Source organism: Balaenoptera musculus, chromosome 1 (genome assembly GCF_009873245.2).
Source record: "Balaenoptera musculus isolate JJ_BM4_2016_0621 chromosome 1, mBalMus1.pri.v3, whole genome shotgun sequence".
Lineage (NCBI taxonomy): Eukaryota > Metazoa > Chordata > Mammalia > Artiodactyla > Balaenopteridae > Balaenoptera > Balaenoptera musculus.
Genome location: NC_045785.1, coordinates 139,795,180 through 140,080,494, shown reverse-complemented (window position 1 = coordinate 140,080,494; position 285,315 = coordinate 139,795,180). Strand labels below are relative to the sequence as shown.

The 285,315-nt window shown below is 38.7% G+C and overlaps 3 protein-coding genes and 1 non-coding gene across 6 annotated transcripts; 1 reads left to right on the top strand and 3 right to left on the bottom strand.

Annotated features, from left to right (window-relative positions):
* Window positions 1-1,493: 1,493 nt before the first annotated feature.
* Window positions 1,494-54,516, bottom strand: RNF2 (ring finger protein 2). Of its 2 annotated transcripts, none has more exons than XM_036827079.1 (7): window positions 54,244-54,516; window positions 15,327-15,415; window positions 12,408-12,592; window positions 11,556-11,771; window positions 4,877-5,149; window positions 3,849-4,020; window positions 1,494-3,492 (listed from the first exon to the last, which is right to left on the bottom strand). In XM_036827079.1, exons 2-7 carry the CDS (start codon window positions 15,411-15,413, stop codon window positions 3,391-3,393), a joined length of 1,035 nt encoding a protein of 344 aa, XP_036682974.1. In that variant the 5' UTR covers window positions 15,414-15,415; window positions 54,244-54,516; the 3' UTR covers window positions 1,494-3,390. The 2 variants fall into 2 exon arrangements, with proteins under 2 accessions (XP_036682974.1, XP_036682982.1); XM_036827087.1 differs by having other exon boundaries at window positions 2,548-3,492; window positions 12,432-12,592; window positions 54,244-54,513.
* Window positions 54,517-68,388: 13,872 nt separating this feature from the next.
* Window positions 68,389-68,497, bottom strand: LOC118887050. The gene has a single exon (XR_005017874.1). It is a non-coding gene; the product is annotated as a U6 spliceosomal RNA (small nuclear RNA).
* A 50,013-nt stretch (window positions 68,498-118,510) lies between these two features.
* LOC118895928 (reactive oxygen species modulator 1-like) lies at window positions 118,511-124,687 on the bottom strand. Of its 2 annotated transcripts, none has more exons than XM_036853501.1 (2): window positions 124,600-124,687; window positions 118,511-120,042 (listed from the first exon to the last, which is right to left on the bottom strand). In XM_036853501.1, the coding sequence occupies exon 2, from the start codon at window positions 119,689-119,691 to the stop codon at window positions 119,458-119,460; it is 234 nt and encodes a 77-aa protein (XP_036709396.1). In that variant the 5' UTR covers window positions 119,692-120,042; window positions 124,600-124,687; the 3' UTR covers window positions 118,511-119,457. The 2 variants fall into 2 exon arrangements, with proteins under 2 accessions (XP_036709396.1, XP_036709405.1); XM_036853510.1 differs by having other exon boundaries at window positions 118,511-120,038; window positions 124,600-124,671.
* Window positions 124,688-124,765: 78 nt separating this feature from the next.
* Window positions 124,766-284,992, top strand: NIBAN1 (niban apoptosis regulator 1). Its single transcript, XM_036853490.1, has 14 exons — window positions 124,766-124,980; window positions 192,650-192,780; window positions 196,899-197,030; window positions 202,486-202,600; window positions 207,197-207,364; window positions 254,278-254,393; window positions 261,065-261,169; window positions 261,477-261,639; window positions 267,559-267,746; window positions 270,772-270,933; window positions 272,526-272,636; window positions 275,135-275,242; window positions 279,095-279,206; window positions 280,902-284,992. Exons 1-14 carry the CDS (start codon window positions 124,926-124,928, stop codon window positions 282,035-282,037), a joined length of 2,802 nt encoding a protein of 933 aa, XP_036709385.1. The 5' UTR covers window positions 124,766-124,925; the 3' UTR covers window positions 282,038-284,992.
* Window positions 284,993-285,315: the final 323 nt, after the last annotated feature.

The window sequence follows — 285,315 nt, the reverse complement described above, 5'->3', positions numbered from 1 at the left end:
ATTAATTTTCATCAATTGAAAATTAATTAATTAAGGCTGCCAGGACCATTCAATGGAGAAAGGGCAGTCTTTTCAACACATGTTGCTGGGGAAACTGGATATCCAAATGCAAACAAAGCTGAATCCTTACCTTTCGCCATATACAAAACTCAAAATGGATCAAAGATCTAAACTCTTGGAGGAAAATCTTCATGATACTGGATTTGGCAATGCCTTCTTGGATATGACACCAAAAGAACAGGCAACAGAAAGAAAAACTGGACTTCATCAAAATTAAAAACTTTGGTACATCAAAGGACACTACTGAAAGAGTGAAAATGCAACCCACAGAACGGGAGAAAATATCTGTAAATCATATATCTGATGACAGATTAATATCCAGAATATATCAAGAACTCCTACAACACACACAGAAAAACAACCCAATTAAAAATGGGCAAAAGACTTAAACAGACTTTTCTCCACAGAAGATATATACAAATGGCTAATAAGCACATGAAAAGATGCTTAGCATCACAAGCCATTAGGGAAATGCAACCAAAACCACAATGAAATAACACTTTACATCCATCACGACAGCTATGAGAAACAAAAACAAAAATAACAAGTGTTAGTTAGGATGTGGAGAAAGTGGAATCCTTCTACATTGCTGGAGGAATTGCAAAATGGTGCAGCCACTGTGGAAAAGTTTGCAGTTCCTCAAAAAATTAAATATAGAATCACCATGTGATTCAACAACTTCACTCCCAGGTATATACTCAAAAGAATTGAAAGCAGGGACTCACATAGATACTTGTACAAAAATGGTCATAGCAGCATTATTCACAACAGCAAAAAGTGTCCAGCAATCTAAAGGCCCATCAACAGATGAATGGAGAAACAAAATGTGGTATATTCATACAGTGGAATATTATTCAGCCATAAAAAGGAATAAAATTCTGATACATGCTACAACATGGATGAATCTTAAAACCATTATGCTATGAGAAATAAGACACAAAGGACAAATACTGCATGACTCCACATATATAAGGTGCCTAAAATAGTCAAAGTCAAAGAAAGAAAGTAGAACAGAGTTTACCAGGAGCTGGGGGTAGGAGTGGTAATGTGGAATTATCATTTAACAGGTACAGAGTTTCTGACTGGGATTACAGTTCTGGAAATAGATAGTGGTGATGGTTATACAACATTGTGAATGTATCTTAATGTCACTGAATTAACTGTATGGTTAAAATGATAAATTAGGTTATATATATATTTTACCATAATAAATTTTTAAATGATAATGTATTATCCAAAGGTCCTATTTAGTGAGCCTTTTGTTCCTCAGGTGAGACGGTGGTTACAGAAGTTACTTAGATAATAAATACTTTATGAAATGGCTGGTAGTTAATAGTAAATAGTACCCACCCTCCAAAACACACACACACATACACATACATACACACACACAACACTACACACTCAATGCTCTTATCAAATACCTATAATTATATTTTTCAAAGGATTACACATCCAATAAATTCACTAATGATGCAAAGAATTTACATCCTCCCATACTGACAGATAAAAACACATACATTCTCCAAGCACAAAGCTTATATTCACAAATAACTTTTTGCTTAAAGACAAATTTCAATTAATAATCACAATGGGAATTTAGTTATTTAATGCAACCACTAACCTAATGTCACCAATAAAATCTAAGCAGTTATATCACAAAACCAGGGTTATATTCAGTGGACATGCATTAATAATCTATACAATTTAACGTTATACAAGAAAAGGAACTGAATACAAAATTTCCCTTGATTTTTGGTGGTTTTCAAATTTCATGGCACAGATTCCCAAGGTAAAAACAGATTTTAAATATTTTCAATAAAATGGTAAAAAAATTGAACAAGCCTTTTAATTTTCATATTGGGGTGAAGATTTAAAACATCAAGCTGGCCCCAATCTGTCAAAAATGACAGGTAAATATTTACAATGACTAGACAGGCTTTAGTTACAATGGTATTAGAGGATGACTCTCCCCTGGCAAAAACCTTTTATGGTTAATTCTCAATGCAAACATGTTTTTGTAAATACTGTGATAATATAAACTTGGAAACATACCTGGAATCAGGACAGGGACGAAAAATAAAACGCAAGTCAATCTTATTTCTGACCTGTAATCATAAAGCCTTTTGGCTCTAAACACCAAACACTGTCCTTCAATATAAAACTAAATTAAGAAGAGTAGAACAATTTTACCATGCTGGCTGACATTCTTCTACAGAATTATCTTTCACTACACATCAAGGCAGGGCTCAAGCTCCATTAACTTGCTTCTCTAGAAAGAGTATAATTAGCAGAGCACCAAATTTATAAACTGATATGGCAACCCAAAATGCTAAACACACTTTTCAAACAGAAGCAAATTTTTCCCCATTGTTACTTCTATGTGCCATGTTATTTTTGAAACTTATGTGGCTACCAATAAGAAAAGAATTAGGGAAGCTTTGAACATATCTTGTACTTTTCATCAAGGCTAAAGTGCAAAATATCTCCATGTCTCTGGTATTTTAATAGGAAAAAACATAACACATAATAAAGGAACTGAGATGACAGTAGAACTAATGCAAAAAAAGACTTCTTTAAATATACACTTGAAGACTACATAAGACCAATTTAATTTTTGTTTCTTCAATGAAATCTGTGAATGAACCAAGTTCTCACAGAACTTGAGATCTTGTTTGGTTCTCTTTCCCAGGATCAGAAATTCCAAAATAAGAGAGAAAAAAATGGAAGAAAATAACATTGCATGACAATGGACACTAAGTTCATAAAGAACTTTTTTTTTTTAAATGAGATATTATGGAAGAAAACACCATGAAAATAATAATCCTATGAGAATTGTTTTTTACGCACAGTAAATTTGAGCCTTGGTCTTCATGAAGATACTACAGCTTATATAGAAAACTATAAATATACAAGACTCAAGGAAAAAAAGTCAAAATACATATTATTTAACATTCTGTAGCCTAAAAAACTTTTGAAGGGAGGGGAAAGGACGGCCAACTGAATCTTCACTTAAGAATACAGAACTATGAAAAATTCCTGGGTCAAAAGCTCCAAGATGCTCCAAATGGAACCACACTTTGTGAAAACATACATCCTAGATATAGTTTTAAAAGGAAAGAAAAAGTACTGAATAACTGCAGTCCCTTCCAAAAAAGGATATCTTAAATTAAGGGGAAAAGATTCTAATAGTGTAAACGAATCTGGCTCAGAAAGAAAACTGAACAACATATCCAATGTTCTGTCCATAAAAGTAATGACGGTACATCTTTAATATTAAAGAAATAGGCTATAAAAAAGTTCATTCTCAGAATTGGTTTTAGTAAAAGCTCATTTGTGCTCCTTTGTGGGTGCATAATAAAGTTCCATGGGTTTGTTCACCTTCCAGTATTTCTCACTGACCAATTCCAAAGAAAAAGAGCCATTTAACACCTAAAACAAAACAAAACAAAACAAAACAAAAAAAAAAAAAAAGAAAGAATTATGAAAACTGCTCAAAGCACAAAATTGTGAGATGGAACAAACATAAAAGTCCATCTTAGCACAACACTGTAAAACAACTATACCCCAATTAAAAAAAAAGTCCATCTTAAAAAAAATCTTAAGATAAACTTGTTGTCACTTATACTATTCATAAAAGAACAAAGGATGTATCAAGTTAACTACCTGTTGCAATTTCTCCTTCTTCCAGGGTCTGTACCATTTTATTAGGCCCCACCCCACAACCTGCCACTCTCAGATGATCAATGTACTCCCAATTTCAACAGCCTATTATTTTAAATACTTACAGTGAACTGGCCACTGGCTGTTGCTATGTAAATGGTATACTGCTTCTCACTGGCTGTATCAAGGTTCATCTGGTTTGATTCTCCTTTGCTTCGAAGTTCTTCTAAAGCTAACCTCACAGCCAGATACTTGGATAAGTGATCAACAGTGGCATTACCTGAAGTCTTTATGTATCTGGAAAAATAAATCATTAAAACCTTAATTTCTAGATTAGTGGTAAAACATACATAAATTATAAAACTAATACATTTCCAAAAAGGTATATAAAATGTAAAATGTCTCAATTACTGACAAAATAACATCAGAAATTTATTCCTCTATTATCTAAAAATTTCTTATCGAAAAGGTACAGAAACAGGAGAAGTACAAGCTCACTATCTACCAGGCCATGAAAGCTCTACCTACCTTGCCATCCATAAAATATGACATAAAATGACAAGAATCAAGTAGAAATAACACTGTACTGAAAGGAAAAAAAAGAACATACCCCTCAACCCCAATGATCAGAGTTTTGAGTCTACAGCAGCAAGAAGAATACTAAGAATATGAGCAAATTTCTTCTTGTCTAAGAATTAATAAATTTTAGGTTTTTAAGACTAAGCACTGAAGTGCTAATCGTTTTTCAAAGCATCGTATACCATTTACTCACTCACTCAACAAATATTTGATGCGTATACGCACTCAAGGGCAGCCTCTCTAGAGTTATATAGCGGTAAAGCAGCCATCCTGGCCAGCATGAATTTTAGAGCCTACTGGCACCCCAGCATCATTGTTAAGAAATTTAAATGATCCTTTCTCCTCCTCTACCTAGAAGGGTCATTCCTTTCAGATATGCAACTGTGGGTGGGAAGCACATGAGGAAAGACGAAAACAACAATGCAGGCAGCCAAAATATCCAACCAAACCCTGGCAATCAATGGGATGACAAATATCACCCTTAATTCTTATCTAAAATTGCCTTTTAACTCCTTAACATTCTAAATTCTAACATTCTAAATTCAGATAATCTGAAACTAATCCACACGCTTACCTTGTCTGTGCACTGTCATCTTTTTCCATAAGTGTGGGATGAGGCCTGAATACTAATTCAATTTCACTAGCACCATCCATTACTGGATCAATTGCCACTGCTGCATTGTTATTATCAAGCTCAAGCCCAGAATCATCAGATGTTTTGGTCCGTTTGTTACTAGGTCCTGCTTCCTGATTGCTATGTGTGGATGCATTACTACAGTGAGAACTGTCTCCATTGTCTTCTGCTCCACTACCATTTTCAATCTGTTGTTTCTTGCCTCGCTGTAATCTAGTTAAGGAAAACAAAACAAAACAAAAAACCGGGTTGCATGAAATCTTCATTTAGGCCTTTTCAATGTATCAACTTCGAAGTATGTTTACTGAATTTACTAAATTCTAAGTTCCCTGGTGGCCTAGTGGTTAGGATTCCGGGCTTTTACTGCCATGGCCCGGGTTCAATCCCTGGTCGGGGAACTGAGATCCCACAAGCCACGCAGCGTGGCCAAAAAAAAAAAAAAAAACCCCAAAAACTAAATTCTAAAAACATCTTGATAACTGAATTTGCTCTAAGTTGAATAATGTCATTTATTTCCCACATGTCCCTGAAAGGTCTAGGGAACGTCACTCATACACAGGCAAACATTTGAATAAATTAAACAAATGTTTACATTCCCTTAAAAATTTTCTTTATTGATTATAGGAATTATTGGCAAATACTTATATTTTGATAATTTCCTTTATTATGAAATTTTAAATCTAAAGAAAGGCATAATTCAGTTATGAAAAATTTACAGTTCTGAGGGAAGATATTTATGCCTTTTTAATTAGAATTTCTTAAGGAAACAGGATTTAAGAGGAATGGTAAGCACTACCTGCCCACTGCTGACCTCACCCAAAGTCTGCTAATGCAATGCAAAATTATTCCAACGCAGAAGATGAGATGGTATCTAAATATGGAGCATAAATACAGAAGCAGCTCTCTAACAAGCTCAAATACTAAAAACCAGTACTGGGCAAGGTACTTTGTGTATACACCTTATTTACCCATCAAAACAACTATCAAGGCAGTTAACGTTATTATCCTTTCATAAGTGAGAAAAACCAATGAAACTGAGGTCCAAGGCCCATGGGTATAAGCTAGTAAGCACCAGAACCAGAGGAAGAACATAATACACATTCTTTCTACCATATGTATTGCTTCTCCAGCTGTATATACAAGAAAAAAGGAGTGAATATGTGATGAAAAAGAAATATGAAAGAACGACATGCACTTCTAAGAACAGTGTCATTACTACATTTTTATTGCCAGAACAAGGAAATAATAGCTCACTGTTTGGGAAAGATGCTCAAGAACTTTTTTTTTAAATTGAACTATAGTTGATTTACAATTCTGTGTTAGTTCTGGGTGTACAGTAAAGTAAGTTATACACACACATACATATATACATACATATGTATATAAAATTCTTTTTCAGATTCTTTTCCATTATAGGTTATTACAAGATATTGAATATAGTTTCTTATGCTATATACAGTAAATCCTTGTTGTTTATCTATTTCATATATAGTGGTGCGTATCTGTTAAACCCATACTCCTCTAATTTATCCCTCCACCTCCCCTTTTCCCCTTTGGTAAATATAAGTTTGTTCTCCATGTCCATGAGTCTGTTTTGTAAATAAGTTCATGTGTATTATTTTTTAGATTCCACATATAAGTGATATCATATAGTTGTCTTTCTCTGTCTGACTTACTTCACTCAGTATGATAATCTCCACTTTTGCTACGAATGACAGTATTTCATTTTTTATGGCTAATATTCCAGAGTGTGTGTGTGTGTGTGTGTGTGTGTGTGTGTGTGTGTACGTACGTACCACACCTTCTTTATCCATTCATCTGTTATGGACACTTAGGTTGCTTCCATGTCTTGACTAATGTAAACAGTGCTACAATGAACACTGGGATGCATGTATCTTTTCAAATTAGTTTCCACCTTTTCGGGATATATGCCCCAGAGTGGGACTGCCGGATCATATAGTAACTCTATTTTTAGTTTTTTAAGAAACCTCCATACTGTTCTCCATAGCTGCACCAATTTACATTTCCACCAACAGTGTAAGAGGGCTGGCTCCATTTTCTCCACACCTTCTCCAGCATTTATTATTTGTAGACTTTTTGATGATGGCCATTCAGATCAGAGTAAGGTGATACCTCATTGTAGTTTTTATTTGCATTTCTCTAATAATCAGTGATGTTGAGCATCTTTTCATGTGCCTGCTGGCTACCTGTATGTCTTCTTTGGAGAAATGCCTATTTAGATCTTCTGTCCATTTTTCGATTGGGTTGTTTGATATTTGATACTGAGTTGTATGAGGTGTTTATATATTTTTGAAATTAAGCCCTTGTCAGTGTCATCATTTGCAACTATTTTCTCCCAGTCCGTACACTGTCTTTTTGTTTTGTTTATGGTTTCCTTTGCAGTGCAAAAGCTTATAAGTTTGATTAGGTCTCATTTGTTTACTTTTGCTTTTATTTATTTTGCCTTGGGAGACTGATCTAAAAAAATATTGCTACAATTTACATCAGAGAATGTTTTGCCTATACTCTCTTCTAGGAGTTTTATCGTGTCATGTCTTATATTTAAGTCTTTAAGACATTTTTAGTTTATTTTTGTGTATGGTGTGAAGGAATGTTCTAACTGCATTGATTTACATGTGGCTGTCCAGCTTTCCCAACACCACTTGCTAAAGAAACTCTTTTCTCCATTGTATATTCTTGCCTTCTTTGTCAAAGATTAGTTGACCACAGGTTGTGTGGGTTTATTTCTGGGCTCTTTATTCTGTTCCACTGATCTGTATGTCTGTTTTTGCACCAGTACCATGCTGTTTTCGTACCTCTAGCTTTGTAGTCTTGTCGGAAGTCTGGGAGGGTTATGCCTCCAGCTTTGTTCTTTTTCCTCAGGACTGCTTTGGCAATTCTAGGTCTTTTGTGGTTTGATATAAATTTTAGGATTATTTATTCTAGTTCTGTGAAAAATGTCATGGGTAATTTGATAGGGATAGCATTAAATGTGTAGACTGCTTTGAGTAGTATGCCCATTTTAACAATATTAATTCTTCCAATTCAAGAACATGGGATGTCTTTCCATTTCTTTGAATCATCTTCTATTTCCTTTATCAATTTTATAGTTCTCAGCATATAGGTCTTTTAATTCCTTGGCTAAATTTATTCCTAGGGTTTTTTTTTTTGACGCAATTTTAAACAGGATTGTTCTGTTTTGTTACTTTCTCTTTCTGATATTTCGTTGTTAGTGTAAAGAAATGCAACAGATTTCTGTATATTAATCTTGTATCCTGCTACTCTGCTGAATTCATTTATTAGTTCTAATGGTTTTTGTGTGGAGTCTTTACGGTTTTCTATCGAGTATTATGTCATTTGCATATAATGACAATTTTACCTCTTCCCTTCCTATTTGGATACCCTCCTTCCCTCTCTTTCTTTTTTTTTTGACTGCTGTGGCTAGGACTTCCAATACCATGTTGAATAGAAGTGGTGAGAGTGAGCATCCTTGCTTAGGAAAGATGCTCAAGAACTTTTTTTTTTCCCAAAAAAATAAAATACTGTTTATGAAATCTATACAGCATTTCAAAATTAAGAGGGGGTGACTAATATGTTAATTGACAAAACTATGATTCAAAAATATATGAACACTGGGACTTCCCTGGTGGCACAGTGGTTAAGAATCTGCCTGACAATGCAGGGGACACAGGTTCGATCCCTAGTCCTAGAAGATCTCACACGCCGCATAGCAACTAAGCCCGTGTGCCACAACTACTGAGCCTGTGCTCTAGAGCCCGCGAACCACAACTACTGAGCCTGCACACCACAACTACTGAAGCCCGCACGCCTAGAGCCCCTGCTCTGCAACAATAGAAGCCACCGCAACGAGAGAAGCCACCACAATGAGAAGCATGCACATTGCAATGAAGAGTAGCCCCCGCTCACCGCAACTAGAGAAAGCCTGCACGCAGCAACAAAGACCCAACGCAGCCAAAAATAAATAAATGTATAAAAAAAAAATAATGTGAACACATACAATGGAATATTAGTCTTAAAAAGGAAGGAAATTCTGCAGGTGCTACAACATGTATAAACTTTGAAGACATTAAGCCAATCACAGAAAGACAAATACTGTATGATTCCACATATATATGAGGTATTTAAAGTAATCAAAATCACAGAAACACAAAGTAGAATGGTGCTTACCAGGAGCTGAGGAGAGGAGGAAGAAATGAGGAACTGTCGCTTAATGGGTACAGAGTTTGTTTTATAAGATGAAAAGAGTTCTGGAAATTGGTTGTACAACTGTGTGAATGTACTTACAATACTGCACTGTATATTTAAAAATGCTGAATATGGTAAATTTTATGTTTTTTATCATAATTTTCTACTGTGATATGGAAAGACCAAAATAATGAAACAAACAAAAAACTCAACAGGGTTACTTGTCTAATGTATTTATTTTTACCTCACCCTTCTTTCCAAAGAACAGAGCTAGATTAATGTAATTTCAGGCAGCATTCACAAAATAATGTTCAGATAATGGAGGTAGATCAAAAGCCTATCATATCCTGCATTTATCAAATCATAACCATAACACTACATACTGTTCTAGAGACAGCATTTCAAGAATTATACACCAACAAACTTGAATGTCATATGAGGAATAAAAGAAATTAGGAATGTAAATATTTAGCCTTTAGAGGAGCATATAAGAATGTATATTTATATGAAATTATCTGAGGACTAGTAGATAGAAGCAGAATCTGAAATAAGTATAGAATCCAACATAAGTATTTTGACAAAGACACATCAAGACTGCTACACACAAAAGACTAATTTTAATTCAATATAAGGGAAGAACTTTTAAAAAATATATATTCATACAAAACTATTTACTTATTTACTTTAAGCCAAACGTAGTTCTATGTACTGGTGTTATAAGAATCAATAATACTCACACAGTCTCTACCCTCTTAGGGCTTATATTATTCTAGTACAGCAAATAACACACACATGTTCAGAGAATGATAAGCGCTATGAAGAAAAATGGGGCAGAGACGGTAAGAAAGTATGGAGTCCTGGGGTGGAAGACGGGAACTTAGCAGACACCTGAAGAATGAGTGTGTGCCATGTGGACTATCTAGAAGAAGAGGGTTCCTGAAACAGAGAGCAGTAAGTATAAAGTCCCTGAGGCAGAAACAAGCTTGCTAAGTCTCAAAAACAGCCAAGAAGCTTTAATAAAGTTATTAATAAATGAAAAAAAGCTTCTATCACATATTCCCACCACTAGAAATGTTCAAGTAAAATCAAAGGTCTATCTATAAAGGATTTTACGAAGGGGATTCTTTCTCCTGGTAAAAGACTAAAAGTTTGCTCTTCAGAACCACTTCTGGAACCTTTGAAATACGAATGCCTGTACCCCAATCAAAGATTTTGATTTACTTAGTCTGGAGTGATACCTTTGAGGCCCTAGGATTTAAAAGCTTTCCAAGTGATTCTGATATTCAGCCAAGGTGAAAGCCACTAGATTGGGATGTGGCTTTATTGGTGGCTGGCTTTATTGGGATGTGGCTTTGGAAGATGCTGACTCTCCCTGAGGCCTAAACATATTAGGAGATGTCAGAGCAGAAAAGAGAATAGGGGTGAGGAAAGTGCTCAGATTACATAGGGTCTTGGAAGCTATCATTAAAGTCTTTTAACCTGAATGTGAATAGAAGTTATTAGAGGCTTCAAAGCAAAGGAGAACTATGACCTGACTTCCAATTTATCACTCTGGCTGCTGTGCTGAGAACAGACAATGTGGAGGTAAGCACGGAAAGTTGAAAGACCAATTAGCAGGCTGTTTCAACACTTTCAAATGAAAGATGGTGGTTGCCTAGACCAATCTGGATATGTTATGGAAAAAGCTAAAAATATATTTATTCACAAACTGGAACACAGACTGGGAAAAAAGAGAGAGGTTAAAGGTAACTCCGAAGTTTTTGGCTAAAGCAAGTAGGATGATGGAGTTGCCATCAACTAAAATGAGCAAGAATGAAGAGAAGTAGGGGCTAAGAATTACAAGTTCAGTACTGAACATGTTAAGTCTGAGATAAGGAACAGCTAACGACATACAAAGGGAACCAGGAGAATATCGTCTCTTGAAAGCCAGCAGAAGAAAACCAGTCAAAGAGAAAAGGGAAATTAACTGTGTAAAATGCTGCTAAGTAAGATGAGATCTGAGAATCAGCAACCGGGTTTTGCAATGTGGAGGTCAATGGTAACTTCAACAAGGGTGATATGAGGCATGGGGATAAAGCCTGACTGGGGGAGTTCAAAATGGGACAGTAGAAGTATTGGATATAGTAAGCACAGACAACTCTTTTAAAGAGAAGAGGAGAAATACAATGGTAAGTGGATGGAGAAGTGGGTATAAGAGAGGGTATTTGTTTTGTTTTGTTTTAAGACTCTAGTACTTTAAATGGAATACCGTATTATGCCTAGAGACATATTTTATACCTTCAAGAAAAGGTAACCACACAGAACTACTATTTGTTACTGCATTTTATCTTTTTCAAAATGGAGGGTGTTAATTCAGTATTTAATAAAGTATTTGGAAAAATGGCTGCCCTGCCTGGCCTTCTCTCCCATATACCTGTTCATGGCCTGTATCTTCAGTCCTTCCTCAATGCTGTGACTGAGTGCTTGCTGATTATTGTGCTTGTTGATCCTGGCTAATACTCTTTCTTGATGAGCTTCATACTCATCACGACTTGGATAAATTTTGCTGATGAGTGCATCAAAGTTTGGGTCTGGTCTTAGTGATCTTTTGGAAACTAGCTTTTTCCGACAGGTAGGGCATTCTTTATTGCTAAATAAAAAGAGAGAAAAGAAAATGTAAATAATGCCAGTATCTTTGGGCTAAAGACAAAAATAGCCAGCTTCCAGATAATTATCATCTTTATTCCAATAGCTTTACTAAGTCACAGAAATTTAAACTGATTAACCTGACTTTCCTTGAATATCTGACTAGTGACTAAGCAAGATTTTTGAAACCTGAGACTCTCCATACTACTTGCCAATAGAGGAAAAAACTAAATACTTCCCCATGATAAATTATATATAACCATTTTAGAAATAAAAATCTATCCCTTCCTAAATTTCCCATTTCTGATATCCATGCTATACATGGAAAAACTATCCACTAATACATATTAATTTATATGTTATGAATTATTTTATTAAAATAGCATTCATCAAGATATTATTTTATATACTTAAGAAGTGAGAAAATCATGGTTTCATGCTTCGTAATTTCCTCAAAATAAAAACTCATCCTAAAAAGCTTCTAAAACTATACAAAATCAACTGTTTCAAAACAAAGATTCTCCAAAAATTAAAACCTAGACTGTAGATAAGTTTCCAATTCTCAAACGAACACTTATAGAAAATGCATTTCTCAAAACCCACAGAGCACTAGAACACTGACCTCGTATAATTTAAGTACCTGGCATAATTCATTTTAACATACCCACTTCTGAGGGCTGTGATAATGCAGTCTGCACAAAAACGATGTAAACACTCTTTTGTAGTCATGGTGTTCTTCAACATATCCAAACAAATTGGGCACATTAACTCACTGTGTAGACTTCGAGGTGAAACCACAATTTCCAAGCCATCCGTTATTGCCTCCTGTAAAAGCATCACTTTAAAATTAAATGCTACCTAATTTAAAAAAAAAAAATTATGGACAAGTTCAAACGTAAGAATATAGAAAATGACAAAAATGAACATCTATATACCCATCACCCAGTCACCATCACTGTCAACTCACAACCAATCTTGTTTTAGCTATAATCTCCTCCAACTCCCCTCAGCCCCAACACCAAAGCATTATACAAATGCCCTTATTTTAATGCTAAAGATAACATATTATATATTTAAAAGATAACTAATGCTAAATTACGCTGGTATAGTAATAAAAAAAAGCACTGAATATGGAATTAGATGGCTTAGGTTCTATTAGTTCTATAACTAGCTTTGTGACACTAAATTATTAGTTTTAACATTGTCTTCTTACCTGCAAAATGAGGAAGTTAAGCTAAATGAACCCTAAAAATTCTTCCATCTGCAAAACTGTACCATTGTGATAATAAACTATACATTTCATGCCATCCATTAAAATATTTTAAAATTCAAATACAAGTACTCTCTATTTATACACAGCTTAACAGGATTTAATATTAAAATCACCTTTTGAACCTTAAAAAGTCTTGATCCACAGAGCAGTTTTATACAAAGTGGTCAGGTTCTCAAGCTAACCTACAAACTGATTTAAACCATAGCACCTCTGAAGTATAAAAAGTATTAGTATTTCTAATTGTCATGTCTAAAAACGTTTTCAGTGCGAAAATGCATTTGGAGTTCCAATGCAGAATTCAGGACAAACCTCCCAAATGCACAGATTAGTGACTCCTACTTTCTTTGCCACTACCACTACTCACCCTTCCCACAAGGTGGCACTGAGAACAAAGATTATGTAGCTCTAAAGGCACCAATACAGGCTCCTATGGACTGAGGAAAGAGGTCTAGTATGTGGCCACTGAAAAGGAAGGTGCAGGTAGAATAAGGGGCTTCCCATATGTTACTGACACTTCCTGTCTCCACTGGCTCTCCGTCGTACTTGTGTTTTCTCTATAGGGTCAAAGATTGATGACCCCACAAGGAAAGACATCAAAACTATAGATATTGCCCATTATCAAGTATCCATTATGTTTCAACCTCTCTATATAAAGCACTTTCTGTATTTTACTTAGTTTAATATATACACAAGCTTTTGATTTAGGAATTATAACCTCGATTTTATAAATCACACAGAGAGTAGGATGATGATCCAGCTAGTAATCAAGTCTGCTCCCCTCTTCCTCTTTAGAAGTTGCCTAGCAAAATCTGAACCCTGGATAAACCATCCATCCATATTTTCCATGACTATACCTGTGCATCTGCATAGCACTGCAGGGGAAAAAAAGGGAGGAATCACACAACCAGACTGATATCACTAAAAACTCATTTTTCTTTTCACTACACTATTTTACAACTTTTCTTCTATCTGCAGACCTACCACCTAAATATTCAATAGATTAATTACCTTACCTCAAATTTCATTTAAAGAACTCTCTCGTTTTCTCTCTACCAAATCTTTATAAAGCATCTTCCTTTCTTCTTACAAAGAGAAAGTACACCTCTTCCTATCACATGTCCATTCCTTCCTACCTTCTCAAGTATATACCTCTTTGGATTATTCTATTTGATCTCAGACTTCAGCAATCTCTCCCTCTTCACTAAATCAGCCTAGATTAATATAGGGTTGCTGCATAGTGAAATGTGAATGATGAGCTTACAGCTGTGTGTAGAGGAGGGTAGGGTGAGGGTGGTTCCGTCTCTCATCTTATTAACAAAACAAAATTTAAATAACTTCCTGATTCTATGTTGCCCTCAAGTTTTCCCTCCATTTCTCTGCTTCTCTGCACAGCCAAACTTCTCTGAAACATTACCTACTCATTTTCACCTCCCCCTCCCCTTTAACACAGCAGAACCTACTCAAGTGAATCTACTCTGGTCAAGGTCACCAAGTATATACCGCCAACTCTAATGCTCACTTTTGTAATCTTCATCTTAATCATCCTCTCAGTAGTACTGAACACAGTAACTGCATCCTCCTTGAAACACTTTGTCCTATGTTTTGATCCCCTCACTTCATCTTCCATTTTTCCTGACTTTTCTTTAGCCGTTCCTTCTCAGTCTCCTTTGCTGGCTCCTTTTCCATTACTTAATTTCTAAATGCTGAAGCTCCTCTGGATGAAGTTCCGGGCCTTCTGCTCATCTCTCCAGGTGCTCTGGCATTCTCATGCTTAAAATGTACTGACAAGTCCTAAAACTTTATATTTAGTCCAGACCCCTAGGTAGCATCTCTACTTGTCTTACAGGCATTTCAAACTGAAAATGACTTCAGTTTTAAGCATGTTTATCTCCTTCAAACCTGTTCCTCTCCCAGTCTTTCCCATCTTCACCTTCTCAAAATAGTCTTCCCTGGTTCTCCCGTTATTATTTATTACAGCATTAAGGACCTTCCCTTTACATAACTTCTCATATGTGTAATTTACTTGTTTGATGTCCATAAACTCCCTGGGCTGGTGCCACATATGTTTTATTCACCACTTTACCTATTGCCTAGCTTAGGACCTGGTATAGAATATGCACTCAAATTATTTGTTCAAGAAATGAAGTGTCAACCAAACATACATAAATTAGAACTGTACATAAATTTATTATTTCTGTTATGTTCTTTCAAGTTTTCACTTTCTAAAACTATATCCCAGTTTATATATGTCTCATATTTCCCCTAAGTTATCTTAACCTACATTACCTGAGGTGTTCGTTGTAATTCATATAAACTGAGTTCCCATGTTTTGCTTAATGGTTGAGTTCCGTTTGTCTGCACAGCCTGAGACATTGCTAGGAATAAAGAAGAGAGAAAAACAATTTTAGTATCTGAAAGGGAAGTAAATCTCAAAACTAATTTTTAGACATTGTAAATCCTGAGAGTAAAACCAACAGAAATTACACACTGGCTCCTCAAGAATGAAAAAGAAGAAAAGCTCAAGAATCTTTCCATTTATAAATACAAGCTACTTGAGAGCAAGAAGTTATCACTGATCTCTGAATGCCTAATAGCTCGCACACAGAGACTGCTTAATTATTACTGATGTATAGGAAACTCTCTTCACCCAAAATAAGAAGTATCTTTCTGAAACTGGTAGTCATGCAACTTAGAAATGTCAGGAAAATCTCAGACTCTGCAGCACGGCCATCTAGTCCAACTTTTTCCAAAGATACAAAATCTACTTTAAAGCACTTTAAGCCACAGGTCATTCTGCCTCTACTTTCACAGCTCCACTCATGAAAAATCCCCTTTCTAATAAGTCAGCTTATCTCCTCCTAATGATGAGCCCAAAACTGCTTCCTATTCACCTTACAGCTGTCCTCTGGAGGCAAACCAAGTTGAATTAATTTCTCTACACAACAGCCTTTCAAATATTTGGACACTGTTACCATATTCCACCTGATTTTTCTTTACTTCTGGCTAAATGTCCTAGTTCCTCCTACTGCTCACCATCTGACACAATTTCAAGGTCTTCTCACCACTGTGACTTTCCTCTTGTTATGAATGAACAATGTACGGCCAATTTCTCTGCCTGTCTTTGAATAGGGGGACGAGATCTAGTATACATGTAAGGAAGATGGTCTTAGACAACTAACTCCTCTAGGGCAAAGGAAGAGGCTCCAATCATTCACGTATTTAGTAAGCATCTATTATTGGCCAAGCAGAATTGCTCTAGGTTCTTGCCTCAGAATTCATAGCCTATAAAGAAAGAAATGTGTGTAAACAGCTAAACTACAAACTGACAAGATCGAGTCTAAGCAACCATGGAAAAAACAATATGGAATTACAGAGAAGGATCAGGAAATTTAAGGAGTCAGGGAAGGCTTAAATGGAGATTAAACAGCCTTAAAAAAAATACTACACTGGGATGGGAGTACAAAAGAAACAGGGTTCCAGGCAAAGTCGAGCAACATGTATGTATGTATAAGTTTGGAAGCCACTGGCAGTTCTAAACAAGAGAGTGACATGATCAAATAGTTTCAAAGAAATTCAAGCAGTATGCAGAAGACAGAATAGAAAGCAACTAGCAGTAAGAACAATGAGGAGGCTGTTAAAAAACCTTAGTGACATGAACTATCTGAACCAAAGCAGTAAAGCACGGACAGAGAGAAAGAATCAGACAGATCACTACGTGATACATACGACACTGGTCTAAGACGAAGGGTCAAATAAGATTTTAGGAAAGCAACCATCCTTTACTGGGATAGAACACAGAAGGAAGGTGTGGGTTAGAGGAGAAGTGGAGCTGCTACACACACTGAGTTCCAGTTATTTAATGGAGCACTGAGGGAGGTAGAGTCGTCCAGTAGATAGTGAGAAAGAAAAATACCACACTTGCTTAAAGACACAACTTGCACAATCACAGTATGGCATATATTCTACACTGGCACATAAACAATGAAGGACATGATCTATTTGTATCCAGGATGCTGAATTTCCCACTTTTAGCAGCTACCATTTAAAAATACCTGCTCTCGGACTTCCCTGTTGGCACAATGGTTAAGAATCTGCCTGCCAATGCGGGGGACACGGGTTCGGGCCCTGGTCCAGGAAGATCCTACATGCTGCTGAGCAACTAGGCCCGTGAGCCACAACTACTGAGCCTGCACTCTAGAGCCCGGGACCCACAACTACTGAGCCCATGCGCCACAACTACTGAAGCCCACACGCGTAAAGCCCGTGCTCCGCAACAAGAGAAGCCACCACAATGAGAAGCCCGCGCACCGCAACAAAGACCCAACGCAGCCAAAAATAATTAATTAAAAAAAAAAAATACTTGCTCTCAAGAACCCACCCAATGAGCAATTAACTTACTTTGCTTTTATAAGTAAAAGCACTTCACTGAAATTTAACCTAAGTTCTAGCCCCCTCTAAAATTCAATATACATTGTCTCTTCAACAAACAGCTACATTTCCACATGAAGTTTCTCCCTTGTCCAAGCAAAAATTTGAAATAAATATGTTCAAATTTTTCAAATTTGAGTGAGTCATGGCTTTCGTTTATAATTTTGAGGCTGTCCACTGAGTCTACCTTGAAGACTCACTCATTTTGCTTATCAGAACTAGCGGACTCCCAAGCAAGCAAACATTCCTTGAATCTTCTGTGCTTGAAATACAATTATCTTTCAGCTCCATCATGATTCCTGATCAGTGTCCCCAACAGTAGTCTGAAATCTGAGCAATTTTTCACCGAGCTCTGGTCACTAATCTAGCAGAGTTTGTTATCCTAGGATTAGTAGCCTGTGGTCTGAGTATCTCCCTGAGTGCGAGAATCACAAGTTGAAAGAATTTTGTGACAGAAAACTTCTCCTTCCTGAAATACTGTCTTTTCTCTATCACTCAATCTTCAGAGGATCAAATGATGGCACAGACTCTACTAATTGCTATCTAGTCAAACTGATGGATACAAGAGACCCAACAGACCAGTATCTGCTCTCTGGAGCAAAAAACTTTGCCATAAGCCTCTCTAAAAGCCTTCGTGAAGAGATTATCTAAAAGAGAGATCATTTTGTTTAATGTAGGAGGACTTTCTCCTTCATTTCTGTACTCTGGGGCTAAAGGTTAACATTTCTGTACTCTAGGGACTAAATCATGGTCCCTAGCCACCATTCATTCATTCATTCATTCATTTATTTATTTATGGCTGCATTGGGTCTTCATTAATGTGTGCGGGCTTTCTCTAGTTGTGACAAGCGGGGGCTACTCTTCATTGCGGTGCACAGGCTTCTCATTGCGGTGGCTTCTCTTGTCGCGGAGCACGGGCTCTAGGCACGCGGGCTTCAGTAGTTGTGGCACGTGGACTCAGTAGTTGTGGCTCACGGGCTCTAGAGCACAGGTTCAGTAGCTGTGGCGCACAGGCTTCACTGTTCTGCGGCATGTGGGATCTTCCCGGACGAGGGCTCGAATCCATGTCCCCTGCATTGACAGGCGGATTCTTAACCACCAGGCGCCACCAGGGAAGCCCCCCTAGCCACCATTTTATAAGCATCACTTGATCTTATTGTATGTAGTTTGTGTATTGATGTGGGTTTCTCTACATCTAAAATACAAACTTCTCCTGGCAGAACTCCTACCCCTATATACACTCTTATTATAATCCTAGTTATTCTGCTTACCAGGCTAGATGGCACAATTTCTCCAAGGATGTTTATAACTACCTTAGCTCTTACTGGTAATTTTGGACATGTCAAAGATAATACAACTAAAAGAAGCTCTAGAAAAGAAAGGAAAATAAGTACCAAATACACAATGGCCAGTCTTTTTTTTTTTTATTTATGGCTGTGTTGGGTCTTCATTTCTGCGCGAGGGCTTTCTCTAGTTGCGGCAAGCGGGGGCCACTCTTCATCGCGGTGCGCGGGCCTCTCACTATCGCGGCCTCTCTTGTTGCGGAGCACAGGCTCCAGATGTGCAGGCTCAGTAGTTGTGGCTCATGGGCCCAGTTGCTCCGCGGCATGTGGGATCCTCCCAGACCAGGGCTCGAATCCGTGTCCCCTGCATTGGCAGGCAGATTCTCAACCACTGCGCCACCAGGGAAGCCCCTGGCCAGTCTTTTTGACTGGTATGCTGAGGCCCCAAAATTAAACCCAAACTTCAAAGTACCATCCCTTTAAAGATTCTCTAGCAAAGACCAAAGGAAAAAAGCATTCAAATTATCTGAAACCTGCCCTCCTTATGCATCCAACATTATCATGTTTTAGCATCACCACCTTTACCTATATTCCCTCTGTTCCCCTCTACTGCCACCCCTAGAATCCTAAATGAACTATCCTTTCCCCAAGGTCTTCCCCCAGGAAAACAACCAATGACCCATAACCACTTAAGACTGCTACAATGGTAGGTAAACCAATGGAAACTAAGTTAAGATACAGTTTAGGGCTAACAGTCACAGTAAAAGACTTTCCAAAACCAAAAGGCAGACAGACTAATGGCTGCTACTGAATTTCATTCTATTAAGAAACTGTCCAGGAATCCCAGGCTTATATTAATGATTCCATTTACTTGTAGCCCCTCAGATGGATAAAAATAGTTGAAAAGTGGCTGGAGAAAAGAAAAAAAAAACCTTGCAAAACGTTCAACAGGGACTAGAGAAAGCAAGAAAACCAGGGTGATAAATAAAGCCTTTTCTGGTGCCCTTCCTTTAAAACTTAGACTAAAATTCTAGGCTGCAAACAAGGAATGGACCGATAAACAGGGGACATAAGAAACTGACTTCAAGGTGTTCAACCTGTATTGTGGGATAGACCCAAGAGGCAATGTAAAAAGAACCTGCCCCCTCTTTTTCTTAATAGGTTAAAATCTAAAATACAGGATTTAAAAAAAAATGGAACAGAAAACTGCAAATTTGGATGATTTCCAACACAGAGCTGAAAGAAAATGTTAGAAGACCTTTAGAAAACTGACAAACTACAAACTAAAACAAACATATGATCCTTCAGATAAAAAAAAAAAAAAAAATCAAAGATCCTTCAGCCTCTAAGTTTCAAGGACCTATTCATAAAGATACTGCAGATACAGCAATCAGAAAAATATCTGGAAGAGGCACTGCTCCATATTAGCAAATAAAGCGTGGTGTATGTGCGTGTGTGCACGCACGTGTGTGTGTGTGAGTGTGTGTGTGTGTAAAGAACAATGGCCCCAAACCTACCAATGATGCTGCTCTGAAGATAACTCTAGAATTCATTGAATTCAAAGTGAACTACCTTTAAATACAGCTTCCCTGTAGATACACGTACCACTATTTCTACCATAAATCCTACAATAGCACAATGAATTTATCAGAGAACTAAAACTACTAAGATAGGAGGAATTTCTAAGAATTCTAAATCCTAACCCATGTCTCAACACTGTTACCCTGGGGCCAACTATAAACAGAACACTCCTTTCATCTGTCTCTAGAAAGCTTCCCCAGCAAATTAATAGGAGCTGTCAAAAGAAATATTCTCCTCAAAATATATATATATTTTTTAAAGTCTTCTTTCTAGAGATGCCAGTTCTCCTGAACATAGCCAAATTATATCCGATTTGGATACTTGTATTCCTGTGGCAACTAAGATTCAGGAAGTAATTCACAAGTTAGTTGTAGTTCCAGAACTTCCTGGTATCATCATTTGGAAAACTAGGATCTACACGAGTTTTAAAAATTTTCCAGTCTTTCTGTTTGAATCTGTATTACAATCAATCATATGTTCCCTGGTAGCTAGAGTCTTAAATGCTACTGCATGGATGCCATCTTATCAGATAATACAGCAGGTAATCCTAGACCAAAAAAAGGATACAGTCTTGCTGAGCACCAAAACTGCTATCTCAATTTTTAAGAACATGTCAGCAGTGTAAATAAATCTGAACAATATTTAGTGACCTCTACTGTGACCTGGCCAAGGAGGGTCAAAAGGGGATCTGAGAATGAAAAACTCCGTTTTTTGCCTCAAAACACAATCCACATACACAGAGGAAGCTGTAAATTCTACTCTGGCCTAAAGCACATTATCTACATGTATTTAGGAAGCTCAAATTTCTACTTTTGGCAGTTACTGAACAGATAAGCTCTCTAGCATTAGTTCCTCTTTGCTTTAGGTCAATATATTTTTTCATTTAAATTTAACCTAAATTCTACCCTTCCCCCAAATCATATATAACCTTTCCTCTTCTTTGGTTTAGTGAGAAGCTACATTTCTGTCTGCAGTTCACTCTTGCCCAAGCCAAGAATGTAAAAGACATTTAGCTTCTGTTTTTCGGATGGGAATAAATTGTGATTTTGATGACTGGTATTTGGGAGTCGTCTATGTATTGATACTACTAATATATAGACAGAGCAACGAAAGAGGAAAGGAACAAGAATGGATGGCCTACGTAGTAATTATAATCTGAAAGGATGGAAAGTAGAGTTGAAGCCAGCGAAGAAGGGAAATAAGATGTCAAAGTAATCTTAGGGATTCTTTCCAGCAACGGGAATGTGCTTCCCAGCTGCCTACTGCCTGAAGATCCCTGCAGCACAACAGAAGATCTAGGTCTACCTGGGGCCCAATACCCACCTAAATTATATTTCTGAATAAAAGATACCCCCAACAAAACAGAAATGTTTCTTGCACAAAGTAGGCCCTCAAATTTGTGGAGAGAATGTTAGCATTATAGTTTGGACAAGATAACTTTAGTAGCAGTGACAGAAACAGAAAATAAATCTTGAGAAAAGATCTAGTCACAGCTAAATTTTGAAAGCTCACAGCTTCAATAACCGAAGGGGAAACAGCAATAGGATATTCAGAATGCTCTTTTTAGGACCACAAATACCTGGCACTCATGCTGACTTTCCACATCTTCGCATATGGTAGACCACAAAGTCCTTTTGTGGAGGCTCAATGTGGTTTCAAAAGCTTTTTCAATACTACACCCTCAAGAAGTGACTACCCATAAAGCAAAGAGCAGAGCAGGCAAAAGAGACGAAAACTCCTATGCATTCTACACAAAAAGATTTAGTAAGCTTATCTTTTTTTAAACAAGAAAAAGGTTAGACTTTCATTTCCAGTTCTGCATGTAAGTTACCATTCAGTCCTAACAAGTAAAAAGCTGAACAGACTGAAAAATCAACTACTCTTCTGGGATCCATAAGCGAGAGGAGGACACAAGGCAAATCACTGCCCCAAAATTGAAGAGACAGAATACAGGGAATCTCAACATATCTGAGCAGACGGAGGCACTGAAACCGCAGTAGGAAGCAGTGTCAGAGAGGAAACTCTTGAACTATAACTGAAAAATGGTTGGAGGAAGCTCAGTGTGGACAAGTCTGAGAGTTAAAAACTCCAGGAGGACCCAGTCACAGGGAGGTCCCCACAATACTGTGAAATTTACCTCCAGTAGCCCAACCAGATTCCCACACTAATTATCAGAGAAAAATCCCCTCATGCGTCCAGCAGAGGGAGGGGAAAAGGAACCATTTCTAAATATGCCAGAGTACTCTAGTTCTTCTTAACAAGTCCTGCCCTCAGGGAAAATTAGTTAACCAGAACCTAACCTGCTGGGATACTATCAGAACCTAAGTGACCTGGGGAAGGGAAACACCCAACTCCAGTCCATTCTAGTCTTCCTGTCCCACCTAAAAGGGGTTAGAAAAAAACTAAGAACAACTAGTGAAGTTCACAGCCCAGAGGCATAGGCTCTGAGACCAATTACAGGACTACAGAACCCTTGCCCTCCCCCCACACCTCACCACCACATTACTAAAGGCCTTTTTGCGCGGTTCCTTTTACCCAGTACATCATATCCGGCTCTAGAAAAAATTACAAGGCATATCAAAAGACAAAAACACAATTTGAGAGACAAAGCAAGCATCAGAACCAGATATGGCAGGGATACTGGAATTATCAGACCAGAAATTTAAAATAACTATGAATAATATGCTAAGGGCTCTAAAGGATAAAGACCATAGAAGAACACATGGGCAATGTATGCAGAGAGATGGAAATCCTAAGAAAGAACTAAAAAGAAATTAGAGCTCAAAAACACTGTAACAGCCATAAAGAATGCCCTTGATGGTCTTATTAGTAGCCTGCATACAGCTAAAGAAAGTATTTCTGAGTCAGAGGATGTACCAACAGAACCCTCAAAAACTGAAAAGCAAAAAAAACAAAGACTAAGAAAAACAGAACAAAATATCCAAGGACTGTGGAATATCTACAAAAGATGTAACATACATGTAATGGGGATACTAGGAAGAGAAGAGAGAAAGGAACAGAAGAAATATTTTAAACAATAATGACTGAGAATTTCCCCAAATTAATGTCATATTATCAAACCACAAATCTGGGAAGCTCCGAGAATACCCAGCAGAATAAATGCCAAAAAAACTACACCTCAGCGTATCATTTTTAAATTACAGATATTCAAAGACAATGAAAAGATCTTGAACAAGCCAGAGGAAAAGGTTATACTTACTTGAGTAGAAAAAAAGGGATGCAAAGTACAAAGTATTTTCTGTACTTTTAACTTACTTGTATTGCATTAGAGCTGCTTACATGTCTATCCCACTGACTTAAATAATTTGATACATCTTAATATTTTCTGCTACACCTAGAAATGAGCCTGCTTTTCAATAAAAGTTAAATAAATGAGTGAGGGAAGGCATTTAGAAACGAAAAAAATGAACCTTAAATAATATATAAATGGAAAGAATTTCCTAATGCTGATCTTTTATGATTTAACTAGGAATCCTCAAAGTGGGGTATGCATATGTACTCCTCAGCTACACAAAAGGCTATAAGGCTTGGATAGTTTGAAAGGAATTTAATTTCCAGATTATCAATTTTCCTGATGTATTTTTACCAAAATTGATCTGCCCTGACAAAAGGCCTATATATCTGGGTAGGTCCCTCTCCCTGCCCCAATCCTTTCATAAGATTACGTATCATTCGCTCACTCATTCAAATACTGATTATCCACTGCAACCCATGCACTGTACACGGTGCTAAGAATGATAGCAGTAAACACAAGTATGACACAATAAACTAAAAATTCTTAAGTTCTAAATAAGAGATACAAAAAAGGGCATTGGTTTAGATAATCAAGAAGAGAAAGGGAGCTATTAAAAACAGAGGATCAAGGAAGGACTTCAAAGGAACAGACATGTCAGAAAGACAGAAAGGTCAGTGTGACAGGTAAGTAAATGGGAAAATACACAAGAAGAGGTTACAGAACTAAAGAAGGGGCCATGATGGTGATCTTCCCAAGAATCAAATGGGGTTAAGCTGAGGGGCAAAAGCCACACTGGAATGGGTTAAAAAGGAAAGCAAAATTGACACTATATGCTCTTTATAAATTAGTAAAGTGAAAATACAACCTTACCAAAACGTATGGGATGTGTAATGAGAAAAATGTCCTTCAGAAATACTTATAACCTTCAATTTTTAAGTAATAAAACCATGGAGAGTGGAAAAAAATATGCACCAAGCATTAGAAATTAGAATATGAACCTAATTAAGTAAAAGGGAAAAATGATCATTATAAAAGCATAAATCAAACAGAAACAACTGCTTTAAAAAAAAAATGGACTTGTTCGTGAAAGCAAAATTTAGTAACCTGATACAGCTAATCCAATAGCTAAATTTCTGACATAATCAAAAGGGAAAAAAAAGTTAGAAAATGCACATACATAGATATAAAACAGATTAGATTATTAGGGAATGCTATATTCATCTTTATACCACTTAAGAAATTCAACTACTCCTAATTAAAAGTCTTAGAAAGTTAGAAATAAATAGAAATATCCTTAACTTGATGGAAATACGCCAGAAGCCCCAAAGTTAAAACTTCTGAAGATTCCTATTAAAACGTCAGGAGCAAAACACGACTGCCCTACAACATTCTGCTAGAAGTCCTAAATTATGCCACCACAAAAAAAAAAAAAGAGAGGCACACACATACACACACACACACTGGAAGAGGAAGTGACAAAATCATCAGCTGCAAATAATACAGCTACCTAGAACGTCCAGTAGCATCAAATGAAAAACTACTAGATCTAAAAAAAAAAGCAGTAACATGTTTGGCTTGAGGAGAGAAAACAAGGTCAAAAAGCCACAGGTTTCCTATAAACCAGGAATAACCACTTAGAAATGTACTTTTTAATAGCTCCCATTCACAACCATTCACAATGGCAACAAAAACTATGAAATATTTAGGAGTAAATTTCAAAAAATATTGACAAGACAAAACTCTACAACTTAACTCAAGGCCATTAAAGAAGACCTAAATTGGGGAGGGAGGGAGATGCAAGAGGGAAGAGTAATGGGAACCTATTGTATATGTATAACTGATTCACTTTGTTATAAAGCAGAAGCTAACACACTATTGTAAGGCAATTATACTTTAATAAAGATGTTTAAAGAAAAAAAAAAAAAAAAAAAAAAGAAGACCTAAATTGGATAAACATAAAAACCCAATGTAAGGCAATCCCAATCAAAATATCAATAGACAAAGTGATTCTAAGGTTCACTTAGAAGATGCACAAGAACACCCAGGATATTTTAAAAGAGAAAAATAATCAGGGAGGCTTACCTTACATCAAACATTAAAGCCTAATAAAAAGCAACACTATGGTCTGAAGAAAAGACGAATGAATTAATGCACAAAGATGAATGAAATAATGCACAAAACAGAGGGTTCAAAAACATGTGAATTTATGTAATTTAGGATATTTTAAATCAGAGGGATAACAAAAAGTTTTAAATTTTTTGAAGTAAATCAGATGAACCTACACAAATAAATGAATAAAAAAATTCTAGAAGGATTAAACATTTTTAAAAAACTATACGAAAGAGCTAGAAGAGGGTAGAATGTCTTCATATGATTGGGATTAGGAAGGCAGCCTAAGCAAGATGCCATACCCAGAAGGCTTTAAAAATAGTTCACATTTCACCTCATAAAAGTTTTAAACTTATATACAAAAAACAACAAAAGATATAAGCACATTTAAAAGATAAACAATTGACAGGGAGAAAATATTTGCAACATACATAATAAACAAAGGCCAAAATCCATACTACATAACAAATCTTCCCCCAGGTCAATTTAAAAGACAACTCAATATAGGCAAAATGATAAAATGGGTAATTAACAGAGGAATACAAGTGGCCAACAAAACTACACTGTGCTTAACTTCACTACAAATCACTAAACTGCAAATCAAGACAATGTTACATATGCTCTATTTTTTGTCTGCAATACTGACAAAAATTAAGATGACTGATAATACTGGGTGTTAAAAGGGTGTGCAGAAACAGGAATTCTCAAATCATTGGAAGTGTACAGTGGCATGGTTTTGGGGACAGAGCAATTTGGCATTTAAGGCATAACTGCGGTTTTTGGCATTAAGAATGTACTCTTTGAAATGGAAACTGGTTGAATCAAGCTATACACGACTGTTACAGAAATCTCTATGGAAATGCATTCCCTACTTTTCAGTTTATTACCTTTCATCAACATACAATTAACTTACTGGCTGATGTCATTTTATCCACATTCTTTCTAAGTCTAATAGTAGACACATCAGCTTTTAGAACTTTAGTACAACATGTATTTTAACACACAAAGGTAACCTTAAACTACAAAATAATCCCATTCATTTATCCTTCAAAAAATTTAATAAAATTAACTTGTGAATCAAAAGTCAGTGTCTGAAAAATAGGTGCCAATGAAAGAATACACCAGAAGAACTCTCTGCTCTTTGGCCAAATCAAAAAATAGGACTCACTGTACTGTACTGGTTGAACCATCACCACTCAGAGCAGCCTATATCTGTCAAACTTTTTAATGCACCTAAGTTTTGACCTCATAATGGTTCTCTTAGGAAATCTACCTGACAAAAATTCTCATACAGGTATGCGATAAATATATATACATGAAGAGTCATCACAGCATTGTAATAGCAAAAAATCATGTACATATATATGTTTATCAATGGGAATATGGCCAATTAGAATATACCCATAGTACAAAATACTATGTAGTTATACATACTGACGTGGAATTCAACATATGTATACATCATACATTAAGTTAAAAAAAAAAAAGCAAGCTGTAGAGCAAAATGTATAATGTGATCGACCTCATTTAAGCAATTAAAAAGGAAATCCAAATACCTAAATATGTTTGTAATTTTGAATTCTGTTGACTGTGTTTTAGCCACATTTGCCATCTTTATCAATCTTGGCAAACGCATTCTAATTTTAGAATCTTTTCAGTAGCCCATCCTTCTACCTGTAACAGAATGCTCTCTTCCCCCACGGTATTTCCACAGCTAGCTCCTTCATGCATTCTAACAAAATTCTAACTTTGTCATTCTCTCAAGTCTTCCCTTGTTTGTTTGTTTTTCACCATTACACTTTTATAGCCTCTAAGCTCCTTGAAAGCAGGGTAGTTACCTATCTTATTCACCACAATATTCCCAGTACCTTGCAATGTGCCTAGCATATAATAGTTAATAAATATTTGCTGAACAACTCAACAGTGGTGATGACTACATAAAGAAAGGAGCTCAAATTAGGCAACCTTAACATTTCATATTTTCATGACTAAAAAAAAGTCAATTCAAATTAACCTGAGAAAAGATAAAACAAAAAGGAAGATTTATCAGTTGGTCTATTTTCTATGTGCAGAGAAAATAGTTCTATGTTTCTGCATGGTGAGGGCTTTCTGAGCAAAGAAATCTGTCCTTCAAAGGACAAGCTTTGAAAACTTATAGATAACTGTATAGATAACAGATTCACCTCTCTAGGATATGTGTTTATATTTCAGGGTGGGACAGCTGTGAGACTATGGAGACATTCCAGGGGTTGTAAATTCTGAGACTTGTCTAATTTTTCCCCCAGAAACATTCATTTAATAGTCCAAAGATTAAGAATCTAGGCTCCTCCCCTTCCGTAACCCAGGAAAATTTGTTTATATTAGGGAGCAAAGGTCTCTCTCCCTCTCTCAGAAGGAGAGGTGGGCAACTTGTATACAAGCGCCTAGAATCAAATTTTTGGGATTCGTCACCTACCAAACGAACATCCCACTCTCACTGCATCACTCTAGGGGTGAAGAACTGGGGCAAAAGGGAACTGATGTGGTTACTACTGTAAAATCTATCCTGGCCCCAGAAATTTTGTCTACTTTCAGGATAATATGAACAAATACAGATATCAAAATTTTATCATTCTAACAGAATTTGGTTGGTAAAACATATCTTGTAATTCAGGCTTTAGGAAGAGTGACAAATTTTTTTAAATAAATATAAAAATTATTTTGTCATGAATCCTCAACTTAGAAACTAAAATTTCCACTTTAATTTTTTCCATTAAAAACATATCATACTTAAGTTACATGTCTAAAGTATTGGAAAATTTGTATTTGTATACAAATTCAATTACATTACGGATTAGTCTTTTGAAGACTCATCTAGGGACTTAGACACTAATCATAACATCATCTCACATAAATATTCTCTTAATAGTACCTAGCAAAGTAATGTAAAGGCTCCCCAAAGTGCCATTTTTATCCCACCTCTCATCTATAATCCTCAAATTGGCTGAGGGGAGTATTAAAAAACCATAGTGTCTAGTCTATAGACGTTAGATGTGGCAAATAGCAGGTTTCACATGAAAAAACTAAGGACAATACTAATACAGGTTCCATTCAACTCTTTGAGACCTCCAAGACCCTCAAATTCCTTGACTGGGCCATGCATTTGCTCCGAAGATCATTCTCTGGCTCCCCTAGAAGGAAAAACAGATCCACTAAACCATATACTCTTCAAGCATAAAGTCAGAGAACTTCATATTTTAGGGATATCCTTGTTATAGTACAACAAATGAGACAACTAGAAAGCAGAGTGTTTTTTGGAACTGGATCAACCTGAGTTTGCACACTAACGCTGGCTGTTACTGGCTGTAGATCCACAAGCAAATTTCTCAGTCTCTCAAGGCTTTTTTTTTTTAATCTGCAAAATGACAAAACTTTTCAGTGTCATTGGTAAAGTTGAATGAGATGTACATATAAAATGTCTGGCATTTTATAAATGATAACTCATAAAACTGAAAAGATATAATTTCCTTTATTTCAATAAATAAGAATTATTATTTCTCAGGCCCCAATATGTAAAAGACTAGGGGAAAAAACGACTTAGCCACCCCCTAACTTATTAAAAATAAAAATTTTTACATAAAATCCCTTTCAAAAATAATAATTTTATTATTTTAGAAAGGAACACAAGAATGCTTGATCATGTGCCTCATGTGATTAAAAAAAAGAAAAAAATCAATCAACAGGCTTATTCGTTCCCAAGACTACTTATTTAAGGCCTTTTCTATAACAAACAGAAGTTGCCAGAAAGGGCAGATATCTTTGTCAGTTGTTTACTGCTAGTCACCTGTATGTAACTGAATACTAAGAGTAGTTCCTGGAAGCTTAAGGGAAAAAAGAAATATTAGATAGAGACATTTCTGGCTCAAATCCCATTAGAAACTTGTGGATTCTTTATACAAGGGGCACTAGGTGACATAAAGAAGGACACCTAGGGGCTTTCCTGGTGGCGCAGTGGTTGAGAGTCTGCCTGCCAATGCAGGGGACACGGGTTCGAGCCCTGGTCTGGGAAGATCCCACATGCCGCGAAGCAGCTAGGCCCGTGAGCCACAACTGCTGAGCCTGCGCGTCTGGAGCCTGTGCTCCGCAACGGGAGAGGCCGCGATGGTGAGAGGCCCGCGCACCGCGATGAAGGGTGGTGCCCAGTTGCCGCAACTGGAGAGAGCCCTCGCACAGAAACGAAGACCCAACACAGCCATAAATAAATAAATAAATAATAAAAAAAAAAGAAGGGCATCTTGAACCACAGCTTTGAAGAACATTTAGAGGCATTCAAATGGATGTTTCTTGAATTATCCTTCTCTTTCCCCAAACACATATATAATCTTTGAGAAAATTAAGATAATATAGGCCAGGTACACTGCTGTCTGATCATTAAGGATACAGGGCTAAAGTGCAGAGAATCTATATGGTCTTTACACTTTGGTCAGACTCCTAATAAACCAAAGTGTCAAGTCTCAAAGACTCCCTGACACATGCTGGGTCATAAAAAACTCATAACTCCATTCTCAATAAGAGCCTCAAGTGTACATTTTCTGTAGTGCACGTGAGAGAAGAATTCTTATGAAACAGCAGATACACAGGCAAAAGGGCTGACACTATGTTGTAAAATTTTAGGACTCTAAATTGTACTCTTACCAGAGTGTAGCTATTGAAAGTAGCCACCAGGGAGATTCCAGAATGAATAAAAACACTATTCCCAAAAAAAGAGCTTTAAATATAACTTATTTTGAGCTAAAACCTCAAAGTTCTGCGCCTAAAAATGCTTACCAGTTGTTTTAATCATAAAAATTACCTGGTCTATTCAGAATATTTGAAATAGAACTACAGTCTAACGTGCTTGAGCTATAAATATACCCCCCCAAAAGAACAAAGAGTTAACAGAGTTAAGGTATATGGAGTTATTCAGAAATGTCCATTCATACTTTAAAGAAAGATTGATGTATTAGTTTCCTACAACAGCTGAAATAAATTACCACAAGTTTTGTGGTTTAAAACAACAGAAAATTCTCTCACTCAGTCCTGGAGGCCAAAAATCCTAAATCAGTATCACTGGGCCAAAATCAAGGTGCTGGCAGGTCTGTGCATCCTCCAGAGATTTTATGGGAGAATCTGTTCCTTGTCTCTTCCAGACTGGAGTAACTGCTGGCATTCCTTGACTTGTGGCCACAACACGCCAATCTTTGCCTCTGTGGTCACATTGCCTCCTCCTCTTCTGCATGTAAACTCTGCCTCTCACTTACAAGGACAAATGTAATAACATTTAGAGCTCACCCAGATAATCCAGCGTAATCTCCTTATATCAAAATCTTTAACTTAATGACATCTGCAAAGACCCCCACCCCCCAAATAATGTAACATCACAGATTCCCGGGAATCGGATGTGGATATCTTTGGAGGGTCCATTTTTCAGCCTACCACAACTGCCAAAAGTAAAAGTAACTATGTAACTAACTCCTCACAGCCAATACTTCTGTCTTTATCCTGTATATGATTTGTTTCCTTAATTTGTTTTTTAAACTGTGAACCATGTATCAGAAAATACAATCACTTTTAAATTACTTAGATTATCCCATTTTCCTATAAAGCATTTTTCTTCATTTGAGATTTGCTTCTCTACTACGAAACAAAAGCTATGAAACTCTTTTTTTGTAACAAGAAATTTATCTTTTTCTTCCACAGTTATTGCCATCTCTGAACAGAAAGTAAATAAAGGTCACATCAAATTAACTCTCCCAACCTTTAGAAGTTTTATTTTCCTCTTGCATTACATTATACAACATGTGAAAGAGCAAACGATTTGTTCCTTAATTAAAACACTGCTTGCTCACAGGATACAGGTGTTAAGAGTTTAGAAATTTATTCAAGACTAGGCAAACCAAGGAGAAATAATTCTGAGTAAGCAATCCAATTGTCATCATAACATTGCCTGCAATAAGCATCACCTCATAAAAGCCACTCAACAGCAGTTTAATCTAAAGCTACAGCTGTAAGACAGACACTAATTTCTGTAAGCTTCTAAAAACACAAAGAAAGTGTTCTTTATTGGAAAAGTTGTCATTGTACTAAACATCTGGAATAAAAAGCTAAATTACTTTTGGTAACCCAATAGCTTTATTTTAAAAGGTAATATAATCACTTCCTAATTGGATTATATCTTTCCACACTGTGGAACACAAAGCAAGAACCTTTCAAAGGTGATTTACCATATCTTCATTATCCAGTCTTAAGTTTCTGAGTACTATTGGTAACAGACTTAATGTTTGCTGGTCTCTATATAAAATTAAGTTATAGTTACAGGAAAAGTAAATGTTCTAAAAATTTTTTAAAGCATTTAAAATGCAGATCTAGATAATTTAGCGTGATCTGTGCCCTCCTATAATACTTCTCATCACTATCTCGTCTCCTCAAACACCACTCCTTCACTTTCCCCACTCCCACAGGTACTTTCTTAATGGCCCAATCCAGTCTCTCCCCAAGACTGCAGAAAGCACCTATCAAGGGCTATTAGTAGCCAACACCAGTTACATCAGCAGCAGCCTGTTTCTCCTTCTGTCCCTCTGCCTACCCGTATGAGAAGCTAACAGACCCATAATGAAAAACAGTTGAGTTCAAAAGTTTAGGAAACATTTGAGAGCTACCACAGCACATGATGGAAATGAGACCCTCCATGAGTTTACTGGCTAGTGGGCCCTGAACATATTTCCAACACAGTTTGATAAATGCTACAAGAGCACAAAGAAACCTAGAGAAAGACATTCCTCCTTGCAGGAGGAGAGTTGACAGTTAAGTGGAAGTTAACCAACTGAGGAAAGGAAAGCAGTCCTGAAGGACCAACATATTAAGCAAAGGTACAACTCAGCACGGTGTTTGTGAAACTCCAAGTAGTTCACTATTAAATTGATGATAAGAGGGAGAAATGGAGTGGCACAGAGTGAGGCTGAAGAATTAAACCGTGGGTGAGATCAGGGAGGCTCAATATGTCATGCAAAGATGTCAGGAGAAATTCACAGTGCAATGACAAGATCAGATTTGCATTTAGGACAAAAAGACCAACTCTGGCAACAGTGGAGGATGAGGGAGGCAAGAATACTAGTTAAAGGCTAGTATCCAAATTAGAAATGCCTACAATGGGGCTGGTAATAATAAGAATGACTTAGGAGGGACACAGCTGAAAAATACTGAGAAGATAAAATACATAGGATATAGGAAATAAGAAAAGAGGAGAGTAGAGCCACAAGCTTGTGGGTTTTCTAAGATGTTGATGCTAAGAAAGTGAGTTAACAAAACAGGAAATGGTATTTTCACCACTTCTACTCAACGTATTTTTGGAAGTTCTAGCCAGATCAATAAGGCAAGAAAAAGAAATAAAGGCGTCCAAATTAGAAAGGAACTAAAAGTATCTGTTAACAGATGCCATGATCTTATATGTAGAAAACCCTAAAGATTCCACCAAAAAAATGTTCAAAACTGAACTGATCAATGAATTCAACAGTTGCAGAGGGGAAGAAAAAAGAAAATCAACACAAAAATCAGTTGACCTTCCATATACTAACAATGAACAGTCTGAAAAGGAAATCAATACAACAATTCCATTTACAAAAGCATCAAAAAGAATAATACTTAGGAATTTAATCAAGGAGAAAAAATGTTTGTACACTGAAAATTACAAAACACTGCTAAAAGAAATTAAAGACAAATAAATGGTAAGATATCCCATCCCTTGTTCATAGACCAGAAGACTTAATATTGTTAAGATGACAATACTACCCAAAGCAATCTACAGATTCGGTACAATCCCTAACAAAAACTCAACAATATTTTTTGCAAAAATTGAAAAACCCACTCTAAAATTCATATAGCATCTCAATGGACCCCAAATAGCCAAAATAATCTTGAAAAAGAACAAGTTGGAGGACTCATACTTCCTAATTTCAAAACTTGCTACAAAGCTACAATATTCAAAATAATTTGGTACTGGCATAAAGGCAGACATACAGACCAACCAATGGAATCAAATAGAAAGCCCACAAGTAAATCTTCATGTATTATGGTCAATTACATTGACAAGGGTGCCAAGATCATTCAATGGGGAAAGATCAGTCTTGTCAACAAAAGTACTGGAAAAAAATGGCTATATACCTGCAAAAGAATGAAGTTAGACTCCTACCTTATCCCACATAAAAAAATTAACTCAAAATGGATCAAAGATCTAAATGTAAGAGCTAAAACTATAAAACTCTTAGAAGAAAACACAGGGGAAATTCTTCATGACACTGAATTCAGCAATTATTTTTTGGATATGACACAAAAAGCATAGGCAACAAAAGCAAAAACTGATAAACAGGACTCTATTAAAATTAAAAACTTTTGCACATCAAAGAACACTATCCTCCTGTTACTGGTAGTTCTGAATGTTAGATTCCCCCCCCCCCCAATGAGGTCAAAAAGTACCTAAGTACATGACTGGAAAAATAGGGGACAGAAATCAGGTACTGGCAGTTTTTCCATTTTCATTTGTGTGTGAATTTTTAATACAAATGAGGGGACATAAAGCATTAATGCAAGTCAAAATGTCTCAGCAGTTCAACTTTATAACAATTATAAATAAAGCTGTTAAATTTTTCTGGACAATGCCAGCATTTGGATTTTTTTAAAACGAGTAAATTTCTTACTGACTGCAACTAAATAGTGTTTGTAGCATTCTTATCATATAGTAGATTCCATCCATTCACTATATTTTTCTGAGTTGTCCTACCTGAAAGTACATGTTTTTAATGTTGTCTGTCTTCTGTGCTGTTCCTGTAAGTTTGCTATTAAAATACATTAAACTATTAAATAAATAAATAAAACATTATACTAAGTAAAATAAGCCAAACACAAAGGAATGAAGATTGTGATTCCACTTATATGAAGTACCTAGAATGGTCAAATTCATAGAAAGTAGAATAGTGGTTACTAGGGGCTGGGGGCAGGGGTGGATTGGTAATGAGTAGTTACAGTGTGGGATGATGAAAAAGTTCAGGAAATAAATAGTAGTAATAGTTACATTAACAGTGTTAATGTACTTAATGCTATTTAATACTACACTTAAAAATGATTAAAAATGGTAAATTTTACATAGTATATATTTTACAGCAATAAAAAAATATTTTAAATGTTTTTTAAACAGGAAATGGTATGCATCTTCTAGGAAGGGATGAGAAGCTGAATTCAGTTCTGGACTTGTTGCACATAAGGTACATGCAAGGTCATCCAGAAGAATAAACCCATCTGAAGCAAGAAAGGTTCTGGTGGGAAATTTCAGCTTATATTAGCCAAAACTATAAGAGAAAGGAACATGCAGTGTAAAAAGAAAAAGTGGAGTAAGGGTCAAAGGAAATTCTGGGCTTGTTAACTGAACTCACAGGTGTAGGAAGAGAAGTAGTTAAAATCATCCCACCCTATATCAATCTTCATGGATCATCTGCAGCTGGTTCGAAAACAACTCATCAGCAATAGGAAGAAACCTAATGGTGAACCTCAACCTTGCTATAAACTACTCTTCAGAGATACTACAAATACCAAAGTATAAAATCCTTTGGAATTTTATACTTTGGAATAAAAGTATAGGGGTTCCTGTAAAAGTATAGGGCTTCCTCTCAACCACTGCGCCACCAGGGCTTCCCTGGTGGCGCAGTGGTTGAGAGTCTGCCTGCCAGTGCAGGGGACACGGGTTCGAGCCCTGGTCTGGGAAGATCCCACATGCCGCGGAGCGGCTGGGCCCGTGAGCCACAACTACTGAGCCTGCGCGTCTGGAGCTTGTGCTCCGCAACAAGAGAGGCTGCGACAGTGAGAGGCCCGCGCACCGCGATAAAGAGTGGCCCCCGCTCGCCTGGAGAAAGCCCTCGTACAGAAACGAAGACCCAACACAGCCAAATATAAATAATAAATAAATAAATAAATAAACTTCTTAAAAAAAAAAAAGAAAAAAGAGTCCTGAATTCTATTTAAAAAAAAAAAAAATCCTGCCAGGGCTGAAATAAAGTATGTACCTATTCTGTACCATTCTGTGAAGACTATATGATAGCTATTACTGATTTTGTAATAGAAACAAGAATGCCTAGCGTATCCAACCCACATTTCTAACAATAAAAGAAAAACTGCAGATTGTTTCTGAGGGGCAATAAACATTAATCATAACTTACCATATAAAAGCTAATTTCCTTTGGGCTGCAATATGATATCAATTTAAAATACAATAAAATGTTCCATTTGTAAATTTTTAGTGGCTTCTGAATTAGGTCTCCAACTGTGGCAGGCTGAATAATGGCCAGAATTTGTGAACATGTTACCACACATGGCAAAAAGGACTCTGCCAATGTGATTACATCAACAATCTTGATATGGGGAGTTTATGGATTATCTGGATTTGGCCCCGTGTAATCACAAGGGTCCTTAAAAGAGAGAAGGCAATGTGATGGAGGCAGAGGTATAAGTCAAAGAAATGTGAAGATGCTATAATGCTGGCTTGACGATGGAAGAATTCATGAGCCAAAAGGGTGTAGGCAGCCTCTAGAAGCTAAAAATGAAAAGGATATGAATTCTCCCCTAGAGCCTCCAGAAGGAACACAGCCCTGTCAACACCTTGATTTTAATTCCCCAAGACCCACTGTGGACTTCCGGCTGTCAGAACTGTAAGATAACAAACTTGTGTTATTTTTAAGCCACTATGTTGTGGTAGTTTGTCAAAGCAGCAATAGGAAACTAACGTACCAGCTGAACCCAAATTATAAGAGAAAGCCAGAGTGGGATAAGGTGGAAAAAATATGAACTTCAGCTTACTTGCCCAATAAAGTCTTATCTTCTCCCAGAAGAAAATTAATGTATTCACAGGAAAAACAATCTTTTTTTTTTTGGCTGTGTCGGGTCTTCGTTTCTGTGCGAGGGCTTTCTCCAGCTGTGGCAAGCGGGGGCCACTCTTCATCGCGGTGCGCGGGCCTCTCACTATCGCGGCCTCTCTTGCTGCGGAGCACAGGCCCCAGATGCGCAGGCTCAGTAGCTGTGGCTCACGGGCTTAGTTGCTCCGCGGCATGTGGGATCTTCCCAGACCAGGGCTTGAACTCGAGTCCCCTGCACTGGCAGGCAGATTCTCAACCACTGCGCCACCAGGGAAGCCCGGAAAAACAATCTTAATCTAGAGACGTAGTTCTCAAATTTGGCTGCATACAGGAATCACCTGGAGAGCTCTGATACCAAGGTCCCATTTCAGAGCAACTGAATCATTATTTCTGGGGCTCTTGGTATGGTTAGAAAGTCAACCAGATGGTTTTTATGTATAGCCAGGGTTGAGAACTGTTCTAGCTAAAGATTAGTTTTAAGTGACCTTAGGAAACTCCTGGCATTTCCAAATGATACTATAAGTTCCTGAAATTGTCCCCCAATAAAGATGTGGTTTACCATTCATTCATTCATTCATTTATTAGTTTAATGTACGTTTTGTTGACTTTACATTTGACAGAAAATTATACTAGATAAGATGTTGCCTAGGCAAATTCCTAAAAGTGTAATTACTGGATCAAAAGGCAGGTAACTTTTTTAATTCAGACAAATACTGCTAAATTGCTAGACCAATGTACCCTTTTACCAATTAACAATTAGCAACACTTTGTTAAAAAGCCTGCCGAATCTGATAGGTGGGAAATGATATTTCATTGTTGTTTTAATTTGCAAGGCTTCAACCATGAATGAAGCTGAGTATCTTTTCAGAGCTTTGTTGGCCATTTTTTGGGGGGTCTGTCAATTACTTATTCATATCCATTTCTATTAGTTTTTTTAAAAATTAATTTGTAAGAACTTTTTCTGTTAAGGAAATGGACCTTTTGCTTGTCATGACTGTTAAATATTTTCCCCCCGTTTTGTTGTCTTTTGCCTTTGGCTTCTTTAGGCCATAGATTTTATTTTTTATATATTTTTAATGTATTTATTTTTTCCTCTATGGCTTCTTTGGAAAGCTAATCCATACTCTAAAGTTGTAAACAGTATCCACCATCCACCCATACTTTATTCTAATGCTTTCAGAATTTCATTTTTTACAAAGGTTGGGACCTATTCCCCTCCACAGAGCCCTACCCCAACATAACTGGCAATTGTCCCAACATCATTTATTGTTTAGTTCATCTATTCTCCACTGATGAAGTTATCATGCTATCTTTTAACTCATTACACAAAGATGGGAAGAGAGAGAAAAAAAGTATGTGTGAGTATATATACATATATGCTTATGTGTGTGTGTGTGTGTGTACATGAAAACAGTACAAGCTTAACACACGAACTTCTTACATGGTCAACGATAAATGTGCTGCCTAATTCAAGTATAAAGAGTTTACAAATTCCTATAAGGTTATGGAAAATGAAAGTAAGCATTAGGCACACTGTCTCCTCCTTTCCCTTCCCCAAAACAACACAACTGTTACCAGGCTGACTTCCTGAAAAGCAGTGAAGAATAAAGGCCCCCAGCAGTTTTTTCCCCGTTGGTTGTACTCAGCTTTGCAAAATATTTGTTGCCACTAGGTGGAGACAATTTGATAATAGGAAGATCGGTTACTGAAACATGAATAGCCACAAATCTTCTACAAATATACTCAAATAGTAAAGAAGGTCTGCTTCCAAATTCTTGGGTGAACTAAGGCTAGTCACTTTAACTGAGGATCTAGTTTCCTTATTTGTAAGTTTAAGAATTTATATTAAGTAATATCAAGAGCCACCTTAGCTCTCATATTTTGTGGATCAAAAAGCTTGCTTAGGGCTTCCCTGGTGGCGCAGTGGTTGAGAGTCTGCCTGCCAATGCAGGGGACACGGGTTCGAGCCCTGGTCTGGGAAGATCCCACATGCCGCGGAGCGACTAGGCCCGTGAGCCACAATTGCTGAGCCTGCGCGTCTGGAGCCTGTGCTCCCCAACAAGAGAGGCCGCGATAGTGAGAGGCCCGCGCACCGCGATGAAGAGTGGACCCCACTTGCCGCAACTAGAGAAAGCCCTCGCACAGAAACGAAGACCCAACACAGCCATAAAATAAAAAATTAATTAATTTTAAAAAAAAATTTAAAAAAAAAAGATAGGTTTATTTTAAGCAAAAATAAACGAATGGGACCCAATCAAACTTACAAATTTTTGTACAGGAAAAGAAACCATAAACAAAACTAAAAGACAACCTATGGAATAGAAGAAAATATTTGCAAATGATGTGACTGACAAGGGATTAATTTCCAAAATATAGAAACAGCTCATACAACTCAACAACAAAAAAACAAACAATTCAATCGAAAAATGGGCAGAAGACCTATAGACATATTTCTCCAAAGAAGACAGACAGATGGCCAACAGGCACACGAAAAGATGCTCAACATGGCTAATTATTAGAGAAATGCAAATCAAAACTACAGTGAGACACTACCTCACACCAGTCAGAATGGCCATTATAAAGTCTACAAATAACAAATGCTGGAGAGGATATGGAGAAAAAGGAACCCTCCTACACACTGTTGGTGGGAATGTAAGCTGGTACAGCCACTATGGAGAACAGTATGGAGATTCCTCAAAAAACTAAAAAAATAGAGTTGCCATATGATCCAGCAATCCCACTCCTGGGCACATATCCAGACAAAACTATAATTCGAAAAGATACATGCACCCCAATGTTCACAGCAGCATTATTTACAATAGCCAAAACATGGAAGCAAGCTAAGTGTCTGTAACAGATAAATGGGTAAAGCAGATGTGGTATATATATATACAGTGGAATACTACTCAGAGATAAAAAAGAATGAAATAATGCCATTTGCAGCAACATGGATAGACCTAGAGACTATCATACGAAGTAAAGTCAGAAAGACAAATACCATATGATATCACTTAAATGTGGAATCTAAAATGTGACACAACTGAACCTAGCTATCAAACAGAAACAGACTCACAGACATAGAGAACAGACTTGTGGTTGCCAAGGGGGAGGGGAGTGAGGGAGGGAAGGATTGGGAGTTGGGGTCAGCAGATGGAAACTAGTATATATAGAATGGATAAACAACAAGGTCCTACTAACTATATTCAGTATCCTGTGATAAACCATAATGGAAAAGAATATAAAAAAGAACGTATGTATATATATAACTGAATCACTTTGCTGTACAGCAGAAATTAACACAACATTGTATATCAACTATACTTCAATTAAAAAAAAACACAGGTTTATTCTTGCAAAGATAAAGTTATGGAGACAATAGGTACTACTTGTTAATTACTTCCATCTGGTTGCCACAATGAATGCTGTACATCCCTACCATCAACATAAATATAAAGCTAAAAGGAACCTTAGGATCCAACCACAAGGAAGTGTATAAATATACTATGGTACATCCACTTGAAATATTATGCAATCATCAAAAATGTTACAAAATTGGTTATGGCATAGAGAATGTTAGTGATATCTAAAGCTAGATTTAAAATTAAACATAAATTTAGGTTTACATACAAAAGATAGTTAAAACTATATTTTAAACAAAACAAAAGCCAAAGGCTAAAATTTATTTCCAAAGGGAAATAAATCAAAATTTAAGAGCAATTAAAACTGAGTATTGAAAGCATGATTTTTTCCATTTCTTAAATTCTCCATTAAAAAAAATTTTAATTAATAAAGTGACAACTGAAAGTTGTTATATTTGATTAAAAAGACAACTTAATTTATGGATTTTTTTCCCATTCTTAGCTCTTAATTACTTTGGAAAGGACTAAGCACTATTTTGCACATAGGGATTAAAACTAAAAACAATCCATTTAAGAAGTGAATGACAGCTTCTTTACTCTGTGAAACTGTTTTTTTCTCACTGGCACAACTGTATTGTCTTAATTCTCCTAAATCAATCATTCCAGTATCCTTGATACTCAAAGGTTTCAGAATAAAATAAATTGGAATTAATAATCATGTTATTTAAATTATACAAAACTGTAACATTAGATCTTCAAAAGTTATAGAGACTTCTTGGGAAAAAAAAATATTTCAGGACACTAAACTGATAAATTATGACTGGTTAACTCAAACTGATAAATGAGACCCACATCTGAATACAAACATAACCGATAATAATAACATTAAGAATGGAGAAATTTAGTCTTAGTATTTTAGACAAAATTCAACTATCAATATTTGAGAGCCTTTAACATGCTTCCATTACTTTACAATCACAAAAGGAAACATTCCTAGAGGCCAGTACCTGACAAAAATAAAAAAGCATCTTTCCACTAATTCTATGAGGCGTGTTTTCTTTACAAATATGTCAATTAAAAGTTTTAAGATCGATACTGAATAGAGTGGAGTAGAAGGACATGCTCTCACTGCGAGAGCACCGGAATCACAACTAACTGAACAATCATTGACAGGAAGACACTGGAACTCACCAAAAAAGATACCCCACATCCAAAGACAAAGGAGAAGCCACAATAACATGGTAGGACGGGCGCAATCACAATAAAATCAAATCCCATAACTGCTGGGTGGGTGACTCACAAACTGGAGAACACTGATACCACAGAAGTCCACCCACTGGAGTGAAGGTTCTGAGCCCCACGTCAGGCTCCCCAACCTGGAGATCCGGCAACGGGAGGAGGAATTCCTAAAGAATGAGATTCGAAAGCTATCGGGATTGGATACCAGGACTTTGAAAGGACTGGGGGAAACAGAGACTCCACTCGTGTAGGGCACACACAAAGTAGTGTGCACATTGGGACCCAGGGGAAGGAGCAGTGACCCCAGGAGAGACTGAACCAGACCTACCTGCTAGTGTTGGAGGGTCTCCTGCAGAGGCGGGGGGTGGCTGTGTCTCACCGTGAGAACAAGGACACTGGCAGCAGAAGTTCTCGGAAGTACTCTGTGATGTGAGCCTTCTCAGAGTCCGCCATTAGACCCAACAAAGAGCCGGGTAAGCTCCAGTGTTGGGTCACCTCAGGCCAAACAACCAACAGGGAGTGAACCCAGCCCCACCCATCAGCAAACAAGAGGATTAAAGTTTTACTGAGCTCTGCCCACCAGAGCAACACACAGCTCTACCCAAAACCAGTCCCTCCCATCAGGAAGCTCACACAAGCCTCTTAGATAGCCTCAGCCACCAGAGAGCAGGCAGCAGAAGCAAGAAGAACTACAATCCTGCAGCCTGTGGAACAAAAACCACATTCACAGAAATACAGACAAGATGAAAAGGCAGAAGGCTATGTACAAGATAAAGAAACAAGATAAAATCCCAGAAAACCAACTAAATGAAGTGGAAATAGGCAACCTTCCAGGAAAAGAATTCAGAATAATGATAGTGAAGATGATCCAAGACTTCGGAAAAAGAATGGAGGTAAAGATCGAGAAGATGCAAGAAATGTTTAACAAAGACTTAGAAGAATTAAAGAACAAACAGTGAGAAAAATTAAAGAACAAACAAACAGAGATGAACAGTACAATAACGGAAATGAAATATACACTAGAAGGAATCAATAGCAGAATAACTGAGGAAGAAGAACGGATAAGTGACCTGGAAGACAGACTGGTGGAATTCACTGCCACAGAACAGAATAAAGAAAAAACAATTAAAAGGACTGAAGACAGCCTAAGAGACCTCTGGGACAACATTAAACGCAACAACATTCTCATTATAGGGGTCCCAGAAGGAGAAGAGAGAGAGAGAAAGGACCCGAGAAAGTATTTGAAGAGATTATAGTTGAAAACTTCCCTAACATTGGAAAGGAAATAGCCACCCAAGTCCAGGAAGCGCAGAGAGTCCCAGGGAGGATACACCGAAAGAGAAACACACCGAGACACATAATAATCAAATTGGCAAAAATTAAAGACAAAGACAAATTATTGAAAGCAATAAGGGAAAACAACAAATAACATACAATGGAACTCCCATAATGTTAACAGCTGATTTCTCAGCAGAAACTCTACAAGCCAGAAGGGAATGGCATGACATATTTAAAGTGATGAAAGGGAAAAACCTACAACCAAGATTACTCTACCCGGCAAGAATCTCATTCAGATTAGATGGAGAAATCAAAAGCTTTACAGACAAGCAAAAGCTAAGAGAATTCAGCACCACCAAACCAGCTCTACAACAAATGCTAAAGGATCTTCTCTAAGTAGGAAACACAAGAGAAAAAAAGGACCTACAAAAACAAATCCAAAACAATTAAGAAAATGGTCACAGGAACATACATATCGATAATTACCTTAAATGTGAATGGATTAAATGCTCCAACCAAAAAACACAGGCTCGCTGAATGGATACAAAAACAAGACCCATCTATATGCTCTCTACAAGAGACCCACTTCAGACCTAGGGACACATACAGACTGAAAGTGAAGGGATGGAAAAAGATATTCCATGCAAATGGAAATCAAAAGAAAGCTGGAGTAGCAATACTCATATCAGATAAAACAGACTTTAAAATAAAGAATGTTACAAGAGACAAGGAAGGACACTACATAATGATCAAGGGATCAATCCAGGAAAAAGATATAACAATTATAAATACATATGCACCAAACATAGGAGCACCTCAATACATAAGGCAACTGCTAACAGCTATGAAAGAGAAAATCGACAGTAACACAATAATAGTGGGGGACTTCAACACCTCACTTACACCAATGGACAGATCATCCAAAATGAAAATAAATAAGGAAACACAAGCTTTAAATGACACAATAGACCAGATAGATTTAATTGATATTTATAGGACATTCCATCCAAAAACAGCAGATCACACTTTCTTCTCAAGTGTGCACAGAACATTCTCCAGGATAGATCACATCTTGGGTCACAAATCAAGCCGCAGTAAATTTAAGAAAATTGAAATGGTATCAAGCATCTTTTCTGACCACAACACTATGAGATTAGAAATCAATTACAGGGGAAAAAACGTAAAACATACAAACACATGGAGGCTAAACAATACATTACTAAATAACCAAGAGATCACTGAAGTAATCAAAGAGGAAATCAAAAAACACCTAGAGACAAATGACAATGAAAACACGACGATCCAAAACCTATGGGATGCAGCAAAAGCAGTTCTAAGAGGGAAGTTTATAGCTATACAAGTCTACCTCAAGAAACAAAAAAAATCTCAAATAAACAATCTAACCTTACACCTAAAGGAACTAAAGAAGAACAAACAAAACCCAAAGGTAGCAGAAGGAAAGAAATCATAAAGATCAGAGCAGAAATAAAGGAAATAGAAACAAAGAAAACAATAGCAAAGATCAGTAAAGCTAAAAGGTGCTTCTTTGAGAAGATAAACAAAATTGATAAACCATTGCCAGATTCATCAAGAAAAAGAGGGAGAGGACTCAAATCAATAAAATTAGAAATGAAAAAGGAGAAGTTACAACAGACACTGCAGAAATACAAAGCATCCTAAGAGACTACTACAAGCAACTCTATGACAATAAAATGGACAACCTGGAAGAAATGGAAAATACGCACAGACCAATCACAAGTACTGAAACTGTGATTAAAAATCTTCCAACAAACAAAAGTCCAGGACCAGATGGCTTCACAGGTGAATTCTATCAAACATTTAGAGAAGAGCTAACACCCATCCTTCTCAAACTCTTCCAGAAAATTGCAGCAGAAGGAACACTCCCAAACTCATTCTATGAGGCCACCATCACCCTGATACCAAAACCAGACAAAGATACTACAAAAAAAGAAAATTACAGACTAATATCACTCATGAATATAGACGCAAAAATCCTCAACAAAATACTAGCAAACATAATCTAACAACACATTAAAAGGATCATACACCATGATCAAGTGGGATTTATCCCAGGGATGCAAGGATTCTTCAATATATGCAAATCAGTGTAATACACCATATAAACAAGTTGAAGAATAAAAAACATGATCATCTCAACAGATGCAGACAAAGCTTTTGTCAAAATTCAACACCCATCTATGATAAAAACTCTCCAGAAAGTGGGCATAGAGGGAACCTACCTCAACATAATAAAGGCCATATACAACAAACCCACAGCAAACATCATTCTCAATGGTGAAAAACTGAAAGCATTTCCTCTAAGATAAGGAAAAAGACAAGGATGTCCTCTCTCGCCACTATTATTCAACATAGTTTTGGAAGTCCTAGCCACGGCAATCAGAGAAGAAAAAGAAATAAAAGGAATACAAATTGGAAAAGATGAAGTAGAACTGTCACTGTTTGCAGATGACATGATACTATACATAGAGAATCCTAAAGATGCCACCAGAAAAGTACTAGAGCTAATCAATGAATTTGGTAAAGTTGCAGGATACAAAATTAATGCACACAAATCTCTTGCATTCTTATACACTAATGATGAAAAATCTGAAAGAGAAATTAAGGAAACACTCCCGTTTACCACTGCAACAAAAAGAATAAAATACTTAGGAATAAACCTACCTAGGGAGACAAAAGACCTGTATGCAGAAAACTATAAGACACTGATGAAAGAAATTAAAGATGATACAAACAGATGGAGAGATATACCATGTTCTTGGATTGGAAGAATCAATATTGCAAAAATGACTATACTATCCAAAGCAATTTACAGATTCAACGCAATCCCTATCAAATTACCAATGGCAGTTTTTACGGAACTAGAAAAAAAAAATCTTAAGATTTGTATGGAGACACAAAAGACCCTGAATAGCCAAAGCAGTCTTGAGGGAAAAAACGGAGCTGGAGGAAACAGAGCTCCCTGACTTCAGACTATACTACAAAGCTACAGTAATCAAGACAGTATGGTACTGGCACAAAACCACAGATATAGATCAATGGAAAATGACAGAAAGCCCAGAGATAAACCCACGCACCTATAGTCAACTAATCTATGACAAAGGAGGCAAGGATATACAATGGAGACAAGACAGTCTCTTCAGTAAGTGGTGCTGGGAAAACTGGACAGCTACATGTAAAAGAATGAAATTAGAACACTCCCTAACACCATACACAAAAAAAAACCTCAAAACGGATTAGAGACCTAAATGTAAGACTGGACACTATAAAACTCTTAGAGGAAAACATAGGAAGAACACTCTTTGACATAAATCACTGCAAGATCTTTTTTGATCCACCTCTTAGAATAATGTAATTAAAAATAAATAAATGGGACCTAATGAAACTTAAAAGCTTTTGCAAAGCAAAGTAAACTACAAACAAGACGAAAAGACAACCCTCAAAATGGGAGAAAATATTCGCAAACCAATCAATGGACAAAGGATTAATCTCCAAAATATATAAACAGCTCATGCAGCTCAATATTAAAAAACAAACAACCCAATCAAAAAATGGGCAGAAGACCTAAATAGACATTTCTCCAAAGAAGACATAGAGATGGCCAAGAAGCACATGAAAAGCTGCTCATCACTAATTGTTAGAGAAATGCAAATCAAAACTACAATGAGGTATCACCTCACACCAGTTAGAATGGGCATGATCAGAAAATCTACAAACAACAAATGCTGAAGAGGGTGTGGAGAAAAGGGAACCCTCTTGCACTGTTGGTGGGAATGTAAATTGATACAGCCACTATGGAGAACAGTATGGAGCTTCCTTAAAAAACTAAAAATAGAATTACCATAGGACCCAGCAATCCCACTACTGGGTATATACAGAGAAAACCATAATTCAAAAAGACACATGCATCCCAATGTTCATTGCAGCACTATTTACAGTAGCCAGGTCATGGAAGCAACCTAAATGTCTGTCGACAGACAAACGGATAAAGAAGATGTGGTACATATATACAATGGAATATTACTCAGCCATAAAAATGAATGAAATTGGGTCATTTGTAGAGGCGTGGATGGATCTAAAGACTGTCATACAGAGTGAAGTAAGTCAGAAGGAGAAAAACAAACATTGTATATTAACGCATATATGTGGAACCTAGAAAAATGGTACAGATGAACCGATTTGCAGGGCAGAAATGGAGACACAGATGTAGAGAACAAATGTATGGACACCAAGTGGGGAAAGTGGCGGGGCGTGATGGTGGTTGTGGTGGTGTGATGAACTGGGAGATTGGGACTGACATATATACACTAATATGTATAAAATGGATAACTAATAAGAACCTGCTATATAAAAAAATAAAATAAAATTCAAAAAAAATTCTTATTTACCCACAAAGAAACAAACAAAAAAAAACTTTTAAAGATCAAGGATAAGAAATTAAATTCATTAAAGCTAAACAACAGAAAAGGAAACGAAATTGAGTTATTTGCAGTGAGGTGGATGGACCTAGAGACTGTCGTACAGGGTGAAGTCAGAAAGAGAAAAACAAATACCATATGCTAACACATATGTATGGAATCTTCAAAAAAAAAAAACGGTTCTGAAGAACCTAGGGGCAAGACAGCAATAAAGACGCAGACCTAGAGAATGGACTTGAGGACATGGGGAGGGGGAAGAGTAAGCTGGGACGAAGTGAGAGAGTGGCATGGACATTTACACACTACAAAGGTAAAATCAATAGCTAGTGGGACGCAGCCACATAGCACAGGAAGATCAGCTCCGTGCTTTGTGTCCACCTAGTGGGGGGGATAGGGACGGTGGGAGGGAGGCACAACAGGGAGGAGATATGAGGATATATGTGTATGTATAGCTGGTTCACTTTGTTATACAGCAGAAACTAACACACCATTGTAAAACAATTATACTCCAATAAAGGTGTTAATAAAAAAAAAACTAAACAACAGGTATAATTTCTAATCTTGCTATGTGTCTTTTTAAAAGCACAGAGAGGGACTTCCCTGGTGGTGCAGTGGTTAAGACTCCAAGCTCCCAATGCAGGGGATCCAGGTTTGATCCCTGGTCAGAGAACTAGATCCCACATGCATGCCACAACTAAGGAGCCCGCGTGCTGCAACTCAGACCTGACGTAACCAAAAAAATAAAAAATAAATAAAAGCACAGAGATTTTCTGTAATTGGTATTATAAAACAACATAAATAAAACAAAACCAAAATAGGAAATTTCCAGTCAAAATAGTAACGGCATCTACTTCTTCTACTCCCTTAGGCCCTTGTCATTTAAACAATCTGCAAAGTGGTAGTTTTGTGCCTAAGTGTATAAATTTGGGGTATTGTCTCACGACATAAGATATTTAGCCCTGGTGAAAGAAAATTAATGAAGCACATCAACCTTAACAGACAATTATTTAAGGAGATTGGGAATACTACACTATTGACCAGACTTGGGAAAAGTAGGGTTATAGGACATCCACAACTCCTCCCATACCCCATTTCACCCTAAAAATCTTCTTTTAAACATGGAGACTCAAAAACTTGAAAGGAGACACACAACTATGCCATAGATCAATCTCTGTCTTTCTCTCTCTCAAGATCCATGCAACAGATCAATCTGTCCCTCTCTCTTTCTTCAAATACACCCTCTTATATTCACAATGCTCTTTATGTTACCTCTTAAACCTTTACAAATAACCTGGAAGGTCAACGAGTGTGCTATTTTTTTTTTTTTTTTATAGAAAAGAAAACAGAAAGGCCAAGAAACTTGCTAGTAGTGGAACCAGACCTAGAAACCAAGTCTCCTGCCTTCAATTCTGAAGCTCCTTCTACTATACACAACACTACCCCTTCTGTAATACAGGAAAGCCTTCTACAAAACATTTGGCTGGATACCAAGACAGCCGTCCCAGACTGAATTAGACTCTATACAGACAGCCGTCCCAGACTGAATTAGACTCTATACAGACAGCCGTCCCAGACTGAATTAGACTTTATACAGTAAATAGTGTAAATAGTGAGGATTTAATGCAATTACTGGCATGGAGGCATACATCTTTTTATAAGTGAAAAATCAGTTGGTTTTAAGTTAAATCAACATAGTCTGTGTATGGTGGGGGAAACACGCAGAACACTCTTCTAAAAAGGAAGTCGAAATGAAGTATGCAGATTTGCACATTTTACAATAGCTAACAGAGGTAGTGTAATCAACACAGTGAGTAGAAAAAAAGAAAACAGTAGACAACTAAAAAGAACAATGTAAATAGAAACTGCATGATGTTTTAATTTTTAGGAAATAAAATGGGGGGCTTCTTTTCTTCCTCCCCCCACCCCAAAATAATTTGAGATTTTAGAACATTAGGCTCTAAAATGAGAAGTAGAAGAAGGTTTTATTTAGCCATCAAACGAAATCCCTGCCAAAACTGCTAGATCTGGAATATAACACATCAGAAATCCAAAGTCCTATTTGTAGATCAGTTACTAGTACTATATAGTTTATATTAACCAATTATTTAAATCTTTTAATTCTCACATCTGTAAAATCATAACACTCTAGCCAAACTATTTTCTAATGACCTTGGAAGGAGGAAACAATGTCTACAAAGGTAATGAGCAATACTTTAATTCCCATTATCCACTGCAAAAATAAATATTCCTCAAACATTTTCTATGTGTGAAGTACTAGGCTAGGCTATAAGTGCAGAGAAAATGATGGTCTTTATAATCTGGAAAAATAAAGCACAGAGAAATGCTTAACTAATGACAGTAACTGCATGATAAATCTGAGGCATCTCAGAGAAACAGCTTTCATAGGACAGCAGTCAAACAGAATGAAGTTGGATTTGATCAAGATACCAAATAAAAACAGTAGTCATTAGGTTTAGCTGGGAAGAAAAGAGGCAAGTAGGTTGCTATGTCCTTTGGGTTCCCAAAGCGTATCACTTATCTGTTACTGCATTTAACACCTGTATGGTAGTTTGTCATCTCTGCTTATTCAATTGAATAAGAGACCCTATTCGCTTCATTTTTCTATCCCTAATCCCTAGCAGAAGGTCTGGCACACAGAAGATAATCAATAAATGTTTTTTGAACAGGCAAGGTAAGGACAGGATTCCCTATTTAAATTATTTTAATCTATACTACTTGTGCAGGTAATTTACTCCCTGTCTCTCAACTCCAAAACCACCACTCTAGACTGCTTTGTGGTGCTTAGGCTGAGACTGTGCAACTGTATTTCACCAACTCTTCTGCCAGGGGGCTCCCTGTTAGGCTTTGCCAATGGAGGTAATGAATGGAGATGGGAAAGCAGGAAGACGGGTGAGGGGACTTCCTTCCAGTTACTGGCAGCAGCAATTGGTTCCAGCCTCCAGCTTCTTTCAGTATCCCCCAGAACTAATCAGCAGCTCAACAAGGCTGACCTCAAAAGTTCAGAACCAGGCCAGTAGAACCTCTTCTCTGAGCTCTTTAACTGATTACTATAATGTTCTCTTTTTGCTCTTAACACTCGTCTAACCATCTCCCTATATTAAATCCCCTCTGTTCAAATTCCTATTGAAGTTTGTTTTCTCTGTTGGACACTAATACATTGTTAATCACAGTGATTCTAGCTGCTCTCCTCTGAGATACCTTGCTTCTTTACTGAAGGGAAAAGCAAAGTAACTTTGGAGTTACAGGTAAAATATATTTTAGAAAGAAAAACACCAAACCCTTTAAATTTGTGTCTGTTAAATTGCAACAAAAAAATCATTTACCTTTTGTGATTTAAACTATCCAGCTTGCAAAGGAAAAAAAAGAGAGGAAACAAGAAATATTTACACAGTTCCGGCTATTCCAAGCACACACCCCCACGTCTTCTCACTAGAGCACATGTATCCTAGAGAAAATGTGAGATAGTGGAGCTGGTCTGCTGTTCCTCAGTGGTCTCAGTTCCCACAAGCCTCTCCTGGTATGAGCATGACGCCACGCTGAATGTGATTCTTATATTTAAAGACTTTTTTTTTTGCTGTGTTCAACACAGCCCATACTGCAGGCTGACTACTTCATCTAGTGTTCAACAAAAGAAACAACAATCTATTCCAACACTAAAGCTGAACTGAACTTATTGGTATGTTTTCCTATCCTAAGGGATTTTCAAGCATAATTTCTTACTACATGTGTTTTTCATTTTACGCACTGACGTTAGAATCTAACTTTTTCATAAACTACAACTACACGCTACAGCATAGGAACAAAAAGAAATCCCTCTTGCAGGAGAGCCCCAAATCAACACAACTGCTGAAAACAAATGACCAAAATGCTTTGTTCAAATGTTATGGTTTGTTACTTCATTTAATAAGACACCCTCATTAGACAATTTAATCTGAGGTTAATTTCAAAAATAATTTTTCATTATTGTACTTAATAGATTTTTTTAAAATTATGACAAAATGGCAGACACATAGGGAGAAGGCAAATTCAAACAATGAGAATCTTTCTCAGAATTCTTAGCAACGTATGTATATAGTTCCTGAGCATCCAAGAAAAGGTATCACTAGACCCAGACATATTAGTCCACTTCGGCTGCCTAACATCCATAAGACAAAACAGAAGTGAAAAAAATTTTAAAGTTAAAAGTCCATGCCAGTTCCACTGGGGTTCCTCCACAAAGCATAAAAGTGGAGAGTGGGCCACCTACTCCCTTAGCATAATTCGGGGACTCATCACCTAGCTCCTGCCCATGGACATACTAATACCAGTTGCTACTTAACTGCCAAAAGTCCCATTACCACAGTCAGTATATCCATGTAAAATCAACCAAGCTATACACCTTACAAGAGACACCAGAGGACCCGTCTGACACATTAGGTAGAAAAAGTGAAAGTCGGGGGTGGGGGGGGTGGAATAGACAGGATATCTGGATCTACAGAGAATGGACAGGGTAAATTTTACTGTACCTTTGTACCCAAATTATATGGGGATCTACTCACTTAAATGCAAATAAACACTCAATAAGTTACTATAATAACTTACTGATATCTTGAAAGATTCCAAAGAAATGAAAAACATCAGGAAATTAAATAACTAATGTCTGACAACAATGTCTGTCTTCCACACCATGCGTAACAAACATTAATTAAAAATCAAGTGTAGATCTGTATGCCGTCAGACTGTACATAATCTCACAGTATTTTTCCCTTTTTAAAAACTGCAGGGGCTTCCCTGGTGGCGCAGTGGTTGAGAATCAGCCTGCTAATGCAGGGGACACGGGTTCGAGCCCTGGTCTGGGAAGATCCCACATGCTGTGGAGCAACTAGGCCCGTGAGCCACAATGACTGAGCCTGCACGTCTGGAGCCTGTGCTCCGCAACAAGAGAGGCCGCAATAGTGAAGAGGCCCGCGCACCGCGATGAAGAGTGGCCCCCGCTTGCCGCAACTAGAGAAAGCCCTCGCACAGAAACGAAGACCCAACGCAGTCAAAAATAAATATATAAATAAATAAATAAATAAATAAAAGATTACTATTAAAAAAAAAACTGCAAACTGGGATACACTGTCTAGTTTCCCCAGATTTAACAAATGAGTTGATACAAAGGTGTGAAGTGCTTTAAGTCACACCAGAAATGCTGCCATAATTTTAATAAAGTGCATTTTAATGTTAACTCACTTTTCTTGCTAGAAGGAATTATGCTTCTGTGCTAATGTATAGAAATGAAACTGTCACTGAAACATCTGGTTATATATTATTCATTAGACATATATCACCTTTACTCCAAAGACTGCATAATATAAACACAAATCACGAATAAATCAAATTAAAGAGACAGACCTGACACCACATGCTGAAGGTCAGTAATAGACAAATGAAATTCCAAAGATGTTTGCTGACCTGCTCCATATTTCTATCCACACAAACCTGGGAGCTAGCAGTCTGAGTGTTCCACACAGGCAGAGGAAAAAACTCAAAATTCGTAGTCTGTTGAATGTCTGCATTGTCTACATTATGTTAATGGTTCTAATTTAAAATCTTTCTATGCAGCACATTTGAGGACCATCAGCATATTTTTCTAATACTCAAGCGGACTAGCCTACTCAGGCAGTTTTCCTTCGTAAATTCTCCATTTCACTCTCACAACTACTGTAATTTACCTCAAATGTGTATTCCACAACGGTACCTGAAGGAAATTATCTCCAATCCTTAGAAAAAGTAAGGGGCCATATTTGCTGTGCTAGCCTTGGAAAATGGAGTCTTATATAACTACCCATTATTTTACTAAAAATCACGTTAAATGTACAAACAAGATTTTAAAAGATACCTGTTGATTGTGACAAGTAGAAATTTTAGGGGAAAAAAGGAATAACCAAGAGTCATATTGCTGCCATTTAAATGCTTTATAAATCAAAGGATGAAACACTCACTTTAAAACCAAGCTCTAACACCAATCTAAGTTATTAAAATATTCAACAACTACACTCTAATGCAAGTGAGGAAAGTAGATTATCTGCCAATTACACTATTCCAGCTGATCATCTTGGAACTACCAAAAGTAGACTATGTGATGCAAATCACACATACATTAGTTTTAAACATAATTCTCAGTCTAAAACAATGAAACCATGTCTCAATTTTTTTACTTTTTAAAAGAAATAAACCATATTACTAAAATACCGAATGCAAAGCTACCCTTTTCACAGCAAACAAGTATCTTTACACACCTTCGAGAAACCTGACATTTTCAAACCATCTTACCACGTAAAGGTACACATTCTCTAAAACTTCTGACAGCCAGGCAATAGTTATCCAAAAAAGATTCAAGGAGGTAAGCCTATAATTGGTCTTAGGGGCCAAATAATCGGAATGAACCTCAAAGTTTTAGAGACCAATTTTTACTAACAGTATCTCTGGGAGCAGGGAGGCAACGTCTGTAGGAGGGAAATGATCCCGACAACCAGGACGAGGGCTCCCCGGCGACACTCGGTACCAAAGACCTCAGCGTACACGACTGGGTTCAAAACGCGAAGCTTCCATCAGAAACAAACCAAGACACCCCCTCCCCCCACGACTCCTCCGGGGCAACCTCGCGGTTTTAGAAAGCAGCAACAGATACTCCCGAGCAGGCAAGCGGCAGTCCAGGAATGTTTTAACCAGGAGGGGTCTCCCCGCAGCCTACAGGGAACCCCGACGACGAGGACCGCCTCTACGCTCGAACTCGGACTCCAGCACCCCGGGGGAAAGCGGGCTATTTGCACAAAGCGCCCCTGCCTCACCCTCCACAGTGCGGACACACACCCCCGGCTGCGAGGGGGAAGCCCGGGGAGGAAAACCCTGCATTCCACGCGGTTCGCCCCCGGAGAGCGGACGTGGAGAGGCTGGGGCCCCCGCCCCGGGAGGCGAGGGGGCCGTACCGCAGCCCCGGCCTCCGCGCAGAGGAACGAACGGTTCGCACGAAGGAAGGAATCCCCGAGATTCGCCCACGGGGTCCTCCCCAAGCCGGACTCCCCACCCCCGCCAAGACCCTCGAAGAAACGGGAACAATGAGAAGCCGCCTCCCCCGCCATCCCCGCCCCGAGAGCGGCCGGGGGTGGCGGCGCCATCTCCCCTCACACCCCCGCGAACACACCCCCCCCCGGCCCCGGGGCGGCCGTCAGCCGCCCGCAGCCACGCCGAGCTAACACGCGGCCGAGCCCGCCGCTTCCGCGCCCCTCGCCTCCCCGCCCGCCCCGCTCACCGGCTCCTGCCCCAATCCGGGGCTCCGCTAGCCGCGGCCGGAGCGAGACTCAGGTACAAGGCGCCGCGGCTGCCGGCGCCGCCGCACAATATGGCGAGCCTCGGCTTCCGCAATGGAGCTCGGGAAATACAACAGGGGCCGCTCAATATTCATGAGAGACCGAGGGGAAGCCGGTTCGGCCGGCGCGGAGGGGAGGGCGGGAAGGAGCGAGTGGGCGAGGGGGCGGAGGCGCGGGACAGGGACGTGCACGGCGCCAGGAGGCCCGTGGCGCGAGGGAAGGGGGCGCCGCCGTGTACTGCCAGGAGGGCCCGAGCCGCCGCCCCGCCCCGGGCCGCCCGGCCCCGCCCCCCGGCGCCCTCCGCGGGGCGACGGAGCCCCCGGGCAATGCCCGGATGACGACGGCGGCGCTTCGTTCTCGGCGTTCTCTCTCCTTGAGGTCTCCTGCCCCTACCTGCGACCCCCATTAAGCCTCCCTGGCCGGCTGCTGGGGATCGGGTTCGGACTCCTGCTCTCGCCTGGGACTCCCTAAAACACAACCAGTTAGTCTACCAAAGAGTATATAAAATGCGTATAAATTAAGCTACAAACTGAAGTAACAAAGTGAAAGAGTTCCCTGACCTCAAGATATACTATTGGTGTTCTCTGGAAAAGGTAACCAACGCTACCAGATAGTTAATGTGAAGGCACTTGTGGCACGAAGGAATGGACTGCACTGGGAATTGGGCGAACTAGGTTTATAGCCTCCTATGTGTCTCTAACTATGTGACTTAACTAAATTATATAATTGCTCTGGACTTTACTTTCCTCATTTGCAAAATGAGAGGATTGTGTTGAATGATTCTTAGGTCCTTTCCAGCTTTTGAATTCTGTAAAACTCTCTACAAGCAATGCCAAATAAATGTTATGAATTTACATAAGATTTTGGAAAAGCAAAGGAACCGTTCCAGCTGGTGTGTTCAGGGGAGATTTCCTGAGGAGCTCAGAGTCGAGTAGGACTGTGAGTGTTAGCTTTGGATAGGTAGAAAGAAAGAAGACAGGCATTAAAATATTAAACACAACACACTGTGTGCCCTACCTAACAATCCATTAAGGTAAACAAGAGCAAAGACAGTGACTTCAAAACTGTCACCAACTACCTAAAGCTTTAAATAAGAAATGACAATTCTCAGATTCTACCAGCCCTTCAAGGTTAAGGTCTTTTTCCAATGTGGAAAAAAAAAAAAATCAAAATAATTAGGAATGCTTCTGCTTCTACAAGGTCCACTTTCTAGAGACAGGGCAGTTGCAGAAGCATCTCCCTTCTTTGTTCACAACTGCACATGTCGTTCAATTAATGCTGCTCATAATTCAGAACGTTTTGCTCTAGTGAAAATGCTTATGAAAATAATGTGTGGTTAGGTTAAGAAATTCAATTGATGTTGAGGAAAGTGATCATTTGTAAAAAGCACAGGAACTTTATGGATAAAAGTTAAATATGGTACTTTAAAAAAATTCACGGGACAATTGATGGAAAACTTATGGGATATCTGGATTAAATGTGATTAAAAAGCTAGACCTCAGGCTAGCATCCTTAATGTGAAAGACACTACTGACAAATTAATGGAACTCATATTATCTATTTTATCTCTTACTCAGAAACTTGGACTGAGAGTATTACGGGCCTTCCCTGACTACCTTAATCAGGAAAGGCTGTGTTATGGTATAGTAACAAATCTCCATGCCTTAACACAACAGAAGTTTATTGCTTGCTCATGCTTCATGTGAATCAGACTCATTCTATTTCAGTCACTCCAGGATTGACAGAGGGCTTCAGATTGACAGAGGGCTCACCATCTTGTAGCTGTATCACCCAGAGCACAGCAACTGAGTCTCTGTGGCAGAGGAAAAAAGTGAGTAAAGAATCCCTATGAACTTTTCACAGCCTTAGCTTGGGAAGGAAACAGATCTCTGATCACATGTCATTGGCCAAAACTAGTTACATAGCCTCCTCCATCTGCAAGGGGACTGAGTCCTTGAACTGAGGCTGAACCGAGTTCAGAAGAAGTGGTGATATTGGTGGACAATACTGACGTCAATCACCCTGACCCCACCAGTCAGCTTCTAGATGTTATGAAAAAACTCTAAGAAGTTTTATTTCATAACACTAGCTCTCTTGAGTGGCTTCAAGAAAGGTATGCTTTCCAAACATAAACTCTCTGCACTTGTTAAGAGTTGATTATCATATAAATAGAATGGACTTTCCATTTTTCTTCCCCTTTGTTTTAATTGTGTATTAAATCAATGTCAAGTCCATAGTCAGCCTGTCAATAGTGATTTGACATATCCAGCCTATATTCTTTTTGCTAATTTTTCGACCTGACATGAGGGATACCACCCTGAAAAACATTTTCTACTAACACCCTGCCCCCTTGTTAAATCTACTAATTGGAAGTGATAACTATATTTTAAGCAGGAAGACATTAAATTAATACTATATAATACTAGATGAACTCTAGTTAGAAAGTTTCTTTTCCCTCAAAACTTCAGAAGTAGTACCCTGTTAATCACATGGTGAATTGGGTAGACATCTCTGATCACAAAAATCATCTCTTTACTGGCTTTCTGCTATGGTAATGCTACAAAATTAGATTAGTTCAGCTCAGTCGACTTTTATTGAGCATCTACTATGTGCTAACACTTTGCTGAGTGCTTGGAATAAAGATATTAATGTAACTAGGACACAAGTTCCTTGAGAGCAGAAATCTTGTTCACCAGCGTATACCTAGCACAATGCTTGGCATATAATAGATGCTCCTTAAATAGGCGTTAAGAGAATGAAAGATTGGGAATCTTTGATCCCAGTGTTTATATGAAATAGAATAGTTCATATGAGCTTGGTTTGCCTCACTTTACCACTTAAAAGCAGACATTCCTATCAAGATTGCATTTAGTCCCCCAGAGGCTTTCTCTGTTTAGGCAGTGTGTCTCAAATGGAAATTCACGCCTGCCTATTCTATATCCACTCCATGGATTTCTTTTCAGCTGTGCTCCAAATATCTAATTGTTATCTGCTTATCTGAGATGAAAATTGCAGGCCACCAATAGTTTGTTAATAACAAGCTATGTATATATCACAGTTTACAGAACACTTTTATATCCGTTATTTCACTGACTCTTCAGAACAGTTCTCCAAGGTATTATTCCTACTTCACAGAGGAGGGAAATGTGATTTCTGTGGTTAACTAACTCTCCCAAACATTGAGTTCATAAGTGGCAGAGCTGAGGCTCAAACCTAGGTCATCTGACTCCAAGTCCAGGATACATTCCATTATGCCACATGTGCCTTCCCACTCTGTGCTGCATACACAACTCCAGCATTTTTCTTCTTTCTAATGGGTAAGCAGTCTGAGGCAAACATCTCCAGAGCTTCCTCTCAACACTAGTATTTATTCCAGTCCTCAATGTGGTCTATTTTCAAGAAGCTAGAGATAATGCTAAATATAATAGTATATGAACCTGATCTGTTGACAAAAACCATCAGGTTTTGTTTTTGTTTTCTTAGAAAAGTTACTTTAAGAAAACAAAACAAAATTAAAACTAAAAGGTAGGTTAAAAGACTGGAATATCTTGGGATTTAATCACTATATATATGTAGATATAAAAAAAAAATATATATATATATATATATATATATATAAAACTGTCAAAATATATCTTCTACCAGAATCTTTATTTGCCATCTTTTAGATGTGTTGTGCTTTCTTTGAAAGGGTCAAATTAAGTAGAAACATTGTAGAAAGGCCTAAAGAGACCTATAATTCAAGGTGGCTTCAGGAAGCAGGCAACTCAAGATTTACTACCTCTTCAGCTGAAAAAATATAGCTCTAGCCACAAGCTTTAGTGAAGTTTTATTTGTATTTCAACATAGTGCATTTCTTTTTGTGACACTTTCCTTTTGGTGTTTTAGTTCATTGTTCCTTTTTATATTCCTAAGACAACCAAAATAATTGGTGCTACTCTTAACTGTTCACCTTAAACAGATTAAATGAGATGGGCTGGTTAAGCTTTTGGGGAGAACTAAATAATATTGCTGTTTCCCTTCTATGGAGACTTGGAATGGTATTTTATATGTCCCAGATGAGGCCACATTCTGCCTAACATCTGTTAGTGCCTTTTAGTAAAATAATGAACTAGCATGTGTTTGAAAAAAGTCAAAAGAATAAAAGTTTTCATTCTGATGCAGCACAAATAGCCAACTGTTTCTTTGTAGTTAATAATGGAGGATATTATTGTGATATCCAACTTGATATATACAATGAAGTATGATTTAATAATTAACTGGCTTTAGTTTTCTAATGTGAAGTAAGTTTATTCTATTCAAACAAACTTTGCAGGTCTTTTCCTTTTAAAATATTTACTGCAAGAGATGAGAACTGTGCCTTGGCATTGATCTAGGAACACCAAGAATAATCCTGGAAACTAGCAAGGAATAGATAATTAAGATCAAAACTTAGAACTAAAATGGAAATTTCTCTGGAAAAGAAGGCTGCAAGATCCCAGGGGGAAAGTACAGCTGAAGAGTGTGAAATATTTAAATCAAGTTACAGCTTGCTCAAACTGCCCTTGTGGACAATTTAATTTTTCCCACTTAAAACAAGCATGGAAGAATAGTTTTTGTGGGTGAGAGAGTGGAGGGTAAAGACATCTCTTATCTAACATTCTTGGAAATGTTTTTCAGTAAAGAATTTAAAAGAACTGCCAGATCCCAACCATACAAAGAAAATTTTGTTTTATTTTAGACTACTTCAAGATGTAGAAAACCCTGCAGTATCCATTAGCATTTAATACTCCACAAAAGTAAACCATTGAAATATACATTGAATAACATACTGAAGTAGGTTACAATTCAGGTAAATCTGAAAACGATTCTGATCAACCTAGAATACCAAGGTTTTATGTGTTACATCCAGGAAGAGATTTTTTCCTAAGGACTTTAGTCTGTAGAAAATTTTTTGTTTTATGTTTTTAAAAAAATTTATTGAAGTATAGTTGACTTAACAATAGTATATTATTTTCAGGTGTACAACATGGTATTTCAATATAGACTACACACCACAAATATTATACAATATTATAAGGTATTGACTATCTTCCCTGTGCTGTATGTTACATCTCTGTGTCGTATTTATTTTATAACTGCTAGTTTGTACCACTTAAGCCTTTCACCTGTTTTGCCCCTCCCCTGCCCCCTCCCCTCTGGAAACCACTAGTTTGTTCTATCTGTGAGTCTGTTTCTTTTTTATTTATTTATTTATTTATTTATTTTTTAGCATCTTTATTGGAGTATAATTGCTTTACAATGGTGTGTTAGTTTCTGCTTTATAACAAAGTGAACCAGTTATACATATACATATGTTCCCATATCTCTTCCCTCTTGCATCTCCCTCCCTCCCACCCTCCCTATCCCACCCCTCTAGGTGGTCACAAAGCACAGAGCTGATCTCCCTGTGCTATGCGGTTGCTTCCCACTAGCTATCTATTTTACGTTTGGTAGTGTATATATGTCCATGCCACTCTCTCACTTTGTCACATCTTACCCTTCCCCCTCCCCATATCCTCAAGTCCATTCTCTGGTAGGTCTGTGTCTTTATTCCCGTCTTGCCACTAGGTTCTTCATGGCCTTTTTTTTTTCCCTTAGATTCCATATATATGTGTTAGCATACTGTATTTGTTTTTCTCTTTCTGACTTACTTCACTCTGTATGACAGACTCTAACTCCATCCACCTCACTACAAATAACTCAATTTCATTTCTTTTTATGGCTGAGTAATATTACATTGTATATATGTGCCACATCTTCTTTATCCATTCATCCGATGATGGACATTTAGGTTGCTTCCATGTCCTGGGTATTGTAAATAGAGCTGCAGTGAACATTTTGGTACACGTGTGAGTCTGTTTCTGTTTTGTTATATTTGTTCGTTTGTTTTGTTTTTTAGATTCCACGTAAAGGAAAACGTACAGTATTTGTCTTTCTCTGTCTGATTTATTTCACTAAGCATAACACCTTCCAGGTCCATCCATGTTGTCACAAATGGCAAGATTTCATTCTTTTTTATGGCTAATATTCCATTGTATATATTGTTTCATCATTTTTAAATAAACACATTTCATAAGTCATGCTTATAAGATCAGAATTGACTGTGGTTCCTTAAGAATTATGAGTTCTGCCACATGTGGAGTAAGATAAGATACAGGTAGCTGCAAATGAATCTTCTTGTCATAGTATCCTGTTAGGTATATACGGGTGGCCTAACTCACCTGGTTGTGTCCCTCTCCAATACTCACTCATCCTCTGATCTAATCAGCTTTTGTTCTAGAACAGTATTGATGTTCAGAGTTAGTGGATTTCCAATTCCTTGACTTCTTGACTCATACATCCTTAGCTCCAGTTTCACTTTTGGACTTCATCACATTAGCTGCCCTGTTTTGATTGTCCCTTTCCTAAAATTCAAAAGACTACTCTGGGCCTGAGCTCAACACAGCTGTCCTTTCTTCTACATGATCCAGTTCTTAGCTATTTGCCAACCTATTCATTTCCTGACTTGGCTCTTTAATTAGGCTTGGCCGTATTCTCATCTAAGCCTTTAGCTTGTGGCTTCACACATAGTGAATGCAAATTACATTACAAGATGTCACAAATATAACCCGTAGACACCATGTCATTCATGGTATGGAAAAAGAGCCATCTCTGTCAACAAACAGAAAATACAGACCTCTTCAGTGGAAAAGAACAGAGCAGCAATGAGGTTGCTATCTTTGGAAATGAATACTCCAGGAATGATCTTGGGTCAGGAGAACCCATGTTAGGAATGTCATGTGATGTTATTGCAGCTACCCAAAGAAAAATTATGACCAACAGGAAAGTTTGTTATTGGTGGACTTTCAAGTAGAACTGCATTTGGATGTTGATTTTAAAGTCTTATCAAAATACAGTAACATTTCATACCAAGAGTAAAAGTTTAAAATGCTATATATTAATCCTAAATTCCAACTGGGACTCAAAGTTTGACTAGTTCTCAAACCACATTTAGTGTCTTTTCTCCCCCATTCACTTGCTTAGATTAGCAGTGTGCAAGTATGTCCCCCCTCCCCCCAGAGTGAAAGTAGCAGGAGGGCAAAATGTCATTACTCATCTTTCAACACCAGTCATTATTCAGCACTTGAAACAAGGTTTTATATATTTTATGTAGATATAGATGTAGATATTGAATATATATGTGTATATATGTATATATATATACATATATGTTTCTGCCTTGCTCCTAAGATACATTTGGTATACCTTTAATTAATGATAATAACTACAGTTTTGTAAAAGCAGTCAATAAAAATACTTTATATATTTTACAAAAAGTATCTAACTTAATCATTACCATAACATTTAGAGAAATGCAAATTTGAATAGATATAATTTTCTACCTACCATGTTCAGGCAATTATAATACTCACTGTTGGTCAATGTTTATGAACACAGATATTGCACACTTTGTTGATGTTCATGAAAAATGACACAACCTCTTAAAAAGGCAATTTGGTCATTATCTCTCAAAATTTTAAATGTCTATATTTTTAGCCTAAGAAATCCAATTCCAGGAATATATCCTACAGAAGTATTCACACAGTGCACAAAGAAATATATACATGAACGTTAATTTTTGTATTGATTGTGTTTGTAAAAAACTTAATATAACCTACATTTTTGGCTAAACAAATTTTGGTAAATCCATACAGTAATACATCATATACCCGTTAAAAATGAGACAGAGCTACAAATACTGACGTAGAAAGGTATCAAAGGTATATTATCAAATGAAATAGTTCTCAGCGATATGTTCCATATATCCCATTTTTGTAATACAGAAATATTTTTAAAATATACACCAAACTATTAGGAGGGATTGAGTATATTTAAGGAGAGGAGGACTTTACAGGACTTTCAGTTTCTAAATTGTTTACTTTCTGCATTGTTTGAATGTTTCACAATGGAATAAAACGTGTTTTATCACAACAGTAGTAAAGGTACAATTACATGCTTATCTGTTAAAAATGAGTGAAAATTTCAGCACATATCTACCTATTATTAACTGAAGGACTGAGGTAAAGAAAACAATTGTTCTAGATCAGGCATCATCAACAAAACAAATAAGAAAACTAGAACTTGGGAATTCTTGTCTTTCTAAGAGATCTGGTAGTGTAGTGGCCTTGAAACTCAGGAATTCAAATGACTTGTTACTAGACCTCAGTCTCTATTCCCCTAAACATTCCTAACCCTACTTGATAAGAATTTAAGCTAAACAGGGACCAACCAATGCTTATAGAGCCCTCAAAAATAGTTCTAGGACCGATATAATTATTTTGGGATTCTCTTCTCCTCCTACTAATTTATATCCCACAGTCTCTAAGGCAAATGTTAGGTGTCGTTTGCTAATTAGACTCCTTAGTTCTCCCTCAAGAAATTCCTACTGATTTAGCATGTGATTGCAGGAAGCAAGTACAAATTGTAGGCTGAGAATCAAATATTTGAATTTTCCATCTTATACATCTCTATTCCAGGGAATTTTTTCCCCAGACTCTTTGAGATCACCATATAGTAAAAAGCTTGGGCAATATATTAGGGTGGGTTCAGGAGACTTGACTTCCCTCCAACTATGGCTCAAATGACCTGAAGGGTGACAGCAAAAAGTGCTATCCACTGAAGCTGGGGTAGAGTGGGGATGGGGTTGTGCAGAAATAGAGGGACTCAGGGACTGACTGGAAAGTACAGGTTGTTTTTCCAAAGTGGCCGAATGCCCACAGCTGGAGCCAGAATATAATACACAGGCAAGGAGAAAGTCCAGGAAAGCAGGGCTTAGGATAAGTTTAAGGGGGTGCAAGGCACCCAACCTGAAAGCTGAATCAGAGGGTCTGAAGCGAAGAACATCAAGAGTAGCTATCTCTCTGTCTCTTTCAGTGGAGAAGATGACAGGTGAGGTGAGGAGTAAGGGAAATGTACAACATGGCTTATGTGAGCTGAGGCTGCAAATGGACACCCCGACTCTATGTCCTCAAGTTGCAGGTGGGCCAAATCTGAAGACAAAGGCGAAACAGAGAATTACTGAGTGAGGGTCATGAGAAGCAGAGGGGCAGATAGGAAAATTAGTGATGATGCCCTGAAGTTGGAAGAAGCTCCTGAGATAGATGAGAAGAATCAGAGTGAGTGTTGAAAAGAGCCAGGGACAATGAGAGCTGAACATGTGATGACTGGTTTTCTCTTGGTTCTTCTAATCTCTCTGACCCTCTCTAGCTCAGTCTCTTTTGTGGCTTCTCATCATTACCCCAAACTCTAAGTTTTAGAATGTCCCAGGCTTTAGTCTTAGGACCTTATGTCCTCTTAATTTATCTCCCCTCCCTTGGTGATCCTATTCAGCCTATCCTATGGCTCTAAGTACTACCCATATTGACAACTCCCCATTTTCTCCAAACTTATGAACTTCTGTAAGTTTCTGGAAACTTGAGGACCTCTCCAAGCTTATGTCCACCTCCCTATTCAGTCTCTCCACTTGGATGTCCAATGGGCATCTCACACATAAAATGCCTAAACTGGACTTCATCTTTGAAATGTGAACAAAGAAAAATGTGATTGATAACTGTCCTTTTATTTGTAGCTGTAGTATCTATATTGCTCTACTAGACCCAGTTAAAAGAAATTCTTCTTTCTAATTACTTAAAACCATTTAAATAACTCAAATTTAAAATGAATGTTTCAAGTATATTCACATACGTGTTCATTTATACATTCCCTTAGCAAGAGTCGACAATTAACCAGAGTCAGTAATTCAGAGACATAAGACATAGACCCTATCCTCAAAGAATCCAGCATCTAGTAGGGGAAACAGACACATACTAAATGTGGTGAGGCCAATAAGAGAAAGGCCACAGAAATAATTCTCCCTCGACCGCCAGTATTAATTACACACTATGGAGCAGCATTTTCTCTCGTAAGACTCCACTCTTGGCAATACTGGCTTTAGTCCTAGAAGTTGGAAGAGGTGTAGGTAGAGTCACAGCTGTGCTAATATCCAACAACCTCATAAACTTTGTATGTGTTAGGTACCGTGCTAAGTATTTTATAAGCATCATCTCATTTAATCTTTATAACAAACCTATGAGGAAGTTACTACCATCATAACTACCATTTTATGGATTAGAAAATAGAAGTTTAGGGAGTTCCCTGGTGGCCTAATGGTTAGGACTCTGGGCTTTCACTGCCATTGCCCAGGTTCAATCCCTGGTCAGGGAACTGAGATCCCACAAGCCACACGGCGTGGCCAAAGAAAAAAAAAGAAAAGAAAATAGAGGTTTAAAGCATTTCAGTACTTGCCTAAGGCACCTCAAGCAATAGGGTGTGCAAATTCATGTCCTTAACCATTATTTTAAACTGCCCTCTCACAACTGGTGGTCCTGCTTTAATTAATAAAAATGGGAATACATTTTTTTGAATATTCGTACTAAAATAAGAGAATAAACGTATGAATAATCCAAATAGTGAATATACGTTACACTTTAGTAATAATCCCCAATTACTAAACATAACTGGATAAAAAAGACTATAGCATAGGAAGTTGTGAAATGGTGGTTCAGTTTTTCAAAGCTCATAGAGACACAGCAGCAAGGATTGATCATTTCAAGTTTCCCACTGATTGCCTTTGGAGACAAGTTCTGAGTACTAAAGCACATTCTGTGTGAGCTAAGAATGGAAAAATCATCAGACTTGCAAAGGCTTAAAGAATAGAAGCCAAAGCCTATAGGAATACAGTCTTCCAAATGTATTATCTGTTATGCATTGATTTATCACATGTGGCGGGAATTTAAAACAGATGTGTGTTTTGTGGAGGAGACTATCCCATGACAGGGGAGAGGAATGTGACCTCAACTTGAAAGTAAAGAATCAGAACTCGTACGTGGTTCAGAAGTTTCCTTTTATGCTAGTCATATAATGAAATAAAAGTTCTTCAATCATCTTTTCAAATTAACGGGGACTTCATTTCTTAATCTGGAACTTGTTGAAACTTCTGGCTTTTGAAATGCAGTTATTTTCGTTGAAATGCAATTATATTTGAAAAATATTTCAAAGATCTAAGATTTTCTGAGTAACTTTTACTTAATCTAAAGCAAAATATCCTTGGAAAATACAGCTTTGATATGTAAATATTAACATTTACACATCCCTATTTTCTCTGTTCTCATCTGTAATTTCAGACATCACATTTCAATAGCTAGAATTCAATAACACATCTTTGTCTGACATCTGCTTTTTTTTTTAACTGAAGCTATAAAGAAGTCTGTTCTTTTCAGATCACATTTAAGTACTGAAAGTAATTTCATTTTAAAGATTATATCTAAGGAAAAAAAAAGATTGTTTTCTACATTAGCCTAACATATCTACCTACAGTTATATAAACTTTCTATTTTTCAATACTTCAAAATTATTAGTAAAGATTTCTCATAATAAGTGTTTTAGTTTGGAAACAGTCTTGAGACAAAAAATGCACAATATAGAATAACTTTGTAGTCATTCATCTAGTTTTGAGGGAAAATTATCTTAAAAATCATTAGTTAAGCAAAAATGCTTTTCTCAAAAGTACCTGTGATTTAGCTTTCAGTTTATTTTTACTATCCATTTATATGATCAGATAAAATTTTAAAAATAATTCATCAATTTAGACAGTTTCTATCACAGGAGAAAAGACAGTTGATCATACTGTGGAGACATCCACACGTGCACACATACATGTATATTGAACACCAAAGAGAGTTAATTTGCTCAAAGCTAGAGTGATCATTGACAGTCTAAGAAAAGCAGAGAAGGAAGGTCCCTCTCCCTGTAAGAAGTTATCAAAGGAAACTAGACACATGCCTGGAAGAAGCTACCTGAATTTCTCATTGCATGTCTATAAACTGCCAAAACGATTTGTTCATTTGTTTAACTTTCCTCAAACATGTATTGAGCACTCATTGTGTTCTGGACATTCTTCTAGGCATGAGGGGGAAAGAAAATGAAAAAGATGTATAAATGATATGTCTTGCTTAACAAGCTTAAGGTTTCTTAAGGAGGTAAAAGTGACGTGCAGTGAAATGCAATACCTGTTAAGTGTACAACTGGGTGAGCTTTAACAAATGTAACCATGTAACCAACACCCCAATCAAGATAGAAGACACTTTCATCACCCCTAGAAAGTTCCTTTATGTCCTCCTTCAGTCAATCTCCCTTCCCAAATAGGCAATCATGTTCTGATTTCTATCACCATGGATTAGTTTGTCTGCTCTTGAAGTCACATAAATGGAATTATACAATACATATTCTTTTGTGTCTGATTCTTTTACTCTGTCCAGTGTTTTAGAGATTCATCCATATTGTTGTATTAGTTCATTCCATTTTATTACTGAGTAATATTTCTGTGTATAAATATGCAACATTTTTTCAAAAATCCATAATCTTGTTGATGGACATTTGTATTTGTTTCCAGTTTTTGGAATAAAGCTGCTATTAATATTCTTGGTCAAGTTTTTGTGAATTTATATTTTCCTTCTCTTGTATAAACACCTAGGATTGGAACTGCTGGGTCATTAAGTGAGTGTATAATTTTATAAGCTCCCAAACTGTTGTCCAAAAAAAGCTGTACCATTTTATACTCCCATGAGCAGTGTATGAGAGTTCCACTTATACCACACACTTGCCAACAACTGATGTTGCCAATCTTTAATTTTAGCCATTTTAGTGGGTGTGAAGTAGAATTTCAATGTAGTTTTAATTAATATTTCCCTAATGACTAATGATGTTAAGTATCTTTTCATGAGCTTATTGACCACTTGTATGTCTACTTCTGTGAAATGTCTGTTCAAGTCTTTTGCCTATTTTTAATTGGGTTTTTAAATCCTTTTATTTTTTATTTGTAGGAGTCCTTTAGATATAATGGTATAATGATATAAGTTCTTTATCAGGTATATGTATAAGAATATTCTCTCTCAGTTTTTTAATAGACTTTAATTTTTTAGAACAGTTTTAGATTAACAGCAAAACTGAGCAGAAGGTGTAGAGAATTCCCATATACCTCCTGCCCCTACACCTCCTCCCTCAGTGTCAACATTCTGCACCCAAAGTCCATGGTTTACATTAGGATTTTCTCTGGATGTTGTACATTCATTGGATTTGGACATACATCCACCATTATAGTATCATAAAGAGTAGTTTCATACAGAGTAGTTTTAATGCCCTAAAATTCCTGTATACTCTGCCTATTCATCTCTCTCTTCCCTGAACCCCTGACAACCACTGATCTATCTACTGTCTTTGTAGTTTTGCCTCTTCCAGAATGTCATATAGTTGGAATCATACAGTATGTAGCCTTTTCAGATTGGTTTCTTTCACTTAGAAATATGCATTTAAGATTCCTCCATGTCTTTTCATGGCTTGATAGCTCATATTTTTAGTGCTGAATAATATTTCACTGTCTGGATGTACCAGTTTATTTATCCATTCACCTACTGAAAGATATCTTGCTTGCTTCCAAGTTTGGGCAATTATTAATAAAGCTGCTATAAACATACATATACAGGTTTTTGTGTGGACGTAACTTTTCAACTCATTTGGGTGAATACCAAGGAGCACAATTGTTGGATCATATGATCAGAGTATGTTTAGTTTCGTAAGAAACTGCCAAACTCTCTTCCAAATGGCTGCATCATTTTGCATTCCCACCAACAGTAAATGAGAGTTCCTGTTGCTCCACATCCTCGCCAGCATTCAGTTGTTAGTATTTTGTATTTGGGCCATTCTAATAGGTATGTAGTGGTATCTCATTGTTGTTTTAATTTGTAATAGCTTAATGACACATAATATTGATCATCTTTTTCATATGCTTATTTGCCATCTGTATATCTTCTTGGATGAGGTGTCTGTTTAGGTTTTTGCCCATTATTTAATTAGATTGTTCTAATTAAAGAATTTGGTATACGCACACATTGTGAATAGATTAACACTGTCAAGCTAATTAACGTATCTATCACTGCACATAGTTTCTATTTTGTGTGTGTGTGGTAAGGATACTTAAAATCAACTGTCTTAAAAATATGGACTGCTTCTCGAATTTGCATGTCATCCTTGTGCAAAAGCCATGCTAGTCTTCTCTGTATCATTCCAATTTTAGTATACAAGCCGCTGAAATGAGTACTCAAGATTTATTTTTTCCATACATTTTTTCCAGTTGTTCCAACACCATTTGTTTAAAAGACTTTCCTATCCCATTGAATTGACTTGGCACCTTTGTATTGATAAATATTCAATTAACCGTAAATGTGTGGGTCTATTTTTTATTTCACTATTCTGCTTTACACACACACACACACACACATTTTATTTTATGACTGTGTTGTATAATCCAGGCTGGATTCATTATTATATTTTTATTATAATTTACATATTATATTTATTATAATTATATTCATTTTAAAATTCCATTTTAAAAAACTAAAACAAAAACATTTTCATGGCTTCCTAAAAGTGTTGTGGTCCCTAGGCACTGTGCACTGTGATTAAGGATAATTGGCTGTGGTAGGGATAAAGCTAGCTTCTGCACCCATAGCCATGTCAGAGACTAGGCAGAGGGGCCTATGAGATTTCTCTGTGAGCACAGGCTGGGCTTGTAGCCCCCGAGAGCAGCAATTATCTAGTAGCCTGTGATAGGTTACTTTTAATACAGTATTTTCATTGTGTTATCCCTGACCCTTCAGTAAAGTCTTTTAAATATTATGATCCTAACTTAGTTGGTCTATGGGGAATTAAGGAAAATGTCTTTATCAGTCAGGGTTCTTGGTTGTAAGCAACAGAAGCTGACTTTAGCTGACTGAGTGGGAAAGGAGTTTTATTAAAAGTTACGAAGTAGTTCACAGAATGGTTGGAATATTTGGAACATTAGACTCAAGGCTAAGCTTTTAGGAAGAATGCCCAAAACCACATTCCATGAGCAGGTCTAATGAGGAAAATGTTGCCACCACCAGGCACTAGAAGTTACAGTTTACCCCATTGCAATTCTGTGCCAGGAAAGCAGTTGTACTCTTACTGCTATAGTCATTAGCCCCAATGTATTATTTGTGCCAAGAGTTCAATCTTGCAGCCCCTGTACTGCTAGCACAGAGTGAGAGACTGAATGTTTCATTAATAATTATGTAAAAACACTTTGACACATATAAGACCAACCAAAATGTCTGAAAAGCAGAAAGTCAGGAGAATAGGGAATTCTCAATTTCTCAAGAACTTCTCAAGAAAACAAAAATACCACGTAATATATATACTCAAGGAGCTCACAGTTTTTTGAAGGAGAGAAACACATGCACAACTACTAGTAAAGCCACTCTCCTCTTTAATATAAATGAAATAGTGTGGGAGCAGAGAGGAGAAGACAATTTCAAACAAGGAGAATTTGAGTCTTGGATCTTGAAGAATAAGCAGGATTTTGGTAAGCAGAGAATGAAACATTCTTGGATAAAGGGAACCAAGTGGGCAGATAAGCAGAGTTCAACTGCACGGTGTATTTGAGGAACTGTAAGTGGTCTACTGTGGGTGGTGGAGAGGCTGTGGTGAGGTGTGACGCTGAAGAGGTTGATGACTATTATATCGTGTGAGCCTTACTTTAATATGAGCTCCGGAGTTCAAATTTTACTCTGGAAAGCCCATTGGAAGTCTTTGAAAATAGGAAGTAATATGGTACTCAACTTCATCACTGTGCTTGAGGTGGATTAATTATCCTAGGTTAGAGGAACAGTAAGAGACGCTAGGGAAGTGATACAAGAGTTAGATGGACTTTGGACTAGCTCACTCCAAGGTGCTTTCTGACCATAAGACTTGATCGTTGGAGAGAGAAAGACAATTGGCAAAGAAATAGCAAATACTGGCCAAAGTACTTCAGGAATAAGGTAATGAGAACCTGGACCTGGTGGTAATAGAGGGCGTGGAAAAGAATACACACATTTGAGAGACATATTTGAGAAAGAAAACCTGTGTTAGTGTCAGACTGAATGTGAGAAGTGAGAGAAAGGAGTACAAAAATTCTACAGGGTGCTTGAGTACAACAGAATCCTCAGAGTCAATGTTCAGGGAGAGCTATGGCCCTGAAGTCAGTGGATTTGCTTGGATGCCTCTGAAAAGAAAAACTCTTGAGCTCTATTGTATTAAAACAGCTTTTTTTTTAAACTAGTGGAGAAAGCTTTAGCCCACCAGGAAGCTTGTCCTTCCCCAACAGATGGAGTTACAAAGCTTGAACTTGGTCCGGGGCAACTCTGTTCCATAGCAACTAAACCTAGCAAGACACATAGCCATGAATCAGAATGGGGTCGGGAATGTAACCCTTAAGCCCTGGTGTTTTGCTTTGTTCCCTCTGAAGATTCTATTCTAGATATGTTAATTCTGTTCTATCATTCCTACTGCCCCCTTTGCCCTTACAATTCCCAATCCTCTCTTTTTATAAGGCTACCACTTTTCATCTTGCGCCTGAGAGAATACTAGTACCCATAAGGGAAGGTCAGAGAGGGTGTTCATTTGTGAAAAGGATAAAGAATTTTATTTCAGATGAGTTGAGTGTGAACTAAAGGCAAGAAATCTAGGTGCAAATTTCCAGCAGTAGATAGAAAACACAGATCTGAGCTCAAAAAAGAAATTGGAAATAGAGGTACAGATTGCAAAGTCCTGGTCAAAAGCTGAGAGTTAAAGTTGCTGAAGATTCCAATGGAAAGTGTTATAGAGAGAGCCAGAGGGCTCTCCTGTGAAACTTGGAGCTTGGTCACCTCTATGCAGTGTGGGGAGGAAGAAAGAGTGAAAGGATCCAAGAACAAAAGAGGCAGTGAAGATAGATGAGAGAAAATCCAGGAGACTGTAGCCTCATGAAAGCAAGGGAAACAGTTTCCAAAAAAAGAGGATCACAGCCCATATTGGTTAAAGTTTTTTAAGTTTAAGGGGTTTGCCAATAATAGTGAGGCCAAAAGAAAGACAAAAAAATAATATAGAATTCAATTAGGCAGAGAGGAGATTCTTACCAAGTCACAGTAACAACTAAGGTTGTAAAATATGTTGCTTGTTTAAAAGGAAAAAAGGGTCTGAGGGCATATCCTCTGTCTGTTGGGATCTTCAGCAACTCTAAATCTCAGTTTCTGACTAGGACTTTCCAATCTGTATTTCTTTTTCTAACTTCCTTTCTGATTTCATTCTGTGTTTGCTATCTATTTACTAGGTTGGAAGAAAATGGGCAGGCGGGAGAATGACCATCACTGCAAGAAAGGGCTCAGGAAAGAGCCCTAACTTCATAATCTCTGATAGACCTAAATCTATGGCATTTTTGTGCTCCAAATTTTAAGCCAAGTAGGATGGAAAATCTGCTACCTTTGGTTGGATAAGTGACTCTGTAACCCTGGGAATATATAGAAAATTATGATATAGCTCAAAAGTATTGAATTCCCATTTTTGTAGTAGTTTAGGGCTACGTTTTATAATATTGTGATAATCCATATGTGTTTGTTGATTATTTAAATGTTTAGATAAATCATGCTGTTTATTCTGTCAGATATTTGAAGTATTTGAAGATTATATAAAATTTGAAAACATAGTTTAAAATATTTTAGGGGAATTTAACTTTTTTAAACATAATTAATTGAATATTAGCCTAATAACAAGTAAAAGTGACCTTTTATACTTTAAATTATTCGATTTATAAATAGAATATGTTGAACTTAAAAATGAGGTTTAACTCTTAAAAAACATAGGGTAAAATATTTATAACATTGGATTTGGCAATGATTTTGTAGATAGGACACCAGAAGCACAGGCAACAAAAGAAAAAATAGATAAACTAAACTTCATCAAAAATTTAAAACTTTTGTGCATCAAAGGACACTATCAAGAAAATGAAAAGAAAAATCACCATGAGATACCACCTCACGCCTGTCAGAATGGCTATCATCAGAAAGAACACAAATAACAAATGTTGGCAAGGATGTGGAGAAAAGGGAACCCTCATACGCTGTTAGTGGGAATGTAAATTGGTGCAGTCACTGTGGAAAACTATATGGAGGTTTCTCAAAAAACTAAAAATAGAACTACCATATGACCCAGCAATTCCACTTCTGGGTATATATCTGAAAAAACAAAAAAAATCCCACTAATTCGAAAGGATACATGCACCCCAATGTTCATGGCAGCATTATTTACAATTGCCAAGACATGGAAGCAATCTAAGTGTCCATCAACAGATAAATGGATAAAGAAGATGTGGTATATATATACACAACGGAATACTACTCAGCCATAAAAAAGAATGAAATTTTTCCATTTGAAGCAACATGGATGGACTTGGAGGGCATTATGCTAAATGAAATAAGTCAGACAGAGAAAGACAATTACTGCATGATATCACTTATATGTGGAAACTAAAAAATACAAGAAACTAGTGAATATAACAAAAAAGAAGCAGACTCATAGGTATAGAAAACAAACTAGTGGATATCAGTGGGGAGAGGAAAGGAGGGAGGGGCAACATACGGGTAGGGGAATAAGAGGTACAAACTATTAGGGGTAAAATAAGCTACAAGGATATATTGTACAATACAGGGAATATAGCCAGTATTTTATAATAACTATAAATGGAGTATAACCTTTAAAAATTGTGAATCACTATATTGTACACCTGTAACATATAATATTGTACAGCAACTATACTTCAATCAAAAAAGAAAGTGAAAAGAATCTATAGAATTAGAGAAAATATTTGCAAATCATGTATCTGTTAAGAGATTAATATCTAGACTATGTAAAGAACTCCTACAACTCAACAGCGACAACAAAAACCCAATTAGAAAGTACAAAGATGTTTTAGGAGTGGAAAGGACTTGAATAGACATTTATCCAAAGAAGATATACACATGGCCAATAAGCACATGAAAAGATGCTCAACATCACTACTCATTAGGAAAATACAAATTAAAACCACAATGAGATACCACTTTAACCAATTACGACATCATTTATCAAAAAGTGAGAAATACCATTTGTCATCGGGAATGTGGAGAACTTGCAATCCTTGTGCATTGCTGGTGGAAATGTAAAACGGTGCAGCTCTGTGGAAAACAGTTTAACAGGTCCTCAGAAGGTTGAACATAGAATTAACATATGATCCAGCGATTCCACACCTAGGTATATACCCTCAAAGAATTGAAAGCAGGGATTCAAACCGATACTTATACAACAGTGTTCACAGATGTATTATTCACAATAGCCAAAAGGTAGAAACAACCTAAATGTCCATCAACAGATGAATGGAAAAACAAATGTGGTATATATACACAATGGAATATTATTCAGCCCTAAAAAGGAACTAAATTGTGATAAATGGAGGAACCTTGAAAATATCATGCTAAGTAAAATAAGCCAAGCACAAAAGGACAAATACTTATATGAGGCACCTAGAATAGTTAAATTCATAGAGACAGAAAGTAGAATAGAGCTTACCAGCAGGGACAGAGTGGAGCAGGCATACTTGTTTAATGGGTACAGAGATTCTGCTTGAGATGATGAAAAAGTTCTGCAAGTACATAGTGGCAGTGGTGGTTATACAATATCATGAAAGTACTTAATGCCACTGAATTCTACACTTGAAAATGATTGAATGGTAACTTTTATGTTGCATGTATTTTACCACAATAAAAAATAAAATTACATTTTAAAAACCCCAGGGTTTAATATTTGCAACTTTAACAAATTGAATCCTGATTTTAATACAAGTAATTGTAGATGGGTATTCCTTTCCAAATCAATCTTCCCTGGGCAGTGATAATTATCAATTGACAGAACTGTGAACAGGGTCCAGGAGCAATTTGACTTTAGGAGTCAAGAGATTAGTTTAAGTTGTCTGAAGGGGGCAGAAGGCAGAAATCGGAGGCCAAAGAGAATATCTGTGGTGAGGAAATTGAAAGTATTTGATTTTAAATGGAGGAAATAGCCTATACTTAGAAGAAACATTTAGTTAAGTGACAATGGTGTTTTAATTTAGAAAAGACTTCTGCCTATCTGAAGGGACAGAATGGGAAGAGATTGTAGATGGTGGAAATAAGGGTAAATGAGGTGAGGGGGATGAGGAGGACACAGGAAAGCAGAAGACATTGGAAGGAGGAGCACTTATTCATCTAAGATGTGAAGGAAAAGAAAAAATGTAAGGATGTGTTAGAGATGCAAAGGAAGAAAAGCCAAAGAGATCATTTACCAATAACTTTGATCTCTATACAGCAGGAGGTTGGAGGTTAAATTATCTTTGCATAATGAGGAGTTGCTAGAATGTAAGCCTTTGTATGGCCTGTTTCCTCTGTCCTGAATGCTTTTCCCCATCAAATGGCTCATTCCTCATCTTCTCAGTGAGCGCAACCCTCATACCATGTCGTAAAATCTTCACCTGCTCCCTGCAGTCCTGAACTCCATTACCCTCTTCTTTTTCTTTTTTTCCAAAGCCCTTCTCACTTTTAATTACATACTATGTATTTTACTTACTGTATTTGTTTTCTCTTACCTATGACTCCCACTAGAATGTAACGCCACTTGGACGGAGGTTTTTTGGGTCTCTTGTTTACTTAAAATGATGCAAGGTGCTCAATAAATATTTATTGAATGAATAAATAGAAAGGTTGATGTTGAATGGGGGCAGGAAAAAATGAGAGACAGTTTTTGGGAAAGTCATAGTTGAAAGCAGGACTGATATTCAGTTGGTTCAAACCATACAGCTGTACTGGTTGTTTAAAATATTGACATGCTTTCATATCAGCTGGTAAATATCTGCTGCTCCTGCAACCTCACTTCTCTCCCAAGTTGCCTCAGTCAGCAACTAAAAGGTAAATACAGGGACTTCCCTGGTGGCACAGTGGTTAAAAATCCACCTGCCAATGCAGGGGACATGGGTTCGAGCCCTGGTCCGGGAAGATCCCACATGTGGCGGAGCAACTAAGCCCGTGCTCCACAACTACTGAGCCCGCGTGCCACAACTACTGAAGGCTGCGTGCCACAACTACTGAAAGCTGCACGCCACAACTACTGAAGCCCGCGCACCTAGAGCCCGTGCTCCGCAACAAGAGAAGCTGCCGCAGTGAGAAGCCCGCGCACCGCAACGAAGAGTAGCCCCCGCTCGCCGCAACTAGAGAAAGGCTTCACGCAGCAACAAAGACACAGTGCAGCCAAAAAAATAAATAAAAATAACTTTTTTAAAAAAGAGGTAAATGCAGGGTGCAGCTGGGATTCTCTCTCAGACCTTGCTGTATCAGTTCAAGGATGGTGCCTCTGCTATAGTAGTTAAAATTTTTGAATATTATCCCCAATATAGACAGTGCTAAGGAATCAGTAAGAGATGACCCAAAAGATTCCTGGGCAGCAGTATGGGCTCTGTGGAGGTGACAAGTGTGAATTTAGAGAAAGCAACATCAACAAAGTTCACTGACTTTTTCCAGCAACATTTGTCAGCTTGGGGACCGGCATGCAGATAGTGACAACAGAGATAATCCAGGAAGGTCAGATGCAGTCAGAAGAGTACAGGGGCTAGAGATTTAAGGCGCTAGGAGGAAGCTTCTTTGGCATGGTTGATAATGGAATCCAGCTTAAGGGTTACATGTTCTTAGGAGACTAACAGGTTAGACAACTTGGGAGGGCTCTGGTGTTGAGAGAATCCAGAATGGGGGTCACCCTACCACCCAACTAATCTGAGCTTTGGGGCTAAAAGGGCAGAGAGGTAGTGTCTACTTCAACGATTTTTTTTTCCTGCTATAACAGATCTGAGGAACTTGTCATTTCAATATTATATTGAGACAGAACCTCTTTATCGTGGGTTGTCTTGAACATTATAGGAAATAGCATAATCATATGATATGGTGCCTGCCCTCAAGATGCTGATCATCTAGTGGGAGAGAAGAGATTGATATTCTTCAAACAACATATGTCACTTGTAAGATTGTGTATTATAGATTATAAATATGATTTGACTTAAAATTCTATGAAACCAATGTAAAAACGGTGGGTAGTAGGCAGCGTCTAGTAATCATCCAGTGTCCTCTTGGACTCCATCACCAGCATATACTATGGTTTCAGATTCCCTAGAGAATTCTGCCTGCCAGTGAAAGTGCTGCCTTGACATTGTGTTGTAAAGTGTTCAGACCCATTTCAAATGTAATGCATGTTATCATTGCTGTGATTAGCACCCATACAAGCCCCTGACCACCACCATGCCCATTCCAAATTTCCTCTTTGGAAAGAGCAGCCCTGGTAATAATTATTGCTTGGCCAGTAACCATTTCTGTACCTTTCCTTTCACTTTTGGCTTGTTGTTTGTTTGAATATTATTAGCAATCTGTAAAACATATCCTGCTTTAATTTCTACTCTTGAATCATGCCATAATCTGTGTGATTTTAATTTAACTAGTGCCTGCTTTTCAGTCTAGATACGTGCTTGCCTTGCAGTAATAGGTGATATCATCTCTACATAAGAATATGCTTATTAAAGCTCTCTGTGGTTGATAGTACCATATTTTTGTGAGAAACTATGTAGCAATAGCTCTGCTTGTATTTGGGTGGGATGGAGGGAACGATATAGTTCTTCCTTAGCTTATTATAATTAGAGATATTTGTGTGAAAATAGAATCTCTGTTGCCTAAGTGTTGCTCATCTCCTGCTGATCAGTTCTCACTCACAGGCATCTTCCTTTGTGGTATAATAGTTAGTTGCTGTGGAGATGATTATCCTGTCATGGAGAAAAGAGACTTATGAATTTAAATGAAGAATGAGCTGCAGGAGCAAAAGAACTATGCCAAAAGCCAGCATTTCATCCAATTTAATTTTCTCTCGCCTTTTAAATATATATCATAAAGTTGGATGTATCCACTTAAATACTACAGTTTCAGGATTAATTAAGAATAATGACAGAAGAAAATTTAAAAGAAAAGCAAAATATAATGCTGACATTCTATAGGCAACAAGAAGGGGCTCAATTTAAAGAAAACTCAGCAATAATAAACATATACTCTTGGACCATACCACCATGGTTAAGATAAACAATTAAACTATTTGGACAGCTCTACTGGTGCATCAAAAACAACTTGTGATGAGTTGTTGAGATAATTTAAGCATTCAACAAGTAGGGAATAGAATGTAGAGATAGAAGAGAACAGACTTTATATCAAGAAGAGCTGGATTGAATATCACTTAGAAATCATTGATTCTAGGCAGGCCACTTGACCTTCTCTGAACTTCATGAATTTCATTAACTATGAAATTGGGGTAAGTATGTAGAGTTATTTTCTGGGCTGTTCAACTGGTATGGACTCATATGGCCATACCAGCTATGTACAGCCAATGTCTGTTCTGATTGCTCGTTACATTCATTCCAATATGGCAGTGCCCATTCTGTACTAGTTATTAAATACTCTGAATATTATCTATGTTAGTCAGGACAGGATAGGCTATGCTGAAGTTACAAATTGTGAAATCTTAGTGGTTTAACACAAACAAATTATATTTTTTGCTTTCATAGATTCCTATGTGGATGTGACAGCTGTGCTTCCTCTTGTGACTAATAGCTTCCAATCCAGGAATGTTATAGCAGGAGAGGTATGGAGGACCTCCATATCGGCTTTTAACTTCCTTGGCCTTTAGAGACATATGTTATTTCTACTCAGTCCGTTGCCCAGAACTAGTCACATGGCCCTAACCTATCTGCAAGGGAGTCTGGGAAATGCAGAGGAGGTTATAGAGCCATTGTTGAGCACTGTCTTCGCCACATCACCCCTTGTTTTGTGAGGATTAGATGAGATGATGTATATTTACAATTGTACCTGATGAGGCAGGTCAGATCACAAAGGCTGATTCAGGTTTAAAGCTTGGTTTGAATGACGAGTTGGTTGAGATCATTTTCATTTTCACCTGTAACCAGCAAAGAAGCAGAAGAAAGGATACATGTGAAATTGATCAAGAATACAGGGTAGTGCATGTTGAACCTGCCTTGTTCCTTATGGAAGCATGTCTCACATTCAGCTCATGTCTCAGCAGCCCATGAAGGGGAGGAATTTGTCAGGTCAGAGGAGCCCAGAACAGAGGGTTACTGCCTTTCCACTGTTTTAGGCTGTGCTGGATCATGGTAGTATGATGAATGACGGGAGAAGTCAACGTGTAAAGGCCCACTCTGTTAGCATAAAGGGATTTCTTGCTGAGTCATAGTTACCTATTACATAATTTATTCCTTACTGCATCTCTGGGGCTGCATTAATTAGAACTTCCTGAGTTCCTACTTTATGTCTGTGGTAGAATTACACTGGGTGCTATGGGGGATGTTACAGAAAAAGAAATCCTAGTCTTTTCTCATAAGGAATTTATAATCTAGGAGATTAAGTCACTAACAGTAAAGAAGTCAACTCAATAAAGGGCAAAAATATACTGTGAAAGAAAGACAATTTAAAAATAGGGCAACATAAGACTCAAAGATGTAGAGAACAAACTAGTGGTTACCAGAGGGGAGAGGGAAGAGGAGAGGGGCAATATAGGAATAGGGTATTTTGAAAAAGGGTTATTATGGGATTATATGAAATCATGTGTGTGAAACTTCTGAAGATTGGAAAGCACTGTAGAATTTAAAGACTCTTTCATTCAATAAAATTTTAAAAAATGAAAATAAAAGTAGGGCAGCATATAAGATTGATTTAGAGGTACAAATGACAAAAAAGTAAATGAAAGGAGAGAATAATTACTAGGAAAGTTAGTAGAAGTCAAGCAGCATTAATTCTCTGTGGACAGTTAAAGAACATTTCAGTTTAGTTTCAGGTACCAAAGCCAAGAAGCGCAAAGAATTTCAGATCATATTTAATAACACGACTGGTCTCGGAGGCAGAAGAAATTTCAACCCAGTTGCTATGGACTAGGTTACACCAGGAGTAGCCTGGATGTTGTGGGAATGTAGGGTACACAAGATATGCTCTGGGGCTTCCCAGAAATCCCGAGGAATACTGGAGAGACAGAGCTGAGGTCTTGCAGTTACCCAGAGAGGGGCTGATGAGAAAAAAATGTTGGACGTTAATACAGTCATACCAATAGGTTACAGGTATATTTGGATTATATTACAGTTGCAATTGTTATCTGCATATAGTTCAAATCTTAATATTGTATTGTAAGCATTTTCCCATATTCTGAAATATTACTTTAAATATCATTTGTAATGGACAGAAAATAGTATTTCTCAAGTGTTAGATAATGTGCTAAGTGTTTAGAAGCATACATTCTTTTTTTTTTAATTAAAAAAAATTTTTTTTAATTTTTGGTTGTGTTGGGTCTTTGTTGCTGCGCACACTTTTCTCTAGTTGTGGCGAGCGGGGGCTACTCTTCGTTGCGGTGCACGGGCTTCTCATTGGGTGGCTTCTCTTATTGCAGAGCATGGGCTCTAGTTGCACGGGCTTCAGTAGTTGTGGCACTTGGACTCAGTAGTTGTGGCTCGCAGGCTTTAGAGCGCAGGGTCAGTAGTTGTGGCGCACAGGCTTAGTTGCTCCACGGCATGTGGGATCTTCCCGGACCAGGGCTCGAACCCGTGTCGCCTGCATTGGCAGGCGGATTCTTAACCACTGAGCCACTAGGGAAGCCCACATATGTTCTTTCATTTAATTTTTATATCTATATGAAGTAGGTATAATTATCACCACTTTGTAGATGAAAAACATGAGGCTAGAAAATATTAAAGTCACACAGCAAGTATCTGATTGAGTCAGGATCAAACCTTAGTTTGTCTGATTTGGAAACCTCTAACTAGCATATTATACTGCCTTTCCTACTGTATGTTATCATGTCGATGTGCCATCAGTGAATAAAATAAAATCCTTATTGTTGCACTTAAGTTGCTTCAAATTTTTTTAATATCAATAATTTATGATGAATATCCTTACACATAATCTTGTGTACATAGGATTTACATACATCCTTACACCTGAATCTCTTTAACAGTGAATATTTCTGTAGGACAAACTCCTTAAAGAGGAAATACTTTTCATCAAAAGAGTTTAAACATTTGAAAGTTTTTGATAACATAATAAAATTTTCCAACTGAAAAGTTTTATCAACTATATTTTCACCTATAGTGTATAAAAGTTACTGTTTCCCTGAAATCTTCACACAATGGGGACTGTATCTTTAGAATTTTTGGTCGATCTAACAGCAAAACCTCAAAAACTCAGAGTCCCCAATAATTGGCTAGATCTATGGTCTTCTAGAAGCCCTAGGTGTTCCTCATTTGGTATTAGTATTTAATGTAATAACAAATGATGCAGTAATTAATTATAACCCATTTGCATATTTAACGTTAGCCCCTCTTGAATCGCAAAAACAAATTTATATTAAGAATTTCATGTTAAGTTCCTGAAATTTATTTAATTCAGGTCAGCAGCATTGCTCAGCCAAAGACAATTACTCGTCCATCAGGAGACTTTTGACTAATCCATATCTGAAATTCCTTTTATAAAGGAGAGAGAAAAAAAAAAAGCACTATTCTTTTTTTTTTCTTCCAGTTTTGTTGAGATATAATTGACCTATATAGGTTTAAAGTGTACAGCATAATAATCTAACTTACATACATCATAAAATGATTACCACAATAAGTTAGTGAATATCCAACATCTCATATATAAATACAAAATTAAAGAAATAGAAAAAATTTTTTCCTTGTGATGAGAGCTCTTAGGATTTACTCTCAACTTTCATATAGAACATACAGCAGTGTTCATTATATTGATCCGGTTGTACATTACATCCCTAGTACTTAGTCATAGCTGGAAGTTTGTACCATTTGACTGCTTTCATCCAGTTTCCCCTCCTTCCACCCCCCCACCTCTAGTAACCACAAATCTGATCTCTTTTCCTGTGTTTGTTTGTTTCTTTGTTCGTTATTAAAGTATAATTGACCTACAACACTATGTTAGTTCCTCTTGAACCACAACTATGTTATACAACATAGTGATTCAATATTCTATACATTTCACCATGATATATCTAGTTACCATCTGTCCTAAAAAGATATTATGTAATTATTGACTGTATTCCGAACACTGTACATTTCATACCATGGCTCATTTATTTGCAACTGGAAGTTTGTACCTTTTAACCTCCCTCATGTACTTCTCTCCTCTCCCCAGTGCCCTCTCCCATCTGGCAACCACCTATTTGTACCTATTACTCTGTTTCTCTTTTGTTACGTCTGTTCATTTGTTTTGTTTTTTAGATTCCACATATAAATGAAATCATATGGTACTTGTCTTTGTCTGACTTCTAGGTCCATCCATGTTGTCTCAAATGGCAACATTTCATTCTTTTTTTCTGGCTGAGTAATATTCCATTGCATACGTGTATACCACATCTTCTTTGTCCATTCATCTATTGATGGGCACTTGGGTTGCTTCCATATCTTGGCTGTTGTAAAAAGTGCTGCGGTGAACATAAGGATGCATATATCTTTTCGAATTACTGTTATCATTTTCTTTGGATAAAAACCTAGGAGTGGAATTGCTAGATTGTATGGTAGTTCTGTTTTTAATTTTTTGAGGAACTTCCATATTGTTTTCCATAGTGGCTTCACCAATTTACCCTCCCACCAACGATGCACAAGGGTTCCTCTTTTTCCACATCCTTGCCAACACTTGTTATTTGTTATCTTCTTGATAATAACCATTCTAACAGGTATGAGGGAGTATCTCACTGTGGTTTGATTTCCATTTCCCTGATGAGTAGTAATGTTGAGCATCTTTTCATGTGCCTGTTGGCCATTTGTGTGTCTTCTTTTGGAAAAATGTATATTCATATCCTCTGCCTACTTTTTTTAAAACAATGAAATACCACTGTATTTATTTTTAAAAAATTTTATTGAAGTACAGCTGATTTACAATGTTGTGTTAGTTTCAGGTGTACAGCAAAGTGAATCAGTTATACATGTACATATATCTACTCTTTTTTAGATTCTTTTCCCATATAGCCCTGCCTACTTTTTAATTGGGTTGTTTGTTTTCCTGCTTTTGAGTTGTATGATTCTTTCTATATTTTGGATATTAATCCCTTATTGGATATATTATTTGCAAATATCTTCTCCCATTCAGTAGACAGCCTTCCATTTTGTTGATAGTTTCCTTTGCTGTGCAAAAGCTTTTTAGTTTGTTGTAGTCCCATTTGTTTATTTTTGCTTTTGTTTCCCTTGCCTGAGGACACATATCCCCTAAAATATTACTAAGACCCATGTCAAAGATTGTACTGCCTATTTTTTATTCTAGGAGTTTTATAGTTTCAGGTCTTACATTTAAGTCTTTAATTCATTTGAATTTATTTTTGTGCATGGTGTGAGAGAGTAGTCCACTTTAATTGTTTTGCATGTAGCTGTCCAGTTTTCCCAACACCATTTATTGAAGAGGCTGTCTTTTACCATTGTATATTCTTGCCTCCTTTGTTGTAGATTGCCCATATAGGTGTGGGTACATTTCCGGGCTCTCTATTCTGTTCCACTTATCTCTGTGTCTGTTTTAGTGCCAATACCATACTGTTTTGGTGACTAGCTTTGTGTTATAGTTTGAAATAAGGGAGCGTGATACCTCCAGCTTTGTACTCCTTTCTCAAGATTGTTTTGGCTATTCAGATCTTTTGTGTTTCCATACAAATTTTAGACTTATTTTTTCTAGTTCTGTGAAAAGTGTCATTTGTATTTTGATAGGTTTTGCATTGAATCTGTAGATTGCTTTGGTAATATGGTCTTTTTAACAATATTAATTCTTCCAGTCCATGAGCACGGTAAATCTTTCCATCTATTTGTTTTGTCTTCAGTTTCTTTAATCAGTGCCTTATAGTTTTTAGAGTACAGGTCTTTTACCTCCTTAGTTAGATTTGTTCCTAGGTATTTTATTCTTTTTGATGAGACTGAAAATGGGATTGTATTTTCAATGTAAACTAACTCTCTTGTTTATTTAAAATTCTTTTTTCCCCAGTTTAATTGAGAAATAATTGACATATATCACTGTATAAGTCTAAGGTGTGCAGCAGGATGGTTTTATTTACATATATTATGAAATAATTACCACAGTAGGTTCAGCTAACACCCATTTTCTCATATAGATAAAATAAACACAGAAGAAAGAAAAAAGGAAAAAAACTTTCTCCTTTTGATGACAATTCATAGGATTTACTCTCTTCACAACTTTCCTACATAACATACAGCAGTGTTAGCTATAGTCCTCATGTTTTACATTACATCTCTAGTACTTATTTATCTTTATTTTTTTTAACATCTTTATTGGAGTATAATTGCTTTACATTGTTGTGTTAGTTGCTGCTGTATAACAAAGTGAATCAGCTATACATATACATATATCCCCATATCCCCTCCTTCTTGAGTCTCCCTCCCACCCTCCCTATCCCACCCTCCAGGTGGTCACAAAGCACGAAGCTGATCTCCCTGTGCTATGCGGCTGCTTCCCACTAGCTATCTATTTTACATTTGGTAGTGTATATATGTCCATGCCACTCTCTCACTTCGTCCCAGATTACCCTTCCCCTACCTCATGTCCTCATGTCCATTCTGTACATCTGCGTCTTTATTCCTGTCCTGCCCCTAGGTTCTTCAGAACCCTTACTTTTTTTTTTTTTTTTTTTTTTAGACTCCATATATATGTGTTAGCATACGGTATTTGTTTTTCTCTTTCTGACTTAATTCACTCTGTATGACAGACTCTAGGTTACTACTATATGTGACCTAGAGTCCACCTAGGACTCACTACACCACCTCACTACAAATAACTCAATTTCGTTTCTTTTTATGGCTGAGTAATATTCCATTGTATAAAAGTGCCACATCTTCTTTATCCATTCATCTGTCAGTGGACACTTAGGTTGCTTCCATGTCCTGGGCTAATGTAAATAGTGCCATGATGAACATGGTGTTACATGACTCATTTTGAATTATGGTTTTCTCAGGGTATATGCCCAGTAGTGGGATTGTGGGGTCATATGGTAATTCTATTTTTAGTTTTTTAAGGAACCTCCATACTGTTCTCCGTAGTGGCTATATCAATTTACATTCCCACCAACAGTGCAAGAGGGTTCCCTTTTCTCTACACCCTCTCCAGCATTTATTGTTTGTAGATTTTCTGATGATGGCCATTCTGACTGGTGTGAGGTGATACCTCATTGTAGTTTTGATTTGCATTTCTCTAATGATTAGTGACATTGAGCATCCTTTCATGTGTTTGTTGGCAATCTGTATCTCTTCTTGGGAGAAATGTCTGTTTAGGTCTTCTGCCCATTTTTGGATTGAGTTGTTTGTTTTTTTGATATTGAACTCCATGTGCAGCTTGTATATTTTGGAGATTAATCCTTTGTCAGTTGCTTCATTTGCAAATATTTTCTCCCATTCTGAGGGTTGTCTTTTTGTCTTGTTTATGATTTCCTTCGCTGTGCAAAAGCTCTCAATTTTCATTAGGTCCCATTTGTTTATTTTTGTTTTTATTTCCGTTTCTATAGGAGGTGGGTCAAAAAGGATGTTGCTATGATTTATGTCATAGACTGTTCTGCCTATGTTTTCCTCTAAGAGTTTTATAGTGTCTGGCCTTACATTTAGGTCTCTAATCCATTTTGAGTTTATTTTTGTGTATGGTGTTAGGGAGTGTTCTAATTTCATTCTTTTACATGTAGCTGTTCAGTTTTCCCAGCACCACTTATTGAAGAGGTTGTCTTTTCTCCACTGTATACTCTTGCCTCCTTTATCAAAGATAAGGTGACCATATGTACATGGATTTATCTCTGGGCTTTCTATCCTGTTCCATTGACCTATATTTCTGTTTTTGTGCCAGTACCATACCATCTTGATTACTGTAGCTTTGTAGTATAGTCTGAAGTCGGGGAGCCTGATTCCTACAGCTCTGTGTTTCTTTCTCAAGATTGCTTTGGCTATTCAGAGTCTTTTGTGTTTCCATACAAATTGTGAAATTTTTTGTTCTAGTTCTGTGAAAAATGCCAGTGGTAGTTTGATAGGGATTGCATTGAATCTGTAGATTGCTTTGGGTAGTAGAGTCATTTTCACAATGTTGATTCTTCCAATCCAGGAACATGGTATGTCTCTCCATCTGTTTGTATCATCTTTAATTTTTTCCATCAGTATCTTATAGTTTTCTGCATACAGGTTTTTTGTCTCCTTAGATAGGTTTATTCTTAGGTATTTTATTCTTTTTGTTGCAATGGTAAACGGGAGTGTTTCCTTAATTTCTCTTTCAGATTTTTCATCATTAGTGTATAGGAATGCAGGGGATTCCTGTGTATTAATTTTGTGTCCTGCTACTTTACCAGATTCATTGATTAGCTCTAGTAGATTTCAGGTAGCACCTTTCGGATTCTCTATGTATAGTATCATGTCATCTGCAAACAGTGACAGCTTTACTTCTTCTTTTCCGATTTGGATTCCTTTTATTTCTTTTTTTTCTCTGATTGTTGTGGCTAAAACTTCCAAAACTATGTTGAATAATTGTGTTTAGTGTGGGCAACCTTGTCTTGTTCCTGATCTTAGTGGAAATGGTTTCAGTTTTTAACCATTGAGAACAGTGTTGGCTGTGGGTTTGTCATATATGGCCTTTATTATGTTGAGGTAAGTTCCCTCTATGCCTACTTTCTGGATGGTTTTTATCATAAATGGGTACTGAATTTTGTCAGAAGCTTTTTCTGCATCTACTGAGATGATCGTATGGTTTTTCTCCTTCAATTTGTTAATATGGCTTATCACATTGATTGATTTGCATATACCAAAGAATCCTTGCATTCCTGGGATAAACCCCACTTGATCATGGTGTATGATCCTTTTAATACGCTGTTGAATTCTGTTTGCTAGTATTTTGTTGAGGATTTTTGCATCTGTGTTCATCAGTGATATTGACCTGTAGTTTTCTTTCTTTGTGACATCTTTGTCTGGTTTTGGTATCAGGGTGATAGTGGCCTTGTAGAATGAGTTTGGGAGTGTTCCTCCCTCTGCTATATTTTGGAAGAGTTTGAGAAGGATAGGTATTAGCTCTTCTCTAAATGTTTGATAGAATTTGACTGTGAAGCCATCTGGTCCTGGGCTTTTGTTTGTTGGAAGATTTTTAATCACAGTTTCAATTTCAGTTGAAATTGAATCACAGTTCAATTCAGACCAATCACATTGGTCTGTTTATATTTTCTATTTCTTCCTGGTTCAGTCTCAGGAAGTTGTGCTTTTCTAAGAATTTGTCCAGTTCTTCCAGGTTGTCCATTTTATTGGCATATAGTTGCTTGTAGTAATCTCTCATCATCCTTTGTGTTTCTGCAGCGTCAGTTGTTACTTCTCCTTTTTCATTTCTAATTCTATTGATTTGAATCTTCTCCCTTTTTTTCGTGATGAGTCTGGCTAATGGTTTATCAATTTTGTTTACCTTCTCAAAGAACCAGCTTTTAGTTTTATGGATCTTTGCTATCATTTCCTTCATTTCTTTTTCATTTATTTCTGAAATGATCTTTATGATTTCTTTCCTTGTACTAACTTTGGGGTATTTTTGTTCTTCTTTCTCTAATTGCTTTAGGTGTAAGTTTAGATTGTTTATTTGAGATGTTTCTTGTTTCTTGAGGTAGGATTGTATTGCTATAAAATTCCCTCTTAAAACTGCTTTTGCTGCATCCCATAGGTTTTGGGTCATTATGCTTTCACTGTCATTTGTTTCTAGGTATTTTTTGATTTCCTCTTTGATTTCTTCAGTGATCTCTTGGTTATTTAGTAGTGTATTGTTTAGCCTTCATGTGTTTGTATTTTTTACAGATTTTTTCCTGTAATTGCTATCTAGCCTCATAGCGTTGTTGTTGGAAAAGATACTTGATATGATTTCAATTTTCTTAAATTTACCAAGGCTTGATTTGTGACCCAAGATGTGATCTATCCTGGAGAATGTTCAATGAACACTTGAGAAGAAAGTGTATCCTGTTGTTTTTGGATGGAATGTCCTATAAATATCAATTAAGTCCATCTTGTTTAATGTATCATTTAAAGCTTGTGTTTCCTTATTTATTTTCATTTGGGATGCTCTGTCCATTGGTGTAAGTGAGGTGTTAAAGTCCCCCACTATGATTGTGTTACTGTTGATTTCCCCTTTTATGGCTGTTAGCATTTGCCTTATGTATTGAGGTGCTCCTATGTTGGGTGCATAAGTATTTACAATTGTTATATCTTCTTCTTAGATTGATCCCTTGATCATTACGTAGTGTCCTTCTTTGTCTCTTGTAATAGTCTTTATTTTAAAGTCTATTTTGTCTGATATGAGAATTGCTACTCCAGCTTTCTTTTGATTTCCATTTGCATGGAATATCTTTTCCATTCCCTTACTTTCAGTCTGTATGTGTCCCTAGGTCTGAAGTGGGTTTCGTGTAGACAACATATATATGGGTCTTGTTTTTGTATCCATTCAGCCAGTCTATGTCTTTTGGTTGGAGCACTTAATCCATTTACATTTAAGGTAGTCATTGATATGGATGTTCCTATTACCATTTTCTTAATTGTTTTGGGTTTGTTACTGTAGTTCTTTTCTTTCTCTTGTGTTTCCTACCTAGAGAAGTTCCTTTAGCATTTGTTGTAAAGTTTGTTTGGTGATGCTGAATTCTCTTAGCTTTTGCTTGTCTGTAAAGGTTTTAATTTCTCCATCGAATCTGAATGAGATCCTTGCTGGGTAGAGTAATCTTCATTGTAGGTTTTTCCCTTTCATCACTTTAAATATGTCCTGCCACTCCTTTCTGGCTTGCAGAGTTTCTGCTAAAATATCAGCGTTAACCTTTTGGGGATTCCCTTGTATGTTATTTGTTGTTTTTCCCTTGCTGCTTTTCATATTTTTTCTTTGTGTTTAATTTTTGATAGTTTGGTTAATATGTGTCTTGGCGTGTTTCTCCTTGGATTTATCCTGTATGGGACTCTCTGTGCTTCCTGGACTTGATTGCCTATTTCCTTTCCCATATTAGGGAAGTTTTCAACTATAATCTCTTCAAATATTTTCTCAGTCCCTTTCTTTTTCTCTTCTTCTTATGGGACCCCTATAATTCGAATGTTGGTGCATTTAATGTTGTCCCAGAGGTCTCTGAGACTGTCCTCAATTCTTTTCATCCTTTTTTCTTTTTTCTGTTCTGGAGTAGTTTTTTCCAATATTTTATCTTCAGGGTCACTTATCCGTTCTTCTGCCTCAGTTATTCTGCTATTGATTCCTTCTAGAGAATGTTAATTTCATATGTTGTGTTGTTCATCATTGTTTGTTTGCTCTCTAGTTCCTCTAGGTCCTTATTCAATGTTTCTTGTATTTTCTCCATTCTATTTCCAAGATTTTGGATCATCTTTACTATCATTACTCTGAATTCTTTTTCAGGTAGACTGCCTATTTCCTCTTCATTTGTTAGGTCTGGTGGGTTTTTACTTTGCTCCTTCATCTGCTGTATATTTCTCTGTCTTCTCATTTTGCTTAACCTACTGTGTTTGGGGTCTCCTTTTCACAGGCTGCAGGTTCGTAGTTCCCGTTGTTTTTGGTGTCTGTCCCCAGTGGCTAAGGTTGGTTCAGTGGGTTGTGTAGGCTTCCTGGTGGAGGGGACTGGTGCCTGTGTTCTCGTGGATGAGGCTGGGTCTTGTCTTTCTGGTGGGCAGGACCATGTCTGGTGGTGTGTTTTGGGGTGTTTGTGAACTTATTATGATTTTAGGCAGCCTCTCTGCTAATGGGTAGGGTTGTGTTCCTGTCTTGCTAGTTGTTTGGCATAGGGTGTCCAGCACTGTAGCTTGCTGGTCGTTGAGTGGAGCTGGATCTTAGCATTAAGACAGAGATCTCTGGGAAAGCTCTTGCTGATTGATATTACGTGGGGCTGGGAGTTCTCTGGTGGACCAATGTCCTGAACTCCACTCTCTCACCTAAGAGGCTCAGGCCTGACACCCGGCCAGAGCACCAGGACCCAGTCAGCCACATGGCTCAGAAGAAAAGGGAAGAAAAAAAAGAAAGAAAGAAAGAAGAAAAATAAATAAATAAAATAAAGTTATTAAAATAAAAAAATTTTTAATTATTAGAAATAAAAACTAAAATGTAATAAAAAGAAAGAAAGAAGAGAGCAACCAAACCAAAAAACAAATCCACCTATGATAACAAGCGCTAAAAACTATCCTTAAAAAAAAAAAAAAAAAGGACAGACAGAACCCTAGGACAAATGGTAAAAGCAAAGGTATACAGACAAAATCACACAAAGAAGCATACATATACACACTCACAAAAAGAGAAAAAGGAAAATATATATATATATATAAAAGGAAGAGAGCAATGAAATCAATAAACAAATCTACCAATGATTATAAGCTCTAAATACTTAACTAAGATAAACATAAAATGAGAAACTAATTAGATGCAGAAAGCAAACCCGAAGTCTACAGTTGCTCACAAAGTCCACTGCCTCAGTTTTGGGATGATTTCTTGTCTATTCAGGTATTCCAGAGATGCAGGGTACATCAAGTTGATTGTGGAGATTTAATCCGCTGCTCCTGAGGCTGCTGGGAGAGATTTCCCTCTCTCTTCTCTGTTTGCACAGCTCCTGGGGTTCAGCTTTGGATTTGGCCCCACCTCTGCACATAGGTCGCCTGAGGGTGTCTATTCCCCACCCAGACAGGACAGGGTTAAAGTAGCAGCTGATTAGGGCGCTCTGGCTCACTCAGGCCGGGAGGAGGGAGGGGTACGGAATGCAGGGTGAGCCTGCGGCAGCAGAGGCTAGCATGACATTGCGACAGCCTGAGCCGCAACATGTGTTCTCCGAGGGAAGTTGTCCCTGGATCACGGGACCCTAGCAGTGGCGGGCTGAACAGGCTCCCAGGAGGGGAGGTGTGGATAGTGACCTGTGCTTGCACACAGGCTTCTTGGTGGCTGCAGCAGCAGCCTTAGTGTTTCATGCCCATCTCTGGGGTCCGCGCTGATAGCCGTGGCTCGCGCCTGTCTCTGGAGCTCGTTTAAGCAGTGCTGTGAATCCCCTCTCCTCGCACACCCTGAAACAATGGTCTCTTGCCTCTTCGGCAGTTCCAGACTTTTTCCTAGACTCCCTCCCGGCTAGCTGTGGCCACTAGCCCCCTACAGGCTGTGTTCATGCTGCCAACCCCAGTCCTCTCCCTGGGATCTGACCTCTGAAGCCCGAGCCTCAGCTCCCAGCCCCCACCTGCCCCAGCGGGTGAGCAGACAAGCCTCTCAAGCTGGTGAGTACAGGTTGGCACCAATCCTCTGTGTGGGAATCTCTCTGCTTGGCCCTCTACACCTCTGTTGCTGCGCTGTCCTCCGTGGCTCCAAAGCTTCCCCCCCCAACCCCCACCGTCTCTGCCAGTTAAGGGGCTTCCTAGTGCATGGAAAGTTTTCTTCCTTCACAGCTCCTTCCCAGAGGTGCAGGTCCCATCCCTATTCTTTTGTCTCTGTTTTTTCTTTTTTCTTTTGCCTTCCCACGTACGTGGGGAATTTATTGCTTTTTGGGAAGTCTGAGGTCTTCCGCCAGTGTTCAGTAGGTGTTCTGTAGGAGTTGTTCCACATATAGATGTATTGTTGATGTATTTGTGAGGAAGAAGGTGATCTCCACGTCTTACTCCTCTGCCATCTTGAAGGTCCTCTCCTTATTTACCTTATGAATGGGAGTTTGTACCTTTTGACCACCTTCCTCCAATCTCCCCTCCCCCCACGCTCTGTCTCTGTTAACCACAAGTTTGATCTCTTTTTCTATGAGTTTGCTTTTTTGTGTTTTATTTTAAATTCCACATATAAGTGACATAGTATTTTTCTTTCTCTGAGTTATTTCACTTAGCATAATGCCCTCAAGGTGTAAATGGGATTGTTTTAATTTCTCCTTCTGATAGTTCATTGTTAGTGTATAGAAATGCAAGAGACTTCTATATATTAACTTTGTATCTTTCAACTTTACTGAATTCATTAATAAGATCTAGTAGGTTTTGGTGGTGTCTTTAGGAGTTTCTGCAGAGAGTATCATGTCAACTGCAAACAGTGACAGTTTTACATTTTCTTTTTCAATTTGGATTTCTTTTATTTCTTTTTCTTTTCTGATTGCTTTGACTAGGACTTCTATACTATGTTGCATAAGAGTGGTGAGAGTGGGCATCCTTGTTTTGTTCCTGATCTTGGAGGAAATGCTTCCAGCTTTTCACTATTGAGTATGATGTTACCTGTGGGCTTGTCATATACAGCCTTTATTATATTGAGGTATGTTTCCTCCATACTCACTTTGTTGAGGGTTTTTATTATAAGTGGATGTTGAATTTTGTTAAAAGCTTTTTCTGCATCTATTGAGAGGATCATAGGTTTTTTATTGTTCAATTTGTTGATGTGTTGTACCACATTGATTGATTTGTGGATATTGAACCATCCTTGCATCTCTGAGATAAATCCCACTTGATCGTGATGTATGATTCTTTTTTTTTAATGTTTTAAAATTAGATTTAAATAACATAGTGATACGTTTATTCATGGTATACACCATTTAAAAGAAATAAATAATTTGGTTATGTTCTTGAATTTTCACGAGGTGAAATTCCATCACAATCCTTGAGTAACTGAAACTCGGTGATTTTTAGAGCCATCCAATTATAGGAATTCAGTGTAATTATTTTTCTAATAAAGTTAGTTTTCACTTACATGTGTCTGTCATTTCCTGCTGATATTAGGATTTATTTAAATTAAATTAAATTAAATTATTTTTATACAGAAGTTTCTTATTAGTTATCTATTTTATACATAGTAGGGTATATATGTTAATCCCAGTCTCCCAGTACATCCCACCCCCACACACACACACACACTTTCCCCCCTTGGTGTCCATATGTTTGTTTTGTACATCTGTGTACCTATCTCTGCCTTGCAATCCAGCTCATCTGTACCATTTTTCTACATTCCTCATATATGTGTTAATATACGATATTTGTTTTTCCCTTTCTGGCTTACTTCACTCTGTATGACAGGCTCTAGGTCCATCCACGTCTATAGAAATGACCCAATTTCGTTCCTTTTTATGGATGAGTAGTATTCCATTGTATATATGTACCACAACTTCTTTATCCATTCGTCTGTTGATGGGCATTTAGGTTGCTTCCATGACCTGGCTATTGTAAATAGTGCTGCAATGAACATTGGGGTGCATGTGTCTTTTTGAATTACGGTTTTCTCTGGGTATATGCCCAGTAGTGGGATTGCTGGATCATATGGTAAATCTATTTTTAGTTTTTTAAGGAACCTCCATACTGTTCTCCATAGTGGCTGTATCAATTTACATTCCCACCAACAGTGCAAGAGGGTTCCCTTTTCTCCACACCCTCTCCAGCATTTGCTGTTTGTAGATTTTCTGATGATGCCCATTCTAACTGGTATGAGGTGATACCTCATTGTAGTCTTGATTTGCATTTCTCTAATAAATAGTCATGCTGAGCAGCTTTTCATGTGCCTCTTGGCCATCTGTATGTCTTCTTTGGAGAGATGTATATTTAGGTCTCCTGCCCATTTTTTGATTGGATTGTTTGTTTCTTTAATATTGAGCTGCATGAGCTATTTATATATTTTAGAGATTAATCCTTTGTCTGTTGATTCATTTGCAAATATTTTCTCCCATTCTGAGGGTTGTCTTTTTGTCTTGTTTATAGTTTCCTTTGCTGTGCAAAAGCTTTGAAGTTTCATTAGGTCCCATTTGTTTATTTTTGTTTTTATTTCCATTACTCTAGGAGGTGGATCAAAAGAGATCTTGCTATGATTTATGTCAAAGAGTGTTCTTCCTAAGAGTTTTATAGTGTCTGGTCTTACATTTATCTCTTTAATCCATTTTGAGTTTATTTTTGTGTATAGTGTTAGGGAGTGTTCTAATTTCATTATTTTACATGTAGCTGTCCAGTTTTCGCAGCACCACTTATTGAAGACACTGTCTTTTCTCCATTGTATGTCCTTGCCTCTTTTGTCATAGATTAGTTGACCATAGTTGTGTGGGTTTATCTCTGGGCTTTCTATCCTCTTCCATTAGTCTATATTTCTGTTTCTGTGCCAGTACCATATTGTCTTGACTACTGTAGCTTTGTAGTATAGTCTGAAGTCAGGGAGTCTGATTCCTCCAGCTCCATTTTTTTCCCTCAAGGTTGCTTTGGCTATTTGGGGTCTTCTGTGTCTCCATACAAATGTTAAGATTTTTTGCTCTAGTACTGTACAAAATGCCATTGGTAGTTTGATAGGGATTGCATTGAATCTGTAGATTGCTTTGGGTAGTATAGTCATTTTCACAATATTGATTTTTCCAATCCAAGAGCATGGTATATCTCTCCATCTGTTTGTGTCATCTTTGATTTCTTTCATCAGTGTCTTATAGTTTTCTGAGTACAGAGCTCTTACCTCCTTAGGTAGATTTATTCCTAGGTATTTAATTCTTTTTGTTGCAGTGGTGAATGGGATTGTTTCCTTAATTTCTCTTTCTGATCTTTCATTATTAGTGTATAGGAATGAGAGAGATTTCAGTGCATTAATTTTGTATCTGCAACTTTACCACATTCGATTAGCTCTGGTAGTTTTCTGGTGGCATCTTTAGGATTCTCTATGTATAGTATCATGTCATCTGCAAACAGTGACATTTTTACTTCTTCTTTTCCAATTTGTATTCCTTTTATTTTTTTTTCTTCTCTGATTGACATGGCTAGGACTTCCAAAACTCTGTTGAATAATAGTGGCGACAGTGGACATCCTTGTCTTGTTCCTGATCTTAGAGGAAATCCTTTCAGTTTTTCACCATTGAGAATGATGTTTGCTGTGGGTGTGTCATATATGGCCTTTATTATGTTGAAGTAGGTTCCCTCTATGCCCACTTTTTGGAGAGTTTTATCATAAATGGGGGTTGAATTTTGTCAAAATCTTTTTCTGCATCTATTGAGATGATCATATGGTTTTTCTTCTTCAGTTTGTCAATATGGTGTATCACATTGATTGATTTGTGTAGACTGAAGAATCCTTGCATCCCTGGGATAAATCCCACTTGATCATGGTGTATGATCCTTTGAATGTGTCGTTGGATTCTGTTTGCTAGTATTTTGTTGAGGAGTTTTGCATCTATATTCATCAGTGATATTGGTCTGTAATTTTCTTTTTTAGTAGTATCCTTATCTGGTTTTCATATCAGGGTGATGGTGGCCTCACATAATGAGTTTGGGAGTGTTCCTTCCTCTGCAATTTTTTGGAAGAGCTTGAGAAGGTTGGGTGTTAGCTCTTCTCTTATTGTTTGATAGAATTCACCTGTGAAGCCATCTGGTCCTAGACTTTTGTTTGTTGAAAGATTTTTAATCACAGTTTCAATTTCATTACTTGAGATTGGTCTGTTCATATTTTCTGTTTCTTCCTGTTTCAGTCTTGGAAGGTTATATCTTTCTAAGAATTTGTCCATTTAACCCAGGTTGTCCATTTTATTGGCATAGAGTTGCTTGTAGTAGTCTCTTATGATGCTTTGTATTTCTGTGGTGTCCATTGTACCTTCTCCTTTTTCATTTCTAATTTTATTGATTTGAGTCCTCTCCCTCTTTTACTTGATGAGTCTGGCTAAAGGTTTATGAATTTTGTTTATCTTCTCAAAGAACCAGCTTTTAGTTTTATTGATCTTTGCTATTGTTTTCTTTGTTTCTATTTCATTTATTTCTGCTCTGATCTTTATGATTTCTTTCCTTTTAGTAACTTTGGGTTTTGTTTGTTCTTCTTTCTCTAGTTCCTTTGGGTGTAAGGTTAGATTGTTTATTTGAGATTTTCTTTGTTTCTTGAGGTAGGATTGTATTGCTATAAACTTCCCTCTTAGAACTGCTTTTGCTGCATCCCATAGGTTTTGGATCATCCTGTTTTCATTGTCTTTTTTCTCTAGGTATTTTTTGATTTCCTCTTTAATTTCTTCAGTGATCTCTTGGTTATTTAGTAACGTATTGTTTAGCCTCTATGTGTTTGTGTTTTTTATGTTTTTTTCCCTGTAATTGATTTCTAATCTCATAGCGTTGTGGTCAGAAAAGATGCTTGATATGATTTCAATTTTCTTAAATTTACTGAGGCTTGATTTGTGACCCAAGATGTGCTCTATCCTGCAGAATGTTCCACGAGCACTTGAGAAGTAAGAGTTTTCTGTTGTTTTTTGATGGAATGTCCTATAAATATCAATTAAATCTGTCTGGTCTATTGTGTCCTTTAAAGCTTGTGTTTGTTTATTAATTTTCTGTCTGGATTTCTGTCTGCCCATTGGTGTAAGTGAGGTGTTAAAGTCCCCACTATTATTGTGTTACTCTCAATTTCCTGTTTTATAACTGTTAGCATTTGCCTTCTGTATTGAGGTGCTCCTATGTTGGGTGCATATATATATATATATAAAATTGTTATATGTTCTTCTTGGATTGATCCCTTGATCATTATATAGTGTCCTTCCTTATCTCTTATAACATTTTTTATTTTAAAGTCTATTTTATCTGATATGAGTATTGCTACTCCAGCTTTCTTTTGATTTCCATTTGCATGGAATATCTTTTTCCATCCCCTCACTTTCAGTCTGTGTGTGTCCCTAGGTCTGAAGTGGGTCTCTTGCAGATAGCATATATATGGGTCTTGTTTTTGTATCCATTCAGCAAGCCTGTGTCTTTTGGTTGGAGCATTTCATCCATTCACATTTAAGGTAGTTATTAATATGTATGTTCCTATTACCATTTTCTAAATTGTTTTGGGTTTGTTTTTGTAGGTCCTTTTCTTCCCTTGTGTTTCCCACTTACAGAACTTCCTTTAGCATTAGTTGTAGAGCTGCTTTCGTGGTTCTGAATTCTCTTAGCTTTTGCTTGTTTGTAAAGCTTTTGATTTCTCCATCGAATCTGAATGAGATCCTTGCTGGATAGAGTAGTCTTCATTGTAGGTTCTTCCCTTTCATCACTTTAAATATATTGTGCCACTCCCTTCTGGCTTGTAGAGTTTCTGCTGAGAAATCAGCTGTTAACCTTATGGGTGTTCCCTTGTATGTTATTTGTTGTTTTTCCCTTGTTGCTTTCAGTAATTTTTCTTTGTCTTTAATTTTTGTCAGTTGGATTACTATGTGTCTCGGCATGTTTCTCCTTGGGTTTATCCTGCCTGGGACTCTCTGCACTTCCTGGACTTGGGTGGCTATTTCCTTTCCCATGTTAGGGAAGTTTTCGACTATAATCTCTTCAAATATTTTCTCTGGTCCTTTCTCTCTCTCTTCTCCTTCTGGGACCCCTATAATGCGAATGTTGGTGCACTTAATGTTGTCCCAGAGGTCTCTTAGACTGTCTTCATTTCTTTTCATTCTTTTTTCTTTATTCTGTTCCACAGCAGCGAATTCCACCAATCTGTCTTCCAGGTCACTTATCTGTTCTACTTCCTCAATTATTCTGCTATTTATTCCTTCTAGTGTATTTTTCATTTTGGTTATTGTATTGTTCACCTCTGTTTGTTTGTTCTTTAATTCTTCTAGGTCTTCGTTAAACATTTCTTACATCGTCTCGATCTTTGCCTCCATTCTTTTTCCGAGATTCTGGACCATGTTCACTATCATTGTTCTGAATTCTTTTTCTGGAAGATTGCCTATCTCCACTTCATTTAGTTGTTTTTGTGGGGTTTTATCTTATTTCTTCATCTGGTACATAGTCCTCTGCCACTTCATTTTGTCTATTTTTCTGTGAATGTGGCTTTCATTCCACAGGCTGCAGAATTGTAGTTCTTCTTGCTTCTGCTGTCTGCCCTCTGGTGGATGAGGCTATCTGAGAGGTTTGTGCAAGCTTCCTGGTGGGAGGGACTGGTCGTGGGTAGAGCTGGGTATTGCTCTGGTGGGCAGAGCTCACTAAAACTTTAATCCACTTATCTGCTGATGGGTGGGGCTGGGTTCCTTCCCTGTTGGTTGTTTGGCCTGAGGTGACTCCGCAGTGCAGCCTAATGGCTCTTTGTTGGGACTAACAGCAGACTCTGGGAGGGCTCATGCCAAGGAGTTCTTCCTAGAACTTCTGCTGCCAGTGTCCCTGTCCCCGTGGTGAGCCACAGCCACCCCTCGCCTCAGCAGGAAGCCCTCCAACACTAGCAGGCAGGTCTGGTTCAGTCTCCCATGGGGTCACCGCTCCCTGGGTCCTCATGTGCACACCTCCCTGTGTGCACCCTCCAGAGTGGAGCCTCCATGTCCCCAGCCCTGTCAAACTCCTGCAATCAAATCCTGCCAGCCTTCAAAGTCTGACTCTCTAGAAATTCCTCCTCCCATCGACAGACCCCCCGGTTGGGAAGCCTGACGTGGGGCTCAGAACCTTCACTCCAGTGGGTAGACTTCTGTGGTATAAGTGCTCTCCAGTTGTGAGTCACCCACCCGGTTTTCGATGGGACTTGCCTTCATTGTGATTGCGCCCCTCCCACTGTCCCACTGCGGCTTCTCCTTTGTCCTTGGATGTGGGGCATCTTTTCTGGTAAGTTCCAGTGTCTTCCTGTCGATGATTGTTTAGCAGTTATTTGTGATTCCGGTGCTCTCACAAGAGGGAGTGAGCGCATGTCCTTCTACTCCGCCATCTTGAACCAATCTCGTATGATTCTTTTAATGTATTTTTTTCTTTTAGTGTATTGTTGAATTCAGTTTGCTAATATTTCATTGATGATTTTTGCATCTATGATCATCAATGATATTGGCCTTTAATTTTCTTTTTTGTGATACATTTGTCTGGTTTTGGTATCAGGGTTATGCTGGCCTCATAGAATGAGTTTGGAAGCATACCTATCTCTCCAAAAAGCACTATTCTGTAACTTCTTTGTAAACATGAAGTCATCAGGGACTCTTGTGTTTGTGGTCCTGAATATGTGCTTATGTGTGTATGGGCAGGAGCAGAAGATAGGTGACCTATTGTAAAATTTGAATGAGATTTAGGAAAAGGAAGGAGTGATGATGAAAAGTGACATTTTTCTAGACTCACAGACATAGAAAACAGACTTATGGTTACCAAAGGGGAAAGGGAATAGAGAGGGATAAATTAGGAATTTGGGATTAATAGATACACACTATTATATACAAAATAAACAAGGACTTACTGTACAGCACAGGAAACTATACTCAATATCTTATAATAACCTATAATGGAAAAGAATCTGAAAAAGAATACATATATATTACATACATATATATATAACTGAATCACTTTGCTGTACACCTGAAACATTGCAAATTCACTATACTTCCAAAAAGTGACATTTTTCCTAATAATAATTGTTAAGAAATAAAATTTTAAAAATATTTTGTATATTTCTGTATGTTTTTGGAGAAATAAAAACCTGCTAGGATTTTTTTAAGTAATTTCTAGAAAATAGGTGTAGCTTATCAGCTAAAACACAAATAAGTTTATTATGTTGAAAGCAATTTAAATGTTTCTTGGAGGTATTAAAATTACTTAAAACAAGTGGCACATTTTTTGTAAATAGTGCAATGCTACCTTAATTGTATCTGTTCAACAGACTGAAGCACAGTATCTACAGTGGAGCTAACTGAATTCCTAATTTTGGATAAAAATACCCATAGTGCAAATGCGTGTAGAATGTGAAAAGTAGCACATGACAAAATTTTATTGTATTAAGGGCATAGGCTTTTGAGTCAGAAAAAAATATTGAATTTATATCAAGTTCTGTCACGTCTTAGCTATTTAATTTGAGGGCAAGGGGCAGTTGCTTAACCTCCTTCACCGTCATTTCCTAAATTATAAAATCGGTATGCTTATACTCACCTGCCACCAGATTGTAAAACTTAAAGAGAATATGCATCTAAAATGACTAGACATAATAGATAGCTAATAAGTGTTACCTTTATCATTCAGCATGTTCTTGGTAGATAGAGTAGCCATTCCAGACTCATCATAATTTGCTTACTTATAACAAGTTGTCATTCTCACTGAGGATTCTACTAGGTGTGAAGTAAACAATCTGTAGTTTGTGGTTTTCAGCTAATAGTTATCCAAGCCAGTCTCCAGAGATGAAAAATGAAAATGGAGACTAAAGGTCCATGGGCAATAGAATAAAAAATAACTCTTGGAGAATTTTGAGGAAATGGATTCTTTCAAGGCTGACATTTATTTAAAAATGAGAAATAGCATTAGATACGTGCAGGGAATTTTGTACTTTGGGCGGACATAGTTTAATGCTAAAGCCTTTCATGTATTATATTTAATAGACTCATAATGTGTTAAATAGCTACATGATTTTTATTTTTATGTATTTTATGCAGCAAAATAAATAGCTATTTAAGTGCTTTTTGATGTGTGAAGTAATGGACTTTTTAATTGCCACTAGTAAGTGTCTTTAATTTAGTGAAATTTCTCCCCTGTGTGTTGATGGTTTTGCTTCTCTGATAGGGCAGAGAATACTTACTTGCTTCTTGGTACCTATAAGTATTACAATCATCTTTTATCAGCATGGTGATAAGGGATTCAATAATGATATGCAAATAGGTAAATATGAAGATTTTTATGAATTGTATCAAGGTAAAAAATTCTCTTTATAAGTGGTGCTGGAATTTATCTTAGGGAGGGAATTGTCTTACTTTAGGAAATACTTCAATCAACTTCTTGGGGTGGAAGGTGAGAATCTCAGCAGAGTCAGCAGGAGACACGGGAACAAAAGAGGTAGCAGACTGGTTGGTACAAGAAAGGAGTGGTGTCCAGAGAAGCTAGGAGAAGAGGAGCTGAGGAAGGAGAGAGGATGGCTGAACAATATAGCAAAAAGGTAAAGGGCTCTGTAAAAGGATCTATGATATTCTATTTTAAGCATTTACTTTTCTGTGATGTAAATTACCTCTTTCTCCCTCATGTTTCAGTAAAACTGGCTGTTCACACTAATTACTTGTAGAAGTTTTGTTTTGTTTTTAAGGAAATTAGGGAGAGGTATTGGGTTTTGCAACAGGATCCACGTGGTATGTGAAAAAGAAATGGCACACGTGGGACAGTGAGAACTTCCTTTACCTAAGTTAACTCAGCAGAAGCAAAAATTCAAAGCAAAAATGAAAGAAAAACTTTGTACTGAACACTTGCTAAAAACAGCAAGACTGATTTTATTTGGTACCACTGCAGTAGAGGAGAGACCTCGGTATATCCTGAGCTCAACTCCAACAAAACAAAAGGTGGGAGGCTTTTAAATGCTGGAATGTGTGAAAGAAAAAGTACTGGAGGACATCAGTGGAGGAGGTTTAGTCAATATGATGAGGTCATCAGTTTGCTAAGTGATGCTTATTGAACTTAGGCTCCTACCCTCCAGAAACTGGGAGACAGGGGTTGTATCTTTCCTGATGACTACATTTCAAAGAGATGGCTCCCAGGTCCATGAGAAACACATTCTTGAGTGTAGAAGATAGGTCTCAAAGAGACAGAGAAAGAATTTATGATTGCAAGGTTTTTTTTTTTTTTTTTAATTTATTTTATTTATTTATTTATGTCTGTGTTGGGTCTTCGTCTCTGTGCGAGGGCCTTCTCCAGTTGTGGCAAGCGGGGGCCACTCTTCATCATGGTGCGTGGGCCTCTCACCATCGTGGCCTCTCTTGTTGCAGAGCACAGGCTCCAGACGCGCAGGCTCAGTAGTTGTGGCTCACGGGCCCAGTCGCTCCGCGGCATGTGGGATCCTCCCAGACCAGGGCTCGAACCCGTGTCCCCTGCATTGGCAGGCAGACTCCCAACCATTGCGCCACCAGGGAAGCCCTGCAAGGTTTTTTTAAAGTAAATGCTCTAAGAAAAAGGAGGTCAGGGCCCTATTGTCAAGTGTTGGCTGGAACAAATAGTAAATTCTTCTGGCAGCATGGAGCTTTATTAGGCAGGAACTTAAGGGGGCTGGGGTCATCGTCCTAGGGACACAAACTCTAACTCTGAAACTATGCTAGCGTTTCTTAAAGTCTTTTGGTGAAGTGGACGGGGGTGGATGAAATTGTACGAAAAGTTGCAGTTCTTATAGGCCAAGATTGAGGCCTTGTTGAGAAGAGGGCTCAGAGGTGCTTAACTAAAGTTTGGTCAAATTTTATCAGAGCCAGGTAACGACATGAATATGATCTCCCTAGAAATTTTCAGGAATCTTGAGGAAGATGTGGGATTTTCTTTTTTTTTTTTTTTTAATTTATTTTTGGCTGCATTGGATCTTCATTGCTGCGCCTGGGCTTTCTCTAGTTGTTGCAAGCAGGGTCTACTCTTCGTTGCGGTGCACGGGCTTCTCATTGTGATGGCTTCTCTTGTTGCGGAGCATGGGCTCTAGGTGCACAGGCTTCAGTAGTTGTAGCACACGGACTCAGTAGTTGCAACATGAGGGCCTTAGAGCGCACAGACTTCAGTAGTTATGGCACACGAGCTTAGTTGCTCTGTGGCATGTGGGATCTTCCCGGACTAGGGATTGAACCCGTGTCTCCTGCATTGACAGGCAGATTCTTAACCATTGCGCCACCAGGGCAGTCAGATATGGGACTTTCTAATAGTGCAGTGAATATTCGAGCTGATCCAATCCATATTTCAATGGACAGGATGATCCCAACTGACATATCCTGTGCATGTAAAGTATTCCTGGTTTTGATTAAGTTTATAGGTAATACACTGCAACATATTTGAAGAGTTATTGGGAGAAATAATCCTCTTAAATTAGTATGCTTACATAATTAAATTTTATTTGTCTTAATTCTCTGTAATATTTTATGAATTTGTCTGTTTCATCTAAACTTTCAAATTTTTGTCATAAGTTGTTCATAATATTATCTTATTAATTTTTTATATTTCAAATTCACAAGTGGCCTTTATTTCACAGAGTTTATATCCTCTAAAATAGCTTTTTATACAACTTTTACTGTATGATGCTATTTTAATGGAAAATAGACAAATGCACAAATTATGTTCTTTAAACTATTTCTTCTACTTTGAGGAAATGTAAACGTAAGAAAGTATTAGTTCCCAAGCCTGGGTCAGTAAGTTTATATTGCCTGAACTTGGATTTTCACGTTAGATTGGGTATATATTACACCAAGGGGAGCTTCTGAATTATCTGTTGCCTTGCTCTGGTAGAGTGATTTTGCATGTCTTTGTGTGTACCTTTTCCCCAGCCCCTTACCAAATCAATAAGCCATTCCCTGAAAACCAGAGCCGATATTAATGAGGTCTATTATCATGAGGAAGGATGGAAAAATAAAGAATCCAAGCAAGAATTTTAGGAAATAAGGTAAAAAAGAGGGAAATTTCTACATGAGACCTAAATAGTTCTAATAGTTTGGAGAGCTGAATACACAATTTCTTTTAGGGGAGAACCAAGTATGTTTGGCAAAATACTTAAAAAAAAATCTTGATTGAGATATGTACAGTTTGCTAGGGATACCATAACAAAATACCACTGACTGAGTGGCTTAAACAACAGAAATTTATTTTCTCACAGTTCTGGAGGCTAGAAGTCCAAGACCAAGGTGTCAGCAGGTTTGGTGTTTTTTGGTTTTTTTTTTCCTGAGGCCTTTCTTCTTATTTTGCAGATGGCTAGCTTCTCATTGTTTTCTCACATGGTCTTTTTCTGTGCACATGCATCCCTGGTGCATCCAAATTTCCTCTTCTTATAAGAACAGCAGTCAGATTGTATTAGGGCCCATCCTAATGACCTCACTTAACTTAATCACTTATTTAAAGGCCCTGTCTTTATATCTAGTCACATTCTGAGGTGCTGGGGGCTAGGGCTTCAATATATGAATTTTGGAGAGACATAATGCAGCTCATATGTAATTTCCATACCATAAAATTTATCCATTTAAAGCATGTAATTCAATATTTTTAGTATACTCACAGAATTGTGCAATCATACCACAATCTTAAGTTTAGAACATTTTCATCACACCCCAAAGATTCTCTGTAACATTAGCAGTCACTCCTCATTGACTACCACCACCCCTCTACCCCACTTCTAGGCAACTACAAATCTACTTCCTTCTTATAGATTTGTCTATTCTGGATTTTTCATGTAAATGGAATCATATAATGTGTTGTCTTTTGTGATTGGCTTCTGTCACCCAGTATAACATTTTAGTGGTTCATCCAGGTTTAGAAACAATCAACACTTCATTCCTTTTTATTGAAAAATAATATTCCATTGTATGGATTTACCACATGTAGACATATGGTTTCATTTATCTTGGATACCTATGAGAAGAATTGCTGGACCATATGGTAACTCTGTCTAACATATTGAGGAACTGCCAGAGTGTTTTCCAAAGCGACTGTACCATTTTACATTCCCACAAGCAATAAACAAGGGTTCCCATTTCTCCAAATCCTCACCAACACTTGTTATTGTCTATCGTTTTTGATTATAGCCATCTTACTGGGTGTGAATTGTATGTCACTGTGGTTTTGATATCCATTTCCCTACTGACTAATGATGTTGAGCATCCTTTGATGTTCATTAGTCATTTGCATACTTTTTCTTGAGAAATGTCTATTCAAATCTTTATTAACTTTCTAATGTCTGTAGTAACTATAATTTTGTCCCCCTTTTCATCCTGATATGATCATTTGTTCTTTCTTAATCCATATCAATAGAATTTTATCAATTATTAACTTTTTCAAGGAAACATCTGGCTTTGTTGATACTCTCTACTATATTTTTATTTTGGAGTTCCTTTTTTTTTGTTACTTTATTATTTTCTTCCTTCTCCTTCTTTGGGTTTATTTTGCTGTAATTTTTTCCAACATCTTGAGAAGTCTGCTTAGCTCATACATTTTCAGCAATTTAAATTTTATAATTTTTGCAGTTAAATCTGTAAATTTTCTTTTGGATACTTAGAAGCATCCTCTAAGTTTTGATTCATGGCATTTTAAAAATTCCATATTTATTTCTTTTTTGATCCATGGGTTATTCAGAAGTATATTTCTTAATTTCTAGTTATCATTCTTAAATTATTGATTTCTAGCACAGCCATATATGATTTCAGTCCTTTGAAATTTGTCATGACTTGCTTTATGGCTCAGTATATGGAGAATTTTTGTAACGGTTTCTTGTGTCCTAGAAAATAACTTTTTGTCTATAGTTGTTTGATCCAGTGTTCTGTATATGTCTGTTATGTTTGTTACTGTTATTTAGCTCTTCTATAGTCTTCTATAATCTTTGGCTTCGTTATTCAGCAAAATTGATAGATTTATGGATTCAGAAGCCCAGTGAGCACATTCACTATATGACAAAATTACATTATTTGAGATAGATGCTATATAATGAGAAACTTAATTTCTCAACCAATAATTTAATAATTTGAGTGAGGGAATATTTATAATGTTCATCTGTAAGAATTAAAAGCATTCAGAATACCCTTTTCCGGGGGGTCAGAAGTTGTACTGTTATCTTTTAAGCCTTGGGGGCAAAAATATTAACACGGGGGCAATCAGGAATGATACATAGGTGCCCCAACTATCTGGCATAAATATTTGGAGAACATGGTCCTGTACATTTTGATTCCTTTTGATCCAGTTACTTATTTCTTTTGAATTCACTGTGTCTCTCCAGTCTTAGCACTTCTAAATGAAGCTGCCCTGGTCACACAAAGTTTATGTTAATAGAATTTAGCCTCTGATGTTAGCTTCTGAGTATTTCACTCATTGCATCTGCATATCCCTCATCCTCTTTCACCTGGGTTGAGCCTGCCCTTCAGCTCCTCTGTCTAACTTTGCTCAGTGACCTGTTTTTTGATGTGCTTCTCTGGCTCATGCGCTTTACCATCCTTCAGACAGTAACTGTAGGTCACAGTCCCCTCCCCACCCCTTACCCCCTCCACCCAGGGCCTGTGGGACTGTTCAGGCAAAAGTATTTCCACCAGGGCTTCCCATCAGAAGAGGGAAATATTGTGTTGGGTTCAGTCATCCGTCCAAATACACTCTGCTATCTGGTTCTCAGATGAAGATTTGCCCAGCAACCTCTGACTCCCAGATGCCTGTCTGCTCTACCACAGAGTTCTTAGCTAACGGATCATGGTTTCTGCGCTCAACTTTCAGTTCTGGCCTCCCAGTTGATTTATCTCCTTCCTTTCTCCCTCTGGCAAGCCCCAGCATGTGAGCCTTAATAACAGTCCTAGTACACCCATAATGACTATTCTCCCTGTTTCTATTTCCTGATTTTAGAAAGGCACAATATATAAAAAGGAACGATAAAACATGGATGAAACTTGAAGACACTAAACTAAGTGAAATAAGCCAGACACAAAAGAATGATTCCACTTATATGTGGTACCTAGAGTAGTCCAATTTATAGAGACAGAAAGTAGATTAGAAGTTACCAGGGCTTGGGTTAGGGGCAATGGAGAATTATTGCTTCATGGTTACCGGGTTTCTGTTTGGAGTAATGAAAAAGTTTCAGAAATAAATAGTGCTAATGGTTGTACAACATGGTGGATGTAATTAATGCCACTGAATTGTGCACTTATCATTGGTTAAAACGATATGTTTCATGTCATGTATAATTTGCCACAATAAAACAAAAAGGCACAATAATATCTCCTTGACCTTCTTCAGCGTTCTCCAGGGCTGCTCCCTTTTGGTCTGCCTCTTAAATATTAGGATTCAGCAGTTTTGTTCCTTGGTTCTGTCCTTTTATTGTCCTGCCCTCTTCCTCTGGGGAATCTCATTCAGTTTGCTAATGAGGACTGAACTTAAATTTTTAGCCTAAACTCTCTCCCAAGTGGCAGACCCAGGTTACTGCGATTACTTGAAATCTCCACTTGGATATTCCACTAGCTCTGCAATCTCATCATTCCCCCACTCAACTCATCCTCTTCCTCCCGGAGCAGTTTATCCTTCTGTCTGTTTTTAGCCTTCTGTTTTCTACAGCCACGGTTTCCCAAACCAGACATTCAGGCGTTTCTCCCCTTTTCCCACCTCCAGTCTCTCACTAAGCCCTATTTTTCTCATTCTACCTTGTGCAATGTCCCACCACGTACCCTACAGCAAGGCTAGGCTGCTAGCCTGGCCCCAAACTGAATTCTGTGCTTTGGAAATCTCCTGCCTGGACTATTTTAGAATGACTTTCCTTGCTTTGATCTCTTTTCTCTTCACCCTCAAATTCTCTGCCCCTTCTACTTCAAGACCTGGGTGAAAGTTCTCCTCTCGAAGGCTGTTATCTTCTCTTTGCAATCCCCTTCTCTCTAGCACAATCATCTTTCTGTTCTTGCCTGGGAAAAGTGTTCTCTCAAATCAGTGTAAATGAAATAATTTTATAAAGCATGTTGCAATTCATCGCAATTGCTTGTTTACTTGTCTGACAGTCTCCTCCACTAGACTCTAATCTTTTTAGAGGTGGGGATTGTGTCCAGCTCCCAGCCAGCACCCTGGTCCATGGTAGGTGCTCCTTAAAGAGCTACAGTGTCTGCCTTTATAAACTTGAGAGAACTAGACATTTTTTCAACACTTGAGATTCAAACACTTTTCAGAAAAGTCAATCCATTTTATGTTTTATTCTCTCTTTGCTGTTAGATATTGCTAAGTGACTATCACCTAACCGCTCAGAGCCTTGTTGTAATTGTACTTCCCTCCAGTTTTTTTGTGGCTGCTCCAGATGCTTTCCTGATAGTTCTTATTTCATATTTTAGTGGTTTGAAACTTAGGAAAGTTTAAAAGTTTAGGGGCACATCTAAATATGGATATTCCAACACAACCTGGATACAACCTAAGGATTGAAAAAAAATCCTATGGGATCCCTAAAATTAGTGCTTCAGGGTGTTTAAAGTTGCATCACTTTTTCATTGTCTGATTTAATGATGACCGTAGCACTTTATCAAAGCAATAAATCACGTTTTAAAAATTAAAATGACCTGCAATTAATTTTATTTTTTTAAATCTTGGGTCTTTTTGTACTATAATTAGAGACTGTGGGATTCCAAAGCAGATTTGGAGTTAATGTTTCTGAATAAATGCTACCAAAAGAGAGACACAGACTCCTAATTACTTCAGTCTTCTTAATACTAGTTTATTTTTGATCTGTTGCGAATAGCATAGCTTCTATATCAGTCGCGGTTCTCCAGAGAAACACGACTAATATATATTTCAGAACTAATACATATGTATATTTATATAATGTTTGTGTGAGCAGGGCAGCTTCATTTAGAGTTGCTGAGACTGGAGAGACAACAGGAGTGACTCCAAGAGAAATAAGTAATTGGAGCAAAGGGAGTCAGGATGTACAGGACCAAGGTCCCCCAATATTTGTGCCAGATAGTTGGGGCACCTGACTGTTATTTCTGATTGCCCCTAAAGAGTGCTCTGGGACCCAGTTTCAATGTGGGCAGGGGGTCCCCCACACATCTTGGACACCAGCAGGGTGTCCTACAATTCAACTTAATTCTGACACTATCTACCTGGAGATAGAATCAGATTCCACAGGTTAAGGGCTCAGTCTGACAAGACTGTCCCCATCCGCCACTTCAGATGCAGATGTCAAGCCCAGGTTGTTACCTGTACTTCTGAATAACTCGCTAAAAATTATAGGCTCCCTCTATTCCCTCTTTGGATTCAATTAGTTTGCCAGAGTGTCTCACAGAAACATTTTACTTACTAGATCATTGGTGTATTATAAAAGGATGCAAATCAGGAACAGCCAGGTGGAAGGCATGTGGTAAGGGCACAAAGCTTCCATGTCCTCTGAGCACCATTCTCCCAGCACCTCCAAGCTCTCTGAACACTGTCTGTTTGGTTTTTTATGGAGGCTTCATTACCTAGGCATGACTGATTAAATCGTTGGCCATTGGCAATTGATTCAACCTCCAGCCCCTCTCCCCTCCCAGAGGTCAGAGGGGTGGGATTCAAAGTTTCAACCCTCTAATCACAGAGCTGGCTTCCCTGGCAACCAGCTCCCCGCCCCCCGCCCCCTCCCCTCCTTTGGTTACCTAGGGCTTTTCCAAAAGTCACTCATTAACATAAAAAAGACACCTTTATCATTCTCACACTTAGGAAATTCCAGGGGTTTTAGGAGCTCTGTGCCAGAAATGGGGATGAAGACCAAATATATATTTCTTATTATAAATCACAATGTCACAGCCTCCATATTAATATTTTTACCCCAAAGCTTAAAAAATATCAGTGCAACTTCTGATCAAAAGAGAAAGTATTTAGGGAATTCCCTGGCGGTCCAATGGTTAGGACTCCCCGCTTTCACTGCCGGGCCGGGCTCAATCCCTAGTCGGGGAACTAAGATCCCACAAGCCTCCAGGTGTGGCTAAAAACAAACAAACAAACAAACAAAATTTTTGAATGCTTTTAATTCTTACAGCTGAGTATTTTGAATGCTCTTCTCCCAAATTATTTTATATATAAATATATATATACATAAATATGTAAATAAATATAAAGAGATTCATTTTAAGGAATTGATTGTGGGTGCTGGTAAGTCTAAAATTCACAGGACAGGGGCTTCCCTTATGGCGCAGTGGTTAAGAATCCGCCTGCCAATGCAGGGGACATGGGTTCGAGCCCTGTGCCAGGAAGATCTCACAACAACGCAACTACGCCCGTGCGCCACAACTACTGAGCCTGAGCTCTAGAGCCCGCGAGCTACAGCTACTGAGCCCATGAGCCACAACTACTGAAGCCCGGGCGCCTAGAGCCCATGCTCTGCAACAAGAGAAGCCACCGCAATGAGAAGTCTGCACACTGCGACGAAAAGTAGCCCCTGCTCGCCGCAGCTAGAGAAAGCCCATGTGCAGCAACGGAGACCCAACGCAGCCAAAAATAAATAAATAAATTTATTAAAAAAAAAAAAATTCACAGGGCAGGCCAGCAGGCTGGTAACACCAAAAAGACTTCTATGTTACAGTCTTGAGGCAGAATTCCTTCCTTTCCAGAAATCCTCAATTTTTGCTGTTAAGGCTTTCAATTGAATGAGGCCCACTCACATCATTGAGCGTAATCTCCTTTACTTAAGTCTACTGATGTTAATCACATTTGCAGAATAACTTCACAGCAATAATTAGACTGTCTGACCAAACAGCTGGATACCATAGCCTAGCCAAATTGATCCATAAAATTTAACCATCACAGCTACCCTAGTAGTTATATTCGTTAGCATAGGATGACAAAAAGCCATAGTATAATCATTCATTGTGTCTCTAATTTCTCCCACAAAACAGCTGGATAGAAAGTCAAAGAGAAGTCTACCAAGGTAGTCCTAGTGGAATTCTGGACTACTTTGTTACAAGTACCCTTTGAGCAGCTACCTTGGAGCTGTATAATGTTTTTATTTAAAAAGGTATTGCTGTATTATTTTTATCTTACCCTACAATTTGGCTTCCAAGTTAGAACATATGCTTGAGAAAGATAGTTAATTTTGAACTTAGATAGGCAGAGTTCAGGCTATTGAGCTATAGATGGAATGTTTTAGGATTTGCTAATTTCCATGGTTGAATAGTTTGTGTACTTCCTTTAGATAACCCCTTCCTTATCTACAAAATAGGAATAACATTTACCTCGTATTATTGTTGAGAAGTTTAAACAATGTACTGAAGTGTCTAGTACAGTGCCTCATACACAGTCGGTGCTCCATAATTGTTTTCTTCACTCGTCCTACAATAGTTCTCATAATTGCCACCAGGGAGAACCTCTGAGCAACAGCTCCTTGAGCTCATGCACTAGCTAAGAAGATGAAACCTCTTTCTTTGTTGCTGAACTTTCCATGAACCCTCAGCATCTCATTCTCTTTCTTTTGACTCTGCAAGGCTGCAGAAGTAGAAAGAAGATTACTTTCCCTCCATTTTCTCTCATGCATGCATGTATGCATTCATTCATTTGTCCATTCACTCAACAAACCTCTACTGAATGCCTTCATGCTCCAGGCATCATGACAGGTACTGGGGATACAACACTGATCACTTACTGTGGTCTTTGTTCTTCAGGGGCTCACAGAAGATGATAGGGTGACCAGGATTGCTGACACAAAAAACCAGAGAGGACAGAAAGAGGTAGGTTTAGGGTCTACTGATAGTTTCATATTTAATTGTGGAAAGGATAATGATGTCTTCTGTAAGCATCCAGTAAATAATATTTTATAGCTTAAGAAAAATACCACATGCTAAAAGAGAGAAAAAGAAAACAATAGATGATGAAAAAATATCTTAATGACAAAATATTTGTCAGTTATTAGTGTTGGCATTTATATTATCCATTATGTTCTATTTGTTAAATGGACCGGTTTAAATTACTTAAGTATCACTTAGAATAACAAAATTAAGACTTAGGAGAACAGGTTTTGCTTTAAAATTTCTGCTGCTTTGATAATCACAGCAAATTAGGAATGGTGCTAGCTAACCTTTGGTGTGGTCTTATGATGGGTTTAGCATTGTGCTAAGCAGTGCAAGCATTCTGTCCTTCAGTCCTCAAAATGACTTTATGATCCCCATCTTGGGAAACGGAAAAGCTAAGGCACAGAGAGTTTAAGTAGCTTACTTAAGGTCGCTGGTAGGTTCAGAGTTTGAACCCTAAAAGCCCGACTCCAGAATCCTTTGAACTACCATCTTATAGGGAATTTTTTTTAACTGTCCTAAAATACTGAGACATCACTATGAGCATGCATGTAGTCACATTTTATTTTATTTTAAAAAGTAGGCAATGCTCTTATGTGGTTCAAAATTTTAAAGGTATAAAAGGATATGCAGTAAAAAAGCTCGCTCCAAACCTCATCTGCCAACTACCTACTCCCGCTTCTCACAGGCAACCAATAAGCTTTCATGCATATATTAATTTTTCCCTCTTTTTACATAAATGGTAGGCTACTATGTGACCCATTTCATATCTTTCTTTCTTTTTTAAAAAATATTTATTTATTATTTATTTGGCTGTGCCAGGTCTTAGCTGCGGCACTTAGGATCTTCCTTGTGGCATGAGGGATCTTTAGTTGCAGCATGCGAACTCTTAGTTGTGACATGTGAGTTCTACAGCATCCCTGTAGTTCCCTGACCAGGGATCGAACCTGGGCCCCCTGCATTGGGAGCACAGAGTCTCAGCCACTGGACCACCAGGGAAGTACCTCATGTCTTTATTTTCCCCCTTAAAAATGTATCCTAGAGGGGCTTCCCTTCCTTGGTGGCGCAATGGTTGGGAATCCACCTGCCAATGAAGGAAACACAGGTTCAAACCCTGGTCCGGGAGGATCCCACATGCCACGGAGCAACTGGGCCTGTGCGCCACGGCTGCTGAGCCTGCGTTCTGGAGCCTGCGCTCTAGAGCCTTCGAGCCACAACTACTGAAGCCCGCGCGCCTGGAGCCCGTGCTCCGCAACGGTAGAGGCTGCCACAATGAGAAGCCCACGCACCGCGACAAAGAGTAGCCCCCCTCGCTGCAGCTAGAGAAAGCCTGCGCGCAGCAACGAAGACCCAGTGTAGCCAAAAATAAATAAATGAATAAATAAATAAATTTATATTAAAAAAATGTATCCTAGAGATCTTTCTATATTTTTACATAAAGTGCTTTCTCTTTCTCTTTTAATGCTTGCCTAGTTTTCTATGGAATGAATGTCCCATAATTTATTTAATCTGTCTGCTATTAATGGACATTTAAGTTTTTTCCAAACATTTGTTTTAACAAAAATAATTTTGTATTTCTCAAATCATGAGTATTTAATAACAGAGATTTAGTTTGTCTAATCTGCACAGCGTCTTTAAATTTATTTTAAAAATATATAATACACTTATATGCTTTAAAATCCAATATGTAAAAAAATATTGTACAAGGTCTTTTTCCCCTTCCTGTCTGTCTCCAACATTTCTGCCATAGGCAGTCTACGTTATTAGTTTCTTGTATATTCTTCCAGATAGGCATATGCAAGCAAGTATGTACATGTATTTCTCCCTCTTTTTATACAAATGGTAGCATACTATACATACTATATCTTGTGTTGTTTTTTTTTTAACTTAACACTAAATCATGAAGATCTTTCCATACCAGAATTTAAAGGAAAATTTCATTCTTTTTTTTTTCGCAGCTACAATAGTGTTCAATTTTACAATTGCTCCAAAATTTATTTAACTGGATCCTTGATGGACCTTTACCTGGTCTTCAAATCTTTTGTTTTTACAAATAATGCTACAAAGAATAGCCTTATCATATATAATTTTACAAGTGTACAGATAACTCCGTAGGGCACATTCCCAGAGTGGAATTGCTACCTCTGGGAGCATGCACATTTGTAATGCTGATGGGTATTGCCAAATTACCCTTCAGCTGTATCAGTTTACACTTTGGCCGGCAACCTATGAAAGGGCCTGTTTCCCATACTTGCCTGAATAGAAGATATGACCTGGGAAATAGTATTTCAGTATAGTTTTAATGTGAAGTTATCTTTTATGAGTAAGTTGAACATCTTTTCCTATATTTAAGAACCATTTTTGGGCTTCCCTGGTAGCGCAGTGGTTGAGAATCCACCTGCCAATGCAGGGGACATGGGTTCGAGCCCTGGTCTGGGAAGATCCCACATGCCACGGAGCAACTAGGCCCGTGAGCCACAACTACTGAGCCTGCGCGTCTGGAGCCTGTGCTCCGCAACAAGAGAGGCCGCGATAGTGAGAGGCCCGCGCACCGCGATGAAGAGTGGCCCCCGCTTGCCGCAACTAGAGAAAGCCCTCACACAGAAACGAAGACCCAACATAGCCAAAAATAAAAAATATAAAAATAAATAAATAAATTAACTTAAAAAAAAAAAAAAAAACCATTTGTGTGGGGCTTCTCTGGTGGCGCAGTGGTTGAGAATCTGCCTGCCGATGCAGGGGACATGGGTTCGAGTCCTGGTCCGGGAAGATCCCACATGCTGCGGAGCAACTAAGTGCGCCACAACTACTGAGCCTGCACTCTAGAGCCCGTGCCACAACTACTGAGCCTGCGAGCCACAACTACTGAAGCCCACACGCCTAGAGCCCATGCTCTGCAACAAGAGAAGACACCGCACACTGCAATGAAGAGTAGCCCCTGCTCGCCACAACTAGAGAAAGCCCGCGCACAGCAACAAAGGCCCAATGCAGCCAAAAATAAATAAATAAAATAAATTTTTTAAAAAAAGAAAGAAAAGAACCATTTGTTTGACATACACTCTATCAATATCCTTTGTCATTTTCTATTTTGGTGGTGGTGTTTTTCTAATAGACTTAAAGGAACTCCTCATATGTTAGGTAAATTAACCTTTCATCTCTGGTTCAAATTGCAAATTTTTCCAACTTTTCATTTGTCTTTTGACTTGTAATTTTTTTTTAACATCTTTATTGGAGTATAATTGCTTTACAATGGTGTGTTAGTTTCTGCTGTATAACAAAGTGAATCAGCTATATGTATACATATATCCCCATATCCCCTCACTCTTGTGTCTCCCTCCCACCCTCCCTATCCCACCCCTCTAGGTGGTCACAAAGCACCGAACTGATCTCCCTGTGCTATGCAGCTGCTTCCCACTAGCTACCTATTTTACATTTGGTAGTGTATATATATCCACGCCACACTCTCACTTTGTCCCAGCTTACCCTTCCCTCTCCCCATGTCCTCAAGTCCATTCTGTACGTCTGCATCTTTATTCCTCTCCTGCCCCTAGTTTCATTAGAACAATTTTTTTTTTTAAATTTGACTTGTAATTTTTTTAAATGAAGAATTAAAAATATTTATATGGACATTAATCTTTCCTTGTATGGACTCTAGATTTTTGGGGGGGGGGGCATTATATTGATAATTAAATCAACATCTTTAAAACAAATCAGAAATCTAAGAAACTTTATAGTAAAATAAAAAAGAACCCAATGAACATAGAGCCATATTCTTATATAAGGTATATATAGTGTGTACATGTTCTGTACATGTTGTTTACTCTTTTTTTTGTTCACATAAACATTGCAACATATCTTAAAGTATCATGGCTTATTCAATCATGATTCCATCCATGTGGAGCCTCTGGATTTTGTGTTATGCTTGGAAAGGCTTTTGCTAATCCAGGATTATAGAAGAATTCCCTCATAGTTTTGTCCAGTACCTTTAAAATTATATTTTAATTTATCTGGAATGGATTTTGTGTAAAGTTTGAGCTTTATTTTATTTTTTTCCAGATGGCTACCAGTTGTCCCAATAAAATACTATATCAGTTAAAATGCTTTCAGCTGTGACTGTAACCAGTGAAAAACAGCTTAAGCAGTTGGTACATTTACCAAGTCACACAACAAGAAATCTGGGGTACGGTTGTTCCAGAGTTGGTGAATTCAGTGGTTCAACAATGATTTCAAGGACCCAGATTCTTTCCGCATTTTCAGTGTGTTGACTTCATTCCTTTATTCAAACTAAAAATTGAGGGCTTTGTCTCTTCTACATTGTTTTCAAAACAAGGTTAGTGCTATAAGAATTCCATTTATGTCGATAATTACGCTTTTGTACCAGTGAACATATTATTATCGGATTTGCAGAATGTTTTTCACACTGCAAATTAATTGAAGTAGGAATCACATCTATCAAAAGTTTCAGCTATTGTGTCCAGTACAAGGAATATGACATTATCATTCTAATGGAAGCTATATGTATGTGGCTACCCTCTGGAGTGGGATTTGAGAAAATTGGATACAACTCTGATGCAATTGGCCGAGAACTGCCTCAGCTCCTTACCAAATCCTGCAGCTCACGTGCCTCTGAACTTAGGCATCTGTTTTCCCCTTGCGTTACAGTGAAAGAAGCATCCCTGCTCCAGCCAAGGCCAAAGGCCAATCCTCCCACATGGCTGTGTATCTTCAGTTCTTCCCTTGCTCTCATTTATCATCAGATTCTTTCTCTCTACTGCACTGTTTCCATTAGCAGTCTAACATGTCTCTTGGTCCTCCAGCCTCCTGCAATCACCACTCCATTTCTCTTCCCCACTCCACAGAAAAATTTCTGAAAGCCAAGTTTAACTTGCTACCTTTTTGTCCTTGCCTCCCATTCCACCTCAACACACTTCGGTCAGGCTTTCATTACTCCATTCTCCCATGCCCACATTGATAAGAGACAGTTCCTATTAAGGCTGCCAGTGTAGATGTCCATGCAGTCGGACTCTTCTGATTTTCCTATGACTGGCCTGGTAGCTTTCTCAGCACCTTTTCTGGCTCCTCTTCCTCCAGCAGACCTCTTGCAATGCTCCAGGCTCTCTACCTGCACTCTCTCCTACAGCCACGCTTTAAATATCATCTATTTATGGATGACTTCCAAATCCACACCTCTTCTCCTCTATCCTGAGGTCTAGACTTATTTATCTAATTACCTTTTGGCATTTCCACTTAAGTGTTTAATAAAAATGTCAAACGTTACATGTCTAAAGCAGAACCAATTATTTTTCCCTTCCTCCCAATTTATTCTTCCCAGAGTCTTCCCCATCACAGTAAATGGCATCTTCATTTGCCCAACTGCCCACGTGCAGTTATCAGCAAGTCCTATAGGTACTTACAAAATATGTCTTTAGTCTGGCTACTGCTCTCCCTTCTCCACTGCTACATCCTAGTCCAAGTGGCCACCACCCAGCCTGGATTACTAGGATAGTCTAATCAGTCTCCAGCTTCCTCTCTTTTTCACCTTGGTCCATTCTCCACACAGCAGTCTCAGTGATTTTTCTAAAATGAAAATTAAGTTATATGACTTCCCTCCTCAAAACTTTTTAAATGGTGCCTCATCACCCTCTGTGATAAAACTCAACTCCTTTTCCTGACACTCAGGGTTCTACAGTGTGTGGTATTTGCCCACCTAACCTCATCTCTGCCCACTTTACCCCCTCTTCATTCCAGCTGAAGCACTATGGCTATTTTTCTTTCCGTCAAGCACACCAAGCTTGTTCCCATTTCAGGACATTTGCACTTGCACTTGGAATATTCTTTCTCCTTACATTTGTGTGGGTGTGTCCTCATCCAGGGCTCAGCTCACATGAGAGTTCTTAGTCCAGTGCTGAGTAATCTACTAAATCACTTGTGTCTTTCCCCACCCTCTGTCATTCTCCACCACAATATTCTATTTTAGTGTTTTCAAAGCATCATTTATCAGGAACTGAAATCTTATTTATTCATTGACATGTTAATCATCATTCTCCACTGGAATATAAATTCTTTTGAAGGTAGAGACTTGGGCTGTCTTATGCTCTGCTGTATTCCCATTACTTGAAACAGTTCCAAATATTTATCAAGTAGTGGGTACTCGGTAAATGTTTGTTAACTGATTTATTACTCCGTCTTTGTTCTGGGCAGTCACTTTACCTCTTCTGATCTCAGTTCCTTCAATATTAAGATGAGGATGCTTGAAGAAAAGGATACCTGAAATTCCTTCTGGCTCAGTCTGCAATGACTATGTCTTAAAACCTACAGTAATTACAGGAAAAATCTTGTTGCATCAAAGATTTGTATCTACTGAAGAACATTCTTTTTTTAAAATTAAAAAAATTATTTATTTTGGCTGCTCCTGGTCTTAGTTGTGGCATGCGGGATCTTCGTTGCGGCATGTGGACTTCTTAGTTGCGGCATGTGGACTCTTAGTTACACCATGCATGCGGGATCTAGTTCCCCGACCAGGGATCTAACCCAGGCCCCCTGCATTGGGAGCGCAGAGTCTTACCCACTGGACTACCAGGGAAGTCCCATGAAGAGCATTCATTCATTCATTCATTCATTCAACAAGCTTCTTCTGAGTGCTGACCATAGCCTGGTACCATTCTAGGCACTGGAGGCCAAGTCATCACCATCAAGATTATAGCACATCAGTCTCAACAAACAGAAAACCTAGAAGGTTAATAATGCTATTCTTGTTCTCCAGCTGATTTTCTACTGATACTTCACTTTCACAACCGCTTTCTCAATTTTGCTTAGTTTATCTACACTGGGCTCCCTTTAAGTTAAAGTTATTATCGCTATTACCATAGTTAATTTTCAAGAATTCTAGGATAAACTGACATAATTTATGTGGCTATAACTTTAATAACGTGATGTAAAACGTAGCCATTAAGGCTGCAGATTTCCTGCCAATCTGATTTAGTTTTAATCCAAACTCTGCCATGCTTCCAAATTTAATTGCACCTTGACTTAAACTAAAATTTTGAATTTTATGAATCTAATTTTTTAAAAAAGAGATTAATAAGGAACTAAATTTGTATATATTCAGGTCGAGATGTGCAGAGGACTGCTAATTCTCTTGTCAAAATTTGAGCCAGCTGGTTTTAAATTTGAATTGGAATTAGTGTATATGTAGAGCCAATCATTAATCAAATGTCTAGAATGAAAATAAATCACTTTCAAAACTGTAGAGAATGAAAAATGATTAAGAAAAGCAAAGCAAATTGTTATATATTGTGCTAACTGCCATTTGTTGGCATAGGCTACAAATCACTCATAGAAAGCAATGTCTACTTATATTTGCTTTAATCAATTATATAAAGAGCTATATATAAATAGCTATATAATGTTTTAATCTTGCATACAAGCACTATATTTAAAGCACTATATATTGGTCAAAATGCTTTTGGTTGGGAAGGAAGACAGAAATCCAATTCAAACTTACTTAAACAAAAATGGGGAATATTTATTGTTTCATGTAACTGGGAAAGCCAGAACTCAACTAATGTAATGTCATCAGAGAATTCTTCTCTTTCAATCAGGGCCTCTCCTGGTGAACTAATGTTCACTAGCAGCTCAGGATTCATACCCTACCAGTTTATCAACCCAAGGGGAAAGAAACGGTTCTTTTTCAATAGCTACAATAGAGAAATCCTAGGCAAGATTCTGACTGGCCCAGTTTGGAAACAAACTAACAAAATGTATTTCAAAGGTCCTCACACTCCTAGATTACTCTTTTTCTCCTTCAAAACTGTTATTCCTGCAGTGAGCTGATCTTAGCTAAATTTTAGGAGAATGTAATCTGATTAAATTGATTCACCTTAAGGTATTTAAAATGATAGCTTTATCATTTGCAACTTATCAATAAATGAACTGATAATTGGTACAATGTCATAATAAGAAAAGGACTTAAGGCAGTGTGGATAAAGACAGTTTTAATCAGGTTCACTAAATCATGCCAATATAGAAGCATACATTCTTTCATACACAAGGCATAGAAATCTGGACATCTCTGCCCTACTCCTCACACTATTTGTGAGTGGAAATATTTGGCAGTGTATTGGGAAGATGCTGTGAGAGTGGTCTGTCCTTGGTTCAGGCAATAAGAGATACATTGTAGAGAACAGAAAAGAAATAATAAAACTAAGTCAGCTTGCATTTTTTTTTATCATCATGTGCAGAAATTCTAAACAATATCAGTGATATAATATCCATCCCCACCTTGATGGACCAGTCCCACTGTTCCTGCATCCCCCTGGGGTTCCTTGCCAATACTTCCTCCCATCTCCCCATTCAAGCATGCCAGATAGAAGTCAGAGCCCTGGCATATTACTTTTCACAACTATTGATACATGACTAGGGGAATTAATGTATTGGTGACTTGCATTATAAAGAAAAGAGTGAACTGAGACTGCAAGAGGAAATAGTCAAGAGACAGTGCTTTACAAAATGGATTATACTTAATGTCAAACTGTGTGTTATAAGCAGTAAGTATAATCTTGAAATATAAAATAATTGAATTAGCCCCCCCAGATATATTCGACAGGAAAAGTCTATTCTGGAAGAACAATTCATTTGTCAGCTGAGCAAAAGAAGCTTATAAGGAATAGCTGAATAATGCCAAATGTCTGTTAAACTAATTTAAAGGCAAGCATATGAATTTGATTTGGATCAGAGTCTGTGTCTGTCTTCCTTGCCATGTAGCCCTGGCTCGGGAGGGAGTATCATTGCTGGTCCAGCAGGTGGCACTCTTTTCTTTGTGCACTAGTACTAAACTAACAACTTGGCCAAGTACAAGGTAGTTTAGAGTCCTGCCTTCAGAAGAACCCTATAATCTGTTTATCTATGGCAATAATATGGTTATAGATTTCACAAGGGCAACTATGCTGGTCTGGTCTTTGTCAACTTTTTTTCTTAAATCAAAGACTTGTTTTATTATAGTACACGGACTGGGACTGATGTGAGGGGGTGGATGTAGTGGGCAACCACTGCCCTGATTAGCATCAGATGTCCATCCCGATGGCCATGAATGTGCCAAAGGTGCCGCCGCTCTGCATCATGGTTTTCCTGACACCGCCCATCAAACCCCGACCCCGTATTCCGATCCTGAGACAGGAAAAGATGCTGAAGAGCGCCCCCGCCGCCATGCCCGTGGTGTAACCTATCACAAAACCCATCTTCACGAGGTGGAAGCAGCTTGGCTGGAACTGTGCGTAGGGACTCAAGGCCACCAGCATCTCGCTTGTGGCCTTGGTCACTTTTGGTCTTTGTCAGATTTGAAGATTGGTCCATACACATCTAACTGCCCCATCGGGTCTAGAGTTTGTCATCCTTAGTTTTAAGCCTTTATCAGTTTCTGTTAAAATACTTTGACTTCTACTCTATGTCTAAGGTCTTGCACAATGCTGGAAGTCTACGTAAAATTGTGATGATTCATATTTGACAAGCAGGTTGAGCAAAAGTAATGTTTCTCAATTAAAAAAATATATTTTTCTAATAAAAATTCCACACATCCTTGGAGCTTCTGAAACTTCCCCTCAAGAATCAGTGATGAGAAGAAGTTGGATTCCATCTTCTACATATTCTTTCTAGAAAAGATTTTATCCAGTTAATTTTCTACAGTTTGTATTACAAAAACAGGTTTTTGTGTCTTTCAAATATACAATTAAAACATAATGGGCACATTTTTTCCCTTTCAAAATTGATCCTAATGCCCTGCCTCCTGGAAAGTGTGATTTGCTGGTCACAAATTAAAGGTACTATAATAAGCACAAGAATAAAAAGAACTAACATTGATATGTTAATAAAAGCAATTAATAACCAGTTAGTAAAACACCTTTTCATTTATTACGTCTTACCATGCTAGCGTCATTTAGAGAGTGCTAAATATGTGCTAGACATATTCATATGTAATAAGTGCATTACATATATGATCTCATTTAATTTTCAGATACCCAATTTGAAGAAAAGAAATATAAAGCTTAAAAACTATTTCCCCAAGTCATGTGGCAAGTCAGTATCAGAATGAGGACTTCTAAAGCTTATACCCCTGAAAAAGACAGAACATATTAGAGTACTGCAACAATCTTGTTAGTAAGTGAAGGAGCTTCATTTAAAAAAAACAAAAACAGTTCATAAAATGACTTTCAATAGTTAACCCTATTTTGTACAACAACCTATAACAGGTATTGTTGATAAGATTAGGCCTTCTTTAGAAATTGTATAAAGAGGAGAGGGGAAGAGAGTGTTAAGTAAAGATGGGAGAGGGTCAGAGACAAATTAAATTGATTTAACAATTTGCCTATGTTTAGCACAACCTTCAAAGAAGATTATTCAATAAAGAACATAAGGAAATATGTTTTAATAAGCAAAATATGTTTAATTTGCAGTGTGTGTTAAACAGGTAAATGTCTTTAATATATATAAAGCTCTTACAAATCAATAAGAATAAGAAGTCAATAGGAAAATGGAAAAGTATAACAATAGCCAATTCAGAAAGGAACACATATGGCCAGAAAATCCATGGAAAAAATAATTAACCTTCTCGTTAAGAATTTCAAAATTAAACAATAGAACGTTATACCAATTTCAACTCCCCAAATTGCCAAATATTAAAAGGAATAATGAAAATAATAATAATAAATAATAAAAGATATGACAATGTCCAGTGTGATTGAGGAGTAGGGAAATAGGTATGCATCCATTGCTAGTAGATAGGTGAATTAATTTACATTTATACAATGAACTATCATGGACCTACATCTAAATATTTAGATGGAAATATTCCAGATGAAAAATTATGATACAGATTACAGAATACATATAGAACATCATTTCATTTTGATAAATAAGTAATTATAAATAAATGTATATATAGTTATAAATTATAATTGCATATACATTTGTATGTAAATTTGTAGGAATCTACATCAAACTGGTAATTGGGGTTATCTAAAGATATTGATGTTGGGATTTGGGTGAATTTTCCAGCTTTTTTCTTTTTGTTTATCAGTAGTGTCTAATTTTTCTATAGTAAAACCTGGTTACTTATGTAAATAAACAAAAGCAAGATTCAAAATAAAAGAAGCAGTATCATGGTTAAGAGGATGAACTCTGGAGTCAGATAAGCCCAGGTGATGGGTGACCTCGATAAGTTCCTTAAACTTCTTAATCTTGGTTTCCTCACCTGTAAAATGGTGATAATAATAGTGCCTACCTCAACGGGTTTTTGTGAAGATTAAATTAGACAGCTGATGTGACCTACTGTACTTACCAGTCAATCAAGTAATTACAGAGTTTCTACTCCGATATTATAGGGCAGTACAAGGTACTTGGGGAAATGCACAGTTTGAGATTGTCCCTGCTCTGTAGGCAGTTAAATTCCCAAATAGACAGATGTCACTAACTCAAATGAGAACATGGCAAACAAGGGGTTCAAAGTTCTATGATATGCAAGGGAATCCCAAAACACAGTCACATTTTCAACGTGCTAAATGTCTATTAAACTAATTTGTTCCTTTAAAAAGTAATTTAAATGGGTGAATTATATCTCAATTAAGATGTTAAAAAAAGGTAATCATTTGAGTATGTGAAACTTACCTGAAAGAAATGGTCTCAAGAGTATTTTAAGACCAAAAACACTGATGCAATACAAAAACTAACATTGCAAAGGAAATTTTCTAAACTAGCTGATTTGAATCATATGAAGTTGAATCTGGTTCATAAAGTTATTGAACTGCTTGGAGACTCATTTTAGTGTGTGATTAATAAAATGATTCCCACATAGGATTTGCAAATATTAAATACTATGACTAAAATAATGAATTCCTTAATTTTTCCTGTAAACCGATTGGGGAAAAAGAGCTTTAATTTGGGGAAAAAAGGGAGCAGAAGTTCTTGCTTAATGTAACATGAATGATTTTCAAGGTCCAATTAAAATACACTTTCTCTAGAAAATTGCGTTTTTGACCACTCTGTCCTTACTGATAATAACAATCCTAGTTTCCATTTACTGAACACTTATGTTCCTCGGAATATGTTAAGTGCTTCACAGACCCAGTCAAATTTAATTTTGACTATACTATGAGGTAAGTGTTCTTAGCTCCGTTTAACAGATAAGGAGACTAAGACAGGTAAGTTAAGAAACTTGACCAGGTCACATGGCTATTAAGTTATCTATCAGGTTAGGATTCCAAGCTGGAACTGTCTGGTTACAAAGCTTGTTAATAACTACACCATACAAAGTCCTTCCTTGTACCTTGTTCATTCTGTGAATGCTACAAATGAGCAAAGAATGATAGATCAGTATAATCAGTCTTTTCTCAGTGTATTCCCAAATAAGAGGTGACAAGCTAAAACTATACTCTGGCAGGAGATCCAAACTAGTTTTCTTTAATAACAATAACAGTATTCTGAGGCATAATTATAGCAATTTACATAATGAAAGGAATTACTACTCTGAGAAAGTATACTTAATAGAGCCAACTAGAATATTGAGAACAGAGTTGAACATTGAATTGTTAAATCATTGAATAGTTATCTGGAAATGCTCTTTATTCATTGAGATCACAGCTTTCATTGACTGCAGATTCTTACATTTTGTATTTCATGCATTCACTTATTCAATAGCTATCCACTGAGCACCTACTATGTGCTAGGTGTTGTTCTAGGCATTTAAGATATATCAGAGAACATAAAAATCCCTGCCCTTAAAGAAAAATAATAATAATAAAAAAGAAAAGAAATAATTTTTTTAAAACCCCAAGAAACAACAGTATCAACAAAGACAGTCCCTGACCTCATGGAGTTTCCATCTCAGTGGGGAGAGACAGACAATGAAATACATGTCAGATGATGCTAGGTGATATGAATAGAAATAAGAAAGGGTAAGAGGCAGAGAGATGAAGGCTGGTGTTTAAATAGGGGGTTAAGAAAAGCCTCTCGGAGGTGTTAGCATTTAAGTAGAGATATGAATGAAGTGAGAGAGTTGGAGAGTAAGCCATGTGAATTACCCGAGGGAAGAGAAATCTAGGTGAAGAAAGAGCATGTGCAAAAAAGGCCCTGAGCTTGGTGTGTCCTAGAAGAGGCAAAAAGGCCAGTAGGGCTGGAATAGAGAGAGCAAGGGGAAGGGAGAGTGTGTGGTAGATGAGGGCAGAGAGGAAGTCCCGCCGAATGTCTGTGATAGACTTTGTGGCTTTTTCTCTGAAGGAGGGAGACCAGTTAGGAGGCTATTGTAATCATCCAGGTGAGAAATGATGGGGTTGATAGCAGTGGAGGGGATGAGAAATGGTTGGACATTGGATGTATTTTGAAAGTAGATTTGAAAGGATTTACTGATGGATTGGAACGTAAGGTGTGAGAGACTGGGTGTGAGGTATGAGAAATCTTTGTGCTAAAATGCTAGATAATTAACCTTGGAGGGAAAAGCCTTCAAAGTCCTCCACAGGCCTGGTTCTTGTGTGAACAGACCATTCGACCTTGGAGGTTAAGTCAACAGGAATCACTAAAATCTGACTGCTAAGAATAGGAAGAAATGAGTGGTGACCCTTCTACCAAGCTGGTTCTCGTTTGGGAGAAGCTGCCAAGCTAAACAGTGGTTGTGGGAAAAGAACAAGTGCCCTTTCTAATGAACTATTTCTAGTTTGCGGAGGGGAGGAACCGAACCTAAAGATGTGAAGAGCAGACTCTGATCAAGTCCCAGCCTTCGGTTCTCCCTAGCTTTTTCTATTTCTCTCTTTTCTCTCCTTCATGCCCCACTCCCTCCTTGGTCCAACTTCTTGGCTGCAGGAAGGGACAGTTTACCACTGGTTTCTCAAACGTCAACAGGCATCAGAATTACCTGGAGTGCCTGTGAAAACAGATTGCTGGGCTCCACACCCAGAGGTTCTAATTGGGGCGCTGTGTGTGTGTGTGTGTGTGTGTGTGTGTGTGTGTGTGTGTGTGTGTGTAGAGGGGTAGAGAGGAAAGGTGCCGGAGATTTTGCGTTTCTAACAAGTTCTTAGGTTATACTTGAGAAGAACTGTTGCTTCCGTACCGGAGAGGAGGGCGTGCAAAGCAAGGAGCTCTGGAACTCCACCTCGTGAGATGTGAGGGGGAAGGTTCCAGCTCACAGAGGTTTCCAGTCACTAGGGAAATTGTCCTCTTACCCCAAGGTGAAAATAAGAAGGCAGCGAAGAGAAGAAGCGGGAAGTAGTCCTTCCAGACCAGACATCCCCTCGGAGCTCCCCAGTGAAGCGAAGGCGGGAAGACAGCCCCGGGCCAGCCCACAGATCCTCAGAGGGCGCGGACCCGGAGGAGGCGCCCCAGCAGGCCGCGCCTCTTGGAGGAAGTTTGCCCTTTAATTGCAGAGCTCAGATCTCCGTCGCATCAGCTTCCAGGAGCGGGCAGCGGGCGCCGACGGGAGTGTCAGTCTCTCCCGCCCGGGGACTGGGCCGGGCAGCCGCGGCGCTCAGCGTTCTCCCGCACCGTCGCCATGGGCGGCTCGGCCTCCAGTCAGCTGGACGAGGGCAAGTGCGCCTACATCCGAGGTACGCCCGCCGGGGGCTTCCCGGAGCGCGACGCCCGTCCACCCGGAGCCTTGGGCCAGGCTGGGCCCCCGGGCACTGGCCCCAGAGGGGGCGACCCGAGCGGCGTCCGCGGCGCCCCTGCCCGCCACGGCCCGCTCTCCAGCGGCGGGCGCGGGGATGACAGGGGCGCACGGGACGCTCAGCCAGGGTTCCCGCAACCGGACGGCAGCTCGGCCCGCGCGCCCTGGCCCGGGTGGGGTGCGGGGCAGCCAGGGCGAAGGGGCTGGGGGTGCTTAGGGAAGCGCCGCCGGGCGGTTGGGAGACGCAGGTGCAGGTTGCGGAGAGGAGGACCACCCAGCTGCCTCCACTCGAGCCGCCTCGGTGTCTGTTCTGCACACCCCGCCCCCGGCCCAGCAACACCTCGCCGTCCTGTACCTGGCATTGGACTCAGTTCTGAGCTCTTTCCGAACTTGCCGCAGAGAGAACAGTGGGGATGTCCCCTCGCTTCTAGAGATTCCCCTGGGGATTCCCGGCATATAAGGCAGAATTTCCCTGGCCTGGTTTTGTAAGACGCAGCGTCGGCCACAGCTTTACTTGAGCTTCATAGTGTCACTTGTGGGATGGTTTCATCAGAGGCAGAAAGGACAGTGTCATCAGGCTCCCAGGTTGTGCGGTTCCCTTCTCTTCCCGGGGGTGGGAGGTTGGGGGAAACCGAAAGAGGAACACTGGCATATTGGGTAACAGTTGCTAAAGTTGTTGATGGGGAGAAACTCATTCGACAGCCTTTCTGGGATATAGTGATACAGTAAAGAGTGTGGGGCAGAAGAAAACAAAACCCAAACTGAGCTGAAACTGCAGGAAATCATGATTCTTTATCTCCTAGGTGTAACTGGCCTCTTTCTCTTCCCTCCCCCGCAAACCTTGCCAACAACCACTACCTAACAGTTGGTTATCTTGTGAGTTTAGTGTTTTTCTGGCTTTAGAAATACCTTCTAAACTAGGTATTATACTCTAGGTTTTACCCTAATTCTGCAAAAAAAAAAAAAAAAAAGTTCTTTCTGGTACCTCTTTCTGGCCCCTGAACCATTTCCTAAGAGGAAAGCATTTATTTAGAGTCCTTATTCCAAATTTGCTTTCAGTCACCACAACATTTAAAACCATTTAAAAAGGATATCAAATTAGGACACTTGAGAGCAATTTAACTGATTTTCCAGACCTCTGCTCTGGTGCTTTGAGAGGTAGAAGATCATCAACAACCCATACTGTCAGGGAATAAAACTTGGTCAAGTATCCCTTTGCTGTCGTTTATTTAAAATGGGGAAAAGATGGGTGACTTATTTATATTAGAAAAAGAGCTAAACCAAGTCTGCCTTAATCTTACAAATTTGGCTACATGCTTGTTATTTACACCAATGTGCAGGGGACTGAAAGAACAATGTACTAGAACGTTGTGAGAAGGGACTTGCATTTAATTATTAGCAAAATATGTTTATGGCATTTATTTTATAAAACTTTGTTTCACTGAAAAGCATAGAAACACATCAAGTTGCAGCATGGCCATCTACAGTAATCAGTGGAAGTCCCGCAATGTGCGGGGGTTAACTTGCTTGAAGAAGACTTCATGGTTATCATGGACGTTGCTGCTGACACAAGCATTGTACTCATGTGATAAGAAAATGTGTTACCTTTTTCATTCTGAAATTAAATTATGACACATACAAAAATATGAGCTAGCTAGTACGCAGGAAGGACTTGTAATAAATGCGTTCCGAATGCATAAAACTATAAGCAGATTGTGTGACAGTCATTGTATCCTCTAGTCTTGTTCAGTTATATCTCCTCATTATTTGTTTGGGAGGGCACTTTCAAGGTATGTAGGGGTGGAGGGAAGAGAAGAGTTAAAGTCAGAATACCTCCAGAGAAAATGAGAAGTTGCCTCATTTGAGAATACTAGTCTTGCCAAAAAGAGAAAAGAGCACTGGAAAAATGCATGGTGTTGTGAATTGTTAGTGCATGAGCAAAAGACGTTCATGAGGCTGTGATTTCCTGATGGTTTTGAAGCCCCAGATCCCTGAAAAAAACCATAACCCTGTCTTCACTGCTTTGCCCATCCGTTAGCCCACAAATATTCTCAAACTTTGATTTAATTGTAAGCAGAACAATTGAAAGTATGACAGTAAAGTTTAAGCACGATTTTATGACCTTTCTCATAAAGCAGCCGCCAGTGAAATATTATAGATTTGAAAGCTCCTGTAGCTGAGAAAATAACTTTCTTTCAAGCTTTATAAACTTTGCCAACATGGAGAATAACTAGTCAATACCTTTGGTGTGAATTTTGCTAACTTAATCTTGTACGTGTTATGAGCATCTGTATTTCTAGTAGGCTAATGATTCTGTATCAGCACTTACTTTTGGCCAAATCATTTAACAGCTGCCATTTGGTTTGTGTGCCTCAAAACTTTGTGTTAATAGTGTCTTTGTCCCATGGATATTTTGAAAGTACATTATTTCTTAAGATTTGGTAAATCTCTAGGTAAAGGGGCATCAGAAGTGTTAAAGGAGTTACTTCATCTCTAAAGATGTTAGTTTTGAAAATTAGTACCGCGCTCATGTTTCTTAACAACAGAATACATTTTGGGGATGTGTCTAGAAGTCTTTCGGTAACTTCCCTTGATGAGATGTTGCTATTAATAAACAATACTAAGACCAACTTGTAATCACATGGGTAGTGTCATCTGTTAGCCGTCAGGAATGCTTTTAGCAGTGGCCTAAAAGGATCTTGCTTTAATGAGAAAGAAAGCTCATAAAATCCCGGCATCAGTGGTCAATTTAGGGCACTTTTCTCTTTTTTCTGCCCTGTGTTTTTTTCCTTTTAAACTTTTGGTATGCCTAAAAGTGAACTACAGCTTCAAAAAACACAGTGTTTTCCTGTTAAGGCAATAATTTTATTTCCTTTAAAAAATTACCATTGAACTGTTGATGAATCAAAAGAAAACAAACTTGAAAACTCTCACATATGTCCTGTGGAGGGCCGGAAAAGTACTGGAAAATCAATGCTGCGGCTGAGAACTGAGGGATACTTGGGTTCTTGGGGTGGGCTGGGGGATGCTGGAGGACACCTCTAGGCTTGGTGGCAGCAAATAGCAGTCAGGAAAACTGTTCTTCTCCTAGACTTACTGTCGCATTGTCAGCCACACCTAACCTGTAAAGCGGCTTCCTCTGAAGTACTCATCAGTGATCTGATGCTTATAAAGTAAGAAATGAGTTTCAGCTTAAAAACAACATGTATTTCTCTCAGAGGAATTTTCTCATATTTATACCATAAGGGTTAACTTAGGTGGCTGTATGTGAAATTTATGCTGATTATAGTGTCTGGAGTGAAGTCTCCCTAGACCAGGTGAATGGAAGATAGGGAGTTTGCAGTCTACTCAACCTAGATGCGTAGTTATTAGTCCACACATTTGCTTGTTCTTCAGCTGTAATTTGTTGGTAGGAGATGGGCAAAAGAACTGGTCTGATGTAATCTTAGAGTTCAATTTATCTCTAGTAAAAGTACAGTTGACCCTTGAACAATATGGGGGTTAGGGGTGCTGACCCCCTGTACTGTCGAAAATCTGTGTATAACTTATAGTAAGCCCTCCATAACTGCGGTTCCTTGCTATCCATGGATCCAAATCCACGGATTCAACCAACTGTGGATCATGTAGTGCTGTAGTATTTACTATTAAAAAAAGTAAGTGGACCCACAGAGTTCAAACCCATATGTTGTTCAAGGGTCAACTGTATATTGTAATGGAATTTTAGGATACGGAGTGTGGTAGACACTATTAGATGCCAACCCAGCATCCTTTCCCCATTCCTCTTTCATAACAGAGCCCCAATTTTGTTAGGGCAGCCCTCTGTTTCAGAGAGGCTAGCCCCACTTATGGCTTCTGAGAGATGGGTGCTGGTTGGTCCATGCCTATCATGGTGGTGTGTTCTTGTCAGTGATTGCAGTTGACCCTTGAACAACATGGATTTGAACTGCATGGGTCCACTTATATGCAGGGTTTTTTCAATAGTAAATACTGCAGTACTATATGATCCACAGTTGGTTGAATCTGGGCATGTGGAACCACAGATATGGAGGAACTGCAGTTACTGAGGAACGCATATATGGAGGGCCAACTGTGCAGAGGGTGGGGGCTCCTCACACCCATCCCCCCCCCGATGTTCAAGGGTCAACTGTATACAAGGCATGGGATTGTGATGAAATCTGGCCACTGAAGCTTTTTTTTTTTTTTTGGCTGCGTTGGGTCTTCGTTGCTGCGTGTGGGCTTTTCTCTAGTTGCGTTGTGGTGCATGGGCTTCTCATTGCAGTGGCTTCTCTTGTTGTGGAGCAGGGGCTCTAGGCGTGTGGGTTTCAGTAGTTGTGGCACACGGGCTTAGTTGCTCTGAGGCATGTAGGATCTTCCTGGACCAGGAATCGAACCTGTGTCCCCTGCATTGGCAGGTGGATTCTTAACCACTGCGTCAACAGGGAAGTCCCTGTCCATTGAAGCTTGAAGGGAACTTTGCTGGCTGCTTCTAAGAAAACTTTCTTCCCTTTTCAAAAGGAGACAAAGGGAAGAGATGTATTCTTTCTCTCCTTCTTTTGGATTTTGTTGCATCTGAAATGTGATGCCTGGAACTGCTGTTTTTATCTTGATGAGCAGGAGGGGCACTAGCTTAAGACATAGGCAACACCTGGAGCAGTGCCAGGCTGAGGCAGTCTCAGAGAGGAGAAGCTGGAGTCCAACAAACCTCGCTGATTGCCTGCCCTACTCTTGAGTACTTCTTGTTATGATAGATACTAAGTCCTCTTTGAGTTGGGCTGCTAGAGACTGCTAGTTATCCCCTAATATAATTCTCTCTTGCTTTTTAAAATAATAGAACCTCCAAATGTTAGCTGGCCACACGAATTCCTAGAATAAAGATATTTCCCAGCCTCCTTTGCAACTAGATAGGGTCATGTAACTGAGTTTTGGCTAATGGGATGTAGGTAGAAGTGCTGTATGCAGTCCCCAGAAAGTGACCTTAAAGGGAAAGGGTGTGCCTTTCTTTGTCCTGTCCTCCATACTGCTGGCTAGATTGCGAACGTGACTGGAGCAGCCACCTTGGACTATGGCTTGTCCTTTAAGAAGGAATTCATGCAAAGTGGAATAAGTGGACAAAGGAGCCTAGGCTCCTGAGGACTTCATGTAGTAGAACTTACATACCAGCTTTGGACTACTTACCTCTGGACCATAATAAGGGAGAAATAAACTTCTATCTTACTTAAGCTAGTGTTATCTGTGCTATTACTGTTATCCACAGTCAAACTTATCCTAACTAATATAATTTTCTTCTGTTATTTATGGCCCAAAGCATTCTAGCCAGTACACTAAGTGCTGCCTTACTAGGTCCCCCTCAAGAAAAGTTAATCCAAAGAAAGTAGGAAGTGGGTCAGAATTATACCATTAGTATTTGTCTCAGTTCCTAATTTGTAGAAATAAATGGGTTCTCCTAAGAAGTGAGGAATTGCAGTGCCTCAGGTGGGAACAGCAGGGACGGGAGAAAAGAAGAAGGAGAGGGCCCAGTGTAAATAATGCACAAAGGTATATTGACCACATTATGTTTTAATTTAAAAAATGACAATCTGGGCTTCCCTGGTGGCGCAGTGGTTGATAATCTGCCTGCTAATGCAGGGGACACGGGTTCGAGCCCTGGTCTGGGAAGATCCCACATGCCGCGGAGCAACTAGGCCCGTGAGCCACAGCTACTGAGCCTGCGCGTCTGGAGCCTGTGCTCCACAACAAGAGAGGCCGCGATAGTGAAGAGGCCCGCGCACCGCGATGAAGAGTGGCCCCCACTTGCCGCAACTAAAAAAGAAAGCCCTCACACAGAAACGAAGACCCAACACAGCCAAAAATAAGTATAAAAATAAATAAATAAATAAAAGATTACTATTAAAAAAAAATGACAATCTACTAATGAAGCTGGCAGGAGTTTTGCATTAGGAAAACTTGCAGATTAGGAATTTCTGGTGGCAACTATTACTTTCTACTACCTTTAGTCTTTGCGAATGGAAATCAAGACTTTGGGAATTTAATGTGAATTAAGGTTCTTAGATTCATCAAAAATAAAGACCCTAGGCTGAGACAATTCAATATTTTCTCCCGTGCTTTTGGAAGAAAGAGTGATCTTCCCTCTTTGGTCCCAATTCGTGTTTTGATGAACGCATAGAGTCAGATGCTAAATCAAGATCTGGTTTTGATAAAACACTTTTTTTTTACCTATGGACATTGGCTACAAGAGGATCACTTCATCACTGGTGCTTTAGTAATAGTAACTCCTAGAATGACAATAGTGATTTTTATTTATTTTTGCTGTGGACTACTGAACTGATTATGGTTTTACTCTGTTGTTCTCTGGAAAGATCTGAACTGGGTTCCCAGGTAAAAAGTGCAACAGGAGGAGCACAATTTGTGACAGTAGTTTCTAATTTAATTAAAACAAATGCACTGTGAAAGTTTTACAAAATATGCAACGTGCATTATGACAGTGAATTTTAAACTCCTAATCAGAAATTTTAATATTTTTGGTCAGTGAAGCTAACTAACACCATTTTAAGAAAAAAGGTACATGCAGCAGTTTGCCTTGTGAAATGGAAAATGAAGTCAGAGGTGAGGATAATAATGAAAAGGAAGACAAAAGAATAAAAGAGGACAATTCATCTGGCACAGTCTGTTAAAAGCACTTTAGTAAGACATATGACATGAGGGCTGAAATTCTAACAGTTCCAAACTAAAACACACACACACACACACACACACACACACACACAGTCCCAAATGCAATACAGATTTTCTCCTTTGAAACTGGAAAATTCATTTTAAAAAGAGACTAGCAAGTTGCTGCCAATAAGAAATTGCAGGCCAGGTTATAAAAGTGCCTCTTTTTTTTTTTTTTTTTTGGTACTACATGTTTTTTCTCACTTACAGGAGAGAAGAAAAGATTTAGATATATGAAAGAAATTAATTCAGTTTTGCAAATTGCAAGGTCTAAGACCCAAAGCAGTTTATACTTCTATGCTTGATGTTGTTTGGATACTGCTGTAGATAGGATCAGAACAAATCAATAGTTTTTTACTAGGAGCCTTGAAGTCCTTTTTAAAAAGTCCATAGTCTAAAGGAATTTTGGAAAAAGAGTAAAAGTTTCTGTGCCAAACCATGTGGATTTTTTTTCTTTTATTTAAAAATAAAACATAGGCTTCAAAACCATGCAAAACAAATGCATAGCTTAGTGCATCATTACAAGGCAAATGTCCTGTAGCCACCACCCAGGTCAAGAAATGGAAAGAACTTTACTAGCCATCCCAGAAACCTCCATGTACCCCATCCCAATCTTAGACCCCTTTGTCTCTCCAAAAAAAACTACCCCTGAAGATACTGGCTCCTAAAAGAACTATTTATTTCCTCGCAGTTCTGCTATCTGCCTCGGATTCCACTGGGTGATTCTACTTATTTCCTAGTAGTCAGTCCTGTGAGTCCATTCAGCTGGCAGATTGGCTGGTGGCTGGTCTGAACTTGGGTAAGCTGTCTCTCCAGGTGGACTTTCTACATGGTCTTTCCAGTAGGGTCCTAAACTTTTAAAATGCTAGGTCAGGGTTTGCAAGAATGCAAAAGCTTCTAGAAGCTGCCAGAGCTTCTTATGGCTTAGCCTTAGGACAGCACAGTATTACTCTGCCACATTCTATTGGTTAAAGCAAGTCTCAGGGCCAGTTCAGATGCAAGAGGAGAGTAATACAAAGTCACAAAGTCATGAATACCATGAGCTGTGGTTCGTTAGGGGCTGCCAATGTAACAGATGACCACATTACTCATCCTAGATTTTATAGTAATGACTTTCTTATATTTCCTATAGTTTTATCATCCAACAATGCATTTTTAAACACTATAGTTTAGTCTTGCCCATTATAAAAATATCTTTTTAAGTTTCTTTTAATCTACAGGTTTCCCTTACGTCTCTGACTTTTACTTGCAAATGATCTGTTGACAGATCTGGGCTATTGGACGTGTAGGGTTTTCCACAGTCTGGAATTTGTTCATGGTGCAGTTCCACACATTTCTCCTGTATTTTCTACAAATCGACAGAGAGATAGTGAGATGTGATCAGACTGAGGATTGATACTTTTGTCAAGGCTATAGGTGGTGCTGTGTTCTTCATTTGGAGGCACGTAACATTTGGTTGTCTCTTTTTGTGATGTTAGTGGTTATTGATGCTCATTGCCAGGACCCATTAATTCACTGGGATTGAAGAATGGTGATATTCTAATTATGTCACTTTGTTTTCACTTATTAGCTGGAATAGTTTTATAGAGTGATACTTTCCTTATTTACTATTTGGTTGTCTCATATGATAGTTCATATAGGAAAGGCAGGATAAAAACTTTACCCTTTCATTTTATTTACCAGTTTCCAAGATAATTTGTTGGTTTCCTGTCATCCCCTGAAGGTGATCAATTAACTTCAAAAATATCATTGTAAACTTATGAATTCCATTGTAATTCTTATACTTGTTGAAGCCCAAATTTCCCATCATTGGCAATGAAAGCCTCTTAAGTTGGCTCCTGAGTCCTTTTGAAATTACCCTAGTAGTATTTGATAGCTTCCTTGCCTTCCAGTAGGTCAAGATGTTCTTGGTTCATCACATTTATTTCCTATTCCATACTTGGAATAAGCAATATCTATAAGAATCCCTGGTTTCTTTTAGTGGAAAATGGTATTCAAGAAGACAGTTTGGGCCTAGAGAGGCTCATTGCTATGACTGGATTGGCCATTCTGGACCATTTCTGGACCTTTTTAGTGGACAGACTGTGAAAAAAAAGGTATATCTTCTACATTATATTTGTATCTCCTTTTTCCTGGTTCTCAAAGACACAATAGATGGTAGAATTAAATATCCTCAAATTGTTATCTATGTTATCCCACTTAATATATACAACTATTTCAGAGAATAATGTGAATACTACCACCATCAATTATGATTGTAGAAAACTTTTGAACAAGCTGATTTAAGAATTAGTAACAAAATTTTTGTATATGCTATTCCAATTCTCCCCCAATTTTATTTTATGATTTTACTATGTCAGGGCATATAACCATTATATTATATTCTTTTTTCTCATTTAATCTTTGTTTTCCAAGTAAGTATTACTGAATACATCAGTCCTTATGTTGATGTCTCATTGGTGTTTGAAGCTCATTATCTAGTAGATTTCTCAAGTAGAGCTCATGGGAACATAAAGAAACATGAAGGTAGGACTAATTTAGTGGCTCAGCGATATCATCAAAGGTCAGCTTATTTCTATCTTTCTACTCTCTGTGGGCTAGCTCTCCTATGGTTGAAAGATGACTAGAGTAGCAAAAGATATCACGTTCTTAAGTAAAGCAATGTCCCAGAGGCCAAGAAGAGGACTATCTATTCTGTGAGTCTCTTTATAAGAACAAACCTTCTCCAGATGCCTTACAAGCAGACTTGCCTTTATATCCCACTGATCAGAAGAGCGTCACACATTCCTTCCTAAGTTATCACTGGAAAGAGTATGGAATTATCATGATTTGGTTAGACTAATCCAGATTCACCCCTGCCTGGGGCTGGGCCCTATCCTCACTGAAGCACATGGCTATAGGGACACCTGAACAAAGTAAGGCTCACTTGGCAAGGAAGAAGCATGAATGGCTATTAAATGGTAAGTAAGCAACATTACGAGTTTTGATAAATGTTATGAACGGAGTAAAAAGGGTATTGAGACAGAAAACTGATGGTAGTGATAGAGCAAGGAGATGAGATATACTTAAGATATAGTGCTCAGGAGGATGGGGAAGAATATTTTGAGTAGAGAGAACAGTGTATAGAAAGGGAAGAGGAGAAGGAACCTGAAGGAATTGAAGAAAGGGTGGTATGGGTGGAATGTAGTGAGCAAGAGGGAAAGGTTTTTGATGGAGGGGATTCCTCATAGCACTTATTACTAACAGACATAAAATATACTTATTTGTTAGTTTTTTATTGCCTGCCTATCAGCAATTTCACCTCCACAAGAGCAGGGTCTTTGTTTTGAGAGATCAGTGTCTGGTATATGGTTTGTTACCAATAAATATTTGCTTAATAAATGAATGAAAGGAGAAAAAAAAATTTTTACTATAGTGAATATCCTAAAAAATAAGAGAAGTATTGAGTTTGGAAAACAAGTTCAGGATGCAATGAAGAAATGACAATAATAGAATAAGAAATATCTCTTGGAAATTAAAAATCTAATGATCAAGAAATTTAAAAATCCAATCGTTGCTCTGGAAAACAAAGTTGAGAAAATCTTGGAGAAAATAGAACAAAAAGATCTAAATATGGAAAATAGAAGAGGCAATAATAAAAAAAATTCAAGGGTCAATCCAAAAATTTCAATATCTGACTCACAGAAGTCCTAGGAAATAGAGAACAAAGAAAATGAAGAGGAGAAAATTAGCAAAAAAATAATACAAGACCATTTTCTAGAATAGAAGATCATGTGTATCTGGTTTTATAGAGTCAATTCCTGGTGCTCATCCAGGGCTGGGAATAGTTTACATTCCCATCATCCAAAACAAAAAGACCTTAAAACAACAACAACAACAACAACAAAATGAAACAGAAAGACTTTCTATTACATAGGGCATTGTAGTAGTGAACAGAAATTAGCCCTAGACGTTAACACTTGTCTGGACCTGTCTAATAAAAAATGTAAAAGCAAACCTCAGAAGGATCAGACTGATCCTAAGTAACTTAACTGCATGCCTGAACAAAGTCCAACATTCTTTATAGGAATACAATAAAATATACGTTCAACAATGTAAAATTCACAATACCCAGAATCTGATCAAAGATAACCAGGCAAATGAAGAAGCAGGAAAATATTCATAACTCAAAGGAAATAAATCCTTCAATAGAATGGATTTAGGAATTACAGACATGATGAAATTAGCAGACAAGGATGTTAAGACAGTTTTTATAAATATGTTCCATTTCCTAAAGTAGAGGAAAACATGAACACAATGAGGAGAGAAATGGAAGATAGAAATAATAATTCCTGTCTCCAGTCTCTAGGAAAGAACAATATGTATACTGTGTTTCTGAAGTCTGTTGGAACATCTGTTGGAGAATGTAGCTGTACTACCTGCTACCAACATTCTCAATAGATTTGGGAGAGGAGCAGAGCAGATATTCATGAAGAACTGCTGAGATGGTGCTGGTCTGGGGCCGGGACAGATGAGCAGGATCAACTCAGAAATGAAGGGAAATTGTGGATTTTCTTTTGAAAAGGACACTGTTAGTAGTGGTCACATACCATTACCTCTGGGGCTCACATAGGGCAAGTGACAATTTCTATGATTAGCTCAAAAGAACTCAGAAGTTTTCCCAATTTCGAGTGAACATGTTTGTTTTAAAAATTATTTCCTATGTAAGTCATGCTGAGTGAGTTAGTTAGGTATGTCTGAATAATGGCCTAAACAAAACAGATGTAGGCTTAGAGTTAGAATAAAGGTAAATTTTACTAGCAATGGTAATAATATTGTGTAATATCTGGAGTATAAATATTTTAAATGGTTTCATTGTAAAGAAGGATTAAATTAGTAACATTAATTGAAATGTACTATTAAAATTTTTTTTATGCTTATTAATTTTTTTTATTAACTTTTTTGTGTGTATGTTAGTTTCTGCTTTATAACAAAGTGAATCAGCTATACATATACATATATTGTACTATTTAAATTTAAAGCAGATAATTTTAGAGTATAACTAAGACCTGTGCATATCAACTGGGATGTCAATTCTTAACTAAAAATGATAACTCCTGGTCTGAGGAATGATAATAATAATAACAGCATTAAACACTAATATTTACTGAGTGCCTACTATGTTCCAGGCAAGTAAATTTCTCAGAGAATAAGCAATGGAATATCAAATGTTCTTCCAGAAATTACAAATCTTGTCCACATAGCTTTTTCTTGTCCACATAGCTCCTTTCTGATGGAAAGGAGCATCAGCTTGATAAGATTTGAACAGTCACTTATTAACTTTAAATGAGATAAGCCAGTAATTTATCCCTTGAAACATTTACTAAACCCTTGATTCCATATCTTAACCCCAAATGATTTGACTTTTTTTTTGAAGTGAATATTCTTAGTGGATGAGATTATAAATAGCTTAATCCAGAAAGTAAAATTTGTCTAAATGTTAGCAAAACATAGTAGGGAATTTACAAATAGGTGAAAGCAGGCATTGTAGGTCACTTTAAAACTCTAACAAAATGCTGCCTTTAAACAACTTCTTCATTATAAAAGAAAATATTTATATTTGGGAAGTAAGGCACAAAAGACTCATAAATGGAGCTTTCAAATTTGAAAAATAGGCATGATAATCTCCTGAGGACTTGCTGAATCTGAAACTGGATTCTCTGTAGATTTTGGATCTGTCAACTGGCAGTGTTCAGTTTCTCATATGTAAAATGGGGAGAGCAGTAATGCCCAGTGAAATAAAGGAAGGTCAGAAATGAAGGTCATATAATTATGGAATTTCCCAATCCTACTATTATGAGAATCAATTTTTTTTACTATCAGGAACAGCATCAGGCTTTCCCAGAGTAAATAATTGGCTTTCAGACACTGCTGAATAATACCTATCTCCCACATTTGTTCTGTAGACTAATTAATGTTTCAGAGTGTTTAAACACAATGCCTCTACAGAAGCAATGGCATTATAATTTGTTGGGACACTCTAGTATTGTAATTAGTACTAATTAGATTCTTTTCAACAGCTTGTTGAATGCACAAATTACTGCATCTAAGGTATTCTGCTTTATTTATTCATCATGAAAAAGTCAGATACGATGATTTAAATAGGAGCCTTTAAACAACTATTCTCAAGATTCTGCACACACCTCTCCCCTCCAGCCAGGGGAGGGTGATAGCAAGACACCGTTCTAGGAAATGTCATAGGGAGAGTAGTCCCAGTGATGTTCCAGGAGTCAACTCACGCTGGCTGGGCATCCTTCCTAATTCAGAGTTCAGTGACATCATATTGGTAGTTTAAAATCAGCCATGGGGGTACTTTCCTGGTGGCGCAGTGGTTAAGAATCTGCCTGCCAATGCAGGGGACACGGGTTCGAGCCCTGGTCCAGGAAGAGCCCACATGCCGTGGAGCAACTAAGCCCATGTGCCACAACTACCGAAGCCCGCGTGCCTAGAGCCCGTGCTCTGCAACGAGAGAAGCCCCTGCAATGAGAATCCTGCGCACCGCAGCAAAGAATAGCCCCCGCTCGCCGCAACTAGAGGAAGCCTGCGCACAGCAACGAAGACCCAAGCAGCCAAAAATCAATCAATCAATCAATCAGCCATGGGAGGGTCTTTTTTTTTTTTTTTGAGACCCAGTTTACCAGCTTGTAACTGCCAGTGCCTGTCTCTTCAGTGTATGGAATCTGGTCACAGTTGTAACCAGTTGGCATTGGCCTGAAGCCACATTTCAGTTGTACATTAGAGTGGGCTAACTGCTGAAACTAACATTCCTCAAATCACAGTGGCTTAACATGATAACGATTTATTTCTCACTCATTACACAATCCAGTGTGATTTGGTGTGGGATGGAGAAGGGGATTGGGGTCATTCAAGGACCCAGAGTCTTTCCCTCTAGTGCATTGTGCCATGGAGCCTTTTGGTAGTCTGGTGAAACCTATGGACCCCTTCTCAGAATAATATTTTTAAATTAAAAAAAATACACAGGCTTACAAAATAAACCAATTTTATTGAAATACAGACATCGAAATACATTAAAAATCTGTGACATAATAATATATGTGCTTCTTTATTAATGCAGTCAATGACAAGGTCTCGTGGTGGGTCTAATAACTGCTGTCACTTTGATGAAGTGCTATTGTACGAATATGCAGTTAATGAAATGTGCTAAGAAGACATCTGTGATCTCTGTTGAGGATGAGGTCACAAGTACTGTTAAATTCTACTGTGGTTTGCCTACATTCATAATCGAAGGAAATGCTGAATTTGAGTTGAAAGTTAATAAAAATAAAGCTGTTATTTACCCTCATTCAACTTTTGGACTCCCTGAATTCTATCTGAAGATCCCATAAACATCCATAGACCCCAGATTAGGAACCCCTGATCTGGTGGCTCCATTATTCTTATGGCCACATAGACCTTAACGGAACACCTGCATATGTCTAGATAAGAGAAGAGGGACAGTGGTGAATTAGGTACAAACATTTTATTAGGCCTGGAGGTGGCATACATCATTTCTGTCTAACCCTTGAATTTCCACATGACACAGCCTCCTTCTGTATCTTTCCATTTGGCAATTACCATCAAAAGTCCAATCCCTTTGTTGATCACATCTTCCCTTACATCTCTTCAATATGTTGACCCTAACATTTTAATGAATAGCTTTTCTACTTTAAATGTAATCTCACTTTGAAGATAAGCTATATCTTTATCTTTAGGTAAGAAAAGCTCAAGCCCTCTAAACTTGACTATTGAGTACTTGAAATATGGCTAGTCCAAATAAAGATATGATGCAAGTATAAAATACACATCGAGTTTTGAAGACTTAGTACAAAGGAAAGAATGTAAAATATCTTAGTAATATTATTTAATAGCAATTACATATTGAAGTGATACTATTTGGGTCCTTCTGGGTTAAATACATATATAAATAAAATACATTAAATATAAAGTAAAATTAATCCAATCCATTTAAAAATTTTAACCTGCTACTAGAAAACTTCAAATTACATTTGAGACTCATGTTTATGGCTCACATAATTCTTTTAGGCTCCTACTCTTGAATAAAGATTCACAGAACTGCAAGGGACCTTAGAGACAAACATCTAACCCAATCACTTTATTGTGATCTGAGAGACTGAGTTTCTCCTATCTTCATAGCTAGTAATGGCAGATGTGGGGCTGGAACTCAGGTCCCCACACTCCTGGGACAGAGCTCTTTTCATAGTCCATGGTATTTCAGTCAAACCAAACCAATCCAAAAATCTCTAACTTTAAGTTTCCAGTCCATACCAGAATACACTCTAATTCAGAGTTATACATAAAATCCTGAAAATGGCAAGTTTCTTCTTTCAATCTGATGTCTTGTTCAGCCCCAGGTTTAAACCTTAAGTACAGCTTCCTCTTGCTACTGAAGAATTGCAGGCACAGGTGGGCAGACAGACTGGCTCATACTTGACTTCCTCCCTCATGATCCCAGATAAAAGGAGCCCTGAGATCATTCTTCCCCCCTGTATTTCCCTCTATTGAATGTTTAAGCTCATAAAGAAATGCTACACTATTCTCATCTCTTCTGGATTTTGTGTTAAAGGAATGGAAACATGTGGAACCCTAGTACTTAACATGATCACCCCTTTCTTCCAGCCAGGAGGGAGCACAGTGGAGAGCAATTAAAAGAACTAAATGGTGGGCTTCATTTTCTTTTCTCCTGTTTTCTCTTCTTGGCTCCCACTGTGGATTCTATAGCCAAATTTAAGAGGATGTCTTGAGTCTTTACTGACCTTTTTGTTCCAGAATATTCCTTCCCCTGGGTTTTTTCCTTCCTCCAGCTCCTTCTCCCTCTATGATGCACCAGTTTTCATAGGATCACATTTGGGCCATTGTGTATTTAAATAATATTTAAGATAAGAGTTTAGACAAAAAACCCTTACCTTAAATGATGCATTGCCAATAAATCATGTTTTCCCCTTTTAGGAATTTAAGAAAATGTAAGTGCTTCTTGAATCATATAATTTGCTGTTGCAATTGAAATAAATAGTCCTCTTACTCAACACTCTTTGGAAAGTATTATATGTCACCTAGACTCTGGGATGTCTCTAAACTTGCATTTCTCTGCATTTTCAGTGGTCCCTAGAATTGTAAGTTCTGGAAGAGCCATAAGGAATGCCTCTTGACCCATGACAACTTGGTGACCCATTTACCAACATGTTTCATGTTTTGGCACTTCCTCTCTTCAGTATTGTTCTGTGGCACTTTCATGAGAAACTCTTGAGGCACACTGTAACTACTCTGCTTATTTCAGATCATCACAGTTATTGACATCAATGGATGTCTGAGAAAGAGAGCACAAACTCTTAGTGTCTCTGTACAGTTTTTATGAAAATATTTGACGTCTTGAGATGTGTTGAGAGCCAAACTCATTGTTTCTCTAGGGATATTTTTTCAACTTTGCATTGTGAATTAAAAGGAGAAATGATATATTTTGCAAATGAGTGTAAGACTAAGTTTGTAATAAAAATTTTCAAAATGGTATTTATAATATGTATCTGTTCCATTTTCAGGAAAGTGGACAAAATAAAATGAACTTACAGAGCAGATAAATCCTTATAAAACTTTTATCAAACATGTTACCTCTGCAACTTTTGTGATTCAACAGAACATTGGCTCTGCGGGCAGACTACTAGTTCAGGTTCTGGCCTGTCACTTTCTAGCTGTGCAAGCTTTTAAAGTTACCTAACCTCCTCTGACCTTCGTTTCTTCAACAGTAAAATGGGGATCATAGTACTGCCCCAGATGGAGGTTGTAAGTATTCACTGTGCTAATCCTTGCAAAATACTTAACACTCTTAGGGACTTAGACTCTGAACTGTTAGCTGTTTTATCATTTACAATAGTTTATCTTATTTATTCTAAAACCAAAGTAAAAGGTTTTAAATAAACTGTACAGCATATAAAGTCTTTTCCCTTAAAATCCTTAGTCAGCCAGTTAGAACCAGAACTGAACTGACGCACATTTTCTATAATTCATGGAGTTGAGACTGCGGCATGCTCCATACTCAATAGAAAGCATGGACTTTAGGGACAAGTGCATGACACTTGGTACAGAAGAACTTGTTTGAGTCCTGGTTCTAACACTTACCATGTGACTTTGGGCTTGTCTTTAGGCCTCAGTTTTCCTATTAGTGAAACAAGTCATATAATTGATTAAGTCTCGCTAAAGAATCTTACTTAGGATGAACTTATAAAATGTCATGGAACAGACCTATTTCTTCTGGTGAGGCATTCACTGTGTATCTTTCCTTTTAGTCATCAAATAGAATGTGCCCTGTTTCATGAACTGAGATGAACAAAACACACTAAACTGCTCTTGAGGGACTTTATCATGGAGGTATTGGTGGGGAAAAATAAACAAATAATAAGATGGTATGTGGTAATGAGTATTTTGGAGAAACATAAGAACAGAGAAGAGGAGGGTGTGATGAGGGGTGCTACTTCAGATAAGGGGTCAGGGAAGCCCTCTCTGACATTAGAATGAAGTGCTAGAGCGGGATACAGGAATATCTCGGGGAGATACATCCTGGGCAGAGGGAAGAGCAAGTTCGAAAGCTTTGAATTTGGAAAGGAGCTTATCCTGCCTTAGGAACAGCAGGGAAGCCAGTGTGGTTAGAGAGGAATGAGCAATGAGTGCTAATGGAAGATGGAGGGCAGGGGGTGGGTGGGGCAACATCACAGAGGGACTTGCAGGCTACTGTAAGGACTTGAGCTTTTGCTCTGAATGAGAAGAGACACCCTGGGGAGTTTTGAGCAGAAGGGTGAAATAATCTGATTTTTCTGACTCCTGTGTAGAGAACAGACTGTAAGAGGGAAAAGGGAGAAAGCTGGAGGTTAATTAGGAAGCTAGATCTGTGATCCAGGTTAGGGAAGGCTTGGACTAGGGGATAGCTGGAGGTAGTGAGAAGTAGTTGCGTTATAAGTACATTTTGAAGGTAGACCTGCTAGGATTTGCTGATGAGGTCTATGGTATAGGAGGAAAAGAAAGTGGCTTCAAGGACACCTCCAAGATTTCTGACCTGAGCAACATAAAGAATGGAGTTGCAAATTACTGAAACAGGGAAGACTGAGGGAAACACATTTGAGAGTGAAGAGTTCATTTTTGGACATGCTATGTTTGAGATCCAAGTGGAGATATCAGATAGACAATGAATGTCTCCTCTAATAATAACTGTTGTTTTGTTTGTTTGTTTTAAGATTTTTATTGGAGTATAGTTGATTTACAATGTTGTGTCAGTTTCAGGTGTACAGCAAAGTGAATCAGTTATACATACACATATATCCACTCTTTTTTAGATTCTTTTCCCATATAGGTCATTAGCAGAGTACTGAGTAGGGTTCCCTGTGCTCTACAGTAGGTCCTTATTAGTTACCTATTTTATATATAGTAGTGTGTATATGTCAATCCCAGTCTCCTAATTTATCCCTCCCGCCCTTACCCTCCTGGTAACCATAAGTTTGTTTTCTACGTCTGTGACTCTGTTTCTGTTTCGTAAGCCTTTAATTACCTGCCAGGCACTATGTTAAGAACTTATACACATTATCTCATTTGAATCGTCACAATAACTTTCTGAGAAAGGTACTATTATCATGCTTATTTTGCAGATGGTAAGACTGAGGCCCAGGGAGATTATGTCTGACGTTAAGGCCACATGTGTGTTATTTAGTGGATGGAATTCCCTCTGAAGCCAAGGCCCTGCTCTTAACAGTGTCACTGTATTGCCATGAGAGGAAGAGGCTGGGCTTCAGAATAACCTAATTGAGTTCCTGCTCCCAAAAGGAGTTTGCTTTTTATGGCTTGATATCAGTTGCCTCATCCTCTTTTTGTCTTAATTCTCATGAATACCTTGCAGGTTGTTGAATTCCAGTCAGAAATATCATTTATTATTTAAGAGCAGAAAGTTGCTGATGATACATATATTTAAATATATTTTACTTCCGAGATTACAAATAATTTTTAGTGCCAAATACTATAATTTCAGAAGAGCAGTAAGAACTGTCATCTAATGAAATTATTGTTTTCCACGGAAATAAGCTTGGATGCTGATTTATGTCCATTATTGTCCTCTTTTACTGCTGAACTAGGAATTCGGTCATAAATTTTCCTTTCTAGCATATCCTAATCTGAAACCAGCTTCTTATTTGTGATGTTACTGAGCAAGTGAAATTTTTCCTTCTATATATCATGATAGCCTTTAGATGAACAAGCAGAAGTGTAATCATGATGTTCTCATTTCCATAAACATCTCCCTGACAGGTCATCAGATATCTTTATTGTTCTCGGGTACATTTCATGGGCTGCTGAAGGCATGCATAATCGTGTCTAGTAATTCATCTTCTTACCTAGGTTAATGGCCCCTAGTACATATCAGGAGAATGATGGAGTGAAAAGGCAGTGTGTCCATGGCCTGCCTTCTTAAGAATGTGGAGTAAATTACAGTGGGGAATAAATTACATTACTCTTTCTTATTATTCAGTTATCTTTTGCAAATTTCATCTTACGAGGCTAAACAGTGCTGGATGACCTGAAAAAAAAATTGTGCACCTTTTCACCAACAGGCTCAGATTCCTTGTTCATCATCAAGCTAATAGGTGGTCAATCATGAGACCATCAACTTCTAAATTAGTGAAGATTCCTCTTCACTGGTAACCTTGATCACTCCCCTATAACCCTTGATTTTAAAAAACTATTTTGGAGATAAAGCAGATAAAAAAATCATTCTCTTGGGGACTTCCCTGGTGGCGCAGTGGTTAAGAATCTGCCTGCCAATGCAGGGGACACGGGTTCGAGCCCTGGTGCAGGAAGATCCCACATGCCGCAGAGCAACTAAGTCTGTGCGCCACAACTACTGAGCCTGCGCTCTAGAGCCTGCGAGCCACAACTACTGAGTCCGTGTGCCACAACTACTGAAGCCCGTGCGCCTAGAGCCCACGCTCTGCAATAAGAGAAGCCACTGCAGTGAGAAGCCCGCACACCGCAACGAGAAGTAGCCCCCACTCGCCGCAACTAGAGAAAGCCCGCGCACAGCAACGAAGACCCAATGCAGCCAAAAATAAAATAAATTACAAAAAAAAAAAAAATCATTGTCTTGATTGAGTTGTTTTAAATAAACACTCCATTGAATTATCTCTTTATTACTTCTTTTTTGGCCTCCACTCAATAATGATGATGGCAGTAGTGATGGTGATGGTGCTGTCTGCCTGGTGGTGCTAGAGCCGTATATATGGCTGGTCTGTGTCAGAGCAGGGACCCAAACTCAGTTACACATAATTTCCTACAAATATTATCATCCCCAATTTCCAGATTACGAACTGAGACTTAAATTCTAACTTGTGATTTTACACTTGAATAGGTGCAATTCATGCCCCTTGGCATCATCCTAGTTCAGTTTTCATAGTTACTCTGAAGGACAGCATTATCACAAAATTAATTACTGCTTCATTTTGAGAGAGAAGTGCAGTGTGCCATCTCTGTGGGTCGTATTTCGCATGCAAGTCTGTATACTGCTACTCCACATTATGCCACAAACAATTCTCCTATCACCAAATGTTCTTCTAAAGCATGTTTTATTGGCTGTGGATGATATCAGCTTCTGTAAATTATAGCCTATAATTTATTTAACCATTCTCCTCTTGAGGGACATGTCATTTTCAAATTTTTATTATTAAAAATAAATTTTTAGTGAGCATCCTAATGCATTAATATTTATGTGCATCTCTGATTATTCTCTTAGAAGTACTTCTTGGGTGTCAAAGAGTGTGAAAAAAATTTTAAATTATAGCTTTAAAACAAAAGGCATGGGCTTCCCTGGTGGCGCAGTGGTTGAGAGTCTGCCTGCCAATGCAGGGGACACGGGTTCGAGCCCTGGCCCGGGAAGACCCCACATGCCGCGGAGCAACTGGGCCCGTGAGCCACAATTACTGAGCCTGCGCGTCTGGAGCCTGTGCTCCGCAACAAGAGAGGCCGCGATAGTGAGAGGCCCGCGCACCGCGGTGAAGAGTGGCCCCCGCTTGCCACAACTAGAGAAAGCCCTCGCACAGAAACGAAGACCCAACACAGCCAAAGATAAATAAATTAATTAATTAAACAAAACAAAACAAAAGGCATAATAGATGCACAATGTATCACCCACACTGAATTTCTAGCAGTAAGTAATCCGAGCTCTTGGGAGGAGAAATTTTACTTATGCATTTTCCTACCCCCTTTGTATTCCATGATATCTGTCCTCAAAACTTATTTATTGAATGAAATGAATAAATGAATAAATAATTGCTTTGAACTGGAGTTAACTGAATCTCCAGACCTTTTTCAGACAGAAATGTATCTGAATTCTAAGCACCATTCTAAGCACCTTTCTAAGCACCATGTATACCTAAAGATCTCTTGAAAAAAAATTCCATAGGCATATTTAATAGTAATTATTGTATTTGGCGATTCTTATTTTTAAGGATATTTTCTTCTTGCTGCATATTCTTGAATATCTTGATTGTAATTATCCAGGAGTAGGTTGAATAACCAAATAATCTGAGACCTCTTTTTCCATCCCCATTATTTTTCCACTTCACCATTATTTGGGGGCATCACTGTATATGTCCCATAGTTTAAGGAGATTATGGTAAAGGAATAAACATCACCTGCTTACCCCTTTGGAAGGGAATTTAAAAGTTATTAAGGGTCATCTTATGCTTGAATGCCCTTATAAGGCTGTGAGGAGCTTTCAATACCTCCAGTAACAGGAAACTCATTATCTCCTAAAGCCAATCTATGCATATTTGGATTATTATTTTCTTAGTGAATTGTGCTAGAACTGAATTCTTCCTAGTTTCCACCCTCTGCCTCTTGGCTCACACTTAGCTCCTGGATCAGGCCCTCTGTCACCTCCTTTGCCCAGCCCCAGCCAGTTCTCCCTGGTCTTTGGCCTTTGGTCAGCAGTCAGGCTCCTGTGTATATAAGAAGGGATATATTATAGCACAAAGAAATATATTCATTATTTTTTAAAAAATAAATTTATTTATTTATTTTTGGCTGTGTTGGGTCTTCGTTGCTGCACGCAACACTTTCTCTAGTTGCGGCGAGCGGGGGCTACTCTTCGTTGCGGTGCATGGACTTCTTATTGTGGTGGCTTCTCTTGTTGCAGAGCACAGGCTCTAGGCACACGGGCTTCAGTAGTTGTGGCACACGGGCTCCATAGTTGTGGCTCGCGGGTTGTGGAGTCCAGGATCAGTAGTTGTGGCGCACAGACTTAGTTGCTCTGCGGCATGTGGGATCTTCCTGCACCAGGGCTCTAACCCGTGTCCCCTGCATTGGCAGGCAGATTCTTAACCACTGCACCACCAGGGAAGTCCTGTTCATTATTTTTTAATAACTTTAAATGGAGTATAATATATAAATATATTGAATCACTATGTTGTACACCTGAAACATATAATATTGTAAATCAACTATACTTTGATAAGAAAAAAAAACAAAAAGAAGGGAGCTCTCAATCTGTAAGAACCTAGGATTCAAACCCAGGTCTGTCTGGTCAAAGCCAGACATCTTTTATTTTTTTATTTTGGTAAAGTATACATAATACAGTATTTATCATTGTAAACATTTGTAAGTGTACAATTCAGTGGCATTAAGTACATTCACAATGTCGTGTAACTATCACCCCTATCTACACACCCAAAACTTTTTCATCATTCCCAATGCAAACTCTGTTCCCATTAAATAATAACCTTTATTCTACTTTCTGTCTATGAATTGCCTATTCTAGGTACCTCACTGAAGTGGAATCATACAGTATTTGTCCTTCTGTATCTAAAGCCAGACTTCTTTTTACTACAGCACCTAACTTCATAGCATCATTTGCTATTACTAATGTATTTTGCCTGTATAAATTTTCTTAAACTCATTTAATTCCGAGAGCTGCCGCATTTTTACAAAGATCTCAAAAGTTTTGACTGCATGTCAGTTGCTCCAATAGAAAGCAGGGCAGGAGAAACAATGCATTTCTTTGTCTTGGACTCTAAGCTCATCTTTAGGCAATTTCTCCTTTCTGTTGTACCAGATTCCCTTTTATAAAAATATGAAGAACGGAGAAAATGCGCCCCCTCCCCCATAGCAGTCATTCTGGTTTTGATCCTGCTTTTTAAAAGAGATGCTTCTATTATTTCCCCAATAAATTTGATAGTTGCTTTTAGTTTGAAACAGATACTATTTATGATCTATTTTTTAATTTTGAAATTTCAAACTATCCCATTAATATTGACTCTATTAGCTTTCCTGGTTTTAAAATTAAGCTCAAAGTCCTGTAGATTGCAAAGTCTGCATTCATTCTTCCTCTTTTCATTTTTTGAGAATCAGATCTACATTTATCCATTCAACTCTTCCAGCACCTCTACTGGTCTGCAACAGTTTAGCAATCTTTTTTTGTTTGTTTGTTTTTGTTTTTGTTTTTTTTGTTTTCAGCCGCACCATTTAGCATGCAGGATCTTCATCGAACCCATGCCCCCCGCAGTGGAAGGACAGAATCTTAACCACTGGACCGCCAGGGAAGTTCCAACAGTTTAGCAATCTTAATTGTGAATTTTCTCAGTACACTGGATTGTAGTTATTTTATAGTGTTCCACTGCTCACTTTAAATCTCTTTAACAATCTTGGGCTTTCTTTTTCTCTTACCATATTTAGTCTACTATTTTAAGTCCCAAAATCATTCTTCTTGGAAGAGAAGACTAGGACAAAAATAATAGTGGAGCAGTTGTTTCTCTTTGTTATTCCAGCAACGTCATGGACTTGGTGCCAGACATCGGGCTTATCTCTTCCTGATATTCCTTTTGTTCCTAACATAACTAAAAGAACCCTTTTTGTTGTTCTTATAAATTATAGGTCTCAGTCTATCTATTTTTTTATCCTAGGCTGTCGAAATCAGAGGTCATGCTAGAACTATGTAGGAACTCCCATCATTTCCCTTGGTGGAATCACTATCTGTGATTGTATAGACAGAATTACAGACTATGTGGACACGTAGGTGCCACTCAACCCTCTTTCAGAGTCTCTTGCCCCAAAGTCTTGGTTCTGTTTCTTTTGAGCCTTTTGAAGTCTGCCTTACAGAAGTCCAGGTTTTATCATTATATTTTCAACCACCCTCTACCTGGCTATCCAGAATGCCTTTTATCTGTTGCTGTTGGAATGGAGTGGAACTATTATCAAAAACAGTTAAAATAGAAAATTATAACAAGATACATGTACTTTGAATATTGTATTTTAACTTAAAATATATTAATGAAACAAATATATTCATTCACCAATCTTTGACATAGGGCAAAAGTCTTTTTTTGTATCAGTAATTTTTTATCATCTATAATTTTTGTATCATTTATAATTTTTATAATTTTCAATTTTGAGTTCCTTTGAGTTGGGCAAGATCTTGTAAAGAAATCTGATCACAAAATCCATCTAGGTCCATTTTTTGTGGTTTTTAGGTTTTCAAACAATGTTTACTGTTGAATTGCTTTACACCTAATTTAACAACAATTCTCATTAGAACTCTATCAAAACTTTCCCAAACATTTAACTTAGTTAACAACAATTCTTTTCTTTTTGTACTAATATTTAGTCGTTTGTATAATATTTAATTTAAATTACTTGTCCACAATAGCCAGTACAACTGGCATGAATAGGTTTGGAAGGAAACACAACAGATGTTTGATAAGCACACAGCTTGGCAGGTGAAGTGGAGGTACTAGAGGGTAGTCTATCAAACCTGAGCCCTGGGATTCTGTGAATCAGCAAGTGTGTTTTATGAAGAAAGTGAAAAGCCTCGGGTGAGTGAAGGATGGTTAAGAGGGCTTTACATGTGATACAATGACATCATTGCTTTCACCCAACTTTCTTTATTTTACTTCACTAGCTGATATCTTGGTTGTTTAGAATAAGATTCAAGTAGCAATTCCCCTGGTTACTGCTTCTCTTTATAGAAAAATAAAGTTGCTATCCAGTACAGGCAGTAACTTGTCAGACATTCTGTTTTCGTTTAGAGTCTCCAATCAAATGTTTGGGTAGTTGAAGTTTCCCATCACATCTATTTTGTACCTCTGTGCCAGCACTGTAAACTAAATTAGGAACACATCATCCATTTCTTCCATTTGGCCAGATAGTCTGTTAATATGGATTTCATCAACAAGATGATATCTTTTCCTCTCATTTAATCCTCATTCAAATGCTTTTTCATCACCCTTACCGCCTAGGTTCATGGATTTTCACACAGATGATAAGTGATATTTCTTTAGCACCCTTCCTTACAGATATTTCTTTGGAATGCTACCAACTCCCAGGAATTATTATGAGATTGTATTTACCATCTTACTCTCCAATTCCCATGCTCTGTTCTGGTCCCATACAACTATGAGACCCTTGAGAGTATCATTTTGGGAACTTTTCCCTATTGTTTTCTTATAGGAGTCTCATGGCTCCTCCTGAACTATTCTTTATTCTTCATTTTCCTGTGACAAGACTGCAGACATTTCTGGCAACTGGTTTCATGATTTTGCATGAATATTGCTTTCTTTTTTTCTTCCATATTCAATTTAAAGACCACCTAATAGTCTCCAAGACTTTCTTCCATGTCCTCATGAGAGGTACTCCAGCCCTACCCAAAGTCCATCATTGTACTACATAAAGTCATCACACAGAAAATGACATCCTGTTTGCTAAACACCTCTTCCTAGTAAGTTCACTTCCTTAATATTCTCACTTTTCCAAAGTCCTAACCATTGAAAGGAAGATGTGTGAGAATCCCACTTGTACTCTTGGGTCTTTTAGTCTCCAGCCTGGGACTTCTTAGATGATGATGATGTTCCCTCTGTCTCCAAGCATTCATTCCCATGAAGATCCAAGGACTGAATCCTGGGTTAGTGGGGCTTAGTATGTTTCAGTAGACTATTATATTTCAGAACTAGTCACCAGAAAGATGGACAGTAAACAAGATTGACTTTATCTTGTCTGCACAGAGCCTTTAATACCCCCAACAAAGAGTGATAACCATCACCCACCCTTTTCCTCCCAAGGTGGTAGTAGGTTTCTTTATTCTAGTGGTGCTTGGGTATCTTCTGGATGTGACTCGATGCTGCACATACACAAAGACAGAAATCAGCAGTGGCTGCAGAGGTAACTATATAGAAGTTGCTATACAATGTGGTAGAGATAAATGTAGTAAATGATTTTTCCATATTTCTTTTTGGAATTTCATCCTACCCTCCCTACCTCTCTTTTTGTGGTAAGTTTCAAATGCTGAGCTTTCTTTTTTTCATTAGGAGCATAATCTTCCACAGTGAACTATACTCTTTTGTATCACCCGCATTGTTTAACATAGTGTGCTAGATAATTTAGCACTTAATAAAGATTTTTTAAGTTAATTAATTCATAAAGAGCCCACTAACTATATGAGCAAAGATTTTGGAATCCACTTTTTTTTTTTTTTTAAATGAAAGCTTCTTTCTTTCTTTTTGGCTGTGTTGGGTCTTCGTTTCCATGCAAGGGCCTCCTCTAGTTGCGCCGAGCTGGGGCCACTCTTCATCGCGGCGCGCGGGCCTCTTCACTATCGCGGCCTCTCGTTGAGGAGCACAGGCTCCAGACGCGCAGGCTCAGTAGTTGTGGCTCACGGGCCCAGTTGTTCCGCGGCATGTGGGATCTTCCCAGACCAGGGCTCGAACCCTCGTCCCCTGCATTTGCAGGCAGACTCTCAACCACTGCGCCACCAGGGAAGTCGCTGGAATCCACTTTTGAACAGTAATTTGCAGTTGCTAGGTTATTGGTTTTGACTTGCTACATTGCATTTTCTTAGCAGGTTGCAAATATTCAAACCTCAAGGTATGTGGTCAACTTCTAAACAGCATGGATGGTTTTTTCTGTGTCATTCAGCAGTAACATTTGCTAGCTTCATTAACAAACTTCAACTACAACCTTTCTGTTTCCATTAAGAAAACAGAATTTTCTCGCTAAGAAATGGCGTTGATGCATTGGTATTATATTCAAGTTGCAGTGGTCTGGGTCCTATATTAATTCCAGAGAGTCACCATTTTAAATATTGAATTTAAGTCTGAGCTAAAATATTAATAAAATTTAGATGTAATCTCTTTTCCTTTTCTCTTTCAGGACAAGCCCATTATTTTTCCATTTGTTGGCCAATGCAGGCTTCCCACAGAACTCATTCTGGTCTAATTTTGTAACTGAGAATATTAGTGTTGCTAGCTTCAGAAGGATTCTTCTCAGACATCTAAATCAAAATGTCTTGACTTGGAGCCAGGGAATTTAAAGTGGCATAACTTTGTGTCTATATACCTTTTTCTGGTATCCAAAACTTTCAGCATACTGTTAAATGGGCCTGTGACCCAAAAAGCTTAACCATTTTTCTAGACATGTTAGATCACAACAAAAAGTATCACTTTCTCTCAAAAATAAACAAAACAGCTCACATTCTCATTGATGTTCTTATCTTCACATGTTTCTTTTTCTTGTTTTGGGTTGAGGATTTTTCTAAAACATCACTGATTTTCAAGTCACATGGAGGTGCCTTCTCATATTTGATGTGACAAATCACGGGGGCTGGCTGTTTTGTTAGTGCACAGAGTTACAGAGTTTGAGTATGAGAGACTGCTCCCACCAACCATTACCTTGGTACTACATGTGGACAGTTAGTCAGCCATATCCCTGGATAGCATCCAGGAGAAATGTGATTCTTTTTAAAATGGCACTTTTAAACATATTTTTACTGCACATATGTCTGAGATTAAAGTTTACCCATTAAATTTATTTGTAAAGATTTCTTCAAAGAGGTGATAAAATTCAAGGCTTCTGTCTATTTCCTCCTGTGCTACAGATTTTCTCTAAAGCTAAGTGTTGTTGTATTTTATAACCTGCAAAATGCGTCTCCTTTTTTAAGCTGAAAACAGCCAAATGGACTTTAAAAAGCGTAACTTTAATGCACACAGGAAGTGTAAAGATACAGTGGTTACTGTGTTCTCTTTCTGATAGTTTACTGTTGTATTTCTTGGCCTACACAGCTTTCATTATGAACTCTATAGGCTCCCTGAGAAATTATTCTACAGATCAATAATTTTTGTGTATTTGAATCAATGATAACTCGGGGCCTCAGGAGACTAAATTGTACCACTTAGTTTGTTTTTGTAAACTTCACGCCTTGTATGTACTATGCATTGTCTTAATATAATTTCTGTTATTGGGCTGCGAGCTGTGGGAAGTTGAGTCAAGATTGGTCCTCTATTTTAACATCCTTGTATTTCAGCTGTCTTTGTATCCTTCCCTATTAAAAATTTAAGTTAAAAACTTCAAAAGTTCCCCCTTCTCCTGAGAACTATGAACATCCTTCTTATCGGAGACTCAAACGCCCTCTGCACTTCCCTGTTTGAGCAGCTGACCCCATAAACCTAGCTGTAACCTCAAACACTTTAATTACAGACTTGGCAATCATCACTTACGCTATTGTACACCTTTCTAGGTCCTAGAGACACAATTCATGGTGAGACTAATATGTTTACACAACCTCTTTCTTAAATAGAATTGGGAAGACAAGACCTGAATTAGGAGTGAGGAGGTCAGAGAGCTGCAAAATGAATGGTTGAAGCTTTGCTACAAATTAGGGCAAATATAGTCTCCTTCATCTCCCAGCAGCAGACCTTAAGCCAAATTATAGATGCATCTCTGAGAATGTTGCAGGAACATGACATCAGACACAAATCTATGATATCATTTAACATGGGACATAGGGAAGCACTTCTAATTGGTTTTAAGTAACCACAGTAAAGTAACTAGTATTGTAAGATATATGTATTATGTCCCCACCCCCATCTGAATTCAGGAGGTCCATGGAATCTCTCCCAGATTCTTTAAATAAAAGTGTTGACATTTTAGAGGTTTAACTTTCATAATCTAGAACAAGACTTGTTGGCATTGAGAGGGAAAGGAATGCCGAAGAGCTTCAGTGGGCTTTAGTTTACTTGCCTCAATATCTTCTCTCCTTTAAATTCTCCTTTTTCCTTTTCCTTCTTCTGTTTGCCAAATCCCAAAGTGGTTTGGATATTGGGTAAGTGAGGTCCAGAGTCAATAAAATGTTTATCACATTTTCCATAATGTGAACCAGGAAATAATTGGAACACAGAAAGGGTAGACTGAAGGGGGTGCAGTGCCTTTTCGGTTGTATCTATGTAGGCAGCCAGGAGATGTAGGAAGTAACCCATTCGACACATCTCAAGCAGAGTAAGTGACAAAATGTTGATGATTTCACTTGTTTTCCGTTGAGAAATAGAAAGAGCCTTCTCACATTTTAACGAAGATTATCTATTTTGTCTATTAGAATGCAGAATGTGCCTGAGCATTTTTACTCACAGAACTAATGAGGACAAGATAAAAAAATATTGTACAAGTATTTTGCTTAACTTTCTTGCCAAACACCTGCTGTAATAGTAAGTTAATATGAACTGTATTACTGTCACATGGTCTTCAGACAATAGAACAATAGTAGTCCTCTCGCTCGCCCTCTACTAAAATAAATTAGGGTATACCAAATTCATACTAATTAGGATCCTGTATACCTATCACTATGCTTTCATCAGAAAAGCATTTTAAAGCAATACATTATAAATTGTTTTCTTTCCCATATTTTTAAGCTTCTTGCTGCTGAGTGGTATGGGGGTAGTCTGTGGTATTACGTGATTTGAGGAACTTTCAAAGTTCCAAGTCACTGCCAGGTCTGCAAAAGTAAATTTGCTTCCTTACTACCATTCACAATTGCTGATATCTTCAAAACCAGGTGTCCTGCAGTGGATGTGGGAATCCTTGTTTAGTCTCTGAACAGTCTCAGCTACAGTTCTGTTGGGCCAGCACCAGGAAGAGCTGATCTAGTAATCCAGGGGCTTTGGCTTCTGGGGTCTCTTGTCACAATGGTCTCTGAATGGCCACTTACCCACACTGTCCTTTTTCAGGGCAAGAGGAGTCTCCTTTTAATCTCAGGTTAGCCTAGAACCTGACCTCCTCATCCATTCCCTCTTCCTCTCTGTCCGGAGCCTTTCCCTCCTCACTGGTTTCTTCTTCTGATCTTGGAAACCGGCTAAAGCCTTTCCTATCTCACACACACCATTATCACCACCTCCACCTTCACCACCAGGAAATCCTTCCTTTGACCTTTTGAGTTGTTATCCCTTGAGCTGCCATCCCATAAATCTCTTTTCCTTCACCACCAACGTTTTTTCAAGAGTAGAATTTTGTATTCATTGCTTTCTCTCACTCTCACTTCTTATCACCCTATATTCCTCTTCCCACCTTCACTTGTCTACTAAAACTACTACTTTCTTATTATCAGTGACCTCTATTCATGAAATCCATTTTTTTTTTTTTGCCTTCCTTTTCCTCTTCCCCACTGTTGAGATAATTGCTTTCATTTGAATCTCTTTTTCAACTTGGTTTCCATGAACAAGGCTGTCCTATGGTTTTCCTCTTTCCCTAGTCAGTTCCCTTCTTGCACCATCCCTGTTTTTTCTTTCTTCTCCAAACTGGAAAATGTGAGATTATTCTAGGCTCTATTCTCTCTTTTTTCTTTTTCTTTTGTTTTTTTAATCTTTTTTTTTTATTTCTGAGATATACATTTTAAAGTAATAACTAGAATTATGACTTATAACATTATACCAGAACATATAAGATTTTTAGAAATTTCATGTAATGTCTGAAACATTCGTATTAACATATTTCCATACAAATAACCCAGTGAAAGTTTAGTATTAGTTGTTTTGTTTGTTTGTTTGTTTTTTTATACTGCAGGTTCTTGTTAGTCATCAATTTTATACACATCAGTGTATACATGTCAATCCCAATCGCCCAATTCAGCACACCACCATCCCCACCCCACCGCAGTTTTCCCCCCTTGGTGTCCATATGTCTGTTCTCTACATCTGTGTCTCAACTTCTGCCCTGCAAACCGGCTCATCTGTACCATTTTTCTAGGTTCCACATACATGCGTTAATATACGATATTTGTTTTTCTCTTTTTGACTTACTTCACTCTGTATGACAGTCTCTAGATCTATCCACATCTCAGCAAATGACTCAGTTTCGTTCCTTTTTATGGCTGAGTAATATTCCATTGTATATATGTACCACATCTTCTTTAACCATTCATCTGTTGATGGGCATTTAGGTTGCTTCCATGACCTGGCTATTGTAAATAATGCTGCAGTGAACTTTGGGGTGCATGTGTCTTTTTGAATTATAGTTTTCTCTGGGTATATGCCCAGTAGTGGGATTGCTGGATCATATGGTAAATCTATTTTTAGTTTTTTAAGGAACCTCCATACTGTTCTCCATAGTGGCTGTATCAATTTACATTCCCACCAACAGTGCAAGAGGGTCCCCTTTTCTCCACACCCTCTCCAGCATTTGTTGTTTGTAGATTTTCTGATGATGCCCATTCTAACTGGTGTGAGGTGATACCTCATTGTAGTTTTGATTTGCATTTCTCTAATAATTAGTGATGTTGAGCATCTTTTCATGTGCTTCTTGGCCATCTGTATGTCTTCTTTGGAGAAATGTCTATTTAGGTCTTCTGCCCATTTTTGGATTGGGTTGTTTGTTTCTTTAATATTGAGCTGCATGAGCTGTTTATATATTTTGGAGATTAATCCTTTGTCCGTTGATTCGTTTGCAAATATTTTCTCCCATTCTGAGGGTTGTCTTTTCGTCTTGTTTATGGTTTCCTTTGCTGTGCAAAAGCTTTGAAGTTTCATTAGGTCCCATTTGTTTATTTGTGTTTTTATTTCCATTACTCTAGGAGGTGGATCAAAAAAGATCTTGCTGTGATTGATGTCAAAGAGTGTTCTTCCTATGTTTTCCACTAAGAGTTTTATAGTGTCTGGTCTTACATTTAGGTCTCGAATCCATTTTGAGTTTATTTTTGTGTATGGTGTTAGGGAGTGTTCTAATTTCATTCTTTTACATGTAGCTGTCCAGTTTTCCCAGCACCACTTATTGAAGAGACTGTCTTTTCTCCATTGTATATCTTTGCCTCCTTTGTCATAGATAAGTTGACCATAGGTGCGTGGGTTTATCTCTGGGCTTTCTATCCTGTTCCACTGATCTATGTTTCTGTTTTTGTGCCAGTACCATATTGTCTTGATTACTGTAGCTTTGTAGTATAGTCTGAAGTCAGGGAGTCTGATTCCTCCAGCTCCGTTTTTTTCCCTCAAGACTTCTTTGGCTATTCGGGGTCTTTTGTGTCTCCATACAAATTTTAAGATGATTTGTTCTAGTTCCGTAAAAAATGCCATTGGTAATTTGATAGGGATTGCATTGAATCTGTAGATTGCTTTGGGTAGTATAGTCATTTTCACAATACTGATTTTTCCAATCCAAGAACATGGTATATCTCTCCACCTGTTGGTATCATCTTTAATTTCTTTCATCAGTGTCTTATAGTTTTCTGCATACAGGTCTTTTGTCTCCCTAGGTAGGTTTATTCCTAGATATTTTATTCTTTTTGTTGCAATGGTAAATGGGAGTGTTTCCATAATTTCTGTTTCAGATTTTTCATCATTGGTGTATAGGAATGCAAGAGATTTCTATTCTCTCTTTTTCTTTCCGTCTTTGTATTCCACCTCTTGATATCACTACTGTGTACATAACTCAAATCTACACATCAATGTAGATGATTTTCTTTTGAGTGCTTATTCTGAATCACTATCTGCTTATTTGATATTTTCTCCTCAAGATCTTCTTGAGACACTCCCAGAATCAGGTATTGGTCACTGAAAATTTTAATTTATTCAGCATTTTCCAAGTGCTGTGCAAGAGTCTGGATCTACAAAGACAAATAGGATATATCCCTACCCATCAGAGGTTTACAATCTAGTGTCAGAGACAGTTGTAAGTATGTGATAAAGCACTTATTGAGCATTGACCTTCGTAGGTTTGGTGCTAAGCCCTTGACATAATTTACCCCGTGTAATCCTAACCAATAATATAGGTATCTCCATTTCATACATGAGGAAATCAAAGCACAGAAAGATTGAGTAATTTGCCCAAAGTCCTTTGGATGTCAAGTGGCAAAAGTGAGGGACTTAAAATCAGGCAGTCATTCTCAAATAATACCTTATACTTGCATTTAAAATGTGTTTGGAGGGGCCTTGTGAGTTATAAAGGAAACTTTAAATTCTACCTAAAATTGTCAGAGAAGGCTTCCTAGAGGAAGTAACATTTGAAATGAGATCAGCAGAAGGAGAAAGGAAGGAAGGAAGGCATTTTAGGCAAAGTAGCCTCAGTGGGAAGGAGCAAGCTCTACTGGAGGAACTGAAAGAATAGGGGAGAAGCCTTGGGGTTATTACCTTCTGCCTTTTTGTTTCTGTGGTTCTCTCTGCCTGAGAGTTTTTCTTCCTTCGTCTCTGCCTTCAGTTATTTGCCCTGAAAGTGTAACTCTCCTTTGAACTCTCAGAGCCTTGTTTACGGCACTTACGTGGTGCCCAGTGCATTCTGCCTTGTACAGAACATGCTGTATCTCACCTCTACCTTGGCACCAAGTTGTGTTCTTCTATATAATTCTGTGGCTTCTTGTGGGGTTGCATGTAATAGCAACCCAATACACATTTACTGAATACTGAATGAATGTTAATCAGGGCAAGAAAAGTAAAATTACTGGGAAAGCAAAAATAATCCATAATCCTTGCCAGATGTAATGGTAATCAATTTAGTTCAGGAGTAAATTAGCCAGTGGATGTTTGATAATGTAACCTACAATGTAACTTGATTTAGCTGCTGAAGCTAACTTTTAAAGTTACAGTTTATCTGCCATCCATGGGATGTTGGTCGTGATTAGAAAGGTGAGCTCTAAAATTCTACCTTTAATATTGTATTTACATTTGGCATCTACAGCCTCTCAGCACTCTATAATTCCCATTAGTGAAGAGAATGCTTTAACTGAAGAATTCCATCAGATGAACCGGTTTGCAGGGCAGAAATAGAGACACAGATGCAGAGAACAAACGTATGGACACCAAGGGGGGAACGCGGCAGGGGGTGGTGGAGGTGGTGTGCTGAATTGGGCGATTGGGATTGACATGTATACACTGATGTGTATAAAATTGATGACTAATAAGAAAAAAAAACCATCAGAATAATTCATTTCTGAAAAGAAAGCTTAATGGGATTTAAAAATACATTTATAGTGGCTTCATGCTGTCAAAACCACTTGAAAGTTGAAAAGTATGTTCAACATACTTTTGTATTTATATCTCAGTTTGAATTTCTTCTTTGATTCAAAAAGAAAGATTTCGTTTGATTTTATTAGAAAGAAAACATAGAAAAACACAGATATGCAGATGTCACTTGAGAATCTTGGAGCCATCCTGATCTCCTTACTCTCTGTTACCTGTCACGGACAATCCCCCACTAAATAGTAAATTCTACCTCCAAAGTGTCTTTAATATTCCTCCTCTCTTATCCTCTTCCATGTCACTGCCCAACTTCAAGCCTTTATGAACTTTTTCCAGGATTATTACACCAAATTGTAACTGATCTTCCCAACTCTCATTTTTGTGTGTACCCCAAACCATCCTTGACATGTCTGCATAAATCTGAGCATGTCACTTCCCCCTTAGAAGGTCTCCAGTGGCCCTTTGTAAACCTCATGACTGACTCCTGCCCACCTCTCCAGCCTCACCTTGTAACCTTCTTTCTAATTACCTTGAGATTTTAGTCTTTGCCTGAACTGGCCCGACAAACCTTTACATGCATGTTGAGTTTCAGTTTAAGCCTTATGTCTCTGTCAAGCTTCCCCAATTCCCTCAGGCCACTTAGATGCTCCTTGCACCTTGCCTTATATATATTATACTATTTAGTTCTCATGATAGTTGTTTAAAGTGAGTAGTCTCTGTTTCCATCTTACAGGTAAGAAAAGTGAGGCTCAAAGAGCTTAAGTAATTTGCCTAAGGTCCCAGAGTAAGGCAGTAAGTGGTAAGCTGGGATTTGAATCCAGTTCTTTCTGTTTGAAGAACCTGAGCTCTTTCTGCAATGTGTTGCTCCATTGCTGTAGCTTCCCCTGGTACCTGTATTTACTTTCATTCTGGCATTCATCACGTTTACTGTGTTGGCAATTCTCCATATCTGCTACATTCATTGGGGACACCAGCCCGCCTTTCATCTTTGTATCTGCAAGGATTAGCACAGTGTCTGGATCATGGTAGGAAGTTAAGAATATTTACTGAGGTAATGAATGAAACAAACAACATACAAACAATATATAAATTTTAACTATTTGTGAAGGAAAATATAACTTGATCTTTTCTGTATGGTGGTATGGGGAAGCAGAAGAAGGGGAAAACTAATGAGGGCCATTTTCTAGAGTAGAAGGGTTATTGGAGGACAACAGAAGGGTTGTACAATCTCCAGAACCATCTTAAGACGGATTTAAAAATCAGCTGCTAAAAGAAGTCTGGAATGAATACCTAGATAATTTTATTAGATTTTTTGAATGTTTATACTGCCTAACATGCTTCCTTAGATGAACTTATAATTAATTCTTACAAAGAAATGTGCAAGTAACAAAGGGGCATAGGAGAAATAGAAACAGGATGGAGTCTTGTAGTGTGGCTTCATATGAGACCATCAGTTTCTTTATTTGAAAATATTTTTATGTTAACAGTGGGAGTGACTTTTGTTAACATGGTGTAGTAGACTGAAGAATGTCCCTCAGAGAAGATATCAGGGCCTGACTCCTGAAATCTGTAATGTTAAATTATTTAAAGTAAGGGTCTTTGCAGATGTGATTAATTATCTTGAGACGAGGTGATTAAATGCAATCACATGTATCCTTATAAGAGAAAGGCAGAGGGAGATTAGACACACACACACACATACACATGCACACGAAGGCAATGTGAAGACTGAGGCAGAGTTTTGAGTGATGCAGCCACAAACCAAGGAATGCCGGCAGCTACCAGAAGCTAGTAGAGGCAAGGAACAAATTCTCCCCTAGAGCCTCTGGAGGGAGTGTGACCCTGCCAGAGGGAGGGGAGCCTGCTACATCTTGATTTTGTCCCAATGCTACCGATTTTAGACTTCTGGCCTCTAGAACTATGAGAGAATGAGTTTCTGTTATTTTAAGCAAAGAATAAGTTTCTGTTATTTTAAGTTTGTGGTAATTTTTTACAGCAGCCATAGGAAATTAGTATACACTGGGAAGCAGCAATCTGGGAGTGTGATAAACATGAGACCCCATAAATAGAGAGCTCCTTTTTTTTTTTTTTTTTGGTCACACCACATGGCATGTGGGATCTTAATTCCCCAATCAGGGATCGAACCCACACTCCCTGCAGTGGAAGCACGGAGTCTTAGCCACTGGACCACCAGGGAAGTCCCAACAGAGAGCTCCTTTGGATGGCTCTCCATCCCACTTCCCTTGGAAAGTGTTCTACTTTCACTTTCCAGGGGATCAAAAATGGAAAGCGTCTGCCTCCAGAACTATACTCCTGGACTTTGTGAGCTCTCCGGTAGTTCTTTTCTCTCTCGTGATCCTCTGATCCCAGTATCCATCACATTTCAGGCAAGGCATATATGCATTCCTTCTGGGTGCATATGGCTTTCACGGCCTGGTGATGGAATGTGGGAGCACAGCTATATTTAGATGAGGTCAGTTATAAGTGGGCAAGCTCATGTTACTTACTTAGTTTAGCATAAGTGTAAACCTTTAAATAGACTCAACTTTCTCGTTTTTGTGTCTATCATAAGAATAGGTTTGATTAGATAGCAGTTATGGTTCCTTCCAGCTCTAAAATCCTGTCAGTCTCTCCCTAGTCTACATTTGCTTTCAACCATGAGCCTGCAGCTCTTTCTCACTGTGTAGCTTCTTCTACCTCCTGACTCAAGTTGAGCTCTCGGAGTAACTTAAGATGTCTCTCAGCTACTTAAGTTCCTAGAGAAGGAGGATTGTTTTTCTTTCTGGATCTCAAATCCTAGTCAAGGCTTAAAAAACCCTTAGATCTTGACTAATTTGGTGTCCCTGGATTCAGACTTTGAAATTTATTCGACTAGCCTTTCTTTGGTCCCCAGGATCTACATTTTACTCAGCATCTGTGAACAGAGCTTGATGAAGCCAGTCTGAATTCTCACAAACTTTCTTCTCTTGTTCACATTTTTTTTCTTTTAATACTTTTTCTAGTATGTTACTTACTTTAGACCTTCCAGTCTTAATCAAGTCAACATATTTTCCCTTTTGTGAACCAACGATTTTCCCACATACACTCTGAGATTCTTCACAACCCTTATCTTTCCTCTCATTCCAACTTCTGATAAGGGTTTGGTACGTCCCCACTTATCACAATGTCAAGGAGATCAGTTGGCCTCAGACCCTCATCTTTGCATCGTTATGAACCATCATTGGCATTCACCAGAATACCTGGGACACAATTTTCCTTGTAAACACATTTTGAGTGCCCACTATAAGTCAGCTATTTCATATAGGGTCAAGTTACACATTAGAATGAGTAAGATTCAATTCTTGTTTTAAGATGTCATTGTAATAGAGAAGGTAAGATGACTATGCAAATAATAAGATCAAGCGAATGCTGCTGAAATATTGATGGAAATAGCGCCAGATACAAAAGTCAGTAGAACCTCCTTCTGGTCCCTAATAGGACACTTGCCATGAATGTGAATTTATGAGCATCAGTTTTTTTCATATGACCAGTGGGTCTGTGGTAACACTATTTAGTTAGGCTGTTATATGGATTAAATGATGTAAATGCATGTGCAAGTGCCCAGTATTATCTCTGGTATAGAACAGGAGATCAGTAAGAGATTGTTAAATTGAAATAATACTAGAGAAGAGGAGTTAAAGGAAGAAGCGATCACAAGTGGTTGAGTGGATCCAAAAGGGCTTTGTGGATGATGTAGCATTTAATATAAGTCACACTGGTGGCTCCTCAGGGCAGGAACCTTCCAAATTACTTTTTTTTAAATCCTTAGTGTGCTACACTTAGATTGTGCTTAATATATATTGAATGAATGGATTTTGAAGGATGGGTAGGATTTCTGGAGGGTTGAGTTGGACTTGAAGAAAGAGCATTCTAGACAGAGGGCACAGCATGGACATGGGAAGGTGCAAGTCTTGTTGGCAGAACAATGGTCTAGTTTGATGGGAGTGTAGGGAAGTAGCAGAAGTAAGAGTAAAATGTAAGCTGGGAATTTATATGGGTATTTAAAGGGTTTCCAATGTTAGAGAGGGAAGTTTGTACTTAATTCAGTCTGGTTACTTTTTAATTTCAATGTCTTCAGTCAAATTTGGGGGGAGGGATTTTTTTTTTTTTTTTGGTCATGCTTTCTGGGTTATTGAAAGTTCACCATTATAATGATCATCTGTTGTGTTTCTACTTTTTGTTGGCAGGGTTGTAGGTAGTCCTTAGTAGGGATAAAGAGAAAATTGTTCTATATGCTAAAGAAAACAGATATAAAGAGACGGGTACTGAAAAGGAATAGAGAGGCAGTTAAGTTTTTCTTTGATTATGCCCAAACTTTGTCTTTCTTAAATACTGTGCTAAACATTAATAACTTTCAAGCTTTTAGAAAATCATAAATTCAAGTCAAAGAAACCAAACATACAAAAGGGAAGAATTCATCATGTTTGGTTGAATTGGCACTCTGCTTAGAACCACCAATAAGGGAATCAAATATATTTGAACCTATGATTTTCCATGTATTCTAGATTGTTTCAAGGAATAATGCAAAACAGTTTATAGCTTTAGCCAGCTGTGTCCGTAACTTATTTCATAATTAGATATTATGTTTCAAATATTAGTATCTCCCAGAGGGGTAATACTAATGTGCAGGAACAGCTGGGAGTGTATTGAGGTACCTGAAGAAGGGGAGAACCATGGAGAGGGTACTGAAGCCAAATCTAACTATAGTATTTCACTGCTTTGTGTATGATCTCAATTGTGAGTGCACAACAATTTTATGAAAAAAAAAGTGCTGCCAGTTATGTTTAACGATCATCCTGCACTATACATGATATGGCCGTATTGGATTATCATTGCTTGGACATTTCTTGCATCTCTTCTGAGATATTTGGCATTTCCACCTGCTCTCAGTTGTATTGCTTGGCATGAGGTGGACAGTCCTTTGCCTGTATCATTGTAACAACATGCAACTCAAATTCCTCTACTTCCTGTTTAAATCTCATTTAAAAATTGATTGTTGCTTCACAACAAAATAAGGAATTATGGTCATTTCTCCAAAGGTAAATATTTGTTCCACTAACTTAAAATTTATCCTGCAACTCCATTTGCATGCCTTTCTATTTGTACAATGATTTTTTGTTTTGACGTCAAATCAGTATAATCTTTTAAAGACATCTAAAAATGCCAATTAAATTTAATGCTAACTATAAACAAAGTTCAGTTAAAGTGACAGCAGTGTGAACAGCTATGACCAAGTTTGTGTACATGCAATCATGCCATGATAACAACTTCGTGGAAGGCAATTATAAGACCCCATTGATTATAAAACACAGTCCCAATTTAGAGATGTTAAAATATGAAGAAATTGTGCATTTTAGGAGCAATGAAATACACTTACTTTAAAACATGCCAGGGACCAATCTACCTCTTACTGAAGTATTGCCTCTATCACTAAAGACTAAATTAGTTGAGCCACATCCCTCTGTGGTTCTGGTTTCTTGAAATGTACTAACACGTGTCCTAAAACCATAATGTAAATTTGTGAGTGCAGTCATCTTACCAAAGGCTCTTCCAGGAGGGAGGCCAAAGCACTGAGCATCCGTACTCCTGAGCTCTTCCTCCCAAGTTGGTGGTTGTATGTTTACGTAGAGTCATCATAGGCATATTTGCCCGTGCTCCCTTCCACCCATGATATGCACCTGTTAGCAGTTATTTAATGGATGATTTTGTGCTTCTGTCTGACTTACTTCTTGTCTGATTTACTTCTTGATGATTCCTTATTTACTAAAGCATACCTTTTCATATACACACAGGAAAGCGTGTGTTGAAATCATATAATTTGCTCTTCTTGGGTCAGTTTCATTCTTATTATTCTGAGCATGCTCATTTCAGGCCATCTCTGTACTAAGGAGTGTGCCCCACAGATAGATACGTGGGAAATCTGCCAAAAGAAATCAGACTGTCAGTCTCTCTGTCTTCCAGGCTGAAGGCTGATAGATACATGTGTTTTAGCAGCCTTCACTTTGAATTGAGCAGATTTCAAACTTTCCTCTCAGTAGTCTACCTGGAGTTTAATCTCCAAAGACTTTCATTTCATTGCTGATTATTTGAAAGATGAATAGGTTTGAGTTTTACCCTATCCATTCTTCTCCAGTCTCTTACTGGTAAAATAGTCACTGAGTAGGAAGTTGTGAAAGAGGATAAAGAAAAGCCCAGTAAACCGGATAGTCCTGTGAAGCCTGTGAGAGACAATGTGTAAGGAAAACACAGTAGTGGCTTTGGTTTCTGGCAGCCAAGGTCACTGAAGCATGAAGAGGACAACTGCATCTTGGAGCTGGTTTTACTGATCCTTTGGATGTTCCCTTGGGGTGGAGGGGTTCTTGATTCCTGTTTTGATCTTATACCTAGTACTATCTCTGGAGGGTTGCTTGTGCTCTAACCTGCTGGGTGTGGTCTTATGGCTGGTTAAGTGATGACATGTGATAATGTTTAAAGCACCAAGTACAATGTTCAGTAAAAGTTAGACAAATCTTATTCCTATTCACATTTCATGATAATCTAATCCATCCAGTACACTTTAACATGTTTGACTAAGCATTAATGGAGCTGATACAATTAGCCAGCATTTGCTTTTTTTGTATTAAGAAAAACCCCAAAATGTAAATTTAAGTGTAAAATCTGTTTGGTGGTGAAAAAGACTTATACTTTCAGAAGGAAATTCTTTTTTTTTTTTTTTTAATTAATTAATTTATTTATTTATGGCTGTGTTGGGTCTTCGTTTCTGTGCGAGGGCTTTCTCTAGTTGTGGCAAGCGGGGGCCACTCTTCATCGCGGTGCGCGCGCCATGCCTCTCACTATCGCGGCCTCTCTTGTTGCGGAGCACAGGCCCAGACACGCAGGCTCAGTAATTGTGGCTCACGGGCCCAGTTGCTCCAAGGCACGTGGGATCTTCCCAGACCAGGGCTCGAACCCGTGTCCCCTGCATTGGCAGGCAGATTCTCAACCACTGCGCCACCAGGGAAGCCCCAGAAGGAAATTCTTAAATCAGTGTGATTTCTTAAAAACTAAATGAGTGCTTTAAAACTTAATATTTCTTTTTCTTAAAAACTAAATGAGTGCTTTAAAACTTAATATTTCTTCTTCTTTTTGAAAAGAAATCTTCTAGTAAGTTATTATTTACAAAAAATAAGTGGCATAGACCTTCTTTTCAAACTTTTAGAAACCAGACTTACTAAATCTCAGAAAGTCAAAGGACAACACTGTTTGGAATCATTTAAAATTATGATTTTAGAGTACTACAACATTTAAATGGGACTAAATGTTATTATTTGTTAGATGGATGGACTGAATTTTTTTTTATTTGAGTCGTTGGGGGCGATAAAAATATTTTACATCATGATCATGTGGTAGTTGTACGATTATAAACATTTGTCAGAACTCATTGAATTGTACTCTTAAAATTGGTAGCTTTTTTTTTTAAACATCTTTATTGGAGTATAATTGCTTTACAATGTTGTGTTCATTTCTGCTGTATAACAAAGTGAATCAGCTATATGTATACATATATCCCCATATCCTCTCTCTCTTGCGTCTCCCTCCCACCCTCCCTAACCCACCCCTCTAGGTGGTCACAAAACATAAAATTGGTAACTTTTATGGTATGTAAATTATACTTTAAAAATGCTGACCAAAAAAATTAAGTATTTTGGGAATTAGAAAAGGACTGGCTGGAATTCCAAGGAAGGGAGTTTCTATGGATAAACTATAACACCAAGGTCATAGATGGCAACAGAAATTATTATTTTAATTAGAAGTCAAATGTAATGAAACTATTAAGAAAAATGATTTAGTGCCATTGTATTTTACATGCTTATTATACTTCCCAGTACGTTTGAGCTCTTTCCCCAGTGACATTATAATCATTTGTATGTCTGGCGGTGGAATGGGATGGGGATGAGGGAGTGGGTGGTGGGTGTGCCTCACAGAAATGTGAAAAGAATGAAGAAGGTAAAAAGGGTAGAAAGTGGGGAGAATCATTCCTTCTACTCCCATCAATTCACTTACTATAATTATGTGCATATAATAAACATTTAATATATTTTGAAAGAATCATGTGTTAAAACTGTAATATAGAAGAAGCAGTTAAAATTGCTATTATTATGTCATTACTTGTTCTTTAAAATTGGGACTCCATGCTTAAAATAACCAGAGCACAGAATCATAGCTTAGCTAAATAAATCCCTTATTTCAACTGTATAAATATTCTTGAAAATGATGGCAGAATCGATGCTGTTTGAGAGATTACTGTTGATTACTGCTACTCTTAAAATGATTGAATTGATTATGCCATGCTTTGTCAGTTAATGGGACACCCATTTACCTTGATTTTCAAATACTAATTTAATAATATGTAATGGTTTTATTTGGGCAATTGTGTGCTCTCTAATCTGGTTTTTTAGACCTTAACTAAGCAGGTTATTACTTTGTACTGTTTCTCTGGAGAAAGTTTTCTTTTTTACCCATTTAAAAATAAAATATACCTACCAAGCATAGCCCTTTATATAAATAGATGGAAAAAACTCATCCATGAGTTTATTATTCAATAGTAATCACTGTTACCGTTTTAGTAGTTTCTTTCAGTCTTTTTTTCCCCTCTGTCCAGCTGGGTTTCTTTGTTTGTTTTTGTTTCATTTGTTTACTTCTCTGTGAACTCTCTCTCTATAAAACTCTATGTTCACTTTTTGGTTATTGTTGCTTACTTTTATGACATGCATTTTTACATGTTAGTTCCCTTTCACAAATATATTTTTAGTGGTTGCATTCAATTTAAAATATACCATACTTTACTTCCCTGACAGTACCACTTTCTTATACTTTATTATGCATAATTAGATAGGGAAATACACTGCTTTTCAATGGAAGAAAATTTTTATTTGCTTCAACTTTTATATTATAACTTTAAAGCAGCAGATAAACTACCAAGTTTTATAACATTAAGATATCTAAGTTCAGACTACTGAATTTTAAATAATCCTGGAGGATTATACAATCAAAAAGAGGTGTTCTTATTCCACTTTTAAAATGCTTCCTTTAGATTTTTAATGATTTGATGATTTACATGCATTTTAATGGCAAACTTAGAAGGTTTTATATATAATACACCTTCTGTCTTCTTGATGTCTCTTGATTTTCTTCTTATAGTCTCTTCAAATAGCCATAAAAGTCTAATATGTTGTATTATTCATCTTTGTGATAATGTAGCCTTGGGCTTTGAGTTTCTCTCTTAAGATGAGGTCCTTGATTTACCACTTTTACACATCTTGTGGGTTTCCTACTCCTTAATCCACTCCAGTTGACAGCTCAAAACCACTTCCTCTTTAAAGTTTGCCTCATTTCCTGTGCATTCATTTCCCTGGCTTTGGTTGGCAGGTGTTATTTATTTAAAGCCTTAATAACAAATATATATAGAGATTTTTTTCTAGCCCTGGGTAACTGAGAGAAGACTTTCATCTCTTTCCCTCCTAAGGGAAGTTCCTTCAATCTGAAAATTATTTTTGAGTATGTTTGGTTAATTTTTTTTTTTTTGGTTATTGTTTAGTATTTGTTTTATTTGTTTGTTTATCTGGAGATTTTTAAAGAGGCTGTGACTCATAGAAGGCATTGTGTATAGAGATATATTTTATACTCATTACCTAGGATGTTTGCAGAATTTCCCTCTCCCCCAGGGAGTCAATATGCAGCTGCTCTTTATTCCTCACCTGTTGCCATTACCCAAATATAGACAAGTCCAAAGCACCATAGAAACCTTTCATGGAAAACAGCAGAACAGATGACAGAGGAGCTCACTTCTTTTCTTCTTAAAGGTCTCTCTTTTAAAATTATTTCCAGCGTAAATTTGGGTTTGTTTTTCCAATAAGAAGTGAATTTCGAATATTCACACTGTTTAAACTTGATTGCCCCCCCACCCCCCCGCTTCATGCTGAATGGGATTAAATCAACTAAGTATTTTTGTGCCACCTAAGCATGGTCTTAATCTAAATTCCTACCTCACAACTTTCTTTGTAAATGTGTAGCTTTGATGATTTGTTCCCAGTAGAACAGTAAACTTCAGATCAGATTTGGAGAAAAGGAATAAAATGTTCCCTCTGTGAGCTCCTCTTCTGGAGCCCCAGGCTGTGGGGAGCAGATCAGCTTGATTCATCAGGAGGTCACGACAGTCCAGTTTGTACCAGCTATCTAAACACTTAAGATTACTGATTTCGTTTGTTTGTTTGTTTGCAATTTGTCTCGTACTAAATCCCTGCATAGCTAAACATATTGCTTTAGAATGACTCTTTCTGACAAATTATTATTTAAATGAAGGCTTTCTGGTTCTCTAATGAAGGAAAAATAAGCCCACAGTATGCAAGAAACAGAACAGTTTTGGAATGGAGCTTTCTAAAGAATTCTAGAGGTACTTACAAGTTTAAATGTTGGTGTAAATGTTCCATTTGTTTGCCAAATTAATTTTCTACTTGCTTCTTCCTTAGTCCTGTGGTGGTGGATGTTGGGAGGATGGGCAGAAAATGCATTCAAAATAGAGCTGATATCTACAATATCCATTCCTCAGATATTTATCGAGGCATACTACATGCCTGGTACTAACCTCTCTAGGCTCTCAGGAGAAGAAGATGACCTCTCTAGACTCTCAGGAGTTTTCACTGAGCTACTGTACTGGCGAAAGAGGGGATGTAAACAATTAACTACACTACAGTACACTACAGTGGAAAGGGGCAAACTGGGGGTTCAGTTTGGGTTGTAAATATAAAAAAGGGCACAATTAATTCTGACTGAGGTGGTGGGTGAAGGAAAGGCAGGAGAAGCTTCAGGGTAGGTTTTCAATTTGACTTTGAAGATGAATAGGAGTTTGGGCCTATGGGTTCCAAGAAGAGTGAACGGTAGAGCCAAAGGATCAGAGATGCACATGTTCAACAGTAGTGGGGAACGTGGCGTAGCCAGTGCACACTGTGCTCTGTGGATAGAGGAGAGCCTGGAGAGGAGGGCTGGGGACAACTTGAGAAAGGCCTGAAGAGCCAAAGATAGTTCTTACCAGGGGAGGGGTCTGATCAGTCACGGACTTTTCATGACGTTACCTTTGTTGGTGGTGTGAAAAACAGATTTGAAAAGGGAGAGGTCAGAGGGAGGAGACAAGATAGGAGCCCAGGAATTGTTCTTGCAGGAGATGAGGGTCTGAACAATCATTGGTAGCAGGGCTGCAACTGGGAGCGATTCCTGAGGTCAAATGGGAAGGATTTGGTGTCTGCAGCACCGAAAGGAGGAAAGGATGACTGAGATTTCTACTGCAGGCACCCAGGTAATGGTGGATCTGTTAAGTGAGATAGGAAGCAAGTTTGAAGTGCCTCTAAGGACGTCCATGTGGAGTCTTTAGGAGGAGACAGTTGGAAATATGTGACAGTGCTCAGGAGAGGGTGGGATGATAGACATACACGGGGGAGTCATCAAGGTGTATAGCCTGTGGTTTGGGGTTGTGTTTCTAAGGGGGAAAGTGGCTGATTAAGAAGTAGATAGGAGGTGAGGGATTTGGAAGTAGATTTTTTGCTTTGGTTTGTTTTTGTTTCAGGACTTGAGCACATTTGTGGGCTTAGAGGTAAAAACCAGTGGAGAGGAAAATAATGACAATGCAAGAAAAAGGACATAGTTGATGGAGTAGGAGTTTGGAGGAAGAAGTTGGGATGTCTTCCTTTGAGACAGGCAGGAAGGAGGAAAGTATATTTGACAATGAGATGAACTTGGAAGTGGATACGAGAGAAATGACACTTGTTATCTCTATTTTCTTAAAAAAAAGAAGTCTGAGAGTAAAGGGAAATTGGAGGAGGGAGTGAGGATACTGATGAAGATGCAATAGCTGCTGTGGAGAGTGGAAGAGGCAGTCACCAAGGATGAGAAAAGGTTTGCTGAATAGTGATGCGTCCGGCCCAGACTGGAGCTCGTTTGTTTGTAGTGGAGCCAAATGCACGGCTTTGTGATGTCTTCTGTACTGCTGGGAAGGCTGCAAGAAGCAGCCGGAGAAAGTGGGCAGAGGAGTTGATCCAGGGCTAGAAACTGATGTGGCAGATTTTGAAGATAGTTAGGGGTAAGAAAATAAAAGGTGTTCCTGACTGTGGTATTAAAGGATAAATCATGGTATCCAAGAGTGCTAGGATAGGTAGTGCAGGAAGTAAAGCTTGGAGGAGGCATCCTAGGGGTTGGGAGAATCAGGACAGGCAAGTGCCTAAGGGGTGAGAGGTGAATAGTAGAATATTAGGTTTAAAAGAAGAAAGAGAGAGAGACAGAGAGAGACAGAAAGAGAATATGAATGAGGAAGAAGGAAGAGAGGATGTTGTGGGCAAAAGAGTAGTGTTTTCATACTTAGCCAGTTCATTCATTCAATAAAAATATTTATTTTTGTTACATTATTATAATATAAAATATTAATATTTTGTTATTATATTAGATGGAACAAACAACCTCCAATCTTATCTTGGAAATTAAATATTTTACTTTAAAAAATGCCTCATTTTAAAGCTTTAGACCAAATTATATATAATTTATTTGGTTTTTTTACATAAATCAATTATTTAAAAGGGATAAAGAAGAATTAATGAATTCTTTTATATTTTTGCTCATAGCTAGGTTATCTCCCATCTACTGTAGTAGTAAAAGTCAAAATTTGCAGTTAGCCTAACATTATAATTTACATGTTACAATTAAAGTGAAATTTAAAATGCAAATTCAAGTGAAGTTCCCAACCTGAGCTTCTTTTAGCTTTAGCTTTACACATATATATTTATTTACCTCATTGCAGCTTTCTTCTTCCCCAAAATACCATCTTTTATTCCTGTTTCTGTATATCTACTATAAAGCAGACCCAGTGGTATCTATTTATACTATTCCAGATCAGTCTCCTTGATGAGAAGAGCCCACAGAGCAATAATAGACACATTTATTATGATGTTTCTTCTACAAATGACAAACTTTCTTGTACTGTTTGTATCTTTTATTAGGAGAGCTTCAAGTACTCTGAAAGAATGTCATTATGTTCCCTTAAGGAAAGTAAATGAGCAGATGAATTCCACATCTGCAAAATGGGAATGTTCACAGATTTCTGGAACTATATTGAAATTTCAGAATTCCCTTTGGTGCTTATGTAATATATTCATTGAAACAGCAACAAATTTAGGAATGGACTAGAATGCAGGCTATTGTACAAAAAGCCATCCTTTAATCCTACCGAGATCCTTCTTTTTTCTATTTCATGAAGTTAACAACTTTGACATTAAAGAAACTTTTTGCTATAAAAGATTTTTCTTTCAACTTTTCTCTTTCCCCCATCCCTCTTTTACATCTGTTTTTCAAATTATCTTGGTGGTATAATTACATATTAGTTTCTCTTACCTCCCCATTCCAACTTCCTTCACCAAATTTCCAAAATAATTTACCCCATCAAAAAGTGTCAAGATCATCCAGCCCTAAAGCTACCATTAAGAGATTCATTGCTTATATTATTCTATTCCTTTCCATTACAACAAACAAAGGAAAACTTATAAAGTGCCCTCAGCCTTCTGGAATATCCCCCACCCCCAGAAGTACTACACTGTCTTACCATATGTCAGAGAGCTTTGAATTGGGTGCTGTAGGGGAGGGAAAAAAAAAGCAGCAACTTTCCTCTACCCTCTTAAATTTGGTGGCTGGGGCCTATGATTTAAACTGACAAGAGACAATAACAGGAGAAAAAATAGTTTATTTAAGCATGCAATTCACATACATTCAACTCAGTATTGAGTAGCAGATGGGTAGTTAGAATTTGGGGCTTTTATACCACCTTAACAAAGGGTGATAAATTTGTGGAGAAGTGACAAGACAAAGGAAAAGGGATTTGGGCTTCTAGGGCAGTAAATTGTGGGAAGGTAAATATATGGGGGAAAATAATGAAAGTTAAGGTTTATTTTATTTTTTATAAATTTATTTATTTATTTATTTATTTTTGGCTGCGTTGGGTCTTCGTTTCTGGACGCAGGTTTTCTCTAGTTGCGGCAAGCAGGGGCTACTCTTCGTTGCGGTGCGCCAGCTTCAATAGTTGAGGCATGTGGGCTCTAGAGCGCAGGCTCAGTAGTTGTGGCGCATGGGCTTGGTTGCTCCGCAGCATGTGGGATCTTCCCGGACCAGGGCTCGAACCTGTGTCCCCTGCATTGGCAGGCACATTCTTAACCACTGCACCACCAGGGAAGTTTATCTTAGTAAGGTTTGTTTGTACAGACCCATTTCGGTGCTAACTTTCTTTCTCCAGTGATAATGGTTGTTTTCTCCCTCTTGTGTGGGAGATGCGAAGGGGAACACATTCACAAAGGGAAATTTATGTCCTGCTTTTAGGCGGATAGGGGAAAGGAAAAGAGCTCTTTCTGTGTTTGCTGCTTCTTAATTGCTTTCAGCTCAAAATAATCCTTATGTCAAAGTAGCATATTTTTTTGTTGCGTATTCTGATCCCCTTCAGTACTTTAGATATTAGTGAGCACATGTGTTTCACAAGAAACTGACTTCTCCAGAACCGGATTCTTCTCTCTCTGGGATGTGTACTGTGCAGGCATCCATATCTACTCTTCATTATAATGCTATTATTAAATACCAAACTCGTCTGATCATAAGAATCAACGGGAAGAAGATATTGAAGGTACAGGATCTCTAGCCTTTCTTGAGTACATTCCAATTCAGTAGGTCTGATGTAGGAAATGGAATTTTCTGTTTGTTTGTTTGTTTGTTGTTGTTTTAATCAGGCAGCCTAGAAGAATCTTATGACCAGAAAGATGAAGGAAAACACTGAGACGGGTGGTTTTTAATCCCCATTTTGAGATGAAGACATGAAGGTTTTCTAGAGCTGCAATACTCTTGGTAGCCACTAGCCACGGTTATTCAAATTAAAGTTAACTATAGGTAACTGAAATATTACTCAGTTTCTCAGTCACACTAGCCACATTTCAAGTAATCAGTAGCCTCATGTGACTAGTAGCTACCATACTACGTAGAACAGATGTAGGACATCTTCATCGTAGCAGAAATTTCTATTAAATGACACTGCCCTAGAGATAAAGTAACTTGCCTATGGTCATATAATGAATAAGTGGTGGAACCATCTTAATGGGTATTTGGATGCACACCTCTCTGAAACAGAATTTTTGGCCACTGTAAGTCCAGCCTCGTTCAGGAGAATCTGCCCAAGGGAAAGGCTTGAGGATCTGTTCAGTGCTGAGACTGAGCCAGCTTTCTTCAGATGTATCTGAAACCCCAGAAGTCTCTCATTTAGGGCATTAGTTCTGAAACCAAATGAGCCCTCTGAGTGCTTGGTGTAAACCTCAAATGGTGACATATTTAGGGGACTGCGGACAGATGACAGCCACTAATCTGATTACACAATAAGTCAAATTTGCATCCATAGGAGCCGTCCACCTCTGATCTACATTCAGTCAACCACAGAAGTTCATCTTGTTCAAGAGAGAATCTCCTTTTAAAGTGTTTCCCTTTTGCAAAGTGGAAGTAACAGTTTCTCTTCTCATATCTAGTTAGTCCTTCATGTACTCCAAATGTTTCAATTATAAGTCAGTGATTTGGATTTAAGAAGGCCTTTTCCTGTAGAAACAACGTTATAACTGTTAGTTTGGTTTCCAGGCTGGCCTACAAGAATCTGCAATGTATAGAAAAGAAATGGATGCACCAAAATTGTAATAAGGAAGTATAAAAACAGTGTTAGTTACATATACGTACCATTTACCACTCTTCTTTTGTGAGACTGTACAGTGTACATTTTAATGTACATTCTTGCACAGGTACAAAAGACACATATAAGATGATTCATTACCACATTGCTTACACTAGACAGAGGAAACTGTCCAAGTATCCATCAGTAGAGGACTGAATAGACCGATGGTTCTAAACTTCACTGTGTATCAGAATCACTTGTAGGACTTGCTAAAACACAGTTTGCTGGGCCTCACCCCTTGAGTTTCTGATTCAGTAGGTCTGGGGCTGGGCCTGAGAATTTGCATTTCTAACAAGTTTCTAAGTGATGTTGATGAGGCTGGTCTAGGGCCCACACTTCAAGAATCATCAAATTAAATAACTAGTTTATCCATATAATGGAATACCATGCAAAAGTTAAAAAAAGGAATGAGGACACTTTCTGTGTATTGATATTGAAAAGTCTTCAGGATATGCTATTAAATGAAAAAGCAAGTTTCAAAGCAGTGTATAAATATGCTAATCTTTGCATAATAAATAGGTAAAAATCAGAATATACACACACACACACACACAGGAAAGATATATAAGAAACTAATAAAAGTGATTACATTTAAGAGACAGGTGGAAATGGAATGGACAAGGATGGGGTGGGAGGAAGAGATCTCAAAGTATATCTTTTTTAAAAAATTAATTAATTAATTAATTATGGCTGTGTTGGGTCTTTGTTTCTGTGCGAGGGCTTTCTCTAGTTGCGGCAAGTGGGGGCCACTCTTAATCACGGTGCGCGGGCCTCTCACTATCGCGGCCTCTCTTGTCGCGGAGCACAGGCTCCAGATGCGCAGGCTCAGTAGTTGTGGCTCACGGGCCCAGCCGCTCCGCGGCATGCGGGATCTTCCCAGACCAGGGCTCGAACCCGTGTCCCCTGCATTGGCAGGCGGATTCTCAACCACTGCGCCACCAGGGAAGCCCCAAAGTATATCTTTTTATATTACTTTTATTTTTGAACTATATGAATATTACCTATTTAATAAAATAAACACAAATAAAAAAAAATGATAAAAAAGAAATCATTCAAGGTCAATGATTCTCAATAGGGACTAGAAGGGCCATTTCACAATTTTTTAATGGCACTTTTTCAAATATTTGCTACTAGTTATTGAGGGCTTATAATGTACCAGGCACTTTGCCATGAATTATTCCTTTGATCCTCAGAATTCTATTTCTGAGATGTGCAAGATTCAAAACAATTCAATTTCTACTTTTGCCCAAACTATAAGCATTTCTTCTCTGCTTTAATGTTCTCATCTGTAAAATAGGTATATTAGATAAGTTAATAACATAAAGGGTTTAGGATGCTAACTATTATTATTTCCTTAGCGCTCGTATACTTCTTTGAACATGATTTTAGCTCTTCCTACACACTCTCATAAGCACCTGGCTGTCATACATTCTGCACTTAGGAGGGTAGAGCAAGGATCCCTTCTATGGGGCACTCCAGGCTCAAGGATCTCATTTTGGGAGATATCTAGTTGTACAACAATAGAAGCCCTAGAACTCCATATAATGTCAAAGGGAGTGCAAAGTTCATAGCTGATAATCTCATCATCTCCACTCCACTCACCAAAAATCTAAAAACTCTTAAATGGTCCAGTCAAATATCCCTCCTTTATGAAGCCAGAAACCATGTTTTTGATGCTTTTCTTTTAATGCTTCTCATAGTCTTCCTTATGTCATAGTCATTAAAATACAACTTATTTCTCTTTTCTAGGCTGTATGCTCCTTGACCTCCTGGACTCTTACTTGGCTTTAACAGTTGTAGTACCTGGGAAGGACCTTAAGCATAAAAGGAGCTAATTATTTATCGGATTGAATTGGAAAGGCAATTGCAAGTGTAAAATGCAATTACTCTTCAGCCTAATGATACGGGGATAGACAATAGACAAATGGATCAGAGTAGAGGGTGCAAAAACAACCCATGATATGTATGGGAGCTTGATACATATCATTTGTGGTTATACATATTGGGAGAAATGTGGACTATTCTATAAACAGTGCTGGAATAATTAGTTATCTGTAGGGAAAAGTAGGGATTCCTAAATCATATTCTACACAAAAATTAATTCCAGGTTGTAAAAGCTTAATGCTAAAGCACTTTTAGAAGAAAATATAGGAAAACATCCTTACAAAGAAAATAGTAAGGAAGGATTTCTTAAACCAGACCCTAAAATTACAAACCAGAGAGGATAAGATAGTTACATTTGACTTCATTAAACTTTAAAACTTTTGTTCAACACTATAATCAATGGGAAAAGGCAAGCCACAGACTGGGAAAAAACAACTGCAATGTTTATACCTGAGAAGGATTCACACCTAAAATTGATAAACAATGCCTGCACATCAGTAAGAATACATATGGAGAGAGGGTATGAATTCACAGAATAAGAAACCTGAATGGCCAATAAATGTATGAAAAGATGCTCAACTCACTAGTAATCTGATAAATGTAAATTAAGGCACCATTTTTTCACATATCAAAATAGACAAAGATGTGTAGTGGGACAATACCTAGAGTTTCTAATGACGTGCGAGGAGGAAACTCTCGTACTCAGCTGGTGGGATATGAATTCCACAGTCACTTTGGAGAGAAATTTGGCAATACCAACTCAGGTAAAGATGCTCACATTTTGCTCCAGAATTCTACACTCAACACTAGAGAAACTCTTGTGTATTTGCACCATAAGTATTCACACCAGCATTGATTATAAGAGCAAATCAAGAGGAAACAAGTGAGAGGTCCATCAACAAGGATATAAATTGTAGTATATGTTAGAAGTATAGATAGCAGTTAAAATGAATAAGCTAGAATTAAATATCTTATATATATGTATATGACATATGATGTCTACCTATCTGCCATAATATGGGTGAAGAAAACAAGCTGCAGAATGACAGGTAGAATCAAGTTTGAAAATATGCATAACAATGCTATTAGTTTCATGTGGATACCTACGCATGTTTGTAAGAGTCTAAAATGCCTTAAAGGAATAAACATCACTTTGAGCATAGTGGTGCCTCGTAGTGTTGTAAGGCAGGGTAAAGGGGGCTACAAATGTAGCTGTAGTGTTTGTTTGTTTGTTTGTTATTTTTCAGGGTTACTGGTTTATTTCAAGATGTAATATTTTGACAACTGTACCAAATTTCAAAAAGATAAATAAAAACCATAGATAAAGTTGCTTAAATTATCAAGGGCATTCATTATAGCATTTACTGTGTAGTAGGTATTCAATTAAAATTCAGTTTATAAATCCCTGATCCTAGTATTTTTTTGAGAGAACACAGTATGACTGATTTATAAATTTGACCACACAAAATTATATACACTCTTATTTCTCCTCAAGTACATCTATACGTACATAAAATAATGAAAAGGCAAAGAGCCACTTTGTTAAAAAACTCCAATTCTTTGTTTGAAAGTTTGCAATCAAAATCAGGAGTAAAAATTCTCTGATCCTACTGTGTAAATCAAAGGACTCAGATAATTTGAGATAAAGTAAATGGCTAAAAGATCTACATATATTTTCAGATGCATGGGAAATGAAATAATTGCAAAGGTCATTAGCATACCCCTTTTTACCTCTTAAATTTTTTTCATTTATTTCACTGAAGACACAGTGAAATATATGTTTCATAGACTGTGAAAAATGTGTACTACTGTTGCAAGGATGTATTTGCAAGCATTCCTCAGTGTGGATCTTTCTCATCAACATGGAAATATGGTCAAATATGCCCTGTCTTAAGAGTTAGAAAGAAATGCCTTCACTTCATTTTATATCTCTCTATAGATAATACCCAATTTCTCTACTCCGGTTAATTAATAAGGTACTTGGACATATGTTCTACTTTTACTGGAAGCACTTTATGATTCTCCTCCCTTTTCTTTCTTTTTTTTTTTTTTGTCATACAACAGCAGAAATTTATTCTCTTACAGTTCTGAAGGCTAGAAGCCCAAAGTCAAGGTGTCAATAGGGCTACGATCTTTGAAGGCTCTGGGGAAGAATCCTTCCTTACCTTTTCAGAGCTTCTGGTGGCAGCTGGCAATCCTTGATGCTCTTTTTATTTTACATCTTTATTGGAGTATAATTGCTTTATAATGTTGTGTTAGTTTCTGCTGTATAACAAAGTGAATCAGCTATATGTATACATATGTCCCCTTATCCCCTCCCTCTTGAGCCTCCCTCCCACCCTCCCTATTCCACGCCTCTAGGTGGTCACAAATCACTGAGCGGATCTCCCTGTGCTATGTGGCTGCTTCCCACTAGCTATTTTACATTTGGTAGTGTATATATGTCAGTGCTACTCTCTCACTTCGTCCCAGCTTCCCCTCCCCCCCAACCCCCGTGTCCTCAAGTTCATTCTCTACGTCTGCATCTTTGTTCCTGCCCTGTCACTACGTTCATCAGAACCTTTTTTTTTTTTTTTAGATTCCATATATATGTGTTAGCATACAGTATTTGTTTTTCTCTAGCTGTAGTGTTTTGTTTAAAAATTTTTTGAGGTAAATATGGGGTAACGGTAAAATTTATTTAGATGGATAGTGGGAATATATGTTACTCACTTTATTGTTCATTATGTTGAAATGGTTCATAATTGAAATATACACATGTACAAAACCCTTGTTATTAGTGGTCTATGATTCAACATACCTCATCTCTTGGCTCAGACAAAGTAGAATATAGAGAAGAGATGAGAGGAACTTTGTTAAAGACATTTCGAATATCCTACAGATGATGGGGTTGGTCCATAGCAGTAAGTTTTAACCTTGATTTGGTGCAAAACAGATTCTTAATCAGCAGATAAGAAAATCTACCTAATTAGTGTATTTCCCAGGGAGCTTTATGGTATTAGCCAATAGAGACTGCAGCTTTAATTGAGACAGTGATACCACTTAATTGGAACACCTGAATGAGATTAAGGGGTACTCAGATAAGGTCAGCTTGTTCCCCCTGTACCCAGAGCTTTGCTGGGTCTCTGCCTTCTTGCTGGCAACCTGTGCCAATTGGATGAAGCTGAGCCAAATGCTTTTACTGTCCTTCATAAATCACTTAATGGAATGTTTTAAATACAGATTCCATGTGTTTCAGAGAGTATTCTGAAACACACTGGCTTGCAGATTCTACTGACAAATTTAGAACTCATTACATTGAAGCCCTAGACATTTTCATTACTTTTAACTTGTTGACCCAACAATTTAGTATACATTTAATGAAATAAATTGATACTTTTGTGAGGATTCAATAATGTATTTCAATTGATTATATCTGTATTAGGGTGAGAAAGAGAGAGAGACAGGAGAGATGTTTTAAATAAGGAATCGACTCACACAATTCTGGAGACTAACGAGTCCCAAGATCTGAGGGCAGCAAACTGGACACCCAGAAGAGCTGATATTGTAGCTCCAGCTTGAAAGCTGGCAGCCTAGAGATCCAGGAAAAGCCGTTTCAGTCTAAGTCCAGGGGCCAGCAAAGACAAATGTCCCAGCTCAAGAAAGTCAGGCAGGAGGAAATTCCCTCTTACGCAGCCTTTTTGTTCTATTTAGGCCTTTAACTGATTGGATAAGGTCCACCCACATTGGGGAGGACAATATTCATTACTCAGTTTACCCATTCAGATACTAACCTCATCCAGAAACACCCTCAAAGACACCCTCCTGAATAATGTGTGAGCATATATCTGGGCATCACATGGCCCACTAAAGTAGACACATAAGATTAACCATAACAACATCTTTTTACCTAAATTTAAGAGCATTTCACAAGGCTTCTTGACAATGTGGTTTTTATTAGGAAAGAATACTTACATTCCTCCATTAATAAAAAGGGAGTGCTTGAATTCCTCCATAAAAATCAGTGTAGTCTTAGTAGAGAGAAAAACTTTGTTAAAAACATTGACAATGATTTTTAAAAATTTTCATAAATGTTCTATTACAAACTAGTTTTGTGACCATGGTCCAATTAATTTCTTGATCTGAAAATAGGAAAAGGTTGGAAATGACCCTTATGATCCCATCCAGCTCTAGAAGTCTGTAATCTTTGGTCTTTTCATCAATATATGGAAGTTGGAATGTGATTGACATTGGCATGTCTGTGCTACTGTCCAGATGAACTCAAGTTGCTTTTGTACGTGTATTGTGGAAGGTAGTCTCAGTTATTTACAGTTCTACTTCATATTTAACCCCCTTGGTGCATATAATGCTAGTTTAGAGTAAGTGAGTTACCTGTGAGGCTTGGACTCCAAGCAGAGTTAATCGTCTGAGGTTCTAGCACATTTATTAAGCGCCGTGAGAATTCACTTTATGGAAGAGCAATTCCCATAGTAAAAATGTGTGACTTTAAATAACCTGGTACTATTTAGATAGTACTGTTGGGGTTTTTGGTGGGGTTTTTTCTGTTTCTGTTTTTAGAGCATCACATACAATAGCTTTTAGTTCATTTTTCACTAACGTACATTACTCAAGAATTTTTAAATTTAGTGATTAACTGATATACTGGCTGGCAATCATTAGGTTGTCAAAAAAGCAAAATTGCGGGTGTTTGAGTTATCATTAAGAAAATTGTATTCAGAGGACTCAGTGCCTGACTGAATCAAGTGGGCAGGAGTCAGAACCATTTTGGCAGTTCTGAAATTCGTGTGAGGATAAGTTAGAGCTTGCTAAAATAATTTTCCCTAATGAGTACTTTATCTACCTTGTAAATGGTTTCAGAAAGTTAGCTGGCCTGCAGAAATGTTGAATAGTTTATGAAGTTTTCCTGGACTTTCCCAAACCTAGCAATGCCACCTTTCATTTTATAGCAAAGTCCACTCCTTCTTATTGTTACCTGTCTCCCCAGACTAACAAAGCACAAGCATATCTGGGTCCCAAACATAGTTTTCTTGAATTTTTTCTTTTTTTTTTTTTTTACATTAATAGCATAAATTCTTGACGAGAAGAAGTAAAAACTGTAACAGAAAGCATTTCAGACAAACATACTTCTGTGCAGAAAGAAGAAAAGTGGAATAAGATAAGAAAAAAGAAAGGACATAGTTAGGAAAATAAAAGAGAATCTGAAGGAGACACCAGAGAACCTATTATGTTGAAAGGAGAATCACTTAGTAACATTCCTAAGCTTGTTGCTTCGTTTAAGTCTGGCCTGACTTCTATTAATGTGCATGTTGTATTCATTTGCATGGCTGCAATCTCAAAGCAAAGATTATCTTCAGGATTTTGAAATAATCTGAGAGCCTCTGATAAAATATGTGCAAAAACTTTAATAACCATAATTAGACTCAAAAAGAGCAAAGGGAATTTCATTTTTTCAGTTTCTGCATTTCAGTTTTATATTTTCTTCAAAAGCAAAAAAGATTGTTTAACGGGCAAAATATTAGTATTCTTCCTAAATTCACAGTTCTTGTGATGCTTTCTGAAAAAGTAGCTGTATCAGATTGGTTTAATTTTCTTTTTCACACTCTTCCCTCTCCTTTTTGTAAAAATAAAAAAAGGCAGCCAATCTGCAACTTCCTTAGGGGAAATGAGACAATTTAGAGAAGTAGCAAAATAAACATGATTTATTCTCATCAAATGTGTCATGAGGAAATTGGAGGCATGCTGTGAAGTAATGGCAAAATAATCTTGAAAATTTCCAAGCACTTTTCCCAAATGAAATGGAAGAAAATTTAAAGTTAGCTTCCATCTAATTATGGCTAAAGAAAAATGTGTGCATAAAATTACAGGCATATGTATTTTTCTAACACTGCAGTTGGTTTCTTCCCCTAAAAAAGAGGAAACCAGACTTAAGATCCTACAGGTTCTAAAAATCTGTTCTCTTGAATAGCTGACCACAGTAGGAGTTTTATTTTTCCATAGAGTCAAGGTAGTGAGGATTGTGACATAATATGGTAGTGTGTTTTTCCTCCCATAGATAGCTCCTCCCATTTCTCTTATATTAACCTGTCAAAGTATTGTTTAACTAAATATGTAGTGCAGATGGGAACCTTAATTCATTTCAGTGGCTGTGATCATTTGTAGAAAACACTGTTTTTGCTTCTGCCTCACCAACTGGAGCTGGTGCCTGGCCCCTTACATAGCATCTGTAAGTACATGTGGACTCCCTGAATGCCTTAATGGACTAAGCTTTGTGGCTATATTGAAGATAATGCATCTGCTTTTAGAATAGGGATTGGAAAAAAATAAGGGTCTCTAACAGTCCAAGAGCAAGTACACTCAGAGTTTAGGATTTCTATGAGTGTAAGTTTTGGAAACAAGGAAATGCTTTCTGAGTCCGGGGGAGGGTCCTGGCATGACTCTGATATATTAAATAGAAGCTCTTGGGAGCATAAGTGTGTGTTTCTCTTCTGTGGATTACTATCTGAAGTAAATCACAGAGAACTTTAGTTGGTTTATAGGTCTCATTTTTAACTCAAAGTGGAGTTCCTGCCAGCTAGGACGCAGGGACCTGCTGGCATCGATGCTGCCCACGAAGAATGTTTGTAGCAGAGTCTGTTAAGAAAACCTGTCACGGGGCTTCCCTGGTGGCGCAGTGGTTGGGAATCTGCCTGCTGATGCAGGGGACACGGGTTCGAGCCCTGGTCTGGGAGGATCCTGCGTGCCGCGGAGTGGCTGGGCCCGTGAGCCGCAACTACTGAGCCTGCGCGTCTGGAGCCTGTGTTCCGCAACGGAAGAGGCCACGATAGTGAGAGGCCCGTGCACCGCGATGAAGAGTGGCCCCCACTTGCCACAGCTGGAGAGAGCCCTCGCGCAGAAACTAAGACCCAACACAGCCATAAATAAATAAATAAATAAAATAAAATTAAAAAATAAAGCAAATAATTAAAAAAAAAAAAAGAAAACCTGTCACTCAAGCACCAATAATAAATGTGCTTTAAAAAATAAAACATCATTTAGTTCAGTTATGGAGAATCCAATTTATCCCCATTCTCTAAGGCATTTACTAGAAGAAAGAGAGAGCCCTTGGGCAGTATTTTGTGTAATTAGATTTTTGCACCTTCGTATTGTGAATTGGGATTTCTGGTATCTCCACCCTAAGGTGCAAAGTGATGGTGCTTAGAAACCTGAAACTAAAGCTGATGTTATAACTCATCAGGAATTTTAAACTTTTATAATCTGAGAAACTCTGGGGAAAATAAACAATAGTGGATATTATTATACTCTTCTATAAATATTAAAAATGTTTTATTTTCAGAGCTACTTCTGTCATTCTCCCAAATTAATCTTCACCTGAAACCTCGAAAGATTTTAAGATATTGTGCCAGGATGGACCTAGAGTCTGTCATACAGAGTGAAGTAAGTCAGAAAGAGAAAAACAAGTACCGTATGCTAACACATATATATGGAATCTAAAAAAAAAAAATGGTTCTGATGAACCTAGGGGCAGGACAGGAATAAAGATGCAGACCTACTAGAGAATGGACTTGAGGATACAGGGAGGGGGAAGGGTAAGCTGGGATGAAGTGAGAGAGTGGCATGGACATATATACACTACCAAATGTAAAATAGATAGCTAGTGGGAAGCAGCCGCATAGCACAGGGAGATCAGCTCGGTGCTTTGTGTCCACCTAGGGGGTGTGATAGGGAGGATGGGAGGGAGACGCAAGAGGGAGGGGATATGGGGCTATATGTATATGTATAGCTGATTCACTTTGTTATACAGCAGAAACTAACACAACATCGTAAAGCAATTATACTCCAACAAAGATGTTAAAAAAAAAAAAAAGAATAGTGTGCCAAAGGCCTAGTTAACCCTCTTCTCATGTGTGAATTTGCCTGTTTTCAGGAAACAGCCACTTTGTTAAAAGGAACCTATTTTTTTTTTTAATTTCTGTATTTTTCTCCTTCATAGTAACAATAGAAATGTAGCATCTGAAAAATGTGGTTCTTTGTTTTTTGTAATATCATAGGAAAAACCAAAGGTGAAATGTGAAGTAAATAAAGCTGGATACAAAATGTAATAATCTCAACTATTTAAAAAATAATTGAAAAAAGATAAGAAGGATATATAGCAAAAATAGTGCTTGGATTTTTTGTATCTTGCTGTACTTATGAGCTACATTTCTAAAAGTGATTGAAACAGCATAGAATCTGAATATTTTGGAGAAGAGTTTTTAATATACCATAGTTGTTTTGACCCTGGGAATAATGGAGGAACTAGGAATAATCCACTAGAAACAGTATCTTTCAAGGAAGAAAACTATTGATAAAGTGTAGAATTGAGATAAACTACTGAAGGACTGGAATATTGACAAACAACCTTCTAGAATGAGAAAATATACAAATCTGTCAGGTTCTTCGGACTTTATATAAGTTTTACCTAGGCCCTGATATATTTCCCATGTCTACGAACTGGTCAAGAAAAACAAACAAACCAAGAAAAGCTTTTGTTTGTAAATAATTCCCCACCTATAATTTCAGGGACAAAATTCATCTAAAAGCTTAAACGGAGTTAACCTGTGAGAGTCAGATTTTTTTTTTAAATAAAAGAATTGTGCTATGAGAGTGCATAGTTTTAATAATAACTAGTCAAGCTGAGAACTGGACCTTTCTCCTTTCTTGGGGTACTAGCATGGGTTTCATGATTGTGATGCACTGTAATTTGCTTTACTCTTAAATATTTACTTAGCCATTCTTTCATTCATTCAACAAATATTTGCTGAGTACATAAATACACTATACCCCTGGAGGAGAGATAAGCTATATTTAAACAGCTGTAGCAAAAGTGGTGCAGTTTTGGGAGAATAGGAAAGAAGGTGAGTGTTTCCAGCTGGGGAGAGCCAAAAAAGGCTTCTTCTTGGGTTGGGATTGCCACCTGGGCTTGAAGGGAGGGAGAAGTCGTGGCCATGTACAGGGGACGAGGAGGGTTAGTCTGAGTAGAGAGGTGGGAAATAAAAGATAGTTGGAGCCAGATCACAGGGCCTTTGTTGCCAGGCTAAGTGGTTACTTTTCTAGGCAATGGGGAACGTTGAAGGTTTTTACAAAGGAATTAACGTGATCTTGCAACAACATGTCAAATGAAACTTGTCAGGCCGGGATGCAGAGGATTATGGCTCTACGACTATGAGGTGTGTCTCTTAAGGCTTTCAAAAGAGTTTCCTGGGAGCATTAATGGCAAGACTTGGTTCTGAAGGCCAGTTCCCCAGTCTAACATCTGGGCCTTGGTAACTCGTGTCAGCTTTCTCTTGAGTGGAACCATGGTGGCCAGATAGGATTCAGCCTTTCCTGTTCTGCTCCATCAACTCTGGACTCACTCTGGCCACTTCCTAGAATCTGCCTTTGCAACACAGACCAAGCTTTGCCTTTCTCCCATAATCCTCCAGGATTGATGTATCGGCAGTGGCACTGCCCCCTCCCACTCTGGCTTTGACTTTTTTGTTCCTCTTTTAGAACTGAGAGCTAAAAGGTTTTACTGGTTTGTTTGCTATGTTTTGTTTTGCATTTTTGCTCCCGCTGTGATTCTGAGATAGGGCAGATTAAGAGACTTTTACAATGTTGTTTCAAGATAATAAAGACTTGATTGGAGGCATGGGGGTTGGGATGGGGAAAAGGAGATGGATTCAAGAAATTCTGTGGAAGTAGAAGTGACAATACCTGATGACTGAATATGGGAGCAAGGGAAAAGGAATCAAATAATAGTGCTGAGTTTTGGAGTCTGTATGAATTCAAATGGTTTTAAAAGGTCCAGAAGATACTTTTCTTACTTTTACAAAGTTGAACTGAAGCTAAGTGTTGTGGACAGACCTGTCACGGAGGCTTCTTTTAACTTTAGTGATGATCACCCTGAAGGGTGTTGAGAGCAGGCTGGTCAAGTAAATGGTAGCAGCACCGCACCCAGCATAGTATGCTGCAATAATTGAGTAGGATTAGAAGAAATATGCCTGTGCCAAAAACGCTGGTGTAAGAAAATGCAGAAGAAGCCCTTTGTGGCTCTAGTCTTTATATTATTGAGTAACTTCCTTTTAGAGAAAGACCTGGCACTGTGTTTTACAAACAATTTAAGAAAGGGAATGTGATACTAAATAGTGGCAATTCAATACTCAAGCATCTTGAAAACTGTGGAAACAAGCTGGTTTAAGCTGAAGTTATTTTGTGTGGTGCCTGTGGGCTGATCCACTTATCTGAATGCTCTCATGGTGGAATATTAAATAATAGTAATAATACTCAAAATTTATTGAGTAACTAAAGTGTCTGACACTGCTACAGGTACTTTTTAACCTGTAGAGTATCCCATTGAATCTTCACAAAATGCTATGAAAATGGGTGTCTTATAATCCGCATTTTACAGGTGACAAAATTAAGGCTCAGACATTTTTCACAGAACTAGAACAGATAATCCTAAAATTCATATGAAACCATAAAAGACCTGGAATCGCCAAAGCAATCCTGAAAAAAAAGACCAAAGCAGGAGGCATAACCCTCCCAAACTTCAGACAATACTACAAAGCTGTAGTAATCAGAACAGCGTAGTACTGGCACAAAAACAGACATATAGATCAATGGAACAGAATAGAGAGCCCAGAAATAAACCCACACACCTATGGTCAATTATTCTTTGACAAAGGAGGCAAGAATATACAATGGAGAAAAGACCGTCTCCTCAGCAAGTGGTGTTGGGAAAATTGGACAGCCACATTTAAATCAGTGAAGTTAGAACACACCCTCTCCTCACTATAAACAAATATAAACTAAAAATGGCTTAGAGACTTAAACATAAGACATGACACCATAAAACTCCTAGAAGAGAACATAGACAAAACATTCCCTGACATAAATAGTACCAATGTTTTCTTAGGTCAGTCTCCAAAGGCAATAGATAAAAACAAAAATAAACAAATGGGACCTAATCAAACTTACAAGCTTTTGCACAGCAAAGGAAACCATAAACAAAACAAAAAGACAACCTACAGAATGGGAGAAAATATTTGCAAATGATGCAACTGACAAGGGATTAATTTCCAAAATATACAAACAGTTCATACAACTCAACAACAAAAAAACAAAGCAATCCTATCCAAAAATGGGCAGAAGACCTAAATAGACATTTCTCCGAAGAAGACATACAGATGGCCGATAGGCACATGAAAAGATGCTCAACACCACTAATTATTAGAGAAATGCAATCAAAACTGCAATGAGGTATCACCTCACACCAGTCAGAATGGCCATCATCAAAAAGTCTACAATTAACGAATGCTGGAGAAGGTGTGGAGAAAAGGGGACCCTCTACACTGTTGGTGGGAATGTAACTTGGTGCAGCCACTGTGGAAAACAGTGTGGAGGCTCCTCAGAAAACTAACAATGGAATTACCATATGATCCAGCAATCCCACTCCTGGGCATATATCTGGACAAAACTATAATTCAGAAAGATGCATGCACCCTTATGTTCATAGCAGCACTATTCACAATAGCCAAGACATGGAAACAACCTAAATGTCCATTGACAGATGAATGAATAAAGAAGATGTGGTACATATAGACAGTGGAATATTACTCTGCCATAAAAAAGAATGAAATAATGCCATTTGCAGCAACAGCAACATGGATGCAACTAGAGATTATCATACTAAGTGAAATAAGTCAGACAGAGAAAGACAAATACCATAGATATCACTTACATGTGGAATCTAAAATATGGCACAAATGAACTTATCTGTGAAACAGAAAGAGAATCACAGACATAGAGAACAGGCTGGTGGTTGCCAAGGGGGAAGGGATTGGGGGAGGGATGGAGTGGGAGGATGGGGTTAGCAGATGTAGGCTTTTATATGTGGAATGGATAAGCAGCAAGTTCCTACTGTATGGCACAGAGAACTATGTTCAATCTCTTATGATAAACCATAATGGAAAATATTAAAAAAAGAATGTATATATATATATGTATAACTGAATCACTTTGCTGTACAGCAGTAATTAACACAACACTGTAAATCAACTATACCTCAGTATAAAAAAATTGAGGCTGGGAGAGAGGAGCTCAATGTAACAAAGCTACTAACTTGCTTTTCACTTTGACTCATTAAGGCTAATGTTTGATTTAGTTGGTTTTAATTCAGGTTGCACTGAGGGCCGCTTACGTGCTGGTAAGCATTCCTAAACATCTGTGAAAATGTAGGTTATGTCTGTCTTGAGCTTGCAGTGGGTAGGACGGCTGTTCTGTATGCAGCAGGGCAGGATGGCCCCAGTTAATGAGTTACAATAGACAACTTGCTTTTGGCTTCTCCTTGATTCCTCAGTTTAGTTTAAGGACCTTCCCTGGGTGGTTGGCTTGGGTGCTTCATCATCAATTTAATTACTAGGGATTACCAAAAACTTTCTATGTGCCAAATGCAGTGCTGAGCACTTTTATTTTACTGTGTTGCTTCATGTGATTATGACAACACTATGAGATTGCTACTCTTTTTTTTTAATTGAAGTATAGTTGATTTACAATATTGTGTTAGTTTCAGGTGTACAGCAAAGTGATTCAGTATTTTTGCAGATTATATTCCATTATAGGTTATTATAAGATAATGGGTATAATTCCCTCTTCTGCATAGTATGTCCTTGTTGCTTATCTATTGTATATATAGTAGTTTGTATCTGTTAATACCATACCCCTAATTTGTCCTTCCCCCTTCCCTCTCCCCTTTGGTAACCACAAGTTTGTTTTCTATATCTGTGAGTCTTTCTGTTTTGCATATACATTCATTTGTATTACTTTTTAGATTCCACATATAAGTGATATCACACAGTATTTGTCAATCTGACATTTCACTAAGAATAATACTCTCTAGTTCCAACCACGTTGCTGCTAATGGCAGTATTTCTTTCTTTTTTATGATTGAGTAATATCCATGAGATTGCTACTCTTGTTGGCTTGATTTTATATGAGGGAAAGTAACTGGTGTGAAGTCCCACTACTAGTAAGTAGCAGAGATGGGACTCTTTAGAGTCAGCCCATGTCTGTCTGACTCCAGAGTCCATCCTCCTAACTACAGTGGTATTTTGCCCCAACACCAGGCTTTTCTCAAATTGTCAAGATCCCTACACTGGGCATTCCTTTATTTGAGTTTAGATCAGCTTGATCTAAAATCTAGATACGTTTTGGGAATCGCTTTAGGTTCTTTTCCTCCTAGAACCTGTGATGTTGTTAGCTGTTTTATTTACATTTTGAACCAGTCTTTAGGTTAATTCCCCTAGGAAGCTGTAATCTCTTTTTTATGAGTGCTCCCTGGTGGATGCTGTGCTGACAGTATATGCAGATATTCAAATCACAGAAACATTTTTCTCATACATTGGGAGGGAGTGGTGGCATTGCAGCATCTCAGTAGAAGCAGGGCATCCTTGAGGGGGCTGGGTGATGTGGCAGGATGTCAGGTTTCAAGGCTTTGTAGAGCTCGTCATAAAATGACATCCACCTCCTTTTATTTAAATCCAATTGCTTGCAAGAGTGCCAAAATTAATCAGAAATTAACCGGCTGCTCTCCTGCTAGACTAAACAGTGGTTACTTGGATCTAAAGGGCCAATTTTGTTAATCATTTATATGTTTCAGTGAGGTGAGACTCATTCTCATTGTGGGGATTCTCAAAGATGTCCCACGCCTATACAAGAAAATTATAGACAAGTATATAGAATTTTATTCCTTATGCACTGTATAAAAGCTAAAAAAAAATAACCAATTAGACACATAAAGCCTGAGTATATTAAAGTATTATGCAAATACTGATTAATAGTAATACCATAAACTCACAAAGCAAGCAAAAGTATACCTGATTCAAATTATAGGAACTTTTATTTGCATCTCTACAGAACCTATTATTAGTGGGTATCAAAGCACCTTACAAGTAATAATTATTAAAGCTCATAAATACAACCAGAAAATGTCATTTTATTGAGGGAATAAGCAAGAATTCCCCTTTACCTCATATGTATTATGAGATCTAAATGCCTGAACTAAAGAAGGATTTTCCTTATAGAGAGAGTATTTATACACTGTGGGTGTTTGGGGCAATGATTCCATAGGCATAGAAGTTGGCAGCTATGGATTCAAGTTTCTCATATTGAGTATCTTGATCTATGTGGTTAGAACCCTTCACTTATTTTTGAAATTTTACATGTGTAATAGCTCTAAACAGCTATAAATAAATATAAGTACAAAATATAACATACAGAGCTATAAGTAGCTATGTACGTTATATTTTAATATTTCTCTGTTGACTATAATATCAAATTTGAAAACAAAAATTATGCCAAGTTCACATGAGAGTATTTTAAAATATTTTGGAATGTTACATCAGGTTTATTTTTTCTCAAACTAATATCTTATTCCAAGGACTAATAGCTTGTAAGCACAGTCAGTGTGACCTGTATATATTTGTATACTCTGTGGCAAGTCCTTGAAATGTTGTGAGGATTTCTCATCTGCTTCAGAATGCTGCTTTGCCCTTTCTCCCCTATTTCTCCTTCTCCTTTCCTGCCTTTGCAATCTCCCTACTTTCTGAAGTTAAGCATAGGTTGGAAAAGCTCAAGAGTATTCCAGTGCCTGACTCTCCCTCTCCCTCCATCTCGAGTCCTCAAGCTCCTCCCACATGATTATTCCTCAGATTTATTTTCTTCTGGTGCTAAGAGGTCATATTGTAGTTGCTGGTCACAGCTGTGAGGCAGCTGTACTTCCATGGTTATATTTCACTGTCACGTAGATTCCAGGAAAAGTGTGGACTAGTGAGCATCTTCCTTTACAGTTAGGATGCTGGAGCCTAGAGAGAATGAGTGACAACTGACGTCATACAGCTGGTTCACTTCTCTGTCTTCTAGAATTGGGACCAGAATTTAGGTCTCGAGACTCTTAATCCAAAGTTTTTACCTCTACCCCATGGTAGTTATATCATTCTTTGAATCATAAAAAATTTTAGGGACTTCCCTGGTGGCGCAGTGGTTAAGAATCCCCCTGCCAATGCAGGGGACACAGGTTCGAACCCTGGTCCGGGAAGATCCCACATGCTGTGGAGCAGCTAAGCCCGTGCGCCACAACTACTTAGCCTGTGCCCTAGAGCTCGCAAGCCACAACTACTGAGCCCACGTGCCACAACTATTGAAGCTCGCGCGCCTAGAGCCCGTGCTCCGCAACAACGGAAGCCACCGCAATGAGAAGCCCGCGCACCACAACGAAGAGTAGCCCCAACTCGCCACAACTAGAGAAAGCCCGCATGCAGCAACGAAGACCCAACCCAGCCAAAAAATATATAAATAAATAAAATAAAATAAAAAAGTTTTTAAACCAGAAGCGTAGGAGCAGAACTAGAAGAAACCGTTTGTTGATTTTATCCAGGGCTGTGGATCAGCAGGGCTAGAAGTGGGGCCTCAGGATCTGAAGACAAACGGAGTGACGTGTGTGCAGAGTTGAAATGGTGAACCCTGGGATTATTGTTGCATTGCTGTGTAGGAGAAGTTGAATGACTGGAGGCAGAAGATAATGAAGAGCAAGTTGAAGTGGAGAACAGGGTGAGGTAGAATGGTGGTTGTAGAAGAACTAGGAGGATGGTTGAGCTTATGGTCATGGCAATGGGTTGTTAATGTAAAATGAAGAAAGTTGGTTACTGGATAGATGGTCCTTAAGGACCTCCAACTCTCTCAGGTTGATGCCAGAGGGGGAGGAAGTCATGGCAGCAGGTATCAAAGTTCTCAGGGCCTGTGGGCTAATAACAAATCCCTAGGAAGCAGAGGGGTTGGGGAGCCTAGAGGGGTATATATAGAATTATGGAGACAGATGCTACATTTCTAAATTCTAATTTTCATTTTTTTTCCAGGGAAAACTGAGGCTGCTATCAAAAACTTCAGTCCCTACTACAGTCGCCAGTACTCTGTGGCTTTCTGCAATTATGTACGCAGTGAAGTAGAACAGCAAAGAGATTTAACATCACAATTTTTGAAGACCAAGGTAACCCATGGAATTTGGTTTCCATATTTCTCACACTGAAGAATGGTTTATAACTCATAATATTTCTGATATAAACAATAATTTGAATGACAGTTTAAAAAATCTGTTCTCTAATCATTTCATGCTCAAAAAACTATTTGCCTGGAAGTTAGAGCATATGATTTCTTGTTGATGGTGTAATTCACATAAAAAGAAAACTAGCATGATTTCAGTTTTACTATGTTTTTCCCACATTGATGCTTTGATGTCAAAACTCTGACTTGCTGTGGTGAAATACAGTAAAAAAAAAGTCATAATTTCAGTGCCTCATACTATGGGTGTTTTTATTTTGGTCATTGATCGAATGTGATTTTATCTTCTAAACCTGTAACTTATTCTGTCTCCTTTGCTCCATTATAATAATTATCCACAACCTAAACAAATATTTATTGACACTATGTGCCAGGCCCTACTCTAAGAACTTGAGAACAAGACAAATTATCTGCTTTCCTGTTAATATTCAAATAGAAGACAGACAATAAACAAATAAACAAATGAATATCAGGTAATAAGAAATGCTACAAAGTAAAATAAAGCAGGAGTCTTATTTCAGAGAAGGTGGTCAGTGAAGCCTTCTGTGGAGATGACATCTGAGCAGAAACTAGAGTGAAATAAGAGAGTAGGCTCTGTGAATACCTGTGGGAAGAGTGTTCCAGGCACATGGAACAGAAGTGCAAAGACCTTGCAGCAGTCAGAAGCATAGCAGGAAGGCTAGTGTGCTGAGAGCCATATAAGCAAGGGAGGAGAGCTGAAAAAGGAACGCAGAGTGACAAATAGGGACCAGATCATGTAGGCCCATAGACCACAATAAAGGTTTTTAAGTGTGATGGGAAGTTATTGGAGGGTATTGAATACAGAGTGACTTATAATTTTAAGTGATCTTTCTGGCCTTTCTATAGAGAATAGACTATGGGGAGGGACATGAGAAGAAACTGGAAACTGGCAAGGAAGACACTGTAGCAGTCCAAGAGAAGGATGATGGCCAATTGGACTAGGGTGGTAGTGGAAACAGTTGTGAGAAGAGTCCAAGTCAGAGCTGACAGAACTTGTTGATGGGTTGGGTATGAGATAATAGAAGAAGAGAGAAATCAGTGATGACTTGGCTTTTAGCTTGAGCAAATAAGCAGATGGACTTGTCTTTTACTCAGAAGAGTCAGAGGTGGATGGGAATCATTTCACTTTTGGCCACGTTATGTTTAAGATACTTATTTCACATACACCCATGGAAATACTGACTAGGTAGTTGAATGCTCTGATTTGGAGCTCAGTGGAGAGGTTGAGGCTAGGGAATAGAAATTTGGGAGTTCTTAGCTCATAACTGGTATTAAAGTCATGGGACATAATCAAGGGAAAGTATAAACAGAGAAAAGGAGAGCTTCCATGACCAAGTCCTGGCCCCTCCAACATTTGGAGATCAGAAAAAGGAGAAAGATTCAGCAATATGGACTGAGAAAAAAATAGCCTGTGGAGTAGGAAAAAAAAAATCAGGAAAGTACAATGTGCCAGAGTCAAATAAAGAAGGGGTTTCAAGAAAGAGGGAGTGATAAATAGGTCAGATATTGCTGAAAGTTGACCAATAGATTTAGCAGCATGGCTTTGTAGGGATAACTGATTGTCATCCCCATAAAGCAATGATTGACAAAATTTTGGGAGTTTGATAAAAATGCAAATTCTGGTCTGTACCCCCAGAGATTCTGATATAGTATCAGTATAGTATAGTATATAGTATATAAGTCTAGGGTGAGGCTGCATTTTTTTTGACAAATATTGTATGACTCCTGTTACATGAATTTCCCAGAGTAGTCAAATTCATATAGGTAAAAAGTAGAATAGTAGTAACAAGGGAGTGGGGGTGAGGGAAATAGAGAGTTATTATTTAATTGGCACAGAATTTCAGTTTGTGGTGATAAAAAGTTCTGGAGATAGATAGTGGTGATGGTTGCACAACAATGTGAATATAATTAATGCCACTGAACTGTACACTTAAAAATGGTTAAAACGGTAAACTTTATGCCATGTGTATTTATTTTACCACAATAAAAAATAACATAAGGAAAAAAAGAATACAATACTTAAGGATAAACTTAACCATGTAGATGAAAGAATTGTACACTGAAAACAAAATGTTGCTGAAAGAAATTAAACACATAAATAAATGGAAAAGCATCCTGTGTTCATGTGTATTTTACCACAATAAAAAATACTCAGTATAATGAAGGACTTAAATTAATAAGATTAAACCGATCAGGATACAGTAATATATGGTATGGTAAAAAGACAACACCAAAATCTCACTGGCTTGAAAACAGTAGTTTGTTTTTCCCCCATATTACATGCCCAGCGTGTCCACTGCGTAGATTGCAGAGGGCTGCTCTGCTCCACAGGGTCCTCACTCAGGGACACAGTTTGACCAAGTCTCCACTATCTGGATGGTTGGTGAGGCGGCATTTTTAACAACCGTATCAGTTGATCTAAGTGGCCCAGGTTTGGGCTTCCCTGATGGCGCAGTGGTTAAGAGCCCGCCTGCCAATGCAGGGGACGTGGGTTCGAGCCCTGGTCCGGGAAGATCCCGCATGCCGCGGAGCCACTAAGCCTGTGCGCCACAACTACTGAGCCTGTGCTCTAGAGCCCGTGAGCCACAACTACTGAAGCCCGCATGCCACAACTACTGACGCCTGCGCACCTAGAGCCCGTGCACTGCAGTGAGAAGCCCACACACTGCAACGAAGGGTAGTCCCCGCTCACCCCCCCCCACCACCGCTCGCCGCAACTAGAGAAAGCCTGTGCACAGCAATGAAGACCCAATGCAGCCATAAATAAGTAAATAAATAAATAAATAAAAACACTAAAAATAAATAAATAAATAAATAAAAGAGAAAAAGTGGCCCAGGTTTAAGAAATGCTGTACGTAAGAACTATAAAGTTCAGCTTATACATGGTTGCAGTCTCATTTTAAGAGGAGAGTGAGGTCCTCTTTTACGTGTTAATGAGTCCATATAGGAGAGTGCGTCATTATCTGCCTCAATATTAAGCCCTGGAATTTATAAGGCTATTTATTTCAACCCTTAGCAGATTCTTAAAAAGATTAGCATATCACTCTTCTCTGTATGGTTCATGTAAATTTTGCTTGAAAAGGGAGGCATGAGTTTCTAAAGGGACTATGTTTTTTTTTTTGATTGAAGTATAGTTGGTTTACAATATTGTGTTAAAGGCACTATAGTGTTTGAATAACATCAATGTAAAGTCAGTGACACGTGAAAGACAGGAGGCCCATTCCTATATTTTGAGATAATACATGAGGCAGGATGGGAATTCCCCCTTACACGGTTAGCCCAATAGAAGACCTAACTAGGTATCTAACAGAGACTTCCCTACAGCACAAATAATAGAACAGAGAAATCAGTGATGACTTGGCTTTTAGCCAGGGTTATGAACGAGAAATCCCTAGACCTTTAAGTGGAAGAGGTAGAATGAAGGTTTGCTGGCTTGCCTGCTTGTTCTTTAACTAGAGAGTAAACAAAGTCTCCTTGAAGAGCACAAAGGTGGGTTAAGTGTTTTTAGCCTTGGTCCCCAGAGCTTTGGGTCTGGGGAAATCACTGAACACTGACTCTTGAGGCAGCCCCTGAAGGTTGACAAAGAGGGGAGCAGCCTGTTAACTCCCCTGTTTTTTCAGGAATTAACCCTGAGGTATATTCAGGGTGTTGGGATAGATGTCCACAGCTTACAGTTAACTGGCTCACTCCCTCTCTTCCACAGAGTTTACCAAGGATTTATTAAGTGCCACAGGTATGCAAAGCATAACCTTGCTACTATAATCCCCTCTAGCATATGCTTCTGTTCTTGTAGCATAATGAAGGGAATGCAAATCACAAAAATATCAATAAGACAAATATTTGCATTTGGTCAGGAGAGGTAGGAAAGGGAAATGTGGAAGGAGGTGAGGGGAAGCAACAATTTCCCCAGGATCTCAGCACAAGATAGTTTCTGAAAATATTCCTTGAAATACCGTGAATAGACTTAGTGGTAGCATGATATGCTATCTTTTGTTGTGACAGTTAATTGCATTCATCTTCTTTAAGCCACCATTGGAGCCTGGAACTGTTTTGTATGAAGCAGAGCTATCACAGTTTGCTGAGGACATAAAGAAATGGAAGGAGAGATATATTGTGGTTAAAAATGACTTTGCTGTGGAAAGCTATGAGAACAAAGAGGTAAGACATTTCCTTGTTACCACTGATTCTTGCCGTTTTCTTAAATGTTGGCTGGGTTGACTGGCAAGCTCTCTCCTTTGAGACTGACTGATTCAATGAGCACTAACAGATTCAGGTATTCATTTCAGTTAACAGATATTTATTGTGGGTTATAGTAGGTTCTAGGTATATCACTGTAGATTAGACAGATGCTTGCAGTCTAGTGGGCAACGTAGACTTCGAACAAGTAATTGCAAGTGAGTGTGAAGATAGAAGGTTATACTGAGTGGCCAGTGCGGGAGCCTTTCCTATGATCATTGGGCCTCGAGGTCTGTCTTAGTCACCTCCCTGATATCTCTCTCTCTCTGCTCTGTGTCTCCATGTCTTCCCACTCTTAAGCCTCCTCTGTGGCAGAGGAATTATTTGTTAAGATTGTGATTGGATTTGCATGGGTTCCTAAAATTTCAGAACTTTTCACATACTATATTTCACTTATACATATGAATTTTTTTCACTAGCTCTTTGCTGGTTATCTCATTTTTTCCCTTGTCTGTAAAATGTGGAGAGATGAGATAGCATATGTACAGTGCCTAGCACCTGAGAGGACCTTAGTTTTTATTGGTTCCCATTTCTTTCCCCATCAAGGGAGGTAATATGGTATAAATGAAAGAACATTGGGCAGAGAATTTGGAAAACTAAAGTTGAGGTCAGGCCTCCATTAAACTAGAGTGTGAGGCTGAATGATCCCACTGACTCCTTCCAGATCTCATACTGTACACATATTCAGTCTACATAGATTCTCAAGCTCCCTTTGAAATGAATAGTTACTATTTATGGGTTAAAGTTAGTAACATATTTAAAACTCTGCACTCTTCACTCTAAGTTCAAAACTAGTCAGGACATCCTCTGCAGATACTCTGAGTAATTATCCCTGATGCTAAACCTTTAGGAAGAGGCTTCAGGCTGACAGATAATGTGTCTCCTTCCAATTTTTGATGGAAAATAGAAATAAAATATAATACAAACTTATTATACCACCTACCAGGCAGTACTCAAGTGCTTTCTTGGGTAGTCTTATTCTTTCCAACATTTGTTAAGCCAATATCTTCTCTGCTTTATCTATTTTAGGATTTTAGTCAACATTTGATTTGCTCTCTGAAGCAAATGATCAATACAGTACAAATAAGGATAATAATAACAAATCACTTTAGATTTCATACGTCCCGTTATACTGTTCTCTCAGGGAAGCTTGAGAAGAGGCAGTATAACCTAATGGTTAATATTATGCACTTTGAATCACACCTTTACCAGTTACCAGATATGTGTCCTTGCATAAGTTATAAATCTCCTTGAGCCTCAGTTTTCTCATCTGTAAAATGGTGAGCATGATTCCTTCATCACAATGTTGTTGTGAGAATTAAAGACATGAATGCATTGAAGCCCTTAGCATATGGCCAAGTGCTGGCAGAGCCCAATATAGAGCAGTTGCCAGTATGACAACTAACTAATGTGGAGGAAGCACTCATAGAACTCACTCTTGTATTTATTAAGGTTTTCACCATATTTGGCACTAACGGAAGTTTCATTTTGAATCAAATTTTTGTGTTTTTTTTCCCCTTTTCATTTTTTTACACTTGCTCCCTCAACTTGCAATTTATGGACTATATTGCTTTCTTTACTTTGCTCATCATTTTCAGGTGAACTTGTTCCGATTGTTAAGATATGGTCACTGAATTTGGTAATAACCAATTTTTTTTTTAACTTGGAAAAAAATGCCCATGCAGTGTGCCATAATTCCTTAAAGTTTTAATGATATCCTGTTTTTTAATTACAGAAGGTTTTTAAAAAAAATTACACCTAAGAGTTATACATTAAGTATCTATCTATAAACTGCCTATTCTTTTATTGAGAATCCAGTTTTGGCTGGTAATCGAGGAGGAAAAAAATGAGCATTCTCGTTCTCACTTCCTACTTCCTATACACTTGCTCTGGGGCTGGACAAACCCAGGTATGAATCCTGGATTTGTCACCTACTCACCACTGGGTCATTGGCAAGTTATTTAACCTCTCTGAGCTTCATTTTTCTCGTTTATAAAATGGAGATAATGTCTAATTCACAATGCTGTTTTGAGGATTAAATAATATAATATATAATGTTTATTAAAGCCTAGATTAGGCCTGTTTTCACAGATAACACAATTCAGATTTGAGGCCGGTCTGAATCAACCTGTTCCTAGATTTTCTCAAAATCACACCATTTTGGATTCTTCCCTCTTCTGCTCTGGGTCCTGATGTGCTTGAGCAGTTGATTAGTGGTTCTTACAAGAATGAAAACAACCTTCTTAGGTATACAAGAGTTTGTTTTGTTTGGGTTTCTTCAGTCGCTATCTTATTGATGCAGAATGTGTTATTGTTACTCTGATTTTATGGCCCTGATCAACATTATTTTAGTTATTCCCAAGAGTACACTCCAGATTTTGGGTCCCACAGTTTCGTGGTTTCAGTTCTCAACTTGCTTTTAGCTTGTTAGTCTCAAAATTTTCCCTTGACTTCTGCCCTCCCATCAGATGCACATACTTACATTTTATCTTATCTGCATGTCCATGTGAGTATATCTGTTTAACCAACTGCTTCACTGCTTTAGCGATGCTCTGCACCCCTTTTACATTTCTCAAACAGCAGAGCTTTTTGTCTGCTGGCCGGTATTTGTTCTGATGTCATGATATTACCCTTCCATCCCAGATCATTTTACTGCAAAACAGTTTCACGCCTGAGGGCAAAGTGGTGGCATATTTTATCATGGTTACATTTTTATGTTTTTGGTAAAAATCCTTGGCAACCATAATTGAAGTTACATGTCCCACAGTCTCATTTGTCATTAGTCTCCAAGCATTTTGTGTGGTAAATGTCTGTATGTGTCATCATCCTTTTGGTTATTAGAATGATTCAGGCACTAGCATCTGAAATGATAAGTGTGGTGCAGAATTTCTGAAGTTACTGAGATTATGTTTCACCCCCTTTGAGAAACATATCTACAGTGAATCTCCCTGAGATTAGGGACTCTGATTTACCATCTTGTGACCGTCACACAGAAGTATTAAAGTACTACCCACAAGTAGCAAGGACGCAAAACATTTTTTTCACCCTTGGGGCCAGGAGGGGCTGTGACCCACATCAGGTCAAGTAAAGCTCTACCCTGACTGGAGTGATTGGTCTAGTCTAGAGCTGGTCACACGATCACAGCCAAAAAAAAAAAAAAAAAAGCTACATTAATCAAAACAACGTGATATTGGCACAAAAACAGACATATGGATCAATGGAATAGAATAGAGAGCCCAGAAATAAACTCACACACCTATAGTCAATTACTCTTCGACAAAGGAGGCAAGAATATACAATGGAGAAAAGTTATTCTCTTCAGCAAGTGGTGTTGGGGAAATTGGACAGCCACATTTAAATCAATGAAGTTAGAACACACCCTCACACCATACATAAAAATAAACTCAAAATGGCTTAAAGACTTAATTATAAGACCTAACACCATAAAACTCGTAGAAGAGAAAATAGGCAAAACATTCTCTGACATAGATCATACCAGTGTTTTCTTAGGTCAGTCTCTCAACGCAATAGAAACAAAAGCAAAAATGAACAAATGGGACTGAATCAAACTTATAAGCTTTTGCACAGCAAAGGAAACCATAAGCAAAACGAAAAAACAACCTGTAGAGTGGGAGAAAATATTTGCAAATGATGCAACTGACAAGGGATTAATTTCCAAAATATACAAACAGCTCATATAGTTCAATATCAAAAAAAGAAAAAAAAAACAATCAAAATATGGGCAAAATATCTAAATAGACATTTCTCCAAAGAAGACATGCAGGTGGCCAAAAGGCACATGAAAAGATGCTCAGCATTGCTGATTATTAGAGAAATGCAAATCAAATCTACAATGAGGTATCACCTCACACCAATCAGAATGGCCATCATCAAAAAGTCTATAAATTATAAATGCTGGAGAGGGTATGGAGAAAAGGGAACCCTCCTACACTGTTGGTGGGAATGTAAATTGGCGCAGCCACTATGGAGAACAGTATGGAGGTTCCTTACAAAACTAAAAATAAAGTTACCATATGATCCAGCAATCCCACTCCTGGGCACATATCCAGAGAATCTCTAATTTGAAAAGATACCTGCACCCCAGTGTTCATAGCAGCGCTATTTAAATAGCCAGGACACAAAAGCAACCTAAATGTCCATGACAGATGAATGGATAAAGAAGATGTGGTGTATATATACAATGGAATATTACTCAGCCATAAAAAAGAATGAAGTAATGCCATTTGCAGCAACATGGATGGACCTAGAGATTATCATACTAAGTGAAGTAAGTTAGAGAAAGATAAATATACAATATCACTTATATGAGGAATCTAAAAAAAATGATACAAATGAACATATTTACAAAACAGAAACAGACTCACAGACATAGAAAACAAACTTATGGTTACCAAAGGAGGAAAGGGGAAGGGACAGATAAATCAGGAGTTTGGGATTAACAGATACACTCTACTATACATAAAATAGATAATCAACGAGGACCGACTGTATAGCACAGGGAACTGTATTCAGTATCTTATAGTAACCTATGATGGGAAAGAATCTGAAAAAGAATATATATATATATGTAACTGAATCACTTTGCTGTACATCTGAAACTAACACAACATTGTAAATCAACTATACTTCAATAAAAAAATTTTTTTCTTAAGATTAAAAAAAAAAAAAAGAAAAAGGGGCTGGGATTGGTGGCTCCTGACTTGAAATCTCCACAGCACAGGTCCGGTTTCAGGTGCATTTTGATCCACGGCTCCAGTGATATCAGAACTCAGTTTGTTCTTTCTTCCATCTCAAATCTTTGCCTTCATTCAGCCTGACTTCCCTAACAGGCCACAATCTCCATTGTCAGGCTCCTTCAGAGTCCTCCACAGTAACAAAATGGTGGTGGTGTCCTGTACTCACCTCCTCGCAGAGCTTTCCTGTCAGCCCCTCTTGCAAGGCCAGAAGCTCACTCTGATTGGATTGAATCAGGTCATGTGACTGACCCTGACCCAATCACTGCAGCCAGGAAACTATAAGAGCTTTTCTCGCTGCCCCTGGGACAAACCCTAACACTCACTCTGATTGGACATGCTGAGGTCATGTGACCTTCCCTGACCCAATCACTGCAGCTAAAACATAGCCAGTGGCAAGTGTAATAGCCTTTCTTCCTTTTGGTCCTGGAGCAAGTCCTGATGCTCTCTCTGACAGAGGCTTCCAGTGCAAAACATAGTTTTTGAATAAATGGCTCTTACTCGTTGACATAGTGTGGGAATTTCTATCTCTGAGTATATTTGTCTATTTCTAATATTCCTGATATTTTCCAAAAATCCAAATGAGGAAAAAATTCCACTCATTTATGCCTTTCCTTTCCCAGGCCTATCAGAGAGGAGCTCCCCCTAAAAGCCGAATTCTTCCAGCTGGTGGCAAGGTGTTAACCTCAGAAGATGAATATGGTTTATTATCTGATCGGCATTTCCCAGACCCCATTGGTGAGTTGCTGAGCATTCCTTCCCAAGACAAAATTCCTAAACATGTTTTGTTTAGCTAGATCAGTGCTTCTCAAGGGGAGGGGTGATGATTTCACTCTCCAGGGACAGTTGGCTGTGTCTGGAGACATTTTTGGTTGTCACAACTTGGGAGGATCGTGCTACGGGCATTTAATGGGTAGAGGCCAGTGATGCTTGCTAAACAACCCCTGACAATGAAGAATTATCTGGCATTAAATATCAGTAGTTGCCAAGGTTGAGAAACCCTGGGCTAGACACACATTCTCCATAGGCAAATGGAAGATGTAATTTCTCTAATTCAGGTAAACATTGTAACAATTCTGTTACTTTAAATCATATTTGGTAATACACAAGTCAGTCACTGTGCTTCTAGCACATGGAAAATATACCATTGGTCAGGCATCTTGAAGCTTTGGAATATATTGCAAGCTTTACACAAGACAGCAGAAATAAATATGTAGGGCCCAGTCTGTGAAATGTATAATCCCATCTTTCAGTAAGACCTGTCAGAGAATATTATTTTTCTAATTTTAGGATGATATGCAATAAAATATCCTAAATCAACAAAACATTTTTAACAAGCATTACAGTGACTCATAGCTACTGTGTAAAAAAGCATTGCATTAATTAACATATCTTTAATAATAGCTGAATGCTGCCGTGGAAAGAGCATTGAACTGAGAATTTGAAGGCTGGATTTTTATCTAGTTCTATCTGTGACGCTTATCAAGCATTTTCCCTAGCTATTGCTGAACCTCTCTGATTTCTGTTTCTCCCAGTTCTAGGCCCTTGAAATTGAAAATCTAGAAGGATATTACCGGCTCTAACATACTCTGATTCTCATTCATTTCACTTTTTCCATGTAGAGAGTGTGTTGGATAATATTCAGATGAAATAGAGCATTTCATAGAGATTCATGAACTGTGGATAATGTAATAACACCATCTGGCTTTGTGTAAATCACACTGCACAGTAATTACTTAGTTTCTTGAAGAGAGCCCTGGTTCATATTAATAGGTATAATCATTTCACTGGAATTTATGGGGAAAATATAAAATTATTTTATCAATTGTTATTTCAGTGCAGAATGCTTAGCATAGTGTTTTTAATGACACTGTTATAGGATTAGTACATGAACCATAAACCTAGATTAACAAACTCTTACTAAGTAATTCAAGCTAAAACAACACTTTATGTACACTATACATATTATTATATTTTAACATCTAATTACGTGTTATCTTGGCTTTGGAGCGACCACTTAGAAATGGGGATGCCAACACACTGACTCTTTAGAATCACTTCAAAAGAACTTTCCAATGAAATCAGTCAGAACTGACAATATATTTATTGATTTATTGATGAAATATATCAGAAGGAATGAAAAGGAATAAAAAACACAAGGTCTGTGTGACTAGTGCCATTTGGCCCAGGGCTTCAGACTGGACATTTCAAAGACTTTTTAAATTGTATGTTGTGCCCTTCTCAGTTTTAAAAATAGAATATTCTACAGTAGATCATTTGTGATATCCTTATAACTCAACTCAGAAAAAATGCAGACTAATGGTATCTGGAAAATTGTTGTAAAATGTTAAATGAGTGATAACAAGAGGCTAGCTAATAGAAATGAATTTTATGGGGCTTACTAAGACTTTTTTAAATATAAGTGGTGAATGTTGCTTTTAATTGTTTGTACAAAATTGTGACATATTGGAAAGGGCAAGGAGAGTGTTTTCACAAAACTGTGTTAACAGGAATCACACTGTTAACAGCAGTGTGATTCTAATTTTATTGGAAAGAATAAAGGCACAATAAAGATGGGAGAAATTAACCTCACTAGAGGTAAAGCACCGGAGGTTTATCAATATAGGTCTTCTTAACCTAGTGGTAAGACGGGAATAAAGACACAGGCCTACTAGAGAATGGACTTGAGGATATGGGGAGAGGGAAGGGTAAGCTGTGACAAAGTGAGAGAGTGGCATGGACATATATACACTACCAAATGTAAAATAGATAGCTACTGGGAAGCAGCCGCATAGCACAGGGAGATCAGCTCGGTGCTTTGTGACCACCTAGAGGGGTGGGATAGGGAGGGTGGGAGGGAGACGCAAGAGGGAGGAGATATGCGGATACATGTATATGTATAGCTGATTCACTTTGTTATAAAGCAGAAACTAACACAGCATTGTAAAGCAATTATACTCCAATAAAGATGTTAAAAATATATATATATAGGTCTTCTTTACACAGTAGTGTGCTAAGATGATGTTCAAAAATGGTCCCATGTTTTGCTAAAATGATTCCCTTGTTTGGCATTTTATTAGCTAGAATCTACTTTGTTGCACACAACAAAAAGCTCAAATTAAATACATGCTTTTATTTTCTTGCTAAAAATATTTGGATATTAGCAGTACAGGCTGGTGTGGCAGTTCCATAAATGTCAGGGACTCTTTTTAGCTTTCTGCCCCTTTATCTCTGGGTTGTGGCCCAGATTTACATAGTCCAAGGTGGCTGCTGGAACTCCAGCCATGGCTTTCTCATTCCAGACAGGAGGAAGGAGAAAAGATGAGGAGGCAGGCACATTCCCTCTCCTTAAGGATGCTTCTAGGAAGTCTCACTGCCACTTCAGGTTACGTTTCATTGGCCAAAACTTAGTGGCTGTGACACACCAAACTGCAATGGAGGCTGGAAATGTAGTCTTTATTGTATGCAGGCACTTGCTCAACTAAAAAATCAGGGGTTTTATTACTGAAAAAGAGGAGAGAATAGAGATGTGTTACAACTAAGAGGTCTCTACTATAGCATTCAATCATTTATTCATTTGTTGTCATTCATGTGTTGATTCATTCTTATGTTATCACGTGCCAGGCATTTTGCTAGGGACTGGTGGGCCAAAGTTTGTGCTCCCAGTGCATTTGACTCTGTTACCTTCAGAAACAGAATTCCAATGTATGCCCCAGGAAGTCTATTCTTTATCGAAGCCAATCTTGATTTATTCATTTGCCCGTAGCAAGACTCAGTTCTGGAGCCTTCCTTATGGTTATGATCAGTTTCTTGGTATGTCCGGTGCTTTCAGTTGCCTCTTACTGGGTCCCTCTTCCCTTGCTTTCCTTGAGATTGTGCCCATTATGTAGGCTGAGAGCACAGAATTCATTTTTTCTTCTGCTTGTTTTCCGTGACTCTGGAAATAAGCTGGGGCTCATTTAACCGAGTGCAATATCATAGAATTGGAATGCATGGAGGGGAATCAAGTTTAGACAGGGGATCTGAATGATAATGGGTTAACATGAGTTTCTTGGAATTGATTTTGAGGGAAGAGGTGAAAGTCCCATTGTTTAAGGCTTTTAAAATTTCCTAGGACAACACAGCACGTTTATTCATTCAGCAAACCGTAGTAGAACATCTACTAGGTCCCATGGCTCTGCTATGGGCTGAGCATACAAAGATAAGTAAGGCGAGGCCTCCATCCTCTAGGAGCTCTGGGGCAGTGGTTCTGCTTCCCAGGGAAAATTATTTGGCTGGGGAGGCTTATCTCACTTTATGTCTCTCACTCTGAGTGTGGGTACCAGACACGAAAACAGATCATTACACTATTTTGGGAGAACAAGGTAGGGAGCACCCAGCTCTGTCTCTGGTGGCAGAGGGTGCTGCCAACAAAGGCACCCCAGAGGAGGTGGCTTTTGAACTGACTTTTGAAGGATGAATGAGAGTTTTCTATGCAAAAGCATGGTGGAAAGGAAGGAGGAAAAGGAAATATGAATTGCAGAAGCAATATGCAAAGTCACGGGAAGAATGATGACACCTCAGGAGAGTAGAGATGAGAAGGGAGCAGAAACCAGCACAGAACAGGGTAAATACCGACACTTAAAGAGAGAGATGGAGAGAAGGGGCAGAGGAACCAATAAAGCTGAAAAGTGGAAACAGTTTTTAAAAAGTATGAAGGACACGAGGAGAGGGGTACCCCTGGAAGTCAAGAGAATGTTTTCAAAAGAAGGGGTAATTGACAGCAACAGATGTTTCCAATCGGGGTGAGAGGGTGGGTAATGAAGAAGCCGTAGGCCGGCAGTCAGGATGACATTAGTAACAGGCAATTTGGTTTTGGGACTGGTGGGGCAGGAACAAGACTAGGGTGAGAATAGGGGTTGATGGCATCAAAGCAGCAAATGCTAGTGTAGCAGTGACAAGGAGGCGGGAGAGAGTGCAGGGCAGAGAGCAGACCTGGTGGGATGGGAGCCTGGGGGAGAGTAGGGTGAGTGCCTGACAGGTAGACGCATCAACTGCTGAGGATGGGTAGGGAGGAGTGAGCTCTGTTTGTGGCTCATTCCTGGTGAGGAAGTTGAGATAGATTATGTCTGATGGCCTTGGTTGTCCCCGTGGATAGGAGGTGAGGCCACCTGCTGGAGTGAGACAGGTGAAGCTGAACTCTTCTTTTCCCCCACCCTGTGAAGACATCTCACACCACCTTTCCATCGCACTGGCTGCCCGCCAGCCAGAAATAAACCTTCACAGCCTGAAATAAATATTTTAAATGAGAGATACACGTTTTAAAACATCTTTGCGTTTTCCATGTTTCTTCAGCGTCCAGTGAGAAGGAGAACACGCAGCCCTTTGTGGTCCTGCCCAAGGAATTCCCGGTGTACCTGTGGCAGCCATTCCTCAGACATGGCTACTTCTGCTTCCAGGATGCCGCTGACCAGAAGAAGTTCAGTGCCCTCCTGAGTGACTGCATCAGACATCTAAATCATGGTATGGCACGGCTGCCCTCTGGTCCCCAGTTAGGCTGCCTTTTCTCAGTTGGTCTGGTCAGACATCTGTTAGAATGATGCCTAGAAAGAGCCACGGATGGTGCTGCCTCTGGAAGGAGAGGGAAATCGAACGAAGTGAGGGTTTCGTACACAAAGAGCGTGGCCAGCTTGCTGGTTGTGAGGTCAGGGCAGGGAAGCCTCAGCGCAACAGGACGTGGAGTAGGTATGTGATGGCACATGTAGACAGAGCACCATATTCATGCATATAATTTTGAGTATAATTCCTCCTCTTCCTTTTTCCTGATTTTTAAAGATCTCAGTGACAGCAAGAATGTACCAATTGTCCCTGGCAAAATCCTAGTCCTTATGACATTTCTTGTTTATTTTCACCTTGATTTCTGAAGAAGTTACTCAAAACTTTAGGGTACATAAGAATCGCCTGGAAAACTTGCTAAACAGATTTTTTTTTTTTTTGGATCCACCTTCAGATATACTGATACTGGGGCCCTGATTTTGGTTTTCTAACAAACTGCTAAGGGATGCTGATGCTGTTAGCCCATGGACCACACTTGGAGTTGCATTGCTTCAGACCATGTTGCCTCTACGTACCGATTTAATTACTGTTGGGTCCATAATAAAAAAGATTTCTCATTCCAGTATGTGACGCTTTTGATAAATTGATGTGAATGCTGGTTTTTCTGGACTCCGCAAGACCTTCAGGTACAGATAATTGAGCTCTTTGTCATTTGGCAGTTGGAAAGGTAACCAGTCAAATGTTATTGAGGACTTACTCTGTGCCAACCTATAAAGGTATTAGGAACAGAGTAATGAGCCATGCAAAGTACCCCTCTTTGGGGTCTACATTCAGACAGGAAAGAGGGGCAAACACACGTACAAATTCACAAGATAACTTGATAGTTATCAAAGCTATGTGTTACAGAGTAACTAGAGGTTACTACGTAGGGAAGAAGGGAGAAGGCTTGTCAGCGGAGGCCTTTCTGGGCAGGTGACATTTGAGTTGAGTCACCTCATCCATCTGTGCCTTTACTGTATTTCCTAATAATTTCATTGTGCATTTACTTTAAAGTTCTGAGGTTTCCCTGAGAGCGTCAGTGCCACTGAGCAAAAGTCACTCGTGATGCATCTCAGTCTGTTCTTGATTTTAGCTTGTGTAATGCTAGAAGGCTAATGGAAAAAGATAATGTCACTCTATTTTGCTCTAGCAACCCTGACCAACGTTCATCATAATATTGGCTCATAACTCATTAGGGACTTTATAAAAATGATAACCTTATTAATATCTTGCCTTGTGGTTTTGATGTTTTAGAGACAAAGAATTCCCCAGCACTGCCTGCACCATCTAACTCATACACTTACACCTCTGTGGGCAGGGCCTTGGTCTAGTATGAACATGCATTTGGCACTAAACACAAGAACCATGAAGTTTCGCTAAGCAGAGAATGTTCTCCACCCAGCCAGATGGGACTGGCTTCATTCCCCCTTCCGTGTACATAATAGGAATTTCTCTAGGGAGTTTTTGGAAGTTATGTAGCCTGCATTTAGAGTCCATTTATGGAAGATTTCAGTCGATTCAAAACCCCACTCTGCTCTCCAGTATGTTATCAAAGGCACTGAGATAATGGGGTCTAGTCACATTGCCCTGGTTCTGTGTCACATTCCTCTGTCCAGAAACCTCACTTTATGCAGACTTAACGTGATTTGGCATAGCTTCCAGTGGCTACAGTCAGAACCAGAGACCATCAAAACATTGTAGGGAACTGTCTTTGACTGTCATGGGCCAATGAGCTCATGGGTCTCTCCTTTCTCGCCTCTATTTCTTTGTTTTTGACGGCACAATCTACCACCCATCTTTACTGTGTCGCTTTTTTTTTTTTTTGGTTTCAGTTTCTGCCTGTTATTCGTTGTGGGATCTTGACTAAACCAGTAAGAGGTTTCACAAACTCCCAGTTAACCATTATTGTTTCCATAATAACCAGAAGAGTTTAGAAATAGGTGTAAAATTAGCGCTGTGATAAGGGCCAGAAACCCTGAGGGGGCTTTGGAGAGGCTGCTGACTTCCATCCCCAGGCGACCAGAGCCAGGGCTGTATGCCTTTGTCATTGCCCCATTGGCTCTCAGGCCAGCATGCGCCGCCGTTGACAACTAGGTCCAAGATATTCTAGCCGCTGATGCTGGGCCGCTATTGATCTGTCCATTCACAAGTCCTCAGGATCTTTTTTCCCCACTTTTGTTAAGATATCATTGACGTATAACATTGTATTAGTTTAAGGTGTACAACATAATGATTTAATGTATGATCATTGCAAAGTGATGAGCACAATAAGTTTAGTTAACCTATCACCTCACGTAGTTAACAAAAGTTTTTTCTTATGATGAGATCTTTTAAGCTCTACTCTCTTAGCAACTTTTCATATACAGTACAGTATTGTTAACGATAGTCACCATGCTGTACATTACAACCTGTGACTTAATTTATCCTATAACTGGAAGTTTGACCCCTTTAACCCATCCTCCCCCCACCTCCTCTGGCAACGACCAATCTGGTCTCTGTTTCTGTGAGTCCGTTTTTTTACGATTCCACGTATAAGTGAGATCGTACAGTATTTGTTTTTCTCTGTCTGACTTATTTCACTTAGCATAATGCCCTTAAGGGATCTTTCAGGGAAGATCATCTCGTTGCCTTCACGGTAAGTTCTGCCAACGATTTCTGTTACTTGGGGTTCCCAGGTGCTCAAATCCCACCACACAGCCCAGGCCACTTGCCCCGGGAGTTCTGGGTTCAAATCGGTCTAGATATCCCATGTCCATTCATTGTGAAGCTGGAACCGCTTCTCCTGTTCCTCCTTATGGAATAGGTTTTTTCCTATTTAACCCTGACAAAGGGCTTAATTACACCCTGCTCTTGGACAATAAGGCTATATCCTGAGGTAGGTAAGGGCAAGTAGAGGGCTCTCTGCTCCTCCTTCCTTCAAGTGACAGATCTTCCTCTGGGTGCCTCAAAGATGATTTACACTCATAAGGGGCATAGAGAGGTGTGTGTGTGTGTGTGTGTGTGTGTGTGTTGTTTTTGGCATCGCTTCACTGAGGCATAAGAAAACTCCACAAGATTAATCTTTAGCAACACACTGGACTAAATATCAAGCCCACAGTGTGCGGGAGAGGGGGAATTTCCCCTTCCCCACCTTGGTTCTTTTGGCTGGCAGTTAAAATGACACAAGGCAGGTTAACAGGAGAAAAATCAAATTTATTACATGCGGATGGGGAATTCACTTAAGTATGAAGAATTTCAAAGACAGCAAGGCAAGGTGAGGTTTATATATATTCTGGACTAAGGAGAAGGAGCTGGGGGTCTGAGGCTTTTTTTTCCTTGAGGGAAAGTAAGAGAATTCACAGGAAGATAGAAAGAGTTAATGTTTGCTGGGCCATCCAGAGACAGTGGGACACAGAGAAGCCTTTGATCAAACAGCTTTGCTAGACTCCTCCCTGTCAACCACTCCTAATTTCAATACGTTATTACAGTTATCTATGGTGATAGCTTCTTCCTGGGACAGTCCTCCTACCTTAAATTCTTTTAGGCAGTAAAGGGGTAGTTCAGAGGCTCTTCCTGAGTCTTTTGAGCTTTGATTGTTTTCAGCTCAAAATAATCCTCATGCTAGAGTAGCACGACTTGGGGTAGCCTGCCCTCAACCCCATCAAGTGCCATGTACCTAGAGCAGCTGCTGTCCTCTGTCCTTTTGGAATCTTACTGCAGCCCCCTGTCCCTGATGGGAGAAGTCCAGGGTTCTAAATGTCCACTTCTACAAAAAATGGGACTTAGCTAAAGCCAAAATGTTCTAAGACAGTCCTATTGTCCAAAATTCAGTCCTATTCAGAATTGTAGTTTGCAAAATATGGTTCTTGTAGTTACAGGGATATAGCTAAAACTATTAACACATATAGAAGACTGTATACATGCAATGCGGAATAATGATCATTATCAATGTGAATCTGTCCTTCCAGCTCAGGATAATCATTCCTTGGCATAAGAATTTTCAGGAAGGGGAAAAAGTGTTCCTGGCAGGAAAAATAGGATATGTTGGGGCCAGGAAGAGAGTCAGAGCATGGACTGTTAGAGGAACTGAACAAATTTCATGTGGCTGGTGCTTAGAGGGGAGAGAGATGCCAAGCAAGCATGGAGAGATGGGCAGGAGCCAGACTATAAAGGGCTTTGTGGAGCATGAGGGGGTTTGCACTTTATTCTAGCATCAATAGGAAACCATTAAAGGGTTTTAAGCAGATAAGCAACTCAAACATATTTTCATTTTAGAAAGGTCACACGTACTGGCTGCTGTGTGGGCAGTGGATGGGAGGGTAGCCGCTGGGATGCCAGGAGGCCAACTTAGGAAGCTTTGGCAGGCAACAGACGGTGGTAGCTTGCACCAAAGAGGTGACGATGGAAATGGCAAGAGGTGGCTAAATAAGAGAGATATCCAGGAAGTAGAATCAACAGAACTTAAGGATAGATCATGTGTGGAGTGAGGCAGTGGGAGAACCCAAGGAAGAGGCCCAGGTTTCTGCCGTTCTTTGAGATGGGAACCTTGTGTGAAGAGGAGCAGCCTCCAGGGAAAGGAAACGACGTGTTCAGTGTTGCAGATGTTGAGCTGGAGAAGTCTAGGGACATCCAGGTGAGGGAGTCTCAGAGACGGATGCCCGGACAAGGCTGGAGGGCAGGAGCACAGTCTGGAGCAGAGACAGATGGGAAGTCAGCAACCTGTCTGTGGTCATGCAATTGGCTGAGGGCCTGGCACCTGGTACAGGCTCTGTAAATATGTCCACCCTCCATCCTCATGTATAGTTGCAAATATGCCCATGTGGGAGAAGCATGGGGCATGTGCGTTGAAGTAGATTAAAGATGTTTGTATCCAAAATCTGTAAGCATTAATGTAAAATAGGTTGGTGTTAAATACTAACTTCACTCACTACATGGGCCTATGATTTTACTGTTGAATGTTTAAACAACATGTTCACTAGGAATACAAAGTCTGTGTGAAATTCAGTAAATCAGGGTCTCTGACTCACCCTCTCCATAGAGATAATACTCAAATGCCAGTGTCTCTTCTGTATTTTATTTCAAGTTCATTGCTACCAATCTGTTTTGGGACTCCTAAAAAACATTCCCAGAGGCTTTTAGTTGATCTTACTTTTCCCGATTACTGACACCTCCTTCCATGTGTAACAGTCAGATAAATCATATTTAAACACAATTTTTGATTAAAATCCTTCAATGGCACTGCCATTTTCAAAAAGATGAAAATTCCAAAGAGACTGGCTATTGTGTGCCTGATTTCCTACTATTCTCAAGTACAAGCCTCCTCTCCCCCAACCTTGCTACCCTACCCCACCCACCTGCTTTTAATGAAAGTTTTACCTAGACATTTTTGGCCTTCTCATACACCTGAAACACCCACTCCTCACCTATTCGAATTCTCTCTTATTTCCTTAAGAACAAGCCTCAGTCTGACCCCTGCCATGAAGGCCACAGGGATAACTTCACTAGTGCCTATTATCTGTTCCACTGATTGGATGCTCACGACAGTCTGCCTTACATTATTCATTTTCATGTCTAGTTGTCCTGTTTCTCCAACTCTATTGCAAATTCCTGAAGGGGAATCTTGTATCATCTTTTGTGTCCCTCTGTAGTGCTCAGACAGATATCTTGTGTTTCATAAAATGGTTCGAAGACACTAATGAATTAATAACTTAGTACTAAAGTAAAGCTGATTTCAGAATTTAAGTGTGATTTTAGAGATGACAATTATAACTTTGGTTTGGGCTAATTCATAAACACACTGGCATGAGTAAGGGAAAGAATTGTCAATACAAAGCGTAAAGGATTTGAGGAATAAAGGAGTCACATGTCAGGCATCCATCACCAGAAGAAGGTGATTCTGGAATGAAGGTGGAATGATGGCAAAGTTTTGTTCAGCAGTACTCTGCTAGCTTGAAGGACAGTCAGGACTGCCACTAAGCAAACCCCAGTGGTTCCCATCATCATGAACACTAAGAAATAGGGCACAGTAGAACATCTGGGAAGCATAAGGGCACATGCATTGGAAAAGATACTATAAAAAAACCCACATCTTTCTTGATGAAGAGAACACAATCATGTAAAGACACTTTGCAAACTTCTGCTTTAACTTGGACTAGTTCAATCACCTATGACATTTATGTTATTCAAGGGTGCATGTGATGGAGTGAGTTAGGCTGAATGTGGAGCTATAATAGATGGTTAAACTTTGGAATTGGTTGCTGTCAGTGTTGTATGCCTTGAGCTCTTATCCCAGAAATCCCATGTCAAATCAAATGCCTTTATTAGATTGGAGTTTGACACTTACACGTTTTAGGTGTTCAATTAATGCTGCTGAATTAAATAGAATTTTATTTATTTATTTTATTTTTGGCTGCATTGGGTCTTCGTTGCTGCACACGGGCTTTTCTCTGGTTGCAGTGAGCGGGGCTACTCTTTGTTGCGGTGTGCAGGCTTCTCATTTTGGTGGCTTCTCTTGTTGCGGAGCACGGATCCTAGGCGTGCGGGCTTCAGTAGTTGTGGCACATGGGCTCTAGAGCTCAGGCTGAGTAGTTGTGGCACACGGGCGTAGTTGCTCTGCGGCATGTGAGATCTTCCTGGACCAGGGCTGGAACCCGTGTCTCCTGAACTGACAGGCAGAATCTTAACCACTGCGCCACCAGGGAAGCCCCTAAATTGAATTTTAAAACAGAAAAGTGTCGGACTTCCCTGGTGGCACAGTGGTTAAGAATCTGCCTGCCAATGCAGGGGACACGGGTTCGAGCCCTGGTCCGGGAAGATTCCACATGCCGCGGAGCAACTAAGCCCATGTGCCATGACTGGTGAAGCCTGCATGCCACAGCTACTGAAGCCTGCGTGCCTAGAGCCCGTGCTCCACAACAAGAGAAACCACCACAATGAGAAGCCCACGCACCACAACGAAGAGTAGCCCCCACTCGCCACAACTAGAGGAAGCCCCCGCTCAGCAGCCAAAAAATAAATAAATAAATGAAGTCAAAAAAAAAAAAAAAAAAAAGCCAGAAAAGGGCCGTATGATTCAAATTAGCTAGAGCAAATCCTTTTTGGTGTGTTTATTTGAACACCCATTACCATTTATGAAACAAGTTTATTACTTGAGGGACTAAGTGTCTGATGTGGGCATCAATAAATTTTAACTGAAAATATTCAATGAATTTTCTTTTGTAATATATGAAAACATATTTCTGGATTTATGGCACATACTTATATTTATATACACACGCATATCTATGAATTAGAAAATGCTAACAGTGCTTGGGCTCTTTTGGACACTTTACTGGAAATGAATAATGTTTGACTGGACATAGATAAACAAATACAATTTTTGTAAACATCTATTTGAATGCTTTTACTTATAAAAGGTATTTCATAGTGTACGTTTGTTTCAATGCATTAAAACCTCTATGCATTGTAAACAAAAATGTTTGCTAATTACTGTTTAATAAATAACTAGATACCAATTTCTAGTTTTCATAAACTGTCCCAAACAAACATTTTTAAAAGGATTTTCTCTGCTTGGAGATTAGTCTCTCTTTGAGTTTAGTGTGTACTCTGTGCCTCACACAGGTAATACTCGACACATTATAAATATGTGACGTATATGAATATGTCATTTTTTCTTAGGAAGTGATCATTTTCCCCTTTCTGACCCTTTTTTACTGTTCATAAAAATCTAAATTTGGAAGATATCTTAGTAATAGCCTACTCTATCTCCTCAGAGTTTATTTATGATAAGGCTCAGATAGTAACTTACTTGCTCAAGGTCCCAACTAGTCAGTGGTAGAGGACCAGTTGTCCTGACACCTAGTCCTTGACTTCTGTTTCAGTTATACATTACCATGTTGTCTTTTCAACATTACTTTTTAAAAGAATTTTTCATCTTTTGGTCAATTAAAGCACATTACTATTAAATCAAGTTACTCTTGTGATACGTTTGCATGATCTAAAGTGAAGCAAACCTGTACCATTCATTGGAGGTCATCTGAGACCTGGGATATGTCTGTTTTTTTCATAAGTAACAACATCTGATAACTTGGTATTTTGTCCACCAGGTAAACATGACTATATTTTTTAGTTCAGATATGCTCAGGAAATAAAATATTTGGTAATGTAGCTGTTTACTGGTTAAATTTTGTGTAGTATAAAATGCAAGCCATCATATAGAGCCTGAACCAAGATGGCAGAGTAGAAGGACTTGCTCTCACTCCCTCTTGTGAGAACACCAGAATCACAACTAGCTGTTGGACAATCATCGACAGGAAGACACTGGAACTCACCAAAAAACATACCCCACATCCAAAGACAAAGGAGAAGCCACAATGAGACAGGAGGACGGGTGCAATCACGGTAAAATCAAATCCTTAACTGCTGGGTGGGTGACTTACAGACTGGAGAACACTTATAACATAGAAGCCCACCCACTGGAGTGAAGGTTCTGAGCCCCACGTCAGGCTTCCCAACCTGGGGGTCTGGCAATGGGAGGAGGAATTCCTAGAGAATCAGACTTTGAAGGCTAGTGGGATTTGATTGCAGGACTTCGACAGGACTGGGGGAAACAGAGACTCCACTATTGAAGGACACACACAAAGTAGTGTGCGCATCGGGACCCAGAGAAAGGAGCAGTGACCCCAGGGGAGACTGAACCAGACCTACCTGCTAGTGTTGGAGGGTCTCCTGCAGAGGCGGGGGTGGCTGTGGCTCACAGTGGGGACAAGGACACTGGCAGCATAAGTTCTGGGAAGTACTCCTTGGCGTGAGCCCTCACAGAGTCAGCCATTAGCCCCACCAAAGAGCCCAGGTAGGCTCCAGTGTTGGGTCGCCTCAGGCCAAACAACCAACAGGGAGTGAACCCAGCCCCACCCATCAGCACTCAAGAGGATTAAAGTTTTACTGAGCTCTCAGTAGAGCAACAGTCAGCTCTACCCACCACCAGTCCCTCCCATCAGGAAACTTGCACAAGCTTCTTAGATAGCCTCATCCACCAGAGGGCAGACAGCAGAAGCAAGAAGAACTACAATCCTGCAGCCTGCGGAACAAAAACCACATTCACAGAAAGATAGACAAGATGAAAAGGCACAGGGCTATGTACCAGAGGAAGGAACAAGATAAAACCCCAGAAAAACAACTAAATGAAGCGGAGATAGGCAACCTTCCAGCAAAAGGATTCAGAATAATGATAGTGAAGATGATCCAAGACCTCAGAAAAAGAATGGAGGCAAAGATTGAGAAGATGCAGGAAATGTTTAACAAAGACCTAGAAGAATTAAAGAACAAATAAATAGAGATGAACAATATAATAACTGAAATGAAAACTACACTAGAAGGAATCAATAGCAGAATAACTGAAGCAGAAGAACAGATAAGTGACCTGGAAGACAGAATGGTGGAATTCACTGCTGTGGAACAGAATAAAGAAAAAAGGATGAAAAGAAATGAAGACAGCCTAAGAGACCTCTGGGATAACATTAAACACAACAACATTCGCATTATAGGGGTCCCAGAAGGAGAAGAGAGAGAGAAAGGACCAGAGAAAATATTTGAAGAGATTATAGTTGAAAACTTCCCTAACATGGGAAAGGAAATAGCCACTCAAGTCCAGGAAGCACAGAGATTCTCATACAGGATAAACCCAAGGAGAAACACACCGAGACACATGGTAATCAAATTGGCAAAAATTAAAGACAAAGAAAAATTATTGAAAGCAGCAAGGGAAAAACGACAAATAACATACAAGGGAACTCCCATAAGGTTAACAGCTGATTTCTCAGCAGAAACTCTGCAAGCCAGAAGGGAGTGGCATGATATACTTAAAGTGATGAAAGCGAAGAACCTACAACCAAGATTACTCTACCCGACAAGGATCTCATTCAGATTCGATGGAGAAATCTAAAGCTTTACAGACAAGCAAAAGCTAAGAGAATTCAGCACCACCAAGCCAGCCCTACAACAAATGCTAAAGAAAATTCTCTAAGTGGGAAACAGAAGAGAAGAAAAGGACCTACAAAAACAAACCCAAAACAATTAAGAAAATGGTCATAGGAACATACATAATTGCCTTAAACATGAATGGATTAAATGCTCCAACCAAAAGACACAGGCTCGCTGAATGGATACAAAAACAAGACCCATATATACGCTGTCTACAAGAGACCCACTTCAGACCTAGGGACACATACAGACTGAAAGTGAGGGGATGGAAAAAGATATTCCATGCAAATGGAAATCAAAAGAAAGCTGGAGTAGCAATACTTATATCAGATTCAATAGACTTTAAAATAAAGAATGTTACAAGAGACAAGGAAGGACACTACATAATGATCAAGGGATCAATCCAGGAAAAAGATATAACAATTATAAATATATATGCACCCAACATAGGGGCACCTCAATACATAAGGCAACTGCTAACAGCTATAAAAGAGGAAATCGACAGTAACACAGTAATAGTGGGGGCCTTTAACACCTCACTTACACCAATGGACAGATCATCCAAAATGAAAATAAATAAGGAAACAGAAACTTTAAATGACACGATAGACCGGATAGATTTAATTGATATTTATAGGATATTCCATCCATAAACAGCAGATCACACTTTCTTCTCAAGTGCGCATGGAACATTCTCCAGGATAGATCACATCTTGGGTCACAAATCAAGCCTCAGTAAATTTAAGAAAATTGAAATCATATCCAGCGTCTTTTCTGACCACAACGCTATGAGATTAGAAATGAATTACAGGGAAAAAACCGTAAAAAACACAAACACATGGAGACTAAATAATACGTTACTAAATAACCAAGAGATCACTGAAGAAATCAAAGAGGAAATAGAAAAATACCTAGAGACAAATGACAATGAAAACACAATGATCCAAAACCTATGAGATGCAGCAAAAGCAGTTCTAAGAGGGAAGTTTATAGCTATACAAGCTGACCACAAGAAACAAGAAAAATCTCAAATAAACAATCTAACCTTACACCTAAAGGAACTAGAGAAAGAAGAACAAACAAAACCCAAAGTTAGCAGAAGGAAAGAAATCATAAAGATCAGAGCAGAAATAAATGAAATAGAAACAAAGAAAACAATAGCAAAGATCAATAAAACTAAAAGCTGGTTCTTTCGGAAGGTAAACAAAATTGATAAACCATTAGCCAAACTCATCAAGAAAAAGAGGGAGAGGACTCAAATCAATAAAATTAGAAATGAAAAAGGAGAAGTTACAACAGACAGTGCAGAAATACAAAGCATCCTAAGAGATTACTACAAGCAGCTCTAGGCCAATAAAATGGACGACCTGGAAGAAATGGACAAATTTTTAGAAAGGTATAACCTTCCAAGACTGAACCAGGAAGAAATAGAAAATATGAACAGACCAATCACAAGTAATGAAATTGAAACCGTGATTAAAAATCTTCCAACAAACAAAAGTCCAGGACCAGACGGCTTCACAGGTGAATTCTATCAAACATTTAGAGAAGAGCTAACACCCATCCTTCTCAAACTCTTCCAAAAAATTGCAGAGGAAGGAACACTCCCAAACTCATTTTATGAGGCCACCATCACCCTGATACCAAAACCAGACAAAGATACTACAAAAAAAGAAAATTACAGACCAATATCACTCATGAATATAGATGGAAAAATCCTCAACAAAATACTAGTAGACAAAATCCAACAATACATTAAAAGAGTCATACACCATGATCAAGTGGGATTTATCCCAGGGATGCAAGGATTCTTCAATATATGCAAATCAATCAATGTGATACACCATATTAACAAACTGAAGAAGAAAAACCATATGATCATCTCAATAGATGCAGAAAAAGCTTTGGACAAAATTCAACACCCATTTATCATAAAAACTCTCCAGAAAGTGGGCATAGAGGGAACCTACCTCAACATAATAAAGGCCATATATGACAAACCCACAGCAAACATCATTCTCAATGGTGAAAAACTGAAAGCATTTCCTCTAAGATCAGGAACAAGACAAGGATGTCCACTCTCACCACTATTATTCAACATAGTTTTGGAAGTCCTAGCCATGGCAATCAGAGAAGAAAAAGAAATAAAAAGAATCCAAATTGGAAAAGAAGAAGTAAAACTGTCACTGTTTGCAGATGACATGATACTATACATCGAGAATCCTAAAGATGCCACCAGAAAACTAGTAGAGTAATCAATGAATTTGGTAAAGTTGCAGGATACAAAATTAGGGCACAGAAATCTCTTGCATTCCTATACACTAATGATGAAAAATGTGAAACAGAAATTAAGGAAACACTCCCATTTACCATTGCAACAAAAAGAATAAAATACCTAGGAATAAACCTACCTAGGGAGACAAAAGACCTGTATGCAGAAAACTATAAGACACTGATGAAAGAAATTAAAGATGATACCAACAGATGGAGAGATATACCATGTTCTTGGATTGGAAGAATCAATATTGTGAAAATGACTATACTACCCAAAGCAATCTACAGATTCAATGCAATTCCTATCAAATTACCAATGGCATTTTTTACAGAACTAGAACAAAAAATCTCTAAATTTATATGATACACAAAATACCGCAAATAGCAAAAGCAGTCTTGAGGGAAAAAAACAGAGCTGGAGGAATCAGGCTCCCTAACTTCAGACTATACTACAAAGCTACATTAATCAAGGCAATATGGTACTGGCACAAAAACAGAAATATAGATCAATGGAACAAGATAGAAAGCCCAGAGATAAACCCACGCACCTATGGTCAACTAATCTATGACAAAGAGGCAAGGATATACAATGGAGAAAAGACAGTCTCTTCAATAAGTGGTGCTGGGAAAACTGGACAGCTACATGTAAAAGAATGAAATTAGAACACTCCCTAACACCATACACAAAAATAAACTCAAAATTGATTAGAGACCTAAATGTGAGACCGGACACTCTAAAACTCTTAGAGGAAAACATAGGGAGGACACTCTTTGACATAAATCACAGCAAGATCTTTTTTGATCCATCTCCTAGAGTAATGGAAATAAAAACAAAAATAAACAAATGGTACCTAATGACACTTCAAATCTTTTGCACAGCAAAGGAAACCATAAACAAGATGAAAAGACAACCCTCAGAATGGGAGAAAATATTTGCAAACAAAGCAACTGACAAAGGATTAATCTCCAAAATATATAAACAGCTCATGCAGCTCAATATTAAAAAAACAAACAACCCAGTCCAAAAATGGGCAGAAGACCTAAATAGACATTTCTCCAAAGAAGACATACCGATGGCCAAGAAGCACATGAAAAGCTGCTCAACATCACTAATTATTAGAGAAATGCAAATCAAAACTACAATGAGGTATCACCTCACACCAGTTAGAATGAGCATCATCTGAAAATCTACAAACAACAAATGCTGGAGAGGGTCTGGAGAAAAGGGAACCCTCTTGCACTCTTGGTGGGAATGTAAATTGATACAGCCACTATGGAGGTTCCTTAAAAAACTAAAAATAGAATTACCATATGACCCAGCAACCCCACTACTGGGCATATACCCAGAGAAAACCATAATTCAAAAAGACACATGCACCCCAGTGTTCATTGCAGCACTATTTACAATAGCCAGGTCATGGAAGCAACCTAAATGCCCATCGACAGATGAATGGATAAAGAAGATGTGGTACATATATACAATGGAATATTACTCAGCCATAAAAAGGAACGAAATTGGGTCATTTGTTGAGATGTGGATGGATCTAGAGACTGTCATACGGAGTGATGTAAGTCAGAAAGAGCAAAACAAATATCGTATATTAACGCATGTATGTGGAACCTAGAAAAATGGTACTGATGAGCCGGTTTGCAGGGCAGAAGTTGAGACACAGATGTAGAGAACAGACGTATGGACACCAAGGGGGGAAAGTGGCGGGGTGGAGGTGGTGGTGGGATGAATTGGGAGACTGGTATTGACATGTATACACTGATGTGTATAAAATGGATGACGAATAAGAAAAATGCAAACCATATATGGTTTTTATACAATTTAAATAAAAACTCTGATTTGTAAAGGAAGATTTTACAGCTTTTGAGGACATGGGTTGGAATACTTTTAAAATGTAATTAACCTAAAATAAGCCAGGCAGAGGAAGACAAATACTGCAGAGAATCACTTATATGTGAAATCTTAAAAAAAAAAGAAAAAGTCGAAGGCTAGAAACAGAGCAGAAAAGTGGTTGCCAGGGTGTGGTTCGGGGGAAATAAGGAGAGGTTGGTAATAGGGTACAGAGTTTCAGTTATAAGATGAATAAGGTCTGAGGATCTAACGAAAAACATGGTGACTGTAGTGATAACGCTGTATTGTATAACTGAAATTTGCTGAAAGAGGAGAACTTAAATGTTTTTACCTCCCCCCAAAAAGGATAAATACGTGAGGTGATGGATGTGTTAATTAACGAGATGGGTGGAATCCTTTCACAATGTACACATACATCAAATCACCACAATGTACATTTTAAACGTCTTGTAATTTTATGTCAATTATACCTCAATAAAGCTGAAATAATAGGTCTAAACATGTTTTATTCATAGTGTTTATACTTTTGGATTTACTTAAATTACTTGAAGCTCTCAAAACAGTCTAAGGGTTGGACCTGAAAGAACAGGTCTCCATCAGAGACCAGAAAAAATAGAACTGGTCCTCTCAGCCATTTAGCATTTATCACCACCAGTACATATATAGTCTTTGGTTCATTTGTTGTCTAAAGCTAGGTTGCCATGGAACTACTCTTGAATATTTCTTTCGGCCTGTCAAACACACCCTATAGTTTCAGTGAAACCACGGATTCCTGCCCACCTTCCCCCTCCACTTTCAAGGAACCAAGCAGTTATTTTGGTATGAAGGTCTAAAAATTGTGTTATTATGGTAGTTAAGGGTGACAAATTGGAACAATAATAGAAAAGATTAAACAACCAGAGAGTTAAAGTGAACTCAAGCAAAAATTTTTTGTCTGTGCCATTTGGATTGGGTAAATTCAAAAACCACAGGACAGTTTTTGACGTTATTATGACTGAAAGCTGGAATAGCTTTCCAGTTTTTTTACTTGTAGCTGGAATATGGTTAAGACTGAAACACACTTATTAAAATGACAGAGCAAATGGTGTGGTTGCTTTAATATGTGGCTAGATAATCAACATTATGAAAGAGTTCTATTTGGCATGTATTCCAAATTTCTTTTAAAAATCCACATTCAGGAGAGCTTGGAGAAAATTCTCACCTATTGTTATAGAATGGTGAGCTGCAGTACTCCTTCCTATGCTGTAAAGAAATTTAGAGCATATGAGATGGAAGAGACCATACTAGGAGCTATTGTTCATTCTGTTAGTTGTTTTGAGGTTTTTAAATTAAATATTGAGTAGCTATAAAAGAAAGATTATGAAGCTTACAGGAGATATAAAGAACATTACTGTGACCTCTGTTATTTCTTTTGTGCCTCTCCCTGATCCTATTAACTTCTTTTCCCTTTGAGAGAGCACCATCCTGGATTTTGCAGTTTTATCATATGTGTTTAATCATTTTGCATGTTTTTAGACTTAATCCTATGGCATTTTATTACATCTTCTTTCATGGCTTCTTTTTTTCAATATTATATGCCAGTGATTCACCCATGTTATTGCTTGTAGCTGTATTTCATTGATTTTCATTGCTGAGTACATTCCATTATGTTAATATGCTATAATTTCTAGTATCTATTTTACTGTTGATAGGCATTTGGGCTGGTTCCATTATTTATTATTAGCAGTGCTGCTGTGAACACTTTCTGTTTGCTGCTCGTTTATAGAAATTTACTTTTGATTTGATTTGCTAACGTCTTAAGGAATGTTCACATCGTGTATTTGCCCTGTAATTTTCCTATTTTGCAATGACATTTTTAGTTTTTGCTATCAAGGTAATTCTTGCTTCGGAAAAGGAGTTAGAGTGTTCCTACCTCTTCTTTTCCCTTTTATATAATCTGGAATAGTTTGTTTAAGACTGGAATTACTAGTGTATTTTTCCATTTGGTAGAGCTTGCCTGTAAGACCTTCTTAATTTAGTGTGCTTTTTGAGGGAGGATTTTAAACTACTGATAGATTTTTAAATTGTTATAGGATTATTCAGTTTTTCTGTTTCTTAAGTCTGTTTTAGTAGGTTACAGTTTTCTAGAAATGTATACATTTTGTTTATGATTTTAAAAAATTAGTGGCATAAAGTTATGTATCATATCCTCTTGTTTTTAAAGAATATACTCACAGTGCCCCCGTTATTCTCTGTAGCATCTGTACTTGTTCCTTCCTTATTTTTCATGTTGTTTATTTGTACCTCCTCTCTTTTTTTCTTATTCAGTCTCACTAGAAGTTTGTCAATTTTGTCAACTTTTTCAAAAAACCAAATTTGGACTTTGCAGATCATTGTGTATCTGTTTTCTATTTTGTTAATTTCTGATGTTGTCATTTAAAATTGCCTTTTTTCTGTTTCCTTGGGCTTATTTTGCTAGAGTTTTTTTCTCACCTCTACAATGAATAGGTGCTCAGCTCACTGTGACTGTTTTAAAATGCTTTGACACCCTTTCCTTAAAAAAAAAAAAAAAATGGGACCTGATTTTCCTCCTCTTGTGAACAAGACTTAGTGACTCACTTCTCACAAATAGAATGTGGCAAAAATGATGGTATGTGGCTTCCAAGAATAGGTCACAAAAAGAATAGCTTCTGCCTGGCTTTTTCTCTTTTGCATCACCCACTTGGGAGAACCTAGCCACCATCTAGTGAGAACACACAAGCAGCCCTCTGTGAAGGGCCACGTGGAGAGAAACTAAGGCCTCCCTGCCAACAGCCAGCACCAGCTTGCCAGCTAACAACCTTGGAAGTGGATGCTTCTGTTTCATTCAAGCCTTCAGATGATGTGACTGCAACCTCACGAGACACCTCAAGCCAGAACCACGTAGCCATGCTTTTGAAATCCTGACCCACAAAAACTGTGAGAGAGGATAGATATTTATTGTTGTTCTACACCATTAGCTTTTGGTGTAATTCGTCTTGCAACAGTAGAAACTATTATAATATATTCATTAATCACCAGCCCTTCTACCCTGACATAAGCATTTAAATGCTATAAATTTCCCTCTACATATTGTTTTAACTAAATCCCACAAATTTGGATAGGCAGTATTTTTCATTATCATTAAGATTTAAATATTTTCTAATTTCCATTATTTCTTCTTCTTTGACTTGTAAGTAACTTAGAATTATGTTTCATAATTTCTAAATATATATTGTATATTTGTTATTGATTTCTAGTTTAGCTGCATTTTGAACAGAAAATATAGTCTATATGATATAATCCTTTAAAATTTGTTGCACCTTACTTTATGGCCCTGTATGTGGTCAATTTTTATAAAAGCTCCATAGGTAATTGAAAATAATATATATTCAACAGTTGCATACGCCCGTTAGCTAAAGTGTGTCAATTGTGTCATTCAAATCTTCTGTATTTTTACTAATTATCTTTTATTATGCGAAGTTTATCAGTTACTAGGAGAGGTATGTTAAAATTTGCCACTATGATGGTAGATTTTTTTTCATTTCTATTAACGGTTGAATTATATTTTGTTACATATTTTGTAACATATATATATATAACTAGATGAATACATATTTGACATTGTTTTATCTTCCTAGTGAATTGAACCTTTTATCATTATGAAATGACCCATTTTATCTTAATGCTTTTTGCCTTCAAGTTTATTTTGTCTGATATTGATGTAGCTACACTAACTTTCTTTTTAAAGTTAGTGTAGCTAACTTTAAAGCTAAAGCTGACACTTAGAACATTTTCAAGTTCTAGGGCCACTTTAGGAATCAGTGTTTTGGTCAACTCTATGTTGAATGCTGTCTGCAACTATAGCACATATCAGCCATGACAATAATCATAAAGTCTTCTGTCATCAAGATTAAATTATACCCTATATGCTATGGGTAAGATGACAGAAAAATGTGGGCTACATCTTACGAAGCTTTCCATTAAAAATAGTTCAAACCTTTCCTGTATCTAAAGGGTTAAGTCTCAGCTCTGAAAGCTTTTCTTAATCTGAAGCTCTTATTTGTTTAGGGTTATCTGTAGACAAGGATTTTTAGCCATGTTTTTCAAAATGTGGTCTGTGAACCACTTGTCCCTGAATGACCTGGTATGGGATCAGGGTGGAGGTGAAGAGACTTAAAACTTCAGATTCCCTGGCTTTACCCCACACCTACTAAATGAGAATCTCTGAGGAGTGGAGCCCAGAAATCTGTATTCTAAACCAGCATCCCCTCAAAGTTAGAGAATGGTTACTGCCTAGGGTCTCCTCTAAAATGTAAGATATTTTGCTTTAAGCAACTTAATTTTTGTTTTTCTTAAATTACATTCCTGATAGTTAGGATTTTTATAATATGAAATCAGTGTTTGAAGTGACATTCAATTAATAGTTAAAAAGCAGAGAAGGGCCACAATGTGCTTAGCAATTATGTGATAAAATTGAACCATTTATAATATTTCAGTTAGGGTACTACAACTTCATAGAATTTCCTTTTTGAAAATTATCTTAAATCTAACAGCAAGTAAAACTGGGATGTGTTTTATTTACTTACTGAGTTTTACATTCCCAATGTGAGCCTTTTTCTTTTCTACTGAATTATCTAATTTTACATGAAAGCTCCCTCTGCCAAGTTGTACCTTGAGTATGTGTGTATGGATGATCTCCTTTAAAAGATGGACTCTTTCCCCTTCTGCCTGTGTCTTCTTCTTCTAACTACTGTATGGGAGAAAAAGCTTTTCTCCACCCTCTTAGGGTCGCTGGCTGGCTCTGAATATTAGACTGACAAAGACAGATTAACAGGAGAAAAGCTTATAGATTTATTTAATATAAGTTTTAGATGACATGGGAGCCTTCATAAGGAAATGAAGACCTGAAGAAACAGTTAAACCTGAGTGTTTTTAAGTGTGATGAAGAATGGAAAGTCATGAAAAGATATGAGCTAAGTTCAGTAAACTGGGGGAACCTTAGCACTGTCTGTTTGTTCGGATTCTTCTTGGTGTCCCCCTGTTTTGGGGATAAGGAAGTTCCTTCTTCCAGGTATAGGGAAAGCACCTCTCACAAGAGGAGAGGAACCTTGGGTTTTGAAAACTTGAGTTAGCCTAGTTGTTGCCTTTAAATGTTAATGGTCTTGAGGGCTCCCTGAGTGCTCCCGTGAGCTTGGGAACAAAGGGATCTGTGCTGTTTGCTTACAGGCATAAATTCAGTGATTCTCCAACTTTGGTGGCATCAAGAATCCCCTGGAAGGCCTGTTAAAGCACGGATTGCTGGGCCCCACCTCCAAAGTTCACGAATCAATAGGTCTAAGAATTGGGTCCTAAGAATTTGCAAATTCTTAGGTCCTAAGAATTTGCATTTCTACCATGTTCTTGGGTATTGCTGATATTCCTGGTGTGGTGACCATACTTGGAAAACCACTGTATTAACTCATTTAACCCTCACAAGAGTCCTGTGAGGTAGACACCATTATCATCACATCTCCATTTTATAGATGAGGATTCTGAGGCAGCCAGGAAGACAGCTAGTGATTAGTACAAGATTTTAAACCCAGGCAATCTGACTCCAAAGTCCATGCTCTATCTCAGCCACTGTACCATTGTGGCTTCTCAGTGAGCACGTACTTATTAAGCACCTATTGTGTGCTTATTATTTGACTAGCTGCTATTTAAAAAATCTAGTCCAATTCCTTATTCAGGCCCAGATGATTAGAGGTTAGTCACTTCTCACTGCACCATACCAGCATGGTTAATTTCCTAATATCTGTCCAAGAAGGAAGTGAACTTCTGTCCATCTGTTGAAATTCAGGTGGCAATTGAGATACAGAAGTTCAGTCTTTTCTCTGCTTTTAAGCATGAAGTTGTGTCCTAACCCAGATGGGTGTTCCCATGGTAAACTGTGTACTATAAAAATGCTCTTCCAAAGTCAGAATTTTCTTGGCTTATGCAAATATACAGCTGAGAATAATTTTGTGGGGTATAGTGCAGGGGTGAAAATGAAAATTCATGGTACTTCTGTATTACCATCTCCTTATGTTTTAAGTACTTAGCCTTTATATATTTTTTTCCTTTCAGCATCTTCTTATGCCAGCTGGATTCCTATATTGGCTTTTGCTGAAGGGAAATCCTGACTTGACCTGATATGTTTTTAGTGTTTTCTTTTGGAGACCACAAATTATGCTTCAAGTGACCACCATCTGCCTGTTAGTGGGACATTCCTATTTTAAGGGGCTTAGAGAGGGAGTGAAAGAGAAGGAAGTCAGGGAGGAGCACTGACATCATAATACCCAATTTTGACCAAGCCACTCCCTACCAAGTTCCCTTTCCTGTGGGAGATCAGGGCATGACCTATGCAAGTACCAACTAAGAAAAGAACCGAGACTTCTCTTCATTTGTACTTCCCTGTTCCTTCCCTAGCTTTCCATAGAAGGTAGAGGACTGCCCAAATGCCTGGACTGGAATAACCAATTTTCTTCTAGTTTTGTGCATATATGCCAGGGATAAAGGACACCTTAAGTGACGAGGTAGGCAAAAATTGGAACAAAAAACCCTTATTAAGTGCCTACCATATCCAGAACATTGTCTTAGATGCTGGTGGGAGGAAACAAACCAAAAACATACAGCTGCTGCTTATAAGCAAGACTCCACTGTAAGGCTAGCCCATTCAATCAATAGTGGAGAGTTTTGGAATTATTTTCTTCTGACTGTCAAGGACAGGTGGAATAACAGAATTGGAAAGTCGACCAGGAACATCATTTTACCTCATTCCATCTCATTTCAAGGCCACTCCTGCCCAACTTGAAGTGGTTCGGTTCCCGAGAACATTGCGAATCAGCCCAAATGCGCTTCTGTAAGACATCTAAGCCATTGTCCTTTCCTTCTTCACTTCCTTGTGAGGAGGATGATAGTTGAAGGTCTCCCCTCTTCTGTTTTCCTCCACTCGTTAAGACATCAAATTAGATATTTTCAAGTTTTGAGAACCAAAAGCCTTTCCACAAAGTTGTAGACTCCTTTTGGCAATTGTAATGAGTCATTCTTGCCGAGAACATAGGTAGTTTGCATCCGTCTAGCACTTCTTGTCAGCAGAAGCTTAACATACACAGAGTGAGCTGTACTTCCTGGCACTATGTACCCTAGTCAGAAACCGCAGCATTTTGCAACAAGGCCATTCATTAAGCGCATTCAGTATTACAGCTGGGCCACTTTTGATATGTGTAGTCTGTGTGTGTGTGTGTGTGTGTGTGTGTGTGTGTGTGTGTGCCGTGTGTAGTGGGGGCTACATCCCAGCTTTCTGGTTGGCCTCACTGGTGTCACTGCCTTAGTACAGGTGCTGCACTGTGTATCCTTTGTGCAGATGCAGGTCATCATATTTAGTGTTTGACTTTAAAATAAATCAATTTACCTGCATTTGTGCTGGTCAATGAGCAACATTAAAATGGAAAAGAAACTGAATTCTTGTTGGCTGAAACAAGTGCAAAACTTCCATTATTTCTTCTATAGCTACCTTGCAAACAAAACCTTCTTAAGACTGCCAGAAAGTTCTAAATATCATGAATATCATTAATTTTGTGATAGGTTGATTGACATTTATAGCTGGCTTTGGTCATGATGAAGTATAGGGAAATTCCCAGCAGAGATGAGTAAGTTGCCATTGGATAGAGAAGGTGGTCTAAAGTTTTTCCATTTCTGGCTCCTCTTCTGATTTCTAATTCCATATTTGGTGATTTTAAATGAACATGGTACAACTCTATTCAAACAATTTTCCTTTTACCAGGTTAGGAATCTAAGTCACTTATGGTCTAATTAAGATGTTCTTAGAAATGTGAATTTCATAACTGAAGAGAAAGGAGCAGATTTGAAATTGAAATATTATAATAGGGAGCTAACAATTGGAAATAAATGGACTGTTACACATTGTAATCTTGAAATTATATTTCTTGTCTTCTTATTTTCCTCCAAAGAATATATCCTAGAATTACAACACTATTTTCACTGCCTTTTGCTTCTTTCTGCCTTAGGAATAAATCCTGGGCTAGTAGCTCACTTGGGATTCCTTAGTTTCATTTTCTGAAGGCCTGAGCTTATGTGTTATTTCCCCTGGAAAGCCTTCCTTAATTTATAAGGGCTAGATGAAAGCCCTTCTGATATCCTTCTTCCAGTCTGTCCATCCATCTGTCCTTCCTTCTTTCCTCCCAGTACTAACTACATTATATCATCACTGACTGCTTACTTGCCTGACTCCCAAAATTAGAAGCTCCTGGAGGCTGGGCCAGTGCCCATCTACTATTGCATTTCAGTGCTAGCCCCAGGCCTGGGGTATAATAAGCATGCACACGTCTTCTTTTTTTTTTTAACTGAATGAATGACCTTAAGGAGGAGGTCATTATTTGAAGAAGTGTCTGAAAATGATGAGTAGCTATTAAAGCTATCCAGAGTGTTGGGGGGAAGGTACATTTTATTTGTGTTAACAGCAAAGGCAATTTCCTTGGAAGACTCAGCTTTCTTCCTTGACTATCCACTTGACTATGAATTACTTGCTTATTTTCCATTTCTCCAAAGGTGACTCAACTTTGCAACTTTTTCTCACGCTCCTTATCACTTCCTATGATTCCTGTTTAGTCTTTATTCTTGGTATAGAAGAGTACTTTTGGCTTATTATTTGGATAATTCATGAAAATCTATCTTACTTGACTACTAAGACTGGCCAAGCAAAGTGAAATTTGTTGCATTGTGCTGTTATTTAAATTAGTTGTTTTGCTGGTTGTGCCCCATTAAATATTCCTTCTTTTTGTTTAAAAAAATTATTTTTGTACATCGGTGGTCATTTTACATATAATCCTTTACAGTTACATTGGTAATTGTAATTGGTAGAGTCACTTTTGAATAAGTAACTTAACAAAAGAAGAACACAAAGAACATTTCTTCACCTGCACAGACTTTTCTCTCACACTGAAGTGGTTTCTGAACCCCTATCCCCTCCATAAAGCTTTAGTGGAATAATGTCAGCTAGGCCAGACAATGTACTGGGTGCTTGATATATGGTCTTGCAGTCCCCATGACAATACTAAGGAGAATTAACTTTTAGCCCCATTTTACAGATGAAGAAACTGAGGCTCATGGAAAACAACGAAATTTGTTTAAGGTCACAAGACTATTAAATAGCTCAGCCTGGTTCATGCATAGATCTGTGTTCTTGCTGCTGCAATGTATTGGAGTGTGTTCAGAGAGGTGATGAATAGTACGAGGTCAGGAAACCAGGTTGTGTGATGAGAAAACTGGGTATGTGGCCTCACAATGAGTGAGGAGAGGAAAAAAATCTTCCACTACCTTCTGTCATGAAGAAGAAGGATCAGGCATATTTTGTTTTGTTCCAGAAGGCAAAAGCATCTCTTGTAAATGTAGGCAATCCAGATTCTGAAATCACAAGTGCGGTTACTCGCTTCTAGGAGTTTTATTTAATTAAAAGTAGGCATTGAATCTATAATTCAAAATTACTAAAAATTAAATTTGAGCTCAGTTAAAGGCTCTTTGAGTGGCATCTATTACATGCATCTGCTAAGTATGCCATCACATTTTTCTTATATTAGAAGGAACAAGACTTCCAGAACGACGGAGGTAAAGCCTCAAGTCTGTTTCATATCTGCCAGAATGAAAACAAAAATAATCTCATCTGTCTTCTTTTTGTCCTTCTAAGAATAAGGTGTCAGTAGTTCTAAAGGAAGATAAAGTCAACTGATGAGGTAGGAAAGGAGAATCGCCTTAGTGCTCAAAGCCTTCATAAGACAGAGGACATTGGACAAGTCAACTAATAACACCTACTATATTGTGGTGCTGAGGTGAGAGTCAACCACTAAACATGAAGTTCTTGGAGCTTGTTAGAGGAGGCATGTAATGTTAAATGAATAAAACCTGGTGAGAGATTGTGCCCTGACTAGGAAGTGATGTGAAGAGGATCAAGAAACCCAGTGCTGCCTAGCCTGGTGGGTTGACTAGTCTCTTCCCATCACAGTAGAGTGGCTGATGTTAACTGGGCAGGGGGAGAATTTAAGGATAAACAGGCAGCACCAAGGGAAGGTCTGCAGTTTTCTAATACTGTGTACTTCGGCATGGCCTGATGTTGGCTTGGTGCATGGAAATACCAGGTGAATCTTATCATTCTTTCCTCTCCTTGAATGGTAGAATAACTGTGGGTGCCCTTGCACCTGTGGATAAAAGGGTAAGAATTTGTTTTTCTTTCATGTAAAAGGATGCTGGGGCACTTTGATATCTAATGGTACCATTAAGACTGCACAGTGCTAGTCAGAGTGGTGCAGGGGAAGGTGGCTTTCTGAAGCACACTAATTCCACTCCAGAACGCAGAAGCAGGTTAAGTATGAGAAGCTGCTATTGTCCTTCCTCCCTCCCTCCCTTTCCTCCTCCTTCCCTCTCTTTCTCCCTCCCTTCCTTCTGCCAACAAATACTCACTGAGCACCTTTTTTATTTTGAGCACTTGCTAGGTTCTGGGAATCCAATGGTATACAAAACAGATATGACCCCCGCCTTCTTAGAGGTTACAAACTAGTAATAATAAAGAAAAAAATTACAAATTGAGGTGTGTGTGTAAAAGATGCACCCAAACATTTTAATAGAAGAGCTTGATTTAGGTTGGTTCAAGGGAAAGATTCTCTGAAGGAGTAACATGGCAAATTAGCCTTGAAGAACGTGTGGTCTAAAGCAAGAGTTGGCGAACTATGGTCTATAGGACAGATTTGGCCGCCACCTGTTTTTGTGTAAGACACAGCCACGCTGTCCACCTAGGTATCCTATGGCTGCTTTCGCAATACTACGGTAGCGTTGAGTAGTTGTGACAGAGACCATATGGCCTTCAAAGCCTAAAACATTTACTATTTTGCCTTTTACAGAAAAAGTTTGTTGACCCCTGGTCTAGAAAATACTTGAAAATAAGAGCTATGATATTTAGTTTGACCCATGCATTTTCAGACAATGTGGGCCATAGACTTTGCATGACTGAAATGTTTGTGGGCACAATTTTTTTTTTTTTTTGGACGTGATGGCGTATGTCTCTTCATGAAGTAGGCTTTAAGCAAAAAAGCTTTCTCTGAAACTTGATGTTGCATAATTCAAGTGGATTTTCTATTTGTGGAGAGTGTTATGGCATGGTGATTGTGAGCTTTACATGGAATCAGATTATTTTGAATTCAAATACTGGCTTTACCACTTAGGAGCTTCACTTATGTGCTGTGTTATTTTTTGTGAAGCTTATTACTCTTCACTTTTCTCATCAGTAAGAGAGAGGTACTTATAGTGCTGACCTCATGTAGTTACTGTGAAAATTCCATGAGATAATAATGCAAGAGAGTACTTAGTACAATGACTGACATACAGTAAATGCTGAATACATATCATACATTATAATTATTTTTAAGATACAAAAACATTTTCATAAAATGACACGTCAATGTTTGTAATGTCACCCCATAAACAGTATTCACAGTTTTTCTTTTATTTTCTATTCTAATAAACACGTTTTTCATGATGTCTGAGGATAAATAAAAGAGGTGACATCTAAGTCACAATTTTGCAATGATTGAAATTGATGTTATAATATTTTGAAATTTTTAACATGTTCACAAAATTAAATCTTTTTTAAACTCTGGAAATTTGAGGGTTTTGCCTACTATGTCTCCCGCATCTCCCTCTCCCAGTGCTATATTTAGGGGGTGTGTGCTTCTTACTGAACTTCACTGCGTATTCCCAACTGCCTGCAGCTTTGCGTATCTGTGAATGCCCATCGAGGCACGTCTTCCTCCTTACTGCTTCCTCAGTCTACAACTCCAGCCTGTATTAACCCTGTAGCTTTAAGTCCAACCCCACCCAACACCACAGTTCTTGGGTTTATTTTCAGCTATTCAAGAGAAGGCCAATTCTTGTAACCTTTTCTTATTGTCTCTCTCTCTCTCTCTATTTGTTGTCTATAGTCCGTGTTCTGATCTGTCCACTCCTCCCATCCCCCATCTCACCCTAGCCCATTCTGCCCCAAATTTCCAGCTTTGGTTCCAGTTTCCTATGACTCTGATGTGCCGAGCACATGGGTGCTGATTGATTGTCATCTGAAAAACCGTGAGGTGATGGGGTGACAACAGTGAAAGCTGACTGCCTTGCACGCACTCTGCTCAGCCGTCCCTTCTCCTGTTCCAGGCCTCAGTTCCCTGCTGAGCAACGGAGTTCTCACCATGCTGTTCATGAAACTGGCACCCAGCGCTTCCCTTAAAATGCCTATTTGGTGGCCAGAAGTCATCCAACAGAAATTCAGTGAACGCTGCAAAGCCCATCAGCAATGTACAGCGAGCGAGCCTGCTGGCACACCGTGGTGATGGTTTCACAGCAACATGAAAATAAGCATTGGCCTGATTACCTAGTCAAGAAACATTTTTAAAAAGAGAACGGGTAAAACAGAAATCAGGTAGTGGGATATAGTCTGCTTCTGCTTTCTGACCCTTATTGGTTTATTTCTGTAGGCTACATGGTTACCTGGGAAATACAAACAAAGACTTGTGTTTTCAGAGGCATCAGATGATGATGCCAAAGCTGGAGAGGACCTTAGAGATCATGTGCTCCACCGCCATCGTTTGATAGATGAGGACACAGGGAGGCTGGGTGCCTTACCCAGGATCACATGGAGGAAAAGCAGCATTGATAAACGTGGGTGGGAGGAGGACCAATTTGCAGGCAGCAGAGGGCTTTAGTGAACTACATGATTTTTTTGAGACAAATGTTGTTTCCTCCTTTTTGTTTTATTTTATTTAAAATTCTCTCATCTATCTATCCATCTATCTATCTATCTATATATAAAAGACATATATAAGTTTATATAAATGCATAAATTGGATCATATCATAAATTCTAGGCTTTTTTGTTTGCTCTGTCCTTCCTATTCTCTTCATTTCTCTGTAAACAATATTAAAAACCCTATATGTATCTTTCCATATTTTTCTCCATATACATACATACGTTATAGGGGTTTTTGTGGTCACTTTTTTTTTAATAAGACTGTATTAAAAGTATGTGATACATACTTTTCTGCATTTTTGTTTTTCTTACTCAATAGGGCCTCATGGAAATCTGTCCAAGCCAATTGGCATAGTTATGATTCATTTGTTAGTGGCCATATAATATTTCATGGTTTGTGTCCTGCATTATTCAACCATTCTCTTATTGACAGCCTTAACTTTGTTTCCTGCTTTACCACTATAATTCATGATGAAATAAATATCCTTGTGCATGTACCTTCATGTTCTTTTTTCTCTGAGGCAGTGAACAGGAAGTAGAATTACTAAGTTTAAAGGTAAATGTATTTTTAATTTAGTAGATGTTGCCAGATTAATTTTCTGATGAACTGTAAAATTTCACATTGCTACAGTGTATGAGAGCACTCTTTTTTCTGCATTCCTGTCACTAATAGGCCTTTTTGCTCTTTTTTCTGCTGTGACGAGCTGAAGTGGGCAGGGGGAGTGAATCTCCTTGATACATAGAGTGCCCTTTCTTTGACTACCATCATTGAGTCCAAGCATCTTATCCAGTATTTATTGGCCTTGTGAATTTACTTTTATGTGAATTGTCCATCGATGTTCTTTGACCATTTTCATTCATTCATTCATTCTTTTGTTCTCTACCCCCACTCCCTATTTTGGTTATTTTCTTGTAAGAGCTCTGTGAAAATTCAGATAGTAACTTTTTTTTTTTAAACATCTTTATTGGAGTAGAATTGCTTTACAATGGTGTGTTAGTTTCTGCTTTATAACAAAGTGAATCAGTTATACATATACATATGTCCCCATATCTCTTCCCTCTTGCATCTCCCTCCCTCCCACCCTCCCTATCCCACCCCTCTAGGTGGTCACAAAGCACCGAGCTGATCTCCCTGTGTTATGCAGCTGCTTCCCACTAGCTATCTATTTTACGTTTGGTAGTGTATATATGTCCATGCCACTCTCTCACTTCATCCCAGCTTACCCTTCCCCCTCCCCGTATCCTCAAGTCCATTCTCTACATCTGCATCTTTATTCCTGTCCTGCCCCTAGGTTCTTCATGACCATTTTTTTTCTTTTTTTTTTAGATTCCATATATATGTGTTAGCATACGGTATTTGTTTTTCTCTTTCTGACTTACTTCACTCTGAATGACAGTCTCTAGGTCCATCCACCTCACTACAAATAACTCAGTTTCGTTCCTTTTTATGGCTGAGTAATATTCCATTGTATATATGTGCCACATCTTCTTTATCCATTTATCTGCAGATAGTAACTCTTTTCTATCTCTTCATTAAAAACATTTTTCTCAAATTCATCATTTATCTGTTGTCATTAGCTAATCATATTGGGGTTTTTTGCCACCCATATTTCAAAAATGAGAATATTTCACATATATTTAAAGATGTTTTTCTCTACAGAGGCATAGGGAAAGTTTTTGAGAAAATGTTACACTTTCTGTAATAGTAATCTTTCTTTTTTTTTTTAAATAGTAATCTTTCTTAAATGAACCAGGATTACAGACACCAAAAGGAACCTGTCAGTTTACAGTTACAAACTATGATTACAATAGGAGACACACATGTGTCTGGAATGGAAGCCCCCCCCAGATAATCCAGAGAAAAATGAAAAAATCTAATTTATTAGCACTGATAATACAGTTAACATATTTTGTCACCCACACTCTCTCAAATGAGTTACAAGTTTTAAAGAAGGAAAAGCTGTGAAATAAATGTAAACAAGATATTTTCAGATTAGATGTAATACATCAAGGACCTATATAGGGATTTGGGAGCAATTTAATCATATTGTCATTAACCTTTAAGTATGATATATTTTGCCATGCAAAGATGTCTCATTTTTATACAGTCAAATGTGTCTATCTTTTGTTTTATGGCTTTTGGATTTCCTGCCTTTGTTAAGATTTCCCCTACCCCTAGCTTATTATGTAATTTCCCTTGATTTTTCTTGAAGTTTTTATATTGCTTTATTTTTAATATTTAAATCTCTAGTCTGCTTGAAAATCACATGTATATATGTATATTAGTGGATAACCAGTTGTACCAGCACCATTTATTAAATCTAACCTTCCCCACTGAATAATTGAATAAGCTACTATCTTTGCCATATAACATTATATATATAATCTTTAGGTTATCTAAATATTCTCTTTTATTTTTCATTGATCTATTTATTCCCATGTTAATGCGATTTTGATTCTATTACGGTAGAGTTTTGTTGTATGTTCTTATATCTGATAAGAGAAGTTTCCCCTTACAATTCATTCATGTTATATTTTTCTTGACTACTTTAGGCATATAGTCTTTTTTATGAATTCACACTCATTGTAGCTAAGTATCCCCTAATGCCTGCTGGAATTCCAATGCAATCACATTAATTTATAAATTACTTTAGAAAGTATTAACTTATTACATGTCATATTCAGTGGAGGATTAAAAAACTCTTTTTAAAGACCAGACTCACACTGATGGGGATACACTAGAGTGTTGTACAGCCAAACCTTGTTTGGTTGTGTTTTTGCTTTATTGCACTTTGCACATACTGCATTTTTTACACATAGAAGGCTTGTGGCTATTCCTCATCAAGCAAGTCTGTTGGTGCCATTTTTCCAACAGCATTTGCTCACTTCATGTCTCTGTGTCACATTTAGGCAAGTCTTGCACTATTTCAAGCTTTTTAATTATTATTATTGTTATGGTGATCTGTGATCAGTGATCTTCGTTGTTACTATTGCAAAAAGATTATGACTGACTGAAGGCTCATGATGGTTAGGATTTCTTAGCAATAAGATATTTTTTAATCAAGGTATGTACATTGTTTTTTAGACATAATGTTACTGCACACTTAATAGACTACAGTATAGTGTAAACATAACTTTTATATGCACTGGGAAACCAAAAAATTCATGTGACTCCCTTTATTGGGATATTTGCTTTATTGTAGCGGTCTGGAACCGAACCGCAGTATCTCCAAGGTATGCCTGTAATGTGCGCTTTTCCTGCCAAGTAAGCTCAAGGCTGCAGTTAGGACACTGAGTGAAGGAGAGGAAGGAAAGCTACTAGCAGCTGTAGAGAAGCCACAAGTGCCAGTCTCTGTCCTCAGTCCTTTGCACGGTGCCAACACAACAGCATCTTGGTCACAGTTAGGAAGCCCCTAGGCCTCTTGGACTCCAGAGCTCACTGCCTTGTACTCTTTTGGAAGCCTTTATAACCACATAATTTTATATCTGCGCTTAATATAAATTAAAACCCCTTTCTGCAGGTAGGTTTGAAGATTTCGTAGCTCAGATATCTGAAAACAGGAAATGCTGTTTGGCAAGGACAGGTCGTATGTGCTCTGTGTGGTTTGCCTCTTTGCTTTGCACCATGCTCCGCCGTTTGCCCTGAACACCCGCCACCTGCCGCAAGTCAGCCTATCCTTGTCCACTTAGCTCCCTGTTCCAGGAAAACGTTCCCATCCCAAACCAGAGAGACTCCTTTCCCTTCTTAACTCCCATGGCCCTTCGCTTTCTCTGATAGCATTTATTACACCCTTTACTGTCTTATGGATAATTAGCCATTCTTTGTACCACTTTTACCAAATTGAACATCTGCCCTGTGGTTGTTTGGGGTGCTGGGGATACAATGGTGAAGAGATGATGGATTTATCATTATTTCCTACAGTAAACTTCATGCCTATGAACCAAATCTTTTTCCCTTCTATTCAGAGAATTCTTCACAGTGACTCATACATAGAACATGTTCAACCAGTGTTTGGTGAGTGAGTGAATATATGATAGGGATTAGGCCATAGGTGCAATGATTCTGGTTGAAATATGATTTTTCTCAGTTCTACATCAATCAGTTATCACTTTTTCCCTACTTTTAAATTTTTTAGAATACACTGTATTTATTGCTTTTCCCCCAAATGTCTTTTGTCAAATTTTTCCTAGTTTGCCAGAATTATTTTTCATTTAATAAATAAATAAATAAATAATTTAAGATTCCCCCTACTATATTTTAGGCACCATAATAAGCATTGGGGATAAAATGGGGATCAAAAATAAACCCACATCAATAAAATTGCTGTTTAAAAAATGGAAGTTGGGTCTGTTTTCTCCAGATAGCACGTAGGCACAATATTTTTTAATCTAAAATTATGAGGTCTAACTTATAATACAGGTAAAGGTGTTAGGAGCCTAAAATAGATTTAATATTTGATACCTGTATTTAAATTGAGAAGTGAGTGAACATAACTCTGAATATTCTAGATTTGTGGACTTAGTGTTCATAATTAGAAAAATATGGGAATAAAACAGAAATAATCAGTACTCCCAATCCTTGCTACTGAAGAGTAACAAACTTTTTAAAGAATAAGTACTTCCAGTATAACCCAGTTTTCTTCTCTATTGTAATAAAATAAACATTTATTTAAATTTAGACATTTAATTGTGTCTTGCCCGATATACTTACCAATCAGCTAGAAACGTGTGTCTAGATGAATACTTATACATTAACTTAATTAGAAACTGTGTGAATTTACATTGATCAGGTCTATATTTATTGAGCATATACTACGTGCCAAGGACTATTCTAGGAGCTCAGGGTACAGCAATGAGCAAAACAAAGATCCCTGTTCTTGTGCACTTATATTCTAGTTAGGGACCGATGGTGGAGACAGCAAATAAACCATAAATATAGTAAATGAGCAAATTATGAAATATGATAAAAAGTAATAAGTGCTATGGAAAAATAGTAGAGGAGATTAAGGGGGTTTAAGGGTGCTGGAAGTGAAGGGGTGAGGGCAGGCTGCAGTATAAAATAGGGTTATATTAAATATAATAAGTTTATATTAAATAAGGTTATGTTAATATTAAATTAAATAAGGGGAACTACGCCCAGCCTAAAAACTTAAGAAATGTGGAGTTGTAGAGTGCTATCAGAGGAGATTCAAAAATGTAAGTACGGGGTTGAAAAATAAAAACTGTAAGGAATCTTAGAGATACTTGTATTACTCAGCTTGAAAGAAAAGGTCTGGGAAGACACAATATTGATTTTCCAATGGTGTTTCTAACTCCATTGAAGATGCTACTTGCAGAAATGTTCTCAATTGTAACATGAGAAATGTAGGTCATCCACAGGGGAGAACTGCCTGAGAACGAGAACTCTTGTGTTCTAAAATGTGATGTATGGAAAGACCGAGAGAATGTCCTCTGAATGACTTAAACTTGATTAATTTTGATTTGTAAACCTACACACGGAATGTACTACTTAATAAGTATTAGCTTTTACTATTATGAATAATGATCATAGGTCTGGAATTATTTATGTGGTATTTCAGTTATTAAATAAATAAATGCTCCCCTACTAGTAGAGAAATGAACTAGACATTAAAAGTCCATTCTAGTCCTATGATTCCATCATGTCTTCCTTAGTGGTAAAAATACCATTAAGAGCTGTGAATACTCAAGAGGTATTTGCTTATAACTAACACATCAAGGTAAGAGATGTGCGTGCATGTTCTCTCTCTCTCTCTCTCTCATGCATTCAGAAGCTCTGATACTTCCAACACAGGAATTGAGGTTTTCTTTTTATTTCCTCTTTCTCTGTTTTACCATAAGAGAATTAGCTCATCAGGCCAATTCTTCCAAATAGTTCCATGGAATGAGTTGATTACATCATGTAATTCAAGTCTATAGCAACTACTGAGATTGTCCACAATAGGAACAGGAGGCACCTAAATCCATCAAGCATTGTAGCTGTTTTTTTCTTTCTGGTGGAACATAAGAAAGGGGTGAACAATTTGCTGCTACAAATATAGCAGATTGCTGTAAGGCTGTATCCTGTTTGGAAATGATCTCATCTCATATGTCTGTTGGTGGTTAGCCACACTCAGCAGAACTATTCTGATACGGCATTGTTGTTAGAGGGCCCTCCAAGTTAAAGCCATAAGGATTCCTCAGTGCCCATGGGGCGGGGCTTATGAGTGAGATACAGTTGTCAAGGGTCTTAAACTCTAACCTTAATCCGTATAAGGACTTGTTGCAAGTCATCTTATTTCTTATTTTCGTGCATTATTGTGCTCCTAGGATTCTTCTAGTAGATGAATTGTGCTATGTGTGTAACGATGAATTAGAGATAAAGTCAGGTCTCTTCCTTCTTTATTGATTTAGAGTAGGAATACATCTGAATACATCTCCTTTGCAATCATGCTGCTGGAATACCGTTCAGGCGTGCAGTAGCGTGCCCTCTTTTATTGCCTCCTTCCTCTGCCCCCACTCAGATAAACAATAGAACTTAAACCATGAACATTCAGAGCTGTGCAGTCTAACGTGGTGGCCACTAGCCGCATGTGGCTACTGATCACTCGAAACGTGGATAGTCCGAAATGAAATGTGCTGAAAGTGTAACATACTCACCAGATTTCGAAAACTTAGTAAAAAAAAAAAAAGAAAGAAAGAATGTAAACTATCTCATTAATAATTTTTATATTGCTTACATATTTTGGATATATTGGTTTAAATAAAATATATTGTTAATCTTAACTTTCTTTTTACTTTCATGATGTGGCTGCTATAAAATTTAAAATCGCGTATGTGGCTTTCATTATATTTCTACCAGGCAGTGCTGGTCTAGAGTCTCTTTGACCTCCCACTTTCCCTTCTGTTACCCTGGGGGAAGCCTTTAGAGCCAGTATTGATTACTTCCCGCAGCCCAGGGAAAGATTTGTTTCTGGGTGTGTGTACACACGTGTGCATACATGTGAGTGCATATGTAGGGGTGGTGGAGCTGGATAAGGAGCAAAAGAAGGAAAAAGAAGGGAGTAGTTTCAACCAGCATCGGTCTGAGACGCCACCACTTAAAGTAAGGAAGTAGGAAGAGCCGAGCACAACTTAGTTCCCCATTAGGCAACTTTGTTCTTTGTTTTAATAGAGGGTGAATCACTGGGACATCAGACTCTTCTGGATTAAAATGTAGACACAAAATACAGAAACAAACAAAGTTTTAAGAATTATCGTTGTCATCGCTTTCCTTAGTCAACAAAGATAATCAAGAACCGACCTGTATCCCACCTGATAGTTCTGATTTGGATAAAGGATATAATATGTTCTATTCTGCAGCATTTTATAAAAGAGAAGTTTCTGGCTGAGATAGAGTCTTTTCATGATCTTATAGTTTACACTTAAATAAACACCCAAACTAATATGATGGTGTTCCTGGAGAACTGGAAGATTTTGTAAATCAAGATGCTTTTGTTAAAAGTTAAGAGATATCAGGCAGATTCTACTTTTTCAAGAAAAAATAAGGGTATTTTAGAGACCAAGCCTATATGACTTAAGTCAATGATTTAATGTTCTACATAAGACAAATCAGTTTTACTATAATCTTGTCATAGATCATGAAATGACAAACAAGTATTTTCACCATTTTATTGACGTAATTAATTAAATTAAAGCCCAGGTGGGGAGCCCACTGATAATAGTCACAAACTGAACTGTTATTTAGGTTAATGAAAGGGGAAAGGCGAGGGCCAAGTAATTTAGATCAGTGCTAGCCAATAGAATATGTAATGAAAGCCACATATGTAAGTTAATATTTTCTAATAGCCACACTGATTACTTTCTGCAGCTCAGAGAAAGACACATTATTTGTGAGAGAGAGAGAAAGTTTAGTGTGAAGTAAAGGATGAAGTGGTCCTGCATCTGAAACTTTATATCCCCAAGTTGGAACACTGTCATGGAAAGCACTATCCAAATGTTGATAAACTAGCTGTACTTGCAGTTTATCATAGATTACACTATTTCATAGCCGAAAACGGAGACCTGACAGCCTCTCATTTCAAGTGAGATGAATTAGGCCCAAAGTAGCAAAGTAACTCACCTCAAGTCCCACAGCCAAAGTGGCAGAAGTAGAGATAGCACCCAGTTTTTATTCCCTTTAGACGGTTGTCCGCACTATTTTAGGCTGCCTCTGAATTACTGAGTCATTCATTTCTTTGTTCATTGGTCTATTCAAAAGAACATTTGGTGCCAGGCACTGTGCTATGACCTTAGGATACAGTGATGAATATGACCGTCCTCATCCTCAAGGACATTATGTCATCCTGTGACCCTGTTCAATTTTCATGGTAAGCTGAGGATAGGAATACTTCAAAGGATATTTGTCACAAACTCAAAGGGCTCCAAGATGTAAGGGTTTGCCCTCCATTTGTGAAGACAAACACTTGAAGGAGTCAGCAGAGACCTATTCTGAGTGAACCACACTAAACAATATGGTTAAGGAGAGGACAAAAAGCATGACCTCTTCAGTTGAAATCACACTGGAAACTGCTTGATGGACTGAATGAGGAACCAGACTTGGGTCCCACCTGTCCTGAGGGAGAGAAAGGCTGTTCCACTCACATCAGTTAATTGACAGACACTTCATTATGGACCCTGAATGTTGGGATCATGGAACGTGCCACGATTTGGCAACTGCTGGTGCTCTGAGGATTTAAGAGACAAACTGCCACGGGACTGTTTTGACTCTGGAGGGGCAAATATTGCTCATGGTCATGAGAGGATTGGTAAAACAAAACAAAACAAAACAAAGTCATTAGGTCAGCACGAATCTTCCTAAGGATAATAATACATTTCATAAAGTTTGAGTCACAAATACAAAGTCCCCGTAACTCACTTCCCATTTCCTATGCATTCCCTTCCAGTCAATGCTCCTATGGGTGCATATTTTACATGGTTTAATCAGGATGTATGTGTAATTTTTATAATCTGGATTTTGCAATTAAAAATTTCCCCAAACTGCTTTTCCACAGTTTGTCTAAGTCATCATAATTGTTATTTTAGTGACTGCATGATATTCCATTCAGTAATCCTATCATGTTTTGCTTAAACTTGTTGTTAACCAACTTATTAAACAAGATGCTCCTTGGACTTTACTGAAAATCACTGTGAATGCTTAAGAGTTTTCATGATAAAACACATACTTACCCTATAAAGCACATTCAATGGATCATTTAGTGGCACAGTATATGCTGCTGTAGAGTCATAGGCCTTCAACCTCCCCAATAGCAAGATGCTTTCAAAGTGTCTTTTGGCTTAAAATAATTTTGCAAAATTGGTACATATAATAGGCTCAGCTAACCCAGAAATTAAAAAGAACTCTGTTGACAACACTGCCCCTTCTTGTAATAGGTCAGGAATGTGGACACTTTTTATTGGTACATGACTGCTGAAGTTCCTAGTTTTTATAAAGTGATCTGGTCCCTAAGAATCTGAGGACTAAACTATATACTGACCCCCCAAACCTAAGGAGGAGGCCGTGGATTAGCTAGGCTCACTTTCTTTTTTTTTTTTTTTTTAAACATCTTTATTGAAGTATAATTGCCTTACAATAGTGTGTTAGCTTCTGCTTTATAACAAAGTGAATCAGTTATACATATACAATATGTTCCCATTTCTCTTCCCTCTTGCATCTCCCTCCCTCCCACCCTCCCCATCCCACCCCTCTAGGTGGTCACAAAGCACCGAGCTGATCTCCCTGTGCTATGCGGCTGCTTCCCACTAGCTATCTATTTTACATTTGGTAGTGTATATATGTCCATGACACTCTCTTACCCTGTCACATCTCACCCCACCCCCTCCCCATATCCTCAAGTCCATTCTCTAGTAGGTCTGTGTCTTTATTCCCGTCTTGCCACTAGGTTCCTCATGGCCTTTTTTTTTTTTTTCCTTAGATTCCGTATATATGTGTTAGCATACTGTATTTGTTTTTCTCTTTCTGACTTACTTCACTCTGTATGACAGACTCTAACTCCATCCACCTCATTACAAATACCTCCATTTCATTTCTTTTTATGGCTGAGTAATATTCCATTGTATATATGTGCCACATCTTCTTTATCCATTCACCTGTCGATGGACATTTAGGTTGCTTCCAGGTCCTGGCTATTGTAAATAGTAGGCTCACTTTCTTAATCAGGGCAGGGTAATGGGTTCCAAGAGTCTGTGGCTACCATCCCTACTTAGGAAGGGAATGGCGCATGGGTCAACTTAATTTTTTAGGTCTTTGGAAAACTGTGATAAATAATATAGGAAACTGAGATATTTTATCCTAGATAAAAGTAGTTACAACTTCTGTTGTACTTAGAAGTTTTAAGTAAGTTTAGGTCCTTTTTGATATTGAGTCTGTACGTGAGTAGAAATTTTCTTTCTGCCGATTATTTTAACTTTCATTTGATGACCTGATAAAAGGAGTTATGTATTCATCTGACCTTGGGCAATGACTTAAACTTCTTTGATTTTCACTTCTTTCCATTTTCTACCTGGGAATGATTACATCTGGCTTACCTGTCTCATGAGATTGCTGTGAGAATCAAATGAGATGTAAACTGTAAAATCTTCTGACAAGTGCAAGGTGGACGCTATTATTAATCACTGGTGATGGTAAATGTTGATGATGAGTGAGAAATCCCCAGACACATCATCAGACAGCAGGACACTCTGTGGGTGTGTCAGGCTAGGATATGGTGAAGTGATGCCAGTTAGCACCAGTGATTTGTTCCCTAATGTAAACCTCTTCCTTTACTTGTAGAAGCATGCTTCCACAGACTAGGCAAGGTGTTCTGAACTCACAATATTAAGGTCATCCAGAGAATCAGCCAGGAAGAATTTCCCTAATATTATTGTGTTCTGCAGTGACAAATTATACCAAGACCCATGTGTAAACAGTTATTTCCAGGAATAAGAGACAATGTCATCAAAAGTGAAAGACAAGTCTGTGGCTAGAGGAGCATCTTCCCTATGCATTTGAACACTCAAGCTTGCTTTAAATTGTGTCCAGGTTGTGTGGTTAGGTTCTTGCCTGCAGGGAGTAAGCCACACAACTCCCCACAATTTCAGTGGGAGGCACCTGACCCAGTTTCCATGGTCTGAGCTGAAAGATTACCCGAGTGTGTGCACTGCCACAACGGCCTATAAACATTACATAGGGAACTCTTTTAAAATTCACACTTTAAAGAGTAAATTAGATAGTCTTCATTTGTTTTGCTTAGGGTTTTGGGTGTAATTACTTTTTCCTCCTGAGGCATTTCAGCATCATCTCCACAAATAGTTATTAGAGGATTGGGAAACAGTTCTGCACTCACTGTCTTAGAATATAAATCTCACCCATATAAAGCCATATATGTTTGTCCTGGGCAGATGGGAAATGACTGATTGTGTCATTGTTCTCTTGGCCTGACTCTGCCCAGGTATCTTAGATACATAGGGTGATAGACAAACTCTTTCAGGGCCATGGAAGACATATTCAATGAACCTAGCTTCAGGGCACAGAGTATCTTCATGGTATTTGGAAAGAATAAACTATTTCCTCTTTCCTTACCAGGAGTTCGATTACACTATCCTTACCTTTGCAAGAGATAAGAGCATAGGTCATTTTTATCTCTTTGAGACTTTGAAAAAAATTAAGATAAAGAAAGTGAGATAATATATGCTGAAGAAAAGAAGGCTGCCACAGAAGATATAGTCCACATATCCACTGAGTACCAAAAAAGGGAAAATGAGGTTTAACTAGGGTTGCATCTGAGGATTTATGTCCAGACAATGATGATTGCCTCTGAAGTGAGCGGGAGTTCCCTTCCACAGGTAGAGTTCTAGTTGCATGAGATGATGTCCTTATGAACCTGCCTAAAGTGGCTCCTTATCCACATATCTCTGATAAGCCTTCGTCATAGGACTATTTTTATACATCACTTTGAGTAAGTAGAAGGGTTCATTTGTGTTAAATAGGTGAACAGTTGACAGAGGGGACATTTCTTAACCTGATAATGAGGGAAAGCCCTCATTAAGACCCTAAGCATTCAAGAGCCACAGTCTTCTACTGTATCTCTTTCTTCTCTGTAATTTGTTTTCTCAAAATCTGGTCTGTAAACCACCTGCAACAGAATCACCTGAAGAGCTTGTTAGAAATGCACATTCTTGGGCCCTAGTTCAGACCTGCTGAATCAGATACTCTGGGGTGGGGCCCAACAGTCTGCTTCGGCAAGCCCTGCAGCAGATTCTGATGCTCGCCAAAGTCTGAGAAGCATTGGGATGAGGACGTCCATTTCCTTCAGAAATTCTTTACAACGGTAGGGAAAAGACTCATTAAGAGAATGTGATTCATTTGCAATGCTTGTGTTTTGTTTGTAATCAAGAAATCTCAGTTTAGAAGGAAATTTACAAAGAGATTTAATCCAGCCCTCTCTCTAGTATTTGAATCCCTCCCTTGCTCCCTTTCTCCCTTCCTCTCTTTCTTTCCTCCTTCCTTCCCTCATTTCTTTTCCCTCTTTCTCTTTCTGTCTTATGTGCCAGACACTAGACCAGGGATTGAGGATGCAATGATGAATGCAAACAGCAGTCTCCTGTCTTCCTAGAGCTTACAGTCTAGGGAAAAGGCATATTTAAATGATTATACTAACAACTATGAAATTATAATTGTTCTAAGTGCTGTGGTGAGGAGGTACACAATGTCATGACAATGTATAATAGAGAGATTTAAGCAAGTCCGTACACCTTCTACAAGGTAACTCAGCCCTGATGGAGCACTTCCTCTTGGAGGGGAACTTTTGGCAACTTATTGGAGCCTATTTCACTCTAAGATAAATCTAAATGTTAGAAATTTTGAGTCATAATATTGAGTCAAAATCTGCCACACTCTACTTTGGACCATGCTATCCTGACTCTAGTATCTGGAATCTACAAGGAACAAATCCAGTCCTCTTTTACATTGCAGATCTTCACACAAATAAAGAATTCTTCCCTCTAGGTTTTTTCTTTCCAAGGCTGTGAGATTCCTCATTTACTTGGTCTTCTTCAGAATACTCCACCTTTTTTTCTTTATTTTTAAATTTTTTATAAAATATTCTGTTGCTCAGCATGAGCTGGAAGTATATAATGATAAGCTCAGAGTAGTGTATGTCAGAATCTATCTGTAACCGTCATTGTCTTTGGTATATTCCACATTCCTGTGGTCTAACCTCACCTGCTTTATGTACAACTGTATCACACCACTGACTTGTACTGAGCTCACAGTTAAGTGAAACCCTGGTTACCTATCTATCTCTATCTGTCTGTCTGTCTATATATTACCTTTTCCAAGTAATTGAAAATGTTTTCCTCTAAGATGTCAGTAACATCAGCCCTTTAACCAGCACCCATCATTTAGTCTGTTTACCCACTTCATTATGTTTATTTGCGTTATCAACTAATCTAAATTTCTTCAGTGTGTCAGTCAAAATTTTGCAAAACTCTAATATTTGTCTTGCTAAAATCTAGATACAGGATGTCTCCAAAGTCAATGGTAGGTATTCTACCAATGTAATTTATTTAAAGGAAATGGGGTTAGTTTGTCTTCACTTGTTTTGGTAATCCCCACTTCATCTTCTGTGTTAACAAACAGCCTTTTAATATTTATTGACAAGTCAAAAATTCATGAGATGTACCACTTTTAGCTAGATGAGGCATACAGTTTTTCTGCATAGTCAAAACATTCTATCAAAACAATAGAAACACCTTTTTTCCATTTATTTAAGAAGTCTTTTATATCCTCAGAGTGAGTTCTCATATCTTTGTATTTTCACCTAGAGTAACACCATTATAATTCATTCTGGGGTGCCTGGATCTTTAGGAGGTGTACATTCTTTCTTGGCTTATTCCTCTTCTCTTCCTGGTAGGTCTGTGCTCACTAACACAGACATGATTTGGCCAGTAGATGAATATTTTCGTCTGGCAGTTCACAGAGTACTATTCAGGGGCTTCTAAGTAAACCTGGGGCTAGTTCTCATAAGAGTTATTATTTACAATTTGGTAATAAATATTTGCTTAAGTTGGTCATGAATAAATAAGTTTTTTAATAAAAATAAAAACTTTTATTACCATTTCATTAGAACAGACATCATTCATTTTTAATTCCAATGAGAGGGTTTTCTTTTGTTTTGTTTTTAATAATGCATATCACATTCTATCTTGCCCTCAACCTGCTCACTAATTAAATGAGTGGTTTGGACTAAATGATCCCTGTGACATAGTCAAATTCCAGAATTATATGATTCTAAACTTTGAGAAGGAAATAAAATTTAAAATAACTGTATAAAATGGATGGCTAGTGGGAAGCTGCTGCATAGCACAGGGAGATAAACTTGATGCTTTGTGATGACCTAGAGGGGTGGGATAGGGAGAGTGGGAGGGAGGCTCAAGAGGGAGGGATATGGGGATATATGTATACCTATAGCTGATTCACTTTGTTGTACAGCAGAAACTAACACAACATTGTAAAGCAGTTATATTCCAATAAAGATATAAAAAAATAAAATAAAATAATTTTAAAGTTAAACCACAACACACACACACACACACACACACACACACATGCACACACACACCACACCTGTGCATGTAAAACTGATGAAATCTGAATAAGGCGGCTGGATTGAATCAGTGTCAATTTCCTGCTTGTGATATTGTACTATAGTTTTTGCAAGATATTTCCATTAGGGAAAACTGGGTGAGGATATATTGGATATCTCTGTATTATTTCTTATAAAAATGTGAATCTATGATTATCTCAAAATAAAAAGTTAAAAAAATAAAACCATAGAGTGTTATAACAGGACATGGGAAGCAAATAGGTCTTGCTTGTCCATATACTAGCTTAAACGGATTAGTTAACCTTTCTGAAACTCAGTTTCTTTGTCAGCCTTAAAGTGGGAATATGAATTCCTACCTAATGGGATTATTGGAAGGATTATATGAGATAGTGTGTGTAAACATCTCTTATGGTTCATACTCCATGATAGTATTCAGTAAATGTTGGTTACTTTCCCCAGTGCTGCTTCTCTGCTCTGGAAGAGAAAATAGGACAAACAGCCTTGCTGCAGGTCCCCTAAAAAGAGACGACATATGACCTGAAGCTGAAGACAGTTTAGAAGCATACATTAGTGAGATGAACCCCATAGCAGTGTAGTGAGTAATGCTGTTACATAACTTTCACAAATCACCAGGCAGATCAGCTAACATGGCTTGGCACCGTTTACCAATAAAATAAAATAACAAGGCAGCTTCCAAACCCAGCCCGAGTCAGGGAGTCCCGACACAGCAGCCAGAGTCAAAATCCAGAATGACTACATAGGCCTTGGAGCTTTGGCGTTTCAGTTGACTCAGACATGCAGTAAATCCGTATAAGTGGAAAAAAAACAAAAACGATTTCTCTCTGGCTGGCCCCCTGAATAATTGTCCCCAAGGGTCCTAGAGAAGCTTTCTTTCCCTTGCAAAAGTCCTTAATCATGTCTCCCAAATATGAGTTTTCCATGCAGCTGCACAGATGAGGACTAGGGAGGGACTAAGGAAAATAGACATGTCTTGGTCCCGAGGATGTGGCTGTTGAGTGAATGGCCAAGATGTGTCTCCCACATGTCTCCTAAAATGTTTAGAGTTTCCCAGGGCTCTGTCCTCACCTTTGATCTGATGAATGTTTTTGTCAGTGAGTTGGATAGAAACACAGAAGGTTAAGCCCACCAAATTTTCGAATGATACCGAGGTAAAAGGGAGTCTGGGGGCAGAATTACAATTTTTTAATGATTTTGGCAGGCTCTAGGGCACTGAACTGATCACGGTAAGTTGTAATTTAACAGGGGTAATGTTAAAGCCTGCACTTCAAAATCAAAAGCAGAAGTATAGGTTAGAAAAGGCTTAGATTGACAAGGGTTTTTTACGAAAAAGTTGTAGGGATTTATTGGACTACAAGAAATGTATGAGCCAACAGTATGCTATGGTTGATTAAAAAAGAGGTTAAGGACCAGAAAAAGGAAAGTAATCTTTCTACTTTACATAATTTGCACTAGTTAGACAATACTCTTTGTGTTGTATTCAGTCTAGGTCCAAATTTAAGAAAGATATTGACAGATTCAAATTGGTCACTAAGGGAAGGAAGGAAAAAGGAGGGCCAAGTTTTTAAAAATCCCCAAACTATATTGTTTAAAGAATGATTGCAGGAAAATAAGGATACTCAGCTATCTTTTAGTTACCATATGGAAGAAGAGTAAACTTGTCTATTTTGCTCTGAAAGGCAGAAGCAGGATTAATGAGAGTTCATGGAAACAGATTTTGGCTCAACAGAAGGAAAAATTTTCAAATAATTACAACAGTTCAGTGACAAAAAAGACTATTTCATTAAATTGTGAGCCTCCTGTCACTGGAAATATTCAAGCTAAGGCTGGACGAGTGTCTCAGGGATTCTGAAGGCTCCCAGCACTGAAAAGAGCTTGGGGTGGGTGACCTTTGAGATCAGTTCTAACTCTCATAGTCTATGATTTAAGTAAGAATGAATGCCAAGGCTGCTTATGACATGCCAGAGCCACTTTTTCAACTCTTGGCTCTGATTCTGACCAGCTGTGTGACCTTCAGCTAAGAAATTAACCATTTCTTCTTCCAGTTTCCTCATCCGTAAATTGAAGGAGCTGGATTTAATGATGCCTAAGTTCTCCCCAGCACGTCTGTCTCCTTGATCATCCTCATAACTACAGCATGTTGGAAAAGTAGAGTTTGAGCTGATGCCTGCCATTTTTCTAAGTCAGCTTGCAGGAGAGGGCCGAAAGACCAAAAACCATTGTTGATTCTGGGGGCCATGGAACTAACTCTCAAGTTCTTGTTGGCAGGAGCATGGGTGATTATGATCCCAAAATTTATTCCCATGGGATCTGTGGCAGGAAGTAGATTAAATAACTGAAAATCTGGTTTCTTTCAAACACCTGTACATTCTGGCTGAGTTCAGCAATGCCTTTGCAAACAACTTAGAAGAAGTGAAGATCATATGAGCATTACAATGTAGTTCTGTCCTTTACAAAGCAAACCTTTGTCTTTATTTCCTTAATGATCTGGCAGTTTCTATTGGACTTTGTTTATAATCATGAGAACCAATATCCATAAAGCAACTTATTACATGACAGATAGTGTTCTAAAAGTTTTATATAAATTACTTTAATCCATTTATAATCTAAAAATCTAATGATGAAATCAGTGATTAGGTCCTATTTACCATATGGAAGAAGAGTAGTTTAAATCCAGTGTAAGTCTGGCTTAATGGTAGAGTCCAGAATGGAGATTCATGCCCTTATTCTTTTAAACTTCATTACTGCTGTTCAATGACTATAATTTCCTTTATGGTCCATTTGATTGCTAATACTTTTCTTCTCCACCTATATTAAGGTGCCTCATCCTGTGCCACTGCTGCATTCTAGCTCTTCCACTTCTTCCTTGACTTCTCTCTGGCTCCCACATCATTGCCTCCAAATCTCATTTCTTCAGTTATTTTCTCCTAAGGTCTTTGAAAAGCAACCATCAGGGGGAGTGTCATAGTTTTCTTTACATATATATGTATATAGATATAGATGGTATGGCCATGATTTCAGATACCTCCTCCGGTTACTGAGGTCAGCTAGGGAAGAAAGAAGTAAACTGATGCTTCTTGTAAGGACTTGAAGAACTTAAACCTCATTCCCAGGCTCATGGGTCTGGCAATACTCACTCCATCTAAGTACAACATTTTCTTCCATCTCTTTGTTTCCTTAGGCTGGAAATGAAAACAGCTGTTAAAAATAAGAGCACATGAGTCAGTTTTGAATCTCAATGTAGTAATTATAGTTTCCATCTCAATTGGTATAGTTCCTCCCAGTGTACTGAGCCCCATATCACAGCCCCCTTATTGTCAATTTTATACCAAGACCTTAACTTGTGTTTTCCAAACCTCTAAGATTAAACACTAAATCAATTGCCTAACCAAATAAATAAATAAATAAATGACAAGGAAGAAAACACTTCAATTTGAAAACCTGATTCTTGGGACATGCCCTTTTTCTGATTTAGATTTTAACTAAATCTTTAACTAAATATCAACTAATGTTGATATTAGAAATGTCAGTTACTGTTCCACATTTTTGAAGGTGGAGCTTCTGGGCTTCATGGTATCCTCAATGTGAAGAATTTTGCTTGTACTCTTATAGAGGCTATTCCTTGAGTTGTATTTTCTCTTTTCCAAGTTCCTGATGCTTATGACCTAGTAAGCCAATCTCAAAAGAGTCATCTACAATCCATTAATTGATTGTCCCCTTTTAGAGCAGATTGATCCTCTTTTAGTTCTGCTCAGTCCCCAAATCAACCATTGAGTCCTTGACTGAGCAATCCCACTGGCTTAAAGCTCTGAAGGTCCCCCCCCAGTGAATCAGCTGCCTTCAACTGACCTATCTAATATTGCCCTATTAATACAGATCATATGCTATTAGCAAGAGAACTTTGTGTCCTATTGGGGGAGAAGCAGGAGGCAGGAGACTTGACCCTTTCAGTCACTTCACTTTGCCTACTTTATTTCCATTTTCTAAGATTTGATTTCTTTGTTGTTAGATTAGATTATTTCTAAAATTCATTTCCCTGCTAATATTTCTATAATTTGGTTATCACTGTGTCCTCCATGAGCTAGTTTTATGTGATGAAAATTCTCTTGGTCAGTTTGGGCTGCTCTAACAAAAATAACATAGTCTTGGAAGTCCAAGATCAAGGTAGTGGCAGATCCAGTGTCTGGACAGAGACAGAGAGAGAGAAGAGAGAGAGAGCAAGAGAGCGAGCCTTTTCTTATAAGGGATCTAAGTCCAACATGAGGGCTCTACCTTCATGACCTAATTACCTCCCAAAGCCTCCATCTCCAAATATCATCACATTGGGGATTAGGGTTTCAACATATGAATTTTAGGAGACACAAGCATTCAGTCCATTGCAGAAATGAAGATATTTGCATGCACGGTATGATTTGTGGAATTCTAGGAAGGCCATTTAGCACACTTAAAAATCCTATATCATTAGGTATCCATTCCTTTGTGGTAGGATATTACCTCTCAGATATAACACCTTTTAAAATCCAATATGTTTGGAAAGGCAAATCAAAAAACTAGTATGTGAGGTAGTATAGTGTAGTGCTTAGAAGCAGGCTCTTGTGTCAAATTATCTGAGTTCATACCCTTATTGGTATATGACCTTTGGCAATTAATTCACCTTTCTGTGCTTTCTGTGCTATAGTCTCCTCATCTACAAGCTGGAGATGATAATAGTACTCACCTCAGAGGTTTTTGTGAGGTTTCAATGAAATATGTAACATGCTTAGAAGAACAGTATCTTGCTATATGTGTTAACAATTATTATCCTTCATTTGTATAAATCAGCCTATTACATTGATGTCCTTTTGACATAAAGTTGATATCAGATCACAGAGAAATTGGAGTTTTATTTGGGAAACTGGGAGGGGATACCTTGGGTACATGAGGCACTTTGAGGAATAGTCTGCCTTACTGAGGTGTTACAGTTGGTGGCATAAAGCCACTAAGTGCCTGGGTGTCTGAGGGAAATACTTACAAGAGAGATAAAGGGGGATAGATTTGCTTCTGGTCATAACCAGCATGTCTAGTAACTGATAGAATTAATCAGCTGGTATAGTGAGCAAGTCATGTGATACACACCTGCAAATGAATTTGGAATTCAGTACTTGCTTAACTTTTTTGTGTCTCATAATTGTATCCCTTGTAATATTCAGGTAATGCTAGGTCTCTGAACGATGGAAAAAAATAAAATAAAGTGTTTTTGTTTGCTAAATGCCCTTGCCTCTTTCTTTTAGATTACATGAAGCAGACGACATTTGAAGTCCAAGCCTTTTTAGAAGCTGTGCAATTCTTCCGACAGGAGAAGGGACACTATGGCTCGTGGGAAATGATCACTGGGGATGAAGTCCAGGTAACATGGGGCTCAGAATTTTGGATCCTATTCTCCATCTGAGTGGTAGGAGGTCAGGGTCATAATAAACAAGCAAATTTAAAAAGTTGCAAGCATGGAGGATGTGGTTCCAAAGGCCATTTCTCTCATTGTCTAGAAGCGTTTGATCAGCAAACTATTGGACACCTTCTCTAAAGACCTCCAGACCAGGCACTAAATAGGGCAGCCCAAAATACTGCAACTGCAATGGAAGAGCTACTTCCAGTTTCTTTCTGGAAAATGCATATTCTCTCAAATGACCTCGTGCTTCCAGACTAGAAGCAAATGTGAGCAGTGTGGCATAGTGCAAAGTGTGTGGTGGGGCTTTAGGTCAGAAGACTTGGGTTAAAGCCTGCCAACCTTATATAACCTCTTTTAGTCTCAGGTTACTCCTCTGAAAAAAATAGGAATGACAATGTTTGTGTTGCAGGGTTGTGAGAATTAAATGAGATGTTGTTGGAAAAGTATTTGGCAAATAGCTGTCTTTATCTATGGAATGATTTATAAATGAAGTAATTAAAGGAAACAAATTTTGAAAGCATTAGATAGTTTTCTATATGTTTCATTTACCTTTTCTGATACTTTATTCCCTGTGGTCCAGTATAATTTCCCAAGACCCTGATTAAATGTCAGTCATAGGCTATGTGTCTTGGTTGGTTTGGTACCAGGCACTTTGTTACAAATCTCCAAGGAGACTGTATTTCATGATGTGACCTCATCCTCCATAAGGACACCAATCACACAGCTGATTCAGCCAGGAAGAGGAGGCTGGGTATGGGCATTATTTAATTAAAGGCATACAGGGTTCAAGAATGCTATTCTTTAATTTCCCCTCACATCCCAGAATAACAAGTGTGAAATTTTTTATTAGGGAACAATATTTGGAAGATGCCAGATGGTGTCTTGCCTTTGTATGGTCATTAAACGTCTAAAGCCAGAAACATTTTCTCATGGTAGTGGGCTGTTCTTTACTGTTTTACCATATGACTCAGAATCTTCTCCTCCTCCTTTTCCCCCTTCTTTTTCTTTTTTTTTTTTAACATCTTTATTGGAGTATAATTGCTCTACAATGGTGTGTTAGTTTCTGCTGTATAACAAAGTGAATCAGCTATACATATACATATAGCCCCATATCTCCTCCCTCTTATGTCTCCCTCCCATCCTCCCTATTCCACCCCTCTAGGTGGTCACAAAGCACCAAGCTGATCTCCCTGTGCTATGCGGCTGCTTCCCACTAGCTATCTGTTTTACATTTGGTAGTGTATATATGTCCATGCCAGTCTCTCACTTCGTCCCAGCTTACCCTTCCCCCTCCCTGTGTCCTCAAGTCCATTCTCTAGTAGGTCTGCATCTTTATTCCCGTCCTGCCCCTAGGTTCTTCAGAACCTTTTTTTTTTTTTTTAGATTCCATATATATGTGTTAGCATACGGTATTTGTTTTTCTCTTTCTGACTTACTTCACTCTGTATGGCAGACTCTAGGTCCATCCACCTCACTGCAAATAACTCAATTCCATTTCTTTTTATGGCTGAGTAATATTCCATTGTATATATGTGCCACATCTTCTTTATCCATTCACCTGTCGGTGGACACTTAGGTTGCTTCCATGTCCTGGCTATTGTAAATAGAGCTGCAATGAACATTGTGGTACATGACTCTTTTTGAATTCTGGTTTTCTCAGGGTATATGCCCAGTAGTGGGATTGCTGAGTGGTATGGTAGTTCTATTTTTAGTTTTTTAAGGAACCTCCATACTGTTCTCCATAGGGTCTGTATCAATTTACATTTCCCACCAGCAGTGCAAGAGGGTTCCCTTTTCTCCACATGCTCTCCAGCATTTATTTGTAGATTTTTTGATCATGGCCATTCTGATCGGTGTGAGGTGATACCTCATTGTTTTGATTTGCATTTCTCTAATGACTAGTGATGTTGAGCATCCTTTCACATGTGTGTTGGCGATCTGTATATCTTCTTTGGAGAAATGTCTATTTAGGTCTTCTGCCCATTTTTGGATTGGGTTGTTTGTTTTTTTTGATACTGAGCTGCATGAGCTGCTTGTAAATTTTGGGGATTAATCCTTTGTCAGTTGCTTTGTTTGCAAATATTTTCTCCCATTCTGAGGGTTGTCTTTTGGTCTTGTTTATGGTTTCCTTTGCTGTGCAAAAGCTTTGAAGTTTCATTAGGTCCCATTTGTTTATTTTCTTTCTTTCTTTTTTTTTTTTTTTTGGTGGATTCTAAACTCATTTATTTCCCATCCTGAGACTTACTCAAGAATTTTAATCAATTCTTGGTTTCTGATATTTGGAGGAAGCACATCCACTTATACATCTGAGAGGATTAAGGACTAGCCATACTTATGCCAAAAAGAAAAATGAAAGCATAGGGGAGGCTGAACCATTTGCCATTGATTGGCCTGTTATATAAACATGCATATGTAATAGATATACCAGTATTAAAATGCCATTGTATGGTACTTTTTATGTTCAGATCCTAACTCTGTTTGTTTTATCAATCTCATGAGATGTGTAGGGCAGTTATTATTTCCATTTTGTAAATGAGGAAACTGAGGGAGGAATATAGCGATTGACTTGCCCAGTTTTATTCATTCAACAATTATTTATTGAGCTGCTATATTCCAGGCACTATGCTGGGTGCTAGTGAACCAGAGATGGACAAGGCAGCATGGTCCTTGCCTTGTGGAGCTGATTGTTTTGGTCACATGCTAAGTGGATAAATGGCAAAGGAAATGATGGCTTCCGACTTCTGGTCCAGTGAAAGATCAACATCAACCATGGGACTATACCAAGTTAAACAGTTATTTAGCTCCTTGAGTTTAGCTAGGGTACTTAATTTTTTCTTTCATTTGAAATCTCACATCAGCTCACATTCCTTCACGACTGCATTGAAAGCAGGTACTAAGTCCTTTCTGGGAGTTAAGTATTGAGTTTGTTTTCTTTTGTTGACTTTCTGCTCTTTACTTTGGGCTGATAGGTGTGAATTGCTGTAAGGTGTCAAAGAATGAAATGACTCATCCCTTGCCATCGTGGTGAAGCAAGACATACCTAGAAACATCCAGAGAAAAAGGCAGCCTTAGAAGTGTGTGTGGGTGCATATGTGGGTCTGTTCATATATGGACATCATAAAGCATTAGCACAAAGCAGTCACAGGAAGGTGCTAATTTTACTGTATAAAAAAATACCTTAAAGGGGAAAACAAAACAAAACAAAAACCAGAGAAGAAATCAGTAAAATCTGGAGTTATCCAGTGACCCAGTATGAAGTTTTGCTCCCCCAGGAATCTAAGTTTCTTTGGTGAAAATCACGGACTCATAAGATGTGAACACTGGAAGGACATTTCAGGATCATTTGTCCAGGACCCTCTAGGCGAGAGAAAGAACATTTGGAGAAGTTGGCCCAAGTCACAAAACCAGTCTGTGACAGACATGCATTTTGAGCCATGTCAGGTGATCCTTTAAGAAGCTGGTAAAAGGAAATAACTTTCAAGACTTTCCTGTGTGGGGCCTGGTGAGGGTAAGCTTCACTGTAACCGCTTGCACGTGGAGCTGAAGCAGTGTCTGTCCTACGACCCACAGAAAAAAGAGGTCAGCGCCCCAAAGAAGCTACCAAGTAGTTAAAGAAAAGGGCATAGCATAGCTGAGTTTGAGAACATGACATCTTTTGTTTAAAGCACTGAATTTATTTGCATTTTTTTTTCATGTCTGCTAAGAACTTAATCATAACATTGTCCTAACCCCTTCTACCCTAGGGGACTGTATTTAGAAGATTTTCAGCATTGTTACATTATTATCTTCATAGTAATGACTCACACAGCAAGTATGGCATGCCCTCGTGGTGATGGTTATTTTAGGCAAGTGTCCAGGCAAAGCAAATATCTTAGAATAACTTGCCTGACAGACTATTAAGGTGAAAATATTTGTACATCAGTAAAAGCATCAATATATTTTCTACTTAATAAAAAATGTATCAAATGAAGTCATGAGGGAAAGCATTTTGTAAAATGTAAGTACAAGCTATGTGGTATACTTATTATTTGCCTTTAAATTAACCAGATGGGCCAAGAGAACAACTCAAAATTCCCACAGATCAGGGTGGTTTCAAGACCAGAAGACTATCCAGATTTTTTTAGGCCTTGTCCATAGTTTGTCTTTTGTCTAATGACCTTGAATGTGACCCGTTTAAATGGATTCTTTCACCCATGGTTGCTGAGTAACACAAAGGGCACAAGGCCAACGACCTGATCAGACCATGGGGCCAGCCTCAGGAAGGAGGACAGTCTCTCTGGGCCTCACACCTTCCTCACAGCTGCAGCATCTGGAAGGTAACACGTGGTGTGGCCTTCAGGGAGCGGGCCTGCGTTTCTTGGTTTCGATCAACCTAATGCCAGGTTTGGTTTCTTACATGTGTGGTGGAATTTTAAAATCTCCCAGTTAAATCCCAGCAATTAAATTTACACACACCCCCTTTTTTAAAGCACGAGAGATATCTTTAGATTCCTTATGGTAAAACTCAGTGGATTCTATTCTGAAGAGGGAAGGTTGGGGAAACTCCTTCATTAGTATGATTGGTTTTATTAGATTAGCTACTTTCTTTCTGATAGCCCCAGGGCTTTGGACCCTGCTCATGGAGGGCTAACCAAGGTAGGGAATCTCAGAGCAGATCCTGGGCAGGTGAGGATCCTCACAAGGTCAGGATGTGGTGGGGCTGACATTTACAGGAAGAAGAGCTGCTGGGATGAGACAGAGTTGGCCTCTGCCTGCCCCAGAGCTATTCCCTCATCACCAACCCCCTACCCCCGCTTCAACCCACTCCCATCCCCCTCCTTTTTTTTCCAGACATATTTCCTTTCCAATCCCTTATGTTATAAAATAGAACCAAATTTCTTGGAACATTGTATGGGAAAGACTAAAAGAAAACTATAAGCCCACCCAAATGGAATGTTCTTTTTCTTTGGACGGTATAACATTTTCATCTTTCAAATCCCTTTCACGCTAGTGCTCAGATTCAAGCCAATCTCTGCAAAAGGATGAATTTGGACAATTATTATGATTCTTGAATTTAATACTTTTAAACTAAGACAATATTTCCCATTGATTTGAAGTTCTGGCTTCAGCGTCCTTACTCTCTCAGCCCACTCTCCCCATGCCAGCACTTCCATCACTCTTGGGCAAATGTGTTCCAAACAAGAATTTACTCCACTGGGCAAGATGAGGTTCATGAATTATTGATTATGTACTTGAACCTAATTTTTGGACTTGCTGATTTCTATGGAGTTTGCACATGTCAAGTTCCTCTTAAACTCCTCAAAAATGCTGGTTCACCTCTTGACTGCCCCCCAAAAGTGGTTAAGAAAAGTAAAAACATTCCCCAACAATGAATTACTAGGACTAGTGGAAATCCTACCCCTATTATAATCTTTGTCACACCCGAAGTTCCACATCGCAGATGGTGGAACCCCACTGGCTGCACCGACCCGCAGCCTTCTCTCCTAGGAGCCCACAGGGAGACTGGGTGACTCGCCCACCTCCACCCTGTTCAGTTCAGCTGGACTCTTACATCCCGCTGTAAACAGAGCCCTGGTGAAAGGCAAATCTAGTGAGCTCATGAGTATTTCCACTAGCATGAGGCTGACCAGTGACCTCAAAGAAAGTTTTGCCCAAAGCTTAATTTGCGTTTTTATGAGAAGGTCAATTATTTTGGACAAATATTATTTTAAATTCATAGAACAGATGTCCAATGAGTGTCTACTTTTCTGCCTGCCTCCATTCCCCAAATTACTCTTGTTCTGTTATAAATCTTGGGTTGCAGCCTGATATTGAAAGTTGAGCTGTGAGCCCCAAAACTCATGGTAGATCTAAATCTAAATGACAAAACTGCTCCAATTCCTGTAGGGGAATGAATATGAAGAGCAAGGACCAGTGTTACATGGAGCATTATGTGTGGACATGTAGATCACTGCTCACATTCAAAAGAAACATTTTCATTGAGCCAAGCAAAATTTTAGGAAAGACTTGGGATCAATATTTTTTAAAAAACACCCTGAAAACTGTAGACAACCCCCGCCCCTATTCTACTCATCCCACCAATGTCCAGTTGTTCCAAAGTATTTGTTATTCCCTTCTTTTTCTAAACTTTAAAGAAGATGGAGGTGGGATTTAGAGTGCAGTAGGGACAAAGAGCAGATCCCAAGAAAGCTCCAGGGGAAACGATGATCTCAGGGGATACAGACAAGAACTCAAGCCACCAAAACCAAGGCTGACCCCCTTCACAGTTTTGCTAAGGATACCCTTATCTATAATTGAAGTTCCCCCTCTTATCCTAAATGGGCTAGATTCTTCTAGTTTGACTAGTAGAAGTTTGAATTGAGGAATTTGTCCTTTCCAATGGGAAAATGTCAACAAGTGTGACTGCTCCTTGCAGATATTTAAGAACGTTTACCATCTAGGATTGTCTTCCTAGAGATTTCTGTGGCCTCAGACCCAGAGTTAAACTATTAACCTAACGGATTTCATGTAGCGCAGGACAATCTTATGTAGCCAGGACGGGGGTGGCCAGTTATGACACCTTCAGTTAGCCTGATGCTTAGATTTTGGCGTCACCAACTAAACCAGCTCTGAGGCTCTCTTCCTCTTGACAGATCCTGAGTAACCTGGTGATGGAGGAGCTCATGCCAACCCTTCAGACAGACATCCTGCCTAAAATGAAGGGGAAGAAGAACGACAGAAAGAGGGCCTGGTTCGGTGTAAGCGATGATTTTGCTCTGCAGCTGTGCTACTCAAAATGAACATTCCTTTCCCTTCTCTTGTTAGGGTATTTTTTTTTTTTTTAATACGTAATTCCTTCCCTGTGTGGAGAACTGCCCAGTCTGCTCAGTCTCACTTACATGAGGACTAATCCAAACAGACTCAAACTTTGAAAGCCAAATTAGAATGTGTGTGCCGTTTTGTTTATGTTGCGATTGTCTGCAATTAACCCGCCCGCCTCTACTTGACTCCCTCAGGTGCTGACGCACGACAGAGCCCCGATTTATGTGTTGTTCTCTGTTGCAGCTCCTCGAAGAGGCCTACAACCTGGTTCGGCATCAAGTTTCAGAAGGATTAAGTGCATTGAAGGAGGAATGCAGGGCTCTGACGAAAGGCCTGGAAGGCACCATCCGTTCAGATATGGATCAGATTGTGAACTCAAAGAACTTTTTAATTGGAAAGATCAAAGGTCAGTGGAGATAATCCATACTCCTACAAACTAAATAAGCTGTGTATCTGAGGCTCCATCACATAGTGAGAATTCCTAGTTTCAGAGGAGAATTAAACGAGGGACTTGGAAGGAGATGATAACACTTGAAATAGGAGCGTGCTGGTGGTGCTCTCAAGGGCCTCGGCATGGAAACTTCAACGACACAGGGTGGAGGAAACGTTGCTGCTTGCCTTGTAGTGGTGCCTGTGTATCCTGATCCTGCACCTCTCCCGTGGTAGCACTTCTTATACCAAATTGTAATGGCTCTGCTCTTGCCCTCTCCCTGCTGTAAGCTCTCTAAGAGCAGGGCCATGCTGCTCTGGTTCACTCAGGTATTCCCAGAGCCTAGTACCATGCCTGGTATATGCAGACTCACAGTGAATATTTGAATCAGTGAATAATGGATTTTCCTTTAACAAGAAAAAAACTTTTGGCTTGGAGTCGATAAATCTGGATCCTACAGATCTTCCTTCACTTACAATGGGGTTACGTGCCAATAAACGCATCGTAAGTTGAAAATGCATTTAATACATCTAACCTACCAAATACCATAGCTTAGCCTAGTTACCTTAAACACTCTCAGAACACTTATATTAGCCTACAGTTGGGAAAAATCATCTAACACAAAGTCTCTTTTATAATAAAGTGTTGAATATCTCATTTAATTTATTGAATACTGTACCAAAGATGAAAAACAGAAGGTTGCCTGAGTACAGAATGGTTGTCAGTGTATCGGTTGTTTACCCTCGTGATGCGGTGGCTGACGGGGAACCGTGGCTACTGACCCTGCCCAGCATCACGAGAGAGAATCTTACTGCTTATCACTAGCCCAGGAAGAGATCAAAATTCAAAATTTGAGATACAGTTTCTGCTGAACGCCAATTGCTTTCACACCACTGTAAACTTGAAAAATCATAAGTCAAACCATCCTAAGTAGGGAACCGTCTGTAGTCCCAGCTCTAATGTTAGCTGGTCACGTGTGCTCAGGGAGGTCACTCGACTTCTATGTGCCTCAGTGTCTTCCTCTGAAATCACAAGGGCCCATGAGATTGGGGTCAGCAAACTGTGGCCCTTGGGCCAAAGCTGGCCTGCCACCTATTTTTGTAAATAACATTTTATTGGAAGACAGCTGTGCCCACTCATTTATGTACTGGCTGAGGCTGCTTTCATGCTACAAAGGCACTGTTGAGTTGTTGGAACTGAGACCTTAGGGGCGGCAAAGCTGAAAATGTTCAGTATCTGGCCCTTGAAAGAAAGAAGTTTGCGTGTTTCCACACAAGAGAACTTAGATGACCTCTGAGGAATCCTACAGGATAAAATTCTATGGTCCTGCGTTCCTACATCCCAGAAAGCACACCACACTGAACATCGTCTCAGAGGGAAAGCATGCCGGCTCATCTGTGATTGTTTATCAGCAGCAATCTTCTTATATAGTCAGTCTTCAAATTATTCACTCACTCATTCATTCAAAATATAGTCACTAAGTGCTTTCTGAGCAAGGCGATGGAGCTTTAGCAGTGAACAGGGAAGACCCAGTTCCTGTGCTCAAGAGACTTAGAACCTAATGGGATTTTCTGCTTGGTGGATTATCCTCTGCACTTCAGGCCCTGTTCATACTGCAGCCCAGCTTGCTCCAGGCTCTTCTAACAGGTCCTCCTGAGAGGAGGTTGGAGGAGGCATAACTAGAGCAAAGGAATGTGTGTCTGAATCTGTTGTTTATCTGTTCAGGTGACGCCTTCTAAAGCCAGATATAAATTAACTTCAGAGTGTTTTCTGTTTCCTATTATCCAGGTCTCTTATTCCTTTATTAGCTCAACAGATCTAGAGTTGACTATATATTGAAATGCTTTATACAGCTTAAAACTGTCAACACCCAACTCCTGTGCCCGGATACATTCTTGTTGTCTGGAGCTGAGCTGAGCCTAACAGTGGCCATTCTCATGGCCTGAATTAAACCGGTCTCTCTTTCTCTCTTGCCTAAATCTCTGTGGCTCCAGTATATTTCACATAAAATGGAAAAATATTCTGCCCTCGACTAGTTTTTGTTTCCTAAAGGAAGCCTTGAAAGGAAATCGTGATCAGGTCTTTTTAAAACGGAATATCAGAAACACATGGTAACCAGGCCTCTGGTTCTCTCCCTTTAAAACAAGAAAGTGCACATCAGGCTGCATTGATAAAGGACTTTGGATTTCAAAAAAAAAACTTTGGGAGTATTAAAGTAGCAATCTCTCCATTTCTTCCCATATGACTCTTGAGAGTGAAGCAACTGGCTTAAGTTCTGCCCTACAAACACTGACTTATTTAATAAGCATTTATTCTGCTCCTGCTGAATTCAAGGTCTCTGAAGAGTCAAAGAAGAAGACATGATTTTACAAGTAGAAGAGGATAAAAAGCATGTCACAGATACTGAAACAGAAGGAAAAATATTATAAATGCCATAAAAGAGGCAAGAACAGAGAGCACAGCGGTTTCTAAGCAGGAACCATTTCGACTTCAAAAAACCATGTGGGCTCCTCACAATGAGAGTACTGTTTTAGTGTCAGTTGATGGGAAAGAATGGTAATGCTAACAGGTATAGTAAGAGCTAACAGTTACTGAGTACTTCCAGAGGGTCACATAGGGTTCTGAGCACTTTGAACACAGTGAACTCATTTAATCCTCACCATAACCCTCAGAGTAATTACTCTTATGATCCCCATTTTACAGATGAGAAAACTGAGGTAGAGATTAAGTAATTTGCCTGAGATTCCAAAGGTAGAGTGTGACAGTCAGGCCAAACCCAGCCCCCAGCTCCAGCATTTTCTCTCTTAATCACTCTGCTCAACTGAATTAATGTATGGCTCTTGAATTAATGTGTCACAACACATGAATCATTACAGCAGCATCTCTGCATCTTTGAAAAATAGCAGAGCATACCTGTGTGGGTTGTAAAATTTATTCAATCATTAAGGAAACACCAGCAGACCATAGTTCAGGAAGCTGTGTGGTGGTTCCAGGCATTAGGCTGTCCTGAGTAGGTGAAATTTAAACTTGGCCTTGAAGAGGTGAGTAGGATGTTTACAAGCAGAGGTGGAGGAAGGAAGGCACAGGTGAAAGGAACACTGAATAAAGGCACAGAGAGGGGGCTGGAGCACATGGTGGTACATAGGCAAGGGGGGATCAGGCAGAGAGGAGCATGGCCTTCCATGTCCCCTCCCTGTGCCTCTCTCTGCCCCCATGCAGCAGGGGACACCAGCCAGCTGCTAAATCTTTTCTGTATATTACCTGTGTTCATGATTATTCTGAAATTTCAATTAGACACTTTTCAAATAGTTCTTCTCTTAGAGTTAATTTATAAATAATTCATTTATCTTCCTGACAAACGATTTTGCATTTTGGTATCAAGTAAGTTATTTTTAGGAGTCATAGATTGTTTCATATTTGAATCATACAATAGAAAGGGGTTTTTCCCTAGTAATTATATGACCTGGTTAATATTTTCTATCTCAAATATTTATGAGTTACTCATAGTATCAATAGTATTGGTCATCTCCGATTCTCAGAGTAAGAGGCAGTCTGATCCTCTGTAACTCTGTGAAATATTTCTGCAAATTGAAATAAGAGTGTGGCCATTTGTCTCACCATAAACAAGTTATTTGCCAATAAAAATAAAGAAATATGTTTGAATTATAATTCTGGATCTAAAAATTAGGGTGTGACCTTTGTTGAATCAGCTAACATCTCCAGGCCCCCTTTTTCCCATCTGTAAAATGAGGGCCTGGACACTGAGATGAGTTTGTACTTCTTTGATCCCGTACAAGGTTAGGTGACTTAAAGGGTTCCACAAAGCTAGACTTCCATCCACAGAGTGAGCTCAAGCCTCTTCCAACTCAGACTCCTTTACTGCATTGCTGCTTCCAAACCTGGTTAATCATGAGAATGACCTTAGCACTTAAAAAGAAATGCAGATTTCCATGTTGTATCCAGACTTACTGAATCAGGATCTTTACTACGCTCCTCTTTTTGACCCACCTCCTAGAGAAATGGAAATAAAAACAAAAACAAACAAATGGGACCTAATGAAACTTAAAAACTTTTGCACAGCAAAGGAAACCATAAACAAGACAAAAAGACAACCCTCAGAATGGGAGAAAATATTTGCAAATGAAGCAACTGACAAAGGATTAATCTCCAAAATTTACAAGCAGCTCATGCAGCTCAATATCAAAAAACAAACAACCCAATCCAAAAATAGGCAGAAGACCTAAATAGACATTTCTCCAAAGAAGATATACAGATTGCCAACAAACACATGAAAGAATGCTCAACATCATTAATCATTAGAGAAATGCAAATCAAAACTACCATGAGAGATCATCTCACACCAGTCAGAATGGCCATCATCAAAAAATCTAGAAACAATAAATGCTGGAGAAAAGGGAACCCTCTTGCACTGTTGGTGGGAATGTAAATTGATACAGCCACTATGGAGAACAGTATGGAGTTTCCTTAAAAAACTAAAAATAGAACTACCATATGACCCAGCAATCCCACTACTGGGCATATACCCTGAGAAAACCAGAATTCAAAAAGAGTCATGTACCAAAATGTTCATTGCAGCTCTATTTACAATAGCCAGGACATGGAAGCAACCTAAGTGTCCACCGACAGGTGAATGGATAAAGAAGATGTGGCACATATATTCAATGGAATATTACTTAGCCATAAAAAGAAACGAAATGGAGTTATTTGTAGTGAAGTGGATGGACCTAGAGTCTGTCATACAGAGTGAAGTAAGTCAAAAAGAGAAAAACAAATACCGTATGCTAACACATATATATATGGAATCTAAGAAAAAAAAAAAAGGTCATGAAGAACCTAGAGGCAAGACGGGAATAAAGACACAGACCTACTAGAGAATGGACTTGAGGATATGGGGAGGGGGAAGGGTAAGCTGTGACAAAGTGAGAGAGTGGCATGGACATATATACACTACCAAACATAAAATACACAGCTAGTGGGAAGCAGCCGCATAGCACAGGGAGATCAGCTCGGTGCTTTGTGACCACCTAGAGGGGTGGGATAGGGAGGGTGGGAAAGAGGGAGGCGCAAGAGGGAAGAGATATGGGAACATATGTATATGTATAACTGACTCACTTTGTTATAAAGCAGAAACTAACACACCATTGTTAAAGCAATTATACTCCAATAAAGATGTTAAAAAATCAATCAGTCAATCAATCAAACGGCAGTATTTCCTCTGGGAAGTAAGAGTATGGTTACATTTTTTTTTAATCCCTCTTTATGATTTTCTGTACTCTTTATGTTTCTGTCACTAAGCATGTCATCCTTGATTATCAGAAAAAATAGTGTGTGTTTTAAAATTGGGGGTGGGGAATGGGAGGCGGGGTGGCAAACCAATTGGAATTTGTTTCCATTTGCCCCACAAAAAGATGGTACTTGAGAAGCGGGGAGGGGAATTGAATTATATTGACTGATTAACTCTTAGAAAAATGAATTAAAACTTAATAAATTGTGTTTTTAGAAGACAAACTATGAATTTATAATGATGATGATTGATAGGAAATAGATGGGTCATTGGCATTTTCTTTTTTTTGTAATAGGCATTATATATTCATAAGGACCAAGCAGAAAAATGCATTTTATCCCAGGGGAGAGGTAATCTTGGGGAGGGGAGAGATTCTCCTTGTTCCAATTCTCAAAGAGAGATTCTCTTTGATGGTTTTCCATTCTGGTGAGTGCTGGCACAGGGCTCACTGTGTTGGTCTGTCTTGCCCATTTGAACTTGCCTTGGCTGTTAAATGGCTCTGTGGGGCACTGTCCAGCCTGGCCCCACTCCAGTGCCTCTGAATCCAATTTTGCCATCACTCACAGTTTTCTGGCTATTTCCTACCTCAGCGATGGTGGCTCAGCCAGCAGAGAGAAGTTGTGCAGAGAGTGTGCAACCATTCCTGGCATCCATTCTGGAGGAACTCATGGGACCGGTGAGCTCAGGATTCAGTGAAGTACGCTCACTCTTTGAAAAAGAAGTGGATGAACTTAACCAGAACTTTCAGACCACCAAAGACAGTGCCCAGCTAAAGGAGGTAGGATACGAAGCCAGGGAGTGGAGTGTGAATGGTCTGCCTGGGACTGCCTTTCTGTGGGTCTTTATCTGCATTCATTCATTCTTTCCTCCCTCCCTCTCTCCCTTCCTTCCTTCTTTCCTTCCTTCCATTCAGCTGTCCTTCCATCTAGCCTTTCTGCGATTCATTCAAACACATTATTCATTCATCCATTCATCCATCTATCTACCTGCTTTCCTTTATTAATGGTTTTCAAGTTGCAAAAATAATAACATGCTTGTATAAGGTAAACAATATACAAAAATACTTACATAAAGGCAAAATTAATCACCATCACCCATACCCACCTAATTTTAGTCCACCCCCAACACCTAAGCCATCTCCACTTCCAACTCCCTGAGTTAACTATATAAATAGCTTAAGTATGTGTTTTCACATGCTTTTTCCTTGTTCATACAAATATATACACGTATATCCTCATTTATATAAATTTTGTTTGTTGGTTTGTTTGCTTCCAAAAGTATGGACTCATGATAAAAACCAATGTTTCTCAAAGTATGGTCCTTGGACCAGCATCACCATATGGCTGCTAAAAATGCAAATTCTCAGGCCCCACTGATGATTTACCAGATCAGAAACTCTGGGGTAGGGCCCAGCAGTCGGTTTTCACAAGACCTCCAGAGGACTTGATGTATCCTAAAACTTGACAATCACTGACAGACATAACTGGGCAGCTTTGTTTTACACTTGCCATATCACGATGGACATCCCTACAAGTCAGTGGATAAAACCAGACACCTCTGTTTCTTTCCCTTTCTTTTTTTTTAATGCATACATACACAAAATTGTATATAAACAAGATCATTTGTAAATATTTTGAGGTTTCTTATTGTAGTCTTTTTTTGAACTTAACTTTACTCTCCCTCCTCCCCCCATATCCCCTCCCTCCACTCAAGCAACTAGTGTTAACAACTTAGCATATGCTATTCTGTGCTTTTCTCCATGCTCATATAGCCTATAAAACACACACATTTTGTAGGTTATGTTTTTTTAGGTAGTTTGCTCTTAGAAAAATGGGATTATATTATATATACTGCTCTGCTTTTCAGTTTTCTCATTCAAAAATACCTCATGAAACAACTTTTAAGTTAACTGTTCTAGCTCTAAATCATTTTTTGTAATAACCGCATAATATTTCATGTACGAATACACCATGATTTATTCAATCATCCAAATGTTGCTAGCGCCATGAACACAGCTGCAATAAATAATCTTGTTATATATATTCATTTACTTTGATGCTTTTATTTCTATGGGATAGATGCCTAGGACAGGATTGCTAGGTTAAAAGGTAGGAATATTTCTCATGTTAACTGATGTTTCCATTTGCTTCCCAAAAAAAGAATTAAAATTTTAAAATTCTACCAATTGTACATGGCAGAGGACTTTCTCCTTTATATTCCCGTCAGCATTAGGGAATCACTTGTTTAACTTCTGCCAGTCTTACAGGAGCAAAGTGGTAACTGATTGATTTTTCCTCTCCTGTCTGTTTAATTGATATTTTAAAAAATAGACACATTACAAATTATATGTCAAGGGGCAAGTTTGACAGCATGCTTTTGGTCATTAATTCTACTTCAGTGAGGTTCTCCAGAACTCACTTCTTAAAGGGAGTAATATTTTCCTTTTACAAGCACAATGAAAGTGGGCCCTTGTTAAATTCTTTTTTTTTTTAATAAATAACCAAGTTTCTGTATCTTTTTTAAATTAATTAATTAATTAATATTTATATTTGGCTGTGTTGGGTCTTTGTTGCTGCATGCAGGCTTTCTCTAGTTGCGATGAGCGGGAGCTACTCTTCGTTGCAGAGCATGGACCGTAGGCGCACGGGCTTCAGTAGTTGTGGCATGCAAGCTCAGTAGTTGTGGCTCGCGGGCTCTAGCACGCAGGCTTAGTAGTCGTGGCGCACGGACTTAGTTGCTCCGCAGCATGTGGGATCTTCCCAGACCAGGGCTCGAACCCGTGTCCCCTGCATTGGCAGGCAGATTTTTAACCACTGAGCCACCAGGGAAGTCCCCTTGTTAAATTCTTGTTTAGAGAAATCTAGAACTCTAGATTTATCTCTTTTCTGTGACCTGAAACTCAGACAGCACATCCTGTATTATTCACAGTCACCCTGTTACTGTGCTACTCCCCAGTTCTCCCTAGGCCTCCGTTTTCAGCACCTTTCTTTCTGTCTTCTCTTTCTCCACCCACCCTCCTGTTTATTCTATATCTCCAATATTCAATTTTTTAAATTACTTTTAAATAAGCTTGGAAAATAAGATGCATTCTGTTGGCAAAAACACTCATAGTGTAAGACTATGTTGATAATACTTGAGGTCTTTAGTGGATGAGGTCAGTTGCTGTCCTCTTGCTGGAAGTTGTATGGCCTCATCGATCAAGTTATCACTTGTACAAACTAGAGGAGGGGGGAACCTCAGGTTTTAAAACTGGATACCTCTTCTAGGCTAGGCCTCTTCCTATCTCACCCACCTCCCCATCCACTAGCAGAGGGAAGCCCTTGGGCACTGACAGAGCCTCAGAGAACTGTGGGGACTCTGGCTTTACTCTTAGAGTCCAGGGGGCATCCCGAACGCCCTGGGATTTTCTGAGAGGGATGTCACTCATTAGAGAAGGCTTCGGAGGCTCGTGAGCGAACAGCAGTTCCATGTGCCAAAGAGCCTTCCTGCACTCTTGAGCTCTGGAAGTGGGTACTTGGAGTCCATCAAGAGCTTGAGAAGACTGAGCCCCACTGAGTGCAGCCCTGGGAGCTTCCATGGTCCAGCTGGTTCTTCTACCAATCTCTATCCTAGCAATAGAGCTGCCCTAGGAACCCATCCAAGAACGGAAATAAGACAATGAAGATGTCACAGATATAGTGATCTGAGAAGTGATTCAGTCTAATAACATGTGTGATTGTTTAGAATTTATGTATTATGTACTAGTCATGTAATATAGTTCCTAAGTCTGAAGGTGTGTAATTTTTCCCTTCACCAAAATGCAGCATCTAGACTGGCTTATGAATCTTCCATTGGATTCCGTGAAGATGGAACCTTGTTATAGTAAAGTCCACCTGCTTCAGGAGCACCTGCAGGATCTCAAGAGCCGCTTCAGATTCCCCCACATCGATCTGGTGGTCCAGAGGACGCAGAACTACATGCAAGAGGTAGGGGCGGTGAGGTCATCCACGTGGGTGAGGATGAGGGACCAGAGAAACAAGTGCGGCAAATGAGACAGGTGTACTAGTGTAGCTCAGGGAAATGAGGCCCATTCCTTTAGTCGCCATGTTGAGAGAGGACATATTTTGTGCTGTTCCAGCTGGCTTATCTTTCCTCCATGCTGATGAGCATCATAAAGAAGAGATATCTCAGGGAAATAAAGTAGCACTAATTGATAATTACTTGATTTGTCAAATCAGTGCTATTAATGTTGGCTGCAGATTAGAATCATCTGGGAGCTTTTAAGAAATACTGATGTCTAGGCCACACTCCCAGTGATTTTGATATTATCTTCTTGGTAATTAAAGAAAAAACTTCTTCCACTCCCATCCCTACTGCTTTTAATATGCAGCCAGGATGGAGAACCAGTGGCTTGAATCAATTCCCTAACCTAGTTAAAAGTAAATCAATCAATCAGTCAATCACAGCTTTAAATCTGGATTGCTTGGGTCTACTTGATAGGTTCCTTTTTTTCCCACAAGGAACTTTTTCTCCATGGCAGGAGTGAATAGCTCAAACTCATTCCATATTCTAATGCTTTCTAAATGAAGGAAGGGTGTGATCATTGAAGCCGTTAAGAGCACAATTCTACTTCACAAATGTTCGAAGGGAGCTTCCTGTGGGTTGGACACTGTGCCAGATTCCACTTTGGGGAGCTGATAGTGAGACAGATTCTTAGATAAATTCACTACAGCGTTGAAAGTGCTGAGAGAAAGGTATTGTGTCGGATGCTTTCAGATCACAGGCTTGGGGAAGAAAGGAGATTTTTTTTCTTAAAAGTTATAGGCAGGATTAAGTGGCACACTTTATTATCTAACCTCTGGGTTGTGAGGGATTAAAGACAGACAAGGAACAAAATTGGTCGACGGTTTGACTGAAGTCCCTTTGATAGTACTGGGCCCTGGTGAAACAGGTACAGGCACAAGTGCAGAGAATAAGAAATCTGAACTACTTCCGTTCCCTAACCCACGAGCATGTCAGCCACGGTCTCCACTGAGCTCTGACCCTGCCTCCCTTCCAAGCCTGGCAGAGAAAGGAAGAGAAGTAGGGTGGGAGGCTGGAAAATGCAGCGAGAGATGTGCTGGCATGGTTTACATCCATCTGAAAGTGGAGGTGCAGAACTAAGGAGCCACCTCATTTCATTAAACCCCGACCACAGGCACCAGAGAACAGAGGAAGGGGATGACCACAGGAAATGATGATATCCTCAACCCCACGGTCTTGGGTTTCCCAGTTAAGGGTGGAAGGAGAAGAGATGAGAAGAAAAGATACGCACATGTGTACATACATGCATAGATGTGTGTGTGTGTGTGTGTGTGTGTGTACTTCCCAGCCTCTTACTGATCCCACTGTGGCCATGGGCCTGTGCATTTCACAATCCATGTAGTGGGATGAGGACCTGTTGCCCTGGGTCATCCCCAGGGTAGTGACCATCTTTGGTGGTCATCGTCTCCTTCTCTCCAAGTTGATTTAGACTTGGAGAGGGTAGTGATCCCAGCCTGTAACTGCGGTCTGTTTCTGTGTTGCTTTTGGTTTCTAGCTAATGGAGAGTGCGGTATTCACTTTTGAGCAGTTGCTTTCCCCACATCTCCAAGGAGAGGCCTCCAAAACCACAGTTGCCATTGAGAAGGTTAAGCTCCGAGTTTTAAAGGTAAAATTGTTCTCTCATTTGTGGGAAGCATGAAGCAAGAATGTGACCCATTTGTTTTGTTAAGTGGAAAATACCAAGTTCTCTGTTTCACTTGCCTCCCCTTTAAAAAATCTTTCCCCTTCTCTTTCCTCCCTGAGACACCCGTGACTATCACCTAGCGGCAGTTCCCCCACGACTTTCATACCTATTCTGCCATCTAGTGGCTGCTTTAGGGACCACAGGTCCTCAGCATCATTGTCGCTTCCTCAGCCAGAAGTGACGTGTCCAGGCTTACTTGCATAGCAATTGGACTTGATATTTATTGGCTATCCACTATAAGCAAAGGATTGTGATAGGTATTGCATGGAATATAAAAATAGGCAAGGCACACCCTCTTTCTTCGACGAGTTTACAGTATAGTAAAACCTACTTAAATTAATCAACTTGATACCTGCTGTATGAAATTGTTTTAAATGTGCTTCATGCATAAGTGTATCTTAAAATGGTTGTAATAATAGGAGCTTACATATATAGGTCATATCTTTAAGCTTTTTTAAAAACAACCCGGACCTCCCGGGTGGCGCAGTGGTTAAGAATCCGCCTGCCAATGCAGGGGACACGGGTTCGATCCCTGGCCCAGGAAGATCCCACATGCTGCGGAACAACTAAACCCCTGCGCCACAACTACTGAGCCTGCGCTCTAGAGCCCGCGAGCCACAGCTACTGAGCCCACGTGCCACAACTACTGAAGCCCGCGTGCCTAGAGCCTGTGCTCTGCAACAAGAGAAGCCACCGCAATGAGAAGCCCGCGCACCGCAACGGAGAGTAGCCCCGTTCGCCGCAACTGCAGAAAGCCCGCGCGCAACAACAAAGACCCAACGCAGCCAAGATAAATTTTTTAAAAAAACCTGTTTCATTTGATCTTCACAAGAACTTATGAGATCATTGGAATATGTCTCCATTGTAGGGATGAGGAAACTGACTTCCTAAGATATCACATGACTTACGTAAGCTCAACAGGCTAGTCCGTGGTGAGCTTAGAGCTAAAACTATCCCTAAGCCTAGTCCACTAATTTTTTATTACCTACTTTCCCTAAGCAGGGCTTTGGAACAGAAGATCAAAGTCTCACAGAGCCTAGGAGGTGGTCCCTGAATTTCAGACCTGATCTTAATGCCTCACAGGCAGTAGGAAACTCTGACAACCAAATCATTGAGAGTAAAAGCAATATTTGTCACGGTAACACACAAAATAATGAACCTACCATTGAGAAAGAAAAGATAGTCTCAATGTCAACGCCACCTGCCACATCAACACAATTTTTTTTAATTATGCGCTTTTATTTTATTTATTTATTTAAACAGAACTTATATCTTTATTTATTTATTTATTTATTTATTTTTGGCAGTGTTGGGTCTTCGTTTCTGTGCGAGGGCTTTCTCTAGTTGCGGCAAGCGGGGCCACTCTTCATCGCGGTGCGCGGGCCTCTCACTATCGCGGCCTCTCTTGTTGCGGAGCACAGGCTCCAGACGCGCAGGCTCAGTAGTTGTGGCTCACGGGCCCAGCTGCTCCGCGGCATGTGGGATCTTCCCAGACCAGGGCTCGAACCCGTGTCCCCTGCATTGGCAGGCAGATTCTCAACCACTGCGCCACCAGGGAAGCCCCACATCAACACAATTTTTACCTCTCAGGACAGTCCATCTCTTCCCTGGACACTTTTAACTACAAGAACATACTTCCTAATGCTAAGCCAAAGTTCTCACCACTGGTATTTCTAGTTCTACCCTCTTTGTTCATGTCCTTCTTCCACATGGTAGCCTTTGGTTGTTTGAATAGAGCTATGATTTTGCCCCAAGTTATTATCTCCAGTATAAATCTCTTTAACCATTCTTTATTTGGCCTGACCATTCTGCTCACATGCCTGTGACTATGCGCCAGCTTGTCTGTGCCTTCCCCACTTTAAAGCAACACCTAAAACCAAACCCTGGTCTCTAGGTTTGGATGTTCCATGTAGAAAAGAGTGAATCATCATCTTTCCAGTTCCAGATACTGCACTTCTTTGGTTAACATGCCATGGTGTTAATGTAGATGTGAGCCAGATGCTCTCTTTCCTTGCGGAAATCGTTACAACCTACCAATCCTGCTTTCAGGATGTAGAGTGAAGGAAGGAGATGATCACGACTCCCATGGACCAACTCAGGACAGGGGTGATGAAATAGTAACTCATCCCCCAGTTCTGTCTTCAACTTTCTAACACAGAAGTCACTGTTTTTTTTATCTTACCTCAGCTTCCACATGTGTAAGAGGGGAGGGTAAGATGGGTCATTATCAGTCATAACCTTTACTTAGAGTGTGAGAGAACTGCACAGAAAGATCTCTGAAACCTTGGAACACCACAAGGGTCCTCAGAAATTAGGGGGGGAAAGGGAGATGAAGTGAGTAGCTGAGTTTTTTGTTTAAGCAAAAGTGAACAGATTGTAATGTTGCTATTTAGCCTATGTTTCTATCTCTGTATTGACAGCAATATGATTATGACAGCAGCACCATCCGGAAGAGGATATTTCAAGAGGCGCTGGTTCAAATCACACTTCCCACCGTGCAGAAGGCACTGGCGTCCGTGTGCAAACCAGTAAGGGGACGGGTTACTCCAGAGGCTGCTGTTGTTGCCTATGAAGTTCAAGCAAATTTTTTTGGTCATGATGTGCTTACAAACAGTATTTGACCAGGGAGGGGTCAACAAACTTTTCCAATAAATAGTCAGATAGTAAATATTTTAGGCTTCACGGCCATACTGTTTCTGTTGCAATCACTCAGTTCTGCTGTTGTAGCACTGAAGCAGCCATAGATGATACATGAACAAGTGGGCAGTCTGTGTTCCTATAATACTTTATTTACAAAAACAAGCAGCTGGCTGGATTTGCTGACCCTTGGACAAGACAGAATCTCAAAGGGTAATAATCTGAGTCTGAGCCAAGTTAAAGGTTGCCATAGAATGCCTGAGGATACCAGGGTTTCCTCATTATGGTGTGACTCATAGGTCCAACGTGTCCTCCGAAACTTGACCTCTACATCCATGAAGAGACCTTAAGTAACACGATTACAGAAGGCTATTTGTTCTGTTAAATCCAGTAATGTATGCCTACTGAAATCAATGAAACTGAAACCATTTAAAGCTGCCACGAACACTAGGCAGCCAGTGACAGCCATGATTGTGAAGATGTGACTTAGTCTATAGAGCAGGGTCGTGGATGAGCCAACTATGGAGGCTGGGTCAAGACCCGGGTTCAAGTCCCAGCTCCTCTGTGTATGAGCTCTGGGGCCTCGGGCAAGTCACTTTTCCTCTCTCTTGGCCTAGATTTCATCAAGAAAATGGAGATTATAATACTCTGCAGTATCCTTCTTAAGACTGAGAAAGCTAGGGTGATACAATGAACATTTGATAAGTGCTTGCCATGTGCTTGGCACTTTCTATGGATTGTCTCCATGATACTCATGACAGCCCTGTGAGGAGGTACTATTTATATCCTCATTGCACAAATGAGGAAGCCTGAGGGGCTAAGTAATGGGCCCAAAGTCACAGAGCTGGGAACCACCAGAGTTTGAACCCAGATCCCACTCACTGATAACATGGTATGTACTCAGAAAATGGTATTTACTACTACCTTTACTACTGCTACATGATCTATGAGCTGGGACATTTGCAAGGCCGGCTCCCTCTTGGCACAAATGATAAAGAGCTTTTTAGAGTTTAAAAAGGGCTTTCTGGCAACTTAGAGAGTCTCCAAGCATTGGAACATTAAAATCCTTTGCATGAGTTATTTTACTGCGGAAATTTCTTTGGTCATGTTTATATTCTGTAAATGCTGTTTTTCTTCAGAAAACCATGGGCATTTCTAGTACCCGGCACTTATTTCTGAGGGTACATTTCTTTCATAGAAAAGGATTTGATCAAATCAGGGCAGTAAAGAATCTGTCTATGTGATTGTCTCTTGCCTGATGTGGATAGAAAAGTCCAGCCATCCAAAGGATGACTCAGTCCACCTTGGACATGTCTGCACGCAGATGTTCTGCTTATTTTTCTTTTCCAATTCCAAAGGCAATTCGGGGTCCTTGGAGCCACGTCCTCCCATGAGGGAAGAAGAGTAAGGAAAGTCCCCTTTCCAGTCTGCTCCCCTTTTTCCAGGAATCTGCAGAGTTGTACCCAATCTGTAAGAGGCTCTTGTGATTTTTAATCAAGAGAGACTGATTTCAAGAGAAAGACCCAGCGTTTTCAGTAATGAAGGATATTGTATCAGGGTCAGGAAATTTAAAAACATCTGGATTTACAGAATGGATAAATTAGGGGAGCATCTGCTTCAGAGAAGGATTCTTTATTTTACTAAAGTGTGTTTCCCTTGGGTCTTGAAGTCACAGCTTCCAAGATCTGTGGTACTCAACCCAAGCTGCACCTTAGTATTGCCTGGGGAGATTTTTTTTAAAATTCTGATTCTCCCAGACCCACCCACAGGGATTCCAATTTAATGGATCCAGGGAATTAAATATATGTCACGGTTTGATCAATTCAGTATAGAAGACCTGTTTTGTAAAGTTGTACGCATCACAATAAGTTCCCCAAGAAATGATTCCTCTCCGCAGAATTATTTAGCTGGTTGAAAGTTTAAAGGTCTACTGTTTATTTATTCAGCAAACATATATAAAGTATGTATCAAATACGATCCAGGCGCTGTGCCAGGACAGTGTCCCTGCTGTCCTGGGGTTCACAGCCTAGAGGCAGGAACCAGGTACACAGTGGACTTTGCAATGAGCACAGCAGAAGCCTTGTGGGGAAGAGTGATAGCAGAGTTCAGAGGAGGGTGCCCAACTCTGCCTATGGGGGCAGAGAGGACTTCCCAGAGTCATGTTTTCGCCCAGTCCTGAGGGATGAATAACAAGTCAGGGGATTAAGGAGCGGAAGACCACATGGGGAGATGAAAGGTGTTGCAGACACGAGCCTGTGCCCCTCGTTTTGCAGAGGTAGAGAGAGGCACAGAGCGGTGACCTGGCTTGCCTAGGGTCCCACAGCTAGTCCAGGGCAGTGTCCAGTTCCCGGGCAGTGTTCTTCCCATGTGGCGCTTTTCTGTGGGTCTGTCCTGTCTCACAGACCCTCCTGAGGTCATGGAAGCTCATGTCTCTTCAGTCCTGTGGCTTTCCCTAGGGTGGGTATAAAGGGGTCCCATTATTACCCACTGTGATCTGGTCCTGGGCTACAGACCCCCAAGTCCTAGCGCTGAGAGTTGTCTGAATGTGGTGGCTTCTGATCACCTACTGTAAATCTTCTCCCTCCAGGCAAAAGGCATTGAATCCCACTGCCAAGTCCCTGGCTCTCTAAGAACCAGGTGTCAGGAGACCTCCTCCAGCACCATCAGGTGCAAGGATTACTGAGTTAATCACTAGAATATGATTTAATTCATTTTGATCCATGCCTTGACCTCATACCAATAACAGGCAAGCCATGTGGAGACTCTTGGAAAGCAGGAAGTGTTAAAGGATTTTGCATGATGCCTGGATTGCCTTAGATGGAATCAGTGAGTTCCAGGGCCAGTTGGAGGGAAAGAGGAGAACTCTTTCTGAAGAGTCCTTGACTAGAGATTCTCCACACCTGAAAAGGGGTCCCATCCTAAGAGAGTTAAACATACCTCTACTCTAGGACCCAGCAATCTCACTTCTAGGTGTACACTCAAGATAAATAAGTCCTAAATCCACAAAATCATGCACAAGAATATTCATAGCAGTTACGTTCATAACAGTCAATATCCATCAATAGGAGTATAGAGAAGCAATTTTAGTTTACCCATATAATGAGTGCCATTTATCAATAAAAAGGAATGAGCTACTGCTACATGTGGAAACATAGAGGAATCTCAAAAAACAAACACAAAAAAAGAATACAGGATTCCATTTATATAATTTGAAAGAACAAGAAAAACTAATCTATTGTGATAGACACAAGATCAGTGCTTATCTCTTGGGGTGGGAGGAGTGTAGACTGGAAAAGGGTATGAGGGTAATGGAAGTGTTTTCTGTCTTGATGTGGGTTATGGTTACATGAGTATATTTATACATTTTAAATCATTGAGCTGTACTTTTAAAATGTGTGCATTTTTCTGGGTATAACTTATACCTTAGTAAAGTACTTTTGGCATTTTTAAAAAAAAGCAGAAGCAGAAGAGGGAGGAAATATTTTGGTTATGATGAAAAAAAGGAAGGCCCCAGACCCACTGACAAGGCCTTGAGACGGTCAGAATCTCTGGTGTCTGCCCCCTCGAAGGGCATAGAGCATGTCCGCAGTACAGGGAATGGTGCCTGGGGAAAGGGAAGGGGAATGACCAATGCACCACACTCCAAGGGGGGATCACAAGTGACAACCGTCCTTTCCATAGCTCCTCTGAGAACTGGCATCTCATGCCTTGTCCCCTTTGTCTTCTTATCTCTTCCTCTACAGGAGCTTCAGAAATATGAGCAGTTCATCTTTGCAGATCACACCAATATGATCCATGTTGAAAATGTCTATGAGGAGATTTTACATCAGATCCTCCTTGATGAAACCCTGAAAGGTAAGGAAGGTTTCCCTGGTGCTGGAGAAAGCTCTAGATAGAGGGGAGTACCCCTGAGTGGACCCCGGGAGGCCAGCTAGGTTTTATCAACAGGAATGAAAGGGGAAGAGGAAATTGACACGAGGCGCTGGGGAGACAGGGAACAGGGACGGAAGGGACGTCCCCTGAGCAGCCATGATTTGGCTCACACTCCACTGGCCCGTTAGGTATTACTTCTCTTTCAATCCACATAAGGACTCTGTGAGATGAGATTTTTAAGCTTCATTTTTCAGATGAGAAAACTAAGGCTTAGAGAGATTAAACCCAGGGTGTCTCATGAACAGCTATCTTCCTCCAGCTGTTGCAGACGGAACAGAGGGAAAACGGGCTCTTCTTAGCCACAGGCTCACAACCCCTCCCGAGCCTGGAGCGGGTGATTCAGTAGCAGGGCTTCCCAGCTGCTCTGCTCCCTCAGCACATTCCTCACCTCCGCTCAGCTGGACAGAAAGACACTGGGCGATGACTCCGTCCTCTGTGAGTCTTGTTAAGACTCTAGCACCCAGTGTCCCATGGAATCAGCCCTTGTTTGGGATAGGAGTGTAGATAGGAAAACTGTGATAGAAATAGGCTGGAGAGGGCCATCCCTAAAACTATAGGCCTGAAACATACCTGGTCTCCACAAAGAGCATCACCAAAACCCCTCTACAAAGAAAGCTGGCCAACCACAAGCCCCAGGGCCAAGCAGCTCATCCAGTGAGACGAGGAGTATAAAGACGTCAGCACAGTATCTGCACAAAGGACGGGCTCAGTCAAGGCCACTGATAGTCCTCCATAGCACCTTCGGGCAAATTAGAAAAAGGCTCCCTTCCTCCAGACACCTGACTGCTCTCTGTCAAAAAATTGTCACAATATACTGATTTGGTTCGAGCAGGACATGCCACTGCTGCCTGCTGGAAAATTACTATGCTGAATACCCACAGCTATGCTGTCTCTGATGTGAATGGCACCCCCTTGGGTGTGAGATCACTGGGCACTGTACAACCTGCACAGCCAGAGGTGGAGCTGATTGTGAAAAATGTCAGCTGCTGGTGGTTATTGTTGATTTTACTCCTCTCAAGGCCTCTAGAGCTGAGTTAGAGGTACATACGCCTTCAGTTTGGACGCTGCAGGTCAACAGAGCTCTCTCTGCATGCTCAGTACTGAGGACCCATTACACTTTCAGGACTGGACTTTGAGTAAAAGCAGAGAAAGTTAAGGCCTGTCCTGCCCTAAAGGAGTTCAGTCAAAGTAGGCAAACTGGAGCCACACCTACTAGCAGCTAATGAAATGTGATGGGGGCCTCCATGGGTGATACAGATCATGCTGTTATAGATTTGAGCTCCTTGAAAGCCAAGGCCATATTTTATGCATCTTTGGATTCTCAGAGCCTGTCCCATAGTTGATGTCCAGTAAATGTGGGCTGTCTGAAGAAGTAAATGAGTGAAGGAATGAATGAATGAACATTACAGAGGTTCAGGATTTGGAACAAGTTTGTAGGCTCTGGTCATCAGGGAAGACTACCTGGAAGAGGGTGGATGTAAGCTGGAACTTGAAATGGGGAAATTTTGATGGCCAGAAAAGCTGAGAGGGGAGTTTGGCTTTTGGATAAAAATCAGAAAATCCCGGTTGGCCAGGGCAGAGTATTAACATTATGTTTTGTTTTCTGGTATCCCTCAGTGATAAAGGAAGCTGCTATCCTGAAGAAACACAATTTATTTGAAGACAACATGGCCTTGCCCAGTGAAAGCGTGTCCAGCTTAACTGATCTAAAAACTCCTGCAGGGTCAAACCAGGCCAGCCCTGCCAGGAGAGCCTCGGCCATTCTGCCAGGAGTTCCAGATAGTGAGATCCTAAGTAACGAGGTATTCCAGGAGTCAGGGGAAAAGAAACAACCGGGGGTCCCTAGTCCATTGGCCAAAGGAGAAAGCCTTTGTTCCCCTGTGCCCAGCCCGCCCCCAGATGGGGACGGGCAGGTCATCATTTCAAGCACAGATGACCCTGTTGTGAATCCTGTGGCTGCAGAGGACACAGCAGGAGCCCTGGGCGAACAGTTGTCAGAGGTGGAGTTTGGAGAGACTCATGAGGGCCAAGAACCCACCCAGGAAAAGCCAGAGCCCACCTCCGCCTTGGGCTCCTTGAAAGAGCTCAGAAATTTGTTGGCGGTGACCATTGAGGTACCAGTGGAATCTGCCGCGCCTGAGATTGAAAAAGATACAAGTAAGGAGACCCTTGTTCCCCAAGAAATTGAAAAAGAAGAGGAAACGACCCAAATCTACACAGAGACCAATCAAGCAGCTGCCTCTAGTCAGGTCAACGGCGAAGAAAGTGAGGCCAGTGAGAGGGAGGCCCATCCTCCCTCTCCCGAGGCTGAGGCTGGTGGGGTAGAGTTGGGGGCGTCTCCAGAGGCTCAGCCAGCCTGCGGGGGGCTCAGCGAGGGCGCCAGGGGCCCAGGCCCCTTAGAGGAGCCAGCGGAGGCCGGGGAGCCCACGGAGAGGGAGCTCACGGCGGGGGCTTCCGGACTGGACGCCCTTGAAGGAGGAGGGCCCAGGTGCGCTGCGGAGGCTGAGGCTATGCCCCAAGAAGGTTGCAAGTCAAGTTGTGACCCCGTCAGCCCCAGTGAGAGCCAGGTTTCTCTGGAAGAAGAGGCGGTGGGAGGGAGTCGCAGCACAGCCCAGGCGACCGCTAGCGTGGAGGCAAGGGAGAGTAAGGCTGCCCGCGTTTACGAGTGTCAGTGGGTGGTTGAGAGTGAGGCCGACACCGATAGCCGAGATTCACAGAGAGAAGATCCCCCAGAGCGGCCCTCGGAGGAGTGAAAGGGACAATTTGCCAAAAGTCTTTCTTTGCACAAACTCAGCCAAAAGGATACAGCTCAAGGATACACTTAGGGGTTGCCTGCAAGTTGTTACCAGAAAAAAAAGAAAAAAAAAATTATGAAGTACTTCCTTAATTTGTGTAATGAAGCTAGAGGGAATGGGCGTAGAGCATGAGCGCTGAGGCAAACCTTTGTGCAGTGGAACTGTTCTGCCATGAATTACTGCTTTAGCATTTTGACAGGAATCACAAAGGTAACGGAGTGTGTGGGGCGAGAGGCAGCTGAGGGCGTCCCGGGAGGGAGGGCGCTGCGGAGAAGACAGTCGGAGCGCTCTGCACATTCTCTTCTAATGCACTTCAAGGCTTTTACATTTTTTGTACGAATGCAAAGGCATACTGTAAATGCAGCTTCGCCGTCTACTTACTACACCAGCCTCACGGTCTCTTAAGGACTCGGCATTAGTCCACATTCAGGCTGCAAGAAAGGGAGGTGGTGAAGGTCAGTCCCCCCTGCTGTGTGCAGCCCCACAGAGCCTGAGAGATCATGCCTGAGACATCTCAGGGGAAGCTGAGCAGAAACGGAGGGAGGTTGTGGTCTGTGCAGCTGTCTGGGCCTCTTCCTAAGTGTGCTATCAATTTCTTACTAATTAATCCTGTTAATTCTTGTAAATTAATCACTTTTTGGAGAAAATCAGATGAGACAAGGAAATTTCCTGGGCATGTTTAAGCCTGAAAGCATTCCAAATTAGCCTTAGACTGTGCAGAGAAAGAGCTTAGCTGAATTATCGAGCATAAAGCCTACCAATTAAACAGACATCATTTGAACAGCTATTCTAGGCCACATGCTGTGTTAGGCACAGTCACAACAACAACAAAAAAAGAACGAAAGAAAGAAAGAAAGAAATGAAAAGATAAGGTGCTTGTCTAGTATAAATTAAAAGGCCCAAAGGAATTTAATCTAAAAGAAAAAATATGCCAATTTTCAAACCATGACAAATTTCTGTCTTTCTATTGAAACAGTCCTGGTTTATTCTCAGGAGGGAATGAAGTGAATAAAATGAATTAAAAAAGAAAGAAAGAAGAAAAGAGGGAAAGAAAAGGGAACGAGAAAGGAAGAAAGAGAGAGAGAAAAACCAAGCTATAGATCATTAAGTTCCAAAGATGTTACCAAAAATGGAAATTATTTGTTCAGTTGTTCAGCAAGTTGAGTCTTATGTCCCGGGTGCTGGGATACTGTGGTGAAAATGACTCTGCTTCTTTCTCCCAGAACTTACACTTTAATGGAAATAGACGGAAATACGTCTTCTAAATGGATCATGACCTTTACCTGTTAATGTTAAAGGTGGAATGGACTTACTTGTAAAAGATTAAAAAGATGTGTCCTCTTGTCCTTCAGAAAAATACCAGATTATTTCCTGAAAGCTTTAGTCCCAGTTCCACATCTTGAAGTTTCCTTCCACAAATTTTAATATTAGATCCCAACGTATTGTCATAAGAGCTTGTTTTGATCATCATCAGCAAGTAGCTTATATCAGTTTTTTAAAGAATTTGTCGCATAGTTTGACCATTTAACCAGGAATTAAAACGTCTCCCTCTCCACCTCTCCATGAAGAATTGCTTGGATTTCTAAGTCATAAGGGATGAAAAATAATCAGTATCAGTATCCTCTCATATTGAATTGTTTCAACTTTTTTTTTAGTGTTTAGATCCTCACGTTTGTGAAGGATCTCACTGTACTCATTGTAGGTAAGGAAGGTGGAGGTCACTCCTGCCCTGGTCCCTGCAGTGCCCGAGCTCACTCATATCCTTGCGTTTGGCTCAGAATATTACAATTATGTTTACTTCCTGTCTCTCCAGGGGCTCCTTCCTTCAAGGACAGACACTAGGGTTTAGTCATCCTGTGTACTTCCTGCACACACAGCCTTGAGTAATGGCTCCCTGCCTTCTCAAGTCACTTTAATATCCTTAGTGCCTAACAAGGAACTGCTTGTGTCAGGCTGCTCAGGAAATGTGAGAACTGATCACCCACCACACCGCTGTGCCGGGGCTATTTGGGGCTTGCTGTCAGGCAAGGAGATGTTTTTACTTGGGCTTTCTGCCCTTGGGGAGTCTTCTCTTAAATCAAGTCCAAAGTCCAAGGGGCAGGTGGCCAGATGGTCCGATGTGCTGCCCAGTAAGGCCAGGAGCCAAAGGAGCAGTACCCAGCCTCGCCAAGGACTGCCCTTCTCTCCGGGAGAATTGTGACAAGCAAGCGAGGAGATCAGGGCCCAGGCTGAGCCCACACCGGAGCTTCCCAGCTTCCTCCCTTTGCTCACTTCAGGGCTTTTGGCACACCTTGGAAAGCTAAGAGATTTTTTTCCAACCCTAAATGAGAGTACCTGTCACTTCATTGGATGGATGAACATCAATCAGTGCCCTCCCTTTACCCATCCGTAGACCAGAGGCGACCAGACACCAAGTGGAAGGATGTAGCTGAGAACACAAGGAATTTTTCTGTACATATTTCACAAAAGACAAGTCCACTAGATTAAGTCCGATGATTGTTCCATTTGAAGATGGAACAGGAAATTAAAGTGCATTAAAATTTCCTTATTTGTTTTAACATGTTGAGTGGAATAGCTTCATACTACCATGAGTTTGTCTTGCTTTTAATACAGACTTATCTGTATTGCTTCAGTGGTTTCCCTGTTGGAGCAAGGTTATTGTGATTTAAATGAGCAGCGCGAAAAGCCTCTGCAGGCTGCTCTGGGGATCTCTCTTATGGGCAAATCGTTTGAAATGCATAAAACCTCAAGACATGGTCTTCAGCAAAAATTCCATGACTTTAGTTATGTTACTATTGACTTTTCACAAAGAAAGAATATTTTCCTTGAAAAATAATTAGCTTGTCATTTTTTCCTTTGCAGCTTAGAGTAAAGACAGTAGTGCCTTGCATTATGCAGAGTAAACTCTCTTTTCAAAAAAAAAACGTATTTTAGAGAGCACAAGGATAAGATTCCAGTTTGTCCAAAAGCTTTATAAAGAGGCTGAGTGTGAAGAACTACAGGTCTTCAGGCTCGATCTTCTACATTTTATTACAGAGATTCTCAAGTCTGGTTTTGTAACCCTCAGATTGGAGCCATTGATTTCAAAGGGTTCCGAAATTCTCTCAGACAAGTGATTTTATTTCTTTATAAAAAGCGATAAGTGATATATGCTACATAGCCATTTTAATTTGGGGAAGAGAAGGACATCACTGACTAAAACAATAATACAATTTCACTAGGTAAAAAAGTTGGCT

Bases quoted from the DNA above. Each gene is read 5' to 3' on its own strand.
- RNF2 (XM_036827079.1), bottom strand. From the start codon at position 15,413: ATGTCTCAGGCTGTGCAGACAAACGGAACTCAACCATTAAGCAAAACA. The intron at 12,593-15,326 runs GTAATGTAGGTT...ATGCTTTTACAG, and splicing joins AATTACAACGAACACCTCAG to GAGGCAATAACGGATGGCTT. The intron at 3,493-3,848 runs GTAAGTATTTAA...GTTTTGTTTTAG, and splicing joins CAGCCAGTGGCCAGTTCACT to GTGTTAAATGGCTCTTTTTC.
- LOC118895928 (XM_036853501.1), bottom strand. From the start codon at position 119,691: ATGCTGGTGGCCTTGAGTCCCTACGCACAGTTCCAGCCAAGCTGCTTC.
- NIBAN1 (XM_036853490.1), top strand. From the start codon at position 124,926: ATGGGCGGCTCGGCCTCCAGTCAGCTGGACGAGGGCAAGTGCGCCTAC. The intron at 124,981-192,649 runs GTACGCCCGCCG...TTTTTTTTCCAG, and splicing joins CAAGTGCGCCTACATCCGAG to GGAAAACTGAGGCTGCTATC. The intron at 261,170-261,476 runs GTAAGCGATGAT...TCTCTGTTGCAG, and splicing joins GAAAGAGGGCCTGGTTCGGT to CTCCTCGAAGAGGCCTACAA.